The sequence below is a fragment of the Atractosteus spatula genome, chromosome 12, assembly GCF_055471065.1.
Source record: "Atractosteus spatula isolate fAtrSpa1 chromosome 12, fAtrSpa1.hap1, whole genome shotgun sequence".
NCBI lineage: Eukaryota > Metazoa > Chordata > Actinopteri > Semionotiformes > Lepisosteidae > Atractosteus > Atractosteus spatula.
The window spans coordinates 19,013,987-19,302,344 of record NC_142717.1 but is presented as its reverse complement, the minus strand read 5'-3'; the positions used below and the strand labels follow the sequence as shown (position 1 = coordinate 19,302,344).

General features: G+C 39.0%; 8 protein-coding genes across 12 annotated transcripts; 5 read left to right on the top strand and 3 right to left on the bottom strand.

Annotated features, from left to right (window-relative positions):
- The first annotated feature begins 11,159 nt into the window (after nt 1-11,159).
- Nucleotides 11,160-15,540, top strand: hey1 (hes-related family bHLH transcription factor with YRPW motif 1). Its single transcript, XM_088929386.1, has 5 exons — nt 11,160-11,411; nt 12,220-12,295; nt 12,464-12,547; nt 12,842-12,923; nt 13,480-15,540. The coding sequence occupies exons 1-5, from the start codon at nt 11,326-11,328 to the stop codon at nt 14,028-14,030; spliced, it is 879 nt and encodes a 292-aa protein (XP_088785512.1). The 5' UTR covers nt 11,160-11,325; the 3' UTR covers nt 14,031-15,540.
- A 5,699-nt stretch (nt 15,541-21,239) lies between these two features.
- Nucleotides 21,240-33,837, bottom strand: stmn2b (stathmin 2b). Its single transcript, XM_088929683.1, has 5 exons — nt 33,570-33,837; nt 28,478-28,573; nt 26,086-26,258; nt 23,948-24,139; nt 21,240-23,199 (listed from the first exon to the last, which is right to left on the bottom strand). Exons 1-5 carry the CDS (start codon nt 33,586-33,588, stop codon nt 23,140-23,142), a joined length of 540 nt encoding a protein of 179 aa, XP_088785809.1. The 5' UTR covers nt 33,589-33,837; the 3' UTR covers nt 21,240-23,139.
- A 36,031-nt stretch (nt 33,838-69,868) lies between these two features.
- On the top strand, nt 69,869-105,358 carry LOC148822742 (Y+L amino acid transporter 2). The gene is made up of 10 exons (XM_088929384.1): nt 69,869-70,113; nt 77,233-77,768; nt 83,847-83,972; nt 84,846-84,990; nt 89,105-89,228; nt 91,832-91,935; nt 92,248-92,344; nt 93,011-93,160; nt 93,346-93,529; nt 101,361-105,358. The coding sequence occupies exons 2-10, from the start codon at nt 77,324-77,326 to the stop codon at nt 101,453-101,455; spliced, it is 1,470 nt and encodes a 489-aa protein (XP_088785510.1). The 5' UTR covers nt 69,869-70,113; nt 77,233-77,323; the 3' UTR covers nt 101,456-105,358.
- Nucleotides 105,359-109,491: 4,133 nt separating this feature from the next.
- Nucleotides 109,492-221,722, top strand: ripor2 (RHO family interacting cell polarization regulator 2). 5 transcript variants are annotated; one of them, XM_088928526.1, is made up of 22 exons: nt 109,492-109,701; nt 184,195-184,315; nt 184,744-184,899; nt 185,955-186,033; nt 186,565-186,588; nt 187,266-187,319; nt 197,081-197,230; nt 198,193-198,256; nt 198,372-198,415; nt 198,818-198,943; nt 199,408-199,556; nt 201,379-201,508; nt 202,836-203,510; nt 204,596-204,762; nt 206,200-206,365; nt 208,157-208,289; nt 209,981-210,142; nt 210,442-210,612; nt 210,835-211,037; nt 211,832-211,915; nt 215,045-215,135; nt 218,527-221,722. In XM_088928526.1, the coding sequence occupies exons 1-22, from the start codon at nt 109,569-109,571 to the stop codon at nt 218,625-218,627; spliced, it is 3,183 nt and encodes a 1,060-aa protein (XP_088784652.1). In that variant the 5' UTR covers nt 109,492-109,568; the 3' UTR covers nt 218,628-221,722. The 5 variants fall into 5 exon arrangements, with proteins under 5 accessions (XP_088784652.1, XP_088784650.1, XP_088784655.1 ...); XM_088928524.1 differs by having other exon boundaries at nt 208,154-208,289; XM_088928527.1 differs by lacking the exon at nt 109,492-109,701 and adding an exon at nt 150,374-150,563 and having other exon boundaries at nt 208,154-208,289.
- A 7,346-nt stretch (nt 221,723-229,068) lies between these two features.
- Nucleotides 229,069-231,401, top strand: LOC148822740 (armadillo-like helical domain-containing protein 2). The gene is made up of 2 exons (XM_088929183.1): nt 229,069-229,267; nt 230,974-231,401. Exons 1-2 carry the CDS (start codon nt 229,069-229,071, stop codon nt 231,399-231,401), a joined length of 627 nt encoding a protein of 208 aa, XP_088785309.1.
- Nucleotides 231,402-231,670: 269 nt separating this feature from the next.
- On the bottom strand, nt 231,671-237,881 carry gmnn (geminin DNA replication inhibitor). The gene is made up of 7 exons (XM_088929182.1): nt 237,828-237,881; nt 236,878-236,924; nt 234,072-234,176; nt 233,739-233,895; nt 233,382-233,464; nt 232,787-232,897; nt 231,671-232,394 (listed from the first exon to the last, which is right to left on the bottom strand). The coding sequence occupies exons 2-7, from the start codon at nt 236,911-236,913 to the stop codon at nt 232,227-232,229; spliced, it is 660 nt and encodes a 219-aa protein (XP_088785308.1). The 5' UTR covers nt 236,914-236,924; nt 237,828-237,881; the 3' UTR covers nt 231,671-232,226.
- A 2,561-nt stretch (nt 237,882-240,442) lies between these two features.
- On the top strand, nt 240,443-249,492 carry c12h6orf62 (chromosome 12 C6orf62 homolog). The gene is made up of 5 exons (XM_088928522.1): nt 240,443-241,944; nt 242,686-242,862; nt 243,443-243,568; nt 245,080-245,214; nt 248,209-249,492. Exons 1-5 carry the CDS (start codon nt 241,816-241,818, stop codon nt 248,332-248,334), a joined length of 693 nt encoding a protein of 230 aa, XP_088784648.1. The 5' UTR covers nt 240,443-241,815; the 3' UTR covers nt 248,335-249,492.
- acot13 (acyl-CoA thioesterase 13) lies at nt 248,888-255,583 on the bottom strand. Its single transcript, XM_088928523.1, has 3 exons — nt 255,405-255,583; nt 254,625-254,809; nt 248,888-252,158 (listed from the first exon to the last, which is right to left on the bottom strand). Exons 1-3 carry the CDS (start codon nt 255,486-255,488, stop codon nt 252,002-252,004), a joined length of 426 nt encoding a protein of 141 aa, XP_088784649.1. The 5' UTR covers nt 255,489-255,583; the 3' UTR covers nt 248,888-252,001.
- Nucleotides 255,584-288,358: the final 32,775 nt, after the last annotated feature.

Genomic DNA, 288,358 nt, shown 5'->3' with positions numbered 1-288,358 from the left:
GCTGGTTTGTATCCTGCGGCCGGCAGAGGAATCCTGCTCTGTTGGGACCCTGAGCAAGGCCCTTAACCCCAGCTGCTCCAGGGACACCGTATAAATGGCTGACCCTGTGCTCTGACCCCAGGCTTCTTTCCCTGTCTGTGCGTCTCATGGAGAGCAAGTTGGGGTATGCGAAAAGACAAATTCCTAATTCAAGAAATTGTATATGGCCAATAAAGTGATCTTATAACTGCAAGCTTTAAATCAACAAAATTATACAAATCTACAAGTTCCTGAATATTTTTGCACAATACTGTATTTGCTACAAAATGATTCTGAAATTAACAGCTGATTTACACACCTTATGCAAAGGATAATCATGCATAATTAACATTAAATACATGTAAATTCCTAAATGGACAACTTTAAAAATACTGCAGATACATCAGCCTTCCATGTTCAGGATTAGACAACCCTGCTCTAGTGCAAACGTGACTTTGAAGCAATGTGATGATGTATATATAAGGCTAGTAGTTCCTCTGACTCACTTAATAGAATTCTATTTCGAAAATTATTCCAAATCACCCCATTTACAGAACAGAATGGTATTTTTGAAGTTTTGGTTTATTACAAAAATAATGAGATCTATAAACTGAGGATGAACAAGAACCTAATGTGAAATAGCAGTTACGATATGCAGGCAGTCAACACACAGACATTAACAAAGAAAGGATTTAGGATGAGGCATGCTGACTCTGCAGAACTATATGTCTTATTAGGGAAATACAAGCTTCAGATAACTGCATAGTCTGCCTTTCAGCATTGGCAGGCTTGTGACATTTGGAAGCTGTGTGATGGCCAGCAGTTGCTCTCTGTAATCAGAGATCACATGTACACTTGTCTTCTGTGGAGCACAACAGGTTAACAACTGATATAATCGATTAGGGTTCTGTTTGGGAACAGTTGTTCCAGTAGAGAGAAAGTGAGAAAGGCAGATTTCCCTACAAATCACTTGCTCGTCCTATGATGCTATACAATGTCTATGGCAAATAACGTTTTGGTTCATCCAAAACAGGATAACAGTAAAAATACCACAAAGAAGGAAAGTAGTTGAAGCAAATAACATCCATTTATCCACCCCTATCACAGGGTCACAGGGGAGCTGGAGCCTATCCCGGCAAGCATTGGGTGCAAGGCAGGACACACCCTGGATGGGATGGTAATCCATCTCATGGTACACACAGACATGCACACACTCACACACTCGCACAGTTTTCCCAATGCCAGTTGTCTCTGGACTGTGGGAGGAAACCGGAGTGCCTGAAGGAAACCCACACAAACATGCATACATAAAGGTTAGTTACATACCATAAGAGTCTCTGTTAGCAGTTACTTGGATGAAAAGAACTTAAAAGGTTTTCATATTTCTTCCATATGAAAATATATATATATTTCTTCATTTGAAGAATGAAGAATAAATTTTAAACATTGCCATTCAAAAACAATGCAACAACAAAATTCTGTTCTTACTGTGAAAATTGCCTTCTGGGCATTATTTGAAACTAGACCATACATGATAATCCAGTTATTTTACAGTATCTTGGTTTCATTGTGTATGACATTGACACATAATTGCTTGAAAGCTTCCACACTGGCTCTGTCCCAAAGGGAAGCAGCACCTTTGTAGCATAAACACACCTGAAGTAACTTACACTTGGTGAAACCTTTCCTTCTGAAGGAAGGGGGGCAAAAATATCTAATTCTGAGCACAACCTAGAGCAGAGCCAGCATATACACATAAACTTATTCATGTATCACCTCCTGTCTATCACAATGACATGACAGGTTTGCAGTATAAGAGTGTGGATTTTTTAACTCTGATTAAATACACCTAAGTTCTACAGTTCTTTGCACTGGCTTCAGTATTACATCCAGTTCTCAATCATTTTAGCCTGTATTATTGGTATGATACTGGCAGTCTTGTAGCTGAATGTAGACAGTTCTGTATTTACAGTACAAGAGAAGATCTCTGGCATTAAATCAGTGCCACTCTCAGTGCTTCCAGCCCCTGGAGACAACATGCAGTTTTATCACTGCTGGATGTTTCAAATACATGTGTTTGAACAGCTCTGTGAGCATGCTTCACTGCTGTTGCGGGTACGTACAACTTGAATGACAGTGTTCTGGTGTTTTTGCTATTTTAATCTTTTGACAGATAATTAACATCCTCTTCTGCCACCACACATCTGTTTTTCTATTTTTTTCTCCGCTGACCTCCCTTATGACAAGGAATATTAATGAAAGGTTGAATAAATTAGCATGGTAGTGACTTGAGTTTTTCACAACATCAGAAATGGAACAATAAATGTAACCCTCCTTTTCTCATAAGAGTTTCATGTGCACACAAGGAGGACAATTGGTTCCTGAAAGGGGAAGAAGGAGAAAAACAAGCAATCAGTCAAAGAGGTAGGGAAATACACAGGTGAAGAGACAATCATAAAAAACTAACTCCTTCCAAAAAGGTAGTATTGTCCAATTTTCTCACAGTACTACCACATCCATCTTTGCAAAGAAATTAACTGTGTGACCACCTTCATTAAGCCCTGCGTGACACAAAATGCCACACTACAAGATAAAGATGTGTTTGAGTGGCCTGCTTTTTATGCTACTCAGTTTGGTACCATGAATCTCTGTGTAAAGGCTGCTTATTTCTACTCATTGTAATAGAGATTGGCTCTATCTATGTATATATAGCCGCATAAGGAGATGCATACATAAATACAAATAAATGCACAAATAGACACTTGATGACAACAGATATGAGAAATGGGTTATTGAAAGACATTCCAGCCTGAAACATCCCCATTGTTGAGCAAGGCAGTCCTCTACAGCATTCCTAGCGCAAAGTCTTTGCCCTGAAGGCATCAATTATTCGGGATCACACAAAATGTGCTGTTTCCCAGCCAGGCAGTCTACATCAAGACTTTCACACAACCTGCATCCTGACCTTCCCTCATTATGGGGGTCACCGCTCTCTGCCACTTGGGATACTTTACAAAATATTCACAGAAGCTGCTCAGAAGTCATTTTGTAAAATGAAATGTCAAAATTCATATGCTGCTCCTTTATTAGAATGTGTGTATGAGTAGCATTTTGACACTGAGGCTGGCAACACTTTTAAAGAATGGATGGATAGATGCAAGTTAAAGAGTTTGGCATACAGAAGTAAACATCAGCAGTATGTCTGTCTATCCATCTGATGGATGTAGAAAATTCATAATTTCTAATTAGGGAGCAGAAGCTTCAGAAGATACTTCTAGTTCTGCTTCGCAAGTATTTCATCAAAGTAAACAAATATGGAAAGCTGTTTCTTTCCCATTATTAGTCTATTTATCAATGCATCCATCCATTTACAGTGATTGATAAAATCAATCCATTACTTTTCATCATTCCAAAACTTTGAGTAGGCAGCATTTGGAAACCTATTTGTATGTGTTTGTTAGATGGCAGAAATACTATGATTTTTGTGGGAAGAGTGTTTTCAATACAATAATTTATTGACACACTATTTGATAATATTGTGCTCCTGAGCACATACAATGTGTCTGACTAAGTTTAGGCAATGGCAATGAGTTTGTTGGCCAGACATGCAAATGCAACTGTGTGCTATCTGAAATAGAAAAATTAAAGTAATTTATTAATGCTGTCCACACACAAATATAGTCACACCACAAAAGTAATGATATTGGCCCTCAGTTGTGAGATATACAGTATATTATTTTAACAACACAGAGAGCAAATGGTGACCTGGAAATCATTTAGATTAAACATTTTGTGTATTTACCAATATATATGAAAAGCTGGGCTGTCAATCACTGTTAGTCAAGCTACACCAAAAACCCTACCAAAGTGACAAACTGTTGAGATCAATCCAAGCTGTTAGGTGCTGGTCATGAGTTTTGAGGGTTTTTTAAATCTTCTATTCTGTCATAGTCTTAATTAGTTATCATTTGTACACTCTCTCTGTGGTAAATTGTGTCTATGACTTAGTTTTGGTTGGATCTGAAGTTCTCTCTGAAATAACTAAACCACTGTGAATTAGCACTGCAATGGCCACCCACCAGGATTTGTGCCAAGTCCAACACGACTTAACTTGTTTCCTAACTTCTCTTCCAAAGCTTTGAAGATTATACCACATAAACCCTCATATTAAAAGTAACTACAAAGATGGAACTTTTAATTCTTTATAAAATAGCTCAAACAAAACTCTTTCATGTCAGAGCCAAGTGGCAGGTATTGTACATAGAGATCTTAGCATTCGTGATGGATTGTCCTCTTGGAGCCTGAGAAAAAGCAGCAGTGACAATGGGGATAACACAGGGGACCACAAAAAAACAGACTTGCTTAATAATGTACTTCAACTATATTATATATGGAAAAACATAAGGATGCAAGAAATATAAACCATTCAGCCCATCCTGCTCCTTAAGTAATATCATATTTTGTCCATTTCTTAAATGTGCCCATATCTAGGCCTCAACCATTTGGCTGGCAAACTTTTTTCCAGATATATACAATTTAAGTAAAGAAGCATTTTCTAGTCTGTGTCCTAAATGAAATCCATCTTTCATTACGGCATGTAAAAAAGCCTCCTGGATTGACAGGGTGGATATGCTCTCTATGATCTTACATATAATCTAAATTGTTGTAGACTAAAGAGACCTGCTTTAGCTTGTCTGAATATGCCAGCCTCCCAAGACCAGGAATCACTCTTATTACTATTCTTTGAACTCTTCCTAAGGCTATAATATATTTTACATGGTATGGTGACCGGAACTGAAAACAACATTTAAAGGTCTTCCCTGGATTTAAATTATGGACTTCTTATTGCATACTTGAATCAAGTCTCTAATATCTTCCTATTTACAAGTTTATATTATAATATTGCAAATTGATGTTAAGAGATTGAATGAAATGTTTAAATTTTCACAAGGGTCTTAATTAGGGCAGCATATGTGTAGAAGAGGTATATTTGTTTAACTCAGCACAAGTGGACCGTATGTGGCAGATGTGCATGTGGCTGGTGGTAACATTCAGACTTTAGTGTATGTTTTTGTCAGAAAAAGCTTTTTGTTTGTTTATAACTGTTTGAATGTTTCATCAAGCCAGAATCCTCATGGCCGTTCTACCATTTTTGTGGCATTTCCCTTGTCTGAAGATCATCAAATGGTCATACTGAAACTAGGATATTCCACACATCAAGCTAACCACAGTGTTTTTAGCAACTGGAATACTATAGAAATACCGGTTGGGTTCATTTTGCCATGTTGAAGTGTAGTTTATTTTAGAGTTAGAATTAGGGTTATACAGTATAGTGCTGACACTTGGGCTTGGGTTACAGTTACCTTGAGTGAAAAATCCTCCAATAAAAAAAGAAACAACTGAGTCACAAATTTAATATTGTTTTTTATTAGTTTATATTGACAGCAGAAGACACAGCTTCTGAATTTATAAAGTCTCAATAATGGGGCACATGAACACGGTCATTGTAAAAGGAGATCTTTTTGGGTTTTTTTTATAAGTGCCAACAGGTCAGAATATCTGGAGGGTCGCAAATGAAGGGAAACCTTTCAGCCCATCGTACATATTTGGTGCTATTTCTCTGTAGTCACACAGCCAGTACTAATTGTGCTAGGAACAAACCCCGAAGTATGAAATAATCCAAGGAAAAGGACAATTTAAAGTAACCAATCAAGTCTATCTTACATGTCTCTGGGAGGTGGAAGGAATTTGAAACACTAGAATGCAACCACAGAGAGAACCTCTCACTTGTCTTACGCTCAACAAAACAGTGCTTATGTCCTTATTTTTGGGACTATCTCAAGTTAAACTTTTTTAAGTCTTACAGCTTATAAGTTTTGTTTTTAATTCAAATAGAATAGAAAGTTACAAAAGATGAAGAATAGTAGGTAATCTCCACATAGGGTATCATTGACAAACTGTTTTTCAGACTTTCAATGATTGTCTGTTTAAGAGGCATTATTCAAGCTAAGATTTAAATAAAATTAATTGTACTTTTATATTAATAAGAATAATTTCTATCAAAATTAATTTCTTACTATTCCAGATGAAAGAATAACTAGGTAATAATGCTGGAAAATGCCTTTACTATGGACAATATTTGATAATAATAATTAATTAATTTTTGCAGGTGAATGATTAAATATTCCGCCTGTCAGCAGCTGCAGTCAATAAAACATGGTACAAGATAACACAGGAACTACTACCACAATACTTTTTACATTATACTGTGAAAATACTTTAGATATTCTTCACATATTGTACCTACTGTATATCACGCTGGTAAGAGGATAGCTGTATGTAGGTCACTATGACTCTTGACGTCAGTATTGTACTGAGAAGAGGGATGGATTTCATAAATTGGTATGTAATAGTTTTGGACAGGAAAGAATATTGAATGAAGAAGTCAGGAGAAAGAGACCAACAAGTGGCTAGAGAAACTGCAATTGAGGCTGTGACAGGGAACAATGTACGTCGACACACAATGAAAGGTGTCACACATATTTCAGAGAATATTAGTGTCTGCTTCCTCTCCCCATTAGTTAAACAAAGCTAACCTTCCTCTAAGCGTGACTTCAATTTCAAGCGCTATTTATAAACAATATCATCTCTCCCTGTTGCTCCTGCTTTAGAATTTCTAATTGTTAACTCATTGTTCCCCTGAGAAATGTTTGTCTAAACTGAGACAGGGCGGTGCTGGGTTAAAAGGCCCAGGGCTTTGAGGTACAGTATAGTTACTGGCAGAATGGGGACCTTAGATACCTTGTGTAGATACTTACACAATGATTGGTAAACTAAACTCATACCGTGAGTGATTGTTATTCTTATAAACATTGCGAGACTGCAATGTAAACCCCTTTTCCATCCTTTCAGAAGTATATTTTAAACCAAAACCACTTTTCTTTATTTCTTCAACAAATGTGGATGGCTTCTTCAGGAAATACCTGGATTTTGGAAACAAAATACTCAAAAATATTTATGTATACTATATTATACATTAATATATATTTTATATGCATTGTATATGTGTCTTTGGTCAATCCAAAAACTAGTCTGTAAACAATTTATGATAAACTTTGATAAGATAAAGTTTTATTCATGACGTCACTTAATCATTTAGAATCATATTTTAAACATGTATTTTTGAAAGCCAAACCTGGATATGGGTGTGGCATGAGACACATGGAACGTACAGTACAGTAGAAATCAGGTATTCCTTTGTAAGACATGCCTACTTATTCCTACTGTGTTTGCCATTTAGCACAAACACATGCATACAAACAGTCTTGCGTGGGCAGGCAGAGATGCCTCACACAGTGATGCTGTACACAGTCCCATAGGGATCTTCCTCTGTTTAATCTGAAAACCCCAAGACTCATTACCCTGTTTGGCTGATGCATTTCACATGTGGTTGTTGCTGACACATTTCCTACTAGTTCAAGTACAGGTAGGTAGCTGTGTCAGTATGTGTAGGCTGCAAAGAAACAAGTAAAGGTTTATTCCATGCTGAAAAAAGAAGAAAGGTGACACCCAAAGAAGGCTCCACAGCAAAAAGATTGCGTTTCCTTTTTTCTCTTTTCAGATATCAACATTTATACTGGAAATACTTACAGTCTGCAAAGTCACTAAATGAACTCCACCAATTTTTCAGTGTTCAATGTAAACAATTTCTTATAAAAAATTTAATTTATTTCCCATCTTTATCAATGATTTGAGTCATTTTACTTTTAAATTATTATGTGGTCTGTTAGTGCATCACTAATAAGAATCTGTTCACCACCAAATCATCATCTCTTGTTTTACTTTTGTATTAGAAACAAAATCAACCTGATTGCAGCAAGATTTAAAAATTCAGTTTCTTTCTGAACAGAGCAAAAATGCTGGTTTTAAATAACTAAAGCAAAGAAAGTTATCTGTTAAGAGCAAATTTGTGTTCCTCTGTACAGTTCATGCAATATAGAGTGTCTTACACATAAACATTAGTTTTTGTTTTTTAAATATCAAGTCACAATAATTTTAACTTTTAATCCATGAGATATTTCAGTAATATATATTGTTATCATTGATTTCAAATTTGATAATACAATTTATGGATGACCCCTGTTTTCAAATCAGTGGCTGATTGTAGCATTTAATTGAATTGGTCATTTTTACTTTTATATGTTCTTTATGGCCTGCATCCATTACAAATGAACACTGGGGAAAAAAAGAGGTAACAAGATACAAAATAAATTGTCTATAACATCTGTAGGAATTTAGGAAAGGGCTTGTGAACAGAGCCCCCTGTATCACAGAATGAAGAATAAGACTCCCCTTAAAACTCAAAACAGAAAGTATTCTGCACTTGAGTTTGTTCTTTAAACAGAGCATGCATGTTTTCGTGAAGGAAGTGATGCCCTGTGTTAGGCCTTCACCTTCAAAGAAGGGCAGCTTTCGTAGCTAATTAGGACATGTGATGGGAACGAGGAACAAACCAGCAAACAATAGCAGCGTGGGAACCCTGAGCAAGTTTGAATTACAAGCAATCCCTCCTAAACAAAAAAGTCCCTGTCAACAACCAAGCGCAAGCTTGAGAAAAACAACACAACAGCAAAGTTACTTTGTCATGTTGACCTGGAGAAGAAACAGTACAGCAGCTTCCCGTCATTCACTGCTGCTAAAAAAGGGGTCTTCTTTTCCCTGTTGATGCATATTAAGTGTGTGCATTTACTGATAAGAATCTGCTTAAGGATCGGGCACTAATAACAAAAGACCCACTGGTGACCCATCATTGACTGAATTAGACTCCTTTCTCACTGCATGCTGCTACTCAGATTGTTTTCCTTTTCTTCCTTATGCTTTTTTCTTCACATTATAATTTATTTTGCCTTTTAAGAGGGAGTTTTTTCATGCTGCTGCCGAAATATATGAAGCCTGTAATGATGGAAAATTCAATGCCACATGTTTTGTCGTTTAGGCCCTTTCCTGTTCTGTGATCTAAATTCCTGCTGAAGACTGCATTAAGAAACTTCAGTTATTTTACACTTGGTTCGGACTTGAGCTGTACCTGAGCCCACTGACGGTATGAAGGTACCATTGTGGATGGGGAGGTCTTTTTCTCTCATATTATATCTTTCTAAGCAAACAGAACTTGGTTTTTACACATTGACTCTGTGCTTCTGCAGAGAACTGTTTTGCAAAGGGAGAACTGTAGCAGCCAAAGGTTTATTTTAGTTTTGGAAACCATATGAAGAAAGGTTTTCATGGCAACATCAAGTATTTACTAAGCAACTTTAAAGCAATTTTGTTTTGTGTATTACTGTATACATTTGACTGTATGCACAATAATATGTGTATGCTAAGTGTTTACATAAAAGCTGTTGCACATAAACAGTATAAATTTAGACATTGTTGCTAATGTGCACATATGACAACAGATACAAGTCATAACATGACATAATTCATTAGCTGCCCTAAGTAAGTGGGGCTGTGTGTCTGTTCTAATCATTAGTATTGACCCATGCAGCTGACACTGGGCGATGAATAACGCACTGAGCAAGGGTTTCTGCTAATGACTTTTCAATTCTACAATGAAAGAAGCTCAGCTGGATTGCCCCAGGCTGCTACTTGTGTTCACTCTGTTGTCCTGTTATGCTGTTTCTTATGTCTCTCATGCTCCACATCTTGTATCAGGTTACTAAAGTACTTAGTTGTCAGAGCTATACTCAACCTCCGTTACCCTCACGTGACTCTGCAACACACTGCAGATTACACACACAGAGTAACTACACAACAATGGGATGGGATGTTGTATTAATAGTAACATAACTTTCAAATATTCCTTTAAGTTTATGTTTTACAGCACTTTTGTAAAGAAAAATAAGGTCTTTATCTGTAATCCCTGCAAACGTGACAATAAGAATTCATTTTTACCTTTTGTAGTGTTCAAATTAATTTAACGAGGACTAAAAATCCTTTACAACCAATACATTTTCTTCTGTTGTTCTCTTCAATTGTTCTACAAGGAAAAAAACAACATGACTTTGCAGAACAAAATAGTCGTTTTCTAAACCTGTAAACCCCGTTGATACAGTAAATTTATACCCTTAACACGCACGTTTTATTAGGGCTTATTCCAGCCTTATTCCAAGGCGCCCTTAAAAGGGGGGGCTCTTCTGCTATTGAGGTAACTTGATTTATTAGCTACACCTGCCAAAAAATAGAAACTGAGTTATTGTATTCTCTAAAAAGGCTGCATTATCAGATGAAGGAAAATGTGTGTCCTACACAGTGTTTCGCAATTTTGAAGAGGATACGAGGATTTCTGGTAAAGCTGTTCTGTCATGTCAGTGTTCCAGTAAATAAACACCCGAGTAAACCCCGACCTATAGCTGCAGAGCTTCGCAGTAGAGCTTAAGTAGGACATGCGGGATTAAAGTTAGGGTCCTTATGGCCCAAAGACATTGAATTGAGAACCCCTGCGGCCCCCGTCACTTTATTTGAACCACGGCAATAAACATGCTGTTCAAACAAGCGGCAGGGTGTAGTGTGTGATTTAGTTTAAGAAGGGTTTTGTTTTAATTGCATTAATTCTTTGTTTCACCGCGGTCCTCGGACGCCGCTGTCATCTTTACCATACACGCTGCTGCACCGTGGGGTAAAATTAAAAGTCGTTTTGACTCCGTGTTACACTGTAGTCTGTCGGATGAGTTAGTATTAGATTACAGGTTCACACGCTCGCTTGCAGACCGCCCGTCGCCCCAACCAATTGCCCCATTCATTCCAGAGCCGGAGACAGCCGTCGCCTCTGATTGGTTATCGGCGCTCAGCGGACGAACTTTCCCACGGCCAACGCGTGCTGACAGTCGGCCAGCCACATCACTAGTGGAACAGACAGCCTCGGGGCTCAGGGAGCTCGGGGGTGGTGCTATACAGTAACACTCAAGCTATAACTCAAGTCATTGGTTATTTCCTCAGAATAGTCACATTACCCTGCTGGTGGTCGTGGCTCGCTCTGGGAGAAGACAGGATACAAAGCTGCCAATTAAGGTGGCTGTCTCGTTTTTTATTGGCTTGTGTAGGTTTCAGCTCCGCCCTTCCGTCAACCGCCTCCGCTCCACCCATTTTTTGGGTTCCCTGTCATGTAGAAATGACACCGTTGGAAATAATCTTGGCGTTTTAAAGTGGTGAACTGAGGGGAGTTTTGACAGTCATTCACTTGCAAAGCTTCATATTAAAAGGACCTGTTTGGTGTGGAAAGAGAAGGGATACCAGGGACCCACGGTTAAAATGAAACGAAATCATGATTACAGCTCTTCGGATAGCGAGCTCGATGAGAACATCGAGGTGGAGAAGGAGAGCACCGACGAAGTTGGGTAGGTTTTCATTTTGTCTTGCTTTTGCAAAACTCAGCAAGTATTTTTGTACACTGTCTTGACTCCCTGTTATCGCGAAACTCATTATCATAGAAGTGTGTGAACCCTTGCCCCCCCCCCCACACACAAACACACGCCGGTTTAAGTCTGTTATTAAAGCAACCCAGTATAGACGCAAAACACTTGCCGGTTGAGTATGCGGCTATATATAAGTATAAATATAACATGCACACATATTTTTCCAAACGAAAAAGGTGCAGATTTCGCTGGGGAATAAATATTCACCACTTTAATTCTGGTTAATTAAATTTTAGTTTCCCCTTGTCTATACAATGTTTCAACCACGCTACGCTCTGCTTTGGTTTTGGGGTTTTTAAAAAGATCCAAGTTACATAAGTAAACCAAACACCTGATGTATCTAACCGGTGAAAGTTAGAGCTTTATTTTTATTTTAGCAATGTTTAATTTTGTCTTGCCTCGGCCTTTCCTAATATTTTTAAGTAACGTAATTATCTGGAGTCTTCCTACTATTTTTATGTTTCACTTTACTGACGTTTTAATTACATTTGATTACATTAGTACATTTTATGGTTCTTGTTATTATTAATAAGTATAGCTAGACGCGGAACATCCACGATAGTTTTGTACCAAAGATAATATTGTTCGGTCTAAGACCAAGTATAAAGTTCTATTTTTAAAATCTGTTTTTAAAATAAACAAAAAGTCATAAGTGATATGTCAATATATATTACACCATCACTGTTAACCGGATTTTACATTTAATGTTTGTCTGTACTGTATATTTTAGAAACGTAAGTTCCCCCCAAGGATCGATGTCTCCCACAACATCATCTCAAGTACAGGCGAGAAAGCGGCGTAGAGGAGTGAGTATTTTCAATACGTGTATCTATTATATGCATATGATTTAATTGTGTAACTATCAGAATACATATAAAACGCATTTGCACGCTTTTATATATATACTGTATAATTTATGACGCGGGTTTGTTGCACGAATTCTCTGCCTAATTTTATACTTGTATCTTCTGTAGATCATTGAAAAACGGCGCCGGGACCGAATTAATAACAGTTTGTCCGAGTTAAGGAGACTCGTCCCCAGCGCTTTTGAGAAGCAGGTACGCTAAGGAAATAGAGCACACCGGTAAAAAAAGAGTTTTCAGAATGTAACTGCGGATCTTAATATTAAACAAGGGTATGCACATGTCTGTACTATTCCTTCGTTTATTTGTCTGAAGCAAATAGCGTGGAGTTAATATTTTGGTATCCAATTCCTTAGATAGCATGGCTTGCTAATCTGTACATTGAACCAACTTTCAGAAAGTTGCCACAGTGCCTTTTGCCTAAACAGTGGGTGTACTGTAGAAGGAGAACTGTACTGAACTTGACTTTATTTTTTGTTAAACACGAAGGGTTCAGCCAAGCTTGAAAAGGCCGAAATTTTGCAGATGACGGTGGACCACCTTAAAATGCTACATGCTGCGGGTGGTAAAGGTAAGGTGTTCAATGCAGAAATCAGTGCTTCACAGCCAATATTATCAACGCAAACTGCTCAACTTGGTTCATTTAAAAACGAATAGAGCTGATTATGCTTGTATGCAACTATATTTAAAAACAAGATTTGTTCACTCATGACTATTGGTACTCAATAACTGAAAAAATATTAATTACCATTATGTGTAAATAGTGTTAACACTTATATTTAAATGTTTCCCCTTTGATTTATGCAAGAGGTAGTATGTCTTTAAGCAAAGCCAAGCCTTATAAATAGTTCTCACTTTGGAGAGGTCTAATGAGAGATTTTTTACGAGAAATGACTGAAATGCCCACTAAGAAACCAGTTCATGCTGGGCAAAATGGAATCAGTCACCATTAGAAAAAGTCAGCCTGCAAATTTTCAGATTATAGAAGAATTCTTTGAATTTCATTTTTTAGCACACCCAAGTTTGACTAAATGAAAGGCTTATTTCTGCTTTTCCGGTTCTGTGAGTTTTCTAACCCTTTTTTAGCCTGGAAATGAATGCTAACTCGAGGCCCTCTTTCCCTGCAGGCTATTTCGATGCTCATGCGCTGGCCATGGATTACCGCAGTCTGGGGTTTCGCGAGTGCTTGGCTGAGACTGCCCGGTATTTGAGCATCATTGAAGGGCTGGACAGCGCTGACCCCCTGCGGATTAGGCTGGTCTCCCACCTCAACAGTTATGCCTCCCAGCGCGAGGCTCACTCTGGACTCGGACACTTGGCCTGGGGCTCAGCCTTTGGGACGCCCCCCTCTCATCTGGCTCACCATCTCCTCCTGCAGCAGCAGACAGCCTCTCGCAGCTCTAGCAGCTCCTCGTCTTCCTCCGCAGAGACCCATGCACCAAGCCGGCTTAGTGCCGCACAGCACACGGAGCCCAGTCCACTCAGAGTGCCGCCTGGGCTGCCCTTGGTCACTTCGGCCTCCAAACTCTCCCCTCCTCTGCTCTCCTCTCTCTCTGCATTCCCGTTTTCCTTCAGTGCCTTCCCTCTGCTCTCCCCTAATGCCCTTGGCTCCTCTGCTCCCTCAGCCACCCTCGGAAAGCCCTACAGACCATGGGGCACAGAGATAGGGGCATTCTGAAACCTGAGGATGCACCCCTTAACCCCACTGAAGACTGAATCCACCAGCTGAGCTGGGGCTTCAAAGGACTGTGCAGAAATCCACCCCCTTTTTTTATTCTCATCTTTTTTTTTTGCTGTGCATGAAAAGAAAAGAACATGTTAAGTTGAAGAGCCTTGATACAATGAGGTGAATGGCAGATTTACATCTGATCAATTATTTTTATTTTGTGACTATTCTCCTTGTCTCATCCCTCTTGTTCTGGACTCGACAGGGGTGGGCACTTCATATGGTCAGGCTGTCATTTCAGATTACAGGTCTTCTTATTTCTTATTTCCACACACATTCAGGAGTGTGGTGTGGTGATGCTTTGCTGCTGAAGTCAGAGGTGTTAAGATGAGAATTTGCATGACAATGTATGCACACGACTTTGGCAGATAATGACTATTGTCTGAATCCATTGTTTAGAAGGGATTTTCAGGACTGTTAATCACTTGCAACTGATACTTAATTAAATTGTTACCTTCAGCTTCTCAAATGTCCTTATTTAATATAATTAGTTGAAAATATAAATTTTGTGAAAATATATATTTTTTTTACATAAGCTACTTATTTAGAAATGGAAAAATAAACTATGACCTTTTACATATACCTGGAGCAGCACAATTAGGTTTTAAAAAACAATTTCAGTCCCTGAGAACCACACTGGATTGCATTTGTCTGTTTGCTTTCCCTCAAAACGTGAAACAAACTCGTGAAACAAACTTGCCCTCCACTATAACAGTTCTGAGCAATCAAAATCAAAAAGAAGCAAGGGTTTAATTTAGAATTTTAAGATTATGCAAGTCGGACTTAACTTTCCGTCTCTGAAGTGGTGGCGTCCTTTTAGATCTATAACTGTTGCAGCTAAACATTTAGTAGGAAAAGTTAAAAAAAATGGTAGAGCATCTTATTTATAAAAATTACATAGTTGTATCCAATTTGTCCATTTTAAATTCTTTCTGCTGTACATATCTGTTTGGCCGGTATAATAAAATGCCTCATTGAAAAGTGATGTTAGGTGTTGTCAGAGATGTGACACAGCCATAATACTTTACAAAATTAAAACCAACTCATTATTTTATTTGAACATTTCTGTAATTTTTTTCAATATCTGAGATGCATGTTTTCCATATTAAAACAGCAGCAATATATCAATTACAGTTCTGAGACACTGCAGAGTGTTTTATGAATGGCAATCTGCCCTACTTCAGGAACACATTACACATCTACTGTTTCATGTGGGTATCAGTTTGTGGGGGAAAAATGATTATAAAAATGGATGCAAATTTACATTTGTAAGATATATTTTGTGTATTATATTTGTGAACAAAGCGTTGACAAATCAGATTTTCTCAGCTTTACATTCAGAGATGATTATAGATCAGAATAGGTATAGTACAAGGATGATGTTTTCTCAGAGAGTAAGGTACTGTATTTGATCCTTGTGTACTGATCTGACATTTCTCAATAAAGAAGCTGTTTGTGAAAACCTTGCTTTCTGTTCTTTATTCTTTCATTTTCTTGGTGGCTTTTCTGCAACCTATTTGTTTCTATTGTTATCACAAAACCTTTTAAAAGTAATCAGTTTTAAGAAAATGTTTCTTGCTATGCAGATGTTACAGAAGTCGCTTTCTTAAAAATAAAACGAGGTACTACAATAGCGAGGACGTCTTAATTTCTGTATCACTAATACAGAATAACCCTGACTCAAAGCCAGGACTTAAATATATCCACATCTTTTCTTCTGTTTGGCCAGGAAGCGATTAACAACAAGAGGATATCCTGGACAAAGACTGACCAGGCCTTAGGGTGAAGCTTGATGCTGTGTGGGAATATTCTGTAGTGTGAGTAGATTGGTGTAGAATGGAAAAACTGCACCCACAGTAACATGTGGATGTTGACAGCCAAAGGCCATCTCAGTGCTACAGTGTGAGTGTTATACATAGGCTGAAGGAACAGTTTCATTTAGTTTGTTACTAGTCCAGTGGTTCTCAAACGGTGCTTAGAAATTACTGCAACAACGAGAGAAAAAAAAGAAAAAATGTGAAAAACAATAAAAAAACTTCGAGACTTTATGTCATAAGAATATGAGAAGTTCATTGACCTGATTTCAGATTCTTCCTTACAAACAGCTTTTAATGAAGTGCAGTTGGCAGAGGTTTGGTGCAGCACCAAAAACGAATATCCAGTATTATCAGAGAAATGCTCTTTCTGTTCTTCTCCTGTTTGTGACCACCTATCTGTGTGAATCGCAAGAGATTGGATGAAGAGTCGAACATGAGACTGCAACTCACATCCATAGCTCCAAATATAAAAAAAAATGTAGAAGAGGCAAACTCACTCATCACACTGAGATTGTTAAAAATTATCAGTACTCTTTAAAAAAAACCATCATGTATTGTTGTCTCACTGTGTTTTACTTAGTCATTTTGCTACCTACCTTTGCCATTTGCACCCGTTAGACCACAGAAAGTGTTGTCTGGTTCTATAAATATATATTTTTTCCTTTGTTAATGATGTAAAACATTAAAAGTTTTCAAACCAGAATGAAACCCTTCTGGTTTTCTTCTAACTTGGTCGAACCTTGATTCTTTTATTCTCAACGAGTATTTCAGTGATTCAGTGCTTTATTGAACTGTAGGGGTGCTAGGTGCTACAGGTGGACTACCTGTAGTATGACAATCTGGAGACCATCATTCTTGTCACTATTACTATAATTGTTTGTCGTATAATAAAGTGAAAACTGAATAAACTAAGTGACATCTTACTAATATATTGTAAAGCTTAAGCATACTGTCTCTTGATTTAAATTGCACAATTTTTGTTGTATACCCATTCTGTTTTCTTTTTTCATTGTCTCCCCACATGGTCCTCATGAGGACAAAGAACAATTTACATAAACACTCAACTCCCTTTGATTGTAGTTTCCTGCAGTTCTGAGTCATCCATGCATTATGTAAAGTACATGTCCCTGCTGTCACTGTGGATCACTTTGCACGTATCAATGCTGAATTTTATTCCATGATTTAAGTCTTTTTGTAATTCTTTTGGTGCTATTTTGGTTCGCCACTCCACCTATTTTGTTTAATCTACAAATTTAATTAGCTTTCTAACTATATCAGAATCTAAATCATATAGATCTGAAACAAAAACAGGTTTAAAATGGATCCCTGTAGTACACCACTGCTTACATCTGCCCAATGAGAGGTTAAGCCCCTTGGGATGATACACTGTTTTGTGTTTGTCAGATAGTTCTAAGTCCATGTTCATATAATACCTTGTGTTCCAAAGGGTTTTCCACAGGACCCTAGCCCTGTGAGGAAGAAAAGTGAATCACTGTGCCACTGTCCTCCCTTCCTGGTTGAATCTCTGCTTGAAATTCACTACCTGACTGAAAGATCTTACAGAGACATATGTATTTAATCTAATCATGTGAATCACTATTACTGAACACAGACAGAGGCTACTCAACTAATTGTGTGGCTTGTTAGAGTAATGTTATGCACCATAATCAATAAGGTTTGAATGCTTTTTTTGCATATTTAATTATTCATTTAATTATTTCTTTTTCTTTTTGTTGTTGTTTATGTGAATGTACTGTATAGAATAGGTTGTGAATATAACATAAACTGCTACTTCAAAGTGTTGTGACTGTAAGCTTTAACGCAAATAAATGTGAAAACATTTCCAAGGCATTGTATTTGTTGTTTATCCCATTCCCAGCATATTTGTGTTCTATGTATGAGACAGACTGAAAAAATGGGTGTGGAAGTATCAGGTGTGAAGGCCTGTGTTGTTCTGAAGTTGCATTGAATGGTTGTGTCTCGGAAAGGGTGGTGCATATCCTTGTTCTTTAACTTCCCGTTGATCAGAGATCGTCACTGAGACACTCGTTAATCTCCACACAGTTCAGAAGTAGCATATGGGATTGCAAAGCAGATCTGACAAGAGACGTACCTGGAACAGGGTCCAAATACACAATGCACCTTTGCAGCTGGCCGCCTGTGTGCCATGAGCAGATTGCTCTGCCCAAACCCCAAACTCAAGACATCCAAGAGACACTTTCATCCTCACAAGAACAATCACGATTGTCAGCGTGTCAGCCATGGTGGTGGGTGGGGGGGGGGGGGGGGGGGGGGGGGGGGGTATAGAAACCCCAGCTAGTAAGCACACAAACAGAAAAGGCTGGAAAAGACAAGAGTTGGCATGAAAACACCCAGGAGAGGACTCAGAAACCTGGGACTCTACAGTCAGAGCAGCAGAGGAAGGCCCTAGCATCATCTTCCTCCTCTCTCTAGCGAAGGACTTGGAGACAAACAGGGTAGGAGGGAGAACATCACAGATATGTTTTTCAGGATGACTGGGACTGAGGAGGATGCCTGAAACTGCACAGTGTTTCTTTACTGTGCCATAAGATGGCCCACCAGGTCACCACCCAGAGCTGTTGCTAGAGAACAGAACTGGTGGATGGCTCTTTTGGAGCATTTGTTTCTGGTAGCTGGGGTTCATGGGATACCTGTGCTGGATTGAAATGTGTGCCTCTTGTGGATAAGTCGTGTCAAGTCATCTGTTTATTGGGTGGGGAATCACAGAAATTGCTGTGTTATAGAGTTATGATTGTGTTATCAGAAGACTGAAGTATTGTAATAACATGGAATATTATATTAGATATATATTAGATAGATATTGTCTGGTCTGTGGATGCAGTAGTGGTTCTAGGAGACAATAATAATGTCTGGCAGAGGAAAGGACCCTAGCACCTTTTATATAATTATAAAAGTCCTTCATTTAGGGGTCATTATATCTTTGTCTCTTCAAAAAGTAATACAGTTTATGTTTTGTTGCACTGTATATATCAGCATTCAAATATTAATTAACAGTTTCCTTTTTTATTCTGTTTCAGCCTAATGATTTCTTGATGGATGACTGTTTACAACATTCATAGTCCAGCTCCAGGAGAGATCCTTCATGTTCCTTACTTCTCTTTAACTCCTTAACTGCTTAAAGACTTGGATAAAACACAGCCAATCAATCAAGAGCAGCAATTACAATAGTTCAATCACAAAGATGCTAGAACAGATGAGAGAAAAATCTCAAATCCCCATGGCTCTTGTGAATTGATCATCGGGAATCATTCATTACCCTCCTGTGTTGAGCCAGTAATAAGAAACTCTGGACCATAAGATTTATTTGTTAAATTTCTTGTTTTTCTTGCTGAAGGTTTCAATTTCTGTTGTATCAAAGAGAGCTAGAAGACCTACAAAACTGTGCATATATGAGCTTATTAGCCATCACCAATGTAGTAGGCAGTAATGGTTTGCTAATAACAATGCCAATTCATGTAATCCAGGGTGTAACATGGAGCACAGAACACACCACAATACCATTTTACAGAAAGGTCAGTTATTTGGTATTCTGCTTTTCTTTGCACTACCCACAGATTCTCAACTAAGAGGAAAATACAGAAAATATTTTTTAAAATACTAAAACCACCCTGAGGGAGTTAAAATAAGTTGATTTTGGTGCTATTATCCCTTTATAATTTTTACCATGATTTATTCCCCAGCAGTTGAGAGCTCCATATAAATAATTTCAAGACAGGTCAGATTAAGTGATGCCAGGGGAGGGACCATTTCATTATTTTTAAGATTGATTCTGAAGAAGGAAATTGACAGGAAATAGCTCTCAATTGCATTGTTGAACCCGTTGCTGTGTCAACAAATCCTCACCAAAAATGATCCAAACACAAGTGAATATTGAAAAAGAAATATTTCTGGAATAGAAAGATCTGGAATTTACATACCTGGGAATGACAAGCTTTTTGCCGCACATTACGCAAAATGGCACATAAAGGTTTTGGACTCTGATACGTAGTATTCATTATAAAACAATGTTAACATTTTCAGGCCTTGTGTATTAATGTGTATTAACTGCGTCTACCACATACATAGTCACAGACACTATTTTCTAACCTTCAGCATAAGTCTTTCCTGTCATAGTGCGTAACATCATTATTTTTAGTGTTGTTTAAATGGTTCTTTTTGATAATTAGCCGTATTTTGTAATAGTACTGCAACAAGGAAACTTGTCCGCGCTGCGTTTAAATCTGTCAAAGGCCCAAACACCCAATCGTACACCACCACCTGCTGGTGTCTTGCGGTATTATAGTTATCGACAGTTCTGTTCCCAGCTGTTTCTGGGTTAAGTGGCACGCTGGTTCATGCCACGTGACTACAGAGCCACGTCTGAACTTCACAGAGGTACTGTATGATTTGCTTCCCAGACTATATAGTAGTTACAGTACATAAAAACATTTTCATTTTCAAAGTTTAATACAAAATACAATTCTCCTACCTTCATAATATTGTAATGCATACGGCCGACATTACAGGTTGTGCGAGCCGGCTTACCAGCGTGGTGACATCACCGCCCTTCCCTGTGAATAGCAGGGACCTCAGCCGCTGGGCTGATGGGAGATTTCCCTTTAGCTCAACTGGCTGGGTCCCTGTTGAGTAACGGCAGAGGCCCAGGTTCGAGTCCCTAGTGGTTGGGGGCTGACCTGAGGCGGCAGCAGCGAGGGCGCATACCCACATGAACCTGAGAGCGCTACATTGGTGTTAATAGTGGGATGGGATAGCCCTTCGACGAGGATCGCAAATTAAGCGGGGGAGTATGTAACGCATACGGCCGACATTAGAGGCGAGCCGGCTTACCAATGCGGTGACGTCACCACCCTTCCCTGTGAATAGCAGGGACCGTAGCCACCAGGCTGATGGGAGATTTCCCTTTAGCTCAACTGGCTGGGTCCCTGTTGAGTGACACCGGAGGCCTGGGTTTGAGTCCCCAGCGGTGGGGGGCCAACCTGAGGAAGCATACCCACGTGAACCAGAGAGTGCTACAATATTTTCCAATTATTGTCTTTTGTAAAACATATAAAGCAGAAACATCTTACTCATGATAAAATATGTCAGCGACTTAAATTACTTAGTGCTTGTCTCATTATTTTATTTACTTATGTTACTTATTTTTTAAAACCTAGTTATAGGTCTTTTCGAAATGCAAGTGCAAGAATCAGTAGATCTAAGATGAGTGGGGTGTGGGTGGGGGCTCACATTGCATTCCCACATGTATGCAGGCGAAAAGTTGAACAGGTTGGCAAAGTGTACACACTGAACACAGACACACTTCTTTCAGCTCACAGAACCCCAGCCCTTTATTCGTCACAGCTTGCTCACAGAGATATATGAGGAAATAACACAAATGAGACGCAAGAAATGCAGGCAGACAAGAAATCTTCCAAGAGCTGCGACAAAACGAAAGTGAGAGAGCTACGTGCATTGAATGCTTAGCACTCATTCGCCTTCCAGATTCAAAAGAGCAACAACACATCTGGCCAGTACCACCTGCTCCTCCCCCATAAACACACACACACATACAGTAGTAGAGGAGAGAAGCCCCAAACTCCACCGATAAGATTTCTTCACGTCTGTATCACATCTGTAGCACGCCAGCTTTGTGTGATGGATGATGAATGCACAAAAATGCTATCATTTTGGCTTTCTTCTATTCTTCCATAGCCAACACTGCACGTACCCTTACAGAGGGGCTGTGCTGTATACATAGAGGTCCAAAACTTCTCTTTGGCCTTTTCACACTCTAGCGTCAGTACGCACATCTTCATGAAAACATTCCCCATTCGGATTTGCACTGGGGATCTTTTCATTATCTCACAAAAATAATACAAACTATAGCTGATCGCAATATATGTATTGTTACTTCAACAGGTTATACAAGCAGCAAAGCTTTATACCTTTTGCACATCCATGATTATATGAGATCTCTCACCCCCAATCAACTGTACAGTTTCACCTCTACAAACCATTTAGAAGACTGGGTCTAAAGCTCAACACAAAAAATTGCACAGTCTTCATATTTATGCTTAAGTAAAGGACCACTGTTCAGTTTGCAAAACGTTTAGAGTAAACTCTTCCTTTCTGCCTGGATTAAGGCAAATTTTGTAGTTCCTTTGAAAAATGATGGCAGTGACAGAATGTTTCTGAGTCCATCCCATATAAACACACACACCTCCCACCCATTTCCTATTCCAGAAGGAAAATTCATCTGATGACACAAAGTGTGATTTTGTGTGAAGGGAATATTTAAGATGAAGAATGGAAGAGTAGAAATTAAACACTGAAACATAAATACAGAAAAATATGCACCCCTTTTTCTTACATTAATAAAATCAATTTCTTTTAAGCCATACAGGAAGTGATCACTAAAACAAGTGCTAAGTCAAATTTACTCATTTGTTCAACTTCACATGTATGAAGTTATTTTAATCTGGCATTTCTGAGTTTCAGATTATTATACTGTATATGAGAAACATTACAACTCCATCATTTAAACCACACATAGAGCCCAAAAAACAAAAGGACAGTTTTTTTGGTTTGAAGCATGCAGGTTGCACAACACTGTTTTGAAAGGGAAACAACAGGTCTATAAGTATGACAAGATATTACAGTAGCTGTAAAGTAAAAAAAAAAACACTATTTTCACTAATGCTTGTTTTCACTAGAGATGCTCATTTCCCAGTCACCTTCATTCTTATATTTAACCCTTAGTTTGAAAGACAGGGGGGGCACAACATTAGAGTGAGCTAGCTAATTGAAACAGACCTCTAACCGCAGCTTACAGTGCAATACAATCCCTACCCTGTGCCTTACTTTGAACAGATACAGAAACCGATAGAATCAGAAGACCAGACATCGCAAAGTCAGCTAACTGGCAACTCACAACATCAAAGCCTGTTACAGGAAACGTCAGATTAAAATTAAAATAAATTAAAAAATGCACATCGTAGTACTCTCATTTTTTACATATATAACAAAAAAGGAAGTATTTACAAAACAAGATCCATGTTCACTTTTGTTCAACATCAAGCAAATCATTCGTCTGAAAGGAGTGCGTCACGTTTGATTATGCTGATAAGTGTTGGAGCAGCATCTCCCACCCTCTGGACACCGAAGGCTTTCTGTCTGCGCTGTGCTAGCCGGGGAGTGAGGCAAAGATGGCGCAGGCCCGCGGCTCATGCCGAGAGCTCCTCCATCAGCTCTTTGTTCCTGCGCACCACAGCTGCATGTCTCTCCTAGCAAGAACACACAACAGTCAGAGTGACCAGAAGCCCTGGCACTTACAGGGCTGGCCCCAATAGTCTCAAAACAAGCTGGAGAAAGTACTACAGTAATTATCAAGACAAAGACAAAACGTGGTAGTAATGTGATAATCATTACTTAATTGTTTGCAAAGTAAATCATGGTAATTGTAGATTGCAGCTTTATGCTTATGTCATAATATACACAACAGAGAAATAAAAGTGCATATAATAACAATAATGATTGCATTTTTGTAGCACTTTTCATCCAAAAGGATCCCAACATACATCAATATTGAGGATGACCTCCTTCATCTATTATTGAGGGAAGTACATTTTTTTCAATGCAATCCATTTTTCTAATCAAAAACAATTACAAGGAAAGCATACAATATACTTTTGAAGCTATCTGGCTCCTACGAACCACCTTCTTAGGAAATATGTGCAATGTGGAGCAACATAATTTGGTACACAATAAAATTGGGACTATGAGGAGCTTATACTCATGACAAATGACAAAATTCATAAGTTGGCATCGGAATCATGCAGCGTGCTCCTACATTTTGAAATCAACGCATACCTGCCACTATTCCTTATGTTTATGTGCAATCCTTTCATAGCTCCATATATTACATAATTGTATTTGTAATATTTCCTAACTTCTTAAGTCCAATATATGAATTTAACCTAGGTGGAACATCTGGTTTTTCTGAAATCCCTAATGAACACAAAGTCTGTCTACCTTCTCTTGCAGGCGCTCCAGGAGTGCAGCTAGGTAGGCCTCACGGTTCTCCTTAATCTGCTCCATCTTCATTGTTAACTTCTCTTCAGCCATTTTGCTGAAGTTGCTGTTCTCCTCCAAGGCCTTCAGGAGCACATCTCTCTCATGGTCCCTCTTCTCAGCCAGAGCCTTCAGTATTTGAGCTTCCTGGGACTGGAGACAGAAATATATTTACAGGTCCATCAGCACCTACAAGCAAGTTCTGCATGCTGCGGGTTTGGTGCTACGAACTCAAATCACACGAAGGGCAACAATTCATTAGTTCAATTGCCCTTTTTAAAATTTTACATTTCCCAAGACCAGTGGAAAAAGTACTATAGTAATTATTAAGACAAAGATAACACATGGTACTAACATCGTAATAATTACTGAATTGTTCGCACAGTAAATCATGGTAATTGTAGATTGCAATTTTATGCTTATGTCATAATATACACAACACAGAAATAAAAGTGCATTACCACCGCACTTTACAATCCTTGATCAAATGTTTTAGAGGATCAAAATAATAGAGGTGGTCTTGGATTATGTCTAGCACTGTAAGTACTGTAAGTACTAATGACACCCTGGATAGGATGCCAGTCCATCACAGGGCAGACAGACACAAACAAAACACTCACACCAGGGCCAGTTTTCCCAGAAGCCAATTAACCTACTTATTGATAGTGAAAAGTGATAATGAACCGATACTGATACCAATAATGAACATCTAGCATCACTTCTACTCTGTGCTGTATTGTCAGGGAGTGCCTTTCATAGCAGGACTGCTAGAACATCTTGCGACACGTTTGACAGAACATTAGCGCACTGCTAACGTCTTTCTGTATTAACGTGCTTCATGGTTTATAAATTGATATTGTAGCGCTCTCGGATTCATGTATGCGCCCTCACCGCTGCCGGCTCGCGCAACCTCTAATGTCAGCCGTATGCGTCACAATATAAAACTGAAACTTTTGACAGAATATTTGCAGAAAAGGATCAGATTCAGAAAGTGGCATGTATAAACTAATATTTTTCCAACTCTATTTCACTTTTCAGTTTATAATGAAACTGTACCATAATAGAAGATACAGGACTACACTACAGTATGCTGTATGTTTTGCAACTTAATTTTGTGTGGCCAGTTTTAAAACATGGATTCTATACACCCAGACATGGATGTAGGCAGAAATACAATTTAAGTTTTAATGATTTTGAACGCATTATTTAAAACAGTGTTATGAAGGAAAGACACACTAAAAATAATCTGTCTCATTTTGTATGCTGAATGGCTTGAACTTAATTAACATCTAATAGTGTGTGGTGCCAAACTTTTATGGTTGACATAGCTCTTTTCAGTTCATTCATGTCAAAAGAGACCCCAGGCCTTAACTTAAATAAGGAAAATGGATCTAAAAATTTTGAATTATCCATCCTTTCAAGGTATTTTATCCAGTACAGGGTCACAGGGGAAGCCAGAGCCCAGCCCAACAATGTGTGCTAGGTGGGATACACCCTGGATGGGATACCAGCTTATCGCAGAATTAAAATTATAAGATTAATAATGCAATATAAAAAGCTAAGGTACATGACAACAGATGATCAGCACTCATTATCAACATATTTCTATTAAATAGGAAAACGAATATGAAAACGAATCATTAAAAGTGTTGATCCCTTTTTTCTAGTCTTGGGGTGCTAGTTTTTTCTTGGGACACCCAGTACTATCTCTGAGGTTTCCCAAGGGTTTCAGGACCCTTGCTTGGGAGCCTGCATGTGACAATAAATTTTAAATTCAGAACCCTCTTTGTCATCTTACTCTAGAGTAAAGTATCAATGATGAATTTAACTAAATTATTCATCATACAATTTTGGTTTGTGTAGATGTCTTCACGAAAATGGCCTCTATTGTAATAAAGTGCTGTGTGGACTAAACATATTTGACTCTTCATGGCTTTATAAACTTTTATTCATTATTTACTTAAAATGATGTTTTCTCTTGCCCTTTAGTCATTTATGAAGGATGTGAAGGCACTGAATCTTAGGTTATCTTTATCCTGTTATCTACGAAACACAAATACAGTACGCTGAACAGATGCTCAGGTCACTGTGACACTCACTCTCCTCCTGTCCTCAGCAGCTTCCAGCTTCTTCTGGATGTCTTCCAGGGAGATGTCCCTCTTCTTCGGGGCAGAGAGGTTGTGGGCCACTTCTGACACTGGCGAGGGCGGTTTCAGAATCACTTCAAATGCTTGCCCAGAGGCCCTCTTGTTAATAGGTTTGACCTCCATATCTGTCAAAGGGAAATGACATGACAGCAAGACAACGATGGAGACATTTCTAAACAACTGAGTCATATAGATATTTAATGCCAAACTTTACTCGCTGTGTGTGGCTTGCAAGATATTCTGCTGTACAAAAGCCGAACTGAGTAGTGTAGAATACCTGCAATCTAAGTGAGGACAAAAAGAGTTGTTTATCCCCTCTGAATGGAAAAGCTGCAAGTCAAACAATACTCAGAATGATAAACGGGACCATATCAAATCCTTGCAGAACTTTCAAATTTCAGATGGAAGTTTGTAACTGAAATTAATGAGGAATGATGACAACAAAACCACTTTCACCTCAGCTGTTTTAAATCATAATTATTCTCAATGACATTTTAAAGCAATATCTATCATACTCAAATCCCTTTCTTTTGCATTTCATCTGATGAATCCATCCTCCACCCCATCTCCACATTTGCAGCTACACCCTGTGTAACTCATCACTCTGCAGGGGGTCCCAGACTCCTTGTCCTATGGCCAGGGGTTTGGCCCTCAGCAAAGCAGGTTAAGCCGAATCTCACTACACCTAAATACTCAATAAGCATCCTCAATGATATATACAGCGCCCTCCAGAATTATTGGTACCCTTGGTAAAGATGAGCAAACAAGGCTATGAAAAAATGTCTTTGTTATCACCTTGATCTTACACTGGAAATATGAGGGAAATCTAACCTTTCAGTGGTATACATATGAGGTAACATGCAGGTCAAACACCCTTAGTCATCCATCAACATGGGGAAGGCCAGAGAATACAAAAATGAAATTAGACAAAAGGCTATTTCAAACAACAGCTCTGATGATCCTGCCTGGAAGAGGACGCAAGTGTATTTCGCCCCCGCACACAGTGAAGAAGATGGTTCGAGAGGCAAAACTTTCTCCAAGGATCACAGCTGGACAACTGCAGGAGTTGGTTGCATCCTGGGGTCACCAAATCTCCAAAACTACAATTAGACACCACCTCCATGCCAACTATTTGGAAGGCTTACCAGAAGAAAGCCTCTGCTGTTGTCAAACCACAAATGTAAGCACCTGGAGTACGCTAAACATTACTGGAACTTTGATTGGAACCGGGTTCTATGGTCAGATTAGACAAAAATAGAGCTTCTTGGCAACGAACACCAGAGGTGGGTTTGGCATAAAAAGAGTCAAGGTCATGTTGAAAAGAACCTGATCCCCACTGTGATGTTGTGGGGCTGTTTATCTTCCACAGGCCCTTGGAATCTTGTTAGGATACATGGCATCATGGACTCCCATCAAATACCAGGAGATTTTAGATCAAAATCTGTCTGTCTCTGCCAGGAGGCTAAGACTGGGTCGTGGCTAGAACTTCCAGCAGGACAATGATCCAAAGCATACCTCCAAATCCACACAAAAATGGTTCACTGACCACAGAATCAAGCTTTTGCAGTGGCCATCCCAGTCCCCAAACCCCACTGAAAACCTGTGGGGTGAGCTGAAGAGGAGAGTCCACAAGCAAGGACCAAGGACTCTGAAGGATCTGGAGAGATTTTGTATGGAGGAATGGTCTCAGATCCCTTTATATGTGTTCTCTCACCTCATCCAGCATTATAAGGGAAGACTCAGTGCTGTTATCCTGGCAAAGGGAGGGTGCTAAAAGTACTAAATGCAGGGGTGCCAATAATTGTGACACGTGTTTTTGAGAAAAGGTTTGTTTTTTATAAGGATTTTTTTTTCTTTGAATAATTTTACCTCACTGAAAGGTTAGATTTCTCTCATTTTCAGTGTAAGATCAAGCTGGTAAAGAACAAAGACATTTTTTTCTCATCTTTACCAAGGGTACCAATAATTCTGGAGGGCACAGTAACTCATCTGTTTTTCTATTCCTCATAAAATTTTAGATAATATATTCTTCTGTAAGCAATTTTCAACAATATCTGAAAAGAGGTTTGAAGCTCTGTGGCTAAATATGTGTGAGGTAAAATCTTAAGTAAAAACTTCTTTTCAGAGAGGTGAAAGGACCTCACCTTTTGCTGTAATAGTCTCTATCCTCTCTAACTGGATAATTCAACATTTCAAGAACAAAAGCAGAACTTGGGGGAATGTGGAATTGAGGAGGAAGTGGAAATGAGGATGGAAAATTGGGATGGCTATTAAAGGGGCTGCAAAAGAGATTTTATTATTTTTGTGTAAAGAATGTTTTTGGCAGGTGAATTCTTGGGCTTACCTTCAAATTCGCACACCAAGTTGTTGCGATGCTCTGGATAAAAACAGGAGCAGATGAGAGAGAGCACAGACAGCTCCTTCATTTTCTCTTTATATGCTGCAGCAGAAACAAACATCTTTTACAATAAAATAATAAATAACAATGATTTGTCCATTCAACATAAATTCCACATGTACCAAAATACAGATTTATTTTCCCTTGTTTCTTTTCCCATTTTCTCCATGTTACTTGTTTGTGTTACATTAAGATAACATTGTACCTCATTAAGGCTTTGTTTCTCAGTTGCAATGTAATATTAATGCCGGGATCAGTTTATAATGATTTCTACTATGCAGGAGGATAAAGCTATTAAGTGGTTTAATTATAGAAAAAGATGCATACCAAGGATATCAGTTTAGAGTGCATGCCTGAGGGTGATTGTAAATAATTGATTTCCAAAAAGATCCAAGCAGCTTTGAAATTGGCAAAGTTAATCCAAAATTCAGTTCTACAATTACCATACACATTTCTAGGTTCTTGTACATGTTATTAGAATGTAAAGATTTTTTGGCACTCTTGCTATCACCCACCCTGTCCGATTGCATGAGATTGTTGGCTGTTTCGTTCATGGAGGAAAATGGTTCCATTAATTGGATTGGATGGCTTGTTTTGTTCACAACGTAGAGTAATGGAGTAATTTAAATAAATATAAATTTGACTTCACATCTGTATTAGGACACTGATGAGTGTGTTTGAAGTCTACTTTAATGGGGTAGACAACATGATGCTGGCTAAGTTATAAATGTGGGGAGGTGGGGGGTGTATAGGGTGTTTTTTATAGGACCATAGATCTTTTTACAGTTCTGCAAGCATACAAAATGCTTCAATAACGAAGAATAAATCATATATGATTTAACATCTAAATCAGATTAAAAACAACAGCTACACAATTACGACTAACATAGAAATGCAAATCTGTGTACCTAATGGTTTTTGAATATGGCAGGTACCCTCAAATTAAGATTTATATAATTTGGGATAGAAGATTCATAATATGAGTTTTCTTTTTAACACATTTATATTCCAGCATTTCATCCGAGTCGTGCTGGGGTTATTCACTGTCCATAAGTCCTGAGTCAGGATACCAAAGTGCTCACTCAAGGAAGGTCATAGAGGTGTACAGAACTGGCAGAACCTCCAGAAAATTCAACAACAAATTGTGTCACACTAATAGTCTTCAGAAAACAATACCCCTTTGAGATATAACAAGGATATTTTTTATTTAGGTTTAGATAAAATCATTTTGCCATTTATGTTTCCAACACACAGAAATAGCACTATAACAAAACAGCTGGCTTTCAACCTAAAGTATTTAATTTAATGTAAATATTATCTGTATCCCCTGCTAAAAACTAACAACTTGATAAGGACTCCTCCAAATTAAACATACTGAAAAAATGAAGGAATTTGATTCACTCATCCCCCTTTTGGTCTAATACAAAAGAGCTTACTGTAACTGAAAAACTAAAAAATAATATTTTTCCCCGATTTGGATACATCAACTGAAGCAAACCCATAGTAGTTTTAGGAACAAAGCTATTGAAGTTAGGAAAAATAATTTATAATAATAATTGCTTACACTTACATAGCGCTTTTCTGGACACTCCACTCAAAGCGCTTTACAGGTAACGGGGACTCCCCTCCACCACCACCAATGTGCAGCATCCACCTGGATGATGCAACGGCAGCCATAGTGTGCCAGAACGCTCACCACACATCAGCTATCAGCAGGGAGGAGCCAATTCATAGAGGGGAATTATTAGGAGGCCATGACTGGTAAAGGCCAATGGGAAATTTGGCCAGGACAAGTTTTACGTCTCATCCAAAGGACGGCACCTGTTTACAGTACAGTGTCCCCGTCACTCTACTGGGGCATTAGGACCCACATGGACTGCAGGGTGAGTGCCCCCTGCTGGCCCCACTAACACCTCTTCCAGCAGCAACCTTAGTTTTTCCCAGGTTTCCCATCCAGGTACTGACCAGGCTCACACCTGCTTAGCTTCAGTGGGTTGCCAGTTGTGAATTGCAGAGTGATATGGCTGCTGGCCATATCTGCAACCCCCCCCTTGCAAACAAAGAAATTAAATTCAAGACATGTTTTGCTATAACTCCTGCACTTTTCAAAGATGAAAAGTGGCAAGCCTAGTCATTAGCCTCAGAATGGAACCAGGATTGTGATGATAAAGAGTTGATTTAATTCTGATCACACTGGGGTATCTTTAAAGCCAATAGCAGCATTCCTCTAATATTCCAAATATTCCAACACCATGACACAATCATTAAGGTTCTGAATTGACTTTTGATTCTTTCAATAAGACACTTTTGCCTATATGCCAATGATATGATTTTAGTACCCAACAATAATGGCTCCAGACAGTACTTTAACAGCTGTGCCAGAATTTATTTTTTATATTATTTTCTTAGTGTATATATTTTCCTCAAACATGGTGTCAGATGTGCAAATATGAGTTTTTATATATTATATGCCTCCTAATATTAAGTACTAGTATGAGATTCTTCACCTAACAGTCAGGGCTGGAGCTGTTAGTGTTGTATCAAACTTAATTTCTCTGACCCCCATAGTTGAGCAAGTAGTATCTGCAGAACCAAACACTCAGGAGTAGAAGCCACTGAGAAGTTCTGATTCTAACCTCAGTGCAAATGACTGGTGCTCTTGGACACCTTAGAAATGTGCAACGGTTATACAGGAATCAGATGTAATATCCAGATATGTCAATATATCTGCCAAAAAAAGATTTAAAAACTCCTCAGCAGGTAACAGAGTTCCAGTCAGAGTGCCTGCAGTGATCTGTCACCAACCAGCTACAGATTGTCAATACTGATTAGCAGGCTGCTGCAGAGGCCACTGTATGACCACCCCCCTGCTGCAGGGCTGGCCTGACTCCCACACTGCTGTCTGCTTGCAGAACAGCAATTCTACAGGCAGGACCAAAAAGGTGCCCTGTAGTTTGTGATTGTCTCATACCAAATACCCACCACCCATTTAACTACACATTCATCTGGGCTGTGTGCCTGAATCTACAGCACTCTATAGTGGCCTTAGATTTGAGGGCCCAGAGTTCAGTCACATTTTGGGTTCACCACAAAAAAGGGGCCTCTGGATGGCGTCCACTCTTTCGCAAGTTTTCTTAAGTACTTTCTTTTAGGAATTCCATTGGCATATAAAAATGATTTAGTGAAACACAGACAAATTTAATATAATCTATTTAACTGTCTCTGTATGGCTAGCCAGTAATTTATACTCCAACAAATGATCAATAACTCTACCTATCTAGGGTATAATTGAGAATTATAGATCACAAAAAGATTAATATTGCAGCCTTTTCATCTGACACAAAATCGACATTTTCTGTTTTAATACTATCTATTTAAAGAGCAAGTAGAAGCTCAGGTGGATGTCTGTACAGGTCTACTAATCTGTCTGATGAACTAAAAATCAGCAAGCTTATTAACATCATAAATTAAATACAACAGAATAAAGCAGGCCCTTTCTTTATTTTCATGCACCTTCTTAAGAGTCTCTCTTTATCTATAGATATAGAAAAGTACAAATTTCCTTCTAAAACAGTCTAATTATTTAAAGAAAATAGGATAAATACAGGTGCATACCACTTCCATACATGTTCTGTACAGTAAATCCATATTTCAGTCCTCTGTTCACTTTATTAAGATAAACACCTATACGTTAGTGATATTGTGATGGAATTGTACACGTAGACTTTTGTCCTCTTTAGAAATGCTGCACAGATATCTGCATTAATGTAAGAAAATGTATTGGAGACTCTTAAAGGTCTCATCCAGAATCTGAAACCACAGCTTTATAAAATTTCCAATTCTGATAATGTAGGTAGCTTTAAGAAGTCCAGTATAACTGTTATAGCTAACAAAGCAATGATATAGAGAATAACTAAGCATAACTTCTTGTTAACAGGTGCAAAGAAGGATGGATACCCTTCGCATCGCTATCTGAACAATAGTCACGGAAAAAATTAAGGTAATATCCTTTAACAGACATAATGAAAGGACGGTTCTGCGGTACAAAACGGTAGTTCTATCGTTCATCTAACTAGATGACCCTGTTAGATACAGACTTACACTGTCACCTTCAGTGTCTGAGAGCAAGCAGATGATTCACAAAGGAAATGCATATGGATGGCGCACCTGCTGAAAACTGAAGATTCCGATCGATAATAAAATGACAATAGCCAAGCCAGTTCTAATTCAATACAGTCAAATTGTTCGGTTTTTTAATCTAGGCAGTGCCATTGATAAACAATGATTTTGTAAATGAATTCAGTGAAAATTCTTTTGATAGCGATGGCTTGTTTTTAACCTCCTCTATACATAACATGCAAGTGCATTTCATAAAAAAAACACTGTCATGTGAATATTTAATCTTCTCTGCAACACATCCTCATTTTTATATTTAATGTCTTGGCAAATCTGGTTTTAATAGCACCTTGTTCGCCCCAATCGTTAGTAAAACGCCCCGAAATCTTAAAGAGAGCGAGCTCTGGGTGGGGTCTCTCTGCATTATGCTGTAGTAGCATGTGCAGAGCTACTGTAGCGGGTGCGGCGTTATAAATAAGCGGTGGTGGTGCTTGACATTTCCAAAACCGAAATAAATTCGATCTCAGAAATGCACAAAAAACATTTGTTCTGTTTAATGCAATTTAATGTAATCAGAATACGATGAAAATAACACGTCTTATTAAGCTTTGTATTCAACGGTGCGGTATCAAGACATTTCGGCCCAATTCATAAAATTAAAACGTTAAAAAACAACGACAATATAAAATATGACTTTTGTAAATAGGTGGTAACATATGCAACTCATTTCATTTTAAAATGCACATATGTATATGCGAATTTCTTCTCATGCGTCAGTGCTGTTGCAATTGACCGCTCCCTTGCAATTGACAAAAGCCTGAGGTCTTTTGTGTTTCGGATGTCGCACCTACCTGTGTTAGATTTCATTGCCCCTTTTAAATTAGTAAAATATCCTTATTAAAATAATCAGCCTTCTCCTTACCCATTGCGGTTTTAGCCATGGTTGTGGGTGCAGTTGTTCGGTACCAAGGAAAGCGGTGCAGTTTCAGTAAGCGGCTAGAGAAAGGACTGAATAAGGCACTGAGTCAGCAGATCAGCGCTCCGTGCGTAAGAAAGAGCAAGAGACAGGACTCTGTGAATTATTATCGCTTTTGTTCACAAGCAGATTGGCTGCCGTGGTCCCCTGACGCGCATCTTCAATCGAGAAACCGCCGTGCTACCGGCATCTTAAAAAAACCCCAACTGATTCTAGGTCGGAATTAGAGTTGAAATTTTAAATAGTTATAATAACTACCACACCCCTCTCATACCACATTCAACGGTGCACCTCAACCAACACCCTAAAATCCCTGTGCATAACATTAATTTATTAGGTAGACATACTGAAATAAATAAAAATAAGGCTGCTATTCAAGTTTTATAATAATATCTGGTGATTAATGATTATTTAAGGTTATTTCTATATTGTTAGCTTTATTCTGATTTATATACGAAAAAGCTTTTGGAGCTTTTATAAACGAGTGTAAATGAATCAAAGGAGGAAATATAGAATTATTGTAATATCTAGCAATCATTTTCCAAAGAAAATGTGTCTAAAATACCCCCCAATTCATCTTAAAATTAAAGGATATGTCTATGACAAGTTTAACCTGGCCAGGTGTAGGGGTTACCTTCAAATCAGCATTTTGTGAAAAAATTGGAACATATGTTTTGATTAGTTGAGTCCATTAATTGGTTCACTTACCAACTTTAGCTTTCAAGAGTAACACAATTTTGTTGTTTTCATTTTGAATGAGCTCTGCCCTCCAAAAGTACTGGGACAAGAGTTCAAATTATCCCATGTATGCTGTATTCTCAGGAAATATGGATTTCAAAATCACAAGATGAATATGAGACAAAAGCAGATGTGTGTTTTTATGCATAAATCTTCTACCATTATACAACAACAGCACTTCTTTTGTTCAACCCCCCACGTTTATATAAGAATATTGTCACGATCGTCATCCCTCCTCTAGAGGGCGCTCTGACCCTTTTGTGTTTGTTTCATTATCATGTACACCTGTCCGTGGTTTCACCGGTATTTTTTCAACCCGGTGCTCCGGAAGCTTGATGCTCTGCATTGGAAGACAGATGCCCGGAGGTCCGCTTAGCATCAAGTCACCATACGTCCACGGCTTGAGGGCTTAGGCTTCCGAACAGTGTCCGGGGCTCAGAGGGCCTGGCCTCGTCATTCTGTTTGGACAGTTGGATAGTTTTGGACTTGTTTGCCTGCGCTACCCCTTTGCACCTGGATCACTGTCGGCACCGCCCCCTGTTCGCCATTCCTTCCATTCCTCACTGTTATTTCCTGTAGAACTTCTCCAGTCATTTCTGAATTATACCGTCTGCATAGGGTCCTGAACTACGCACTACCCGGGAGTCAGGACCGGCTCCCATTAAAAAGATGTACTGGGACAAATGGGGTTTACAGGTGTTTCTAATTGTGCAGATGTTACATGTTGCATACATTTTACACACAAGAGCTGTGAAGGCCTAGGCATGGTTGAGGTCTTTTGAAACTGCTTCTGAAGTCTTTCTCTTGAATTAGTCAGGAAAAACCAACCTGAAGACCAGAGAAGAAAGCTATTTTGAAAATGAGAGGAAAGAAAATGACCATCAGAGAAATTGAAAAGACTCTTGGCATTCCAAAATCAACAACCTGGGATGTTTTTAAGAAAAAGGAAACTGGAGAAGTCAATAACAGGCTGAGAACAGAGCTTCCAAAAAATGAAGTGAATGATAGAAAAATATTTTTGTGAAAAAAAAATTGTTAGTGAAATCAAAAATCTCCAGAGTGTGGGGAGGCAAATTTTGAGCACCACAATCCGTAGAAGACTTCACCAAGAAAAGCCTAGAGGCTGTACTGCAAGGTGTAAGATCCTCATCAGCAGCAAGAACAGAATGGCTGCTTCCAGAACAGGCTCAATAGTCTTTATTGATGACTTAACTGAAGATGTTAGCAGTAGGGTACATTCAGAGACATACAAACAGATCTTGTCTGCAAATGTAAGAAAAAATGGCACCAGACTTATTGGGTGGCAGTTAATTATGCAGCAGGACAATGACCCAAAACATATTGCACGCTTAACAGACAGAAAGTAAAGCATTTTAAACTGGCCAAATCAATCACCAGATTTGAATCCAATTGAGCAAGTGTGACAGATTGAAACACTTGAAAGGGTTGAAAGTTTGGGGTGGTTTGGGCGTTCTGAATATTGGCCAGTGAGGATCGCTTTCGTGTAGGGCAGTCGGCAGTTACCTAGTTTTTGCCTGCTCAGGTATTATAGAGGGAGCTCATGCGGTTTTCTTTTTTTTTCGGAGATCGCGGTAAAACGGTTAAGAAAAATAAAACTACGTGTACGTTTTAATTCTTTAATCATCTCCCCTTTTTGAGGGGTGTAACACAAACATTTTATTTGTTCAAAAGGAGACTGAAGGAAGAAAGCCTGACCAACAAGCAACAACTTCAAGAGGCTGCAGTTAAAGCCTAGCAAAGCATCTCAAGTGAAGAAACTAAGAGTCTGGTGATGTCAACGGGACGGAGGCTTAATGCAGTTATTGCAAGCAAGAGATTTGCAACAAAAGACTGATTTTTCCCTTCTTTAATTTGCTTATAAGTCCCAATATTTATGATCACCTAAATTTGGGGGGGGGGGGGCTGAACACAGCACATGCTTTAGTTGAAAAATTGTGTGTGCAAAATATATCCTAAAAATAAAGGGTGACCTTCTGAGCTCAGACTCGGTATAATTTGTTTAATGTGAATTTTAGGTTCTTTGTGTATACAACAGGGAAATGCCAATTTTAGGTTTTTGTCTCAATACATTTGGAGGGCATTGTAATTTCTACTTTAGTGGCCAAAGTGAAATTGTTTCAGGTGTTTTAAAAACTGACAACTTTAAACATTAAAGATACACTGTATTTAACTGCAAGCTTAACAACGTACTTGTAGGACCTCATTTATAAACTACTGTATGTTCAGTTTCATGTACCATAACAAAAAACGATATTATCATCTGAAAGTTCAAATAACAACAACTGGAATGCAAGAATTATGCCTGTCTCGTGACACCAGGAATCTACTGACGGGGTGGGGTTTTAAGAAATATCCATCTAACCATTTTCTAACAACCTCATCCAATTCAGGGTCACAGGGGAGCTAGAGCCTTCTGAGGCGCAAGAAACGATGCCCTCTGGATGGGACACCATTCTGTCGCAGGGCAGACACACAAATGCAGACACTGATGCACGCATTCACACCAGGGCCTACTGTGTCAGAAGCCAATTTTCCTGTCAGCATATCCTTGGACTGTATAAGGAAACCAGAGCATCCACCAAAAACCCTTGGAAAGAGGGGATGAACATAAGAACTCCATATAGATGGCACCCCAGGGCCACAATTGAAGCCACAGCCCCAGCACTGTGATGCAGCAATACTAATCACTGTGCCACCTGATTTTAAGAAATAGCAGGACTAAACTAAAATACAAAATGAGCTAAATAGGCAGAATGGTCTCCTCTTGTTTGCAACCTTTCATATGTGCTCTACTAGGGATTTTTACAGGCAACAATAATGCTAATTTCGTTTTCAATACTACAACAGTAAAACAAGATTAAAAGCAGGAGTCAACAGTTCATAACATATGAGGTGATAATGGTAAATCATAAAGATATAGGGATCTGCTGAACAAATACAGTTTTTTGAAAGAAATAGAGGCAGTATTGTCAATTATTTTAGTATAACTAAGTGACCCATTCACTGCTGGTAGCTTTACAAGTGCTTGGATTTTTAAAAACCAATAAATAAATCACCAGGTCCTGATGGTATTTTCTTAGCCATGGCTAAAGTAGTAAAGGATGTATTTCATAGACCTCTAGCTGGAATATTTCAACTCTCATTTAAGGTGGAAGCAGAAAAAGGGGCACAAATCTGAACCAGGTATCAAGAATCTATAGACCAAACTGCCTTACATTAGGCATGTTAGAGGTCTCCCAGCAAACATCAAGGACATTGTATAAAACCAAAACTATTGACATGACACATTTAAATTTCCAAAAAATATGATTGAATAAGGAGCCCTGCGATGGACTGTCCAGGGTGTACCCTTCCTTGCACCTGTTGCTTGCCAGAATAGGCTCTGGCTCTCCCATAAACCTGAATTGAATGAAACATTAAGAAAATAGATGAATAACTTGATAAGGCCCTTCATAAAAGCTGATTCTCAAATCAAAAGCCATGGGAGTCCAAGGTGATGTATACAGATCGACTGAGAACTGGTCAACAAACAGGAACCAATATGTGATCTAAATTAGCTATTTAAGTTTGCAGATGACACTAAGACAGGAGGGGGGCACACAAACAGCAGTAGGGAATTACAAAGAGCCCTAGACAATATCATGGATGTGCTCCACATTCCTCTCTCAGGCATCAGTGGATCCTTGTCTGTCTTGATAACATTTACTGTATCTCTGCTGGTTGGTGCATGAGGGCGGTGGAGACTGGAGTGCTGCTGCTCATGTGTCAGAGCCTTGCGATAGTTGCATGGTGCTTCTATCATAACTGTCTAATTTTATTTTAGAAATCATTATCTGGTAATGTGGAGAGAGGTACTATCAGTGGAGAGGGGGAAGAGGAAACGGAAGGAAAATTTTGTTTGATAATTGAAAATTAATACCCTAGCTTCCCCTCAAGAAGGGAGGATGAATGTGGGATAAAATCCTTGGACAATTAACAACTAAACAAGCTTGAAGGGCCGAACAGCCTAAGTCCTAGTATTCTAACTTATATAATGAATGATAGTTATGGAATTTACAACTGATACTATGAGTCACCCACACGGAAAATGTTAAGAAGAACACTAATAATTAGACCTAAACTAGGGAATTATCTGTATGGTAATAGTATTCACGAGGAATGACAGCAGCCGAAAGCTTGGGAGAAATTAGAATTGTTTATTGTGATGTGGAGATTTGGCGTAACCCGCTTGGCTGAGGAACAACCTCCCCACCGTTGGAGAGGGAGGATAGGACCCCCAAAAGAACCAAGCGGGACCCCCAGTTACCAGTGCAGAAAAAAAAAAAAAAAAGATTATTGGGTCAATTCAGCCGAGGAGAGAAAGTGCCTGCTTGAGGATACCGGGGTTAGTTTTAATGTATACATGGTAAGCCTCGGAGGATCAATGGCCGAGTTGCTTGATGAGATACTGGGGTATGCCTTGGCGAGCGGCAGAGGATGCGACCCCTGATCTAAAGGAGTGCCCAGAGAATTATTTAGGAGGTTAGCACGATACGGTCCTTCTCGTTTGTGAATGGAGGGGCAGTAGGCGAAGCTCCGGCAGAGGTGCGAAGATGTGTGTAATGGGATAGAGGCTCGTAAGGGCTTATGTAGGAACAGAGTTTGAAATAATAGAGGAGAGTGGCGGATCCGAGTTAGTCGGTTTTGCTTTTCTTGAGATAGAATGGATGAGGATGGTTTTTGTTTCCAATTGTGGCCCCAACGAAAAGTAGCAACGACAATTGGAAATATTTCTAACAAGGCCGATGACTGGTTGGCGAGAGGGATTGGAGAGAAATCAGGAGGCCAAGGGGCCGCAACCCATTGGCCTTTGTAATAGGCTCCGAAACCGACTGAGGGGGTTGCATCTGTGAAAAGCTGGATATCCTTGATGTCAGAGAGGAGGTCATTGTAGAAGAGAGATATGCCATTCCAGTTGGCCAAGAGAAGCTGCCAAAGCCTGAGCTCGGATTTGCAGTCGGCTGAAGGGCTTACGTGGTGGTAAAGAGAGGGCACAGAAGAGGCAAGGTCGAGAAGGTAGACCGTCCTTGAGAAATAATACGCATGGTGTAATTGAGATGGCCGAGCGGAGAGAGAAGTTCCCTCTTTGTGCAAAATTTGGCGGAAGAATAGGTAGAGATAAACATCTGGATCTTGTCGATTTTGTCGCGAGGCAGGGAAGTGGAGAAATTGATGGAATTGAGGGTGATCCCAAGGAATTGGATTATATGAGAGCGGCCAGTTGTTTTGTCCATGGCAAGGGGTACCCCCTAGTTTCCTAAAATCGGAAATAAGTGTGGAGGAGGCTCTTGCAGGTGGGGTGTGAGGAACGTCTATGGAAAGGAAATCATCGAGAAGGTGGACGAGAAAAGGAAGCTTATAGTTATTCAAGGGGATCCAGCCGAGAGCTTCGGCTAAGGTACCGAAAATTTTTTGGGCTACTCCTACATCTGAAGGTAAGGCGGACTGCGAAGAACTTGTTCCGCCAACGAACTCTGAAGAGGTGCCAGAGGTCTGGGTCAGGGGGCATAACTTTAACGGCACTGGAGATGTCGGCCTTAGCGAGCCAGGCGCCCGGATGGACCGCTATACCAATGGGATTGATGTGGTATGCAGGGAATGGGGGAGAGTCAAGTGGGCTGATCATGTAACCATTCTCGATTTTGGATGCTAGCAAGGAATCAACGGACTGGGGATCGGCGGTGGCAGATTGCAAATTTTTGCAAAAGACGGAGGAAGAAGGAAGTGTGCACGGGTGAGAATCCGAAGGAAAGGCCGTCGAGTAAGATGTGGGTGGAAGAGGGTTTGATGTGGGTGGAAGAGGAGTCGGGGTGACGGAGCAGGCCGGAAGCAAGAGCGGGGATGTCGATTGGGGTAGACGGAAAAGCCAGTAGTCTTTTGGGAACGCTGAAAGTGGAGCGAGCATGGAAGGGGCGGCGGGGGCAGGCAGAGCGAGCATGAGCTTCGCCGCAGAAGCTGCAAATGTGAAGGAAGCGACGAAGGGGAGAGGTACGTGTAGAGGAATTGAAGATGTTGGAAATTTGTTGGCCTCTGATCATCACAATGGGGCGACCGCGAACGTCTTTGGACCGGGAAAGTTTGAAGAACCTGGCGGGAGAATAGATGCTGTGGGGAAGAAGGGGCAGAGTCAGGGTTGGGCTTGCAGACGGTATCTGGGCAAAGATTTGATTAATGTGTCCAAGAGGAACAGAAGTCACAGGAAAGAGCTTGGACGCCGGTGAAAGTGCGGCAGTAAAGCTCAATGTCGAGGGATCCCCAGTAGGTGCGCTGGTTCCATTGGAGTAGGCGGGCAGCGGCCTCGGCCAAGAACTGCTTATGGTAATCGTAGAACAGGGAGCCCTCGAAGAGGACAGATAGATCGGGGATGCTGTGCATGTAATCGTCGAGTTCCTGATTACGTTGGGGAAAGGCAGAGCACGTGATGTTGCGGAAAATGCTGAAAGCCAAGCAGAAGTCGGAAATTCGAAGGACTGAAGCAGAGTGAGGGTCAGAAGATTTGAGAGTAACGGAAATCGAGCCACAGTCGACTGTTCTGGAATCGGAGTTGTAAGTGGAGGAAGAGAGAAGGTGAGCTAGATTGACGTCCGCATCTCAGAATTTGCGGCCAGAGTGAAAAGGGAATGGGAGAAGGACTAAACTTTAGTGTTAGGAGGAGCTGGGAGAGGAACGGCTGTTCGGAGAGGAAATTCCTTAGTAAAGGGGAGATTGGAATCCAGGGCCGAAGGCATGGGATGACGGATGCCGTGTTGGACACCGGGGAAGGGAGAAGATGAGGAGGGAAAAAGAGCAGAAAGCAGATAGTGGTAGGAGGGGTTTGACGGATCTGGGGCCTGAAGCTCGGTGGCTTGGGATATGGAAGCCGAAGACTATCGAGGAATTGAAGCAGGGGTGAAGTCTGCGTGAAGGACTGAGGAGGCTGCCGAGTTGTCTTGGACGCCAGGGTTTGGGGGAGGGTAAGGGCCGCCTGCTGGCCGAGCTGGGGGGTCGTTTACTAGCTGGCCTTCGGGCCGTGGAGACAGCAGCAGGGGCCGAAAGAAAAGAAACCGGGGCCGAAGGCACCAAGCTGGCAGAGCTTGAGCCGTGTTGGACGCCAGAGGTAGAGACAGAGGAAAGTGCACAAATTAGATTAAGCGGAGGGGGGGGGGGCGTGAGCCTGGGGCCTTAGACTCGGCAGCAAGGAGTTTAGGGCAGGAGGCTGGGTGGAAGAGGCTAGGTGCAGTTGTTCAGCAGAGGAATGGATTGCTTGTGGGAAGAGACACAGACACGGATATATCAGGACAAGACAGAAGACGCGACCGGCAGAGGCGTGGGCGGCCTCGGGGTCCTCACGTTGGAAAGAGTGGCGGCGGCGCGGGTGATGTCATCAGAGGGCGCCGGGGGAAGCTGGGGAGCTGATGTTTCCTTGTGTAGACTGCGGTTAAGTACAGGGAAAACTGAGCTTTTTTTTTGGGAAGCGTTTCTTTTAAAATGGACGCCATGTTTTCGAAGTATCCTCTGGAGGCTTGCTACGGTGCGGTTGGAAATCGCGAGAGATGATCCAGGAGAAGGGGGAGCCGATGTGCGTGAAGCGCGGCGGCAGGGACATCCTCGAGAGAAGCGGGGGTTATTTGGAGATTTTGCCGTGGAGGAACGGGAAGGCTGGGTTTGTAATGAGAGAGGGACTACGACGGCGGAACGCAGTCTTCGGCGAGAAATTAGATCTTGTGAGGACTGGCTGGGAGATGAGCGGCGCTGATGTGGCACGGCGGCTGAAGGAGGCGATGAGACGGAGGTGAGGGGAGCTGTGGGGGGAGGACTGGCGAGAGGGGTAGGAGAGTCTCCTGCGCTGCAGAAGAGGTCTTCATCGGAGTGGTGGATTTGTAGATCCATGAGAAGGGAGCACGGATTCGAGCTAGGCGAAAACAAACCATGCAGAAAACGAACGAGGGTGACGTTTGATATTTATGGAGACCAGTTGCTTACGTCAGGATTAGTGAGAATTGCAGCAGCTGTGTCGAATGAGCGCGGCTGCCTTCATTCCTCCCGAACTTTCATTTAAAACTCCATTTCGATAGGATAATCAACATGGATTTAGATCTTGATTGACTAGCATATCAGTATTCTTTGAAGAACCCACAACAGAAATGAATATACACAGAATTTACATTTTCAGAAAGTTTTTTTAATAAAATTCTATATAAAAAATAAATTGTTTTAAAATATTTAAACAATTTTGTTATACTTAGAGGTGGTATGGTGGTTGCTGCCTCTAGTGCTGGGGCCCTGGATTCAGTTCCTGGGAAGATATCTGTATGTTCTCTCTGTGTTTGCATGGGCTTCCTCTGGGTGCTCCATTTTCCTCCCACAGTCCAAAAACATAATGGTAGATTAATTGGTTTCTGGGAAAATTGACCCTTAGGTTTGGGTGTGTGAATGTATTTGTCTCTAGTTGTCCACCCTGTGATGTTCTGGCATCCTTTCCAAAGTGTTCCCTGCCTTGAGTCCGCTACTTGCCTGAATAGTTCAAGAAGTCTTAGACAAAATGCAATACTCCTAGAAATATTTATGCTATACATCACCTTTCACAATACATCATCTCAAATTGTTTTGCTATAAGGCAGTACAGATTGGTGTATACATGTTATACTGAACTGTCATTCTGAATTAAAAACTGGAGTAAAATTGAGTTTAAAGACAGGATTGTTTAATGATAACTGAGATATCATATGGACTTAGAGATTATGCCACAGCTTTGCAGTGAAAGAACAGAAAGTTGTCCCTAATGCTTTCTTTTACTAATCAATTTAAATAACAACTGATGAGAAACTGCAAAAAAGAATGCCTCTGATAACTGCTTATGTTTACATATTGAAACATAATTTTCCTCCAGACTAGACAATGTGGAGAAGCAATAAAAATGATTACAGAATTAGTTAGGATATATACAGTGCTTTGCAAAGTATTCAGACACTGCCTGTGGTGTCCCATTTTGTGAAATTACAGAATGATGTATACATATTTTAAAAACTTTTTATCCATTTTATCCAAAATCTGAATGGTCAAACTCAAGACCTTTGAAGTTAAGATAAGTTACAGTAGATGTCAGCAAAAAAAAGGAAAAAATTAAATATGTTTGATTGCATAAATATCCAGACCCTTGAACACAAAATTGAGTGCAAGAAACTTAAGAGGAATTACAATTACAGCCACGGGTATTTTGAGAATATTGTACGTATATTGGGTTGGTGCAATTTTTCCCCATTCTTCTTGATAAATATGTTCGAGCTCTCTAAAAGCTGAAAAAAAAGAAGAAACTTTATATAGACCGATTGGACTCTGCTCCAAAGGGCTAAACTGTCTACATTCAAATGGGCCCATTCATTTCAGAAACAGTGGATACTTGAAAGATAGTCAATCTTTATTGGCTGTGCCCTGAAACTCTATAAGCTTTTATCTATTTGGAATTATTAATATTTATAATTCATATTGTTACGGCTTTAGTTAACTGAAAAGTGTCTCTTAGATTTAAGATTAAGTTTGTGACACCTGGCAGAGTAAACTTTCTAGCATCAAAGCAGAGAGGATGTTTGCTGAGGTCTGGAGGGTCCCTTGAGCAGAATTAATGGTGGATTAATGATTGTCAAAGTACAGACACACACAATATAAGATCACATTAAGAGCACAGAGAAAAGGAAGAAACAAGAAGGCGACAACAACTTTATTGGCCATATACAATTTCTTGTGTTAGGAATTTGTCTTTTTGCATACCTTAACTTGCTCTCTGTGAGACACACAGAAAGGGAGAGAAACTCAGGGTCAGAGCACAGGGCTAGCCATTGTATGGCACCCCTGGAGCAGTTAGGGTTAAGGGCCTTGCACAGGGGCCCAACAGAGTAGGAATCCTCTGTCAGCCACAGGATTTGAACCAGCAACCTTCCAGCCACAGGTGCAAATCCTTAGCCACAAGGCCACCACACTGTCCACTTCTGTTTTAAGGAGAGGAGAGACAAGAGTCCCCAAGAGACCCCCTCCCCCCTTCATTATCATCCAAATCAAGCCTGAATGGAGCTAAGTACAGTATTTGAACCTTGCTAGAGAGAGCGTGCTATTCTGTGTTTTTAGGGAACTTGGGTTTCCTGGGTAAAGATACCTCAGTTACAAACATCTATCCTGCTTAAGGTGCATTTTTATGGATAAGGATATAGGCTCCCATTTATTTTGTGGCATCTTGGGTGTAGAGAGAGAGATTGTAGTGCAGACTGCTTTATATTTAGTTAGAAGGCAGCTTATCTCTTATGTGGCCACTGTAGGCATTAAGTTTAATTCACGTGTCTCTAATTATACCAGCCGCTCGATTATATTGATAGAAATCACTTACAAGTTGGGGGTTGTGAATGATTATTTCACTTATTGACTTAAGTGCTCAGTCAAATCCTCTTTTTCACCATTTTCGTAACCACCCATTTGTAACAATATTATGTACTCCTAAGTGATCTGTGGGACTTTGGCTCAGTCAAATTTGTCACCTCATGGAGGCACCAATGAGAAGCATTTCAACTGGGGAAGGAAGATTCATAAACGCAACCTCAAAGATTGTTTTACATTTTCTCGGCCATGCACAGAAGCTGGAGCTCCATGTGCTTCTGTGGGTAGTAAAAGAACATGCAACAACACAAAGCCTGGTTATACAGGGAATAAGATTTACTTCATAGCTGTGGTCTGGTGTTACATTTCATCACAAAATAATCAATAAAATATAGGGCTATGAGTTTATAAGCTGAGAAAAAATAATAGGAAAATCATATCCATCATCATCTTACCTATAGCCTGGGGGTGTGAGCTAATAACTGCATCTACAATGTGGTATTAAGAAATAATTATAGAAGATAAAAAAGGCTTACTGAGATTACAAATGTTAATATTTCAAATTTTGGTTAAATTATTTGAAACTTGTTATTTTATTTTAATTTGTTTTAATAAGGAAGCACACAGTTCTTCAGTAACATGGGCACATCCCTGTGTGGATCACCATCTAAGCCAGCAGCCATATCACCCTGCAACTCACAACTGGCATCCTACTGAAGCTAAGTAGGTGTGAGCCTGGTTAGTACCTGGATGGGAGACCTCCTGGGAAAAACTAAGGTTGCTGCTGGAAGAGGTGTTAGTGGGGTCAGTAGGGGGTGCTCACCCTGCGGTCCATGTGGGTCCTAATGCCCCAGTATAGTGACAGGGACACTATACTGTAAACAGGTGCTGTCCTTCGGATGAGATGTAAAACTGAGGTCCTGACTCTCTGTGGTCATTAAAAATCCCAGGGTGTCTCTCGAAAAGAGTAGGGGTGTAACCCCGGTGTCCTGGCCAAACTTCCCATTGGCCCTTACCAATCATGGCCTCTTAATAATCCCCCCTATGAATTGGCTTCATTACTCTGCTCTCCTCGGATTGCTGATGTGTGGTGAGCGTTCTGGCGCACTATGGCTGCCGTCGCATCATCCAGGTGGATGCTGCACATTGGTGGTGGTGGAGGGGTGTCCCCATTACCTGTAAAGTGCTTTGAGTGGAGTGTCCAGAAAAGTGCTATATAAGTTATTATTATTATTTGCAATTAAGCAATTATTATTATTTACAGTATGTGGGTGTTGCATACTGTCAGCTCACTCAACTATACAGAAGCCTAGAGGGGGCCACACTGTATGTGTGTATTCAACAGCACATGTATAGTGGACCACAAGTGCAAAGCACAAAAACAAAAATGAGTCCACAAACAAAAATGAGTGCCACAAGACACAAGTGACAAATGTATGGAAGCCCGTTTCCGCCAGGGAGTAAAAAAAACGCGCTATGGTATCTCAGAATTGCGACTTAGTATATCAGAATTCCGACTTTATATCTCACATTTGCGACTTCGAAATAGCCCATATTTCATTGTCTGTCCTTTTGTTATTTAAACGGATTCGGGTTCTAGGGCTTGTGCCCCTCGCTGCTTCCACCCTACTTCGTGCCTCACTGCATTGGTTCAAACCTAGGTCTTGCCAGCTAAACTAAAGAAGACCTTCTTTTTAAGTAAAAAAGGACATACAATGGACATATGTAAAAAGTATAAGTTTCAGCTTTTATAATTGTAAATTTCTCTGGATGTGAAGTGTCTATTCGTGTATCTTATTTCATATTCTGTCTCCGTTTTTGTATTTCTGGTGTTTAAATAAAAACTTTTTTTAAAAGCCCACCGTCCACTATTCCATCCGGGTATAGCCTCCCTGGCGGAAATGGGATTCCATAGAAATTAGTGTAGTTAATTTTATCAGGGCACTGTACAAGACAAGTCTTCAGGCCTATAGATCCTATGATCCTGTACGATTCATGAATATAGTGTAACGGAACGGTCGACATACAGGTTGTACGATCTGGTTGTAGTGTGGTGACGGCACCGCCCTCCCCTGCGCATAACAGGGATGCTGGCCGCCGCGGCCAAAGAACGTGTTCTTTAGCTCAGCTAGCAAGACCTGGGTTCGAGCCAGTACAGTAAGGCACGAAGTAGGGTGGAAGCGGCGAGGGGCACAAGCCCTAGAACCCGAATCCGTTTAAATAACAAAAGGACAGACAATGAAATATGGGGTATTTCGAACTCGCAAATGTGAGATAAAAAGTCGCAATTGCGATATATAAAGTCGGAATTCTGAGTTTTAAAGTCATAATTCTGAGTTTTTAAGTCGGAATTCTGAGATACCATAGCGCGTTTTGTTTTACTCCGTTGCGGAAACGGGCTTCCATAGGCTTCCATACAAATGGGTCTGCAGCCTTTGTTAGAAAAAGTTTCCCACTTAAGTCGTACATTATCTTAGATGCAAAACTTGCAATCCCCAGCAGAGGTCACTCTAACAACTCTTCTTTCTCACCAGGTTTTTCAATTGAACACAGCGAGGGGTGCTCATACTCAGACAAGGGCCAGGTTGCGCTACAACATAAATTGTGCTCCGGAGGGAGGTCAAAGAAAAGCCACCAGAATAATTCCTCGTCAGAACGGAATATAGTACACAGATGAATGGGAGGAAATTAATCTACTTAGTCTTGAGCAGAGGAGATTCCAAGTTGTCCTTACATACAGTACATATTTTCTGAAAGATATTTACAAAGTCAACCCAAGGGGCTTCTTCAGAAAATGAAACAATGATTAGGGGATACAAGTTTTAATGTTTTTGTATTCCTGCGATAAAATAATTATAAATTGGTTGATGTTTATAGAACAACCCATGGTGGGCAATGTGTCCTATATATAGTAAACAGTATTGCACAGCATTCGAAACAGTGTTTAGTTTGTTCAACCCTGCCAGCAACCCATTCAGCCAAGAAGTAGCTTGGTGTGGGAGAGGAGCAAGTAACTCATACTCAAGTTACTTTAAGAGGGAGCAGGGTTTCCCACCACTGTATTAACTTACACTGTACTGTAAAGTTACTGTATTAGTAAAGTTACACACAGGTCTTTCCAGTCCAAGCTCCAATTGCAACTCCAATTCAATTGCTTAATTAAACCCTTCATTGAACCAATAATTTGTATAACTTATTACTGTCTTTAGGTTTTTATCATTTCAGCTCTGAAATAGCAATAGATTTCATGTAATAAAATTCTATAGTTAACTCCCACATCTTAAGAGATTAAATTGTTCTTTATATTGTACAGCAGATGTAAAACAACATCTATATACTGTAGAGCAACTATATTCTATATAAGTAATTTTACATACAGGTGTTGAGCCAGACAATTCCATCTGTAGACATGAATGTAAACAAACCATTCCTTATATATCCCACAGTCTGTCCTATCTTTTGCACTTGGAGAGTTTTTTGGTCCATTGGTTCATATCCCATGGTCTGTGCAGATACAGCCTATGGGATGGGATATCCCTTTAAAGAAGACTGATGCCAAGAACCCTCTATATCAGTCACAGGGTGATTGTCTATGTCTGTGGATTCAGTTTGACTTTCAGAGCTTCATCAGGGTTACAGCCACGTTCTTCTTGTGGCTTCAATTGAGTATTAATTGGGCTCTTTTTTGGGCTCAGCTCTTGGCTCAGCAGGGCTTTGTGGTGGTAGGAATTTTGGTTCCTTTTTTTAGGTGTAGCCAATACTTTAATATTCTTTTCTGTATGTTTATCAATAGTGGGTACTGGCCTAATTCGGCCCTGCACCTGTTGTTAGGTGTTTTTCTCTGCACATGGAGGATGTTTCAACAGATCTCCATGTGCAGAGTTTCTGTGGAGTGTTTGTCCCATTGAGTGTTATCCTGGTCTTTGAGGGGACCCCACAATTTGCTGCCGTATAGGGCAATGGGTTGGATTACACTTTGAAATATTTGGAGCCCGATTCTTGTTGGTGGGTTGATGTTGAAATGTCTCCTTCTTATTGCGTAGAAAGCCCCGAGTGCCATCTCCCTCAGTGCCTTCACTGCCAGGTCAAAACTCCCAGATGAGCTGATGGTGAGACCGAGATATGTGTAGCTGGATGTGTGCTCCAATGTGTTGTTGTTGAGTATGAATTTGTACCTGTTTTCCTGAGGTTTGGCTTTCTTCTGGAAAACCAAAACTCTGGTCTTGTCCAGATTGACAGGTCTGACAGTACTGCTCCAGTAGTGCCAGGTTCTGCTGCAGCCCCTGTTCTGTGGGCGACAGCAGGACCAGGTTACCTGCATAGAGCAGGAACTTAATTTCTGTGTTGTGTAGTGTGAGACTGCAGACTGTTTCAACATTCCTGCTAATTCGTTGATATTGATATTGAACAGTGTTGGGCTCAGGCTGCAGCCCTGTCTCACCCCACGGCCTTGGGTCAAACGATTTTTTGAAATCGACAAAGCAGGCAAATATTTTTCCTTTGTCTTTTTGGTGGACGTGTTTGTCTATCAGTGTGCGTAGGGTGTAAATGTGATTAGATGTGCGGTGGTCTCGTCATCTCATGGTCCAATAACGCCAAGGAGTGGATTTTTTTCTCTTCATTATTTGACAGGTATGAGAATAGTTCACAGCCGGCTCAATAGTCAGCAGTGAGCTCACTAAACTCTCAGGTACCACTAATACACAGAGAATGCGATTCCTTCTGCTTGTGGCACTTAAACTTTCAGGGGTAACTATACACAACAGAATCCAATAACACAGGACAAATAGAAGAAAAAAAACTTGAACCAAAGGATATAAGTGGAAACAATGTTGAAGTGCATTTGAAGCCAAGAACAAGAGGCAGTTCTTTAGACAAAGGGTTTTGGGTGTATGGAACAAGCTATTTTGTTAAAGCCAGTACCCTGGCTTCTTTCAATATAAGGCTGGATGAGATGCTTGGATCAATTAGCTGTTATACTCACTACCAAATGGGTGAGATGGACCAAATGGCATCTGCTCTGTTGAAATTGTTCTTATCCAGTATTTTTAATCATAGACCACTCAAACACATAGAACAGCTGTAGTGTCCGACCCACATGGCACCCCCAAACACATTATGACATTGGCCCATGGTTCCTTGCAAAATTAAGATAACAGATGATGACTGACAGCACAGCAAAAGCCCTCTAGCAGGGTTGGAAGCCTTCAGACACCCTAGTATCAGTGTCTGTGACTTGGATCCTTCAGATAATTAGACATGGGACCTGGCAGTCCCAGCTCAGTGCTCATTGACTGCCTTCAGGACAATGTCAAGCATCCATATGGACAGTTCCAGCAATTCCTTATGCCAAAGGCATTCCCCCCTGATACCGTGGAGCTACAGACCTGTAGGTTTTATTAATGGGCAACCTTCAACTCCTCTATGACAAAAAAAAATGATTTTATCAGTTAATATCATCTTACTGTATACAGTATCAGCTAAAGCCATATTTAATTTAATCAGGCAATCAAGGGCTCAGCTTTGATGGAAGACCATGTGGTCCTATATAGGTATTACTTTATGTCCTTTAGGTGTCACTATCACCTTACACCGAATCTTAATTTTTGCAGACACTTTCTTTATGGTTAACACAATCTCAGACATGAGATTCCTCACACCAAGTTTAAACTCTTCTTAACATGGAGTTCAATTCTGTCAGTTAAAAAATGTGAAAACAAAGAATCAACTGATCAACAGATTAAATATAATCAGTAAATGAAGATGGTGAAAGATAAAACGGTTGTCCCCCCTAATTTACATTTAGACCAACGAAACATACTTTTTCATGCTAAATACTCAATTGATAACTTATACCTAAGAATATGAAAATCTTCAGAATTATTTTTTTAAAACTTTCTTCTGAAGACTGTGATTTCAATGGAGATAAATGCTACTGTTTACCAGTGCTTATGTTTATGGATAAAGTGAAATCTGCCAAACATTTCGAGGTTTTTAAAATGTCTAATATATAGCTTATTATTTAATACATGTGTGGGTTCCATTAACTATATTATCTATGAGGAGTGACACAAGTAAAGTTAACATATTTGTGTTTCTTTTTATTACCAGTGGACTGCATGGAACAATGTTCCATGACTAAACAATGGTGTGTTCTTTGTTTACAGTAAATGGTAAGGTGTATCTGAAACTACTATCAGATATTGAGACACACAACACGAAAACTTTACAGTGTAACTGATTAAATAGATGTATCATTTGGCAACAATTCAGGGAGCAAACATTTAGACACGCAATTTGTCTTTCGTTTATTTGCAACAATAATTTGTTCTTTACTTAAAAATCTATAATAATGACATTTATTATTATTTAAATTAGTGATTTTTCTATTATTTTAAATTGTCATTAGAGGTAACAAAAGTTTAATATAACAAACCCATTTGAATTTGTACACTTTAATATGTATTCAAGCATCAACTGTACGTCAAGAAAATAAATGCAAAAATTGTAGCTTTTCTAAATTAGTTTCAGGACAATTCTTTAACAAAAATCTGGGTAACTTGTTCCTGAAGACTCACATAACATTCCTGTCCTGTCTTAAATGTGCTACATCCTGATTTTCAGTTCTGTCTTCTAATCCCCTGATCGCTGTCAGGGCTGAAAATTTTCCTTGACTGAATGGATTCCAGAGCAGCTAGGTAAATATACTTCCTGTTCAAAAAGATTTTTTTTCCTAATCTCTTGCACATTGTTTATATCCCATGATTTCAAGTTTGAACTATGGAGACTAATGTTTTTTATGTGTTTATGTGACTGTAGGGATACAGTTTAATATTTAGATGTTTTGTTGACTGATAAACTCCCAGATATTTTTAACTGTAGGGTCTTTAAGATTTAGTGTTCTATGGTTTATAGTGTACAGTATGTTCTTTACCTACTTGTAATACTGGATGCAGTTACAGCATTGTTTGCAGATTCTCCTACTTTGGTATTTATTATCTGGAATTTAAAGTTTTAAGTTTACTGGTTATACCAAAATCGTGGTTGGTATAAATCAGACAGTGATGATTTTAATACACATCCTTCTAGTACCACTCTAATCACCTAATTTTGAGTCGTTGCCTGTTAGTATTTTTCATTTTCCATCAGCTGACCAGTTCTTAATTCACATTCATACATTACATTGAATATGCTAAAGCCATCATTCTTCTAATGCAATGAAGAGCCTATACATGTTATATTATATTATAGGTGGGTAGGTGCGTCAGCATGCGTAGGCTCCAAAGGAACAAGTAATAGGTTTATTCCATGCTGAAAAAAAGCCTTCTGCTCCATGGCCGAAATATTGTGTTTTCTTTCTTCTTTTTTTCAGCATAGAATAAACCTATTACTTGTTCATATTATATTATATGCATGGAAATATAACATATTGTCTTTCTGTAATAAACATCTTTATCATCATCATCCTTATCCATAGGCTTTATTTTACAACATAAATTCAAGGATAATAATTTCTCATTTACATTGATGACCAAGCTGTTGCACAGAAAGCAAAAGTGGATGGTTTCAGCTTAGTAGAAACCTTCTCCCACTCACAGGGGAAGCACATTAAACTGACCTGTGGCCAAAGGCAGTAGATGTTGTCAAAATGTTGAATGTGATGAAAATAAGATGTAATGTATATGTTATATGAGATTAAAGGTTTTTTATTGCACAAATCTAAAAAGACTCTACTGTGGCCTTCTGAGGCCAAGAAAAACCTGTAACTTTTCTTCTAAGAAAACTAACTTGTGACACAGGAACAGTCTTATTCCATAAACAATAAATGTATATATCATATATGCAGTATAAACAAAAATATTGTGTACATATAAACTCACATGGGATTGTGAGCATATTATGTATAAACAACAATTTAGTTGGTGCTGTTTTCAAGCTATTGAACACTGGTGGAAGCTGTTCAGGTGGGTAGCTGCAAAAGCGTGCGTAAGCTGCAAAGGAACAAGTAATAGGTTTATTCTATGCTGAAAAGATAAGAAAGAAAACACAGGTGTAAGCACCTGGTGGAAGCTGTCAGGTTTCCAAGGCAAGAAAAAAAAACTTACAGTACCTTGAAAAATTGAAAATAAACCCTGAGAAGAAGCCTTTTCTTTAACACAAAGCCGTTGCAAAGCCGAGTACGTTCTGAGAATGGACTACTTGTGATCTTGACCAAATAAAATGATTTTAAAATCAGCACTTAATATCAGATTTGTTTCATTGGTCTAAATGTAATGAGAAAACATTGAAATATGATAGTAAATGGAGAACATCTTCAAGATTCTAAATAAGTGACCAATGGACATTATTTCTGATATCTTAGAAATATATGAATTACTTAAAATATTTTAAACACTTCATTATTTTCAATATCTAACTTTTTAACAAACCATTTTTGTAGCCAACCTGAACAGGAACTATACAGTAGATATGAATAGTTTTGTGTCTTTTTCTAGTTTTAAAACAAAATGTCTTAAAACTTTTAATTGCTGGTTAAGAATCAAGATTTAACTCTAAAGAAAGTTTTAGCATTTTAAAGTCGATTTGCAGCACTATTTACAATGCAGGTATTCATAATAATAATTTTAATTGCTTACACTTATACACAGTAGCGCTTTTCTGGATACTCCACTCAAAGTGCTTTACAGGTAATTGGGACTCCCCTCCACCACCACCAATGTGCAGCATCCACCTGGATGATCTGACAGCAGCCATAGTGTGCCAGAATGCTCACCACAAATCAGCTATCAATGGGGAGGAATGCAGAGTAATGAAGCCAATTCATAGATGGGGATTATTAGGAGGCCATTGATTGGTAAAGGCCAATGGGAATTTATTCCAGGTTACACCCCTACTTTGTTCAAGAAACACCCTGGGCTTTACGTCACATCTAAAGGACAGCACCTGTTTACAGTATAGAGTCCCCGGCAGGGTGAGTGCTCCCTGTTGGCCCCACTAACACCTCTTCCAGCAGCAACCTTAGTTTTTCTCAGGAGGTCTTCCATCCAGGTACTGACCAGGCTCACACCTGCTTAGCTTCAGCGGGTTGCCAGTTGTGAGTTGCAGAGTGATATGGCTGCTGGCTACTATATGGCACTATAATTTGCAATGATATTAGGTCAAGAACTCTAGAAAGTGTTCTTTAACCTCTTTCTCTTCATGTTGTAGATATGCCAGGTGAAATTGTCATCGCTGGTCTGATGGGGCCAGATAAAGTTTTTAGTTAAGATGTTAATTGGCAATCATGAAATTCAATGCTGTATACTGTCATATACACTATTATTAGTATGCTGATATAGTTGCATTATAAATACAGTTGTCTCCGCTTGTCAAAGTAGAATGTACAGTAGATGTTCTATTCTGTAGACATAAATAAACAAGTTAGCATAGAATAAGACTTGTCATTCTCATTCAATGCTTTCAGTGCTAAACCTTAATGCTGGAAAAACTCTTCCTCAATTTCTTAGTTTGCAGGATGAAAGAATGCTACAGATCAGCCTCTATCACTATGTTGGCAGCTTGGGACTCTGCTATTGATAAATTATGTCTTGTGTTTTTTTTGTCTAAATGTGTTACTCCCCCTTTTTCTTTTTCTTTCTTCTTTATTTTTGACTAACACACTGTAATGTGCATTGCATTTCTGTGGAAGAATTGTACATTGTTTGTTTTGTGGTATAATCGCTTCTATGTTTCCTTCCCCTTGGGACTGGGGTAGATAGATAAATAGAATATTTTTTTAGATAAGTAAAAATAAAATATTTGTTCAAAAAATAATACTACAGGTCACATTTCACAATTTTGTAGAACCGTACACTTTTACTTTATATGGCCATGGAAAGCAGAAAAATACAGAGCCTAGTGAGAAGATTGATCCCAAAGATAACCTGTAAGTTTTTATTTTTTTCTGAAAAATAATATGTGCAATGTCCTCAGAGCTGAACAACAGAAGACTCTGGCAGGAGAAAAAGCATTCTAGAAGTGAGTTCTTTCAACAGTGTTATCTCCAGGATCTTTCCTGAGAGATGCCACACTGCTGTTGTGACTGTTACGGGAGCCGGTCCTGACTCCAGTATAGTACGTTGTTTAGGACGCTAAGCGGACGGTATAATCCGGAAGTGACTGGAGAAGGACAACAGGAAAAACACAGGACAGGATGACAGACAGTGTGCCATGACAACTGAGATCCGGCGCTCAGGGGGCATGGCGCAGGCGAACAAGTCCAACAAAGTGCAAATAGGGAAGCCAGGGCACAGTCCATAAACCAAAACCAGGAGATCCATGCAAGACAAGACACGAATAAAAACTGGGAGCGAAGACATGGAACCAGAAACATGGAAGTTAAAAGAAGGGTAACGAGGTCAGGTGCTCCAAGCTCCGGACGCAGCTAGTCAGGACGCCGTTCTGAAGCCTATGCCGTCTGGTCACTCCTGGACTGGTGGGTAGGTGGGCTTCTGGGCGTCCGTCTTTCAATGCTGAGCCGAGAGCTACGGAGACGGCAGGGTTAAATAGGGGAAGGTTGAACAAAATACAGGTGCCGGAACTTAAACTAAACGAAATACAAAAAGGTTGGATCGCCTTCTAGAGGAGGGAGAGATGATCATGACAGTACTTTCGAGGGCTGCTCCGGGGCCCTAAACGAAAAAGTACAAAGGGGGGGAAAAAATAAAAATGAAAACGGAAGGAGTCCTGGGCTTCCAGACTACCCTCCACGGGGTCCATGTTGTGGCTCTGCATTCTGTCATGGGAGCCAGTCCTGACTCCCGTATTGCGTTGTTTAGGACCCTATGCAGATAGTATAATACTGAAGTGCCTGGAGAAGGAAAACAGGGAAAACACAGCTGGAACTGGACAGGATGACAGACAGGGGGGCGGTGACGGCAGTGATCCGGTGCACGGGGGGTGTGGTGAAGGCAAATGAGTCCAAAACAGTCCAAAGGAGACATCAGGGCGCAGTCCAAAATCCAATGCCAGCAGGTCCATCCGAGACAAGACGAGGAACAGGGAACTTGGAACCAGGAACACAGAAGTTAAAATCATAACAGAACCAGGCGCTCTGAGCCCCAGACTCAGATGGTCAGGACGCCGTTCTGAAGCCTATGCTGTCGGGTCTCTCCTGGACCCGCTGGTAGGCAGGCTTCTGGGCATCCGTCTTCCAATGCTGAGCCCTGAGCTTCGGAGGCACGAGGTTTAAATAATAACGGAGAAACCAGGGACAGGTGTACGTAATAACTATAAAAAGGGTCGGAGTGCCCTTTTGTATCCCTCTAGAGGAGGGATGAGGATCTTGACAGTGACGTCTTTTGACGGTGTAAGAGATACTTACATTCAGTCTGCCCAGTGGACGTTTTTCACTGCACCCATTCTCATGTTCAGGGTCTTATTTAGAAGAGGTCTTTTATATAGTATGTATCTAAAGTGCCTATCAATACAACTGGAGTCACTTTTATTTGTTAACAATTAACCACTGCCTTTGTTATGTCCCAGAATTACAGATGTTGAGACAGTGCAACTCTTTCCTTTACTTGTGTGAAATACAATCAGACAATCTGGACAATCTAGCATTTTTAAAATACTTTTTATAGATACTTTTAAAATACTGAACATCAAAATAAATGTATCTGTCTATGCATGTATTTTTCTAGAAAAATAACATATACAGTACTGATTTTGTATATTGATTAAAGGTTTCTAACATTCTGAATATGAATTGATCATTCATAATTGTCAGTGATACACTTGAGTGGCTTTGACTGTTACATAATAAAGTATTATGGAGAGAGTTGATTGGTTGCAAGGTTGAGATGTTGTAACCTGTTAGATGTCAGGTCTGGTGACAATCAAGAATAGAAATCTCAGAAAGGCAGCAATATGGCCTGTTTATCAAAAGAACAACCACCTCATGCATTGGTATATTGGGAAGCTGCACTAAGTGCATTGATAACTAAGAAATATATACATTGCTTAAAATATTTTAAACACTTAATTTTTTTCAATATCTAACTTTTTAACCAACCATTTTTGTAGCCAATCTGAACAGGATCTATAGATACAATATGAATAGTTGTATGTCTTTACGTCTTTGATTGCCATTTGGGATGTTGACAGGTAGCAATTTCTAACATTATCAAGTCATTGATTTAAAGCAAGATTTTTTTGGTGCGCTGCCATTGTTAAGAATCACAGTGTTTCATGATTCTGTTGTTATTTATAGTTATTGGGTGTATTGGAACTCCATTTTAATTGGTCTTATTAACATGACATCTGGAAAAATGAACTACTAGGCTTGGCATGTGTCACTCAACAAATACAGGACCTATAATCAAATTTAAAAACAAATAGGTCTAAGCTTTACCATCAACAATCACGACAAAACATAAAACGAACTTTAAATATAAATAAATTTTAGGCCCAATGATTTAACTTAATGCCTTACTGCATTTCATCATGAAAATCATATAATCTAGTCAAGTATATAAAAAATACTTTTGTTTATTAAATGTATTGGGGTTCTCAGGGCATGTGCCCTCGCCGCTCCCACCCCAGTTCGTCTTGCCACAGCATGGGATCGAACCCAGGTCTCTGGCGTCACGCAACAGGGACTTGCCAGCTGAGCTAAAGGAAATCTCCGTTAACTCAAGCAGCCAAGCTCCCTGTTATGCGCAGGGCGTATTCGTTACACTATAACAAATTTACAAATACAAGTAGAGGAGAAAATACAGATAAAAGAAAAATAAAACAGAAACAGAACAAAAAAACAATTATCTGCCAGTGGTAATTAGGTAAATATTTATGTAACCAAGTTATATTTTTATATATATCACACGTTTTCCTTGCTTTAGCATGTTTCACGTTCTTTATGGAATTTAAATACAATTTCAACTCCACCTCAAAAGTGCTAGAAGAGGGAGTATTATTGGACCATTTGACTTATGAATATGAAATTTACCCAGGATGACTAATAAATCCACTACTATATAAATAAATGTTCTTTTACTAAATTTCTTCTTACACGGTACAACAAAATATCAAAATCTTTAATATAAAATCTTAGCATTGTAGCGTTTTTGAGTTCACGCAGGAAAGGATAAATGGAGACGTGATAGGAAAACAAGCGACCGCTTTTATTCTCTCTTCAACACCAAACCAAACACAGGATTTACACACAGATAAGGGGACTGACGGGACACGTACACTGGTTTAGGGGGAACCCTTTTGCGCCACGCACACCGCACACGTGGGGCAGTACTGCTCCGCGTCCCGGTGGCAGAGACTCCAATAAAAGTGGCCTCGGAGATGCTGCAGGGTTTTCTTACTGCCAAAATGCCCCATGCCTGGCTGGCCGTGCACCTTTCGGAGCACAGCCCCGCGGAGCGACTGTGGCACCACCAACTGCCACCGGATCTTGCCACTGGAGGGTACCCGCCCCCCCCGGCCCAGCACCCCGTCCCAACCCCAGAAAGCTGCACAGCTCCACGACGGTGTGGGGAGTTGGCCAACCCCTCACTGCGGCGACCTTACCTGGGTCTGTAGCCACCCCTCACGGTCCAAAAACATGTCCCAGGAAGGTCACCTCCGGCCACAGGAGCTTGCACTTGCGGGGGTTGAGCCTCAGGCCAGCACGGCGGATGCAGGCCAGCACTGCCTGGAGGTTTGTCAAGGCCTGGTCAAAGTCCCGGGCATGGACCAGCAGGTCGTCCAGGTACAGCACACACTGGTTCCGCGGGACTGATGCCAGCATCCTCTCCATCAGTCTCTTGAAGGTCGCCGGGGCATTGCACAGGCCAAAGGGTATGACAGTAAACTGCCAGAGGCCCTGGCCGATTGGAAAAGGCTGTCTTTGGGCGAGCATCGGGAGCGAACGATACCTGCCAGTAGCCGCAGCGGAGGTCAAGGAAGCTGAACCAGGTCGACCTGGTGATGTAGTCCAAGGTGTCTTCTATCCTCGGCAGGAGGTAGGAGTCTTTACGAGTGACCTCATTCAGCTTGCGGTAGTTTACGCAGAACCTACACGAGCTGTTTTTTTTTTTCGGACCAGTACAGCTGGTGCTGACCATAGGCTTGTGGAGGGCTCAATCACCCCCGCTGCGGCCATCTCCCGGATCTTTTCCTCGGCGGCGGTCCGCTTGGCGTGAGCCATGCGTCCCAGTGGGATGCAGATGGGCCGAGCGTCGCTGGTGTTGATGTCGTGGACCAGGGCAGTGCGGGTGCAGTCCTCATCCCTTGACACAAAGAGGTCCTTGTTTTGGGCGAGTAGTGCCTGCAGCCGCTGCTGCTGGTCCCGATCGAGGCCCTCGCAGCTTCGATGGTTCAGGTCCTCAACGGCTCACCTCCCATCCATGCAATGTTCGGCCCCCACCACCGCCGCCTTGTCCGCCCCCCTGGATGACTCAGAAGCAGGATCCGGCTTGCAGGCCCGGTCTGCCCTGGCGACCGCCGCTGCCGTTTTGTCCTCCGGCTCTGGCAAGCCCGCATTCTTCGGCCTTCACCAGGCCTGCCCTCCACCAGGTTAAGTCGCTCTCCCTGCCACACCAACTCCTGCCGGCCCAAGTCCAAACTGGCCCCCACTTGCTGCAGCAGGTCCAGCCCCAGGATGCAGTCCTCCTGGATGGGTGCGAGGTAGCAGGGGTGGCGCACCATCGCTGTACCCAGATGGATGGCAAGCGTCTGTTTCCCCTGGACTGCAGCAAGCTGTCCCGTCACAGTCCTCAGCCGCAGGCCGGAGGCTTACCGATGAGCTGGTGTTGAGCAGGGCCAGGCAGGGTTGGTCCTCGATTTGGCAGTGGAGATACAGGCTACAGCCGACTCGCCCCACAGTGGTGTGCGGGGTGCTGGTCTTCACAGCGCTCTCCGGAGCAGGGGTTGAGGTGTTCAAGGGCAGCCGTCCCCGCACAGGGTGGCCGTCCCCGTGCTGTGCCGCCCCTTTCCTGTTTTCCGATGCCAACCTCGAAGTGCGAGGCTCCGAGGCCCGGCAGTCCTGGGCTCAGTGTCCTCTCTTCCCACAGCATCGGCAAAACAGCTTGCGGGGCTTTTCCGCGGGGGTCGCAGCGCGGGCTGGCTCCTCTTCCCCCTCACTGGACTCTTCTGTCGCCGCCTCGGTCAGCTGGCAGGGCGCACGTCTGCTGGCGTTTCCAGCTGCCCCGAACACGGCCTCGGCCCGCATAGCAAGGGCCAAGGCCTGCTCCAGCTAGGCCGGCGCGGCCAGCTGTAAGTGGCGCCGCAACTCCTTGGGTGAGAGGGCCTTGAGAAAGGCCTGGAGAGCCATCTCCCGCTGCGCCTCCCAGGGGAAAGGTGGGTATCCTCGGCGGGCTAGGGCCCAGTCGCTCTCCTGGTCGGAGGGCCAGCCTCTCCCGCATCAGGACCAGCGCCTCCTCCACGCCGAAACGCAGCTGCTGCCAGCACCGCGTACTTGCCTCAGTCCTCCTCCTGGACATCCAGGAGCACCTGGCAGGCTGCTCCTTCCAGCGCCGCCACCAGGTGGCCGGCCATCTCCGCCTGGCTCCAGCCATTCGTCCGGGCCGCGAGCTGGAACTGCGCCTCGTATGTCGCCCAAGGCGCTTCCCCGTCGTAGCGACCAGGTCGTACCCGTGCTGGTGGGTGTGGGAACAGCTTCTTGGGTAAATTAAAGATAGATCTTAAGATCGAGTTTACAATGTTCTTAGCACTACGATGCTTTCGGGGACATCACCCCAGTATATTTTGAGATTCTTTATAGACATATTACTTACATTAAAATAGTGCTGTAACATGTGGTCTTTAGTTGCCTTATAAAAGGTGTCCTAAGATTTGATGTCCCCTAACTCCTGACAACCATGGCATCACAACTCAAGAATGTTACTGGCATCAGATGTGCATACTGTACAGCTTTGAGGTTAACTTCTGCTCTGTGAATAACAATGTACAAGGTTGCATACCAGCTTTTTAATCCTTTCCTCAGACAATATAATCAACTGCTAAGTTTAGCCAAGGTCTATAATTCTTGTAATGAGTTTTAAAGGTAACTGTCATGTGGGTAATTCTACAGCCAGGAAATATTTAATTGCTTCTTTGTTCACTGTAAAATATAATCCTTAACCTACAGTGTAAAGACTATAGATTTTAATCAGAGGAGATTTTAATCAGACCTCAAAAGTAGTTTCTTTCTCTGTTGGATATAGGCCAGCTTTCTGAGTGGCAAATGGAACTTATTGGATGGAAAATATTAACCTTCTGAGACAACTAATTGATGCTTACAATACTGGAGTCTTATTGGAGGTCTAAGAGATGTGGTCATATATTGAGCCTTTTTCTCGTAATTGTAGTTTAGTTAAAGGTATAGAGGTTAGTTATGTTGTGATTTAATATTTGGGGAAAAAGACTTATTAAATCTAACACACAGTCAAATGAGTGTTATAGGTGTATCCTTGGACATCTATCATTTAAATATTTGTGCAAGAGAGCGTAAAGGCCACACTCAGACAGGATGGCTTTCAGAAAATTTTGCTTTCTTGTCTTCAAAGCTTATCTCCCAATATAGACCATTAAACTTCTCACAGCTGTGCTAAAGTAAAACAAAAAATGTTATTTTTTGTTTTCCACATATGTATTACCCAGGGCTTAATTGGAGTCTTCATACCTCCATAATTACTTTTAGAAAATAAAAACAAAAACTGTTGAAAATCCTCCTGAGCGAATTGCTTTTTAATAATTAACATATTTATTTTCACTGGTTCAGATTTATCAGATAACGATCAGACAAATAATAATTAATAAGATTCCAAATACATGCAGTAAAAAGTAAAATACAGGACAAACTACCACAACTGTCAGTCTATGGGCTCAACTGCTTTTATTTGACCATTTATATTAAAAACATAAAAATGTATAAACTTAAATATAAACAATTGTGTTTAACAGGAACAGTGTCAAGCCAAAATGGTTTCAGACAAAAATAGTTTACAGTAAGAGTTACTGTATAAATCCCTGTAGATCAACAGTATTCTCAATGGCATTAACATAACCATGAGTCTTCATGGGAGCTACAGTAGAAGAAAAACTTACAATGCTGGTGCTTTATTCAAGTGTTCATTTAACAATGCCGTGACATCCTACCGTGGATTGAGATTAGAAGGGATCCCTAATCTGAAACTGAACATAAGAGCTGTAAGGCACCAATGCTAACCGGAATGCCACTGTGCCACTCTTTTTAAGTGTCTTTATCTTCTAATATGTTTTTTCTTATCAGATAAAGGTTATGTTCAATACTGTATTTTACGCCACATAGAGCATTGTTAATAGAAGTGGAAAACTTTCAAAACTATAAGGAGTGAAGAAATGGTGTATTGTGAAACCTACTATTACAGTATAACATTGTCTTTTCCAAAGACCTGCATACCTAGAAATAATCTAAAAAACTCATAAGCCTGATAAGCAATTATAGAAATGGGAAGGTTTTTGTTTTTTGTTTTGACTTTGGAAAGATTTTTGCAGGGCTGCAATGGTGTCTATTCTGTGGTCCTGTAAACATGTAAAAGAAAATTAAAATGAATAGTTCAATTTCATTTTACCTCAAAGATTTAACCCTGGAACGTCCGTATACAGTCAGCTTTTGGATTGTTCTGAAGTGAATCCACAAACAAGTAAATCCAACTACACAGTCTCACCTGGATTTATTTGTCCTGCTGAAGAGCTTACTTTAGCACAGTGACAATACTCTTGCCTAAAACGTTTAAGTATTTTGCAAAATATTTCATTTCACAACTCTGTAGCTAATATAAGGAAAAGATTGAAATAAAACCTGAACTACCTCACCAGTACAGTGTTTTATACATGCTGTTATATTTTTTATTTCAAGAAAAGTCACTTGCATGCATTAAGTTTGGAATTTTCAATTGATAGGTGGATTCAAATTCTGGAACATAAGAATATTTGCAATTGAGAGGAAACAATTTTGCCTATAAAACTTTTTTTTCAGTACCTATAATACTAGAATCTGAGGATCTCTTCCAGCCAGTTTTTGAAAGGTTGAGTTTAATCAACATGACTGGGCAGAGCCATGATGCCTATCTTAAGAGACATTACTTTCTTTTCCCTTTTAGTATTTTGATTTGAAAGGACATTAAATAACATTAAAAACTTAATAATGACAAAAGACTCTCTCTCCTTTTTCAATTTTTAATTTTAATTTCTTTATTTTTATTTTTATTTTTAATTTTTATTTTTCCTCATTTTTTATTTGAAATAACCAACTATTTTATTGTTTCAGGATTTGTAAAATAAGTTCTGAGTCAGAGAAATATAAGACCCAAAGATAAATAAAACTACTGTGACAACTGTAATACTGTGACAGAATAGAACTGCTTACTTAGTGCAAGATACAACATAGAAGTGAAAATAAAAAAAATACGATGTTGTATACAGTATATGTGCAAAGAGAAACAGGATGGCAACAGTGACCTATCGTGACCTATCTATAGGTGAGAGGCAGAAGAGCAGATTCAATTTTAACTGGTTGGATTTGAAAAGTACTAGATAATTATTCACATTATTCATATTAAAGAAAAATAAAAAACATAAATATGAGTGTTGAATTATTAAAAATTGAATATTATCTTGAATGCACTATAAAGTATGGTATAAACAGTGAATTTAAATTACTAAACCTGATTTATACTGTATATATCATTCAGTGGTAATGTTTTATTCCCTCATTGGTGTTGCAAGGTTAGAATCAGAGGATCATTGTGTGAAGAGTATCATATCTATTCTGACTCAGTTTTGTTCAAACAAGGAATCAAGTAATCATGTTACCCAAAGACATTAATTAACAGGAACTGGAGAAGACATCAAGGCTTTCGTCCAGAGCATTCTGTTTCCCCCTTGTTGAGAAACTGACTTAGTTCGTTTTTCACCAACTCCTCCTGCCTTTGAGAAAATGAAATGTTATCTTTCATGAACACCCAGATAGATTAATAGATTAACTGAAGAATTTACACATCCTTTATTCATTTAATTGAAACAACTCAGTTGTAATTGAAAGTTTCATTTCAGTTCCATGTAATTTACAGTCTTTGTGAAGAGAACTACAGCAGACATTGGCATTACTGAGATTAGCATTCTACATATCTTTTTCCACAATTTGCTACACTTTTGGGTCAATGTGAGCAGATTTTAATTTGGATCATATTAAGCTGTTACTTTACTTCTTAAAAAGTCTTAATTATTTTTGGTTTAAATGGAGACAAAGCAATACTGTATAGTATATCTTCAACACTGTGCAGTCTCAGATACAGCACTAGATAGCTAGAGAACAGAATGAGAACTAAAACCCTTATGCACTGTATACCCCAATATGTCTTCCAAATAATTTAACTTATTGACTTTTGACTTCCCCTTGGAATTTGCCTCCTTGAAGCAGAACATTCCTTGCAAAAAGGGATTTAAACTTAGTTTAGCAAAGTGAGAATAATTTGAATGAATAAAAATATGGTATAGTACAACTGTCTGGGGTGATCAGTTGGCTTTTTAAAGGACCAAGGGACAGTAAACATATTGTATACAGTAAACAGTAAAGTCGTTTTACAATACCAGATACTTTTCCTGTGTAAATTTGACATAAAGTTATGTTTACAGCAGATAGATATGTACAATGCAGATTTAAAGGAGATTATCCATTGACTTTTTAAAAATCTTTTTTTGGAATTAGACTTCAGATAATAACAAGTATTTTTTGCTGATCCATCTACAGTACTTCAAAGCCTGTCCTGGAGAATAAGAATCTGGATAGTTTCTCTAGTGTATGCACATCAGCTGGGTTTGGATAAAATCCTAATTAAGGAGTGTTGATGGAAGAAGTGATGCACCTGCTTTAGGGTTAAAGCCAGGAAATGGGCTGGATGTGGAGATTCGTGAATACTCCAGGAGCCACACATGCTCTGGAGAATATCCAGTTTTTTGTGGCTGAATCAGGTATGTGCAACTGGATCATGCCTGTAACTATCAACAGTACAGTATATTAATAAGGTTATTTACTGTACCCTAATGAAATAGTTGTGTTATGAAAACTGCACTGTTTAGCAGTGAACATCAGTACGCATACAAATGGACAGTATGTTCCATTGGACATTATAACAACAATACACACCAGAGAGCACTCGCATCACTAGCGTCCACCAGTGTGTGTCCAGATTGTTGCTAGGTTATAAACTCACCACCACATATACCATGCAGCACCATCTGGTGCTCATGGAAATGATTCTCTTATGGCCCCATTTGTATGTGTAGCAACATTAATTGTTCAGCAGTACAGGATCCATGATCTTACACCATTCCAAAAGGCTAACTAAATTTCTATAGCATTTTTTTGTCCCCAAAGAAATGGTGTGTCCTTTGTGTGTCTGGCCTTTCTGATGTTGCATCTAAAGTATATTGCTAGCCCTGATCTCTCCTTGTGGAGTGGGTAGAGAAAGAGTTATCACCTTGTCATATATCTCATTTGATCCCAGAAAGTATGCAAGATAGGACTTGGACAGAACTGCAAGAGAGACTCCAAGGAAATCACTTTACTACGTCAGGTGGTATTGGACCAATAGGTGACTATGACAAACCCGGGCACACACTGCAACCTCCTCTGGGACCCTAACTCTTCTACATTGTTCCCCTGACAGAGAAGACTGCATAGGTCTCTTACTTCAGGCATTGGAGCATTCATCACAGACTTCTGGGTGCCCAGCTCTCTCTATCTTCACTTATCACATTCTACTTTCACTAATTACTGGGCACAGGATTTTTTATCCTTTATGGGTATTTACCATAAACTCCTTCACTCATCACCCACTCATCTTACATTACTTCTCTTCTTAACGCTGATCCTTCCTGCCCAATTATACTTTTTTCTAATAAACGCTTATGTCTATGATACAGTGGAAGCCGGGTTTGCAATTTCCTTTCACTCTGATCTTACTCTCCAAGACAACCATCTGTCCACTGTCAAGGCACTAGAGTACTCAAGGCTCACCCTACTCCACAGCAGAGACAAGAACATACACTGCTACCTTGCCAGGTGATGCTTTGTTTCTCCGGGTGATGCCTCAATTCTCCAGCCACAGCCTCCAATCAGCCCTGGTCCAGCAGACCAATCTCGTTCCTTGATGGTGCACTTCATCTTCAAAGAGTCTGGTAAATGAACTACTACACAGCCCGCCAGTTCACAGCCTCTGACATCCCTCATGCCAGTTCAAGTTGTATCCACTAAAGCATTTCATAGCTCTCGGAGTCCCACAGGTCTGTCAGCCAGCACGTTCCACACCTAGTGAGAACCTTCCATTTGATCTCTCCTTCTCTTTTTAGGCTATAAATTAGACCTAGACCGTTTTCCTCCCATTTGGTCTTATAAGCCTATTAATTAGCCCATAGGAGTTCTTAATTTCATGCAGAGCAGAGCAGGCTTATGGCCACACCATTGGACATGAATTTTGAAACTGAGTTGTAGGCTTCTCCACAAAGTTCTAAACTAAAACCAATGCCCCAGTAGGGTGACCAGGGACACTGTGCTGTAATAGGTGCCATCTTTTGTAAAAGGTGCTAAAACAAGGTACTAATCATTTTGTCATTTAAGATCCCATGTTACTGATTTATTGAGAAGGTGTGTTAATCCTGGTAATCAGGCTAAGCTTACCGTGCACAATTTGGCCTACCTTTATTACGACAAGTGAAGCAATTCCTCACTTCTCTACTTGATCCGTTAAATGTCCTCCACCTAGCTGTTGTTCAAGATGCATCCGGTGGCCCCTGACAGTGAGTCATTACCTGAGTAACTAGATCAAGCAGGTGTCTCCTGCACATTATTGTGAAACACTGAACAAGGTAACTATTCTCAATAGTAATGAGATTTGCATTTTAAGAAAACAGCAAAGAGATTGCTGGAACTTTTTTGTATATCTTCTGATGAGAGATATGGAGAGACCTGCCATTTAACACTAAGAAGGCATGGAGTAGTTCAGGTGGGTAGTTGCGTCAGCATGCGTAGTCTGCAAAGGAAAAAGTAATAGGTTTATTCCATGCTGAAAAGAGAAGAAAGAAAACACAACATTTCGGCCGTGGAACAGAAGGCTTTTTTTCAGCATGGAATAAACCTATTACTTGTTCCTTTGCAGCCTACAGCCGAAACAGTGTGTTTTCTCTCAACTAAGAAGGCATGACAGACAGAGTACAATGCTGACAAAACACTGTGTACAGAAATGAGCAGACACAAACACAGTCCTCACAGCTTATCTTTGTACATGTGATGCAATTGGCCTTGCAGTAGGTGATATTTCTATGCCACTATACTGTAGAGGACAATTGCTGCCATTGTTTCATTTTATTTTGGGTAGCAGGCATCTGCAAAAGTCAGAGTGTTCAAGATTTCACTGAATTAAATACATGAAGAAACAATTACACTCCGAAGGCAAGTGCTGTTGTTATTATTGTCTCAATATCTGTCTATATCTAAGATAACATGTAACTTACAAGGCTGTAATAATTATGCAGTTATGTATTTTAAATACAAAGTACTATTAAAACATATTTCCTAATAAAATGCTAACATGAATGCTGTTCATTTTTTCATACTAGTACTATCCTAATTAACTTACAAGGGGCTCTTTGTCCTGTGTATTAAAATATTTGGCATTTTGTGACTTCTTAGTCATAAACACTCTTCTTCTTTGTTTCTGCTTGTGTCTAGTTCATGTTTCACTACTGATCCTAAGTATCTCCATTTAAGATTACTTCATCAATACCTATACCTATACATCAATACCTATCATGTTTTCTCATTGTCTCTTTTGTTCACAATTACAGACATTCAGCAGCTTTAACATATTTTATGAAGACATTCCATTAACTCCAAGAAATAATCTTGTTACTCTTCCTTAGACTGATTTTGGAGCAACAGTTACCTTGAAATTACCATTGACTCTCTAGCCAAAGGTTCCACAAACAGGAAATCCCTCAAATGAGTTGTGGGTAAAATAACATGAGTAAAAAGTTATTTGATGTAGTTGTTTTAATAACACAGGCAGCGGAATGTTTCTGTACATGGAAGCATTAGTGCAAAAACGAAAAAAAAATAGCCTTGACACCTTTATGTATTTAATATAAAAATAGGTGTGAATTAACATTACACAAGCACAAAATGTGGGCCGACATACACAAAATAAGTTAGTTGGTACAGTAGTCTGACACAATACAAAACCACGTCATAAGAAGGTGGGTCTCAAGGAGGTGTTTGAATGTTGTTGGAGATGGTGCAGGCCTGATGTTTTGTTTTCAGCAGTCTGATTCCACCATTAGCATGCTTGGGAAGAAACTGAGCAATCCACTGGGTTACGTTTACCAGTTTCTTTTAAACTTTTAAATACTTACTGTATATCAAGTCCCCTCATAACCTTGTCTGCTCAAGACTTGCTCAAGACTCCTTAATTCTATATGTACAGTATATGGCAATCTTTCTAATGCCAGAATTATTCTGATCGAACTCTACTGAGCTCTTTCTAGTGCAATATCCTTTTCATAATGAAAAGACCATAAGTAAATGTTCTTTATTTCTTTCTTATGTTCTTTAAAGTCTGATGGCCTAGAAATAGGAAGGCCATAATAATACAGGTAAATTCATTGACAAGATTTCAGAACAAGATTGTCTTGAAACAAGAATAACAAGGAAAGAATAACAAGTTCCAAAAACAGGAAGGAACATCTAGGATAACTGAATCCTAAATATTTTAAAGGAGTAATCACTGTCAAAGACTTACAGCTTAAACAAACATTTAATAAAGGAGTGAATAACTATTGAAGATGGAGGACACCAATACTTATTCCTGCCTTTGTATATATCAAAGGCAGCTTTCACATGAATATGCACCAGTTTCTCCCATGCAACAGCTTAGAACATTGCTACAGAGTACTTTGTACTCCTTTGGTATAAAGATCTATAAAAGTTATCTGCTAGTCAGGCTATGCCATCAGAAATAATTTATTGCAATATATGTGGGGAAAATCTTGATGTGTAACACAATGTGGAAAAAGAGGTGAATGAGTAAATGCAAATCGTCTTGTCACACTTGACATTGTTATTAACATTCCTTCAAGGCATTATTCGATAAACGAATTAGCTTGTCTTTTTTATTATCTTTCACAACCACGATATAGAAAAATAACCAGAGACAATGCATGATGTGCTCTGTCTTGATACACAGCAGGAGTAAAGCTAAAGTGGACTGTTCATTAATATGGAAATAGAATTAGGGAAATTCTTGGTCTCTGGTTAACTCAAGTATGACATTTTAAGATTTTTAAAAATTAAATTATGTCTCCTGCGTACTTAAAATCTTTCATACAAACAGAAAAGTTCGAAGTCCTTTATTCTGTACAGAATTACTGTCAACCATTAAAAGAGTAATCTAATTATTTTTTGTTTTTTTTAAGAAAGGAAAATCAAGCAAAATAAATGTCACATACTGTACAGGTTTTAATTTATTTAAAATTTAAATTAAATTTATTTAATTCCACAGTAGTTTTCTTAAACTCACCTTTGGTCCAGTAACAGGGCTTAATTTGTCTATGTCAAACGAACTTTGAAGTAAAAATGTATTTTCATGTCCAAATTCAGTGTAATTTTCATTCCGGGAAATGTTTTGTTTGACAAAGGTATGACCTTTTTTCACAGGGTCTCACAGAAGGGCAAACATATCTATCTGAAACTTTTGCATTTTACCCATTTAAACGTTTTATGATGTTGAGTGACATACAGTGGTGCCATTTAGTTATGAAGTTCGACAAGCGCAATTGCCTTTAACGCTTTATAATATTTCTGGGTCTGTGCTATTGTAAACCTGAAATGTAAAACGAAATCGTCTTGATAAAGGGAGACGTGCATGCAGATTATGTCAGCGGAATGATTCGCACAGAATGTACAGTATTTCGAGAGGAGAGAAGAGTGTAGCCAACATCCCCCCTCTCTCTAACATGGAGTGTGTCTTGTGAATGTCATCATTCAATCTGGAGCTTTCTTAGTGACTGGTGACTGAGGGGAGGTACCTCCTAAAAGCGTGTTACACTGCAATGAGAGATGTTGGCGTGTTGTAAGCGGTGAGATGACCTACCATCTGCTTCCTTTTTCATGTCTGTGTCAACGATCACGCACACTCACGAAAACCCTATATAAGCAAAGAGCACCTGGGCCGAGACGTAGAGTGACTTTATTTTCTTATTCATGTTATTTCTGAGAAAAAAAAATTGATTCAAATTTCTTCTACTTTTCACACGCTGTACTGAATCCAGGAAGTGGAGCTAGGTAAGATAATTGTTTTGGCATCGCTCACAATATATTCCTCTAAAGCTTGTTGAATTTTAAAAACTGGTGTGGATATATAAAGACACGTGTGGCGCGTTATTTCATATATATTTGCTTAACCAGATTATATTTCTACTATTGTTGCTTCAGGGAAAGGTACCAGATACATTAAAATGTGTACGATATTTTGCACATGTCGATTCTCATTGATTCGGTCTCGGTGCCACGCTGTAACTTCCCTTAGCTTGTATGAGCCAACCCTCGAAGATCCTCGTTTTTTCTGCCTTAAATTTGCAATATGGCTTTACAAAACTTTATTTTGTCACGATGGCCACAAGCAATTGAGTATACTGGCCAGGTATGTAATCAAATAACAAATGTATAGCAACGCGCGATAAGAATGGCTAACACATTCTTAAGAGCGGGCGGTAAATAATTTTATGTGATTTATTTACTTTTACTGAAATTTATCGAAGTAAAGTTTTCTGCAGTAGCTGTCATTTTAGCTTTGCAATACAGAGCGATGCCATCCTGTGAGAGTTCTATTTTTAACAATAGAGAACCGAATACAGTACTTTACACGTGTTCTGTTGATTTGCACCGGTTGTATTCTTTGCATTGGATCACCTCAATTGCGAAATCCTCATTCTGACCATGAGCCCCAAATACATCCGCTAAAATTACATACAGTGGCCTTTAGTTAAAATACTACGTATTTCAAGAATCTTCGCATGAATTGTATCGCTCTTGGTTAGAATTATTATTCTTTATAATACAGAATAGCCAATAAAATGTTTAAGGTTATGTATTGTCAAGACTGTTGTAATTATCTGTACTGAGTTTTTCTGTTTCTCTAGCTACTTTTTAAATTACACTCCTCTCTGTGTTTCTCTCCTTGAAAATGATAAAGTATTCTTCTGAAAAGATTACTTGTTCATAAAAGATGCATTTTCTAACTAAACAGAGAAAGAAATATACATTTAGAGAACAATATTTTTTTAAATTGTGTTTTCTTAAAAGCGACAGTCATGCTCTAAACGTTTTTCCATTACTTTAACCACTGAAAATAGTCTAATGTGTAAGACGGGGAAGGAGACAGGTGATTCAAATTCTGAGTCTGTGTTGACAGAGTGAGCGATTGGTTTAGAAACATCTGTATTTTGCTAGGTTTTAAGACTGCAACTGGAAGCCTATTGCAATTGCAAATATTTTTTCCAGCTTTTGAAACTGCCGGTTTATGTCCCAAGTCAAACAAAATTACTTATTAATTAAAATTGATCCTGATATTCAAAAATCCATTCAAAATATTCTTGTGAATCACCGCATCTGTAACACTTCATCAGCATGTAAAATTTTATGAAGTCAGTGCCTGAAATGTTTTCTGCCTTAATATGTATACCCACAACAGGTCAGAACCCTGTTTTTGGCAAGCAGCAAGCAGCTCTTGGTCCTTATTGCCTGATCTTGGAAGATCTCAGACAAAAAGGATTGCTGAGCCTGGATTGGGAAGCCTCCCCAGAAATCAGTTGGATGATTCAGATGGTGTTGAGGGGCTTATAAGTGGAACTGTTTCCTTTGGACCAGGATTTCCAAACCAGTGGCTTAGTATGGTGACAGATGGATGGGTGCTGTAGGAGGTCCAATTATCAGATGTGATGCTAAGCTGTGATCCTGACTACTTGTTCATTAACAATCTTATGTTAATGATTTGTTAGAATGGTGGTTATCACGGGTGTCCTGGAATTCCACTCTGGCCTTGAACAATCTGGCTGTATTAAAGGTTCCCCTTAATTCAGGTGGTGAAGCGGTTTCTCTGATCTGCAGCGCCCAGATCTGCATTGCAATGAAGTTACTGGCACATACTGTATAAGCTGATACGTGTGTCTCTGGTGAGATCTGTACTGTAGTAGTGGTTGGAGTGGGTCCCCTGTTCTATGTAAAGTGCTTTGTGATGAAAATGCAAGTAATTCTTAGTTATGAACTGTTTTGAAAAAAGTGGTCTAGAACACAAAATGCTCTTGAGCAAAAATTGTTTGGCCAGTTAACTCCACACCTGACAGCAAGCAACAATACATAGTGGCAATACGAACATATGGAGAAATGGTGTTCCTGCATAAATCACAGTGACCCTTGAGTTTTGTTTGCAAACTTCAAGTTACCATTGTCTTGGAAACACTGCACCAAATTATCTGAAATTTGGCAGGTTTCACTACCCTGACCTGCTTTAGAATTGTGCTTGCAGCAATACTTTACACTCCCCCACCAGATACTCACTCAACTGGCAAGGTGCCGCTGGCAGTGCTAATCACTTTTCTTCAGCAACTGTTTGTCCAGTGATCTCCAAACCTGGCAGGAGTTATTGTAGGTTCCCATGCTGTTTATGCCCAGTTCAATCTTGGTGTTAAAGAAAGTGAAAGTCTTCAGATTTGCTTGCAGTTTTCTAGCTATTTATTTATAGGTGACAAAGCTAACTCTTTATGGATTCTGTAGGGTTAATCCTTAAGTGTGAAAATTAAAATTTTGCACCATTTATAAATCTTTACGAAGTAAGAATGTTCAACTGGTTTTGTATGAACTTTTATCAGTTTTTCTTGATATAACATGAAGATAACCGGGTATATGAGAACTCACTTAAGGAATATGAAACTTTCTGAAACTGGAGAAGTCTCTTAAACTGTGTTCTTCTATGGCACATCTCTTGTCCCAGGCTTGTTCCAACTTTCTTGTCTTAATTAGTCTTAATTACACCTTCTGAATGGCAGAGGTGTGTAGCCTGACCTCAAATCTGGTTGCAGCATGGAAGAGTTTTATTGGAGTACCTGAGGGTACTTGTAAACACATCCACTGATTTATTTTCCTAAATGGACAGTAGAGGTGTAGACTGTTATTTTTAATAAGATTGTAGGAAGTGCTTCAGGCAGCTACACCTGTTTTATTGCTTGTCAAGTGATGAGTCTACTTTAAAATTAGTGCACTGTCTTAATCACTACAAAACGAGGAGAATTCATTAATTAACTGCCATTTATTTGCATATGTGTCCTCCCTTAAACCAAAATCTATTAGGATGTTTAAAATGCCAGTATCAGCATGAGTGACTGAAAGTGCAACATAAATTAATCTTAATTTGTGAATGACTTTTGAATTAAGAATTTAATTACCAAACTGAAGTGTAACCACATACTATTGTTTCTATGTGCTATGATAAAAAATCCAGATTTAAGTCTAATCAAAGTTATTTCTTTCCCAATTTCTTGTTTCTAACAGCTGATTACAAATAAAATATGAATGATAAGCTGTTTCCAGTATCGCTAGGTTCAGGGGTTCTTAATGCAAAGCGAAGCAGTGAAAACTTGTGCTGCTCGATTTTCTCTGCAATTGCAAATGAAGTACTGTATGTCAGTTATGTTAATAAGTGTCCCAGATCCAAGGGAGTAGTCTTTCTTGATGGTCTTGTTCTGTGCTTTACAAACCCTTTCAGCTCACAGCACACTTTTCATGTTCCAAACGTATTGTAGCACAGCAAATTATTTAAAGGAAAACAACCCTCATGTTGCAAGAAATAACATTTATTCCAAACTGACTGAATGTAGACTGCAGTTTTAATGAGAAATATTTGGCATTTCACTTGTCTAATTATCGGCAATGTAATCGAAACAGAGTGTATGGTGTAATGGTACAATGGTAATGTAATGGTGTATGAACTCAGCCTGGTCAAAACACGCTACATCATGACCATCACCATTGGGTTTAGTACTGACTGTTGTCATTTGAAATTATTTTAGAGTATTCTGACATGGGCCTAATCCTTTATCTCATTTTCAAAGCCCGAGCAAACCCTCATGTCTTCCACTCTGGTCTCTGTTGTGTCCTGAACCTAATTGCTATCAAATTTGTGCACAAACAGATGTTACTTAGATCTAATAGAGTTGATGATTAAGCCCCAAATTGACAAGACTGGAAATAAAACAGTTACATATGTCTATCAAGATGAGGATAGTACTCTTGCCAGGGTGCACAGTAATCTGCTTATGTTGCCTGTATCATAAAGCAAGGGACATTTTTGTTTTGCCAATGCATTTTTTACAGGGCTAAGCAAGAAATAATATCAGCCATCCTAAAGCAGACATTCTTTCACTAATAACTGTTCAGTAACACATAACGGTCATTCTTGGTAGGTATTCCACCACTGAGATATATTTTTGGTCTAAATAAGAGAGGAATCTCTCCTGTCTCACTTAAAAAAAAAAACATGGTATAGAGCATGACTTTTGGGGGTGTCTATGCCAAAGTATAGCTCTTTTATAGCAAAGTCTGGAGCAACTGTAGAGCCTAATAGCCAAGAGTTAGCGGTCTGGGTGAAATGATGATGATGATAATAATAATTATTATTATTATTATTATTTTACCATGAAGGATATTTTTTCTCACACAGACAAAAAACCTTACAATACTGAGATTTGAAGTACCTTGTTACAGGCCAGGATACATGCCTTAGGCTTCAAGAGGGCCTCCGTCTTGGTTCTTCGGACAGTTTCAAGATCCAGCTTAATTGATATCTGTGCGTTTTAAAAATGTTGCATGGAGCTTGTCAGGTGACAGGATTTGACCAATTTGTTTTGATGTCTCGCTGAACTCCAGTCAGGCGCAACAGTTTTAGTTTTTTGTGCAGGGGTTGTAAGACTCAGTGGGTTCAGATGTGAAGTTATTAAATTAAAGGCTGGCACAGACACAAGGAACTTGCACCTTATTAGTTGCAGGTCCTATTAAAGCAGAGGAAGTAGAGTCTATGACTTTTAAGCACTGTGGAATGCCAGCGGTACAGCATGTACAGCTTAGGGCTATCATTGTTACAGCCAGTTTATTAAATTGGATGTGTTGCAGCAGAACACTCTGGGCAGAGGATTAGTGTGGTATGTTTAACATTTTTTTCTTTTGAACTTTTATTGTGCTAATCAGTAGATGCATATTTACCTTTTTTGTCCCTCTAGTGGTCTGCATCATTTTCTGCTTATAGTTTGTAGTTTATTTTCCCTGGGCAGGAGCAGTTTTTACTGTGCGCTAGGCTGCTGTCTGATCCTATCTGTATCACAACACGCACAGGTGATACTGGTGACTGTGATACCATCACAGACAAGGTGTTCAACAATGAATAGCAAACTTATTTTTCACAGAAACTGGATTTCAATTTTGAACTGCTGTCTTTGCATAGTCGTGAGTAGCACACCATAATATTTTGGTACTTAATATTATAGTAGTTGCCAGGTAATGTGCAGTTAAAGAAAAAATGTATTCAAGAGTTACATTTACTGAAAAGTAGGATGAGTGTAGTGTGACAAAACTATTTCACTCATAGTTTTGCACTGGAGTGCTCCTTTAACACTAGGTAGTTCACTCAAATTAAGTATTAAGAAATGCATTTTGAGTACACTAACTGGCTTAAATCTCACACCATCACAGATTTCATATTGTAAGGATCACAGTGCAACATACTGTATTGCTCTGTACTAGTCCATCCATCCACCCACCACTTTAATTAATACAGGGATGTGGGAGAGCCAGAGCCTATCCCAGCAAGCAATGTGTGCAAAGTGGAGTACACCCTGACAGGACACCAGTCCATCACACAGCACACCAGGGCCAGTTTACCTACCATTATGTGTTTGGTCAGTGGGAGGAAACCAGAGCACCTGGAAGAAAACCCACATCAACACAGGAGGCTATTACAAACACCACGCAGATAGCACCCAAGAAATTGAACCCAGGGCACCAGTGCTGTGAAACAGGAGACAGCAATGCTAACCCTTGTGCCACCATGCCATTTCTCTGTAGTCCTCATTAAGCACTAATTAAAATTAAATGTTACGTCTATTTTAGTGCACCATGATTGAAGGTTATTGACTTTATATTATAGTTTAAAGAAAAACCTACCACAATATAGAAACAATGCAGTAAGTGAACTACATTTCTCAGGATGACTTAAATGAAAATGGAAAGACAATTATAGTCATCAAATAAAAAAACATACTTGTACCTAGATATGGAGTGAGGCAGTCATCAAGGATTCATGCCTGGCAAATTCAGTTGAGCTAAAGTTTACTTGGAGCTGCCTGCCTTCTGGACACCATGAGATAGCACTTGGGAGAGGGTCGAGGCTTGTCCGTATCTCTCACAGACAAAGGAGGTTTGCAGATGTCAGCTAGGGCACAATGAGATAACAGTGAAGTTGTGTAGCTCTGTTTGTTTAGTCCAAAGTAATTTCCTTTTTATCTGTATTACTAGTTGGGAATTAACCAGTGAAAATCTACACTTAAAGCAGTACTAAGCTTTAAAATAAAGGAGTCACAAGACCATTGTTTGCATTTATTAGCATGCCTGACACAGCTTTGGAAGGGGGTAGTAATCTGGGATCACAGACTTTTAACTCTTTACCATCCAGCTGGGTGTTCAGATTCTATTCAACATGGGCTTTGTGAGCTGGTGTGCTATTTTTTTCCATCTTTAAGTGAAAATTGCATATTGAAAATGTCATCTTGCTTATTTATAGCATGCTGGAGATAAAAATTAGTTTAATCATTTCATTGACTTCCCCACACTGCTTCAGTGTGCACAGTTGCACAGTCTAAGAAGATTACAGTGTTCCTGTTCATTAGTCCCTGGACTCCTGTAGGGGGGTGACCTGTTACTCTTATTTCCAGCCTGTGTGCTGGGTTAATTAAGCGGCCCACTTGTGTTACCCAGAGGGAAAGGCTGAACTCTTGTTATCTAATCATCCTTTCAAATGGTAGTGCTTTGGTGTTGTCTCTTGCAAGCACCCTAAAAACACAGTGAATGAATTGTGCCTACAAATACTTGTAATTTCAAATATTTACACTCTTAAAATTCTTTAATTTCTGCTGTGTAAATGAATAAGGTGCCCACAATGTGATTTGTTTTCAAAATGTAAGATAAATGTTGACATTTATTTTGTAAAACAAAGGCAAATATAAAATACTTTACCATATGTTATTGGTTCACTTCAAATTCATTTTTTCTTTAATTCTTCAGTCAGAAATAAACTTTAAAAAACCCTTTTAAAGGGAAACACAGATTTATTTAAATTCTTGATTGGTTCTCTTTCAGGTTTTGAGGTGGACCAGACTGTTAATGATGCAACTTGATTGAGCTTTATTTTTAAAAACATACTGCTTCCATTGCTCAGCCACTGTGAGACATGGCCAAAGACAGTGACAATAGCTCCACCAGCTCAGTGCGACTGAAAAAGGAGATCTCCCTGCTCCATGGAGTCTGCCTGATCGTGGGGAACATGATTGGCTCGGGAATTTTTGTGTCCCCCAAGGGGGTCTTGCAGTACACAGGCTCCTACGGGCTTTCCCTGGTCGTCTGGGTGATCGGAGGCGTGTTTTCTGTGTTTGGAGCACTGTGCTACGCGGAGCTGGGAACCACCATCCGGAAGTCTGGAGCCAGTTATGCGTATATTTTGGAGTCATTTGGGGGCTTTTTGGCCTTCCTCAGACTCTGGACCTCTCTGCTGATAGTGGAACCGGCTTGCCAGGCTGTTATTGCATTGACCTTTTCAAACTACCTTGTCCAGCCCTTTTACACAACCTGCCATCCGCCATACAATGCAGTGCGGCTCATAGCTGCTGCTATCATAGGTGAGTGAGTTCTTCTTCATCTTCCCCCAAGACCACACTGTGTGTGAGTTACAGTATGTGACCTGCCAATGATTTATGCAGTTATGGTTATGAATGTTGTTGGCCTATTCAGACAGCTGATGAAAAATGTGCACTGTGAAGAAATGGAGCCAAGAGGAACACATTCCCTATGGACTGTGACTGTACACACCAGGGGGTACTGACATTACTGGTTTCCACAGCTTTATATACCATAGGAATGCATTGCAGACAGTGAAATGGACAGCAGTGATGTTGGCACCCTCTGTTGTGAACATGTCACTGCTTCACCGTGCACAATATGATTGGGTTGTCTGAATAGGTCCACAAAGTTTATGCACATCTTATGTTTAATTCAGTGTTAGGAGTTTAATTGCAACTCTCCATTTAGACATTTCCTGAAAATAAAACAGCTTCTCTGGTTTCCATTTGTGGAAACATGTTAGATGTTTGCTGATCCATATAGATGTATGCAAAATTTTGGGCACTCCTGGTCAATTTGCATGTTTCACAAAATCTCTAATTAAAAATTAAGTTAGCACAACCTCTGCAGGGTACAAACTTAAACTGACATATATGCACAATTTAATGCACAATTATTATTTATTTGCTGAATTTAACAGATTGAAAATAAAACATTGAATGTCGCATGTGCAAAAGTTTGGGCATTGCTGCCTCCCAGAGGTGGGATCTCTTTTTTCAATTCTGGACATGGGTTACCACCTGCATGGAGTTTATATGTCCCCCCTGTGTTTGCATGGGTTTCCTGAGGGTGCTCCAGTTTCCTCCCACAGTCCAAAGACTTAGACACAACCCTACCATACTAGTAGGTTAATTGGCATCTTGGGAAAACTGGCCCTGGTTTGAATGTGTGAGAGTTTGTGTCTTTGTTTGTGTGTGCCCTGCAGTGGACTGGCAACCCGTCAGGGGTGTATGCTGCCTTGCGCCTGTTGCTTCCCGAGAGGCTCTGGCTCCCTCACGACCTTGTATTAGATGAAGCAGTTAGAAAAAGGATGGATAGAATTTGCAGCATATTATGTCCTGTTATTTTCAAATGAATGTTTAAATGTGAAATACTGTGCAAAACAGTGAAGTAAAATGCAAATTTATCTCTCCAATATTTCTGGAGTGTTTTAATATTTGTGTGGTGCCAACAGTGGCACTGTCATAATCTACAGCACTCCAGTGTTGCATGTCAGCATTTCTATATAAAGACATGCAGGGGTTTTCATAACCTGCATATCGTTTTAAAAAAATATGTACCATTTTTTAAGAGAAACAAAAATGTATTGAGTCAGTTGAGACATGGGGAGACATGGTGTATGTGAAAGATACATATATTTTTCAGACAGTAAGCCCATGTAAATATACTTTGGAAGTGGCAGTTTGTATGTTCTCCCCATGTTCACGTGGGTTTCCAGCAGGAGCTTCTGTTTCTTCCCACACTCCAAAGACATACCGGTAAGTTGATTGGCTTCTGGGAAAACTGGTCCTGGTGTGCGTGTGAATGTGTTTGTACCTTTTGAACTACAATGGACTGGCATCCCATCCAGGGTGTATTCCTGCTTGCGCTTGTTGCTTGCTGAAACACCCTCTGGCTCTCCTGCAACCCTCTACTGGATAAAGCAGTTAGAAAATGCTTGGATGTATTTTGTCACACCAAAGTGTGCTGGCCAGTTCTAGCAATGAAGCAGTGTGGAATCTTGCTGCGTGCTCTTTAATCTTTGATTATAGGTTTATCTTTAATCTTTTATCCTAAGTCATGCTCAATATATTCAGTTTTCATTCTACCTGAACAGTTAATGACCTAATTGAATCAATAAGTGGTCTTAATATGGTACTTTTTCTAACTCTTCAGTTATTATGGCATTTGGGTTCCCTTTCTGTAAAACATGTAGGAATGCTGCTCTTCCTGATTATATTAAGAACTCAGGTGGAGGAGAAACCAGAAGACACATTGTTACTCTAGGCCCAGTATTCGGAACCAGGTGGATATTACTGTATTCATTCACTCAGGTAAATGCCTTTTGATTTAGCTTATATATGCAAGCTTGATTTTATGCACTTTTCCTTAATTGCTTCATTTTTATGATTTGCACCAATAAAAACTGTTTCTCATTCAGTTATAACATTTGCTATACTTATTAACTAATGGTTGCTAATATTAGAGCATCAAGAGGTTAAAGAAATAAGAACAAGCTGTTATTATATATGAAATATTAGTAAATAGAATTGAGAAATGAACTGGCAATTTGTATACTTTGTAGCTACTGTTTCGTCAGTTTTTTTTTGCTTCACTCTGCGATTAGAAAATCAGTTTGGGATTTTTTGGTGTCAGTTTACAAAAGTCAGAATGGTAGCCCCTTAGATGTGGTCAATAAGTGATGCAAGGGCTTATATTCCTGTTTTTAAAGGTGCTGTTTTTTTAGAAATTTTTGGAGTTCATAGGAAAAAATAGGATTTTTAAGTGTTCAGGCTCAACTGTTAAATGAAAGTGAGGAATGACACACTAATGGATTTTCAGAAATCAGAAAAAACATTGACTGAGGAGCACAAGGTTTCCACCTCTGCATCTGCATCAGTGTTTACATTAGGTGATAAGTATAAACTGCAAATCTCAAAGGACTTTAAAAGAGAAAAGGCTAAACACTTCCAGATTCTTCAGAGTATTTGTTGCTATTAATTTGATATGATCAGTTGTTATCCTGATTTTTGTTTAGTTTGCATTTGTAGTTGCAGGTTGTAAAATTTGCATTTGTAGAATGTATGCATTTGGTGTCTGTGCTTGGCTGAGGAGCCAGTGGTGAGAAGATAGTACCTGTGGGATTATGTTTGAACTTGTTTTTTTTAGAATCTCCCTAAAACATTTTTAGCAGAACCTAAGGAAGCTGCAGTTATAGGAGGCCACTTATACCACCTTCCTTCCTGTAGGTTTCTTGTAGTTTATTCTTTCATCAAGTTCAAAGTTCAATTATTGTGATAAAAATCTCCCTAGAATGGCTTAGTTTCTGTACAGTGACAATAATTTTACAGTCTTCAAAGGAACAAGTAATAGGTTTTTTCCATGCTGAAAAGAGAAGAAAGAAAACACGTTTCGGCTGTGGAGCCTTCTTCGGGTGTAAGCCACACTACAACCCAAAGTACAAAGTACAAGCCGAACTGTAACCCACCTGAACTACATATTACAGTCTTGTCAATCACAATCTTATTGTCATCTTACTGCCATCTTTTCTGCGTTTATGGGTGATCTGAGCACTGCCAGCTTCACGTGGAGCTGTGAATGCAGACGTGGAGCTGTGAATGGAGATTTTGTTTGCACTCACCTCATACACCCATTAAGTCAATGTTTAAATAAGTGAGAGCTCTGATTCTGTTGTGTTCCGTGCTTCAATTTTTTTTCTTAACACAAAAAATGAAAAAGAATTTTGGTTCATCATGTTTTATTTTAACTGTCTCTCTCTGATTCACTGAAGGAAAGTCTCACTTCCATTTTTTTGAAACTATGAAATACTAAAAATAAACTAAAAATGTTTTTATCCTGTAATGTATGGATACAAGAATGACCTATTACTGCTGAATACTCTTTTCTTTTTGCTTCCAAACATGGCACCAGCAGCAAATCCAAATCGGGTGGCAGATAGCTGTATTTTAAGCTCATAATCACATGGAAAGTTCTCCAAACGCAGAGGAAATTTGAAAGTTTATCAGCGGGACAGTTATGTGTCATTAATAATAGCCTTGAGTCTGATTGAAGCTTAATGGTCCCAGTTTTAAATGTTAATTGAACTTTTTTTCAGGATGAGTCACATCTGACGACTTCCTCATGGAGGTAACAATGTAATTCTGGCACACACTACTTCCTCCTTTACTAGATAGTGAACAAACATGATTGTTTGTATTGCTACCTTTTTTCTGACCTGTGTTTTGCAGGCTTTTTTTGTTCTCATTTAAAGGGTCTGGAGGCTTGGATTATGTAATGATACAAAGCTCAACCTTGGCTGAGTGGACAAGTTGCAAATCACTCTCATATGTGACTATTTAAATTCACTGCTTTACATTGCGTTAGTTATATAGTTAGTATAAGTGCACAGGCGTGGTAATCTGTTTATGGACAGAGCTGAAAACTAGAGGGCGTTCCCATGTTTCCATGTCCATTATAATGCTAGTGCATTGTTTTTGTGTGTATTAATTTGATATGTTGTGTTATATGGGCAATCAAAAAATAACATTACCATACTAATTGTAATAAGTATAGCATATATGCAAGATCAATTAACACCCTAAAATACATTCCTGGCCGAACTGCCATTCTTTCTTTTCAGTTCTACCAACAATGTGCTGATTTATTTGCAGTGCCTTACAACTGTTGTTTAGTTTAAATCGCTTCACTCCCCATTAATCCAAAGCCAGAGTCCTGAGGAGCTCCAAGTTATCTGTTTGGTTTTATTAAATATTTTTGTAAAGATTGAATGATTTCATTGTGATTTACAATCACAACTTAGTTGTGACCTGCAGTTAAGTAGATGATTTGTTAAATTAAGTAATTTTGATATGATTTGGTACCTCATTGACCTGGGTTCTCTTAATTGAATCGATTGCTTGCTTTTAATTTCTTTATTTTGCCAGTTCAGTCAATTGTGAACAAATAGGGATTTTCTGTGTGATGTGGATACAGGGCTTTTACTGGAGCAATCTGAGTAAAGCGGATCTCAGTGGTCTTTACTATTCTTCAGTCTGGAGTCTAGAGTTTCTGACAGCAGCTGTGTAGTGTAGAGTCATCGATTCATGAATAACTTTTAGCTGTTTCAGCTAACTGGTTTAGGGTCCTGAATTAGAGACTCTTGGCCTGAACTGCCAACAAAAGCCTTTCCATACAATTGTTTTGTTCAGTTTGTTGGAAACAGGGTTACACCGTGCACTGAGTGTGTGCAATGCATGATTAAAAACGAATGCTTTGTCTACACTTTTGCCAATCAATTGAGCCCCAGTCCTTTGTGAAATTCTAGTTTTATTTGGCAAAATGACCCAGTTTGTTCTCTGAATGGTTGACCTTTTCCTGGCTGAGTTGCTTGTATCCCTGCATGTGCAACTGCACTGACAAAAGAAATATGCTATAGGGCAAGCCAACCTTTGAAGCTGTTCATTTTCACTGTTCTCATTTGTTCATTCCTGAAAGCCACTTGGCACAGGTTTCATAGCTATGCTCTTAAGCTATGAATAAAAAGACTAATATATCATACTTGCATTTGACTGGGACCTTCTGTTATTTAAAAAGTGGTGACTAATCTACAAATGTCTACAGATCTAGACATGCCTCTGTATATTTCTAACCTTGCATAGCTGTTGAAATAAAAAAACAGATATTGAACTCTGATATTGAATCCATTTGGGTTTTTCTGATTTGCAGAGAATTATGCAAAGAATTACACTTGTTTATTTGGGGTTTGAAACATCCAAAAGCCGGAAATGAAAATGTCTGAAGCCCTAAAGTTGTAATTCTCTTGCAACCTTCAGGCAACCTTAGCTTTAGCTTGTTAGAATAAATGTGGCTTACCAAACCATCAAATAAAATTTTACAAGCTTATATAGTGAAATGCAGGCATTTAGTTACAAATTGTTTTCTTTACAATTTGTCTTACATGGACTCACTCTTGCTTACCACAAAAAGTATTTGGGAGCTCATACTTTATTGCGTGGGCTTGTAATGAAGAATAAAGCTTTATGGCTTCAGGGAATTACTGAATTTCTAAATAGTTTTACCTTTTCATTTTCATAGATCACATTACAGTAGTTTTCAAAAACTGTTTCAAGAACTGTGAGTCCAATATCCATTTCAAATTAATGTTATGTAGTCTGCGGACACATCTGTATTTTTATTCTATGATGTAATTAACAGATATGTTAAAACCTTGCCTATGAAAGAACATAAAAATAGCAAAACCTTGAGTTGTTCAAGAGCCATGTGCCCAGAGTGGAAATGTCAATGCCACTTGGTGGTTTGTGAGTGATGGGATGAAGCCTGCAGAGTCATCTTTACTAACGTGTGTCCCTGCTGCACAGCTCTCCTCACCTGCGTGAACTCTATGAAGGTGAAATGGGGGGCTATGCTGCAAGTCGTCTCCACTGTGGCCAAGGTTCTTGCCCTGATCGTCATCATCATCGCTGGCTTGGTCAAGCTTTGCCAAGGTAATAGCTGCTCCCTCCATCTGGTGCTTCACTACAATCTTGTGCTCCTTCACAAGAATAGAGTAGTATTTGAAGTTTAAACTGGAAAGACCTGTGCTCTGACATTTTTCAGATGCTAGCTAAATTGCTGCTCCCCCTTTTGTCAAATAGTGCTGGGGACAGTATTTTTAGAAAGTAATCCTTGCAGTTAAAGGTTATTTGTGTAAGGGATTGCTTTTTAAAATCAATAACAAAGCTGGGATTATATATGTGATAAGTCATTGTAATGCCCGACTTTTATAAATTACTTGTGTTCCTGCATCAGGAAGATCAGAAACATTCTGTTAAGTGTAGAAGCAAAATTTCACTTAGCTGTAATTCTGATCCTTCAATTGTACAAGTAAGAGGAAGTTTTGAACTGAACTATAGGATGCTTATAAAGTTAGTTGACCAATTCCTACATCTACATTATGAAAACTGGACACGGAGTAGTGGAATTTGGTACACATGACTATGGAACCATAGGAAGCACTATGCCCTGAACATGACAGAGCATCCCAAGCTACACCTCTTTGACTGGAGTACTGGAAATATTGCAGTACGCACCTTCTGGTGGGCAGTGGTGGTGTTACATGCTTCCTGTGTGTACTGCTATCTATGGAAAAGTGTTCTGCGTGGTCCCATTTGTACCTGGGTCATTGGTCTGTAGTTCAGTTTTCACGATACAGCTGTTTGAACAGGTAAGCTATCATTTCAAGCACCCATATTTTTGCAGTTTGCTTCTTCTAAATCCATCTGATCTGATCATCATAAGAATCCGGGCTTTTCACATCTTAAATGTTTACTTGATTCAGCCCAGCCTGTTGCTAATGATTGTTGTGTGGTCACTTGCAGGGAAAACTGAGAACTTTGAAGATTCCTTCAGGAATTCCAAGATGAATGTTGGAGACATGGCCTTAGCCTTGTACTCTGCTCTATATTCATATTCTGGCTGGGACACCCTCAACTTTGTCACAGAAGAAATCAAGAACCCAGAACGGTAAAGCGGGTCACCTCAGAAACTATGGCAGTGGCTTTAAAGATCTTTTTCTAGAACTTGTGTTTTAGAAAAAAATGTTGTTTCCCTTAGATACTGCAGATATCCAGGTGACAGAGTTTATCATGATAAGAGTATTTGAGGACAAGCACACCTAGGTAAAAAACTCTGGTTTCTTAGAGAATAAACCCTGCAGCGATAACAGCACTTATGGGATCCTCACCCACAGCACATCCATTTTGAACATTTTGCCAAGAACCAAATACTGTCTTATTTTGCAAGGTTTGCTGAGGTATTGAAGTTGAAAATACAGTTTACCTGCTGTGAAATACATTTTGGTACTGGCACAAATCCTTTATTAAGCACAGTTACATCCTAAACACTTCCTACTTCTCAAGCTTTTAAAATTCCTTTAATGTTACTGTATACATTTAGACAGCATGTTTTATTCAGCCTATTTGGATTTAAGATATCTCTTTGCGGTCCAGCATCAACGCATGAAAGTAGAATGAGTCTTGTATTATGGCAAACTTGAGGTATGGTTCATAATGAGCACAAACAATAATTATTTCTGCATTTTTTTTAGAATTGCCAGACCACTAACATAGTTACCAGCTTGTGAACAGATATGCAACAACAATGGTTAGAGATCTTTCAAACTTGTGATTTGTTTTAACAACAGTTCTTGTGGGTTACAATACTTAAGGATTTAGGTTTGGATTATACCTAAATCAAAACTTCAACTCACCTTCTAAAAGCAAACTTGATGGAGATCTTTCCAGTTCCTAGTTACATTTCTCCTCTGCCCAGTGGAAATCTGCAATTCTATACTTGCTTTGGAATTGGTGGACAGATTGATGTTTTGGCATAAATGTAAGGTGTTTATACTTTTGAGGTTAAATAAAGTAATTTTTTTCAGTATTTTACTTTGCTCCTGAGTGTCTTAGCAAGAAAAGGCACACATGGGATGGCTAAGCTTATGTGGGTCCCAGAAGTGGGGAGTTCAAGCTATTTCACTAGTCGATTGTAGCTAGGATTTCCCGAGTGACAGTGCACAGCTGGCTGAGTGGTACCAGGTCAGGGCTGGGGTTACTGACAAGAGCAAGAGATTCACTTCTTACCCAGTCAGTGATACCACAGGAATGGTGTCAATACAGAAAAGCCAGAACTTAAGAGTTGCCAGTTTTCCTATTGGGTGGGCATAGAGCAGAAAAATGTGCAAATTCCATGTTTTGTCAATTCTAAATCTTGCAGAGACAAATTGTCTGAATGTATTTATGTATTACATTTATGCCTTAAATGTATTTTTTTGTAAACAGCATCTTGATGTAGAAATATAATTCTTCATCATCTTATGCTTTTTAACTTTGTTTTTAACTGCTGTTTAACATATTTTTAGATGTTTCGACTTGAAATATCTGTAAAAATTAGTCAGTACTTGGTAGCTAATTCTTCTACACTGGTCACCAGTGTTGCACTATTTGGAAGAGAGTGTTTTCTGTGCTTTACTGTAACACCCTCAGTTGTAGAAGACTGTTTTAAAATATGATAATGGTTTTTGACATTGGTACTGACACAACAGAATCTGATTTATTTAAGCTCTCTTCAACAGCAACTACAACAATCTTCACCAAAATGTACACTGCTGTCCAAGCATTTTAGACATTTTGCATTATGCTGCAGTTTTCACTCGTTTTCCATGTGCAAAATCACAATCCCATGGTAGTCTACTGACAATTTAGCCATTTTAAACAAAGCTAACAGTTACTCCTGATCTGTATTTTATTGTACAAAATTAGTCTTTCAGTTTAATACAAGAATTCTGCACTGCAGTGTATGTAGAAGTAAATACATTTTGGCCAGTTGTGTAATACACCAAAAGTCCACAGCTTTGCTCATCACTTTTGATTCTATCCTCACCTTGGTTTCCACTTGAGTGGAGTTGTTAGAAAGTCCATTCAGTAGATGGAGCCAAGGATCTAGCTTAATCCAGCTTTCACTTGAAAAGAATAAGGCTATCAACTTAAACTGCATGGGTAGCTTGTTCCACACTCCCACAACCCTTTATGTTGTAGTGTTTCATAGCCGTTCAGGGACGCCAAATATGTAATCATAGTGGCTCTCTGAAGGCACCAGTTCTGTAGGGTTTGGGCATTTACTGAGACAATTATCAATTGTAGCAGTAAATCACAAAGTTGATTCTTTTGATGGCTTTAGAATCCAACCACGTGACATAACTCAAACAACGCGCACACACAGGTACTAATACACGAGGATAAATTTATTAATACATAGAATATGCATATAAACCTAACAGATCTTATCGAGAGGGTTATCAGAATACAAAAGGTATATATTCAATCAGTTACGAAGTGTTACACATCAAGAGGACATACGTTCAGTATATCATTCATTAAGACCGTTTCGTAAATGAACTTGGTTACAACTTCTACATTAGATACTCAAAACAAGTACATAACTCTTAGGAATTAAATTGATATCAACTGGTTGGGATAACAATTGAATTCTCGAGCTGTAATGCATTGAAGTTGAATACTCATCCAATTTCTGAGGATTCAGATCTCCTGCGGGCACAAAGAAACAGTTGCAGGCTGTTGCTGTCCAATCCGCGCTCTCTGGCTCGGTGCCAGGTTGTGCTGTGCGGCTTGCGACGGTGCGCTGCTGATGCTCACTGACCGGCTAGTTAGTGTTGGCTTTAACTAGCAAAGTTTGTGCACAGGAGAAAAGATGACTGTGGATCCCAGCAAGTCAGGAAGAGGACCGGTTCGTTCCTGATGAAGAGCTAGTTCTGAATAGTGATTCAGCTGTCCACAGTTCTGACCTGTCCACGAGGCCTGCTGCTGGTTACTCTCTGGCAACCTCCACTCTAGACTCTTAGAACAAAGGAAAGTTCTGGCACTCGGACACACTGGCCGTTCCGTGGTTGTCCGGGCTGAGTCTCAGGATGGTCAGGAGGCGCGCTGCGAGAATGTCCTGCCCTTGGGAGCCTTCTGCTCCTGGGCCGTCCTGCCCTGGAATTCTCCTTTGAATTCCCTTTAGAACAGTCCACAGAATCCTCTCCAGAATCTTACTGAATCTCCCGAATCTGAATCTCGTTGAATCTGAATCTCCAGGCCTGTGTTGCCTGTTTTTACCTGGAGGAACTTCAGCTTGTTGATTGGCTGAAAGTTCCATGGGCATCAGAGTCCCACGTGGGTTACTCAGCCCTACCAGTCCCTGATTGGTTGATCAAGGTGAGATATGAGTCACTTAGTCCTGACACTTAGTAATGCAGTCCAGATGTCCATCCGGCACTCCCTAGACTGATAGGCGCCAGTGGATGACCATTGATCATGATAGCCAGACTTAGCTAAGTGCATCCCCCTTTGGGAGCTGTCCTAGGAAACCTTAAATCATCTTGCATGAATAGTTTCTCTGTGGCTGCACCACAGAGATGAACAGAGAAATGGGGCCTCATTTGGGAAGCTCAGAAACACTTAATTCTGCCTTATTATTAAGCCTCGCCGCTACAATGTAAAGAAGTGTTTCCTTTTTTACGATTTACTTTTTCTATGCAGTTTAAAGATTTTTATAAGACCATAAGGTCCAAGCTAATTTTATGTTCATTGTTAGGAACATGATGTATACGTGTACTCTCTGCTGCAGGTTCTATCTGATGCAGATGCTATTTAAATAATTATTTGAATAGTAATTGTTGTGCAACATATCATGATGCTTATCCTGTGTAATAAGAAGGCAAAGTGGGAATTCGTACTAGTTAAAAACAATTACTGTTGTATATGTTTGTTTATTTTTTGTTGTTACAGTTCAGGTTGGTAGTTTTGTGGTATTTCCTGCAAACCCCCACCCAGTATGAGAACTCTCCAGCAAACTTTTTTCAGTGCTGACACCTAATGATTGTCTTTCTCATGACAAAAGCAGCACTCCAGGGGAAAGGAAAAACTGTCTGTTTTGTTTGCCTGGCTATTGCAATAAACACAATTTGCATTATTTGAAGTTAACAGTTTCTAATATAGTGGCAAAGCATATTTTAAATAGACTTTAATAAAAGAGTTGTAATGTTTCTTTTAATCTACATTGTTTCTTTTCCTGACAGGAATCTCCCATTGTCAATAGCCATTTCAATGCCCCTTGTTACCGTTATCTACATCCTGACCAACATTGCATATTATACTGTGCTCGACATTGATACAGTCCTGTCCAGTGAAGCGGTGGCTGTGGTGAGTATTTTAAGAGGGAAAAGCATTTGTCTACACGCAGAAAATCATCAAAGACTAGGAGTTAGTTTTTCTGCATCGAACAGGAGACCCTTTCTAAGACACCGTGTCTTGAGAAAAGAAATTAAGATGTAATTTTCTGGTTGCCACAGAATGTGTGCTGTTTTTTCAAAGGAGGGGTGTGTTTTCCATGCTATTACTGACATTTTCTGATGATGTACCTTATAGGTTATGTTATAATGTTAAATGCTCTTTAAATTCTTAATGGAGTTTATAAATTACATTAGACACCAAGGGCTCACCCTCCACCTCAGGGAGAAGTATAAATACAAATAACAGACACTCCTTTCCCATTCCTCTCTCCCATTCACAGCCCATGCAGTGGCACATTAGCTCATTTGACCTGATGGTCAGGTGATTCCTCCTCCTAAGCAGGTTAAAGCTAGATCAGTATGTAGGTTACTCATGCAACAAGACTTACAGCGGTAGAGTTAGGCCACATGCTGTTGAGTCTAGAAAAAGCTGTAACAATAATAATCTTTTATATACTACAAGGGAAAACATACCACAGCAGAAACAAAACACTATACCACTCCTTTTCGTGCTAAACAGATTGTCAATTAAATGTTAAGTCATGGCAGAGTCTAGACAGTTTTTTGTACCTTGCTCCAGAATTTCAAGGTAAATATTACATTGTTTTTAGGCGTTAGTGTGACTGACATGATAACACTGCAGTAGGAAGAACTAGCACAAGACAGTAATAACCAAAATTCTGCAGAAAGAAAAAAAAATGGTTTATCTGGCGAGAGAGAAAAGGAGCTCTTCACAAATAATTTTTCAGAAGTGATTTTTCTTTGTGTATTTTAATATAACCAATATGTAATATATAGAACAGAAAAATCAGTATACAGGATCTGCCCTGTTATTTTTTATAATTTTTAATTCCTAGGAAATGAAATGCAAATCATTTTATCCGGCTTTGCCTCAAAGCCTGTACTTGGTGCTAAAACGATTAGCAAAACACATTAATAGGCAATGTTGCCTATTAATGAGGTCTATAGAGAGTTTAACTGGTGTGTCTTTCTTATTATTTTATTTAGTTCTGTAATGCAAAAACTTTTTTTGTGTCTGTGTTGAAAAACTGTTCAGAGTTTCTGAAAAAGTTTCTAAATGCTGATTGAAGAGTATGAGAAAAGCAAAAAAATGAAGAAAAATATGCTGTAAAGGGAATAAAATTATTTGTGTACAACCCTGAAATACTGAAAACAGGATTTACAGGAATTAATGGTGCTGGTTGTTTCCTCTTCAGTTAATGTACTTTGGCCTTTGTTAAAGAAGGGGTGATGTACCCTCTGTTCCAGCCAGATCCTTTGGCACTGGAGATACTCAACACAAATTGAATTCTGTGTTGGAAACACATGGCATCAGACAAAGGGCATATAAAGATGTCCTTTATATTCTATCTATCCATCCATTTTCTATTCTGCTTATCCAGTTCAGGGTGACGGGTGGAGCCAGAGCCTAACTTGGCAAGCAATAGGCGTAAGGTGAGATGCACTCTGAAAAGGATAGTACTGCAGGGTAAGCACAGACATAAACACAGGCACACACACTCGCACCAGGGCCAGTTTTATAGAAGTCAGTTCACATCTTTGGACTGTGGCGGGAGGGAACCAGGGCACCCTGAGGAAACCCATGTAAACACAGGGAGAACATTAAAACTCCAGGCAGAGAGCACCTCAGGAACTGAGGAATTGGGCCCCAGAGCTGCGAGGCTGCAATACTAACTATTGCCCCACTGTACCATCCAGTCCTTTATATTATTTTTAAATTTTCTGTGTTCGGGGATTCACTGTTTAATAGGTATATCTCTAATATGGCATATATAAAAAAACTCTGTTCTATGTTGTTGATGAAACATACAGCAACTGCGGTGATCACAAGCCCATAGTCCTATGTCTTTAGGGGGTGGCAACGTGCAGACGGCCGACCACATCCTATACTCCTGCCCTTGCTTCAGATGCCCCAGCAACTTTACCAATTTGGATGATGCCAGCCGCGACTGGCTGAGGCACCTGACTGTGACAATATAACTATGTAACCTCTGCATGTTAAGCTCATACGAATAAATAAGGGGGTCATATGATTATACTGTAGGTAATGATAATGATTTACCTTATGTATTGTTTATTCTAATGCATTTCTAGAGTGTTTTCTGGTTATGCCTTAATATTCAATGCCTTCAATATAAAACATGGCTTGCTTTACCTTCAGGTAGGGTGTTGATTTGAATGTGTTTAATAGACCACCATGCCTTTGTGATCTACCCATAACCTAATGGGTATATTTGCATAAGCAATACTTTGCAACTGTCACTATTAATAAGTTCATTACTTGTCCCCTAAACAGTATCATATTGATGAATTTTGGTATCATTTTATCATCTGAGTTTGTCCCGTATGATGCATTATGTTAGGGAGACAGAAATGAATTTGAAAGTGAGTAGAAATTTTGCAATAAATTAGTTTGATTTCTCACCTTGATGATGTTGTGATGGTAGGAATTTGCCTTTTCATGTGTATGCATGTATCTGTTTTTCCTTTAAGACGTTTGCTGACCAAGTACTTGGCTTTGTTAAGTGGCTGATACCATTGTCAGTGGCAATATCTTGCTATGGAGGATTGAACTCTTCTGTTATAGCTGCTTCTAGGTAAGTAACTGAAAAATGACCTTGCAGAAAAAGAGCACAACCAAGAACATTCTTCACGTTTAGAGGATGTTTTGTTTTGTGGGAAAAAGTCCTCAGCAATAAAGTACTTAAGTAAAGTACAATAAAGATGCTCCAAGGTAACGGCAGTGTGTATTTAAATAAAAGAAAGATCTAAAATGCACATCTAAACAATCTTTCTTCATGTCCTACCTCACTGTGAATATGTGCTAAAGTAATTAAATGCTGTGCAGTTGACTGGCTTTCTTCTTGTGCTGGAATCGAGATGCTTCCTCCTCTTCTGCTCCCCTGCAGGCTGTTCTTTGTTGGATCCCGAGAAGGTCACCTGCCGAATTTTCTTTGCATGGTCCACGTGACGAGATACACTCCTATTCCTGCCTTGCTGTTCAATGTAAGTACAAATGGAATTAGACACTTGGTCTGTTGATATTCTTTTATGCACTTAAACATTTGGAATTGCCAGTTACATTTTTTGCCTTTTTTATTCCCAACCAATTTGGAATTGCCTGGAGGTGATCAGCTCGACTTGCTGCTACGTCTCCTACACCAGCAAGTGTAGGGATACAAGCACACTTTTGACCAGCTTAGCTGTCTTAGCTGCTCGCCACAATGCATGTAATATCTGGGCTACAAGGTTCAAACTCCCTCTAGGCAAGAACCTTTGCTGATACAGGCCTTTTTTGACATCGTATTCTTGGGTTTGGATTAAGGGCACATAGGAGGGGAGATGGCCTGTTTACTATTTCGCAATAACTTCATAGATCCCCTTCATGCCTTTCCTGCTTTTAATATTCACATTTGTCCAACACCCACCCCCGAACTCTAATTTTATCTTTTTTCCTTTGGCTCAGACTCATTTTTCTAAATGGTAAACTACAAAGTAACTTTGACATCAGTGAAACTAATCTGACACTTGTAACATGTTACATTTATTTATGCTATTTATCTTATTAATAGTTGACCGTAATTAAATCTATGTTATATTAAGACAAATAAACAGAATAAAGCTGTCATGTGTTGTTTAATTTAAAAAAAGTTTCAAAACTTTGCTCCTCAGGGTGGGATGTCTCTGATCTACCTCTGTGTGGAGGATGTCTTTCAGTTGATTAATTACTTCAGCTTCAACTACTGGCTCTTCATCGGCCTCTCCATCGGCAGTCAGATTTACCTTCGTGTCAAGTTTCCAGACATGCCTAGGCCTGTCAAGGTGAGGTGGACTGAAAAGAGAGCATTTAGCATTGCCTTTATCACGTCTCAAGTAAGTTAATGTAAATGGAAGTCCCTAAATATATAGCAGTTAATTCATTAGTAATCCCTATGAAAAGAGTGTCAGAAATTCTAACCATATTTCAGTCCTATTGACGTAATCTCACTTCTTTTTTCCACTCCCAGCTGAGCCTGTTCTTCCCTATAGTCTACTGCATCTGCAGCGTGTTTCTGGTGGTGATGCCTCTCTACAGCGACACTGTTAACTCCCTGGTGGGAATAGGTGTGGCTCTTTCAGGCGTGCCTGTCTACTTCGTCTGTGTGTACCTCCCGCCAGAGAATCGACCCGCCTTCCTTGATGGAATGCTTGGTAAGATCTGCAAAACAGAGCAGTTAAATAAAATGTTAAAATGTCAAAAATGTACGTGAGTAGTAGGTAAAAATGTGGGGCACGTCAGGTTTGGCAACAGACTATTTGTTTTCTGGCACAAATGTGGTGAAAGAGTAATAAAATAAGTTTAAACTTGACACACAAATATTTATTAACAGTAAGATAATACAACTAAACAAAACATTACAGAACATACATCATTAAACACTAAACTATATACAAAACTATGCATTTCAGTGTCCTACATCCTACAGACCCATATACCTACACCTGTAATCTGAAACAACACCTTGATAGGCTAACAAAAGAAAATTCTCTATATCCTAAATAAAACAGTATAACCCAAGATTAAATCTCTTTACCATATGGATGCCCAAAAGTAAATGTGAATCTTGCTATTCTGAAAATGCATCACTTAAGCCAGGTGAGATTATTTTTAGCCTGAGGATTCTACAATAAAGGAAATCATAATTTCTTAAAGTAAATAAGACAGCAAGCTCTCTAAAATGAGGATCAAATTACTTATCCATTATCTGGTATCCAGGAGAGGTCACAATGAGGTCCTCTCACATGGCACAAGCATAGGGAAGGACAGTGGTCATGGTATTTCTTTTTGTCTCTGGCTCATCTCTGTTTCTTCAGGTATCTCCTCCCTGTCTTTTTATTCTGTGCTCTGTGATCTGTTAAGTGTTTATCCTATATTATGATTAACCAGAGTAATTCTCCAGAAAACCCCATTTGATCATTTGTGTTTAGCTGCTTCTCTGTCCACTTGCAGCTAGGCAAACACATTAAAAATAATTGTTTATTTTTTGTTTAGAAAAACTTATTATTTTTAGTTTTTCTGAGATAAATTTCAAGACACGAATTGCAAATATTATAGATTTTATGACCCGCGGCAGGGTTGTAATAATTTCAAGCTACTAATATCTCTAGATACTTACAAAGATATTAGAAAGTCATAAAGATTAGCTTTAATATTGTGCAACTCTTTTTTAATGCAGATTATTCCTCAGGGAATGTTTTGACCTTTAAAGTGGAAAGGGTAATGACCAGAGTAATGAGATAGGAAAAACACACACACTCATACACCCCAAAGGGATGCCTGCAGTTAAAAATAGATCCATTACTCAGTCTCTAGACAGGTTTGTGAGAAAGCCATCCACTGAAATCTGAGACTATTAATATCCATTTTGTGAAATTGTAAACTTATGTTTACTTTTAATAAGGAATATGCGATGTGTGTGTTAAAAGTGATGCCAATATATTGTGGTGTGAATATTATTGTAAATATTTGTGAATTTTTAATGAAGTACTAACTTACACTGGGTCTTATGGAACAACAGAAAGCTTTTACAGATGCAGCCATTCAAAATGCGCGGGCGATACCGCATTATTTTCCGGTATGCTGTACGCAGTCTACCGCAAGTTACCGGTAAATACCGCTAGCAAAATAATAGTATCCGGAATTTCCGCAAGGTGGAGCTAATAAAGCTCAACCTCTCATGTTTGAGCTGTAGCCATCAAAGTCTTTAACGAAGATATTACTAATAGTATTAATAATAAATGACCTTGGACAAGCTGTAAACTCAAAGTATTGCCCTGGTCCACATTCTTTTTTTCATTGACCGTCTTTGTAAAAGTAACACCACAGCATTTCGCAATCACGCATTTTTTTCCAATCATGCAAAGTACAGTAATTTTTGAGAATCGATTCACCATGCCTTACACATGCTCATAAAAGAGATTGATTTAGGAACATAAACATATTACCGTATGCAAACTGTACTGTATACAGTATGTATATGTATATTTAATGTCTTAACTGTGCCAGTTTAAGTATTGAATATTTATATGGAATTTTACCACTGAAGGGAAATCTTAGTGCCTGAGCATAAAAAGAATAGGAGCATACTGCAACGCGTGTGAAGGCCATAAACGATATTAATTTTGGAACATAAACATACAGTATATAGCTGGTCTCGGTACTTTAAAGAAAACATACACGAAACATGGTTTCATTATGAGCAGAATCGGTCTTGAGATATTTTTAACTTGATTTACAGTATTTGAGAGGTATGTCTTGACACCGATACTACGTAAGTACTGCTCACGTACTGTATATGTTTCTAGGTTTATATTATGCATTTCATACGGTCAAGTTACTTTTGAGCAACTGATAAGAAGCGCGAAACGGTATGCCCAGGGCGTTTTAGTTTCGTTTTGTCCGGGGACTGCTTTAACTATATCGCCTTGGATTGATTAGAGATATCAAGTACATACAAGTCATTTTATAAATGTTGTAGTTTGTCTTGAAAAAATGTTACGAGAACATCATCTGTCAACAATTACACAGGTTCTGTTTCCATATTGCGGATTTTGGTTACGTAATATTATTTTCTAATTTAACGTTGTGAATATATGATTTGGGCAAACAGAGCCGCAAAGAAGTACATTATGGGTTGTTGTTTTTTTTTGCAGTTTTATCTAGAACAAGTGATGCTTAAACCTTTGTCTGATTCTTGTGAAACTATTCACACAATAGTTACCCACAGTAGGAATTGACTTCAGTGATGTCACTGATGGGATGTTTCTAAAAATCCATCCTCTGTAAAACGTCTTCTCTAGTTGTCCTGCATATGTATTCGCTAATGAAGCTGTGTGTTCTGAGCCTGGATCTCTACATTTCTGTATGAACCAGCTTAGAGGGCTAAAGACAGCTTGTGTTTAAATTGAGTGTAAGGTAATTTATGCTTCTAAAGTCATGGTCAGCATTTATTATTGTACTGTGCTGTAAACTTGTTCTGTGCCTAGTCACATTATTTTATAGCGTTTTTATAGCGTTATCAAATCTGGTGGCGCTGTGTGTTAGTTTCCTGACTCCCATGTCACATGGTCTGTGATTGAATCCCATGGAACTACTGTAAAGTATCACTTTATTTTTTAACAAACATTTCTTTGAAAAAATGAAACGTTTGACCTTGGGTGGTCAGAGATTAAATAAAACCTCACTCGCACCAAACAAATTTATATTTCTAAATATCACAACATGATCGAATTTAAGTCTTTTTAATAACAATGAATAGTCACCTATGCGTTACAAAATAAACATTTATATTGATTTGAATCGTGTTTTGATTTAAATCATAAACGCGTGTTTAAATATATGTGTTTAAAGGCGATATACTGTATAAAAGCGCTGATTCTTATGGAGTGTGTTCCGCCGGGGATTCAAAAAATTTATTTTTTTTAATCGCGTATCTAAGGAAAATTGCAGTATAACTTTGTTAATGCACAAACAGTGGCATGTTACATTATAATTTGGGTGTCTCCCCTTGCCAGAAAGCTCTAAATTGCATTTTGAGTGCGGTTTTTGGCTTTTTCTAAATTGCAACCCATAAATAAAGCTGATAAAGCTTAGACTAACTGTATTCTAAACTGTATTACAATGTAAATTGCAAAAATGCACTTGGAATCTGTCCAAGCCCTCCTACGAAAATTATTTAAACTGTGACACTGATCATTCATCTCTAAATAAACTTTATTTTATATAGCGTTTTAGGCGAATAGGTAATTGCTCATTAGCTCAATCTAGGTTAGATTGCTCATAAACCTAATCGCTTTTTCTACATAAACACAGCGTGATTGCTCTCTGAAAATGCTTTTCCTGTATATTTAGGCTCAGATTTCAACTATAGATCGCATTATTATAAACTTTCTTGGAAAAATGTATTTTATGTAAACCATGTTTGCTATTAATTCATTTAGGGCTAAAATACGTTCATTGTCTTCCAATCGAGTCGAGTTGACATTAGAAGCTTGCCACTCCCGGACTGTTACACCAACGCATTAGCATCTTAAAGCGACTTAATTGAGGTGCCCAGCTACCAGTTAACACTGTACTTCCTACTTTAAAAATACTTGTGAAACCGGTTTAATTCGTCACAGCCAGCACTCCTGCAGAGAGGGGGTTGTACTCGTAAAGTAGAAGCAGGCGAGATTTCCAGCGAAAGACACCCCCCCTCAAAAACCCAGCAAGCAGTAAGGCTTTATGTTGAAAATTGAAGTGGATTTTGTTTATGATAAAGAGGAGAAACTGGGATGGGAGGAGGGTTTGGTTTTGCATAAGGGGCGGGATTATGATAATTGGAGGAATTTGCGAGAGTATAATGGTTTGATATATTTGATTTTGTATTGTGGTCGTTATCTATGTTTTTGGTTGGTATTATGTTTATATGGTTGTTTTCGTTGGTTGGTTGTTATTATGGTTATTAATAATTCGATCTATAGTTGAAATCTGAGCCTAAATAAAAAGAAAAAGCAAGTGATTAGGTTTATGAGCAATCTAATTACTTATTCGTTTAAAACGCTATATAAAATAAAGTTTATTATTAATTTGCTGGACAGAGCGGTGAACATTATTATGCATAAGACAAAAATAACGATCCTGATCAGTTTAGAAATCTGTGTACGCTGTAAGGTTTTTACTTCTTAAACTTTTAAAATACACGTTTCGAATAGAAAGAAATCCTCTTCCTGGTACAGTCGCATGAAGTGAGAGGCGAAACAGCCCTACACAGCCCTGTCGCAGTACACGAATATAATCATATCGTTATTAAATTCTTTAGATACGCGATTCCATATTATATTAGCAGAAAAGCTTAAACTACCACTTTTTCACACGCTATTTCACATGTTAGTTAAATTTAATTTATTTATATATTATATATTTATATCTCTGACCAAGGGAAACGTCTCATTTTTTCAAAGAAATGTTTGTTCACAACGGCGACTGTCAGAAGATAGGACACAGCGGCTCAGGCACCCGCTGAATGGAAAAGGGGCACTTTAATGTTCTGTATGGCTAATACTAAAGCCAATACTAATATTCAATACTTTAATATCCTTTTCTGTATGTTTAACAATAGTGGGTACTGGCCTAATTCGTCCCTGCTCCCGTTGTTAGGTGTTAATGTGTTGTTAAGTGTGAATTTGTAGCTGTTTCCCTGGGGTCTGGCTTTTTTTCTGGAAAACCATAACTGGTCTTGTCCAGATTGACTGTCGGCGCCCAGGTCTGATCTTTGTCTTCTAAGCTCTCTGTGTACAGTGGAGCCTCCTGTCCAGCCAGCACATGTCCACAGACATTCACAACAGCGACATATCATAAAACGTTTGCACATATAGTGTGCAAAAATGCACTTTATTTACTAAAAATAAGACAGAGATACTGTATCAATTTATGTTGCATTAGCCTGATTATGATTAAAAAAACACATATAATTAAACACGCGTTTGCGATTTAAATCAAAACACGATTTAAATCAATATAAATGTTTATATTGTATCGCATACTGTCCAGCCTCCATTTCTCTATAAAAATTTACTCTATTACACACACACACAATAGAAGCAGGAAGCAGAAGCAGGGACCGTTGTCAGAAGGGAAGAAGGTGACTATTCATTGTTATCAAAAATGACTTAGAATCGATAATGTTGCGATATTTTGAAATATAAAAGTCAATTGATTGTCCATAATATCGCTATTCTATTTTTTCGAAGAAATGTTTGTTAAAAGAAAAGTCCAGCACCAGCTGGATTTGAACACACAACCTGCAAGTTGTTAATCAGGCACGTAGACCAGTAGGCTACAAGACAACTCGCATGACGTGGGGGCGAAACAGCCCTACATAGCCCTGTCGCAGTACACGAATATAATCATATCGTTATTAAATTCTTTAGATACGCGATTCCATATTATATTAGCAGAAATTAGCAGAAATATATTAGAAATTATGAAACGCCCTGTTAAAAGCAAGGGAGTTTATATGCCCGTTGAAGTAAAACAAAATGCCTGACAAAGTATGGCTTGGACAGATTCCAAGTGCTTGTACAAATGTGCTAAAGAAATTATACTTCGAGTATACAGCTTGTCCAAAGTCATTCATTATTAATACTATTAGTAATATCTTCGGTAAAGGCTTTGATGCATAAATATTTCTGATAAAGGTAGGTTGTGTACTTTTGTCCAGCTGAGCAATCTTGCTTTCATAAAATATATACGCGATTCAATATTATATTCCCTTTTAATCAAATTCTAAAAGTATGCCTGTTTACTCCGGTATCTCTTTAGTTAAAGACTTCGATGCTTAAAATGTTTAGGGAGAAATGGAATACTGGTGTGTATTTTTTCTTTAAAGTACCAAGACCAGCCATATACTGTATGTTTATGTTCCAAAATTAATATCGTTTATGGCCTTCACACGCGTTACAGTATGCTCCTATTCTTTTTATGCTCAGCTACTAAGATTTCCTTTCAGTGGTAAAATTCAATATCTACAACGGGCACAGCAAAGACGTTTACTGTAAGTCTTTCTACGACAGACCAACGGACCACGAGTGCCCCTGTCGGTCAACCAATCACGTACTGCGGTGCCTCGCGTCATCTTGCGTCACAATGCGCGACGCCACCTGCAGTACGTGTCTGTAACGCGCACTTTGAATGGCTGCATCTGTACAGTATTAAAAATGGACTATCAAACACTTTAACATAATGTTCCTCTGTGGTATTGCAGAAATGCTACTAATAACCATTGCAACAAAGGAAACCTGTTTTTTTCTTTATTTAAAAAAAATACAATCTGAGTTTTGAAATTTGAAGTGCAATTTATCCAGATGTCTATACAGCCTTACCTCAAATTATGAATCCTAAAGAAAACTTAATGGAATGTAACAATGTAATTATTGTTTAGCAGTTACAAAGATTTTCGTTATAACAAAGGTCCATCCTTCATAGGTAAACAGAAGATGCCATCTTCATAGTGTGACCTCCCACAACACAGGTCCCCAGTGTGTCTGAGTTCTTAGACTTTGTGCACACTTTACCTCATTTATACCGTATGTCTTGTTCACTACTGTACTAGGGTAAATAGGATAATTATCATAAGCGAGAGTGTTCTTATATTTAAAATTCAGGGCTGTGTTAGGGTCAAAACCTGTAATGATGGGTGATTTTCTAACCCTCAGAAACAAATTGGAAAGTTTAACGTAAAGTAATTCCATTTTTGATTTATGAATTTTCATAATATGAGCAGTTTTCAAGGTACAGATTACATTCAGAAATCAAGGAATAGGCATACTGTATATAAAATGCATATTTGATTTAGCATTACTAATGGATCAGTTTGAATTATGTTTAGTAGATTATTATTGTATATTAGTGCTATTACAGAAGAGACGAGTTCCCAGAAAACCTGCTTAATTTTATCAAAGCCAACCTGCAAATCAGGCTTGGCTGATTATAAAGTGGGTCCAGTTGAGTAGAAGAAGAGGTGATTATGAGGTTCCTTGGAACACAGTCAGAAGGGAAAACGTCCATTTTATGGGATTTCAGCTGTATTCGAAGCAAGATTTATTATTTAGGTCAAAGTAGCAGTTATTTTATGAGACTGATCAGATTATAAAATTTAGTTCAATACCATCATGACCATGGGTCTATTATTGTCACAAAGTTCTTCTGATTCAGTAATGGACAGTATTGTAAAACTGAAGGGGCTTTGGAACTTTCCTGCAATAAAACTCAATATTATTGAAAAGTATTGACTTATCAGATAGACAGCTAGCATTAATGGAATGTTCATTGAATGAGGTACCACTAATTTTTAATTTGTCACAATATCTGTTAGTAACTGAAACTGGTAAATAGTTTTTCTTGTGAGAAGCATAGTTATTGGAGGTCTTTTTTCCTTTTTATTTTTATTTAACTGTTTAGAAGGAAGGAAGTGTTCATGTGCTTCTTACTTGCATTTTGCAGATTTCATTTCTCTGAACACCCAGAAACTGTGCATGTGCTGCCTGACCGACCCTGAACTTGATCTGGATGATATCTCTGAGCCAAAGAAAGATTAACACCCTACAAGAGAAACTGAAATCAGTCCTACCTAACTGTGCAGTACATTACAAGGCTGTTTTGCAGCCACCAATGAGCAGTAATTCAAAGTTTAAATTGGTTAACAGTATTTACAAAACCTGTCAACTTTTGTTCTGTGCACCAAAAGCAAGATATGGGGACTTTTTTTATTTCTCAAGTGTAAACCCTTGGACAATCCAGTCAGTTCAAAGGAGGGACGTGAAACTTTGTCCATTTTGCTGAGGTGTTTTCCATTGTGCTTCAGCTAGTTTAGGTCTCTGCTCTCAGGTGTTCTGAGCAGAAAGACACTAGTGAAGGTCTGTCTTTCAGCAATATTGACAAAGTTGACAATGAAGGAGTGGCGATCAGATTTTTTTATCTATTATTTATAAGTTGAACAAACTGTAAATGCCAGAAAGGTGAAAGATGACCAGAAAGTCAGAGTTTTATTTTTGAAGGTTGGTATTGTGGCCTTATTTGCCTGAAGATTGATAAATTCAGTCCTTCAGTGGGGTGTCAGGTGAGTCAGGTATTTTATATGTATATACATTTGTATCTATATGGATATAGATAATATTATATATAAGAATATATGAATTATTGCTAATTATATCCTATATATATTATCATGTAATACCTGCCTCAGAATGAATAAGGCACAAGTCTGTTCTGGTTATAACATGTTGACTCTTATTTTCGGGTGGTTTATATTAAATAACTGCCTGGTCAGCTGTAAAATATGAATTGGTGGTTTAGTGTGTACGAAGGTTGTAATTCAGTTGCATCCACATTCAGTAACTAAATGCCTCACAAAAGACAGTAACAAAACTAAATAAATCTATTGAAAGGTGGAAACTGCTTCCAGAAACACTTCACCTTTTTTTTAAATCAAATCACATTCTAGCATAAATGAAATACAAAAAGACAAAAAGGCTTTTCCAAGAAGGTGATCCTTGTTCTTTCTCAGCCAGCTTAAGCCTGTTCTCTTGAAGGTTGTTAAAGAACTGTGATGAGAAGTGAGCTGAAATGGGAAGACACAAGCTATCTGTCTTTGAAGACATCCAAGGCCAGGCATCACTGTGTTTCAGCACTGTTGACTTTTGCAAACCTGCTTTGAAATTAAAACAAAAATTGAGACTGTTGAACAAGAATATTAGAATTAGAAGAATATAGGAATATTATTGATTATGCAATGTGGGTTTCCAGCTGGAACCTCAGGACCAAAAAACAAGTCTGTGAGGTGTAAGCACAAGGGATCTTGGTTTGAGATACACATACACACCTAATCAACAACTAAGACAATGTCATGTCATATTGCCAAGTCAGGTCACTTTTGGGCTTTGTGTGGTTTAGAGAGCTGGATCATTAAATGGCTCCAATTCACTAATTACTCTTCAGAAAGTTTAAAAATTAGGTTTGTGGAAAATAATTTTCAAGTGATATGGTAACTTGCATTGTTAAGCGCCTTGGGGCAACCTTACTGTGAAAAGCGCTAGATAAAAATGAATTGAATTGATAGAGTTCAAGGTGGTAATGGTTTCTTGAATTGCAGAACCAGATTTTGGCTATTGAGTAGGACTGCTGTCACTACATGAATAAGTGCAGAACTGTGGAGATGTGTAGAATTGTTACAAAGTAATGAAAATGAATTTGCATCAGCTACTCTCCTTCCTATTCACATAGAATTACGTATTGGACAACTCTTGTGTATATATATAGAAATATATAGTTTGTACTCTTTGCATTGCCTTAAGCTCATCTGGGGTTGCCATCTCTACCTTTGGAGGCAAAACTATTTAACAGCACATTATTCGGGAAAATCAATTTTTAGTGTATAGAAAATTCCCCAAGATGTTTTTCTTATGAGAGTCAGACCACAAAGGGGAGGAGACGGTTTAAATTAATCATTTTGGCTTGAATTGAGAATTTCTGTAGTGCCTTTCTCTCCACATGTGAAACTGTTGTCATATGATATTGTTTAAAACTTTACAGTGCTTTTCAGTTTTTGTATTAAAAAGTGTCCTTTAAATTTAAAATGCAAGATGTCTTGTATCAAAGACCAGGATCTTTTTGATTCATATGCTTTATAACCCAGAATGTTATCTTGACAGTCTTGGTGTAATGCTTTTTTTAAGTATACGTTGAGAATAGATGTCACTCCAAAAACCAGCAAATGCACTTCACTAAGTCTCTCAATTCAGTAAGGATTTTCTTAGAAATGGGTATTAAGACCAACTGATATTTCTTAAGAAGTACAGTCCTGTAAAGAGTTTAAGTGTATTTTGATATTTTTATTGAAATGAACTACAAATCTCTGCTTTTATGAGCCAAAACTGTATCAAAACCCAAAACCAACTGACATAGTTATGTAAAAGAACAAATAAGTCACCAAACTTATCACAAGTTTAGTACATTTCTTTAATTTGAACAACTGAACTTTGAATAATGAGTAGAACTTACTCTTTTATATTAAACATATCTTGAGGAATTAATTAAGGAATGCCTGGAAAATCCGTTGTATCTGATACTCATGACATTTCAATTTAACCAAAGTGGTAATTGTGTATCATGTGCTTGTTGACTTCTGGCTTCTTTTCTGTCAAGTTGTGGTTTTCAGACATTTTTAGATTTGAATTTAAACAAAGATTTTGTATACCTCCCAACCCTGCTTTGGAAGTAGCAGGTGTTAATCAAAGCAGCTTTTGGCAACCTGTTTCATACCAGCTTGAAGAGCGATGAAGATGGCATTCTCTCATCCACTGAAATGTATGCTGTTGGACCAGCCATTCCCTATTACAATGCAGTCTGGCATTAACAGCATGTGTAGGGCATCATAGGACCACCAGGGATCATTGTTACACAGCAAACCAGGGAATGCCAGTCTGACACTGAACCAGGGATTCCCTAATGACCCACACACACTCATTACTTCTGTTGTCTTCATTGTTTTGCAAAGAGTGTACTATAAGACACTGCTTATTTTACTTCCCCCACAAAAAAAATTATATAAATGTATCTGATAGTAGGTGTACCTTCACTTGGTGTATTTCATATGTTCTTTTATACTACCAATAAGAACATAAAGTTTACAAACTACAGGAGGCCATTTGATCCAGCTAGCCTGTTTCGTAGTATGTTGCCTCCACTGTGCCTTTGCATGGATAAAGATCTGTCTACTATTGTCAGTTATTCACCAAAGTCAGCCACATCCAAAAAACATTTCAGTTTTAAGCCATGCACCTCTTACTTAGAAATATTTGGTTAATTAGTATAGCTTTTCCCTCATGAGCTAAACATCTTAATCTGACAGAAACAAGCTCCTAGATGTCTACTTTTTTGCAACATATGATGTTCTCAGAGATTTTATAGAAGTTACAGTTAACTAAGCTTATGCCTCATAGGGCGGGATTTTATGTTCTTGAAATAGAATTTTAAGGTATAAATCAGGATTTTTAACCTATTTTTTAGTAAATGTGATTTTGATTTGCTGTTACTAGGTATTTGTACCGTTCTATTGAAGTACACAACATGGGTCCATTTCTTTGGAAGTGACAGTTTCTGTAAAGTGGGCTGAAACCCAGTCCTGTGTTCAAGAACCCCTGTTTCAGTTCACAAGGGTCAAGGCAAGTTCATGTAAAAAATCTTCAAGGTACATACTTGCCTTACTCTTCTACCTCTTGATGCTGCATAATCATACCTACAGAGCCTTTTCTCCACTTGATGTGTTCTTATGATTCCAGTAGCTCCTGTTGAATTGTTTCCGAGAGTTATAGTGGTATAGTGTTTTGTTTAGGAGAGAATATCTTGTACTGAACATTGTACTAAAGTGGTATTATTCTTTGTTTAATCATTATTCTGAATCTTGAAGTTTTTAATAAATCTAGAAACTAATGAATAAAAAATGCCTGTGCTCCTTTTTGTATTTTTTTTTCATTTATGCAATACATTTAAAATTATTTCAATTTTAATGTTTCCACTATTAAGAATAGCATTGTGTTTTGACAAGTTATTTCACAGGGACATTTTGAATTTAATAGGCATAATACTGTATTCGAAGTAGTATAGTGGTGTCTATATTGTAAAATGTATTTAGGTACTAGAAAAGCTGTAATAGGGATATTGCAAACAATTTTCCATCTACCAGAATACATATTTCATTACACTGTGATTGATTCACATTTGGATCTGTTCTTAAATACATCTTAGAAATCTTAGGGGTTTCTGCAGGTTTCCTGGAGTTAAAACTGGAATTTCTGGGCCTTTTCCTTGTGCTTCTGAGAGCTTTAAAAACTCTAAGTCCATGCTTTGAAACTGAACAGCTTGCTCAAAAGGAGAAACCTGTTGAGGGAAAAAGGGCACTCCTGTTTCCATCAGTTGAAAAAAAGCAGCTGTAAGCAGCTGATTTGATTGATTGTGGTATAAAGTCTGGGAAATCCTTTCAGTGCAGCATGTTCCTATTAAGGTAAAACAATGTACCCCCATACATTGTAAAACATTGCACAACCACCAGTCCTCCCTTTCAAAATCAAGTGATACCCATAGAGTGTTTTCCCTCTTATCTCTCTAAGATCATCCATTCATCCGTTATCTCACATAATCCAGTTAAGGATTACAATGAGCCAGAGCACATAGAGTTTATAACAGAGGTTTGGGTGGAAGGTTAGATCTTAATCTTGCAAACTTCTGCTCACTTATGTACAGTATATATAAGTCTCTCAGCCAGGAATATCCTTGGCATACTAATTTATCTCTCATCTATTCTGCTACCTCATCCTACACCCTTAACTGCATCTCCCTATCTTACTCCTCTCAATAGTTTGAGCTGTCTTCATAACTTGGCTGGCAGTCACTCAGCTAGTAATATAATGTATTCTATATAATGTAATATACTGTATTCTACTTAATGTAGCCTTCTTTCATATTCATTAGGATCTGATTGAACTACTGAAAACCCAGTTATAATCCCCCAGATGGGAGTAATTATGCTCATATGTTTTCATTTGAAATAATCCAATCTATCAAACCCTTCAGAATGTTTGTAATGTCTGTAAAATAAAACTGTGCACCATAGAGAGGTTTCTAATTTGTAGGTTTTTAGTAGTTTTGTTTTTTCAAATTCCCACTAGATGGCACTATAGTTAGTTATTTGTATTGTCTTCCCAAGTGGCTCCATCAGAGAAATGTGGTGAAATTTCTGTAGGTACTTAATATTTACTGTTTATTTTAAAAAATGATTATAGTAATTGTGTTTTGAATGCTTTCAATATATTTAAGGAAGTACGTTTTTACATCTTACAGAGTCTCAATCTGTGACTCTTCAAAAGCTCTTCAGTTCTGCTTTAAACTGGTTGGAGATCTTTTAGAGACCAGCAAATAAATTAATATACATGATACATACTTTGCTAATTTATGAAAGTAACTCTCTTTAAGGTTACTTTAAAGAAAAAATATATTTTCTTTATTTAAGCATATTTTGAGGTGATAGCTAGAATTTGGAGGTTGAAAACATAACAAAGGTTACAAATTAGAAAAGGTAATTTAGTCCACATAACTTTTTTTTCTAAGAACACAAGAATGAGAACAAGAACACTAAGAACTGCAAATGAGAGGGTCCATACTACACTTAAGTTATCACTATTATTTATTAGAAGTATTTTGGAAGTGCAGTGGGTATAGAAAGTCACCACCCCCTTTCAAAATTTGTAACTTTTGTTGTACGACGCTCTGAAAATAAAAACAAATTAAATTAGGCTTGTTCCATTTTTATTCACACACAATAACCCACATTAGCCAAGTAAAACTACAATTCTAAAACACTCTGAAAATTAATATTTCAACAGTAAAATACCTTATTTGGATAAGTGTACACCCTCCTTACAATCGCATTTGTAAACTTGCTCAGGTATAACCAATCACCTTAAAGATCAGACAACAAACTAATTGGCTCCCACCTGTGATCAATTGTGGTTATTTTGATTAGTTCAGAATAAAAGAGAATTCCACTGCTTGGAAGTGTATTTCAAAGCAAAGAAGCCACTATGGGGAGAAAGGTGCTTTCAAAAGAACTTTGAGATAAAGTTGTGGAAAGGCACAAGCCAGGAGATGGGTATAAAAAGATTTCAAAGGCTTTAAGTATCCCATGGAGCACAGTCAAGACCATCATTAAGAAGTGGAATGTGTATGGCACCACCCAGACCTTGCCTAGATCAGGCCGTCCCTCCAAACTGGATGACTGAGCAAGAAGGAGACTGAACAGAGAGGTTACCAAGAGGCCGATAGCAACTTAAAACGAGCTACAGGCCTTTATGGCAAAGACTGGTCAGTGTATGCATGTAACAACAATATCACAAGCGCTCCACAAATCTGGCCTGTATGGGAGGGTGGCAAGAAAAAAGCCACTCCTTTAAAATTCTACATCAAGTCTCATTTATGTTTTGCTAAAAAGCACCTTAAAGATTCTGTGGCCAAGTGGTAAAAGGTTCTGTGGTCAGATGAGACCAAAATTGAACTTTTTGGATGCAAAGCAAAACAGTATGTCTGGTGAAAACCCCATACATCTTACCATCCAAAGAACACCATTCCTACAGTACAGCACGATGGTGGCAGCATGCTGTTGTGGGGGTGTTGATGGATGGTGCAAAATACATGTAAATTATTGAAGAAAACCTGCAGCCCTCAGCCAGGAAGTTGAAAATGGTAAGATGGTTCACCTTTCAACAAGACAATGACCCAAAGCACACCGCCAAAGCAACTGTACAGTGGCTGAAGGACAGGAAGGTGAATGTCCTTGAGTGGCTTGGGGGGGTGTTCTCTTATCCAACCCAGTTATTCTACTTTTTTTTCAGAAATTTTGCTTTTGTTTTTCACTTGGATGTTGCAAGGTACAATTTGTGAATAAAACTGGAAAAAGTCAAATTTTATTTATCTTCTTTTTGGGCTTTAGGGCAACAAAAGGTGAACATTTTGAAAGGGGGTGATGACTTTCTATACCCGCTGTATGTTGCTTAAGGTAGCCCAAAACCCTGGAATCATCTGTCCAGTTCATTGCACGGCACACACACATACAGGGTCTATTTAGAGACTTAAATTACCCAAACCAGCTTGTCTTTGGAAGGTGGACACATGTGAGCACAGAACTCAACACAGACAGGCACCTCAGTCCAGAATCAAACACAGGAAACTGGAGCTGTGAGGCAGCACTTTTAACCACTATTAAACTGTGCTGCTCAAATCACTGAAAATAAAAACTGTGCTGCTCAGATCACTGCAGATAAATCAAATTGCTTTTTATTCCTTGTTCCAGCCAGTGTAGTCCTGGAGGCGGTGCTTAATAGTCTTCAGGAAGCTTGGTGAGTGATACCATCGTTTCAAACTCATTTTTCTCTATGAGAATGACTATACCTACTGCACAGGCCTTTTTTCACACAACAACATTTCAATTTTGTGACAGCAAAGCAAAAACAGTGAAACATGAGTTAAAACTGGAGTTAATTCTGTTATAATGTAGGTTAAATATATTCCTGCAAAAGTTTTAGTTGTGACAAAGTGTTACAATGTTACCGGCCTAAGTATAGATCATGTTTTATGCTCTGGAGATCACACAGCCTGGCTTTTTAGTGGAAATTTTAAAACTCAATTTCAGAATTAGACAAGGACATTGCGACAGCTCCTGCCACTGTAGTTAGAGGGCTAGAGCAAGGTATTCCTTCTTCATGCTAGTGATGGCAGCAGAGCAGAGATGGAAGGAGCTCTGTTTTGCTTTGGCCTTTTGTCGGCTTCTGCCTGGCAGGGATCACATTTCCACATCATGATCATCTGCAGCTTCTGTTCCTTCTAGGCGGCTAGGTGCTCAGGCCTGGGGGGGAGAGGAGCAGGCTCATTACTGTGCCAGCCTCTCAGTGCAAAAGAAATTATGTCCCCAACCTCATGCATAAAACATTGAAGCTGAGGGAAGCGTGAGGGGAGTCAGCCAGGTACAGTGTCACAGCTGCAGGAGAGGTTGGACTGTGCAGACCTGAATGAACAGCAGGTCAGTTGAAACAGAAAGAAAAGATATACTCCTCTGGGACTAAAGATGAGGGACTTGCAAAGTGGGATTTTGTTTGTGGGGTGATGCGCGTGGGCCACTGGGACATCTACCCTGCGTTTGCCCTTCCCCCTCGAGAGGCCATGGATTTGTCTGGACGGCTCCACTGGATCAGGAAGCGGCCATGGAGAAACCGGGCCCCCAGACGGGACTTCAGCAGTAAGTGTCTCAGTGCGTGCATCTCTTTGTCACTTTTAAGAATTGTGCTTTGCTTTAAAGCCTCTAGAAGGTGATGAGTCATTCTGTGTAACGTGGCCTGTGTACTGTGAAAGGGAATGTCATTCTGACTGACAGGATTCATCCTGTCTCAGCTTCAAATGTTGTTTTAATAGTCTCACTAATTCTTGCTACAAGACTAAAGTAGAATAAAGTTGAAAATAAATTATATTTTTATCATTTACACAAGCACCTAGTTTTAGCATTATCTGTTAAAGCACAGACTTGCTGTCAGTCTCTCTCTGTGAGCATACTTAGCTTCTCAAAATATCTCAAGGCAAAGTTTGACTTGGCAAATAATCAAGCATTCCTTCAAGTAACATGACATGACAGAAACAGTCATCAAAACCATCAGAAAGTCAGTAAGGAGGTCATAGTAGCCCATTCTTTAAAATACAGGAATAAAAGTGCAAAAATGAAGTTTTAAAATACAGGAATAAAAGTACAAAAAGTAAGCATTAAATATTCTGTGCTATACTGAACTGGCAATTCTTGCACTAAAATCTTGCAATGTCACTTTCAATTTGTTAAATTCTCTTTATCTTTGTCAGAATTGAAAAACAGAGCTACTAATGAGCAACTGTGAAATAGTCACATTACCAAAGCTATGAATTACTAAAGGAAAATAACTCAACAGCAATGACAGCAGGGAAACTTAAGAGATTGCATCCCACACCTCTCTTGTGTCTACGAAAGGGTGGGGGACATCAGCTGTGCATTCCTTTCATTTCTCAGCTATTGCACCTCCTGCTGCTTTTCTCATTCTGGCTGATGTATCTTCCGAGAACATTGTGACATGACCTGCAGCAATCCAGGAAAAAAGTACCACAGCCCCCAAGAGGCTCACAGAAGCTCATTGCCAGAAAATGTATGAGACAGCAGAACATTACAAATATATATTTTGAAGAAATTAACGGCCATGATGATCCACAAATGAAACTCACATGATTTAATAAATGACCCAAGTAATGTTTAAGCTATTGCAACAAAGCTGCAAATTTAAATTTATTAAAAATAGTGTCATGTGAACTAAACAATATGTAAGATTCCTCATTTGTCATACTCTCTGCTGTCTTAAAACTGTAACAGTGAAGGTTCAATCTATTGTATAATCAAAAATAGTGTATGATAGATTAGGTATGATATATATATCAATCTATGACTAAAGCCAAGGGGCATACAATAGACATAGGTGGAGAATATGATTTAAAAGAAGGCCCAGGCAGGCTTATCTGATTACTTGGGCTTTTTGTAGCTCAGAGGTGACTGGTTGAAATCTAGGCAGTGACATAGGCCTCTCTGACGGGAATTCCTAAAAGGAGCACTACATAATACTGTAGGTTTTCTATCTTCAGTTTGTCAAAGGACATGTTTCACTTGTTCAGCCTTTAAATGCCTCAGCTCTGCCATGTGGATAGTGTGATGATTTTGAAGAATCCAGGTATGTTACATTCAATTCTCCTGTCAAAAATGAGGGATGGAACAGTGTGCTGAAGAATAATTGTTATAGGATTGCATTTCATACTTTACTGAGCATCTTAGCAATGTGTTGTTTTATAGTGATTTTATTGTCTATAGTGGTTTTCTACTACATGTGACTTCCAGAGAATGTAAACAGTTGATTTTTGAAAGATTTTAGTGTTTTTATTTTTCTTTAAGTGCTAGAAAGTTTTGTACATGTTAAAATTCTTTCTCTGCTTATTCAGTCATCCATTGTCAGAAAGCTACTGTTAGGGATTCGGTAAGAGAAACCGAAACCAGTGAAAGAACCCACTTGCAGGAGCTGATAAAGCCTAGCCGTGATCCAAAGAAAGCCGTAGTCGAAGAAACGAGCCGAGAGTCCAGGGGAAGCCAGAGATCCAAACAGGGAACGAGTTACCGAAGCCAAAGCGTGATCCGAAACCGTAGACAATAGAGCAATCCGAGAGTCCAGGGAAAGCCAGAGATCCAAACAGGGAACGAGTTACCGAAGCCAAAGCGTGATCCGAAAAACCGTCTTCAAAGGGGGAAAAACCGTAATCCGAAAACCAAGAATGACACAAAGCAGAAGAAGGAGTAGCGCAACTAGGAAGCTCGAAAGGAAAACCAATACTGAGCGAGGAGGTAGGAAAAGACAGGCGTTTAAGTACAGGATGAGACGGGGGTGTGGTGGTGAATAAGAAAACTGATAGGTAGACTGATGAAGTAAGGCTACGCCTTCTTCTGCCTCTTCCATTGCCGGGAGGCAGGGATTGTAACAGCTACTAGTCCTGGTGATGATTGCAACTAGCCCAAAACTGTAGGGCCCAATGGCAGGACTAACTGCACTCACCCTAGTCATGCTGCCAATCTATCACAGAGACACAAAGAAAGGAAAAATTCAAAACAGCCAATCAGACCTAACCAGCAAGTACACAGATGCTGGGACAAAGCTTGTGCATCCAGAAACAACAAGGAGATAATGCAAACTCCATAGAGAAGGTATTTGGCCAGGACTTGAAACCAGGACTTGGGCACTATAGGGCATCAGCCTTAACTCCCATGCCACTCACAGCCACATTGTGCTTCTAATTATTTTTGTGCATGTTTTCGGTAGACATGTTGGTGGCATGCTTAATTGAATAGATCTGATAACTGAGATAAATGCTGTTCAGTTCTTCTGAGGCAAGATTCTTCTAAGCAGGATTCTGTAGTCATATTTGTTCTGTTAATTGTTTGTAATGTCTCAGCTGCTGCATTACCACATGATAGCTCTAAGATAATTTAAGTGAAAATATGATAAATAAATTAGGGGAACTTATTGCCTGTGCAGGGTACTATGGGATACAGCAATGATGAGATGACTTCAAATTAAAATGGACTGGTGCTTTTGGAAATGATTCTACTCAATCCTTTCTTTTTGTGAACAAGTTTTCATTTGGAGAGGAGCACTACTGAAAAAGTTAATACCTTAAGGACCCCTAAAATGCCATCTAACAGCTATACGAGAGCCACCCTACAACAAGGCTTTGACTCTGATCTGCAGCTGCATTCCCCTTGACCCAGTGTGACCCCACTGGCACCATGGATCAAAGCAGCTGAGAGCTCCATATACGTAACATGTAGACAGGTCAGATCCCGTGATGCCAGGGGAAGGAATGCAGAGGCTTCCAATTTAGTGCCTGAACTTTTTAGAAGCAGTCTGACCAGCCCACCAGATCCATTTTTGCTGCTGTGAGACGCCCATATAAGAGTCACCATCCAACAAAAGTTCTAAATGTGACCATGGAATGTGTGTATTTGGAATAAAGGACAAACGCAAAACAACCTGTTTCCGCTATTTATCCATCACTGGGACTCCAAAAATATGTAAAAATGTGCTGACAGGCAGGAGACTAGAAACTGTTTTAGAAAGTTGTTGTCTGGGAGCCACATACAGGTATTGAAGTAAATGTAAGTGGATAATTCCATGGTAAGGATTTCTGGAGGCAGAACTGGAATTATCCTAAATTCTGTACCAGGAAATAGGTCATCCGCAGCATTCAAGTCCCTGTCCTAAATTGGAACCACGGCTAAAGGTTTATAGAACGGTACTGTAATAGAAGGGCATCCTTAGAAGAAGCCAGTTTCTTGGTTTTCCACCTAATATCAAAGAGGCTGTACACTGGGTGTATAGACAACCTCGCCCTCCAGGGTGCGACGGCAGCACACATTGCAGTACACAAAGAAAAAAGAGAGCTGGATGATTACTTGAAATGTGGAGACTGAAGCACTCCATCTTAGTCCCACTCCCTTTTGAAAATGCAGTGCATTCATTTAAAGGTGATCAGATAATTCCAACATACAATAAAAATTCCTTACACTTATATGGTGCTTTTGTGGACAGTTCACTCAGAGTGTTTTACAGGTAATGGGGACTCCCCTCCGCCACCATCTGCACAATGTGTAGCTCCCACCTGGATGATGCAGCAGCATTCAATCACTGGGGAGGAGAACAGAGTAAAGAAACCAATTCATAGATGGGGATTATTAGGAGGCCATGATTGGTAAAGGATAGGAGGGTTAACACCCTTCCATATAACCTTTATGATGAATAGGATATTTTCTGCTAATGGATGGATGCTCAGCCTAGCCTAGCAAAATTATCATTTCTTTCTTGGCATTAATGTACTCTATAACAGCTACATTCAAGAACAATGGTTTACAGAAAAGTCTCTGTGCAGACTTTATCAGATATATGGATTCTTATATAACTTTTAACTTACACCTCTCCCAATTCATAACATTAGTATATCTTTTAAATTAAATTATTTACTGTACATCTATAGGCTGCAGTTAGGTGGTATCTGCAATTGTAAAAGAAAAAGGTTAACTTTGCCAGGGCTAGACTGACACAGAAGCATTTGTTAAATTGATCATTTTATCATTTTTATCAATTATTCAGACAGCCCACAAATCAATTAATTGGAGCTTACTATAATGGCCACTAAGAAACTTCCTGATCCCCAGGGATCTAGTGGTGGAAAAGGAGAAATGCCTCCTCAGAATATCTGTCAGCTTTGCAGCAGCTGAGCGCACTTGTACAAGAAAGCTAAGTTTAACTCAAGGGTAAGATCAAGATACTTGGATTTAATAATCAGAAGAAAAAAGTTCATCATGACCTCAAGATAGTAATTATATGGCAGTTTCACTTAGCATTATGAAAGTTTTAAGAACACCTAAAAAAACCTAAAAAACTTGAGAATCTCCTTTCTCCTGCATTCTGGGTTTTTGCACTTTTGGAGAATGTCAGAGTGCTCACTGTATGCTGCATGGTAATTTTCACCTGTGATGCATTTCTTCTTAAAAGTAATTAAATAAATAGTTTGATCACTTATGGAAAATCTGTTTTTTTTATGCTGAAGGGTATCCAAATTATCCTCCAAATGATCTGTAAATTATTGAGAGACTTTAGAAATTGGTGATTTAATTACCACATATAAAACCTGTAGATCTGATGATCTCGAAATCAGGAGACACCTATTATACACCAACATTGTAAAGCTTACAAAAACTGAACAAGATTCCCAGTGACAGCTGACAAGTGATCCTTAACAGAAGGATAGCATGTGTATCCTTCCACTGCACACGGTTCTGCTCAAACACATAAAGCATTTATCTGTAGCTCACCAGAATCAATCAAGTCCACGGAATTAGACCTTACCTTGTACAGTTGAGGAAAACTGGTTGAAAAAAATAGTATTTCACATTTAAAAGAAACAGGTTTGACTTTTGGTAGATATCAGCCAGAGTCACTACATAATCATAAAATAGTTCTGCATAACAGAGTTGCTAGAAGCATATTGATCTTAGCATCTCATCCACTCTTTTCTTAAAAGGAGCCAGTACATCTGCTTTAAAAACACATCTGTGTGATTTATTTCAGACTCCCAGAACCTATGCCTACTGTTCATAGTTATTACATGCTAAAAGCTAACTACTTCCCAGTGGTGTCCTGTGGTTTGTGATTCATTTTTAATTCTTAAATAATCCATTGAGTTGACTTTGTTAGTGCTTTTGATGATTTTGAATATTTGAGCCATATCCCTTCATATTCTTCTCTGTTCAAGACTTAAAATTAGTTTCAGACAATACAATGACGTATTGCTACTGCATTGTACAATATTGACATACAGTATCATTCCTTAGTTTTAATAGTGTACTTTTAACTATACAGTACATCGATAATGTATATCTATAATGCTTACTGTTTTGTTGCTTCCTTTGTCTAAAAGACAAAAACCTAAATATTTCACATTAGTAATTTTTTCAAGTTCAGCATAGTTTATGTTTCTGCTACCTGCACAAAATACTGTACCCTTGTCTACATTAAATGTCATCTGCCAGATGTTTGTCCAGTGCAAAAAAAAATTTGCCACTCGTGCAGTGTTTCTGTTTCCACCCTCTTTTGGTAATATTGGTGAACTTGACTAGTTTATGTACTAGGAACAAGTAATAGGTTTATTCCATGCTGGAAAAAAGAAGAATGAAAACAACGTTTCGGCCGTGGAGCCTTCTTCAGGTGTGAGAAAGACAAGGCAGTAAGCAAAGGTAATGTAGCGGGAGAACAAAGGCTGGGAGAGAGGAGGAGCAAGAGGCGGGAGCAGGGGACAGAAAGAGGCGAATCAAGAGGTGTGAAGTCAGAATAGGTGTAGAGAGGTGTGAAATGAAACCTCCAATGAATGGAGAAAATTTAGAAGAAAGTAGTCTGTCGTTAAGAGAAGGGGGAAGGTGCAATCCTAGTTGCAGGATAATATTGGTTTCTGTAGTCTTTCTGATGTATGAGTTCAGAAAACTTAGAGAGATTAGAGTGGTCATGGCCGTCAGAGGTGAAATGGGAAACAATGGGCTTGGAGAGATCTTTAATCTTCACAGCCCTAACATGTTCTCTGAAACAGTCTCCGAGTCTCCTTCCTGTTTCTCCAAGGTAGATGGCTGGGCATTTACTGCAAGAGATACAGTAAATAAGGTTGCTGGAGGTACAAGATGCCATTGTCCTGAGGGGCCTTGAATGAGTGTTCAAACCAAAATTATCCTGTAGCTAGGATCACACCTTCCCCCTTCTCTTAACAATAGACTACTTTCTTCTAAATTTTCTCCATTTATTGGAAGTTTCATTTCACACCTTTTTACACCTATTCTGACTTCACACCTCTTGATTGGCCTCTCTTTCTGTCCCCTGCTCCCCCCTCTCGCTCCTCCTCTCTCCCAGCCTTTGTTCTCCCACTACATTACCTTTGCTTACTGCCTTGTCTTTCTCACACCTGAAGAAGGCTCCACAGCCAAAACGTTGTTTTCTTTTCAGCATGGAATAAACTTATTACTTGTTCCTTTGCAGCCTACACATGCTGACACAGCTACCCACCTGAACTAGTTTATGTACTATACTACAATTTACAGACACACAGACAGGGAGAGAAGCTTGGGGTCAGAGCATAGGGTCTGCCATTATACAGCACCCCTGGAGTAGTTGGGGTTAAGGGCCTTGCTCAGGAGCCCAACACAGTAGGATTCCTCTGCCGGCTGCAGGATTTGAACTGGCAACCTTCCAGCCACTGGCACAGATTCTTAGCCACAGAGTCACCACTCCGCTGTATTTACTTGGTATAATTATATCCCCCTTTTATTTGAATGGGTGCTACATACTTTAAGCAATTTTCAGCTCATTCAGTATTAGCACCGTGAGATGCTGCTGAAAGTGGGACTGGAGTCAGGGACTGGAGTTTTAGTAGCTGTAACACTGTGCCTTTTCTGTGCCAATATTATTTAATATAGGACTTGTCTTTCCTTAGGTTAAGGTATGTTGTCTATTTCATCTGGTCAAAATCTGAGTGACATATTTATTTAATGCATCAGTCATTACCCCTTTCATCCATTACCCATTAATGATTTGTCATTAATGTCCCTAAGACATTTGACCATTTATGGTTGTATTGCTGTCATAATACTGAAGAAACACTTTATTACTAAATTCAGCCTCCATTACAATATTTGTTCCTATCCTCTCAGACTTTTTAATATTATTTTAAAGAAATACTGGGATAAAAAATAAAATTTAACCCTTTTATACAATTATACTGCTTGCCGGGATAGGGGTCATCTCCACAACACTGATTTGAATAAAGCAGTTAAAAATAGCTGGATAGATATATTTTACTTTTAATGATACTTTTTTCCCTTTTCCCCTTCTGTTGATTTTAAAAAGAGAACACGTGGACAAAGCCAGAATGAGTAAACCATTCTCTTTATTTTATTATGTACTTTCTTCTTCCATGCAATTTCTTAATTGGCCTATTGAACAAATTGGGCCACTGTTTTCCAGCCTTTGGGTCACTTCATCTTGAAATGAATCCGTTCTGCACATCAAGCAGAATGTCTTTGAAGTGCTGCCATTCATTCTCTGCAGATTTCATATCTATCCTGTCGTATTCTACTTTTCTTAATTTCTGTTTCATTCCTTCATCGTCTGCATTCCTCAAATTGTAAGCCTTTGCTTTGGACTCTGTCTGTACAGTTTCAAGTTATAGCTCAAAGCACAGCATATTATGATCACAGTTCCCTAATGGTTCTCTTGCCTGTTTTTCTCACTCCATCTTGATTGTATGAAAAAAAGAGATCAATGCAGGAATTCCTAATTCATAAAAGGGTGGAGCAGTGGCTCTGTGCCTGTGGCTGGAAGGTTGCAGGTTCAAATCCTGTGGCTAGTAGAGGAATTCTACTCTGTTTGGCTCCTGAGTAAGGCCCTTAACCCCAGCTACTTCTGGGGTACTGTATAAATGTCTGACCCCAAGCTTTTCTTCCTGTCTGTGTGTCTCAAGTTGGGGTACGTGAAAAAACAAATTCCTAATACAAGAAATTGTATCTTGCTAATAAAGTGATCATCTTATCTTATCTCTCTTAATAGCATCTGTGGCAGGTAGGCAGTAATTAGGCTACTAATTTCAGCTGACCTGTCACTAGAGGTCTTTCATGTGTAAATAGGTTGATATGTGGTGAATTAGTTGATTAATTAGGTAATTGTTGAAGAGCTGAGAGTCACATTCTTACATGGTGTTAATTTGGATTTGGTCTGTTTTAGTTTAGTTTTTATAAACTGATTCTTAGGGAGAGCTGGAGTAGGGTTGCTGAAAGTTGTTTTTTGTGGTGTATAATGAAGAACTTTACTAAAATATTTCCTTGTATAGTATCTCTGTTTTCTGTTTTTTGATAGTTGCTAAGGTCTCATGAGCCTTAGCATCTCTCTCCCATTGAGAAGCAGGCCTGTTGTTGCATTCTACTATATACTCAGTCCAAAAGCAACAGCCATGTCTACGATCTTCCACTGCTTAATTTTACATTGCTTTTTTTCACACTCTGTGAGGAAACCATTTCTTGAGTGAACAACTACATTTGTCATATGTTTAATATTCAAAGACAGCCAGGGAGCTGTAGGGCAGAACATTTTGAAAGATGTAATGAGTTTTCATATTTTAAAGTAAGCAGTCTAAAACTGTGTTCTTGAGGTCTTAGATGCACAATGTGTGCTTCTTTGCTGTTCCCGGCAGAATCTCATTACTTTGTCTGTTACATTTACCTTTCTGATGGCCCTGTCTTTACTTAAAGCACATCTGGATAATATGGATGGTTTTTAACATTCTGTACAGAGTGCTCTCTATAGAAGCTGTAATGAGCAAGTGGTGGGACATATTAAAGGACTAAAACGAATAGGAGTACTCCTAAGTGCTGTGATAAATAGCTAGCAGATTGAAATGCAAGCATCCAGGTTACTCTAATAAGGCCGCATTGTCTCATGCATGATAGAAGGTTAGGAAGCAATAGGAACAAAGGTGCAGGTTTGTGATTTATATAATTTCCTTAACTGGATCCAAGGGGAAGTCTGTCAGGATTTAACAGCTGATAACACCCTCAAAACCCTTAAAACCCAAAATTATCTCCTTTGCCAAGTCAGAGCACAAAGGACAGTCTTAACAACATGTAGTGTGACTGAGTCTACTGCAAGTGTTATCTCTCAAATGCACTCTTGTTCTAAGTGGAACATACTCTTCAGAAAGAGGTTTTAAGGTCTGTACAGTACGCAATGAGATGCCAAATGTTAAAGTGCAGACATTGATTTCACAGTCGACAAACTCCAACTGAACGGCACTCAGTCAGGGACTCATGAGTAGGCCCCCTCATGCAATGGAACTCCAGAGCAGGAGAGAGACCACCTGCGATTGAGAAGTCTGGTTCCTGAGCTAATGCTGTGCCTAGTGGTAATACCAAGTTCAGCCGGTACTTTTCAACCTCTAGCACAAGCTCAGGGTCCGTGCCCCCCAGTGAGATGATGTTCCATATCCAAAGAGCCAGATTTTGTGGCCAAGATCTAGTCCATCTAGATTGATCCTGTTCATGCCTGTCACCTGACCGGCATTGCATCCGACCCCCATTCTTCACCTCATGGCCAGACAGCCCACACGATGGCTCCACGTCACCATTTCAGGCTGAGCTAGGAGGCACGTAATTGAAACAAACCACACCATAGGTTTTATACCATATACCATAATGATTTTATACTTTATTTTGTGAATGAAGCATTATATGTTCTCAGCTTCAGTTATAAATATTTCTTAAATTATAATTTTAATTGCCATTATTTCTAACATATTGTAACGCATACGGCCATCAGGGTGTGTAAGAGCCGGCTTACCAGAGCAGGTGACGTCACCGCCCTTCCCTGTGATAGCAGGACTACAGCTACTGGGCTGTGGAGAGATCTCTCTTTAGTTCACCGGGCTGGGTCCCTGTTGAGTGACGCGGGAGTCTCGGGTTCGAACCCCCGATAGTGCGGGGCCGACCTAATGCGGCAAAGGCGCCCGCCTGAACCCCCGTAGTGTTACATTGGTGTCAGCAGTGGGATGGGATAGCCCTTCGCCGTGGACGGCGAGTTAAGTGGGGGAGAGTGTAACGCTTACGGCCGACAGGTACTGTGTAAGCGCCGGCTTACCAGAGCAGGTGACGTCACCGCCCTTCCCTGTGATAGCAGGACTACAGCCACTGAGCTGTAGAGAGATCTCTCATTAGCTCACCGGGCTGGGTCCCTGTTGAGTGACGCGGGAGTCCCGGGTTCGAGCCCCCAATGGTGCGGGGCCGACCTAATGCGGCAAGGGCGCCCACCTGAACCCCGTTGCGTTACAATATGTATAATTGGGAGGTCTCTCTTTATAAAATGACAGAATACTTTGCTGAGCTTATAGAAGGTTTGATGGTTGTCCGTAGCACATTAGATGACTTATTTTATTTTGACTTTTGAAATATTTTATTTTCTTTTGCCACATCACTTTCATCTCCCCATTATTTAGCAGTATTTTAAATAGCACCCTAAGGTTTCAACCTTTTTCATGCACTCTGTCATGATGGGACAAACAGGAACCCAGAGACATGCTTCCTACTGGCCAGGAGAGATGGGGATTTAAGTATTTCATCCACCTTATTTCTCATTGTCTACTTGGAAAATCAGTTGTGATATCTTGTCTAGTCTTTTCATGCACATAGAGAAAAAAGAGTTCTTCAAAGTACAGAAGAACATTGGAACGTGTGTGAAACATCTTACTGTCATAAGGTCTGCACACAAAAACTAACAATGATATCCAGAGGTAAAGTTCAATAGATTGGTTTTCTGTCTTTTCATCTATAAAAACTCAACAAATGCAAAGTCCATCCATTCATTTGCAAACTGCTTCATCCATCACAGGGGTGTTGGAGCCCACCCCAGAGAGCAACAGGCACAAGGCAGGATATATCCTGGATGGGATGCCAGTCCAAAATGCAAAGTCATCTCTTAAAGATACGGAAATTTAACCTCTTAACCAATTAACCAATAATTAATTATCCTCTTGTGTGGCTATTTACCATAGTGGCCTGTACCACCATAGTTTGTACCAGTAGTGGTAATAAAATAAATCTTTAACTGGGTCAAGATTAATAATTTCATTAAAAAAGTGTTAGCTGTGGTCTTTAACAGACTATTTAAATGTATTAGTCATTTAAAGTGGAAATATTTTGATATATGGCAAAAACAATAGTACAAAACAACAAAAAACATGTTTTACAGTCTTTTTCAAAGCATGTGTGTCTGCCTTTCGCAGGAAAGGAGTGAAGTAGTACGCATACTATATTCATATCATGCGATGAAATTTCACAGAGGTAATGTCTTTTATCTAACTTCCACTAAATCTGACATCTTAATGCAGTTGTCATACAGACCACTGTATATGAAATAGGGTCTTTATACAAAAGTGGCTCTAGAATGAAAAATAACCAGCCCAATAACTAATTAGTTAAGCAAACAGTGAAATATATAATTTACAGCAAGTGGAAAATAAGAGATACTTTCTGTTTCTTTCCACACATATTTTTCTTTGTTTCTGGAAGATTTTCACTTCAAAACAAGTGGTCCAACCATTAAAGGCATTCTTTCAGAGAAGATATTGAGCCTTTAGTCTAGGTCATATGAGTTCAGGCTACGTCATTGACTGGCCATCACTGGAATTCCATACACATTCGGCTGAGCAGGTTTGAACCAGCCAACTTATCTTCAGCTTCCTATGTAACATGACTCTCATGATTTTCCAGGCACCTGTGATCTTGCAGTATTGTCTACATGTTTTCAGAGTTTTCAGAACTCACAGTTCTCTCATTCCTCTTGCTAGTTCGAGACCCATACTCTGCACTGTACTGACTATTGACTGGGATAAAGTGAAATTTTCTTTACTGGTTGTTTAAAGAAATAAATATACTGATACAATTTTTTATTAAGAAGAAGCATTTATTGCTTGTGTTATTATGTTTTCTCACTTTAAATTAGTGGGTCAATGTTTTTGAAAGTCACAAAGCCATTCAGAGTTTGACTCTCATACAGTATGTCACTTTTTGCAGAAGGGGTTTTAGTTCACTACAGAACATTTAGTTTAAAGATGCCATAAATGGATGGTACAGTGGAATACTTTTTGGGTGTAGTGCCCAGTCCTGGGAGCAACAGCCACTTGTCAACTCTACATGAAGAGCAGTAGTAGTATTCCGTACTTAAAATGATCTGTTGAGCAGCAGACAAAGGATATGCTACTGTACATCACACTGTAATTGTGCTCATCTGGCCAGCCAATTCTGAGGCTGATTTAATCCTCAGTCCTACCACTCCAGGAAGGAGTAGTCTTAAATGAAGCTATATAGCAATAAAATCTCATTTTTCCCTTTAAATGGGACATAAAACAGTTCAAGGAACTCATTAACCTTTTAAAAAACATCTGGGCTGGAAGAATAGCCTCTTTCTTTTCATATTCATTTCCCCAGCAGGGAATCAAGTAGTTGCTATTTTTAGGGTTTTATCTGATGTTCTGTCTAATGTTTTTTATAAGACTTGCAACAACAAGCAGATATCCTCTGACATGCAGCTTTTTTCTAATCTGTGCTCTATGAATATCCCCTCTCCAATAACTATGTAAATTAGTGGCACATTTTCAGGTCCTCTATTTTATCTGACTTTGTAAACATTAACGATGACATCTCTTATCACTCACAAAAAGTATAACTTCCACATATAAACAGGTGTAAAAATAATAAAAAATCATCTGGGCATTTTCTTAAACATCCTCCATCTATTAAGTGATTTTATTTTCTCTGTGCCTTCCTTTCTAGCTATAATTACTAATTATTTGTTTTTTTTACCCAAAGCAACTTATATTTGCAGACATTTATATAGCTGGGAACCAGATCAATTTTGGTGAAGTTCCTTTCTCAAGGGGGCAACATCATTGTCTACTGCTCCAGGGGTGCTGTACAATGGCTGACCCTGTGCTCTGACCCCAAGCTTCTCTCCCTATCTGTGTGTCTGTGTCTCATGGAGAGCAAGCTGGGGTATGCGAAAAGACGAATTCCTAATGCAAGAAATTGTATGAGGCTAATAAAGTGATCTGATCTTATCTTTTCGAAACTAAACTCAGTTTTGCTTGAATTTGGGGTAGCATTGAGGTCTCTTTTTAGATTAATCTTAATCTATGTAAATTTTAGGACAATGATTCAATTTCCTTTGCTAACATTTGTATTTTACATAAGAAGATATGTCAAAGTAAAAGGATGTAGCGGCAAGGCTTATTAAAATACAGGACTTAAGTTTTCTGCTCCCTTGCCAGTGAGGCCCCATCTTTCTCTTCATCTCTGTGGTGCAGCCACAGAGAAGCTATTCATGCAGGCTGATTTAAAGATGTTTTCTTTTGATAAGGGACAGCTCCCAAATGGGGATGCACTTAGCTAAGCCTGGCTATCATGATCAATGGTCATCCACTGGCGCCTATCTGTCTAGGGAGTGCCAGATGGACATCTGGACTGCATTCCTAAGTGTCAGGAGTAAGTGACTCATATCTCATCTTGATCAACCAATCAGGAACTGGTAGGGCCGAGTAACCCACGTGGGTCTCTGATGCCCATGAAACTTTCAGCCAATGAACGAGCTGAAGTTCCTCCAGGTAAAAACAGCAACACAGAGAATTTCTAAGGGGAATTCTAAAGAGAATTCCAGGGGTGCGAGACAATTCCAGGGCGGGACGGCCAAGGAGCAGAAAGGCTCCCAAGGGCAGGACATTCTTGCAGCGCGCCTCCTGACCATCCTGAGACTCAGCTCGGACAACCACGTAACGGCCAGTGTGTCCGAGTGCCAGAACTTTCCTTTGTGCTAAGAGTCGAGAGCGGAGGTTGCCAGACAGTAACCAAAAGATCCACCCGAGGTTAGCATCAGCAGCAAGCCTCGTGAACAGGTCAGAACGGTGGACAGCTGAATCAGTATTCAGAACTAGCGCTTCATCAGGAATGAACCGGTCCTCTTCCTGACCTGCTGGGACCCACAGTCATCTTTTCTCCTGTGCACAAACTTTGCTAGTTAAGGCCAACACTAACTAGCGAGTCTTCAGAGAGCAGCACATCGCAGGAACTTCTCTCAAGCCGCACAGCACAGCCTGGCACGGAGCCAGAGAGCACGGATTGGACAGCAACAAGCCTGCAACTGCTTCTTTGTGCCTGCAGGAGATCTGAATCCCCAGAGATTGGATGAGTATTCAACTTCATTGCATTACTGCTCGAGAATTCAATTGTTATCCCAACCAGTTGATATCAATTTAATTCCTAAGAGTTATGTACTTGTTTTGAGTATCTAATGTAGAAGTTGTAACCAAGTTGAATTACGAAACGGTCTAAATGAATGATATACTGAACGTATGTCCTCTTGATATATGTAACTCTTCGTAACTGATTGAATATATATCTTTTGTATTCTGATAACCCTCACGATAAGATCTGTTAGGTTTACATGCATATTCTATGTATTAATAAATGTATCCTCGTGTATTAGTACTTGTGTGTGTGCGTTGTTTGACTTATATCGTATGGTTGGATTCTAAGGCCATCAAAAGAATCATTTCGTGATTTACTGCTACAATTAATAATTGTCCCAGTAAATGCCCAAACCCCTACAGAACCGGTGCCTCGTGAGAGCACACTACAAGGATAACTTTTCAAGATGAGGCTTAATTTTCCAACTGATAGTAATAGACGTTCAAAGATATTGACAGGGAAAATAAAGTGAAAAACAGAAGCCTCTTATCTGTCAGACATTTTTTTTTTCACAAAATCAATTGCACAATGAAAGATTTCTTAGACTCCTACTTCTTTACCCTGACAAGGTAAAGTATATCTTACAATACAAGGCACTTTTGAAGAACAAGCAGTTTTCAGTGAGTTACAGTTACACTAGAGAATAAACTGTCAAATTGAGTGTTCAAATTGAATTTGAGTGTGAGTGTTCCAAATAAGTAAAAAAACGTAAGTTAAACAAATCCCTCCGAAGTAATCTGGAATATCATAAAAAATTGTTTTGATTTATTCACATTTGTGAAGGAATTTAAGTATCCAAATAATGTTAAGTGTCAGTAACAGTGCCTTTGATCCCTAAACTGGGGTGAGATTCCCGAAAATGATTAATCTTAGAGATTAACAAGCAACTTTACGATGTACTACGTAACGTACGTGCTACTTTTTTGTGTGTTTCTCAAAACCCCTCTTAATCGGTCATTTTACGATCTAGTATAAAGTACTTCTTTGTTGACCCCGCCCCTGAAGTTGCTTAGCAAAAAGCTTCACAAGTCGATTGAAAACAATCAATTGACAATATTTTCATTATATGGTGTCAGTTTTGGTCCTTCAGTGGGATGAAATAAAGTTGTGAAAAGGAATATGAAGTAAACATGACATCATAATTTAACAACCAATGCGAAAGCGTATAGATAGGCACAAAGTGGGACACCTATTTTTTCTAAGATAAAATAAAATAAATGACTGACATGCCGTAAAAGAAAACCAAGATTGACTGCGTTGACAGTGTAATGTAGCGCCACGCAGGGCGCTTTAGCCATGCGCACGCAAGGCTGACTGGGAACAGCGCCTGCAGGAGGGACTACAGGCCTGTATATAGTGTATGTGTGTGTGTGTGTTAGTGAAAGTGTACCATTGTAACCCCTGTCCCTGTGTGTGTACCTTTCCCCGGTTTGATTTAATAAATATGTTGTTCAACCCCATTCCCTGAGTCCCATGCCTGCTCCGTTCCATACCGAACCTGAATTCGTTAAAGTATGCGTCCTGCACAGCGTCTTTGATTTAAAGCAAGAGTTTTTGGCGCGCTGCCATTGTTAAGAATCACAGTGTTTCATGAGAAAATACTGTTGTTATTTATTGTTATTGGGTGTATTGGAACTCAATTTTAATTGGTCTTATTAACATGACATCTGGACAAATTAACTACCAGGCTTGGCGTGTTTTTTAATGTATTTTAATGGATTGGGGTTCTCAGGGCATGTGCCCTCTCCGCTCCCACCCCAGTTCGAACCCAGGTCTCCTGGCGTCACGCAACAGGGAACTTGCCAGCTGAGCTAAAGTAAATCTCTGTTGGCCCGGGCAGCCAAGCTCCCTTTTATGCACAGTATAGTACACTATGACAAATTTACAAATACAAGTAGAGGAGAAAATACAGATGAAAGAAAGAAAACATGAACAGAACAAAAAACAATTAACTGCCAGCAGTAATGAGATAAATATTTATGTACCAAGTTATATTTTTACATAGATCAAACATTTTCCTTGCTTTAGCATTTTTCATGTTCTTTATGGAATTTAAATAAAATTTCAGATCCACCTCAAAAGTGCTAGAAGAAGGAGTATTATTGGACCATTTGATTTATGAATATGAAATTTACCCAGGATAACTAATAAATTAATTACTGTATAAATAAATGTTCTTTTTCTACATTTCCTCTTAGTACAACAAAATATCAAAATCCTTAATATAAAATCTTAGTATTCTAAATTTCCAGAGGATTGTCATGACGTGAATTTAATGAATTAACCAGTTTAAGAAGCACTTAGTAATTAATGAGTGGGTCAGGGAGCGCGTAGATTACGAAGGATTTAACATGCTACTTTAGTTAGGATGGGTTTTGGGGAAACACTCGTAAATTAAAGATAGATATTAAGATTGAGTTTACGATGTTCTTAGCACTGCGATGCTATCAGGAAACTCACCCTTGATCTATAGTCCCTTGAGCTTTGACAGTTAGGTTTGGAATCCCATGGACAAAAATAAAACTATCAAAGATTCATATTGATGGTATTAATTATTAAATTTTGAAAATTATTTTGTTTAGCATTACATCAACTAAAGTGGGTGATCATTTAGTACTTAGATTCTTCTCTATCAAAGCCCTGTTTGAAAGTCCTGAGATTAATCTTAGAATAAAATTCCAACCTCCAGATATGGTCTCCAAATTTATTCATAATCCTGATGAAACTGGAACAATACAATAACAGAAAGATTTGCAGAAGGTTTCTTGCATAAAAATCTAAAAATCTAAACAGTGATATTAAAAGCATTGCAAAAAACCAGCCACAATACATAAGGGTTACATTTATTCACACCCTTGTACTTCCAGATCTCCTCTGGAAGGCAGTAAGCTGACGTCATGCCTCTTAGATTGCTATGTGTTTCTGGTACTTCAGAGGCTAATTGTATTGACATTTTTCCATGTAGAATTGCTCTGAGTCCTTCAAACCCTTTGGTTTCCATTAGCAAACTGCCATCCAATGTTCAATTGAAGTGAGGTCTGCAGACTGAGATGGACAGTCGAGAACATTTATTTTATGTGTAGTTAACAATTCTTTTGTTGCTTTGGATATATGTTTTAGATCATTGCCATCCTGGAATGAACATTTTTGTGGTAAGCCTGAGCTTCTTGGTAAAATGAACCAGGGGTCTGACAATAAGATCCTGGTACATGTTAGAGTTTATGATTTCCCTTACTATCTTGACAAAGACTCCAGGATCTCTAGATGGAAACAACCCCAAACCTTAACAGGCCCCCCACAATAACACATTAGAAGACTACTGTGTCCTGTCTCAATGACTATCGCCCCGTGGCACTCACACCCATTATCATGAAGTGCTTTGAAAGGCTAGTCATGGGCCACATTAAGTCCAGACAGGGACCTCTCTGGACCCCCTCCAGTATGCGTATCGTCCCAACCGGTCTACAGATGATGCCGTATTCCTCGCGCTTCACCTTGCCCTGTCCCATTTGGATAAGAGGGACACTTATGTCTGAATACTGTTCATTGACTTCAGTTCAACATTCAACACAATCATCCCCCAGAAACTGATAGAAAAACTGAGCTTGCTGAATCTCAATGCCTCCCTCTGCAACTGGATTCTGTGTCATGATAGTAATCCCTCCTCTTAAGGGCGCTCTGGCTCTTTCACATTTTAGTTGATTATGTGCACCTGCCTCCAATCCTGCCCCTCCTTATTTAAGGCCGGCGCTCTCCTTACTCCCAGCTCTGCATTGGAAGATGGACGCCCGGAGGCCAGCCTACCATCAAGTCGCCCTACGTCCACGGCTTGAAGGCATAGGTCTCCAATCGTCGTCTTGACCCAGCTGAGTTTGGGGCTCAGTGCCTGGCCTCGTCATCCCCGTTTTTATTCTTTCTCCCTGCACCAGATTCCCTTCCATTTTTTAACTATGTCTTGTTTTTGTCTCATCTGGATTTCCCAGTTTTGGACTCTTAGACTTTGCTTGGATTTCCCCCCTGGACTCCCTCAGACTTGTTTGCCATGGTCACACTCTCCGAGCACCAGTTCACCGTCGTCACCCCCCCTGTTTGTCAACCTGCCCTGATCCTCGTCTCCTCCCCGTTGTCCTTTTCCACCTACTTCCAGATTATGCTGTCTGCATAGGGTCCAGAACCACGCATTGTAACATTCTGGACTTTCTGACCAAGAGACCTCAGACAGTCCGAATTGGAAACAACATCTCTAGTACCACCATACCGAACATCGGAACCTCCTAGGGCTGTGTACTCAGCCTGCTCCTGTTCACGCTGATGACTCATGACTGCACTGCTAAGCACAGTTCAAATTACATCATCAAGTTTGCTGATGACACAACAGTGGTGGTCCTCATTAGTAATAACAACAAGGCACCATACAGAGAGGAGGTGGAGCAATTAGCCGATTGGTGCTTAAACAACAATCTGTCTCTGAATGTCGATAAGACAAAAGAGATGATAAATGACTTCAGGAGGGCCCATGCGGATCACTCCCACTGCACATCAACGGCTCCCCTGTGGAAGAAGTACTTGGTGTGCTTGTCACAGATGCCCTCACTTGGACCATCAACACCACCTCCCTAGCTGAAAAACCACAACAACGTCTCCACTTCCTGTGGAGACTGAAATGGGCAAACCTCCCCCCCCTACTATTCACATTCTATAGAGGTACTATTGAGAGCATCTTGACAAACTGCATCACTGTTTGGTTTGGGAATTGTAAGGCCTCAGACCGCAAGCCCCTGCAACAAATTGTCAATATGGCAGGAGCCTCCCTTCCGTCGATTCACTGTCTGATGTATTCTTTGCACAATTCTTTGCACAATCCTGTAAAGTAAATTGCACTATGCACATTACACTTTATGTACCCTGTACCCTGTCAGAAATGTCTATAGCATTGTCTTGTCAGTGCCTTGTCTGTATTCGCACTGTAGACTTGGAGAACGATATCTCGCTCCTCTTTATACTTGTGTATGGCTGGAATGAAAAATAAACTTGAACTTGAACTTGAACAATATTTCACAGTGGGTAGATGTGTTTTCTCAACATGAGCTTCATCTTTTTGTGCTCAGCAAAATGCTGATACTTGCCAACCTTGAGTTGCCTCTTTTTGTGGTTATTCCTTTAGAAGAAGATTCATCCTAGCAGCCCAGCTATTAATCCCATGATCAAGGTGACTTCCAACGGTGATGTTTGACACTTTGCATTTCCAGTTGTTGCCTGGCAAACCACTTGTTTCGTAGGTTGTCCAGTTATGCTTGTATCCTATTCCTGGCAGGGTGACCACTATTCCTTAAACCCTAAATGTTTAGTAATAAACACTACAGTGCAAAGAGGGTAGATAATCTTTTTGTGGATTTTTTATAACCATCATTCAACTTGTTAAGGTCAGTGATCGAAGTGTTCAGTCCTTCACCATGATGATGCATGATAGAACCGAATGTTGAATTACCAGAGAAACAGGAAACCATGGAGGTCTCTGTATAGTTTTAGAGGAATCCATTGTACTTCCAAACATCAGAATGTTGTTGTGAATATGTTTTTGTTCAATTTTTATTTAAATAACTAATAACTAATTAGAGGTGTAACAAATGTGGTGCTTTTTTCTGGAATTTAGTTATTAATTACACACATGTGTTTGCTCTGTACAATGTTATTATGATTACCATGTAAATATAAGAAGTTTTCAAAGTGAGACACACATTCTACTGTATTGCCTGCCCTATTTAACAAGAGGTATGATTAATTCTGGAAGGCAGTGTAAGTGGTAGGAAGTTAGATACCCACATTCACTGTATTTTATATTTTATAAGGACACCTCTTCTCTAGAGCACTCACAGCACCACTTCCTAAACAGCAGCAAAATCCACAATGCCAAAAGACCTGATTTCTGTCTGCAGGAAAAGTCTACCTTGTCTAGGTTTAATAGGAGTGTCGTCAGTTCAGTAACATGCTCAATGTATTGGGCTCTATTACATCTGGATTAATTCCAGAGCATTAATACACCCACACCCTCCATAATTACATCTCTTATTTCAGCTGAAATATCCATCTGGCAATTTCAGTGTCAATCTACTGGGAAAGACCTCATATCCCATATCCTTCCTTAGCAGGAGTTGGCCACTGAAGTGTATCTTAAACTGAAGTGTATCGTGATAATGAATTTCTATGGCTCAGTTTGCTAAAACTGTAATCACTGAGAAATCACTAGCAAAATAGTTCCACTGTGGAAAGTGGAAAGTGGAAAAGGCCTTTTGATAGTTTATGTGTCAGAAATGACTGAAATTTAGCTGGTTCAGGTCTAGGCTATGTCATTAGCCAACTGTGCCTGGATTCCGTAAGCATTAGCGCACAGTCAGCTGATCGTACAGTCAGCTGATTGTCAGATTCGATGTCCTCACGTTGCCATGAAGCAGTGATTTCTGGTGTATGACAAGGACTTGATAGCTTGAAGCATTGTTACTGAGAGACACATCACGTCTCCAATTAATACAAATTAATCCTGTTGGATTGAAAAAATATGTGAAAAAATGTGGATAGATGACTAGAAGAATAATATGATAGAAGAATACAAGTGTGCAAGATACTCATCACTAATAGTAGTGCTAAGATCATTTTGGTAAACAGAAAGTATTTACAGTTTAAATTGCGGAGAGCTGAAGTACTGTAGCAAAAAAAATATTTGTATATATTTTTGACAACTGTTTTTTATCCAAAATGCTGTGTAGCTACAATCACCACAAAGAATACACATGCAAAGAATAGGAGCTCACACAATACAAAAAAACACCTTGTAGTCAGATCTCCATTACTAACTGGAGATCTAACTACTGGGGAGACAGGAGCCTCTGTGCTGAAGAAGGTGCCTTTGTTCATACAAGATACTTAACCAAGGTCCTGACTACCTGTTATTACAAGACCATATTGCTCCATAAAATTGGAGTTCAGTTTAAATTCTACTCTAGCCTTGTGCAGTCTGGGCATCCTTAAGGTTTCCCTTAATTCAGCTGGTGAAGCAATTTCTCATTTCACCACCTGATCTGCTGAGTGGTGGAGCTGCTGGCTGACAATTACAGAAATAGGAATTAGTTGTTGTTTCCAGAGTACAGATAGACTCTCACATTGTTGTTTCCAGAGTGCAGATAAGCTTTGTTGATATAGCTAGACTTATTTAGAACAAGCAGATTAAAACATTTTGACAGAGCACTCCCTATTGATTGTATCTGCTCACCAATTGACATCTTATAGTTTTGAAGGTCATCCTGTGCTGAGATTTGTTTCAGATATATTGAAACATTTCGTTCATTTTTTTTTAATGTCCTCCTATTTCAGAGCAAATTGGCAGTTTTACTGCTTGTGGTAGGACTATGCTATTGTATTGTTATATTATTTTATATTAATTATGTATTATTTGAAACTGACCTCACTTCTGCAATTCAACACCAATTACAAGTGTCTTATCAGTCACTTTCATAAAACAAAACTTGCACTTAGTCTGCTGCTCCTGTGCCACTTCAGGACAACATGTTTAGATTTCACTTAATGGAGCACAAAGATGTACAAGAACCTGCTCGTGGACCCACAGGGAGTCCATGATAGATCCTGACATGGACTGATGTGGGAATGTCCTATTAGAAAGGGCTACAGTATTTCAGTACCTTCCCTCTTAGCCTTGAAATTGTGGCACTTATAGAATTGGGGGTTGTTTTCAATTAAACAGTTTCTTCCAAATGTGTGTCAATAAATGACATGTGATTTATTACTGCCTTTATTAAACTGCAGAAAATAGCTGTAACCCTCAGTTATTGGTACTTGTCATAGCAATGTCATAGTTACCTTACATGTGCATACTGTAGCAAACTTCTTTCAAATATTATTTTATTTCATTCAAATGAAGTTCACTTTAAGACACTGATTTTTTTCCTATGTTGCATGCATTGCAACCTTCAAATATTTTTATATGTCTGAGGAACATATTGACTTAGACCTCGGTTATAAATATTGAGTTATTTTTTAACAATTTCTCTAATCAATTTTCAAGACAACCAACCAAAAACAAATATATAAATTTATAAACAAGTATATAAATATACAAAAACACAGAAATGGGAGATCACACATGACAAAATAGGGCAAGGAACGAATTAAACAGGTTTTGAAGAAAATAACATTTGACTGTGTTGTCACAGTTTGTGCAGTATCCAAATGTATCCTAGTTATACATTAAACTTATGAAATGGAATAAAACCGAACGTGTTTTAGGAATGTTTCAGTCCTCATTCAAAGTCAGGAGATGCAACATGCTTCTATAGTTACTGGACGCAACCTGAGTCAGAGAGACACCTTTATGATATTATTTACAATGCCAAAAAGGCCTATCATCCAGTTTGCCTAGTTCTCTATCCTAATTTCAGTGTAACATGTGAAGAAATTAATAAAAAGTGGAAACAAAGTTCTTGTGGTGACTGGTGAAACTATCAGAATAGCCACTGGCTTCGAGAGTCCTATTGGACTCTACAGATGTGAAGTGTTGATCAGAGTCTGAGTTATATGAAATAGGCAAGGGAGCAAGTAAGTCTCCCTCAGATCCTGCAACATGTGCAGGTCATTTTCATTAAATATATTGCAGTGTATAGCATTAACATGTGAGCCATCTAAAAATAACAATTTATTAAAAGACAGAATGCTGCATCACTGCAAGCACGAGCCTTATCTGACTCGATTTCTTACAAACTCCTCTCACCATGGCAACCAGTGAAAGCACAAATTAAACACAGTGTCATACTAATACAACAACTGCCGAAAACTCAGACCATAATAGATGTCACCTTGAGTATGAACATCTCTTGTAGACCAGGGTGGGGAGGCAAAGGGCCGAGAACCCAACAGTGAGAGGAAATTATTCCACATAGGTAAAAGATTATAGGGTGTCAGGGGGCAGCCAAGAATGATTGACTTTCCTTGAAATTTCCACTGTTTCTGAAATGCTTGAGCCATCTGAAGGGAGACACTCCAGCCCTTTGGAGCAGAAAACAAAAAATCCTGGAATCTAATTGGCCTAAATAGAATTTCTTCAATTGGGCTCCATGAAGCTGAAGGTCTGGAATCTGCCCATGTCTTAAAGACCCTCAACAGAAAAGCCAAATTGCATTTGTTTAAGATGTGGTAATGCAACTTAAAACTTTCCAGTACTTTGAGGAATATTGTTCAAGGGCAGTTAGCTACTGCAGATGAAACTTATTATCATAACATTAATTTGTGTTGGGTATTGTAGCGGGAATGTGATAGGAATAATGTAAATTAAATATGATGATGAATAAAGATACTGTCTTCTTCAATCTGCTTTAATTTTATTAAAGAATTCAAGCATCATTTTAAACAAATCTAATGAAAATTGGGGGAGATCTTCAGGCCCAAATTTGTGAAACCAGTCAATCGGCACTGAACAGTTCTGTTAATATGTAAATTCAAGTTGTTTATAACAGAATTATTATAGTTCCTCATCTATTAGGTTTATCTGTATTTTACTGAATGGGGGCTTAATATTTTAAGAACCCTTTTCTCTGTCTCTCTCACCCTAATTTATTATAAATCAAAACAATGAAAGATGAGAAAACTATGTAACAAGCAGTACCAAACATATTTTGGTACCAAACATATTTCAGATATGTTGAAACCCTCTTACAGTACATGGAGTCTGGGATGTGAAACATGTATTAACAAGTGCAGACACTTATATTTCTGCTTGTGGTTAAGGCTTATCAACAAGTTTTCAGGAAATAACATTTCTTATTGGACTTTTCAGATATATCAGTCAGTTCTATGGCATCACAGTGCTGCCCGCATATTTCCTTAGGAAGGCCACACTACCTTCCTCATTTCCAGGGTCTGTAGTCTTAGAAGACGTCGAAACAGGAAGGCGAAGGAATATAAACAGTGCTAAAAATAAAAATAAAGAAATTGAATTTAATTTTTAATTACTTTTGTTTAAATTTTATTTGAATATGAATTGAATATTCATTTAATCAAATAAAAAAATGTTTAAAAAAAGAACATCACCTCATGTTGGAGTGATTTAAACAGCTATGTATCTGCTCACAACAAGGCCCTGAAGGGATAGACTGATGGGATTGTCAAGAGCTCCTGCATCAAATTCAGCTTGATTTCAAACATGCTCCATTTTTCACACTGTGTTTGTGGTTATTTTTATCTATTTTCCCCTCCCTGGTTAATGTTATTGCTTTAACTTGATTTGTAATGGGCTTTGCAGCCCTTAGAGGCATTGCTAGGAACAACTACCCACTCCATGGCAACCAGCTTCCTATATTCAGCCTGATGCAAGAGTCGCAGAATCAGGGTCTCTCTGCTGTGATGTCTTTCTGACATGCCACACATCTTATATTACTGGGTACTGCAAAAAGATATTTTTGATTAAGCTTCTGATGTGGTTGAAAAAAAATGAAATAAAATTACAGTGCTGAATAATTGAATTTTGTGTTTATGAATACTGCGGTATGACAGTACTGCTTAAAATCAAGGACAGTGATGGCAAAAGCCTTGAAAATGTTCTCAGTGCCTCTGCAAGATATCTTGGAGACTGAACACTTGATCTCCCTTCTAGTGTTCTTTGGCTCTACAGGGTCTTGCACAAGACTCCGATAGCAGCAGAAAATCAAGCACAGGACTTAACTTTAGAAAAAATGGCACCCTTGCTCATAACTTAAATAAACCCAAGTGGGAATTCAAACTTCTGGTGCTGCTGAATTAAATGAGATCACTATAACCAATCAAGTTCTTTTCACACTACTGATAAAGATATTCCTCTAATATCTGTTTTGATTTTCATTTCTTTAAAGTGTTGTCCCACTAGTTTGCGGTGGCTGGGTATAAGTGTGGTACAGTATGTACTGTACACACCTGCATTTGGAAACGAAACCTTTTAATTCTACAACCATATATAAAATACATACATAAAACCATATATGAAATATGCTTGCATCCACGGATCCTCACCAACTTCTACAGATGTACGGTGGAGAGCATACTGACCAACTGCATCACAGTCTGGTACGGCAGCTGCACCGCATCCGACCGTAAGGCACTGCAGCGGGTGGTCAAAACTGCCCAACACATCACCGACAGTGCCTTACCATCCATCCAGGAAATCTACAACACCAGGAGTCTGAAAAAAGCCCCCAAAATTATGTCTGACCCCACTCACCCCAGTCATAACTTGTTTGTCCCCGTACCATCTGGTAGAAGTTTCCGGACGCTCCAGTCACACACAACTAGATTCCAAAATAGCTTCTTCCCCAGAGCAGTCAAGTTGGTGACGCCCCCACTCAATCCCATCATACTATAATCTCTCCTCACTTCTTCCTGTACCCACAATGACTGTACTCCTACACCACTACATACATGACAACTGAATGCAAGCCGAAATTTTACTTAAAACTGTACTAGTTGTACTATTTATTAATTGTTGTATTATTTTTGCACTGTTCTCCAAATTACTTTTGCACTGTTTTGTCCTGTTTGTATACTTTTCTCTGTTTGCGTATTTGCACAGTTTTTGACAATTTTGCACTGGCACCATACTGTTGTTTACACTGTTATTATTAATGTATTACTGTCTATTGTCTTGTCTTCTGTTCTATTTATATACTGCACCTGAGAGACTAATGAGAAACACTTTTATCTGTACTATGCAATTGAATATAACACGGACAAAATATAATGCGGTCTAATAATTAAGACCTGTTACAGATGTGAGGCCATTGAGTTTATCTTGCTCATGTGAACTCTTTAAATATTTTAAATTCTAAAATACGAAGGATGTTTGAACTATTGCATTTCTTAAGTAACCTACACTCTCCAACCACCGAGTAGGAAGAACTGTTAAAGGTTCTAACCAAGAAAGGTGTTGGTTCAACTAAAGATTAATTTATGTGAAAAGCTCAGCTGCAATGAATACCAGCAGGTGTGTGGATCCCCAAGATATTGATTGGGAGCCCTCCATTAACTTCAACCATGTGATTAGGGAGTTGGTTTCAGACTCTAAACAAATGTCACCTTTGCTTTTTGTCTTGAATCGCTCTTGAAAGGCATAGTAGACAGTGGCCTCCATAACTGAATTCATTTGAATCACAATTAGCTGTATACTTTCTTCAGTCTCACTTGCACAAGAGTAGGAGTGTAGTCCCAGATGAACAGACAGGCCATTTTACATATTTTCGTAATGTACTTATGCCCATTTTAAAGCTGATTTAATGAATTTTTATAGTAAATTAAACAGATGATGTCTACAAGTCTATGAAGAGATTAATTATTTCTGCCCTGGGAGACTGCACATCCACATTATCTCAACATTATATCTACAGCTGCATTGTTGTAACATGTCGCAACATGCTGTGTACTGCTTGTTAAGGGTCTGAGGTTAAATGGTGAATTATTCATAGCTGTATTCAAAACCAAAGCAAGGGAAAGTGTAAGTGTCTTTTTTTTAAGTATATACCCATCATGGGGAGAATAAGAGCCTTCAAATTGTCATCAGAGACAACATTGTCGGGGATCAGATGCTGAACAAAAATTAGACATTACTCATACAAATTCTCAAGCCAAATCCAACAGTGTCACTCTCCTATTGGTTAGTACAAAAATATTTATTTATTTTTATGTCTGAGGTGCTACTTAGTCATTAATCAAGTTTCATCACTAATCATAGCTGTTACTGTTATAATTCTTCACTTAGTTGGTGTTTAAGGTGTTTTTTTGTCAGATTTCATGTGGACACTTAATTATAATTAATTAACTGATTGTGTTAAAATTGTCTTAAGCAGGTTAATAATTAGCACATGTAAGTGAAATAATTTGCAGATATATGTTGTTTTTTCATGAGTCCATGTTTAAAAAAGTAGAAGAGATACAAAGAATAGCAAGAAGAGGGCTCAGTGAAGAATATTTTAATTCAGGAAAACATTATTTTCTATAATTTAATGTACTGTATATAACAAGTAAAACAAGTGATACATACTCATGGAATTAAATTCCACTTTCTCAGACAATATGTACAACAATTTTATATGTTTTTATTTTATTTATGTGTTTACATTTTTAAGCCTTTTTATAGTTCTTGTATGTACAAAGCGTGGGTAGGAGATAAATATAGTTATACTGTAGAAAACAACACTTAAAATATGAATTTACAATTTTTAAATACTGATACAATGATGCATTAACACAGAAAAAGCATTCATAGCAATGAAAACTATAATTATTCCATTTGAAAAGGGATGGGTTGCAAAGCATTTTGAAACTAGTGATGTAACTCCTTACTGAAAAAGAGAATATTGCCAAAGGAGTACAGTTTTGATTTACTAGTGTCTATTACATGTATACAAGTCCAATTAAAGACACATTTTCTGCTTTGCGCTTCAATGTGGTCTCTAGATTAAGGCACTCTCCCAACAAGGATGGTGATATGCACCATCAGCATAGTATTCAGTGGTTACACACATGAGTATACTCAGGAGTACAGATTACACTGTAACTAAGATTACAGTCTGGACAGGATGAAATGCTACTGCAAGGCACATACAAGCACAAAGGGAAAAGTCAGAGAAACCCATTTATCTAGCCAACATCTTTGGAAGGTGGTAGCAAATAAAGACCCTAAGAAGATCTTCCTGAGCCATCAGAACATTCAGACACCACACTGAGGACACCCCAAAAGATGCATGTGACATTTCACGAAAATAATAAGACAAGAAAAAAATAAAGCATCCTAAAACTAGTAATAATATGAGCTGAGCATTTTTTCATTTTTTATTTTTTTTATATTTGCTGAAAAGAGTCATATTTCATTCCACAGTATATTTACTGTAAATGTATATGTTACTCTATTGGAGATTTGAAAAACATGAAAAAGATGGGATCATTCAGCTTGAGAGATTAAAAACACCTTTGTATCTCACTACAAATTCAGAATTCTGATTTATGCAGGGTTTCTGAATATAAATTTGTCCTTTGTAAATGTATCCTTTTATTGAATGGAGTAATCTCTATGGACCAGAATCACAGTGTTTCCTTTTTAACCATAGAGAAACTCAAAAAGCACATTTAAATTTGTGCCAAACTCTGCAAGCTTTCCTTCATAACCAGTGCATCTATAAAGATTTTTAAAACATTGCTATTAAGATTGCTATAACAATGAAAAAAATTAACACAGTGTTCATTCAATTCAAAGTGTTCTTATTATATATAATATATAGAAATTGGGGTGGAGCGGTGGCTCTGTGGCTAAGGATCTGTGCCTGTGGCTGGAAGGTTGCCTGGTTCAAATCCTGCAACCAGCAGAGGAATCCTACTCCATTGGGCCCCTAAGCAAGGCCCTTAACCCCAACTGCTCCAGGGGCACTGTACAATGGCTGACCCTGTGCTTTGACCCCATGCTCTCTCCCTATCTGTGTGTCTCATGGAGAGCAAGCTGGGGTATGCGAAAAGACAAATTCCTAATGCAAGAAATTGTAAAGGGTTAATAAAGTGATGTTAAAATTTAAATACATAGAAAATGTTACAAGGGTCACAAAAAAGTCAAAATTTCAGCTCTTGGGACCTAAAAAGAATGGATAGTTTTCCCAACTGCAGGACCAGTAAACAAAGATCAAAGAGGATTTTATTTGGGAATTACACTAATCGTAATGAGAGTAAACATTCAATACTCAGAAAGACAGGATAAGACACAGGATAGACAACTGGAGAGCAATCTCCGGAGAGCAGACCATGAGCAATCTCTGCAAAGTTATGGGTTGAGATCCAACTGTCCTGGATCTGTTGTGCAATGTCAGAACAGGTCGCTCATGTTATCAGCTCAGGTTTCCTGGTTTAACATCTAGGATCCAGCGTTCGACGTTCTGATATCACAAGCCATCAGAACACACATGTTCAATTAGTGAGTGTCTAGTGAGTGTACAGAACACTTTTATTATACATGATGTGCATTTTTCAGCTCTCTTGCCCAATGAAGATGATAAAAGTGATTTTGCTATGCGTCTTCCTGTAAAATTGCACTTGAAGGCTTGGTTCCTTATTTCTGGTCACCTGCTTCATGAGAACGGATTCTGTGGGCGATATGTTACAAACCACAGTTCAACTCCACCCTTTTGAAGGTTTTCATTAATATTGTTTATGTTTCATATAAAAATAGCAACATAAGCAGCAAATCACTTACATATACAGTACATATTGAACAGTTACAGCAAGGGCAATCCTTTGTACACAGGGGGGTGCACACACTATATTCCTTACAAAAAAGATGGAATTTGATCATGGAAATTGATAATGTCACTTTTAACATGTCCACATTTTCATGTTGTTTTAAATTTCCATTTAATTTAATTTCAGTCTGATACGCACAATTCTGGCAAAGGGTTAACTCTTTTTGAATCCGCTCTTGATTTAACAATTAAACTACTCCTTCAGAGTCACGCAGGATGTTGGTTTTACACCACATTCACCTTGGACTGAGTGCAAGGAGGATAAAAGGCTAGCTCAACTCATCATACTGATGTGGTGGCAGAGCTGGGGCTTGAACTGGGAACTTTTGTGAAGCTCTTTTTTGTGAGCTCCACTATCTGCAAATCTGAAAAAGTAAACTTGGAAGGGCAAATCAGGCAGCTAAAGCAGTACAGTCCCAGAAACTCTGAACCAGAGCAAAATCATAATTGCTTGAAACCAATATACCCATGCAGATACCTTGTATCCATGACATTAGTGTCATTTCGACGTCATTCTGTCATCCAGTTTCTTACTGGATTTAGAAATCCATCATCTTTAAAGAGCAAGAAATCCACATAAATCATGACTTAGAACTCTCAGTAAGATTTACTGTGGTATGGACGAATACAATACTTTGGCTCACTCAAGCACAATTTTTGATAACAAATTTCTTTTGGCCAGAATTAAGAGGCCTAAGCAAACAGAATGCAGCAAACAATCACTGGGTTAATCATTTTCAAAATGGGCTGGGTTAAAGTGTTGATTTGGTTTTATCAAATCAACAACAGGCAAACCATTCCAATGTAACATTTGTCTTTCCCAATGTAATGCTGAATGTCAAATACAGATGGCAACAAGCAGCTATAAGCTGTTAATTAGACTGTCTCAGTATCAACACTGGACAAAAAATACTTCCCAATCACTCACCTCTTAAATTATTTCTTTTTGATTTATTTCAGGAAATGTGCAATCCTGTAGCTTTAAATGAAGAATTGGTACCCAAAAGCAAAGTGTCTAAACTTCCAGTTGTGCTGTAATCGTAATTACGGCATCCTCTGCATGAAATCTCTTCTTTCTTAATTGCTTCACTTTTTAACAATATTCAATCTGTTGTAAAAATTCTCTTGGGATGTTTTCAGTTTTTTTTAATAAAAAGTGCCTTTGTGGCAGAAGAAAAATAAAATTATTCAATCTTAAATTCCAGAAGTGCTTAATTCACTGCATTATGCCCAAAGCAAAAGGTAAAAACATCTTTTGTTTCTGAAGATGTTTATTACTTAGCTTCAGTGATGCTTCCTGTAAGGCTCATTTTCAAAACAGGTGTAATGTGAATTGTTCCTTAAATCTAATTGTGAGAGGAAGTGGTGCTCATTTTGAAACTAGGGTGTGGACTTCAACGGGTGATTCTGCACTCTTTAAAAAACTCAGACAGGGGTCCTGGGAGTAAATGTTTGTTCATGAAAGTATTTTTGTTGTTTTAAGCTCACTGTCTACAAACTGTGATGATAAACAGCTGCTCAAAGCTTTGGCATTCATTAAATGCTTAAACATTTGACCAGCCTTTTAGGTCTGAATTTTTCCTTCTCTGTTTTATTTTAGTCTTTCAGGTTTCCACTTATTCTCAACAAATCTGAGACTGACCACTTTCACTGCTAAATATTCATAAGATGTTGTTTGAGATCTATTTTCAATATATAATTTTCAGAATGTGAAGACCTCAGAATATTCATGTGATGTCATTTTAGGAAATAAAGGTAACAAAAAGACAAGGCTCACGTAGTAATTAGTACTTATCCAAATCTCATCCAGATGTTTCCTAAAACAAAACTAAAACAAGCCAAAGTACAGTATCAGCTTCGACAACATGGCTGGGTTCCACACTCCCACAAACCTTTGGGTAAAGACATGTGTCCTGTTCTTGATTTTTAATACACTCCTACATAATTTCATGTGCAGTCTATTTCATGTTTCATTTTAAAGAAATCCACTGGATGTACTAGTGTCAGAGGATTACGAATATATAACATATATAAGGTTACCTCATAATCTTTTTTTTTAATATTGAAAAGGTTCAATATCTTCAGCTTGCCAGTAAAGGACATTATCTTAACCCTGAATATATCTGGTTGCTCTTCGCTGAAATTATTCCAAAGCATAAATATTTTTCAAAATATATTCCATAACTTGTACACAATATTCTAAATGAGGTTTTACTAATCTTTTATGTATAACACCCCTTAATTTTGAATTCTACACATTTACATATACTGAATATTTACAAAAGTTTTTCTGTAGTACATTAGAAAGCATTGTTCTTATAATGTACTATTATGTATTATACCTAGGAGTACATTATAAGAACATGCAAATTCCAGAGAAGACCCCCCAGTCTGGAGCCAAACCCAGAAAAAAAATATAGCCTCAGTATTCCTTTGAATCTCTCTCTTGGCCTTTGTAATATTACTTTTTACCAGTGCTTGCAATTTCTTGTACATTTTTCTAACTCTATCTTTTTTTTAATTATTTTATAAAAAGCTTTCTTTTCCTTTATATTTTACCAGTTGATTTGTTTAACTATTTGGAATACAGTTTTCAAGCTTTTGATTTATTCATTTTTGTTATTAATGTGTTCCATATGGTCTGTGTATGTTACATGTGCAATAGTGTTTATTGATTGTCACTATTATAATTAAAGCAACAGAGAGTTTTCTGTCAACCTTAAAAGCAGATGGCATTTAGATCTCGAAGATTAAGAAGAAAAATCTTTCTGAACCACAGGTAACCACTGGCAAAATATGGTAGGGAAGGCTGTCAACACATCTACACATCACGTGGATGAAATGAGCAATCCTGATCTAAAATATACAAAGTGGGTCAGAAATAAAATATAATATGTGTTGTCTAATGGAAAAAAGTATTTTATCCAAAGATTAATCTCTTCTTGCATTTGTATAGAGCTGTTCAGCCCATAGGACCTCACTCTTCATTTACAGGAGGAAACCCTCTTTGTCCACCACTGCAGTGCAGCACCACCTGGGTGACACAAAGCAGCAATCATGTGCTAGCAGTCCTCCCACATTGTAGATTGAAGGAGAAGTGAGAAATAACTTCACCAATTAAATTAGACAAAATAGTGTAATACCACAATGGAATTTAACCAGGACACTGGAGTTAACACCCCTACACCCCTATCCCGTCCTTTGAATGAGACGTAAAACTGAGGTCCTGACTCTCTGTGGTCATTAAAAATTCCAGGGTGTTTCTTAAAAAGAGTAGGGGTGTAACCCTGGTGTCCTGGCCAAATTTCCCATTGGCCCTTACCAATCATGGCCTCCTAATAATCCCCATCTATGAATTGGCATTACTCTGCTCTACTCCCCACTGATAGCTGATGTGTGGTGAGCATTCTGGCACACAATGGCTGCCGTCGCATTATCCAGGTGGATGCTGCACATTGGTGGTGGTAGAGGGGAGTCTGCATTACCTGTCAAGCGCTTTGAGTGGAGTATCCAGAAAATCTCTATATAAGTGTAAGCAATTATTATTATTATTATTATTATTATTATTATTACACTAAACAGGTGATCTTTAATGTCTTATCTGAACAAAGACAACTCCTACAGCACAGGGGCCCCTGTCTCCATATTGGGGTTTTGTTTTAGAAATTCTGAATAGTTACACCTGTAGGTCCACAAACGCCACTTACTACAGTAACCTGGTCTCCCTTGGAGGTCTCTCATTCCAGTACTTTGCCAAACCTTGTTTCATTCATCATTCTTTGTTTTCAGCAATGTACCTACAGTATACATACATTTAACATTAAATAATTATGAAGAAAGATACAATAGCTACTTAAAATGATCAGGTACAATAGCATGTATATTAAACATCACTGATTTAGCCTGTGGCTCATTATTAACAACATGCCCCTCTCATTTATCAAAGGCATTTGATTAATTTGGCTCCATAAATTCCCCATCTGGAAAATAATCCAGTTCTATTGCCATAAAATACATGATATAAAGTGGTACCTCAATGAACAAGTGCTGGTTTATAGGTTCTTTTCTGTAGGTTCTATTAAAAATCTGAGGCTCCTGCCTCCACATTCCATAAATATATAACAAAATATATCTAATAAAAGGTTCGTCTTGCCTAAGGCATTCTTTTGACAGACCGATTTTACATGTACTATGGCACAATTAGCCAAATCTTGATACGCTTATTTTTTTTAATTTCCAAAGCTAATCAAACAAATTATGGAAGACTAGCATGAACATTTTATCTTCCAAGGTAAAAAAGCCAGAGACAGATGTACACAGCAGCAAAATCTTTAAAAGACTTTAGAGAGAATGGACAAGAGCCAAAGTCAGCTTTCTAGTTCTGGCCTCAATGTTGTTCCCATGGTAACACAGCACCACTTCTAAATTATTGCTTGTATAGAGCCCACTATGTATAGCTGTTGGTGACACACTTGTTGCCTTTTTTTTATATTTAACCATCAAGAGTTGATATTTTCTCAAAAATCATTTCTCCAGCTTTACAGTTGTGCAAAGAAGTATTAGAATATTTTCAGACTTGTCATTTGATGAGCTTTTCATAAATGTATTCATCTATTACAGAAATGATCTCTTCATATGTTTTGCAAATATCCATCCATTTTCTAACCACTTCGTTCAGTACAGGGTTGAGAGGGAGCTGGAACCTGTCCCAGCAAGCAAGGGGGGGTACACACTGCTGGACTGGTTGCAGTCCATCACAGGGCACACACAGACACATACATGCACACACTCACACCAGGGCCAATTAACCTACCAATATGTCTTCGGACTGCAGGAGGAAACTAGAGCACCAGGAGGAAACCCACACAAACATGGAGAGAACATATAAACTCCACACAGACAGCACCCCACGTCTGGATTGAACCAAGAGCTGCAGGGCAGTAATGCTTACCACTGTGCCACCATAGCACCCATTTTGCACAAATAAAAGCATATCACATTAAATTATTTTAAATTAAAACTAAAAAACCTAGTTAGAAGATTGTTTTGGGGACTAATCTCCGCTGAGGACCTGTGATGTTTGAAATATGTGCTGTGTTTTAAAGGTTTATATTTTTAACAAAATAGTTTTATTGTTCGAGTTATGAGAAAGTTCATTGAGGACAAAGTTGCCCTGGAATGGGAGGAGTTAAGATATGCTGTTGTGTTGCCCACATGTGAATGAGTGTGCATGTTATCTCAGACAATGAGTTCTGTTGTTCTATGATGACATAGACAGGGCAGTGGAGAAGCAGCCTCCTCTCCAAGATTAAAGTGTGTGTATGTTTTAACAAGTTATAGGATTTCTAAAAACCAAACAACACGTTACAGTTTTAAGCTTACAATCACGGCAAATAGCTTTTATGTCTTCCTAATTTCAGTGTTTACTTTACTAAGGCCTACTTCAAACTTCAATCCACTGTTGTACTTTAGTGCACTCAGCACCTTAGCTTTTACAGTAATTGATAATTAGCTGGATGAATGTATCATTTATGGTCCTAAATTTATGGTACTAAAGGACAACATTTGTGAAATCCTGGTCTATGACAACTGTATTTTTTAATCTTTCTATCTTCCTGATTAAATAACCTCATTTCAATTTTAATAAGTCACACTGATCTCTTTATCATAGCTATGGGATTTTAAGACACTGTAAACAGGAAAGCAACTTACATACAACTTAATACACTGGTAGACTTGCAAATTCCTTTCAGTTCCAGGTTTCTTGTTTCAGCCACATCCTGTATTATTAATGACCCTGCAAGGAACACCAGTATGTGTCATGAAGTGTTCTTTCAGGACCCTGTGCAGACAACACAATCCGGGGGGAAGTGAAGAAAACATGGGGAAAACATGGGGCGTGTCCATGGTGCGCTGGTGTTCGGGGGAGGTGTGGCCGAGGCACACAGTCCAAGGGAGTCCGAGGCAAATCCAAGAGTGTAGCAAATGTCCAAGACTGGGTAATCCATCCTGACAGACAGAATTAAAAGCCAGTGCGGGATCCGGCAGAGGGTTAGGGGAATAAAAAGGGGGTAACGGGACCAGATGCTCCAGTCCTGGACCCAGATGGTCAGGAGACCGTTGTGAAGCCTATGCCACCGAGTCGCTCCTGGACTCGCGGGTAGGCAGGCTTCCAGGCGTCCATCTTCCAAAGCTGAGCCCCAATAGGCAGAAACGTCTGGCTTATATAGCATGGGGGGCTGGAACTGGAGGCAGGTGCAGGAGATAAGTACAGAACAAGGAAGGGCTGGAGCATCCTTAAGAGAAGGGGTTTACGATCGTGATATATGTAAGCAGTGCATCCCTGGCTCATCAACTTGTGGGTTTAAGGGACAGTTTCCTAGGAAAATTACTTATTTAGATTTGCCAAGTGGACCTACGAGTAGTCAGTGTCACGATCGTTACTCCTCCTCTTAAGGGCGCTCCAGCCCTTCCTCGTTCTGTCCTATTACCCACACCTGTTCTTTATTCCAGCCCCTCTTCTGTTCCACCTTATAAGCCAGATGCAGACGTCATCCGGGGCTTCTCATTGATTTCCGCATCGTGAGAGCCCGAGTCCTGCTGCGTCTGGCTCCGTTATGTTTTTAACCTTCAGTTCCTGATTCCCCTCCCTTTGCCGGTCCCGACCCGGTTCATGGTTTTAACCCCCAGATGGATCGCCTGGTTAAGGACTCTTGCTTTTGTGTTGGATTCCCCGTTTGGACTTTACGGTAGGTTTGCCTCGGCCACACCTACCGGATCACCAGCACTCCCCGGACATGCCCCCCGTCTCCAGACCCTTTTCCTGCATGACCATTTTTCCCCTTGTGTCTTCACAATTCTGGATCGTGTCGTCCGCATAGGGCCCGGAAAGAACCGGATCGTGACAGTCAGTCTGTTTGTGTGTGGAGCATATAAGAAATCGATTGTTGTGTTAAATGAAATACTCATGTGACAAGCTCTATATTTTCTAAAAAAATACCTGAAAAAAGAGGTAAATTATATATTGGTATTTTCTACTGATACTTTTTCTCTATCTAAATTTTTCTTTTTAGCTTTTAATGTGGAATGTACAATGATTTTTGCTTTATGGAAGTCCCAGTTTTTTTCAATATCCAAATGTTTGTAACCATGGCTCTCTGTTACCGTGTGAACTACAAACATGGGACAGATGGAGAGATCATGCCAATTCAATTCAATTCAAATTTATTAGTCATTATACTTACACAGGTGCATAGTATAATGAAAAGTGTTTCTCATTAGTCTCTCAGGTGCATTATATACAGAACAGCAGACAAGACAATAGACACTTAATACAATAACAATAACAATTTAAACAATGAGTATGGTACCAGTGTGACAGTACCCATATCTGTTAAAAACTGGGCAAAAGTACACAAAAAGAGCAAACAGTGCAAAATAATACAGCGTTATCAAATAGTACAACTCAATCAAGTACAGTTTTATGTTCACGTTCGGCTTACATTCAATTGCCTGGAGGTATGCTGTATGTAGCGGTATAGGAGTACAGTCGTTGTGTGGTACAGGAAGAAGTGAGGAGAGATCATAGTTTGGTGGGTGGGAGTGGGGGGGTCACCAGTTTGATGGGTCTGGGGAAAAAGCTATTTCGGAAACTTGTTGTGTGTGACTGGATTGTCCGGAACCTTCTACCAGATGGTTCTACCAGATTTTTTCAGACACTTAGTGTTGTAGATTTGCTGGATGGATGGTAAGGCATTCCTGATGATCTGTTGGTCAGTTTTGACCACCCGCTGCAGGGCCTTGTGGTAAGATGTGGTGCAGTTGCTGTACCAGACTGTGATGCAGCTGGTCAGTATGCTCTCCACCATACATCTGTAGAAGTTGGTGAGGATCCGTGGATGCAGACGTATTTTCTTCACCCTTCTCAGAAAGTACAGCCACTGTTGTGCTTTCTTGCTGAGACTGGAGGTGTTGAGTTCCCATGTAAGGTCCTCAGTGATGTGAACACCTAGGAATCTGAAGTTGTTCACCATCTCCACTGCAGTCCCTTCAATGTAGAGGGGGGAGTGGACTTTTCCTTGTCTCCTGAAGTCAACGATCAGCTCTTTAGTTTTGCTGATGTTGAGACATAGGTTGTCTCACATGCCCTCACCTTTCTTGATCTGTCAGGCACCTCCTCCTTTGCCAGCAGCCATATCACCCTGCAAGTCACAACTGGCAACCCACTGAAACTAAGCAGGTGTGAGCCTAGTCAGTACCTGGTTGGGAGACCTCCTGGGAAAACTAAGGTTGCTGCTGGAAGAGGTGTAAGGCACTCATCCTGCGGTCTGTGTGGGTTTAATGCCCCAGTATAGTAATGGGGACACTATACTGTAAAAAGGTGCGTCCTTCGGATGAGACATAAAACTGAGGTTCTGACTCTCTGTGGTCATTAAAAATCCCAGGATGTTTCTTAAAAAGAGTAGGGGTATTGCCCCCTGTTATGGCCAAATTTCCCATTGGCCTTTACTGATCATGGCCTCCTAATAATCCCCATCTCTGAATTAGCTTCATCACTCTGCTCTTAGAAGTAATCCCCACATTTTCATAGAAGTAATGGCATTTTCAAGTTCTGTCAGCCACAGTGGCATTTAGCCAGTCGTGTTCCTCTCATGCATACATAGCCCCGAATATAAAGTAACAGCTCCTCTCTAGGGAGCTAAAGGACCCTACCTGCTCTACCCTGAGTAAGTGACTTTACTGGGCACCTCAGAGTCCTGGTCCGGAGATATTCTGCTTTTCTGGTCACATGTGTGTCACCTTCTCTGGCAGCTCTCTTTGGATATCCTGAGTCTTATAACAGGTAAGAATGCCCATCTGCTCCAGATATTTTTTTAATTTTTACTATTTTCCTGTGGCTGCCTAAGGTCCAATCCAAGAGGGAACAGTGATTCTTAAATATGTTCTCTCTCGTTATGTCACAGGTTGCATAAAAAGTTATTTAATGATTAAACAACCTTCTTTGTATTAAAAAGTAATAAATCCTTACGCTTATATAGAACTTTTCTGGACACTCCACTCAAAGTGCTTTACAGGTAATGAGGGCTCCCCTCCACCACAACCAACGTGTAGCCCCCACCAGAAGATCTGACAGCAGCCACAGTGCGCCAGTACACTCACCACACACCAGCTATCAGTGGAGAAGAGAAAAAAAGTGATGAAACAAATTAATTAGTTTATGAACATTTGACTTTTCTGTGTCTAAACACACACAGGCCGGCATCATGAAACCTGCTTGCTTATAATGTCCTCCAAAGAAGGTCAGGTTAATCATACTTAATTAATGTAGAGTACAACATTGAACATTGTTGACTGATTGGTTTGCATGAGTACTGTATAGGTTCAATAAGATTTCTCTGGATCAGTTTTATTGCACAAAAGAAATAATGTACAGTAAAAACACAGCAATAGATTAAATAATGCTTCTTTTATGCAATCTCATAAGTTGCCCTTTCTTAATGAGATCTGTGTCTTTTTCTCTGGACACAAGGGAATAATCGTGATAAGATTAAACTAGAAAAGTGGGAGCTAAAATCAATTGAATTCAACCTAGTTACTATTTCTGGGCCTTGACTTTCAGCTCCTCTCTCTCACTGGAGTGAATCACATCACCTTGTCTGAGACACACAACACAATTGTGTTAAAACAATGCCTAAAGTTTTTTCTGCAATGATATTAGAAGGAAAAGAATGGCTTGCAGGAACAAACAACTTGGGACATCAAAGCCTAAAGAAATACTCAATTTATGTTCTACCTCCTAGCTTTTTTAATTGGTACAGTTTAATGTTTGTTTTCTGTGTTCTTTGCTGCTGCTAATTAAAAAAGAGCTAACAACCAGTAGAATTTTGGAGTCAGAGTTTATCCCCCTTGCATGAATAAATGTTGACATGGATGGTAAACCCACTGTTTGGATGCATAAACCAACAATGCTCCAAACTTACAAATCAGATGTTTCAAATTCGATTAAACATTCTATAGCCCTTCACTGTGTCTGAAACATAAAAAAACATTAAAAACAGAAAGAAAAATGCACACCAGAAATAAGAGGGAGTCATGACCCTTTAAATTTTTCTACCGTTTTACTGTCAGATACGTTCTACTATATTACCAAGCACTGTGTACCATAAGTTTTAACCATAAAAAGCTACCACATACGTCTTGTCATCATCCCTAATTTATACTGTACATCATTCACTTTCACATCTATCCCCTGTCCCTTGTTCACAAGTGAAATTAACTGTAGTTTATTTTGTTGGACTGTTTCTTATAATCCTTCTTTGTAAAAGGGATTAAAAAAACTGTTTATTTACCATGTGGGTACTCCTTCCTTTTTTCTGGCTGGTAAGATCATACTCTAATGATAAGATGTTATATCTCTAGAAATGGAACAATCCTGTGCTAGTGTAACCTTAAGAAGAACATGACACCCTTGAATGCCGCTGGTGGTTGTATCCACTCCTCCACACACAGCTAGGCAGGGTGAATCTGGAGACGCTTATCACTCTTTTTCTCACAAAGAGGTTATGAAACTTGTATATTAGTGGGGAAACAGTTAGGGTGGTGGAAGTTGCACTTTTTTTTCACAAAGTGAAGAAAGCACTGTGCAGCTTTTCATTTCACTCAGGCAGAAACTGAGAGGCAGTGCATATTATCTCAAGAAATTGCCTGGAGGAATTGGGCAACACTGATTAAATTTAACAGTACAGTGAGCAGCTCAGAAACAGCAAGTTGACAAAAAAGTGGTCATTATGACAGAGATCACTGAAGATGACCTAAATGCCCTGATGCTGGAGGAATCTGAAGACGTCTTCTTTGAAGGTATTTTAGCCTAACTATTGTTACTAAATAGAGGGAAAGTATGGCATTGTCTATGTGCACTAATGCATTGCAGGTCATGCAGACAGCGCTGCTTGAAGTTGAGCCCTTTATGGATGTAAATGAGATATTTTTTTGTTAGAAGGTCCAAGAAAATAGGGGCTGCTATAGTAGCACTATGGTAGGTTTTTGTCTAACAATAGTAAATTATTTGTATTAATTTTTAATTCTAGTTTTTATTAGGATTATTATTTATTGATAATTAATGTGTTGCTTAGACAATTCCACACTCCCATATTGCATGTGGACTGATTTAGCAGACAGCTAGATTGCACAGTGCTGAATTTCATTTTTGTCTTGAAAAGCACACATTTAGTCTGAGCATAAAGCCACAATTATTGATTTTTGTCATTGGTATTTTGTTTTTTACACTTTACAGAAATAATAAAGATTTGTTTTTTTGTGTGGGTGTTCCTTTATAAGCCACACATTTCTAAACCAAGAAACCATGGTACAGAAGGAATTTCTGTGGTTTGGTTTTTCATTGTGCTTTACAAAAATAAAACTGTGAGTTAGGATATATACACTAGGCCATCTGACCTATTTTGTTTGCTCCATTGGTATGTCATGATTTTTCCAAGAAGTCCAGGTTTTATTAAGTCAGTTTCTTTGCTCTGAGATTTAAGGTTTTCAGTTTACAGTTTTTCAGTTTTCAATTTAAGATTCCTCTTTACTGTAGTTTGTAAGGGTCTGCATGCCTATACAGCTCCAAAGAAGCTTATAGTTTTAGCTAAAGAACATTTCTATTATGCACAAATCTCAATTCCCAGGCTGATTTACTATTAGACATAATCACCTTTTTTAATACAGTGTTGGATTTACTACATTTGAAGCCTTCAGTTGTGGTCTAGGTCTCAACAAGTTCTATGGATTAGGTTTCTAAAGCTTGGGCATTTTACATAAACACCAAGATACGAGAGAAAATGTATTACTGACCTTTATCATGGACTTTTACCTATTAAGACACACTTTTACATTCTTCGGAGGCGCACAGTCATGGTGTCACAATTTTCACAGCAGTTGCATAATAGCTACACAAAAGAGCTATTCAGATTTGAAAGACCATATCAAAAATAGTTTTTAGTTTTACATAGCCTAGGTTTGTATAATGGAATGGGAGACTTAAAATGAATGGTTATGTTTAAAGTTTCATATGACAGAACATAGTTTGTACAAAACATAGCTAGAGGGAAAATGTCACATTATGTTTGTGCATTAACTTTTCATATGGACCTCAAGTCATCTGGAAAATCGTCAATGCCTTTTTAATAAAAATCTCTCTACTAGGATAAAGAAGCTCATAGCAGTTTACCAGAGTAAATATGTAAACCTACTTTGCATTTCTGCTGCTATTTCTCAAATAGCCATGTTGTAACAAGGCAACAGGTTAAGGTTTATTCTATGCTGAAACCTGAAGAAGGCTCCACAGCTGAAATGTTGTGCGTCTTTCTTTTCCTTTCAGCATGGAATAAACCTTTAACTGTTCCTTTGCAGCTTATGCATGTTGATGCAGCTGCCTACTGTTGTAACAAGGCCTATAATATAAAACTACCATCTCAAGTTATGCAGTAAATATATATAGTGGTTGCTCTTGCATAAATCTATTTATGGTATTGCAATATACAGAATATTATTCCCCCAAAACTGATGTCATGCTCTTAAAACAAGTCTGGTTTTCATCTAGACACTTGTAATGTTCATTTTTGTCTAGCCCATCCTCTGCTGAGAGGTTGATTCAAGAGTCTCCATGTTTCCTTAGTGATGTTCATCTACAGTTTCCTGCAATAAAAATGTTCTTTGATGTTTGTTGCTTGGTACGTTGTTGATGTACCTGTTATTTTTTATATTATTTTCAAAGCTACAGTTGAATTTTTTCCTCCTTAACGATTCTGCCTTGTCTTCTAAAGCCAAGATCATTGGGAAATGCAGTGGAATCAAAGCAGGGAAGACATGCTGTTTGATCCTGACAGAAGCATACAGTAGGCTTAGCCATGTTATAGTATTACATTACATTCTATGACCCTTGCCTCACCCTTTGAGGTGCCCCTGCTCTCAGAGTAACTTACCAATGCCTAGTGTGTCTGAGTGGCAGCAACCTTTTAAATGGAGTTAGTGCTGCTACCACTTGGGGTCAAACAATGACTAAAAACAGGTGGAGTGTGGGGGAGGAGGAGAATGTGCACTCACAGAGAGTTTCAGTGTGAGATAATATAAAAACAGTCTGTGACTAGTAGATAAGTTTAAAGGGTCTGTATTGTGTGTGTAGTAAGGTGGAAAGAAATGTCTCATGTGAATGTGGCTGTCTTTAGAGGAGTTTCTTGAATTGTGTTTCCTGGATTAGGTATCAGGCTTTCTTGGACTATAGCTTTCCTTAATTTCTGAGATGAACTGGCAAAACTGCATTAGCACAGTTCCCTGCTTCCTCTTTACCTACAGTGTTGTACAACATTTGGCAATATTTTGTATATTTTTCTGGATGGGTGATGGACCACCATGGCGATGGACCTGTACTTGTTGGAAAAATAACAGCATCTCACAAAGAATGTGTGCAATAGGAAAAGCAACTTGCACTGAAACTAAAGACACAGGATACACTGTACTTTTAAAAGATTATTTAAGAAAATAACTATCTAATGTGTGGATGTGTTAGCATCTCAGTCTTTTGACACCTTCAGATCATTTCCTTAATTATGGTCTTTGGCAGTGATCACATGCAACAGGCTTCTTGACTTATCAGCTGTTTACTGTGAATCGGAAGAAGCAAGATGAGTTTAAAAATAAATTGTTAAGACTTGGGTGTAGCTCAGCTGCTTCACCACAAAGAGGAAATATAAAAGGAAAAACTCTCAAATCAGTTTAGTCACAGTAGGAGAGATGCTCTTTTGAAAAAATCAAATGCAGGAACTTATCAAATGCTCTATTTTTAAAACATATCATGACGTAAAGAAATGGTGTTATTACTTTTGAAATGTGCAAAATATTTAAAATTGTTAAGAAACGGTTTAATATATTAGCATATATTATACATTAATATTGCTGGCAAGCACCTCCGCCTTTGCCAGCAGCTATATCACCCTGCAGCTCACAACTGGCAACCCACTGAAGCTAAGTAGGTGTGAGCCTGGTCGGTACCTGGATGGAAGACCTCCTGGGAAAGCTAAGGCTGCTACTGGAAGAGGTGTTAGGTGCTCACCCTGCGGTCTGTATGGGTCCTAATGTCCCAGTACAGTGACGGGAACACTATACTGTAAAAAGGCACCGTCCTTCAAATGAGATGTAAAACCGAGGACCTGACTCCCTGTGGTCAATAAAAATCCCAGGGCATTTCTCAAAAAGTGTAAGGATGTTATCCCAACATCCTGGCAAAATTTCCCCCTGGCCCTTACCATTAATTGCTTCCTTGTAATCCTCATCTATGAATTGGCTTCATCGTTCTGTCCTCCTCCCTACTGATAGCTGATGTGTTGTGTGCACTATGGCTGTTGTCGCATCATCCAGGTTGGGTGCTTCACATTGGTGGTGGTGAAGGGGAGTCCCCATTACCTGTAAAGCACTTTGATTGGAATGTCCAAAAAACAGCTATATAGGTGTAAACAATTATTATTATATAAGCAAATAAACACTATCCTCTTTATATGAAAACAGCTTGTCTGTTTTACTAGTGTATTGTAGACAAAACTTTAAAAAAGCTCAAATGTCCTAAAGGAACAAGCTCATATACAGTATCTACTGTATCTATCATCAGAAAGCCACTTCCTGGTGAGTTTAAAGCCAAACTGGGGCATATCACAGAAGCACAGAACACAAGTGGGGATATCACTGCATGTCAAAAACACATGTACTAACATAGGGGCAATTTAGAGACACCAATTAACCTATCTAGTATTGAACCAAATCTGGTTGGAAGAACAATATCTTTTAGTTTATCAGGCCATAACAATTCAAAGACAAATACATGAAACGTAAACATTCAAAGGCTCCCAGGGACATGTTCCAGGTCTCTGGGGCTGTCGAGAGTCAATCAAGGTTTATGCTAAGACCATTTAAATGTACACAACCAGGTTAGTCTCTCCCAGTATTGTTTATTTGCTGTTGTGTTTTTTAATCACCGAGTTGGAAAATGTAAACCAAAATCTCACTTCACCTCACACATGTAATAGAAGTATTGAAAAGTGTTTGGTTGAGCCTCATTTCCCCAAACAGATCTCCTTTTCCCTTGTTGTCCCCTTTTAAACTCTTATCTACCATTTAAAAAATCAAAGGGGACACATGCCACTGTGTTGACAAAGTGTGTTTCTCACCACAGCTGTCTGCTGGATTTAAACAAGCTGTCAGTTTGTCTGTCAGTGGGGCACAATAATTTCCTTGTGAGCATGCAGCATTGCATGTCTATTTCATAGTCTATGGATGTAATCTGTCACCGTGCTTGCATTGAACTTCACTGAATGGAGTCACCTGCCACACTCATGGTTATTCAGTTCATTGTGCACAGTAAGATCTCTTCATGTCTCAAAACAGTGACTCTTTTGGAGGAGCGCAGCCACCGATGGTTGACCTTGTATTTGCTTTCTTAAATTAGAGAAATTGTCTGAGTTGTGAAAAAGTGGATGAGATGGTTTGGAAAGACACAGATGACAGAAAAGAATGAAGATTCAACAGCACAGGGACTTATAAAACCTGCTTAGAGTTACAGAAAAGGGCTGTAAAAACAATTACCATGATTATTCTTTCCTTTCAGGTATTACCATTTTAAATATATGTTTATTTACTTTGCAGAACTGTTTTCATGTCTCAATGCACATAAATATTTATGCTATGAATAAGAAGAATATATATAAGTATTGCCATCTTTATCTTTTATTGCATAATTCACCGAAAATGTTTTTGTGCATTTTGTAAACTAACCTAACATTCGGATGATTAGACACTTAAACAGTGTCACTGAAAATATTTGAACTGATAACATTATTTTAACAAATAATGTTTATCATGGGTGACACGGTGGTACAGCAGTTTGAAAATAAGTAGATGTTTATTGCACATTTGAATGAATAGTCTTGTTTCTAGAAACAGGCTCCCAATACACACTGTATGTCTGAAATGGTATAATGTTATAATTTAATAGATAATCAACACGTAAATGTAAATGTGAAGTGTAGTTTAGGACCCTGTGCAGACGGTATAATCTGGAAGTAAGTGGACAACAGGGAAAAGATGTAGAGGATCAGGATGTGTTGACAGACGAGGGGGCATGACGGCAGTGATCCGGTGCTCGGGGGGTGTGGCAAAGGCAAACAAATCCAGACAGTCCAAAGGGGGAATCCAGGGCGAAGTCCAGAGTCCAGGAACTGGGGGATCCATCCATGACAGACAAAGTTAAAATCCGGAACAGGAACAAGGAGTAAAAACAGGGTAACGAGGCCAGGGGCTCCGAGCAGATGGCCAGGACGTCGTGAGGAAGCCTATGCCGTCGGGTCTCTCCTGGACCCGCTGGTAGGCGGGCTTCCGGGCGTCCATCTTCCAATGCTGAGCCAGGAATAGCGGGAGCGCCAGGCTTAAATAGTGGTAGGCTAAACAGGGGGCAGGTGCACTTAATGAACTAAAATACGAAAGGGTCAGAGTGCCCTTAAGAGAAGGAATGACGATCGTGAAAGTAAAACAACACTCCAGAAAATTTGGAAAGCAAATCTGTTTTTCTAAATATTTTTTCTTTTCAATCCCTCTTTAACTTCTGTCTCTGACTCAAAGGCACATGGTCTTGAGGGACCTGTGCCCAATAACCTAATAAGAAACTGTGTTAGTCTTTCCTGAGAAGTGGAACTGACTTGAGGCATATGACTACAGCTAGGTATACTGCCAGACAAGGTGCCTGAAAGCTGTGAATTACAGTAGATTTGGGACAAGCCTGAGGGCACACCTTATGATTTTCAGAGCACTCTCGGTTTCTGTGAAATCTAAAGTCATTTTTCCCAAAAACAAACAACTGACAATTAAATATATGTATTAGAAATCAATCCCAAAACACCAGTCTCTCTTTAGTTTAAACAATTTAAAAATAAACACCAAAACTCTTATGAAAATGAAACAACAAAATTCACAAAAATAAACTATATACCTGGAATATATGTGTGCTGATGGAAACAACACAATGGACATTATTGGCTCATACTTAGACCTTATACTGAATAGATTTTATATTAAAAGCTTTTTTTATTAAAACATCCTCTATTAACCAAATGAAAGATTTCTAAACAACTCAGAAAATTCAGATTGACAGCATCATAGATTTCTGAGATCACTGCACTGGGGAGCTGATCTTAGTGCAACATTTTGCATTAACATTTTGCCAGCAGCCATATAACTCTGCAACTCACAACTAAGCAGGTGTGAGCCTGATCAGTACCTGGATGGGAGACCTCCTGGGAAAAACTAAGGTTGCTGCTGGAAGAGGTGTTAGTGGGGCCAGCAGGGAGCACTCACCCTGTGCTGTGGTCCATGTGGGTCCTAATGCCCAAGTATAATGACGGGGACACTATACTGTAAACAGGCGCCGTCCTTCGGATGAGACGTAAAACCGAGGTCCTGACTCTCTGTGGTCATTAAAAATCCCAGGGTGTTTCTTGAAAAGAGTAGGGGTGTAAACCCGGTGTCCCGGCCAAATTTCCCATTGCCCTTACCAATCATGGCCTCCTAATAATCCCCATCTATGAATTGGCTTCATTACTCTGCTCTCCTCCCTACTGATAGCTGATGTGTGGTGAGCATTCTGGCACACTATGGCTGCTGTCGCATCATCCAGGTGGATGCTGCACATTGGTGGTGGTGGAGGAGAGTCCCCATTACCTGTAAAGCTCTTTGAGTGGAGTGTCCAGAAAAGTGCTATATAAGTGTAAGTAATTATTATTGTTATTATTATTATTATTATTATTAACATTTTCCTATAAGCAACTAAAAGACAATTGTTTGAGGAAGGCTGGGAATCACAAAATTATGCTTCAGCAATAGATGTTTTCTTTTAAAGCCCTTCCACCTGCCTCTCATATATTTAAACCTATTTTTAAATTTTGTTTTAAATTCCAGTGCCTCACAAATAACAGCATGTATCAACATTTCATGTTGTGAATTACTGTTACATTGTCTGCAAGTTGGAAAGGAAAGACCACTACTGCTTGACAAGAATCTGTCTTCAGGAGGGAGTTTTTTCAGGAAAGAACACCCTTGTTAGCTGAAGCCCTGTTAAAGCAGGGTCTATAACAAATGCTGGAACCTGTATGAACAGTAGGCAAAACCAAGATCCAGTTTCACAAATCCATTTATTGTGGTGATCTTGTCTAGATATGACTTGCGTTGTTTCTAAGAAACATAATCTGCTGCTGGGCCTGCTAACGAGTCAAACATACAACATTTCAGTGGAATGGCCCTCATGAAAGTGATTAATGGTTAAAAAAAGGAAAGTGGTGACAAGAAGGGTTTATTTTCAGGGCTAAAATAGTCATCCAAGGCATCGGCACGTTTAGGTTCATGCTGATGTTAAGTATCAGCCTTCTAGGATGCAAGCCACAGAGCTGCAGTATTGGTTGTTTTTGTTATGGTGACATGTGCTAATTGATTTGATTAAATATTTTTAGCCATTGTCTGCCTGGAATTTCCTCCCCTTAAACATTTTGTTATATCTCTGCAGCAGAACATAGCAAGAGCCTGGTTCAGGTCTTAAATTAAAGCTAACGCCCTTGGCTTTGAGTGTGAATAGTCATATGTCTTTTATTTCAGAATGTGTCCACTCAGCAGACAAAAATATGAAAAACAGCAGGTGGAAATTTTGTTTTGGTCTTCAGAGGTTTTAGAATTTTAGAATTCTAGGCCTGTCAGGTAGCTGAAAATGCTGTGTAGGCCTTGTCCTAGATGTCTACTAGCTTGGATAAAAATCTGGGACAAATTGATCAATTTGAAAAAAAATCTATATAATGTTTTGTGAAGACTGGACCTGGAATGAAATTTCTCGCATCCCAAAATAAATCATAAAAAATATTGAAAGTAATAACAATAAAAGCCATTGCAAATTGCTATAAAAACCTTTAGACATGACTAGAGAGCCTTTTTCTGCTGTTAGACATTGAAAAAAAACCTCAGAGTTGCCTTCTGGTGTGAAAAAAGGACCACTGATAAGAAACTGATTGATTACCCCCTCTGAATCAATGATTGACAGCTGTAGAAGGCAGGTAGAATGCAGCGTGAGGCTTCTAGAGGAGGTCTCACCCCCTAAGGGCTCTGAATGGCTGAAAATACAATGAATGAAGCATTTTTTACCAATCAGATAACCTTATTTCTGGCGGTCAAGTTTCAAATATCTATTCCAAAGCCAATAATGTTCAGTTTCCTCTAGGTCTGGAGGTGGGTTAGTCTAGCCTTTTGTGGATATATATCATGCTTCAGAATAAGGTAAAAACATGGGATATTTTCTTTTTTTTGCTGTTTTTTGCTTTTGCGGTCATGTTTTGCTGGCTTATTGATTACCTTATCAATGCACTTTGGAAGTTTGGAAGTGCATCATCAGATAAAAAGTGTCTTTGTGATTGATTGTCTTGGTGTTTTTTAGTTCTGAAAATGGTTTGTTAAAGCTCCAGTTGTCCTTTTTCAATTGATAACAGGTTTTGTGGTTTTGTTGGTAAAAAATGATTAAATATGACGCAGGACTCAAAAGTAAATATTGACTTACACTGTGGTCCCTTGCGACTACACGGAGCACAAGCATAGTTTGATTAAATTACCTTTTTTTTCAGTTCTGAAAAAGGTTTTGTGAATCTTTAGTTTAACCTTTTTTGATTGATAAAAGGTTTTCTGTAAAGGTTTTGTGGTTTAGTCGATGTAAAACGATGAAGTGAGATATTCCTCTTAAGTCAATATTTTCTTAGACCGTCATCACAATGTTAAGATGTTTTAAACTACATGAGTACACATACTAATACACTTCTGATTGATTTTACTTATTTAAAGGAGGGGACAAAGAGGGTCGAAGGGGGATGTTCTGATTTTGGGTATACGCGCTATGGCAGGAACCTACCTACTGTGTAAAACGCGTCTACTGTACTTAAATCCCTCTTGTGAAGGTGACAAATTCTTCAGACTCAGGTACTGTCAGGCATTCCACATGCACTCACACTGACACGCATTCCACACGCTCTCACAAATGCTGTCACATTCCCACATGCACCCATTTAAACAGGCGCTCATGCTGCAACTAATCTTCCTTTCGCCTTTCACTCCCGTCACTGCTTTAACCCTCCTCTTTTCCCTTACCATCGCTTACTATTTCAGATTCTCCCTGGAGCTCCCTAGTGCGCGTACCCTCCTTCAAAAGCTTGTTCTCTTCCTTACTTCCTGACTCCCGCTAGATTCTGATCACATTTCTGCCTTTGCATTTTTGGATTGGTTGCCTCGCTATATTGTCTCTGCCTGGTCTTGTCTATTTCCTGCCCTTTGGATTTAGGATATTAGGACTTGTTTCTTTTTTGGTAGCCTTTTCTATTTGGACTTCCTGCTACTGCTCAGAGAATAAGCCTACTTGAGCCCTGCACAGGGTCCTTATTTTCTGCATTCATAATTGCTAACAGGTACATGATCTAATCTTGTTTAACTGTCTTTGCACTGCCTAAGACATCATACATACAATCATACAATCCTTCTAAATCAATGAGAGGCCTGAGTTGTTATCTCTGTGATTGTTCTTAGTCGGATTAGGTCCTATCTGTCTGATAAATAGCAATTTGTGACAAAAGGACATAAAGCCTCTGACACCTCTTTGGTTACTCTTGTCCCACAAGGCTCAGTTCTAGCACCTCTTTGATACTGCACCTACATTTTATTATTTGCACAGATAATTTGTTGCCACAGTATTAACATTCACCCTTATGATGGTGACACTCAGATTTAGTTACATACAAAGTCTGACACTGATCTAGGTGTTTGTTCTAACAAGCTATAAATCAAATATAAAAATTTAGATTCAACAACTATTTAAAGTTTAATAATGATGAGACATAAATTATGCTACTGAAGCCTTCATACAATTTATGAAAGATACATTTCTTTAGCATGGTCATAGAAGGTTTGGAGGTTAGGTCAGGTACTCTGGTAATGTGTTAATTTCCCTGTCTATGATCCAGTAAGATACTGAGAAACTGATTCATACTGTAGTGTTCTGTGGATTAGGTTACTGTAATGCACTGCTTCCTGGCATCCCTAAGCATACTAACAACAGTCTTTAGTATGCTCAAATTTCGGCTTCTCGATTTATAACTAGATCTATATGCTGAAAGCATATCACTTCTGTTTTGGCCTCCCTGATTGTCATACTGTAAATATTGGAACTAATTGTAAAATTAACAAGGTCCTAAATGATCCAGCTAAATAAAACCGCAAAGGCTTACAGATTTATTGCACTCCACCCTGACTGCTCAGCTCACTGTATTCTGGTTTGCAGTGTGTCCCATGATGAGGCACCATACTTTGAATTAAAGGGTTGTCTGCAGTTCTGCCCTTCATAACTTATTCTCAGCTGTGTTATGCTCTTCCTGAGGCTGTATTTCTAAATTTGTATTATAACTGAACATGATTTTATTTTCAGTGTTATCACATTTTGCTTATATATTGATCTTTTAATAGTGCTTATCAGTGTAACTGAATCTTCCACATCTTGCATTTACATAGATAACAGCTGAGGCATCTGAGGCATTAAGTCACCAGGAAATATATGCACTTACTGTATATTGCTCATGATTTGATCTTCTTTAGGAATAAGATAATAAAGAAGAAATTAAACTAGAACACTTATGGAACAGAAATAAAAATGTTGTTGCATGTCCATTGAGGAAACCCTCAAGAACATTTTTTCATTCCATACATACCATAGGATATTTACCATAATGTTTCAACTTCACCATGGTTTTAAGATGGTTTTCTGTATTATATTAGGACCATTTCTACTTAGACTATATTATGACTGAATAAATATACTGTATGGAAGAAGACATTTAATGTAGACTTGTTCAGGGTGTTGCGTAGAGGTAATAATAACATAAAATATGCATAAATATAGAAATGGAAACACCGAACTTGGAGAGAATGCATATTAGAAAGTCTTTTTGATGCTGGGGAAGAAATAAAAAATACAATGTCAGAACATACAATTAACAAATAAAATGAAGAAAAAGGAATGTTGTGTTAAAAGTGTATGACTACAAGGGGACCTCATTCAAGTATTCAAAACCTTCAGGGGTCTTCAGCTGTAATGACTGAGCACCATGACAGCATAGTTTACACTGGTCGATTATGGTAAACACAGTGATGACATTCTGAAACCATAGAAACTTACAGAAAAAGCCATGAAATCCCACAGTAAAGGTGCATAAGTACAGTAATATGTTCACCATGTAAATAATTGAATTGTCAGTGTCATTGTTTTATTCAAGAGTCCAGGGAATCCTGGGATCCTCAACAACTTTCCACTCCAAGTCCAGTGAGCCTTCCTGGAAGAAGAATGTGGGGAAGGCATGTATATGAATTTGGGGGACTGAATCTGAGAAAGTGTCCCCACAAAGGCAGTAACCCCTGATACATGCAAGTATGACTTCCTAATTTGTCCTACACCATATCAGATGAATCTAGGGAACATGATATGCCAAGTCAGTTATATTATAGGTAAAGGATCTCAGCAGGGTGAATTTTTGGGTGTAATAAAGGAATCCACATTCTGGACAGTTAAAAATTAATCCAAAGGCTGACAGGCAGGGAGGTCATAAGTGCCTTCCTCCACCCCCCCCAATCTATAGCCTACTGTCAGGGTGATGTCAGAGTGGTGCAGGGTTTTACTTCATAGTATGGAGATTGCTGGTTGACATCTGGGCTTTGCCACAGGTTACCTCTGCTCTGGAGCTCCTGGGAGGTGGAACACCTACCAGTGGTTAAGTAGAAAGGAGGCAGCTGGAAAACCCTTGCTTGTGGGTCTAGGACTTGCGAGGCTTTGGTGTTACCAAGGAAAGACAGTTTCAGAGACTGTCTGTAATATTATAACTTTAGTAGTACATTGAATTACTCAAGTACAGTAAGTAACTGCGTCTCCTATGAGCTTCTGTAGGTGTTATCTGAATTAAGTAGTAACCGACTTTTCTAAATAAATGGACCTGAAAGTAAGAAAGTAATTACACTTTTTGTTTGTTTTTGTTAATATATGAAAAGTATGTTTTTCAGGGAGGTTGGTTTGAAAACACTGCTATACCTCTGTTGAAATAATTCAAATATCAGGGCTGTTCTGTCACACCATATTTTGTTCCTGTAATTAAGTGACTTGTTACCTTTTGAGATCTATTCAGTTTACCTCAAGGATAAAAGCCTTGTGTTCATCCCAAAACCTGCACATGCTACAATATGTTTTTTTTTCCTTCTAGAGGAGTGTTTGCAGTTTATGACCTACTTTTGTCTAAGTAGCTAATTTTTCTTTTAACATTTTTTTTATTTAAAAAAAACAGAACCAAAGAGCCATATGCAAAAAAAACAAATAAAAATAATCAGAAATGGGAGATCACGCATAAATACAGGAAAAGTAAACATTAAAAAAATGATTGAAGCGCGAAAAAGCATCTGGCCATGTTGTCACAGCTTTTACTCTAGCAAAATGTAATCTACTAGTACTTCTTTCCTAACAGCAATTTCTTCAGATGAATGCAATTAAGTGTGAGCTAAATTGCATTCTCATTCTCCACCAAACATCAAATACATTTTTTAGCTGTAATCAGACCTCTAAATCTCATAGTTTTCCATCATGAGGTTTCTATGTCAAACAATGGAGAGATGAAATTACAAGGACATGGATGTAAAAATAATGATAAAATAAAGCTTAATTCGAATTTATTTATCTGTGACTGGTTTATTTTGGGAGTAGTTTTCTCAGAAAATTATTCTTACAAAAGAATTATACTACTAGGTTTCCAGTGCACTCATTTAGTTTATTATTACCTTCTGTGCAGCAAGACCATGTAATCATTACTTTAATCATCTTAAAGAAAGATCTGCACTTTTTGAAGTAGAGATAGTTTTGACCACCTATTGACTCCAGAACATCACAATATTTTTGTTGGAGGCTTCTTCCCAGCCCAGTTTTTCTTTCAGCTTCACATGGGCTAATTTATAGATCACATGGTCATTGACATTCTGTTCAATCAATTCCTTCTGGGGGAGCTCCAGTAAAACATTTCTGCATTCAGGAGAAAATGCAACTTTAGTTTGAGCATACTTAGACCAAGCAAACTACAGTACATAGGTTTCTAAAAGGGACTCTAGGAGGTAAAAACAGACTTCATAGATTGATTACTTTTTATGTTTCTGTTTCAGTGTCTTGCTTTCAAAATCACTGATTAACAAGGTAATAAAAGACACTAATTACAAAATTGTCTAAAATGTACTGGGAAAATGACAATACCAAAACACAACTGGGACACTTATTGGCACATAGATGGTTACAAGGTGGAAAGCAAATAACTAAAGGTCACAGAGATTGATCAAAGGCTTCCCATTCTTTTATCCTCCCTCATATTATGTTTTAGTAGTTATTAGCATGGAAACTGAAAGGCAAAAAAAGATCCTTCTTGACAGGTAACAGATTATAAATATAAAGTGTTGCATTAAATAATAGGATTGTACAGGTTGGTAGTAATGTAGTTTGTCTAGACTATTTCATAATTATTATATTTTTATTTTCCAGGAATATGTATTATTTTGAAAATATGTACATGTTGTGAAAATAATAATGGCAAAATCACCAACAAAAAATAATTAACCTGCTCTGAATTCAGATAATAATTACAGTACATACTCCTTGTGACAGTGGCACATTTAATAATAATGGAAAATATTTCCACTATTTTGTCTCAGTTCATTTACTGTATGTTTCTGGTACATGATTCTGGATGCTGATGGCAGTAGTAATTACAAGATAAATTCTGACTTGAGGTGAATATTTTAAAGCACCCTCTACAATTCAGGGGTTTGACTGAAAATGGCCTTCAAAAAAACTCCTCCAGATGCTTCAGTTTCCACCCAGGTCAAAAGACATACTGATAGGCTAATAGTCTTCTGTAAAAAATTGGCCCTGGTGTGTGTGTTTGTGTCTCTATGTGCCTTACGATAGACTGGCATCCTTTCCAGGGTGTACCTTGCCTAGTGGTCGTTGGTTGTCAGGATCAGCTCCAGCTCTCCATCAACCTGTATTGTTTTGTTGTTGTTGCTGCTGTAAAGAGTTCTGCCATATATGAAAGTTAATGTTGCTACAGCCAATTCTGCTTTGCAATAATTTTTGCAATCATTTGGAGATAAAGAGTAACAGAAATAAGCCCTTTATGGTTCTCTAGGTGCATCAGAGACATCAGGCAGATTAAAATTTCTTGCTTTGTTATAGAATTTATGATTTATAGAGAAACAATTTGCACTGACAGAAATGTTACAAAATGACCATAAGAAAATTGTGTGTGTTGTACAAACTCAAATACTGTAGATATGTTTTTTAACATTCATACCAGAGTATTGTCACAGAGACCAAAAATAATTTTTGTATCCTTTAATTTAAATGCACAGTTTTTGGTGTGTGTGTCTTTGCTTAAATTAACTCTGCTTTAGCTTCAATTTAAGACCTGAACCAGGCTCCTGCTATGTTCTACTGCAGAGATGTAACAAAAGTTTAAGTGGCAGGAAATTCCAAGCGGAAGTTGGCTAAATCTGTCCATGGACATAAGTTAATGGCATGTATTCACTTCAACTCAGAGAGTTTAAATGCAACGCAAGTACAAGGTTTGAGATGTAGGAATTATCAAATGCAGCAGGTCTGTCTGAAGACTTTGAAATGTCACGACAAACAGCTGTTTAAATCGTTTACGACATAAACAGGACCGTCTCGTACAACTCACTACACCCCCTCAGCACTAAACATACAGTATCTCCTGTGTTCTGTTATGGCTCTGACGAATCCCACCCAATCCATGTGGACCGCCTGCTCATTGGCTGATATTCAGCAGCAAAGCGAACCTAGACTGGGATGCGCATGATGTGTTTAGTCGCTGTCAGTTTAGTCGCTGTCGAAAGCACCGTTGTATTTTTGAGACACTTGCCTAGTAAGCAGTAGCCCAGGGATTTTCGGATGCCTCTTTTTTATTGTTGTGCTGTCAGATTAAAAACGGAGAAAGAGTGAAAAAGGTTGCCCAATTTCGTTTCAATGGAAGGACGCAGATAGTAGCCTCTGGTTTCAGAGAAAGTAGTTTTTGCTTTTAGAGGTGAGTAGATCCCCCTCTCTTAAGTTTACATTGCGCGTGAAAAGATAAAAGGTCTGCCAAGCACGTAGATAAATACGAATGCATGTGTTTTGCTGGATACCTTTTACAGGTTACTTCTTCGTGAAGCTTTGTGATAGTCCGCTAGTTTGATTTAATCACAGATTTGTTAATAAGACCGATGAAGGTAATTACAATCAGGATAAGATTATCTATACATGTTTAACAGAATGCGACTGAGAAGCATGAATGGATTTTCTAATGCTTAATTCCATTCAAATGAAATACAAAATGAGTAACGCATTTACGTACACAAGGACATGTACTTAATTTAGTTTTAGTACAAAACTGTATTTTGATCCTCTATTTTTAAAGCAGTAATTTCCCGACAGTATAAAGTATCATTTTTAATGTATAGAAGTTTACAGTTTGTAAACCTCGACCGAATAAATACCTAAGCTAAAGTTTTAAGTTTGAAACTTGGGTTTTAATTTTCAAATGAATGTTGGAGTTATGTTGTGATAGAACATAACATTTCATGGTTATAATATAATTTGTATGTACAGTACAGCTGGTATTATTCTTTACAGAGTGATAGCTGTGTGTTATTTTGTTTAGATGATGTGATGAAGTGAAATAAATGATCAATCTCAGTCTTTGATGGTTGTGCATTCGCCTCTAGCAGTATTAACTGTCTATAGTAAAACCACCAGACAATCTGAGTCTTCAAGGAGACAGACATGGGGTTCAGACAGCTGCAGTGTGCGGGTAGGTCCTTCAGGGAGGCTAGCTCAGACACTTTGAGGAACAGTGTGGGGAAGCTGCCATTGCGAGTCTGGTCATCATGATCTGTGGGTTCTGTGAATGAAGCACAGCACTGGCTTTCTTCTGGTCCAGACTAATTTATTGCTTAGTAATTTAAAGTCGAAAAGAAGTGGTCCTTTCATTTTACAAGGCTGGATACTTAAGGATTTGAGAGGATGGAAGAGGGGGGAGGGGATTTCATTATGTTCCACACACCTCTTTTGCATAATATCTTTCCATTTTGAAGTCATGGTTTTCATTCTCAGAGAGGTTCTGCACCAGAACAGAACACAAAGACACTCTGGGTAACTTGGGGACCTCTAGTACAATCCAGTACTACCTAACAGATACTATCCATCAGTGCAATCCTCTGACATTTGTCCGAGGACAAATGGAAAGAAAATGTGATTTTTAGGCTCATGTTGTAGATCTGTGTGCAAGTGTCAAAACACCAATGAAAATAGAAAATAAAAAGCAATAAAAGACTCATACAATTTCAATGAGGTTCTTTTTACCTGCAGTTATAATACCTATATAATGCTGTTGATGTGAAGAGTCATAGCAGCACAACTGTGGACAAACATTTATTCATATCCCAGATGAAAATGGAACAAAATCAGAAATATTTGCAAATGTAATGATGTATTTTACTTAACAATTCTTAACATATTATTATGTAATCTTTATAATATTGTGTTGAGCAAAGTCATAATTAATTCCATTTCCATAAAACACAAGGGGTTCATTTATTCACACCCCTGTAGTTAGTATTTTGAAAATCGTCCTCTGGCATGAATTACACTGACTAGACCTGTCCTGTAGTGTGTTGTGAGGTTCAGGCGCTTCTGAGGGGGAAGTTCTGACAATTCATCCAGATAGAATTGCTCTTGGCCCTTCTGTTTGGTTTCCATTAGGGAACTGCCTTCTTGAGTTCAAACAACAAATGTTTAATTGGATTGAGGTCTAGAGATTGAGATGGACATTTAGATGTAGATTTGACTTCAGAAAAGGATTCTTCTTTGCAACCTGGAAATGAATGCCATATTCATGCAGGTACAGTAACTGTGCTGTAGTGTTCAACACTGTATCCTGAAGATTCCAATTTGCACAGTGGCAAGATCATCCTTCCCCTTCCAGGGCTACCACTGTACCATAAATACCTTAGTAATAGACACTGCAGTGAAGCATGATGTCTCATGATGTCTTCTGGATGTTATTTCTTTTATACCCCAGGGAAACAGGAGTTCTTCAGAGGCCTCTATATACAGTAGTTCCAGAGGAATCCCTTTTACTTCCAGAGAGGAAAATGTTGCAGTAGATTTTGTTTTGTTAAATGTTATTAATGGAATGCTTGGAAATGTGAATAACATGACCCCTGTGGTTTCTGGAATTCAGTTATTTTTGACAAATATGACTTTGCTTTGAATGACACATATTTACAGTGATGAGCAATGCTGGGGCCCTGGGTTCAGATATCCTGAGTGATATCTGTGTGGAGTTTGTATGTCCTGCCTGTGTTCTCTTAAATTTCCTCCATGTGCTCTGGTTTCCTCCCGCAATGCAAAGACATACTGGTAGGGTAATATGTGTGCATGTCTGTATGTACCCTGTGATGGACTGCCATTGCTTGCCAGGTGACTTTGGCTCCACTTCAACCCTGAATTGGAAGAAGCAGTTAGACTATGGATGGTTGGATGACTTTGTTTTATGCAGTGCAATTAAAGTATGATTACAGTATATTATTTTTAGAAAAGAAAATGTAATGTTTAATCAAGATGCACTATTCAACCTGTAACCCATTCTTTTATATAATGTGTTTTTTGTTCCTATTTCATCTTAGGTTTGAATAAATCTAGAGAAAACTGTGAATGCTTTGTAAGTATGTTCCATATGCAGTAAGCCTCTGTATAAAATGCTAAATAAATAAGATGGTATCTAAATAAAAATGCATTGGTATTGAAAATTTCCAAAAGATGATGAAATAATGAAATGTTAAAAGGTATATTTAACTATTTACTGTTCTGTTTCAGTAGTGGTGGTTAAACATACTAGAATAAGAATTGAAAATACCTCAGAGTGTTTGCCAGGTTAGAGATGGTGTTTGGAGCCATATGGGTTTTTTTTCTTCTCAACTTATCAGACACATTTGCTAGTAGCATTGCCTGTGGGTGACAGTCAAACAAGTGGCTTACAAACAGAACCACTTCCTGGACATGCCAGATTCTGTTTTCCAACATGAAGTTAATCATCTTTTTAGTCTCTGGGAGTATTTTTTGTTCTTTTTTGGACTGCTGACTTTTAGGTTTTAGCTGACTTAATTATGCAGCGTATTTTTTAAATGTAAATCTGACTGTAGGAAGACCTTGGAGCAAAATTTGCATTATCGCTGTATTGTTCAGTGCCAGACCTGACCGTTTAAAGTCACATTAACTTCTGAAAGTTAACCAAGTAATTGAATCAAGACACCACCAATGACAGTGCTTTTTAAAAAAATATCCAATATTGAGAACAGGGTGTGCATTCTGTGAGGTGGGGTAGCTTTGAGGTGAGGAATTAATATCTAGATTTCCAGTGTTGCTTCTAAAATTTAGAAGGATACTACAGAGCTCTCATAGCAAGAAGTGCATGACTTCACTCTTTGCACAGCCTTGCTGCACAGTGGGAACACCCACACAGTATTCCAGAACATTTTCTCCCTACAGAGCACTGGTTACTCACATGGTAAACTGAGTGTGACTTTGTGTGCATACCAGAAATTAACTTTTTAACTATTAATTTAATTTTGAACTGGAGTGTCCAAAGTATAACCATCTGAAAATCTTTTACCTTCTGCCTTTAAAACTAAAACCTCCCCACCATTCTATTTTATGTGTTACTTTGTTTCTCACAAAAATATTGGACAAAATTGAAAGGCCTTATACATTTGTTTTACAATTTGTATACAATATTACACAAAGCTCTGAATCCTTGAGGAATAACCCATTACTTAGCTGTTTCATTCATTTCATTGCAGTAGACATTACTGAAAATATGCTTTTCAATTAATTGTGTGTTTGAAGCAGAATCGCCAATATTATTAATTATATTAACTAATTAATCACCATGCAGATCTCTGAGTTTTATGAGCTGCAGAATTTTGTGTGGACTGTAATATCTCTCTCTCAGGACTCAGCTATCTCTTACTTTTTACCCTATCATGGGTATATAGGAAGGTGAAATATACTGTACATATGTACCATTTTGGCATTAATTGCAGTTGTTATGAGATGTGTGACTCCTTATGATACTTGTGCTTTACACCAAGAATATTTATTTGGGTGACCTGTGTTTGATATACTTTGTGGAAAATATCTGACAGTCCCTCCCTTACAACCACCTACAGAGATTTTTTCAGGAAGGAGGGGAGCGAGTGAGATTGAGAGAGATTTCTGACATTCTGTACTTCAGCCGCACAGAGATGGTAAAAAAGGCCAAGATCAAAGGCTGCCTCTTTATCCACAGCTGTCCCTTAGCAGTCTGCTGGGGCAAAGAATGTGGCTCACAGATATCAAGAGTGTGTGCTTCACAAGTCAGATGCTGAATTAAATCAGGCCGGTCACTCCAGAGCACGGCACAGTTTGAATTGAGAGTATTAGTTCAAGTATGGTAACTTGCTGCTTCTTATGAAATCATTATTTTTCTTTTAGACTCATATTACACTTTTTAAGAACATTTTTCTGTCTTCTGTTTCCCAACCTTATTTGTCAAGAGGTTTGTGTTGATCTGAAAAACAAACTTGTCTGAAAACAAAATGTTTATGTTCATTTTTATAAATATATTGCTTTAGGTTTGGTGTTTGCAGACGATAGAAAAAAATAGTAAAGTTTGTAAAAAAATTGAGGACTTAGATCTTTGTACCCTACAAACAAAACAAAAAATATGATATAGTAATATTAAGGTTAATTAAATACTGTTGTTTTTGTGTTACTGTACATTGTATAGTACATTTAATGGGTAATTGTTAAATAATTTACTTGTGTATTAACTCAAGTATCTATGAAACATAATGAAATTTTAGCCTCTTCCCTTTTTTAACTATACTTAAGATGGTATAATGAATACATAATTATTTTTATCTGTAAAAAGTTGTTTTAATAAATAACTCAGCACTTTAAGAAACAATGTGAACATCTGAGGCTATGATCTAAATATATTGGAATGTGGCATCTGGTCCAGACTGTAATGTACTTTGGTGAATGAAAAACTGGCACTCCTTGTGTAGCATACCAGGTGGATCATGGGCAAGGACTTGGTTTTTGGGAGTGCTGATGGGACTGTGGAGCAGGTGCTGCAATCAGTGGCCAACTGGCCCTCCTGGGAAACCAAGGAAATCAAACCTTTGATTGGAGACATGTGGGGGTTTGCATTTCTCCAAACACACATACAGTATTTTTAGCTTCTTGGTATGCGGCTGCATCTAATCTGTCCGATTGTGACTGTGATGAGTTGTAGCAGCTTTCTTGTGCTTACAGCCCTGCAACCCGCCATAGAGCAGAGGTCCCTGAGTCTAGGACAGTAAGACTCTTGTGTTTGGTATAAGGTTTCTGATCCACAATTTCAGAGTCCATCTGTGTAGTACCAGGTCTTAAGCTTGTAGGAGATATTTGATGGATAGGGTTGTTGTTTAGAACTCTTGTGTTTATAGCCCTTGTTTTGCTTTTTTAATGAAGAACAGAGGAAGGGAGACAGCTCTCTGGAAGATTTTGTAGAGTAGTCCAGAGAGACAGTACATATTATTGCAGACATTATTTTCAAATAATCTGGTTAATTGGGTAATTTAAATATCATGTTGAAGAAAATCATTAAAAATGATGAGAGTTTATGACATTCCTCTTTAAATAGGCTGTTAGTTCTTTTATTTTCCGGAGCCTAAATGTAGTTGAACTTGAACTTTATTGCCATATGTAACCAGTACATGTAGTGGAACAATAGAATTCTCGCGATTGTTAAAACAAGTGTAAAAACACAAAGTGCAGATAGTGCATCAAGATAATATACAAACAAACAGTAGACAATGTAAAAGTAAACAAGTAAACAGTTTGAATGTAAACAATGCAGACATGTAAACAATGACTGGAGAGGTGCAATAAATAAGAAATCAGTATGAGATAGATGGTGTAGGTGTGGTCCGAGGGGCATGGCTAAATGTGTTCGCCAATCGCACTGGTTGTGGATAGAAGCTATTGAAGAATCTGGTGATAAGTGTCCGTGTGCTCTTGTATCTCTTAGCTGATGGGCAGTGGGGTGAAGAGCTCAAGCCCGGGGTGGTGACTGTCCTCTGTGATGGCCAGAATTCTACCACGGCAGCGGTCCACATAGAGCTGTTTAATCTCGATGAGACCATAGCCAATGATCTTCTGGGCCATATTGACCATTCTCTGCAGTGCCTTTCTTTCTCGAGAAGAGGTGTTGCCATACCACACGGTGATCCCGTTGGTGACGATGCTCTCGATGGTGCAGCGGATGGTTCACCAACGCAGGTACTGGCATCCCCCATCGCTTGAGTTACCTCAAGAAATAAAGGCTCTGCTGAGCCTTCTTCATGATAGAGTCAGTGTTCACAGTCCAGGTTAGATCTTTAGAAATGTGAATTCCTTATGTGAATTCCCGATTAGAAAGTCCAGCAGCCAGTTGCAGACAGAGCTGCACAGACCTAATCCCCTGAGCTTTGTCACCAGTTGACTGGGTATGATGAAATTGAATGCTGAACTGTAGTCCACAAACAGCATTCTCCATATGAGTTCTTAGTGTCCAGGTGTTCCAAGGCTATATGTAGAGCCAGGGAGACAGCATCATCAACTGATCTATTGTTCTGGTAGGCAAACTGCAAGGGGTCCAGGGACTCCTTGATGGAGGAATTGATGTGTGACAACACCAGCTTCTCCAGGCATTTCATCACCACAGATGTTAATGCTACTGGGCGGTAATCGTTTAGGCACATCACTTTTGCCTTTTTGGGGAGTGGAACAATAGTGTTTTTTTTTAAGTAGGTGGGGACAATGGACTGTGACAGGGAGGAGTTAAAGATGTTCGTAAACACTGTGGTCAGCTGGGCTGCACATGTCCTCAGGACACAAGGTGGTATCTCATCAGGCCCTACAGGCTGATGTATATCTCCCATTAAACGGAAAGAGATGTTAACAATTAAAGAATTAAATAATGCACATCAGGGCGGTTACAGGAAATGCAGGTGATTTGTTTATGAAAAAAATAAATATTCTAAGAGGCACATTTATTTTTAGTTCTGTCATAATTGTAAACAGTAGCAGGGATTAATATTAGTTCCGTTTTCTTTCAGATATATACAGTAGCTCATCTTATATTTAATCCCATCATACATTCTTATGCAAATGGTTATAGCTGGTTCAGAATTATGAAGTTATTTCTGATGTTCAGTACAGAAATCCCTAAAAATCTACTAATTGGATGAGGTACTGAGTTTGTTATTTGCAGTAGCTATGTTGATGAAAGAATTGTTATAAGCTAAGCCTCAACAAAAAAGAGAATTTTGGTCTTAGAAAGGAGATCTAAGAATGGACCATTTTACATATATCTTATCTAGAAGGTATCATGTTATAACAAGCAAGCATATTATATTTTAGATATAGTATATTTATGCCACCATTCTGCAACGATGTGATAACAATAAATAATTGTAGTTTATTATAATTTAATTTTCTCTCTTCAGCATCCTGATGCCTAAGGAGAGAAAGAAGACCTTTCCCCTCACAGAAGGCATTTAGTTTAGTAGCCCTGAGATACAGGAACTGTATTTCATGATCCAAAATCCGATGAAAGAAATTAAGTGGAAGCTGCTGAGAGAAAAACAAACATTTTCTTAAATTTCACTGTGTTGCAGTTTTTGGAAGGAAGATGATCTCTTGCTGTACCTTTGATGAGTTACAGCTTGCAGTTACTTTTAGAAAATACAGTGCAGACTTTGACAGGAGACTGAATGCTTTGAATATGGCTGCATCCTTCTAAAATGCATTAAGGCATCATTTGTGTGCAGCTTCAGCTGATTGTGTTTGAAAGCTTTCCATCTTTGTCAGAGCTCTATAATGAAATGATAGTGGCAATTAAGGGGTTTGTTAATGGTTAAACCTTTTCAATAGAAAAATTAACTAACTAATGGCTACTTCTAAAAATAAATGGTTTGCTTTTTCTTCTTGCAGCCTTAAAAAATGTATCACGTTCACTACCACCTGACAAGTTCAATGCACAGAAACATGGGCATCATTGAATAAACTTGTACAAGAAGTTAAACATGATGACCGGAGTCTGTGATACAACCCTGCAGTCTTGGGCTCTATGTACATTGTTTTTCTGATAGGGTTGGCATATAATATGTACATATGTATAAACACATTGTGGTGGAAAGTATGAATTAACCAACATCTGTATTCAACCAAACTGAAATTTCATGCTTGTTACATTGATGTTAAAATGGCATCAATGAATATCTCTGAGATTGTACCATCACTGGCTGACTTATTAGGACCCTCCAGTCAAATGAAGAGACTTCCTCAGGGATGGATAATGCATGAGACAAGCATGAGGCAGAGTTCAGCCATCTGCTGCCTTCATCCACAGTAGAGAGGACTCAATCCTCTTCAAAGATGGAGGAACTAGTACAGTGTGCAATTCAATCCCACTTGTATATTACGTCCACTTACCTGACTGATGCATCTGTTCCATTTATACACATTTACATTTCAAAGAAGCAATTGGAGTTTCTTTTTAAGGACTGCTACAACGTCTTATCCAAGGTTTGAACCTACAACCTTCCACTTACAAAACCAGAGCCCTATCCACTACTCCACCTCACGACAGCTACAGTTAAAGATGACCCTGCTCTAAGAATGGAAAATAATTGGGCTAAAAATATGTCAAAATCTTGTCTAACACAATATATTATGCATTCTGCTCTAAATTACAACCTTGACAGGAAGAGCCGTCAGCAGGTTTAGTCTCTTGATGTCATTGTAGAGTAGCTACAGTCTATTGGAAAACTCTGCATAAAATAATGGCAGTGTTTTGTAGGATGTAAACACTACAGTTAAAGCATTTATTATTGCGCAAAATCATATCTGTCTGTGCTGCTAGACTGGCCTCAACAGAAGAGCAGACAGTTTTTTTTATTTTGGAGTTTAAATGATGGATAACAGTTGCAAGAGGGCAATACAAAAGTTCACTGTGTGGGACAAGACCTTGTGACTGATATATTTCAAAACGGTTTTCCCCAGGCTATGTGACCTATAACTTACTCTGTAAGCTTTGTGTTGAATTGGAATTACATTGAAATTTGTAAGTCTGCATTGGGTATTAGGATACAACTTTTCACATTCCATCCATCTACTCTTGTTCCAGAGGACTGGGTTCTTTGATCAATATGTATGCATTTATATACAGTACATGTTTTACATACTGTCTGTAGTGCTCTTGACAATGTGAATTTAACTGTGCTTATTGACTTTTTTTAACCAGAACATTTTTTTGAATCCTTATAAATGCTGTTTGCTCTATTTTCTATTCTTTCTTCTTAAACACACATTCACAAATTATAAGAAAGTTATAAACTAAAGGCCATTCGGCTATCTTGTTCATGTGGTAGTAGCCTATTGATACAAGGATCACATCCAGACATTTCCTGATAGGAGCCATAGTTTTAATTCAACAATATGGCTGGGCATTTTATATCTTTGGATAAAGAGGCGCCTCCTTTTCTTGGTTTTAAGAATGTAGTTTTAATTGCTAATGCTATTGTCAAAAGCTTTTGAGTGTTTTCTTGCTGTTTTTGTAACTGCTTGTTTTTTCCATTCAATATAAGATAATTAAAAGTTCACGAACAGTAGAACAGACAGAGATGAGTAGTGTATGGAAAATTATATTTTTAATTGGTTAATTTTTTAAGTTAATGTGTACAATGGCATTACAAATAATAAGGCCCTCAACGTTTCCAGTGTACTTTTCAGTGTTCTGTGAGGTGCTCTGTGTACGTAACCTCTTATTTGTCATGACATCATAGGAGGATGGAAGTGACATTTATGAGCCTTTTAAACTTTAAGAGAAGGGTTTCAAGTGATCCACAGATGATGAGGATCTCATACATATGACAATGATATGTCATAAGAACATATCATGTTAAAAACAGAAAGAGGCCATTTGGCCCATCAAGCTCCTTTGTTTGCTAGTAGCAAATTGATTAATAGATTTCATCTAGCAGCTTCTTGAAATAAAATAGGATATCGGCTTCAAAAACATAGCTGAGTAGCTTGTTCCAGACTTCTCCTGTGAAGCATTCTGTTTTCAGATTTAATACACTTCCTCTGGTCTGTGTTTAGCTGTTTATTCTGGAAACATCCATTAGGTTTTGTCAATGTCTTTGAAAACTCTGAATACGCAGATCGTTTCCTTTTGTAAACTAAATATTTTTAGTCTCAAACAGAGAAAACATCAGAGTACAAAAAGACTATAGGATATTCCTCTGAGACTGTTAATTTAACTGGTTGCTGTTCTCTGGACTATTATAAATTTATTCATATTGAAAGTATTCAATGTTCTTCTGAGGTCTTTATAGTGCATTGTACAATTTTAACATAACATCTGTTGACCAAAAGTTTATGCTTTTCACTATATATCCTAACATTCTGTTTGACTTTTTATTGTCTCTTCGCTTTGTCGTATATGTGTCATCATGAACAGGTTATTTCATGTTTTTATTGCATGCATTTATTAACTATAACAGAATCTAAAACATTTAAATAAAATAGGAAGACTAGTAGTCCTAATACCGATCCTTGTGGTGCTAGACTAATTTGAACATTCATCTTTATCTGTATTTTTTTCTATCCATTATGTAGTTCTTATTTCAAACATATGCATTTTCCCATGGACTACACCTGTAATTTAAGTATTAATCTTTTATGAGTAACATTATTAAGCCTCCTACAAGTCTAAATATACTACTCTGGTTGCATCATTTGTTCCATTCTTGTGTTTTAAGTACCCTAATAAGTAAGTTAAAATGGACCTAACGTTTCTAATTACATATTGATCTACATATCAGTATCAATATTGATAATGTCAATCTCAATGAAAATAAAACAATTGACCAGTTGGGATTGAATTGTGAATATGTCATGACATGCATCCAGTTTTGTGATATTAGTGGTGATGTATTCAGGTTTGTTTATTGTGGATAGGAAAAATGTTGGTCACATGTATGCATTGCTGTTACTATTATTCTTTGTAAAGGCTATTACTACCAAGTGTCACGAAGTGTTCTTTCAGGACCCAATGCAGACAGCACAATCCGGGGAGAAGTAAGGAAAACACGGGGGAAAAAGCATGCAGAGGGGATGGAAGGAAAACTGGGGGGCGTGTTCAAGGTGCATTGGTGTTCAGGGGGGTGTGTCCGAGGCAAACAAGTCCAAGGGAGTCTGTAGCGAATTCAAGAATGTTCCAAAGTCCAAAACTGGGTGATCCATCCTGACAAAGACAAACTGAGTTAAAAGCCGGGGCAGGATCTGGCGAAGGGTTGGGGGAATAAAAGGGGGGGAACGGGACCAGACGCTTCCACAGTACTGGACCCAGAAGGTCAGGACGCCTTTGTGAAGCCTATGCTGTCGAGTCGCTCCTGGACTCGCAGGTAGGCGGGCTTCCAGGCGTCCATCTTCCAAAGCTGAGCCCAGATAGGCAGGAACGTCTGGATTTTATAGCACAGGGGGCAGGAACCGGAGGCAAGTGCAGGGGATAAGAACTAAACAAGGAAGGGCTGGAGCATCCTTAAAAGGAGGGGTTTACGATCGTGACACCAAGATGTTGGTTCTTTTACATTGTGTCTCTGTTGTTGAATGACATAAAATACAACAACATTTTTCTGTGTTTACCTACATATCAATCAGATGTGTGATTTAGAATGTGCCCAGGCAATATGGGATAGTTGAACCTTTAGTAATTACTGGGAAGTAATAATATTTATCCTAGCTTTTTTTTAGAAACACATGACATATCCCTGCTATTTCATATAGTGTCAAAAGTCCAGGGTGTTCAGGATTAGTCAATGGCTCTAATGCAAATTAGTTGTATTTGAATCTTTGTGACTGTGCAATCTTTATAGACTGGCAGGGACTTTATGTTTTCTGATCTCTAGTAGAAAAATTCAGTCTAGAACCTTTTAGTTCCGATGTACTACAAGACACTTCCTCAGAACATCTTGTTCTCGCTCAAAAATGTATTTTCATACCTTTAGAAATGACGTTATGGCGAAATGTGCTGGGGATTGTGAAACACTGCAAGTAGTGTAATGGAAATTTAGCAAGTCTGCATTTCACCGCTTCTCCCTTTTGATGCTTTCACAAAAACATCAGAAATTCAGACAACTGTGGAATATGGTAGGTCCTTTGGTGGGTCTCTGTACCATCCCATTGCACATAATGGGGGCCATTAAAACAGCATGCCATTGAAATTTAAAGCTTTGAAGTCTAAGCAATTTTTCATGAAGTGTTCACTAATTCTTGTTTTATAATTTTTGTTTGTTTTATAAAACATAAGTCAAATACAGTACATAAATGAAATAATTCAAATACAGTTAAAAAGGAGTCAAAATATAAAATGACAAGTGTCACCTGCCAAGCAACCAGGTTTGGCTCAAAAGAAAAGAAACTCCCAAACAGCAGTCTTCAAATACAAACAAAACTGGATTTATTGCCATCAAAATAGGGATAACAAAAAAAACCCTCACAGGAAAACTCTCTGCACACCTTCCCTCCAAGACACCCTCTCCATACTGAGCTCTCCCAGTCCCTTTTAAAGCCCCTCCTCTCCAAGAACCATCCTCTTAAAGGGACTCGCTCACGTTTTTTAACAGACATTTAACAGAGATGGGCAATTTGATCAAAATAAAGTATTTAACCATCCAAAAAAATGTATACATTTTAACAGAGTCATGCAACAGTTATATATCCACTTAAACAAAACAAATAACCTTACATCTGTTATTTATAGATGGCTCTCCAGTAACCTTTCCCTTTAAGATCATTTGTGGGATACTACAAACAGGAAAATTGACTGGTGGCCATCTTGATCAACACAGTACAATACTCCACTAGAGGAAACACTGCAGTGATTTTAGGGAAACAAAAAAAGTATCATTCGTACTTCATTCGTATCACATACACACTCTCAAACATACCAGAAGGGTAGAGGGAAATATTGGAGTATTTCATATTCATTAAAAGAAAGAAAAAAAACAAGCACTCTGTTACAACAAGCAATAGCAAAACAGTGAAGTAGACACGTGTTACATGAGCAATGCTAATGCAGCACCGAGCAGTGTAAACAGTATCCATGGAGCAGTACACAGCATATAGGTGAGTAATTATTGATTACAGAAAAGGGATATTAGTGAGCAGAGAGCAATATCTTTTGGTTCCTGCATAGTCAGGATTGAAAATGAATGTGGACTTGAGGTAGGGGAGAGGAGACACTGACATTCTGGTGGAAGAGAATGAGTGATTAAGACAGTAGCAGACAAGAACAAATATGTGCAGCTATTTTTTAAGAGAGGTGTAATCTAGGCCCGTTTAAGAAACAGGGAAAACAGCCCAAGGTAAGAGAGGTATATCTTGAGGGACAAGTATATCTAGGGAAGGAGATCAAGGAAAGGAGGCTGGAAGAGTTGGGTAGGGACAGGGTACTAAATTCAATTCAGTTTATTTTTATATAGCGCCTTTCACAACAAGGTTGCCCCAAGGCGCTTAACAAAGCTGTGTGACAGTACATGACATTACAATACAGAAAGAGAAAAGGCCAGAAGACAACACAGAACAGGGACCAAAAACTCCTCTGTAAGGAGAAAAAAACCTCTAGGTCAAGGTCAACTGGCTGCCCAACCATATTCGCGATGTCCCTCTTGGATCCATGGCAGTGATGCAGCATCCAACTCAGATGGTGCCCAGCTCGGGCACCATCCAGCCATGTGGGGAGAAGAATAGGATAGTTTGGTCAAAACAGATGTATCTACCTGGAAGGCCAACACTGAGACACAAAATGGCATGTACAGCAGCACCAGCAGCCATAGTTACAACGAGCTATGATGTAAGGTGTGAGTAGGCTAGGCTGAAGTAATAGTTTGGATTTAAATCCTGAGATTGACCCGTCATCCTGTACATTTGCAATATTTCTTAACTGTAGAAAGCATGGCTTTGATACTGCGACAACATGTGTTAAATGACGCCTAAATTATGTGCCAAATCTTTGAGGCAAAATTTTAAACCCTCAGAGTTGAGTGCTGAGGTTATAGCAGTCCTATCCACACTGCTGCCTCCAAACAACAGAACCTAGGTTTTATCAGAGTTGAGTGACAAAAATATTTCACTTCATCCAAGACTTTACTTCATTAATGCAATTAGCTAGTGACAATTGACGAGTTGTCATTAGGTGTAAATTAAATGTATATTTGAGTGTCATCAGCATAGGAATGAAAGTTAAATGCAAGTGGTAGGTTTGTGGGTCAAGGAAAAGAAGATGTTGGTGTCAAACAGGGGTGTGAAGAAGGGTCAGTGAAGGACTGAGAAGGTGGGGTCAGTAGGTTGAGGGTGAGGGTTGCGGTAAAGTGGTGAAGAGCATGCGGATGTCAGTGATTCTGAAGAAAACAACAATGTCATCTGTTGAGATGAACTCTAGTTCATCTACACACTACAGCAAGTAGTAGCGGGGGTAGAAGGGTTGAAAGGGATGAGCAAATAGCTAAGATCTTCTGAAGTGGTAAGAGCATGAGGGTGAGTGAGCAAAATGTAGTGAGCCTGTCCAGGGGTAGGAGGAGCAGTGAACATCTTGTTGCGTTCTTCACCATCGTCTTCTACTACATAGACTACATAAGGCTAAGGGCTAGGGGATGCACTGCCACTGGAGCTTCAAAATAAATTGTGAGGTTGTGAGCTTTGACCCACTGATTGATTAATTGTCTCCAGTGTATGCTACAGACAATTTCCAAGGTTCTATAGCAAAGTCCAGTAAACAGCTGAAGTTTATGCAGTTATAGCCACACTGGTTCCTGACAAGTGTTACATGCACAGAAATCTTGAACAGATTACCAGGGTGCATTTTGATATAACATTTTCTAGTGGGTCAAATAAAACAGTTGTGAACTGGAAACTCCATAATTGACTGAATACTTCTGCCTTTGCCATGTAAAAAATTATTCGGTCTTCAACAAAGAACTATACAAAGAACGATTGCATATATTTTTAAATGGTGCTGTACTGTATATAGTGTATCATGATCTGCACCATACTGTACATCTATACTTAATGAATTACAATTTGTAACCATTAAGGTGAAAAAACATAATTGAAAAGGTACTCCAGTGATTTAAGATTATTCAGAGAGTATAGATAAACTAATTAGAATTGACATCTGATGTACAATACATATACATGTTCTAATTTCTCATACATGTATGTCCCATGAAACAATTTTAGACTGGAAGGTCTATAAATGAGAGAGTGCAAGAAGTCTTATCAGATCTGGACTGTATTTTTGTTTCAAAAGCTCCTCCACATGAACCACATTGTCCCATTTCTTGTTTGAGCGCCTTATAATGGCAGTTGTTTTATATAACAGTTCATATATTGTGTGCCGTTGCCATGGGAGTATAATTAATACAGGCATAGAAATGAGGCTGCAGCTAATGTACTGTAGGCTGAATATAATTTAGTTCACACATGCTTCTGACCTTAGCCATAGAGTGGCTAAATGATTGTGTGTGTGCGAGAGAGAGACAGCTTCTGTGAGATAAGTCTGGCTTAGTCTTATTTATGTTTGTTCTCATGATGTCCCTTGTTCTTGGCAGCCAAGTATGTTTAGCCTAGTGATTTAAAAGGAATCCAGCTGGAGTCCTGCTGTGAGAGAGAATGCAAGTGGCACATCTTGCGTTCCCAGTGTGATTTCCACCCCGAGAGCTGCCACATTGCTAGGTCCCATAGGGCCTCATGCTGAGAGCATGGATTTCAGACTTTGGGTGTTAGCTGACCTGCACACCAGCACCATGCTGGAAATGATTTATTGCTGTTGCTTTCTATGATGGTGACATGCTTATGGGGTTTGTATTTTTTTCTTTCTGAAACTTCTTTACACCGTTCTAAAGGCAGCCAATCTCAAATCCAAGTATTAGCCAGGCATGAGCCTTGATTACTTTCTTGAGCTCTGACAAGATTGTTCATATCTGGGGGGTGTACCTGATATTACTGGTGTGTTAAAAGCAGAAAATATCCAATGACCTAAATTTTGAAACAGAAACATCTGATCTTAGAAACATTTATGTTGAGTATGAAATGTTTCACTGCTGCTTATGAATGTCATTGGAAATTCATGGAAATTCAGTTTTTGATAAACAGCTCTGTTTAAACATGGCATACTAAAATGGTCAGCCTCAAATTGCAAGAAATAAATGGCTGTACTCAGGAAATAAAATCGACAATGCTCAGCTAGATCTATAGATTTGCAGCCTTTTCTAATAATTTAATCCCTCATAATCCTGTTTAATGCCCCTTTTCCGAATTGGCACAGTGCATCCTGATGTGCTATGAGGCTCTAGGGAAAGAGGAATTAGCATAGGGCTTCACTATGGCGTGTGGGTCTTATCAACCCACCAGGAATGAAGAACATGGAAGTTATCTCACAGTTTCAGGTACCACGATGCAAGTTCACAGTACATCAGTACTCCAGACATTGCTTCTTGGCAGTCTGTCTCTTTTTATATAAATATTGAGGCACTCATGTAATTGAAAAAAACAAGTTTTCCTTTTTGAAGAAATTCAGTTTTGTATTTAATTTATGTGCTCATTGTTTAATTTGCCATTCAGCTTTGTTTCATTTTTGTGTTGTGCTCATTAGAGAACACCTCTATCATTTTTAGAGTTTTATAATAGAAATTTTTATTTTTCTGGCAGTCTACTCATATCCTTCCGAAGTCTTTCTAGAAGGTGTTTTTTATGTATTGTAAAGTAATCTGTGGCAATCACCCGTAGTCGTGTGCAGTTTGTATTATAAAATGTAGTCTATAACAAGCACCAAATTAAACAAACTCTTTCTTTAGAATGCTTTTCAATGTTGTGAATATATTTGTTCTTCAGCAGCTTGTGTGTAGAAGATAAGGTCACTAAATTAGAATGTACTGTACAAGTGATTGAAAATCAGCTTCGCATGAAACTCTGTGGTGAGGGCAGGACAATTCTTCTCTTGTTCTCTAAGGAATAGTTACACTTATACTGTATAAGCATTATTTTTGTGTGTGACTTAATCAATAAATCTTAAAAAATACAAAATAATTGATTTTCTTTTTGCTCACACAGTTTTGAGCCCCTGGCAGCCTGAAGGGTAATCTCGGGCTAACAAAGCAACTATAGAACACAGCCCATTCACAGATAGATGTTTATATATTAGTATTTGACAAGTCCAGACTATGAGGAGCATAATGCTGTGCTAATTCTTAGAAAATTAACAATATTAAAATTAAAATGCAGTTAGATATTAAAAGTACAGTTCTTAAAATGTCCTACAGACCTTGCTCTGTTACTTGTGTTTTAGCTTACTTTTCCTACAGTACTCTTCAGTTCTGGGACATCAGCAGTACAATGTGAGAGACTTGTACTACAGTTTGTGTTATTTGTGGTTTTAATACAGAAAGTTGAAATATCTTAGATCAGATATCAACTCATTTTTAATGTGCAGTACTGAAAGATATACAGTATATATTAAGGATTAATATAATATGTGACTTCTGGTATAATAGGACCACCTGTTCTTGGTTTATGTAAACCAGTGGCATCCTTAAAAACCCTACAAGCTCCAGCAGCAAGTCAGTAGCACAAGTTGTAAAACCCTTTGAGCATGGGAATTGTTCAACAGTTTTCCCTGTGGGGATGAGAGTCAGTTAGTGTGATACAATACCTGATGTTCCTTTCTCAGCTTGGTTACTGGCAAAATGGCATGTCTGAGGAAATAAAGGATGCTCAGCCCTTTCAAAATACCACATCCAGTTTTGTTAGAAGTTACCTAAACTGTTAATAGGACTGTGAGAAACAACTAATGTTACTAAAAACTCTGTTTCATCAAAGGCACAGAAAATATCTGTATTATGTATTCATAATACTTCAACCCCAGTTTTGACTCCTTAGCTACAAGGTTTTGAGCACAAAAAAACAAATTTGCACCTTTTCCTTGTCAACTCTTTCATTGTGTTATCAATGGATCAGACTCATCTTACAGAAGAAGGTAGTTAAATGAATACAAATAATTACTTGAAGTTACATTATCATAATCAGGCTTATTTGATTTTATTTTTCATTGGCCTGTTTTGTGATCAGACACTTGTTTGCTGGTCCTTGAAAGTGACTTCTCCGTTGTTTCAGGAGTGTCCTCCCGATTCCCTGAAATCATGGCAGCTGGGATGCACTCCCCTGGAGGGCCCAACGGGATTATCAGGAGCCAGTCTTTTGCTGGCTTCAGTACTCTGCAGGAGCGAAGGTCCAGGTGAGGGGACTCTTTCTGAATGGTATTTGAGACTCAGGACATTAGTCCATGTTGCATGAAAGGAGTAGTCATTGTAATTAATAGATAAACAAAAATAAACTCTCAAAATCAAGATTCTTCTATTACCAGCAGAACAGCATTTTCTAATGTTGCTTAAAGTATTTTTTTTATTGAATAAGTAATATTTCCCTTTTTCCCATTCAGAAAACCACCTCCTGTGCAGTGAGTTAACTACATTGAAAATTAACCCAGTTTTCTTCCAGGAAAAAAAAGGCCTTTGAAAGCCTCCAGTCAGGTTTAACTGCCAAGTTAGGTGAAATTAACTCAGGATACCATCACCCTATACAGGCAGCTCCTAAATCCTTATCCTGTGATAAGATTTAATATATTTTTCGTTGCAACAATTGATAGATTGTGTGCATCCTCAGGTGCAACTCCTTTATTGGTAACTCAGCTGTGCCCAAGAAGCCCCAGTCCAAGCCAAGGAAGACGCACTTGTCAGGACACAAGACCAGCAGCAGCTCCAAGGAGTCTCAACCCAAGAGAGTAGAGGAGGTGTACGGAGCCCTGAAGAGAGGATTAGAGTGAGTCTTCTGCTTCACATCCTTGCTCTCCCTCTGTATGATCTTCATTCTACTCATGCAGCAGGGTGCCGTAAAAAAGGCTTACACAATCATGCTAATTACTGTCTTACAGCCAATGTGTGCGAAAATTATTTGATTATTTACAATACATTTTTGTGAAAGGCTCAATATTATTTACATACAGTAACTAGACCAGTTATACATACTAATGGGGAAAGCATATATCTAAATATATGACTACACATAAAATATTCTATACATAAACTATATATTTTGGGGGATTGCAGGCAGTTTAGGTATTTTTTTTTTTATTTCTTCCATCTTAAAGTATTAGTCATAACTAATGACTCCATTTGTGAGGAATTTGTGAGACCAGAGCTTCAATAAAAATAGTGTTTTTCATTTTAATGTCCACCCAATCAATACTCCTTTGCTTACTTCTAATTTCACATCAATGACTCCTGGGACAAAGTCCTCCAACCAGACTACCTATCAGAGACATTGTTCTTTGATCAAGGTTGCAGATTCCACAGTGCCTTTCAAGAGAGTAAGTGTCGAACAGAGGATCGTCGCATCTCTCACTGATGTCACTGTGTGTCTTCTGGACCCAGAAAAGCTGCAGGAGTCAGTGCTTCACTAAGAACAAACAAGAGACCTGGGATCACAGCCTTACCCCCAGTGGTGCTTAGCCAATTGTGAGAATTTGCAGTCATAGTCAGCTAGTGACGTGACCCAAGTTCAAACACAAAATGTCTGTTCATAGAGCTCAAGCCACACTTGTACCTTTACTGGTTGAGCCCCTCACATCTTGCCTTTTTCAGTGCCTGACCAAGATACAGTGGTAGAGGAAGAGGATCAGCTCTGAAACCTTTCTTCAATGGTATTCGTATTGTGTCCGTAATTGTGGCACTGTAGGGTCTGTGCTCCCTCAGATGGTTTTGATTCTAGTTCATTTTGTACTGAATTGTATTCATCTATGTGTAGTCTTTATTCCAGGAAGACTGAATTAATATAAAGTCTGGTATGAGTCTTGACCTTTTCCCTTTGTTTTCCAGTGAATATCTAGAGGTTCACCAGGCAGAACTGGACAAGCTTACCTCGCAGCTTAAAGACATGAAGAGAAACTCCAGATTGGTATGATGCTTGGCTTTATTAGTCGTTGGTGAGGTGCTGCGTTGCCTCAATATAGTTAAGAATACACAATTTAGAGGTGGATCATATAATGATGAAGCAGGACTACTTATTCATGAGCTCAAAATAGTTAAAAAAGTTTCATTACAATTGAGTTTTTAACAACAGGAGTGATTTCCAATGTTTGACCTACAATATCTTTAAGACCATTTCAGTTTCACAGATATTAATTCATATTTGTATGGATTTGCACTTCCTAACCTTAATACTTGTTTATATTAAAAGTCTTGGGGATTTGGTTTTATGAATGTAACTGTATTAGAGTTTTCTTGGTGAGGTTAGAGGAGGTCCAAGCTAGTGGATTAGTGTCTGATCATTTTGACAATGGTTAAAAGGGGGAGTTTATCCTCATTTCATATCATGTATGCGTGCAACCGGTGTAAAATTATGGTGCACTCCTCTTATATGAAGGGTTAAAACACTCAAGCATTATCATAACATGATGTTTTTTTGTTTTTCTGTTTTGTTTTTCAGGGAGTTCTGTATGATCTAGACAAGGTGAGTTGAGATGAGAAATGTGACTATTGGATTTAAAGGATTTAAAATGAATAAATTTGACTATTTGTACAATATGTAATTGGATAATAGATAAATGTCCACTTTGGTGTCAGCTAAATGCAATATTGAGCCAGAATGTGCAAGATACTTTACAGAAGAACAGGCAGTATTTACACAGTAATGTTTTTATCAAGATAGTGATCAACAATAGAGATCAACAACATATCACACACTACCTTTGGTGGTGTCTAGTTTTCCATAAAGTATGCTGATCACAGATTAAGAATATGCAACCTGAATTGGGAATGCACATTTCAATGTGCAAAACAATCCCGGTTTGGAGAGCTAATTAATTTTAAGCTAACAAACACTTGAAGATTTGAAGATCTGTGTTTCAATATAGTATTTAGCCTGCAATGAAAATATAAGTATAATATGCAAGGATGGCTAGTAATATACAAAGTAGGGAATTACTCAACTCAATTACTCAAATTTATATTTTTAATGAAAGCCACATCCTAGTTCATGTGCACCTTAATGGGTGGATGATCAGTTCTAAGTTTCTACATATTCCTCTAGTGTATTTACACATTTGGTCTTATTGTTGACTATTTTAATGTGCTTTCTAGAAATATGCATTTATTAATGTACATTTTTCCAAAACATTATTCTTTCAGCAAATCAAATCTATAGAAAGATATGTCCGAAGGCTGGAATTCCACATAAGCAAGGTACGTAGGCTGTGTTATTTTCTGTCTTAATTATGAGATTGTCCTGGGAAATGTGAATTCTGAGTCCAAATTCTGACTGACGTGCATTTGTGTCCCTGTCACATTTGTTAATAATTAAAGGGGAACTGCAGTCCCAGTTTCTCAGACTGGCTATTAAATCATTCATTCATTCATTTATAGAAACAAATTTACACATTTTGAATTAAGCACAAAATCATGAACTTTGTGAAAGTACTATATGGTCACCATTGTTGTCGCAAACAAACTGCAATGTGAAAAAGCCCTTCCTACTCATTAGTCACTGTAATGACTAATGTAATGTGATGTACGAGTGAATAAGTACAGGTTTTGCAGCAGAAATTTAACTGGAGAAGTGTTTTAATGTAATCTGCATGCAGAGTTAACAAGTAAGTAGTATTTGTTGGCAAAACCAAGCAATATTTCTATTAGATTAAACAGATGTATTCACAAACCTGCTTGTTTAAAATATGATGCCTTTTTGCCTCATTCTGGATTGCAGAATATGGCCTTTACGCAGAATATGGAAATTTCATTTTACAAGTTACTGTATACATTTTGCTTTTATTGTGGTTTGAAATGAACCCATCAATGCTAACTCTTTCAAACCCTGAAATGTTAAAATAGCATTCCAGTTCACCTTTAAAGCCTAAAAGTGGATAATTTAGACACATTAACAATATAGAAATGCAGTCAATGTCCAAATTAAAATAGAAAATACACATTCACCCAGAAAGCCTCAGAAGGACACAGTCATGTAGTGAGGCTCTGTCTTTTTTCGGGGAACAGCTGATGAGAGAGATTCTCTCCGAGATCTCTAAGATGAGATTCTCAGAGCATTTAGTTAAGAGCAACCAACCAAGCTGGAATGGCATCCTTCTTTGTGACCTTTCTGTTGCTTCAAGTGTGGGCATGCATTTTGATTCAAATATTGACCACGTTTTTTAAATATTTGTTTAACTGACACTGTTGTCAGGTAAACAATATACTGTATATAAAACCAAACAATGTTGGTTTATATATTTAAAAAATCAGCTTGAAGTACTGATCCTGCAATCTGGTGAAATACTTGCATAAGCGAAGAAAATACATGGGGAAAAGACATCTGGGCAATGATTAGTTTGCTTCAGTATTGTACTACTTTTAATTTGCATTTTTCTGAAAAGCAATAGATGTCAGTCTTAATGTCACAAACATGTTTTTGCTGTTTGAGTGCCCTTTCATGGCAGAGCAGGGACTGCTACTCTTCCTGTTTCCATTGTCTACAATGCGCCAGTGAAAACTAAAGTTCTTGGGGAAGCACTCAGGTGCTCTGCTACTCCTGCACATTACTTAACTATCTCAGTGTCATCCCCACACAAGACAGAGATCTGTTTTTTGATGTAGTTCAAAACGTAATTCAAATAAATTTAAGATGGTCAAACAATTTTGCATGAAAGGTGCACATTCACTTCATTTCTTAGTTTAGTTCTCAACATAATGGCCTTCTCTCTTCCTTCCCCTAAAATTGAAACAAAGTGGTCAGTGCTTTTTTCCCCTCTATTAATTTCCAGACATTCGTGTCTGCAGTATTCATAACTCATCCACTAAAGAGATGCTCGATATGACAATTGGTGAAGAGGTAATCAAAGCAGTGATCTGACAACAACGTGAAAGCCTTGGTATCCATGGTTATAGTAAAATGGAAATTTGAATCTTTAGAAGCGAAGTCACTGTATGAACCCCGCCAAGCCCTAAAGACCTCTCCAGTACTAAACCAGAAAGTATTTTCCATTTCAAATCCCTAGTTCATCCACTTAATCTTTCACCTCATTTTCCTGGTCCTTCATTTTTTTGCTACACATCAAAGCAAAAACAACTGCAACAAATCTAGGTCAAAAGTATTCTCAAGAGCTATTGACAACTCTTTCTGGTGACTGAACATATAATAGTTTCAATTGGCAGGAAAAATGAATAGATTTTTTTGTGGTACAAAGACTACATCTATGATTAGAGATTTGAACAATAACCTTGAAATACGTCACTGGAAGAAAACTTGCAAATTATAAAAATATAATAGAATTTTCCCATCCTGACAAACTTTAACACAGCAAATGACTTTGGTTAACCAGGGACTTGGTTGTTTAATTTTTTTTTTATTTTCATAAAAAAAAGAAAGTAGCACAGTTTTCAATGTTGATAGTAGTAACATATCTCTTTCTTATTGAGTAAAATAGAAGGATCTTTATGTTTCCTTGGGTACTCCAATACAAAATATGAAATCTAAAAGAATCTATTTTAAAAGTCAGTAAAAAACTGGATTTTTGTTTTTCTTTTGCTCATACAAGGGGTTTACTGTATGTAATTGTCAGTGTGAGGTGGAAAATCAGGACAGTTGGGGTGGAGCAGTGGCTCTGTGGCTACGGATCTGTGCCTGTGGCTGGAAGGTTGCCGGTTTAAATCCCGTGGCCGGCAGAGGAATCCTACTCTGTTGGGCTCCTGAGCAAGGCCCTTAACCCCAACTGCTCCAGGGGCGCTGTACAATGGCTGACCCTGCACTCTGGCCCCGAGCATCTCTCTGTGTGTCTGTGTCTCTCATGGAGAGCAAGCTGGGATATGCGAAAAAGACAAATTCCTAATGCAAGAAATTGTACATGGCTAATAAAGTGATCTCTTATCTTAAGTATAACTCCACTATATCACAAGTGTTTAGAGTGTATGTGTCTTGGTTGCTATGAGCAGTGGGCAATTGTTAGAATTCACTTCACAGATCTTTAAAAATCCTCTACTAAGGAGTTGTTTACTTTCATCCTGTAATACATAATAATATAACACCACATGTAGCAAAAAAGCGAATCCTTCACCATATTCTCCATGCTTACTTAACACTTTGTAACACTGTCCTTATAAATAATAGGGTAAAGGTTAAGAATCTTTTAGAGTAACTAATTATTTAATATATTAAAATGGGCCAGAGTGGTAGAATATGCAGTACCTTTCTCTTTTTATTTACTGCAGTATGTAATGAAAATGTTAAATATCACATTGCTGTATTGCAATTGCAGATTTATTCACAAATAAATCTTAAAAGCATAATTTAATAATAACTTAGGATAGAGCCCTGAATAAAATTACTCTCAATAATTGATATGTATAGCTTGGTGTTTTAAAATCTTGATTGTTTTGGTTTGATTGACTAAAAATACAGTCATTTGTAATTCATCAGTGACCATTATTCAAAGTTTCTTTCACAGAATGGAGGGTGAACATCAACAACTACTACTGTGGTAGAGCCTCAAATTTTAACATCTGAAGGACAAGGAGATTCGTTACTGGGTATAACAGAAAGTTGATCACTAGCAAAGGCAGGGCTTGGTCTGAGAACTCCCTGGTAACACCCTTGACCACTAAACCGCTTAGCCTTTAGTCAGTTAGTCAAGCAGTGATAATGATCTCACTCTGCCGCACCCAAATTCCTGCTGGTATTCTCTTTTTTTAACAGACTTTGCTGGGTTTACTTTTCTTAAGTAGCATCTTCATATGAGTGTAACATCCCTAGCAAACAGAGTTCTGAATTAGGGTCTCAGCAGCTTGCTATTGAATATAGCTAATGTTTCTAATTTCTCTCACCATGGCAAGAAAGATACAATCATTGCAATACGTGTGGAGTCAAAGGGAGACAGAATTTCAAATCTAGACTGAAGAATGTGCAGTACATGTGACCTTATCTTTGGCCTGCTTACCACACTATCATTTTGTAATTTATCAGAAATCAACATGTATTCTTTGTGTTTCATTATGAATGACAGATTAAATTAAAAATATTAACCATTAATTTTTTACTTTGTGAAATTACTGTCACAGGTTTTAGAAAGGACAATATTATAGTAGTCAGTATTGTATGGTTATTTAAAGAAAGGGGGTAAAAATATTTGTATGTGGGTTGTGTCTGTTTATGTGTAAATGCATCAATATAAAATATATCAACATAGTGTTGTGAAAGAGGTTATTATGGCAAAGACTGCAATGTACCACTTCCTGCTTGCAACAACCACTTCCTGCCTGTGTAGGAGAGAGGAGGGCAGGGCAAACAGGAAATGTAGCAACAGGTGGTAGAGAGGAGAACGGGGTATTTATGTGTTTTATAAGGGAAAAAAGTGGTTGAGGGGCTTATTTTATTAATGGCCATAGAAATAGTTAATTGACCCTACACTGATACAATTATACAAAGGGTTTCTCTAAATATTCTATTTTTAGAGCTTTTGCTTCAGTAATAAAGGTGACAGTAGTATCGTAAGTGTCTGACTGAAAGGTAACTGGTAGCAGAACCCCATTAACCATAATGGGTACTGATAGAAGCACACCCTATGAAACTGTAGCAAGCACATAAATCTCTTTTGTTATTACTGACTCTCTGCAATTTTAAGAGTGTATCTTTTCAGTGAAATTGTAACACTTCTATCTAAAGATTAATTTGAAAAAAATGTAGATATGTTCTCTTCAGATCTAAATTTCCATTCCTTTCAGCATTTTTTAATTTAAGAAATGAAGCTTTGTGGGGGAAGGATAACTTATAGCAATAATCCTGATGATGGTCTGTATTTTTTTTAAATGCTAACCAATGGCAGGATGAATCTTACCCTTTTGTTTGTGTATGTTGTTGTCGTCTAAAAAACCAAAAGCTGTTCAGTGAGTTCCTTGTACATTTGGAAACAGCACTGTCATTTCAAGTGAAGGGCAGTTAGATAAGGTATAATTTGCTCATGGAGGAGGTGGAATATTTGTTCTGTAATTATTCCTTCATGAAACAGTTCCCCTCACTGCTAACTGCTAAGTTGGGTAAAGATGAATAATTAAGACTGTGGCACTGAGTCAGCTGCCTGTGTTTCTCCTGCTTGTTCCAGAGAGGTGTTGGTCATTGTAGTGAGAGAAGAACATGGTGGGGTCAGTTTCTCTCCAGCTGTGAAGGTGATATCTGATTCCCAGTAGTACCAGCGTTAGCCAGAAACCTGAAACTCCATGCTCTGCTCTTAACTCCTTCAGAGCAGATTGTAGACTGGCAAAAACCCAGCTTGGATCACATTTCTGAAATGTAATTTCTTCCACCCAGAGATTTTGAAATTCACATTCACATTCACATTTGTTTCATGAAGTGAAGATAAGAAAATGTAATTGAAGTACTCAAAGCTGCAAAGAAACAGAGTAAGTCTACAGGAAAATATGATGTGTTGGGCTATTGTTAAACTGCAGACTGGGCAATATTGTCTTCATCTTAAGTAGTTATTAAAATGGTGCTATGCATTAGATCTCATGTACAATGGTTGTTGTCACATTTAAAGAATATTGCTAGAATCATCTTGGTCTAGGTATATTTCTGGGTTTGAATGAATATATTATGAAGAAAGAGTCTTCAAAGGTACTTGGCACAGTCAATCCAATGGATGTCATTTAATCATCAGTGAAGACCAAACCAGAAGACAAAAGACAGAAGTACTTGGAAATGCATTTGCTATTGTGAACAGGAGGATAATCTTTACACAAAGGTTGCTTTTCACAAAGGAGACTAACCTGAACAAGTAACCAGTCATTTTACTGAAGCTAGATAAAGAAGGAGCTAGATGAGTTCCTGGGATCACTTAGCTACTAGCAACTAAAGCTAAGCAATCTAATTGACTGACTAGGCATGTATGCCTCAATTTATATACAGCTTTTCTAAAGTAACGCTCTTGTGTTCTTTACTAGTTCAGTACATCATTTGGCTGAGGAAAAGTATATCAAGTTAAATGCAATTATGCAAGAGTTGTAAACCCATAGTTGTAAAACCACAAAAGGTATATTTATAAGGTTTTATTGAAAATATAGGAGAATATTTTTACCCCTAAAAGAAAATAAATATATAATAAATAGGTACTGCATAGTCAGTAAATACTAATAAGAGATTAAGTTTAAAACTGTTGCACCATCTTTCTAGACCTTAGATTACCAACTCTACTGAAAGCACAGCCTTCAAAGTATCTGATCTGACTAGAGGCTTTGGCATTTAAAAGACCTTAATGCAGGAGAGGGACATGTATAACTGTGATTCAGTCTTTCACTCCGGGGATGTCTTGGAGTATTTCCACAGGTGTGACAACACAGGGAACACTGAAATGAATGGGAGGGCTAACTTTGCTATGGTATGAATATATCAATACTTACGTATGAACAAGAAGAATTGTTTCATAGCAGTACAACACTATACATTAGATTCATGGTTTTCAGTGCTTGGATCATATTTTTTACACCTTTCCGTAAAAAATAAAAGATTTAGAAAATACTTAAATTGTACCTCAGATTAAAGAATTATCCATTTGTTTTTTAAAAGGTTCAACCTTAAAACATAGTACTTTGTCACAACAAAGCATCAACAATTTTCTCTGAAGGTGTAAGAGTAAGATTTTTGTTGAAGAGTACAAGCCATCAAGAACAGATTATTGCAGGGAAAACATATTTTTAATCAACATATATATATATTTAATTATATATATATTCTTTAAAAAAACAGTTACAACATGCAGACACAGAACACTGCCCCCAGCACAAATTTATATTTGATGAGATTGATCAGCCTGGTACATGTTTGCCAAGATGGGCCAAGTTCCCTCAAAGAGCTCTATTTAATGAAAGAAAAAGGAAAGCCAGCACTTACAGTTAGGTCCCCTTTCATGCAACATGAAGGCCTACTACGGCTGTGGGCGATGTTTTTATGTTATCAGAGCACCAGCTTCCAGCAGCTACTAATCTAAAAAAATTGCTTTTACTTTGTGGATTCATTGTTGTATTTGCTACAAACAATCCAGGAAAACTACCCTCTTGCCAAAATATTTATGCACCTCTTTATCTGGAAGAAACACATTCATGCTCTGGTCAATATGCAGTTGCATGCTTTTTGAATTGTTCTTTCTTATTTGTTTCTGTATACAGTTGACTGACATTGACAAGTATTGTTGGTCTAAATGATACTTTAAAATCATGCTTGCAGAAAAGCAGCTCTGTTCCATAAAGGATATCTAGCAATATAATATTGTTCCTGATGGGCAACTCAGTGATTTCAAGATTTCAAGGGGCCTTGGAATGCTTGATAATGAGTTTCTGGATTTTCATTGGTATGATCCACCCAACTGTATACACCATAGTTTTTCCACTCACCATTTCTGTAGGTAATGTTTACTGTTTGTACAAACAGGGGCTCCCAAGTGCATAAGACAAGAAAAGTGCTCACTCAGAGCGCAGGTTAGACTACATGATCTAGATGTCACTAGCTGACTCTTACCAGGATTCTCCGAGCACCAGCACACAACTGGCAGAGCATTGCTGAGTTAAAATAGGGATTAGTAGGTAAGGAGACTAAACAGAGTTGCTTAGAGACATCAGTGAGAGACATGCTGCTTCTCCAGTTTGTTACCTCTCCTGTAAAACATTGTGGAGACTTGAAATGTGTCGAAATGTTGGATATCTCTGTATGCGGACATTTGGAGGTGAAAAAACATCTCATTTTTCCAAACCAGTATGGGAGTTGTTCCTGGAAAGCTGGCATTTTTAAAGAAAAGAAAAGAAAAAGCTGACATTAACTTCATTAATTTGTCTCCATTTGTTTTGTCGTAATTTGGTGTTGCAAAATTTGCCTTGAGAGTATGTTTTATTTCCCAACTTAATTAAATGGGTGTCAAAATAAATCTCTGGGGTACTTAGGGAAGCTTGCTGAATAGTACTGGGCAAGACTGTAATGAAAGGGCAATTAATCTGTCTTGGAGTTAAGCCCAGAGAGAAAACAGAGTTAGTATTAAATGATGAAAACAACACCTCTATCTTCCACAATCAAACTGCTCCACAGAAAACCTGCTTAAAGGCATTTATTAATGTGAAATAGGACATACTGTTCCAGTAAACCAGCAAACCACATTAACTCCTGCAGGAATAATCTGTCATTTCAACGTGTGACCCTTTCATGTTTTGGCAAAGCTGTTTTCCTCTTCTTTCAGATCATTCTCGTCTGGTCCTGGAAGATTTTCAGTAAAACAAGGCTCTTAACTTAAATTAGCCCACTAATGTCCTGTTTAACATCTCCCAGCTTTATAAGTGGTTGTGCTTTAAAGAGACCTAGAAAACCTGCAGACACTGGCCCTCCAGGACCACAATTAGACACCACTGATCTAACCCATGATCCCCACGATCAGAGATTTTTTAGGAGCTTGCAGTTTCATTCTCTTTTTTTTTGGACGCTGCAAGGTGTAGGATGTGATGCTAAGGCAACGCTACACACTTTTGCTTTATGTTCATAGAGCATTTACCATTACACTAATTATGTTTTTGTTTACCATTATACTACTTACTATATACTGTAGTTAAATATATACCCAAATAATCACACTGCACTTCACTGAGATCTGATTTGGACATTTTTGTAGACATTTCCATATTTCTAATTTTGTAACATGAAAACATTTTCCTTTAAAAAAAATCCAAATGTGACTGTCGAAAGCTGCTGCTTTTTGCCTTCTTTTAAAATTGAAAAAACATACCTTCCAGCCTCATGCCACTGTCTTTGTATTATCATCCCTGTGGTGGTCTGATTATGAACTGTCTGCAGTGTCTGACCACATTCAAATGCACAGTCAGGAGCGTTAAATTAAGCCTGCCGGATTTACAGAAAGAGGAATGGGAATTCCATGGAGCGATGCAGGGACAGTGGAACAGTGTATCCCAGGATCTCTACAGGCTGAAGAGGATTTGCATAATTAATTTGAGTGGGAAAGAAAGTCAGCCAATGTGCGATCAATTGTGAATGGTCTAAATGTGCATTTCCATGATAATAGAGGTGTGATTGCATTTGCTTATCAGTCTGAAAAACATGTTAATTTGTTCTGTTCCAAAGCCGACACCAAAAAGCACCTACAGTACAGGCCATTCTCACTTTACAAACTTAGCCCTATTCTGAAAGCTTGTGTTATTTACTCGACAGTAATTCATTATTAAACAAAAAGATGTTTCCACTTTGAATTTAGCAGCCAAAGGCTTCTTTCCCTGACTGACCTGTAATGCATTAATTAATATATGTCTATAGAGAAGATTTTTAGAACAAAAGCACAAAATACCCTAGTATTTCAGTAACACACAGGGATTATAGCTCATCATTAACAAACTTTCCCTGTGTGATTTCTGTCTAGCACCAAGATTTTAACCTTTTAATTTCTTTTGAATGTCCTAAAAAGTGATGATCTGAAATCTTGATCTTTATATAATTATGGTAATAAACATGGCATATTTGCAAGTAGATCCTTCTTATCCTACCTCTAAACCTTATTTATGTCCTACTGGATGTACGTATCCCACAAAGAGTGATAAATCATTATTTTTATTACATACAGTAATAAGTATGCCTTATCTTATTGCAGCACCTACCCCACAGCTGGCAGGCCAGGATTCAAATCAAGCCAAAAGGTGTTAGAAAAGCAATTTTCTGTTGCTTCACTTTCAGTCTCATCAGAAAAATGAGTAAAAAGAATGGTCACTGGCAGGGCAGATGACAAGGTGTCTAGCAGCGCTGTTACAGTGCAGTCAGCAGCATCTGCTCTATGAACAGACCCTCACACCAGGTGCTCACAAATGAGCAGCATTACTCATTTGTAAGTGACAGCCATTGCAATGTAGAGTGCTTGGCTATAGCGCATACCTGTCTGAGTACGTGCCTGAGTGAAGAGAATCTGTTTATTTGTTCCTGGCAGGTGGATGAGCTGTATGAAGCCTTCTGTATCCAGAGACGTTTGCGTGATGGCGCCTGCAAGATGAAACAGGCATTTAGTGCGTCGCCCTCCACCAAGGGCACGAGAGAGAGCCTGGCTGAGATCAACAGACGCTACAAAGAGTACAGCGAGGTAAATGCCAGGTCTTGTAATAGGAAAAAACAAACCTCCCTGTTCTTTTATTTCTGAAAAATAATACCTTTAACATCTTTGAAGGTAGTGTAATTTGAGAGATTTAACTGAGACATGTCTCATTATGTCTGAGTCATAGTGACATATGTGTTTTATATTTGATGAAATGGGTTTATTTACTGTCACTGACATAAATATTCACACACTTTATCTTAAATTACTTCTATAAATGTAGAAAGTAATGTTTACACATAATAATACACTTAATAAATTAGAAATTAATGTTTCTCAGGGAAAGTTCCAGAACTTGTAAACAATGCAGCTGTATTTATTTCTTGGTCTTCTGTAAGGTCTTGTGTAATAAATTATATATTGCCCAGGGCCTGTTGTACTTGAAAACGCAGAGAATTAGCTACTGTTTCCCTTACTGGGACTAGAGAGGGTGACTCTCCTGAGGATGGTGCTGCTGGGAATAAAGAGGATGACTATGTCCTGAGGTGATTGTTCTAGATCTAGAGAAAGGATGACCATAGAAATAGTGCTCCAAACCTCAAGTGTAAAAAGGCAATAATGTGTGGATCAGGAATGATTCTGTATGAAAAAGGATATGAATGTCACAAAATCTAGACTCAAAGATACCAATAAAAATAATGAAATAATTCAGAATGAAAAACCTCTTTGAAAAATACTACCACTAGTACATTTCACACTCAAAAATGGTTATTCAAGGCAGTGCTTTTTACATTCTATTTAAGGAAACGAGAATTTCTTTTTGTTAAAAAAAGCATTGCATACCTAGTCTTTATTTCACAAGGGATGTCATCAAAAAACAAAAAAAGATGGTATATGAAAGGAAATGCCTATCCCAGTACATAATCTACATCTAATGAGGGAGAAATTCTCTCACATGCTGCACCTCGGTGGAACTACCAACTGTCTCATTTTCCTTCTATACCCCTCAGAACATGTGCACTTATGAGTGTGAATTGGAAAATCTTTTGGGGGAGTTCCACATTAAAATGAAAGGTAAGAATTCTGAAGTTTGCAGTTGTTAGTATTACAGTAATGTTAAATTGTTTAATTGGAATCTAAGTCACAGAATAATTCTCCTTTTCTCTTCTCTCTCTGGCTTACCCTGTAGGCCTGGCTGGTTTTGCTCGTCTCTGCCCAGGGGACCAGTATGAAGTAAGTACTGTTGCTTCCAGGACTTCTAAACACATCTTTCTTCTTATCTTCATTCAATAGAAACAAAAGTGAACAGCTGCAAGAAAACTTTGCTGTCACCTCACATCTGGAGTTATCAAGATACTCAGGACTGCAGTCTTCAATACTTGAGATTCTTAATTCACATGAGTCTGTTTGCAGGATTTCTCAGTTTCAAAATAAAGATGTGAGAGTTGCAGAAGAGACTTCTTTCTGTCCACTTACTCTTCACGGAGTAAATCATGCAAAAATATTGTTAATTTATCACCTAGCAGTAATTGCCCTATATGGTTTTAAGATACAACACCAATGTTTTGGTGGTAATAGTTGTTGTACTACAAATAAAAACTGTCTTTGCACATCATGTGTGTTTTGTTTTCCCAGATTTTCATGCGGTATGGAAGGCAGCGATGGAAGCTGAAGGGTAAAATTGAAGTCAACGCAAGACAGAGCTGGGATGGTGAAGAAATGATCTTCTTGCCCCTTATCACAGATCTCATTTCAATCAAGGTAGAATCTTATAGATGATCTTAACACTTTCAATTGCAATTGACCATTGAATATACAATACATATATATCCACACATTACAGATGTCACATATAATGCTTGAAGTTCTTTCATAACTGTAACTTGTTTATTACATTATGTATCTAAAAGGACATCTTGCATGACAGTGATGATTATATTACCACTGTTTTAGTGCAATTAGTGCTTGTATCTAGTAGCATATTTCTGTTTTGACAGCTATTGACAGATGTGTTTTTCACTTGATTATTTTAAATCTGCAGTCTTGATTTCAAACAATACAAAATAGGTGGGGCTCACATTGTGATTTCCACTCTGTCTTTAGTGTTTGTACTCAGTGGTTTTTATCAGAGCAAAATATTTCCTGATGTCTTCAACATCATGCTTGTTTTTAGTTAGTTGTTCTGAGACTTTCTAATTTGTCTCTGACCCCTGTCTGCTCTTCAGGTGACAGAACTAAAAAGCCTGGCTTCTCACATCTTGGTTGGGAGTGTCATCTGTGAAACCAAGGACTTGTTTACCGCTAGGCCTCAGGTGCTTGCAGTTGACATCAATGACCTCGGCACTGTCAAGCTCAACCTGGAGGTCACCTGGTTGTGAGTTGCAGCTTCTTAAAATGAAGTTCTTAAAATTCAGTTTAAAGAAACTGAATCAAGATTTCCCTTCTAAATTAAGTACGTCAAAACATCCTGAGAAAAACATCTGAGAACTCTCCAGAGAAAGGACAGTTAAAGCTGAAAATGAAGAAGGTCTTTGACCTTCTGAGGCTGCAAGATGGCTTTAATGAGATCCTTGAAATCTTAAAAGGAATAAAAAAGTTGATTGGCCCTTGGAAAATATTAGATCCAACAGAATACAGAGGCATTATAGAATAGACATAACCAAATTATTCTTATAGTGCTAAATAAGTATTCTTTGCATGCATTTTTTGCAAATTATTGCTCAATGATTTGGTTTGCTTTTTTAAAAAACTTGTTGAAACTAAGCTAAATTTCAAAAGTTTGAAATTAAGATGTTTAGAAACGAATGAAACAAAGTAGGCCAGAATGATCTGCTACTAATACTGGGTGAGTAGTTCTTTTCAGCCAGCAATATAAGAGGGTTGTTGCGTAACCATAGAGGCCTGCACAATGATTGCACAGTGTCCCCTGCTGGGTAAACTGAGTATAATTTCCAGACTGAAAGATTAGCTGTGTTTTAACCTCCCACCTCCCATCCATCTATTTTCTAATCACTTAGTTCAATTCAGGTTTGCGGGGGGAGCTGCAGTCCATCTCAGCACGCAACAGGCACAAGACGGGAAGCACCCTAGACAGGACGCCAGTCTATCACAGGGGAAACACAGACACACACTCACACCAGAGCCTATTTTACAGAAGCAAACTAACCTACCAGTGTGTCTTAGGACTGTGGGAAACATCCAAACCACCCAGCAAAAACCCCTGTTAACACAGGGAGAACATGCAAACTCCACATTGATAGCACCCCAGGAATGAGCCCAGACCCCATTGCAACTTACGAGGTAGCAATGCTAACCACTGTGCCACCATGCTGCACTATGTAGGCTTATTGTGTGCCTTGAACGATTTTCATAATATAAGCATACAGTAGTCTATAATAGTATTACTATAATAAGTATAGTAATACTATAATGTAGTATAATTTAGCTTTTGGCAATTTTCGCCTTCAGATCTTCAATAACCTCGCACAGAATTTTCAAATTGAAGAAGAATTTTTAAACACCTTGGTGTGTTGTCCAACAATCTTCTGTTACCATCTTTGCAGTCCTGAACCTACTACTTCAATCATCCTCATCTGTTGCTCTGGTGCACAGAAAAGACAACACAGACAAGTGGTTTCACATTTTCCTGCGTGTGATATAACCTGGCTATAATCTGTAAAAAGATTAGAGTGCTTTTGCCTAGACACTTGAGTCCAGCATTCAAGACATCCCACACTGATACTGTATATCATAGAAATGACAAACTATTGCTGAAACCAAAAAGAAAAAACAGCATGGTTGTAGGTAACACATAAAAGAAGAAAGACACTTTTTTTGAAAAAAATACATTTTGATTCAAAATCTTGATTAAAACTTTAGAGATGTACGTTATGATTACTAAAAATTATTCTTCTCACACCATCTAATATTATTTGTTGTATAACTAGCAAGACCCACCTATACAGACAGAAAAAGTGGGAATTGAAAAACAATAAAAAATGTAATTAAATCATTTTCAGTATGCTTTACTACCATTGATCCCCAATTCTAAAAACAGTGTGGAACACTTTTTTGATCCACTTCTGTAAAAGATTAAATCAATTACTGATTTCCCTTCATTATGTGTAGTAGTCCTGTTAGAAAATTTTCTCTTAGATATTCTAACAGGACTGCCCCCCTTGTTCTCTCCTCACCAGTCCATTTGATGTCGAGGACCTGACCCTGTCTTCTGGGAATCTGAACAAGGCCTCTGCACTGCAGAGGAGGGTGTCTGTGTACAGCCAGGGCACTCCTGAGACACCCACTTTTGAGGACACCTCCTTCTTTGTGAGTTACACTTTATACCTCGGTTCATTAGGGAGGAGGGGTAACTGGTGCTTTCCTTTATTTTCAGCTATTAGCTGTTTCTGTTACCAGCTGTTGCTTTTGCTGGTAGCTGTGGATTTCTTCACTAAATAAAAAAGGCAGTTTATTAATGTCAAGCTCTAGCAGTGAGATCACAATGAATCAAGAAAATTTTCTTCAGTCTAAAAGATCTACTAGGTTCCAAGCTTTATTTGGAATTAACTTTTAACTACTAAGCCAAATCTTCTAATTATCCATCCAACCACCTGTTATCAGAATAACTACTTGTGCCTGGTGAGGGTCGCAGAAACTTGACTATCCCAGAAGCATAGGGCACTGGACAGCAGGTGGGCCTGGATGCCAGGCCGCATCACAAGGTGCACATACAGATGTAGGAAACTGCTGCATAAAACTGCCAACTTGTGAAACCCCACACAAAGGGGAATATGCAAACTCCACAAGAAAAGGTCCACAACCCACAGTTGATCCCAGGGACTGGGAGCTTTGAGGCAGCAGGTCTAAGTACCACTCCTCTGTCCACCCTTTACTGACTTTACTGGTCAGTAAAGACCAGGGACAATTCCATACTTACCTTTAGTATTTGGGTTCATTTTCCTTATCTTATTTGTAGAATAATAAATCACATTGACCTGACTGCAACAAGGTGCAATATGCTTTTTGTTTCAAGCCTATACTCAACCAGTGCTTGCTGCTTACTAACGCTTTTTTGACTTTTGGCATTTGAAGAAGTGGCTACCACATCCCCAGGACAGACAGCACTTGTCATTTGTTGATACCCTGCGGGACACATTTTTTGAGAAGCTGAGGCGTAGCCGCTCATTCAGTGACCTGCCCTCTCTGAAACTTCGGCCAAAGTCAGAACTGGAGCTTTATGTGAGTGCAGTGGTATGACACTGCTGTGTGCACACTCTGAGAGTCCCTGTGGGTCTGCTGTGTGCCCATTCTCAGAGTGCTGTGTGTGTTTCTTTGCTTGTTTTTTTTTCTTGATATGGTTTGGTTAACATTTATTACAGGTGTCAATAATTTGTATTCTGATGTAAACCTGGGACCTTAGGGAATCTCCAGTCCCCACTGTAGTTGTACTGTTGGCCTGATTAATTCCAAACTAGCAAAGAATTTTTGTTTCACAGAGACAACCTTGAATAGAATCAACACTATTGATTTGTTGCTTTTTTGGAGCCTGCATTTTCAGATCTGAATTCTGCCCTTGTTTCGGTTTCTCAACAGATACCTCAGTGGCTTTCAACTTCTTCTTTTAACTCTTAATCTTGTGCCTCTCTCATTGCAGTCAACCCTGCCTGATGATGTCTTCGACAGTGGGTCATGTTCTGAACGGAAGCGTCTGTCTTTCACCTTCCCAGAAACACTTAATTGCAGCACCTCGCCACACTCAGGAGGTCTGGGCCTCTCCAACCCAGAGATCACAGTCACTCCGCCAGAGAACGACAGTCATTCCTTGCACTTGGTGGGAGAGGAGAATGAAGAAGGAAAACAAGGAGAGAAGCAGGAGGGGAGGGAAAAGGAAAACAATGGCATTTTGGCGGGTGAGATGGACTCAGAGTGGGAGCAACCTGAGAGCCTCCAGAATGGTCCTACCTCCCTGTGCTTGGAGCAGCTGTCCATGGTGAGGCCTGAAGATGTGTTCTTGAATGCCAGCATCTCAGAATCTCTGCTACGGGACTCGGATGAAGCTCTGGAACTGAAGCCCGTGGAGCTAGACACAGATGAAGGCAACCTGACCAAACAGCTAGTGAAGAGCCTGACTTCAACAGAAATGGTCCCTTGTCCAGACAAGTCAGAGGGCTCGCTGAGCTGGGGATCAGAGGGCAGCAGATCATTCCTGGACAGTAGCCTAGAAGAGTCCATCCAGGGACTGCTATTGAAGCTGGAGGGCGTAGAAGAGCAGTGCAAGGAGCTACAGGACCTGGAGCAGGAGGCCATGCGTCTGGAGGATCTGCTGAAGGTTAGTGTGGACGCTGGGAATGCTCAGGTGCTCCAGCATAGACTTCCTGTATGAGTCTTTAAGTTATACACTTGAGTTTCTTTGTTTTGATGTTCTTAAGTTTACTTATTTCCCATTCAAAAATAAAAGTGATCGTCATTTGATTTGTTTTTATTTATGCTTTAAATAGTAATAAATGTTGAAATATCGTATTGATTGATGACCCATTCAGAATTTGTTACAAATATAATTTTGTTTTTGTAATTTGTCTTTTTGTTTGATTGCAGTTTTTAAATGTTCTTTTATTTTTGGAGGCCTTCACAAAACTATGACTTCTGTTTAAATATCATCTTATTCATGTCTATTTTAAAATAAAATATTTTAACATTTATATATTCTTAGTTATTTGCTTTTTTAATGTTCTGGTTCTTAAATGCCTACATTTTAGTAAAGTTTTTATGGATTTAAAATATAAATTTTCGGGGGGATAAGAAATTATTTTAATTTTTTTCTGCATGTTTACTGTGTAGCAAGCTGTTACTTTTTTGCCAGATTTTTTGTTGCAAGAAATTGTTTTTTAACTTTGAAACATAAGATACTTAACAAATGAGGCAGGGCCATTTGGCACATCTAGCTTGCTTATTCCCAGTAAGTTCTTTATCCGAGGATCTGTTTCTAAGGGATCCCAGGGAATCTGTTTCAACAGCAGACACCCATAACCCTTTGTGTGAAGATGTTCTTCATGTTTCCAGGCTTAAATGCGCCTTAATACATTTCAATTGCCACTTTGTGTCTGTTTCTCACTAATAGGACTTGTATCAATTTGCTTCATATTTTCCTCTGTTGAACTCAGTTCCTCTCACCTGTTTGTGTATGATGTTCCTGTGAAACAAAAAATAAATATGTTTTTTTCCTCTTTAAACCGATCTCACTGCAGCACTGTTGTATTAGTCTTAAAGTAGTGTAAAATGTGTTTTTAAGTGTTTGGAAATATCAGCTTGGTTGTCAACACAGAGCACGCAGTCTTTCTGAGAGGAGGGCAGTGGGACACAGTGAGGCATGGTCCTCCGTGAGAGTTTGAAGCTGTGGCTCTTCTGCTTTTTTAGTGTAAACCGGCTGCACAGAGGAGCAGGTCCTCCAGTTTAAGTCTGACTGTTGAGAGCGCTTTAGAGAGCTTTGATTTCCTCAACACCTCAGACTTTGACGACGATGACACCGGGGATGACGGGCTTCCTCGCTCCGTGTTCTTTGACATGGAGTCAGAGAGGATTGGGTGAGTCAGGGACAGCCCATAATGGATTGGTGCACCAAAACTCCCCCTTCCCACTCTCCACTAACGCTCAGCCCCCAGGGGTGCAAATCCACAAGTCTATCTCTGGAAAAAGGGCCTGGCCTTGACCGATATGTTCTTGTATGTGTATGTGTGTGTGCATGCGTGTTTTTCCTGTCCAGTTTGGTCACTAATACCTCTTGTTTCTTTCCCCTGTTTCCTCTATAGCCCTGTGACTCAGTGCAGTGGAATAAGGTTGTCAGTAACAATACCACAGGTGCCGAATTTACAGGCATGGTGTAGGTTTCCTCTGGAGTCTAATATAACTGTTGTCCACCTTGTCTGTTCTTGTGTCTGTGTTGCCATTACGTGAATGTAGGAGAGACGGCTATTGCAGTTGTTCCATTCAAAAGTCCTGCTCATTTTCTATAGCAGTTTGTGAAAGACAAGCTGAGAGTAAAGTCATATGAACTTTTCAGCCTGTATGATTTTTGTCTTCAAAAAATTCTGAAAAAGAATACAAGTAAAGTATTTATCGGTAAGTAAAGATAAATCACACTTCAAATATAAAATCATCATGTACTGTACAGTTGTCCTTTGATATTTTTCTTTTTGATTTTGAAGGGATCTTAATATCATCCTACTGGTCAAGTATTGCTCTTCAGCTCATGGCAATGACCTTTTTACTGTGTGGGGACATCACATACACTGTAATGTCCCTTACACATCTACTGAGCCTTTCATTGTTTGACAAGCCACCAGTTCCACAGAGCCTCACAGGAGGGATGGTTCCAACTATAAGAGCAGTGCAGCTCTTGCTGCAGGTGCCTGGGGATCAGGAGTCACTGTTTCATCTAGAGACAATAAAACAAAAGAAAATAATTCCAACCCAACTGCAACAGCACTCTGTCAATTGTGTGCCATGGCTTGGGGATTCCTGGTCACAGTGAGCTACTGCAGCCCAAATATTCAGTCAAACCTACAGTAGCTATCTAAAAATGGTGATTCTGGAAACACAAATTAAGATTTTAAATGGAACTTTTTCAATAGCCTCACATTGTGCACATCTCCAGTCATCATACACATGGATGTATAAAGAGGGTAGGGAGTGGGTGAAATACTATATCCACCTTACTACAGATTACTTATAGTTTTGCAGCTTATGTGTGCCTAGGAGCTCTTTGGGAAAGCGTTTTGAGATGTAACAAAACTGACAGTCTAGCCAAATTGCTGAGTGTCAACATTCTGCATAAACTGCATTTTACAGCAGCAGTAAAAGCAAGGGCAGAAAAGTACTATTAATCTTAATTTTGTGCTTTAAATAGCATACTTTGTTATAATATTTGCATTCGTTGAGATACTGCATGCAGTGGTTGTTGCTTGTGCTGTGCATGAAATATTCAGCAAGGAGTCCCTATTAATCACTTTCATGATGTACAGGCCTGGGCACCACCCAGAGGCCAGAGGTCACCTGAGCGAAGCCCTGACTGAAGACACAGGAGTTGGGAACAGTGTGGCTGGCAGCCCCCTGCCCCTAACCACTGGCAATGAGAGTCTGGATATTGCCATTGTTAAGCATCTCCAGTACTGCAGCTATCTTGTACAGGTACCTGCCATCACATTTCCAGTCTCACACTATTGTGTTGATACTGACATAAATTTGCATCCCTTCCCACACTGACAGCTCTGGAACTGGCATATAGTCTCAGCCCTTCAAGATTCTACTCATGCATCTAACGTAAGAGAAAAGAATGTAAGAAAAGTTACAAAAGCGAGGAGGTTTTTCTGACTCTCTGGCCTACTTGACTGCCAGAAACATCAGTGTAACCATACAAAATATGAACAAATGATTCTTACAAATTTCAAATATAGAATATACAGGAAACTATAAGACCAACAGCAACTTTGAAAGAGTTACAGAGTTCAGTGGCTGGGATGGGAGAAAATATCCATGGGTTAACCATATCCCAGTCACTCCACAAAGTGGATTTGTGTGTTACTGAAAAAATCACTCAAAGTCCATATGAGATTTGCAACAAAGCACAAAAGTGATATTGGAAATTTGGCAAAAAGGTTTGGGGTTAGAACAGAAGAAATTGAATTTTTTTTGCTGTGAATGAAAAGCATTATATCTGTATCTGTATCACTCAATCAACATCATCCTTACTGTCAAGTGTGGTGGCAGCATTATTTTTGTAGTTATGCTTGTCATCAGGACGCACTTGAAAGTTATTGAAAACTGGAACATAGATGGAGAAACGTATTGGCGAAAACCAACTTCAGACCTACAACTGGGACAAAAATTCACCCTTGAGCGGGACAATGATCCAAAGCATAAGGCCAAATTAGCACTGAAATGGCTTATGAATAAGAGAGTGAATGTCCTTTAGTGCTCCAGTCAAAATCCTGATTTGAATCCTATTGTGGGTCTCTTGAAAGGCTTGTAAGTTTCTGTCCATATGCAATTTCCAAGCAATTTATGGAGCTTGAGCAAAAGTGGCGAAAAATGCACAAAGATGATTGGCAGAGGTAATAGAAAATGCCCAAACAGTCGTACTGCTGTAATTGTCACTGTAATAAGTCTGAATACTTATGAAATCAACATATTTTATTTTATTCTGTGTATTTTTTAGATTTACTGTATCTTCTCTAACCTTTAGAAGTCTTCTGTTTGTGCATTAAATTTTAAATAAAATGTCAACTGTAAAAAATATTATAAACAATTAATCATTTTAGAATTTCACACAATAGAAAACCATAGGAAGGGTTTGAATATTTTTGCAAGGCACTATACTATGTTAATAACCTTTTTCTGGCTCAGAAGCAAGATTACCTTTGAGTAGAGAAGAAGAGTGCTGCTGCCTGCTATAAATTGTCTTCTCCCTGTGTTCACATGGGTTTTCTCTGGATACTCTGGTTTCTGTCAGCTTCTCAGTAACATGCAGAACAGGTTTGATTGGCTGTATTAAATTGTTCCTCCAAGCATCCGATCCCCAGCCCTGTGAGGTAAGGACCTGGGCATCCCACCAAATTGCTCTGCCCTGTATAGACAGGCTCTGGTGCCTCCCCACCCAGCGCTTCCAGTTGGGTACATGTTGTCATTAGCAGATTAAAAAGCAATTTAACAAAATATTAAAACTTAATCCTTATAAAAATGTTGCAGATTTGACTCACTAGGGAATGGAGTGCAGACAGATACAAATCAGAAGAGTCTCCATCAATAAAAAAATGACAGTTATAGCACACCCATCATAGACTACAAGCTGCTTTAAACACAGGAAGATGTGAACAACATGATCATGCAGTGTGCACCTCAGTGACCCTGGTCTTCAGATAGCTGCAATGTGCTAACAAGTGAAGCTGAGGTGTGTTGTCCTGTGGTTGGTTGTTCCAGCAGCTCTTGGCCTCCAGGGGGAGCCCTTCCCACCGGCGAGCAGTGCTGCAGAAAATCTCGGTACAGACCCTGGTGCTGGAGGAACTGGGAGAGATCAGCACAGAGAGGCTGGGGGTCATCAGCTCTGTTGCAGAGGGTGTGTATCCTAAAATCTGGCTTGTCAGAAAATGTCAGTGGTAGAAAGATGTGTGTTCCTCTCATTTAATTTCTTAGCTGTTTATCAATTTTGATCCATTCTGCATTTTATTGCCTTCTTTCAAAATAACACTTTTGTCTGTGTTTTTGTCTGCAGTCTTCTTTTTCTTAAAAAAATAATCAGGGTGGTGTTTAAACTACTTCAAAATTCCCAGTGAAACCCGTCGAGGTATTAATGGAAACATGGATGTGTGCACTTGAGGATGGCAGAAGAAAGTAGGAAAGGCAATCAAATGTGATTTTATTATAACCTTCCCATCCACAGTTCTCTTAACCATCCTTAGCCATTATCCATGCCAAGAACCCTTTGTTGCAATATAAGCTGCTACATCACCTGCAAATAAATATCCAGTAGCACACAAATACATGGCCCGTCTGGTTATTTAAAGTCCATTTATTGCATCACTTGCAGGAAACACTCTGCCATTTACATCGGTGAAACGGGGAGAAGACCAAGGAACACATTAGAGCAGTGAGGATCAGAGATCTCTTCAGTCCCATTGTTCCACAGGACTGTTATTCCAGAAAGACATTAGAAGCCAAACCTATCTAGAAACTAGGATCACACTTTCCAACAGCTCTTAATCATTGACCAATGTCTCCATTCATTCACAAATTTCAGCATTTAACACTGGAATTCAGCCCCAAGATTTCCATGTGTTTGGGCCCTCTTTCTCACCCACTGCACCCATTCTCACAGGCTCTTTCTATTGTCTCCTTGCCCAACCCTTTGCTTTCTCCCACACTCCTGAAGAAGACTCCACAGCTGAAGCCTTGGATCTTTTCTTTCTACTTCTTAGCTTGGAATGAACCTCTGCTTGTTCCTTTACAGTTCACACCCTACATCTCCCCAGTGAAACCTCAAACATGATCTGATTTTTTTTTTCCAAGAGGTGGTATTCAACAAAACAGAAGGAAACTGAAGAAGGTTGAAAACACAGAGTGAAAATGTATAAAATATCCAAAAGGTGACAGTGTTGAGCACACACCATTTACCCATCTTAATCCTTAAACTCAAAATAATTTCACAGCATGAATACCTAACACTTTTAGGCAAGTAAACATAGTATTAATATAGTATGGTTTATAACAAAGCAAACTGAACACAATGATCATATTTCTTTTCAGAAATCCAGACAGGATGATCTATTACACTCTATTTGTAACATATTATTTATTCCTTCACCAGAAACAAAAATCTAATCCTTCAAATAATACCAGAACACAAGCATTTGGCAGTTTGTAGTAAGAAAGAAAAACAAAAATATGTTGAAAAGTATGCAGTCAGACATAATACGTTAAGGTATGGCCATACCATATGTATGCCTCTCCCAGCCCCACCTCACCAGATGCACCTGAAGAAAAGCTGTGATAATGAGGCATGAATTCTTAAAGCTCTAATAAGAGGTTCACATGTCCTATTCTGAGTTAGTGGGAGAGTTAAGGAAGTGTTGCTGTATTATGGGGCCCCATGGAACATTGCAGCTGGGTGAAGGAGCACCTGTTAGGCCGTGACAGCAGCAGTGCATGTGACAGTGACCACTGCTGTGTTGGCGTTTCCGTCTGTGTGTGTGAGTGTGTGTTGGGCCATGGAAGTGTTTGCCTTGACGGTGTGTTTCTTTGCTCCCTCAGTTGTCCCAGGATTGGCGCAACAGCAGGCCTTGTTGTCACTGTGGGTGGGGTGCAGTGGGTCAGGAAGCATGTTCCACACGACGTCAGACAGGATCCTGAAGCAGATGCACTACTGCTTTGCTCCCGCCCTGCAGGAGAGATGCCCAGATGACATTGACACAGGTATGAGGAGAATGCTGCAAGAGGAGAGACCGGTTTATTTCATGAAAGCTAATTTATCTTCCTTTCTCTAAGTGCTTTTCTTTGGTATTATCATACTTGACATAATTTGGCCAAATTAGCTTGGTAAAGTATAGTCATTTATCATGATTTGTTTTTTAAGCTCAATACTGAACTTGAAGGAATTAAACAAGGGAATTGTATTTTAAGTATAGTTATGTAAAAAATACACAGATGCATTGTTGTGGAAAAACACTGATTCATTCAGGATTCAGGAGGTTTGCTGTATTCTGTTTCCCCAGCCATCCAGACTGTGGTGAGTGAAATGACAGACAGGAGTGAGCTGGCCTCCTCCACCTCCTCTCCCTGCACTTTCTCCCAGGACGTGGTCACCATCTTCCAGTTCCAAAACTACATCTCCACCTATAGGGTTTCCAACATGGAGGACCACCTGTTTCAAGTTGCCATTGAAGGTACCGCCATCCCAAGTTAGACATCTGAGCAATAGCTTAGATTCATGTAGGCCTTTTTACCACATAAAGTCTCTTATTAGAAAATTCATGCCCAAAGATTCCATGTGTTGTCTAAAGTAAACGACATAAACCATTATGTCAAGTGACAAGGCCAGTAAGAGACCAAGAATTGTGTGATTAGTGGCCTCACTGTGGCCTCAGCTTAGTTTTGTGCCATTTCAGCTCGGTTCCTGCTGGCCCTGCAGTCTTCAGAGGTCTATTGTGTGCTGAAGGAGCTGGAGGAAGTGGACGTCTTGGCTCTTCAGCCTCGACAGGAGACTCTGAAGGTCGTAGCTATGCTTCTAACTTCCGACTCTATACAGATCAGGCAAGCTGCAGACCGATTCCTTCAGACGGGTGCCAGAGACACAGCATTTAGGCAGAAGGTGAGCACTGGTTTTCCCTGTTCTCAGAATGAGTACTCTTGGTGCAGACCCACGATGATCCAATTGAAGCCCAGTATTGAATGAATCCGAACCATGTCACTGTTACTCCAGTGAGCATGGTGCCAACTGCTCACATTTAAAGTTATTAATTGCCTTTAAAAAGATATTTAAAAAGTGTTTGGGAGCATAATTGATATATTTAAATTTAAATTTATTTCAATTTGCAGAAAATATTAATTAATTTGCAGTGAGTTTTCCATTTGGACAGTCAAGATTTCTGTTCCTGCCTGTTTGGTTTTAATGAATTCCATTGAAAATCTAAATTTGCATCCTCGATATTCAGTAGCTTTTCTTCCCCATTGTCAGTCTTTATGACGAATCACAAAGTGATTCATACAGGTATTGGGACACCCACTTCAAAATGCAGTACATTCAATTAAAAAATAAAATACATTCTTAATAAAGTGATATGTATCAAAAATGGCAGCAGGCAATAAAAGATTCCATTACAATTAGTCTGATTTTATTAGTTATTTCAAAGTGAGTCCATTGAGCAGAAAAACAAGACTAAGACTGAGTTAACAGTGCAACGTATTTTTTGCATAAATTCACTGCGCAGTATATCAAGCCATTAGCTAGAAGCAGACATACTAGGGTCCTCAAAATGGAGCTTGACAGTGTTTGATACAAGTGTACGAAACTGACAAGCTCTGGTTCTTGTGTTCACATGTGTTCTTGTGAAAGAGACAGACAGGGCCAGTGCATGGCTTTGATGTGTGTGCTGTGTTGTGCAGGCGGTTTGCTACTACACAGAGGCTCTCTCAGAGGCGGGCGTGCACAGTCAGAGAGCAGCTTGTGCCGCACTCAGCTGTCTAGTGGTGAGTGACTGGTCTAGGACCACTGAGTCAAATACATGGAACCAAAGAATGAATGTCCATTTACATTAATTGTTATTCTTTACCATTTTGTGTCATTTGTTCATATGCTGGGAAGGACAATACTTCTTGTTTTGCAGAATTCTTTTTTTACTTTAGATTCATCTGTCCAGCTGAACTATCATGCTGGTACACTCCAGTGTCGGTGAAACTCCCAAGATTTGTCTTTCTTTGGTAACCTGCTGATCTATAATTCAACAGGAATTGTTTGTTTGTGCAGCCGAAAGAAGCATGGGTTTGTTGGGACTAGCTGGATGTCGGGCATTTAGGGAAGAGCGTAAAAGGACAACATATTAAAGTTAGTTGACCTATTCCAACAGCTAAATGGTGAAATCAATAACATCTAAAAGAAAATATCTAAAATAAAAGAAGACTTTATTTATGTAGTTTCTCTTCCTTTGATCCTCTAGAGGACTACATACAGTTACTTAACAGTGCTCTTTTATCTACCCTTGACACCTTTGATCCTTTAAAAACTCGAACCATCTCCTTCTTTCGCCCTGCCCCCTGGACCATCTGTGATCTATGAAGGCAGCATCCCGCAAACTTGAGCGTTGGTGGCATCTTTCTGGTCTAAATGTAAAAGCTTGTAGAGATTACTTGTCTGAATTTAAAGTTACAATAGAGTCTGCTAGATCCAACTACTTCTCTCACATCATTGAAAATTACCATAACAATCCCAGACATCTTTTCTCCACCATCAACAGCTTGCTAAAGCCAAACTGCCCCACCGCATTACCTGCCTCATCACAACTTTGCAACACATTCTTAGATTTCTTTAGCTCCAAGATCGACAACATCCAGCATCACATTCTCTCCACTATACATATCATTTCCATACCTCCTCCCTTCTTATACAACTTTTCTGCTTCCCTTCTCTCCAACCTCTCTCTTCTTGACTCAGCATCCCTCAATAGACTAGTTACACACATGAAACCCACCACATCTATTTTAGATCCCATTCCCACCACTTTATTTCAGTCCTGTTTCTCTTCTCTCAGTCCCATTGTCCTCAATATTATAAATGAATCTTTAAGCACTGGCGTTGTACCAACAGTCCCCAAAACTGCTGCCATTACCCCCTGTGCCCAAAAAGCCTAACATGGCTCTAGACAATCTTAACAATTTTTGCCCCATCTCCAACTTACCCTTTCTTGCAAAAATTCTAGAACATGCTGTCACATTTCAGTTACATAACCACCTCATGACAAATAACCTTTTCGAACCCCTCCAATCTGGCTTCACAGCACAGAAACTGCCCTGATCAAAGTCACTAACAATCTTCTAATAGCTCCTGATTCTGGTTCTCTTTCTATACTCATCCTTCTTGATCTCAGTGCTGCTTTTGACACTGTTGACCATGACATCTTACTTTCTCATCTTGAGACTGTGATTGGAGTTTCTGACACTGCTCTCTAATGGTTCAAGTCTTACCTCACTGATCGCTGTCACTTTGTCTCTCTTAATGGGTACAGGTCTGAAATTGGTCTTGTTAAGTCTGGTGTTCCTAGGGCTCAATACTGGGCCCCTTGCTCTTCAGCATTTACATGTTTCCACTTGGTCAGCTTTTAAGATCACATAACCTCAGCTATCATTTCTATGCTGATGATACTCAAATATACATCCATATCAAACCTGACACTGATGTGGCTGTCTCTATTCTATCTAATTGCATGTCTGACATAAAAACTTAGATGACTCAAAATTTCCTTCATCTTAACTGTGACAAGACTAAACATATGCTTATTGGCACCCCCCATCAACTTCGTAAAGCCAATCCTGTATCCCTATCTGTAGATGGTTCTGTACTTGAGCTTCAGTCTAAATTGAAAAATCTTGGGGTGATATTAGAGTCTGGCTTAACATTCGACCCAAATGTGCAGCATATTGTCAAAACTTTTTTTTCACCTCAGAAATATCGCTAGACTACCCCCTATGTTATCACTAACTGTGGCTGAAAAGCTCTCAAATTGACAACTGTAATGCTCTACTCGCTGGGGTATCTAAATCTACTTTGAGCAAACTGTAGTATGTCCAAAATTCGGTAGCCAGAATCCTGACCAGGTCTAGTGCAAGTGATAACATTACTCCTTTCCTGGAGTCCTTGCACTGGCTTCCTGTCAAATTCTGTGTGAACTTTAAAATCCTCATGCTCACCTATAAGACTCTGCATGGCTTGGCACCTCAGTACCGGTCTGAACTATTATTGCCCTACTCCGCACCTTGCAACCTTCGCTCTTCTAATTCTGGTCTCCTAAGTGTCCCCCTAGCCCATCTACATTGTATGGGTGACAGAGCCTTCTCCTGTTATGCCCCCAAGCTCTGGAACTCTCTGCCCAAAGATATCAGAGTCACATTCTCCAAACTCCTTCAAATCCAGACTCAAAACCTTCTTTAGAAGAGCCTTTACTTAACTGGTTCCATTCTTTACCCCTCTGCTTCTACTTTTCTTAGTACCACCATCCATGGTCTCCTCTGTATATTGTAATTGTGTTTTATCTTGTGTATTATTTTTATTTATTGTTGTTGTTATTCTGTAAAGCACTTTGAGAAGTCACCATTAAAGGCGCTATATAAAAAATGTATTATTATTATTATTATTATTATTATTATTATTATTATTATTATTATATAAGGAATTGTGGCTTTCTGAAATGAACTGGCCATTATATTAAACTCAACACTCTAAATTTTTTGGTGAGCAGCTTAAAAGGATTTTGAGATCTATAAGCTACTAGCAGCCACATAAATAAATATGGGTTTAATGGTGTTCGTGTAACTCTTCTCATGGTCATCACTTCATCTCTTGGCAAAACGTCAACTACCTAAAGACAATATAACTCTTATACTCTTAAATATAACACTGTGCAATCCATCCTAATGTACAAAACTGAAAAAGCTTTTTGAAGACACACCATACAGAAATGTATGCCTAGAGTTTCTCCATTTTGCTTTCTATTTCTTCTTCTGTAATTTTCTATTTCTCTAATATAACTGCACTACGTATTTTTGTTGTGTTCATATGCATTTGAGTAAAAGTATGACTAGCTTTTTACCTATTCTGTCTCTCAGGCCACTGAAAGTATTGACGCTGTGGTGTCTCTGTGTGACTCTGCCGATGAGGAGCTCCGGAATGTTGCCACAGAAACACTGCTTACTTTTGGTAAGTCTGGCTATATTACTTAACCCCTGTGTTCCTGTTCTGAGCCCAGGTTGAGCCATATAGCCCAGACACTGCCATATGTGTTTAACCAGCTGTGACTGTGATTGCCAGTGGGCCAGGGTATTCTTGGTTCTCAACACAACAGCAAGACCCGTGGCTCAGTCTGGTATCAGAGAGCTTGCAGTGTTATCACTGAGAGGTTGATAATACCACTCATTGCTAGCTCTGCCCTAGACACTATACAGTAAGTATAGATGGTTTAACTGCACATTTCTAACATCTCTCCCATATTATTACTAGGTTTGTAGCAGTAGGTTAAGTTGATTGATTATTGCCAATTCCAAAAAATGTTGGTGATTGTGAACTTATTTTCTTAGACAAATATGTAATTTCATAAGTCAGTATTTACCTGCAGAGTGCCTTTAGTTGCTTTTGGTAGCATCCCAGGCAAAAGGCAATACAACAACAGGGGGCACAAAAGTAATCAGCAATTAGCCTGGGGAATTAGTGCATGTGCCCCAGGAAATTGGGGAACCTCATGCCAGTCTGGTAGTACAGTTTTAAACAGTCACACAGCGATTCACTATCTCGCTGTGAGGACATTCAGGGCAATTTTTTTGTTGGGGGGAAAAAAACCTTTGTTGGAAAACTCACAGGCCTTAATTTTTGTTATAGATAAGGAAGGAAAGATGTTATCTATAAGTGTGCCTCAGGCAGTTCTCAGGTTCCCAGGGAATTAGGAAGGTTCCAGTGCAGAGGGGGAATAGCCTGTCTGTAGATGTGCCTCAGGCAACAGTCAGCTTTTTCAGAGAAAGAGCTAGAGGCAATAGTGGTAGAGCAATACCCACCTAGAAGCTGTAATCAAGTTGTGCAAAGCTCCCAGGCCACACTGCCATGCACGGAAACATTACATACATGATAACAAAGACATTTTACGTATAAAAAGGTACAAAAGAAAGATTTCAAGAGATATTTTTAATGAAAACATGAGGCAATATCCATTCATCCATTTCATAACTGCTTTCTAATACAGGGTCTCAGGGGGAGCCAGAGCCTATCCGAGCAAGCAACAGGGACAAGGCAGGATACACTCTAGATGGGACACCAGTCACAGGGCATACACAGGCACAAACATTGACAGATTCACACCAGGCCAATTTTCCAAATTAATCTACCAGAGCACCCAGAGGAAACCCAGGCAAATATGGGGAGAACATACAAACTCCACATAAATAGCACCTCAGGTCCAGAACTGAACCCAGGGCTCCAGTGCTGCAAGGCAGCAATGCTAACCACTATACCCTGCAATGGAATGACATCCCATTCAGAGTGTACCCTGCCTTGCGCCTGTTGCTTGCTGGGCTAGGCTCAGGCTCCCCCACGACCCTGAATTGGAAGAAGCAGTTAGAAGATGGATGGATGGAATAATCTTTGTGTATAAAGGATGTGTGGTGGTTAGTACTATTGGCTCACAAACCAAGGATTCCTGGATTATCCGTGGTTTATGTAATCTATGTAATTAATCTGGTTAATATGATCTATATTATTATATTATATAATCTTTTTTTTGGAAGTGGTGTTAGTGGGGCCAGTAGGAGCCGCTCACCCTGTGGTCTGTGTGGGTCCAAATGCCCCATATAGCAATGGTGACACTGTACTGTAAAAAGACGCCGTCCTTTGGTTAAAAAAACCGAGGTCCTGACTAAATGTCATTAAAAATCACATTGTGTTTCTCAAAAGGAGTAGGGGTGTTACTCCAGCATCATGGCCAAATTTCCCATTGGCCCTTACCAATCGTGGCCTCCTAATAATCCCCATCTACTGTATGAATTGGCTTCATCACTCTGTTCTCCTCCCCACTGATAGCTGGTGTGTGGTGAGCGTTCTGGTGCACTATGGCTGCCGTCACATCATCCAAATGGGTGGTGCACATTAATGGTGGTGAAGGGGAGTCCCTATTACCTGTAACCCTCTTTGAGTAGGGTGTCCAGAAAAGTAATTTATTATTATTTTAAGTTTATTTCCACAAGGAAAGTAGCTGGGCATGCCATGTCATTAGTTTTCTTTGTTATGAGACTTTGGTGCCTTTCTCTCCTGCAACCACTCCTGGTTATGTCTTCACATGGATGGAGTAACCTTTACATTTTCTTACTGCCATAGTTAATTTGTTAAACATATTTAAAAGATGTTCTGTTGAGAATGTAGCCTTGAAATCACTGATTTGGGCAATTGATTTGCTTTTTAAGTATTTGAATCACCTTACTCTTGTAATTCCACAGAAGTTGTGTTTACCTATGATAATGCAAAGCATTTCTACACTATTGTAATTTCCCACATGTGTGATGTCACTTATCTTATTGCAATAAATTGGAAGGTTATTCTTTCTTTTGTGTAGATTGTAAAGGGATGCCTGATGCTTGTGCGTCAGTATACTGTATAACACAAGGACAGAGGTTGGGGATGTGAGTGTCATTATTTAGAATTATGTTTTTCAGGTTATATGTCATTCTATCCAGCATGGAGGAATCCTTCAAGAATGAGTCGAGTAACTGTAGATTCTAAAAAAGAAAATAAAAAGCTTGTCTTTGTATTTCCTGTAAGAACATGCAATGTTTAGAACTTGCTTCCATTCACTTTGAAATAGGTGTGTTGTGAATTCCTTTGTAATTTTGTCAAAGCAGTGCTATCAACAGGTGAAGTGTTCAAAGGTTAATGAGTGCAGGTCGTCCCCAGTGGCGTGGGAAAATGCAGTGCCATTCCTCCCTAGGCCATGCCTCTTTCTTCTTTCAGATATTCAGAAAAGACTCTTTCAGGGGCTCTCAGACACCTTTTTAACAGCATCCAAAACAAGGTCCTCCAATACTCTGTTATTTTAAACAAATGTTTCCATTTCATGTTATGATTAGAAACTTTGACTCTTTTTCAAGTTTTACCTTTATCACTCCATACATCCGTACTTCACAGTACGAAATTGACCTGAGTATATAAAATACTAAGGGGTACAGACAAGTGAGCTAATCTGTTTAACACAGTAGTAAATCAAAGACAGACTTACGAAGGAAAACTAAAAAGGAATTAATTTAGAATGAAGAAAACATTTCATTACACAAAGAGTTTTGGGAGTCTGGAACAGACATCCTTGTCAATTACCAACCAAACTACCAAAAAAACAAGATGAGCCAAAAGTAATGCTTGCAATATTTCTTTTGAGAAGTGCCTCTTAAAACACCTGCTTGTCATTCGGGTTTTGGTATAAATGTTTGTTCCTGTATTCATTACAGTTTAAAGATTTATTCCATGCCGAAAAGAGAAGAAAAGAAACAACATTTTGGCTGTGGAGCCTTCTTCATGTGTCATTGTATCATTGTATTTTGGTGTTTTGTACCCTCAGGGGAAGATGGTAGACTGGCGTATGAGCAGCTGGACAAGGTCCCTAGAGAAATGGTACGGGTGGGCACACGTCGAGGGAATGCAGTTACCACAGCTTTTTGAAGAGCAAAGGACAGGCCTCAACCACAGAGTGAGCAGGGCTATGGGAGGCCCTGACAGGCCTTCCTGTTGCACAGATAGAAACTGGCTGAAGAGCCACAACAGCCCTACCAGTGTGGCTTCAAGATCCATTCACTGGCTTGGCTTTTCGTGTATTTCCAGATAATTTTCAAGCCATCTCTCCGCATTAGTGCATTTTTAAACTCATTGTTTTAATTAAATTGGTCATTATTATTGTTATTATTGTTCATTGACCTCTTGGTTACGGGCCTACCATTTTCTCACTCGGCCACTCTGCTGTTTCAGTTCACAAAGTGAAGTTGGCACTTTAAAGTTGCACTGTAGACAGCAAGTACATACCTTACATTTTAATGTTTTCCTGGTACGTACTGTTCAGTTTCAGGGATATTTACAATGTTAATGCTTTTATCACCATTTGCACATTGCATTACAGTTTTCAGCAACTATCTTAATCAAAGGTTTCATCTTAAGATCTCTGTTAGGCTGTGTGAGAGAGTTGGGCTGCGTAAAGTGTTTGCCAGGCTTTGTTTATTCACTCCTGTTGGAGTGTTTCTGTGCAGTTCTTTTGTACAGAGAGGAAGGGGAGCAAAAATGAAAAATTCCAGCCTTTCTGTTTTGCTGGACAAACACTGGGACCACGCATGCCTGACACACACATACACTAATCCACTATTCAGCAATTATCAGGGACATTGACTGATGCCTGGGGCCATGTTTGCTGGGCTTTAGTAGGAGAAGGGGATTGCACTTTGCTTATATCAAAAGGAGGTACTGAAGAATGATTCCTGATCCAGATCTGAAGGAAGACTATAAGCATACAATGAACATTATTGCTTCTGTCCTGTTCTGCTCTGAAGCTGTCATCTCTTAAACAAAAGTCTTCTGGTGTTGCTGATGTTAACTAAAGCATTAATTGAAATTATTTATTTCTGTGCTCTCTGTATTTAACTTTAACTGGGTAGTTTATAGAGTTTTTCTATGTTATAATTCATGCTGTTCAGTTAATGTTTAAGTATGAATGAGCTGTGAATGTGTGTTGTACTTCATGTTCTGCTCTGCTTATACATCAAAAGCTGGTTGTTTAATAAAATAGTGACTACAGTTTTTCAGAGATTTCAAAGAGTCAAAAATTTACTTGGATCATGTTCAATATCTTTCAAAATTTTATCACCAGCATTTCACGATTCCTCTTTATCTCTTCAATTTTGTTTCCCTCTTAACTCCAGATCATACAGTAAGTGAAAAACCTGTTGTTAAAGATGCTGTTGCCTTATTATTGGTAATTAAAATAGCCCATCTTAACCCGGGCTATTATACCTTATGGCTAACTATGAATATTTCCTAGAGTTTGATGCAGTCAATGCCAACAACCAATAACTTCAAAACAAGCAAACAGTGAATTATATATAAGAGAAGATGTATCTAAAAATATTATTTGATTTGATTTTTATTTTATTGCCATCGTCAAACTCCACAGGCTTAAACATTTACAGATTTTATCATTCAGTATAGTCATGGGTCCAGCACAAGGTTTTCCAATCCTGTTCCTTTATCTCTGTTTAGCCGCCTGTTACTTAGCTAAAACATCAATTAAACTAACATTCAATGTTTGACATTATTTTCTATTCTAAAAGGTTGCAGGTTTTAGATGTCACTACTAAATATCTTACAGTTTAAGAGCTGAAAATAATATAATAGATCAATCAAATTATTAGTTCAATAAAGGGCTCAATTAATTGGTAGCTCAGCAGACAGCATGGTCACTAGGAGTTAGGATTTGGAAACCCTGTTCAAGTCAGGGGGAACAACTCCAATCCTGGAGGTTTCTGGTATCTTTCTGAGCCTGTAATTACCTGATCAAAATCATTATTTTCTATTTTTTTTTAAGTCCACCCCTGTCCTTAATAAGCTGCAGATTTATACAAATCTACTGTATAAATCCTGGTGGAGCAACACTTTGAGACTAGAGCCACACCTTTCCCGAGTATAAGATAGAAATGCACAGATTTTGTTCTGGCATTCATTAGTAGATACATGTGAAAATCTGGGGTGACTGAAATTGAGAGCAAAACTGAGTAATGCAGAAAGAAGGATCTGATATTTATTTTTCTGGTTTTGACACGGTTAAAGATAGAAGTGTGTTTTACTGAAAGAAAAACAATGTGACATCAGTAATGTTATCACTAACAGTGACAAATGTTCATGATTTTTCCTGTTTGTTAACTGGAAACAATTGTTAGCAGAAGCTTGTGGCAAAATATAAATGTAATTTATCTACAAGGTAATTTAACTGGTCTTTTGGAAATTCTGGAAAACGTTTCCTGAAAGCATTAATAGCAATTAGTATGAACCTAGAATCTTGTTTTGTGATAATCATAATTATAAAAACAATATTCATAAGGTGCTTGCAGATAAAAATAAAACTTTTGAGTTTTCAAAATGAAATGTCCAGCACTAAGCAGAGCATCATTATCCTGAAAAAAATAATCAAATACCCTGTGTTACACTTAAGTAGTAAGCATCAGTGACATCAGTGACATCAAAGAGTTCATTAAAGAGAGGAAATAATTTGACTCACTCCCCTGTTGTATTTGTCTGTAGTCCCATAGTCAATACTAGGAACAACCACCTTCACTATACAGTAGAATGAAGGAGAACTGAGAATGTAACAAAACCACAGGTTACAGTTTTCAGTAGCACCAAAATATGACTAGAAAACACTTCTTCAAGTATTCATCCAATTCAGTTCTAGTAGAAAATTTGTGTAAAAACTAGTTTGTTTCTCAAACATGAAGGGTATTCTGTTTTATTTTTCTTATGCACTGTGAATCGTAGTACTTTTTAGTTTTGTAAAAAAAGTATTTGAGATAAAGTGTTTAACGTTTGTACGTGTTGAGCATCTGGATGCTTACCGTTGCTTCTTATAAAAATCCACAGTTCCTTTGTACAGAAAAATTAAAGTGGCCTGTATCATAACTGTGTGGTATTGATTGTCCTTATTGTCCTATGTTTTTCTCCAGGTCTACAGTATCATTTTTCTCCTGTTCATTAAAAATGGTAATAAATTTTATTTTTGCACAATTATCTTTTTTTTTCAAAAGGTGTGTGTCTTTTGAAAGTTTTATGCCTTGGTGTAACCTTTTACAGGGTCATGGTCAGCCAAAAACTAACCTGGTGGATGAGGGGTGTAGGGTATGTTGAGCTTTGGACAAGATGCCAGTTAATCACAGTGTACACATACATTAGAAGGGCAAATTAGCAATGTTACTTAACTAAGAATCCAAGTCTCTGAACGGTGGAAGGAAACCAGAGTGGCCACCAGGAGAACATGCAAACTCCACACAGAAGGAGCACAAGATGGGAATTGAACACATGACCCAGGAGCCATGAACCAGCAGCTCTAACAGTCCTGCCCCACCTTAATGTTGTCGTTCAAGTTGCTATCAAATTCTTCTAAAAGGGATAAGGACAGGAGCCATCTGACATTTTTCCCTACTTCACAATCAACAGCACATGACCAGGAAGGCTAGTAGTCAAGGAATAACAAAGCTATCCGTCAGACCTAGCACATAAAAGGCAACACTCGAAACAATGCGACTGAGACATCCCGCACATGCACGTTTCTCTCCTTTGGCAAGGAAATTAATTCTCGCTTAACAACTGGGATCATTAACCCAGGCAATTAATCAAGCAAAAATTAAATCTATCAACACTTAAACTCACATGGCAACTTTTCATTCAGAATTGTTTTGTAATCATGAAAATGGTTAACCTCTTGCCCAGGTGAAAAATTGCCTCCAGTTCCAGACACAGGAAATGCTACATTTTTTTCCCCACAAGGTGTCTTCTCCTCCCGTGGGAATCCCAAAAGCAAAGCCACAGGTGAGGAACTGAGCACGCTCAAAGGAGCAGACCAGCCTTACAAAGACATTCCACTCTCAACCTGTTTAAGCTGATCAGTGGGGCTTGAGCGCGAGACACAATTCTGATACACAGGAATGCAGTGTTTGTTGGAAGGCCATGGGAAATTGTTTTCTCTCTTTCAATTCAATTGTGTTCTTTAACAACAGGTTTGTGTGGTTATTGGCTGGTTTATATCCTTTTTTCTTCAATTACCATATTCTGAAGAAATATCAAACATCACACTTCCCAGAGCAGAACTTTCCACAACTGTGAAATGGTCTCGATTGTTCTTGCTCAGCTAGATTAATTCACGGTAGAGAAAGAAAAAACAAGACATTTTAAAATTAATCTCAATGTTATAGTGTAGGTAATATAGGACTCATATCTAGAGAAATAGGCTCCGTATGGCTGTGATCTTTTACATTTCTGTTCTCTTTTGTTAATGAATGTTTAGGCATTTAGGCCTACGGCAGGGATGGGCAATTCTGGTTCTCAACATACAGAGCCCTGCTCATTTTGTAGGTTCTTTTCAGACTATTGATTAAGACTAAAAAACAAGTAATCTAACTCAAATAATTATTTCAATGTGGTTATTTAGATCAGAAGAGGAATAAAATCAGAGAATCCTGACTGGAGTTATCGTTTTCTGGTCTAAAGCACGATATTTTGACCACCTGACCATTATAAATATTTATAGCTATGTTTTGTTTGAGCTTATGAGCTAAATAAGGGATAGGAAATGTTATGTTAAAAGGCTGGTATCTGTAAACACAAAACAGGGGTTATTCGAGAGTCTGTCCTCCAGAGCGCAAGAAGAAAAGCATTCATCACCATTAAGTTCGTACCTCTTTCTGCACAAAACCTTTGTCATTTCACTTTTTTTCCAACCTTCAACACTTGGGCTCCCTTACATCCGTGGTTTGGGAATTATTTGAATCCATGTGATTTTTAGCTCACCATGTGCTGATATGAAAGACTGAGTATTTAAAGATGGCAAGTGAGCAAGACAATGCAGTTTCACTTGTCAGGAATACCTTCGTTCAGTGGGTATTGTGGAAAATGTATTACACTCTCACAATGGAACTCAGTGTAAGGGGAAACATTGAACATAAATTACTTTTTTAAAGAATGTACTAACACTAATTTAGTGACCTTGCATCAATTTCTTCAGTTATACTGCTGATTGGTTAGGATCTACAGTGCATATCCATGAATGGATGTCTTGTGTTTGTACATTTTTTCTACACATGATTGTTTTTGTATTTATATATAAGATATTTGCTCTGTCTCAACAGTATAAACCCATAGAACAGTGATAAGTCTTCCTTGCCCTAAAATCCAGATTTTACAGGGAAATTTCTAATTACAATGAATAATGATACAAACAATTGAAGGTTAATACCATATTGATCTGTGGATCTCATCCAGTCACTTCTGCAAAGGTTCGATGAAATCACTTTCAGTCCCATCATCTGTAAAAAAATGCTTCCCATTCTCAATGCACTCTCAGCTGAACTTCCATTTGTAAATTAGCATCTGCATGTGTGGTGAACACATGAAAGCAGTAGACATGACTCTCATTCAGTAGACTTATAGGGAATGCGTAAGTGGAATGGTTTAAGTTATTTTAAAGGATGAAGAAAGTGATGTAAAAAATAAAATATTTACATTCTAAAAAGTTCTAAAATTCTTGATCAAACAGGAACAAAACATTTTGATAGTCGGTGTTGTAATGGTTATGCTACAGTTTTAATAACAAAAAGGGAAGTTTATTTTGACTATGCCATCTAGAGGACTAGGACCTCTCAGCTCTATATTGTGGGGGTTCCCATAGTACAAATTTTTAATTGGGTGAGCAGCCATGGCCTCAACAGAGAACAGACACAACATTTAAACCCACCAGGTTTATTTTCAAAAACAGAAGTGCTTCCAGAGAATGTTATAAAGAAGAAACTTAAAGGCATGCAAACTATTATAGGAACACACAGCTCAATATCTTGGAGATTTAAACCACAACGTAAACTGACAACAAATACTCAGTGATTAACTAAAATGCAGAGAAACAAGACTAAAACAGCAGCATAAATTCGACAGGGAGCACTTTGCAGAGAAGAAAGCAAGAACGAAATAACCTTTAACATTAAGATTGGCTTTCCCCAATAAAGTTAACAAAATGATCTCTTCCTCTTGGAACCAAGTGCCACTCAGCTGAAAGCTTGTTAACCAACAGTAGCTTGTCTGAGAGAAAGAAAACAAAAAAGAAATGCATTTGTTAACCTCATAAAGCTGCAGTGTAACATCTTAACAAGCTTACTGTCAACGTACATCTAAACAAAAGAAAATTACACAATTTGTGTTAATAAAGAAATATGGTATTTAACCCTACCAATTTTGATTATTTTAAGCATTTTACCTTGAATCAGTCTATATACTGCAAATAAATGGCACTCTAATCATTAAATTAACTAATTAAATGCTCAAAATCAGGTCTATGTAGACTGTTCAAGAAAATCCCTTTACTTGCTCTTTGGCTTCTCATGTACCTAACAACCTCTCATCAATCAGCAATCAGCACAGTCGGCAGCAATTCAATCAGACTTGATTAGTAGACTGATTGACTAGACACTTGAGTACCACACAGTCAGGGGTGATACACAGGGTGTGGACCAGACCTCAACAAAAGGATAGAAGGAAAACAAAAGAAAGAAAAGAAACCACGACACACCATGACACTTGTCAGTTCACTTACAATAATAGCCCTATGAGTCACCATGCAATTTGTATATTGTGGTATCCCTCTGCTGATACCCATTACACTCTTCCCTGCTTGAGACAGCCATGTGTTCAAGGCCGCAACAAAACATCAATCTCTGAATCAAGCAGGTGACTGACCTTTGGTGGAACATTTGGACCTACTTACAACTGGAAGTTCAAGCTGTTCAGGTACCTGTAGATCATTACAGGGTACCCCATTATGCAGGACCTGGCACAGATAAAAACACTGGCAAAAGCATGATCCAATTTTCCCTAGTTGGAGCAGGAATCTCATTAGGAACTCAATATTCTTTATACTAGGGACATAGCATGGGCGAATAAGGATATAACACCTGTTCCCTTATACGTACATACGCAACACATACAGTGCTAGCACACTGCCACATAGAGCATAGGGTCCCACTTACCTGCCCAATTGCCTTGGTCCTTTTCTTATAATCACTGCAGGTGTTCCTTTATATTTCCATGTATTTTCTAACCATTTCAGGATTCTAATTCAGGATCGCGGGGGAGCCAGAGACTATCCCAGTAAGCAATGAGCTCCAGGCTGTGCACACCTTGGATGGCATGCCAATCCATCGCAGGGCAGTTACAGACGCACACACTCACAACAGGGGTCATTTTAGCAGTAAACCTACCTAGGTTTAGCAATATTGGACTGTGGGATGAAACTGGAGCACCCAGAGGAAACCAACACAAATACAAAACCTACCAACTCCATGCAAATAGCACCCCAGGTCTGGAACTGAACCTAGGGCCCCAGTGCTGCAAAGCAGCAATGCTAACTACAGAGCTGCCATGCCACCCCGGTATTCATACACAAATTAAAAAAAATGAATACCTCAAAAACATATTTAACATGTAAAACACAGCTTGTTTTCTTTACGCCCACCATTGCTAACCACAACAAGACAAGATAAGGGATTACTCTTTTGTAAATGACTTTGGCTCTTGAAAACAGCGCAACCTCTTCATAATGGTTCAAGTGGGGACCTGCATCTGTGAACAGGCTGAAAAAGACATGTCTAATAACTCACATTCCTGTTGTTTGGCTCTTGTGGTTCCTCCTTGTCTGTCCAGAGTCATTTATCAGGTCCACTGTCTGTTTGTCCCACTATTCTTTCTGGAAGGGGGTTAAAATTATTCTGTCCTTATCTGATGCATTAATTCAGTTATCTCTGTCACATTTTAGTTCTGGTCTTTGACACCTGAGTGAAGGACTTCGTGGGAATGGCATTTGGCACGCCCTTTGTGACTGAGTTAAACCACAGACATTTCCACAGGTATTTGCCTGTGGGGGTATCTATTTGCTTTCTTGTCATTTCCCTGTCACTGAAATGCAGGGTCCCACAACTGTCTCTCTGATACCTTCTGAAATGTCATGTACAGTGATCTAACATTACAAGACTAGGCTACAATCTTACAAGACATTACAAGACTACAGGTACAGTGTAGCTTTCTTAAGAAGCTACACTGTACCTGTAGGTCTTTTAATAATAATAATTACTTACACTTATATAGTGTGGTGAGCACTTTTCTGGACACTTCACTCAAAGCGCTTTACAGGTAATGGGGACTCTCCTCCACCACCACCAATGTGCAGCATCCACCTGGATGATGCGACAGCAGCCATACTGCGCCAGAACGCTCACCCCACATCAGCTATCAGTGGGGAGGAGAGCAGATTGATGAAGCCAATTCATAGATGGGGATTATTAGGAGGCCATGATTAGTAAGGGCCAATGGGAAATTTGGCCAGGATGCCGGGGTTACACCCCTACTCTTTTCGAGAAATGCCGAAAAGAACCCACATGAACCGCAGGGTGAGTGCCCCCTGCTAGCTCCTCTTCCAGCAGCAACCTTAGTTTTTCCCAGGAGGTCTCCCATCCAGGTACTAGCCAGGCTCACACCTGCTTAGCTTCAGTGGGTTGCCAGTTGTGAGTTGCAGGGTGATATAGCTGCTGGCCGATTCACCTGTGTGTTGACAAGTGATTGTTTTGGATACTTGCAAACTATATTAATAAACCTGCATTTTCTGCAGCATAACAGTTTTAAAAAGTATTATAATTCACACAGAAAACAAAATAATCATGGATTCAAATAGAAAAACACCTGAACAAGAGCAGTCATCTAGTTAATTAATTAATTGCTTACACTTATATAGCGCTTTTCTGGATACTCCACTCAAAGCGCTTTACAGGTAATGGGGACTCTCCTCCACCACCACCAATGTGCAGCATCCACCTGGATGATGCGACTGCAGCCATAGTGCGCCAGAACGCTCACCACACATCAGCTATCAGTGGGGAGGAGAGCAGAGTATTGAAGCCAATTCATAGAAGGGGGTCATTAGGAGACCATGATTAGTGAGGGCCAATGGGAAATTTGGCCAGGACACCAGGGTTACACCCCTACTCTTTTCGAGAAACGCCCTGAGATTTTTAATGACCACAGAAAGTCAGGACCTGTTTCACATCTCATCTGAAGGACGGCGCCTGTTTACATTAGAACCCACACAGACTGCAGGGTGAGCGCCCCCTGCTGGCCCCACTAACACCTCTTCCAGCAGCAACCTTAGTTTTTCCCAGGAGGTCTCCCATCCAGGTACTGACCAGGCCCACACCTGCTTAGCTTCAGTTGCTAGTTGTGAGTTGCAGAGCGATATGGCTGCTGGCCATTAGTTAGAATAATTAATTAGGCCATTAATTAGAATAATTACTACTGTCAGGTGTTTAAAACACAATCAGACCATTCAAATATAATACTTAGATGTCAATGTGAATTGAATTATGTAGGAAGATATATCTAATACAAGGTTCTCCAACATTTGTCATGGAGTGGTCATATCCAGCATGTCTTATGCGTCACCCTAAATGACCCGTTTCTTACAATTGGGAACACTTGCAAGAAAATAAGCAAATCATTTGTTCTGTTAGGGGAACTATGGACCTTGATGATTGAAAAACACTCACAGTTAATTTAATCAACCTTTAATCATGGATAAAAGCTTAAAGTTTTAGGAAGTTGTGATTTAATGGGCACCAAAGAATGTTTTGTACTGTGGCTCTCCCATGACCTGGGCTGGAGATCCCTTTAGAGTATTATGATTAAAGTATTTAAAAAATAATAGAATACATTTCCATATAGCTAAAAATGAAAGAAAGGGGGACTTCATACTCTGTGAAGTCCTCCAAAAATTGCATCGATAGAATGGATCACAATAGATGTAGACTAAGTTTATTCATGGTCCAAGAACAGACCAGGGTACTGAAGGTGGTCACCAGCTTCTGCTCTCTTGGGTTTTTGACATCCAGGGTCTGTCATTTTGCTCTAACATAAGGGATCCCAATCCTGGTCTTGGGGACCCACATGTCTGCTGGTTTGTGTTCCTCCATTAAATAACTGAGCCCTAAAGTGACCTCAATGAGTTTACATTGCACTCTTTTTGTACAGTTCCTACACGAAGCAGGTTGCTTTTTAACTATTCTGTTTCTGAAGTACCTTAAAATCTCCATCCTTTGAGTAGAAAAATAATTTGCCAAGGGTCTAACCAAAGTAACTTGCTGGTTCATTAAAGTAAAGAGCTCAGTCGCAATGAAAGCCCTTCTCTAAAATTCTCTAGACCTTGTGATGTCACAGTCCCAGTGATGACTCATGGGGCATCAGAATTTGTGTCTCTCATGATTTTTCTGACTTCTGATATCCAGCTTCTGCTAAACAACTGAACCTTGAATTTCCAGCTGCCATGTTTCAGCGTCTGGCTTTATTTTATGAGACACACATCAAACCCCATCTGTTTCCCAGTGAGGACCTGTCAGACATGGGGAGTGAGAATCTTCACCACAGAAAGATCAGGCTTGCTGGCCGGGACATTCAGAACACCAGCCTGCCCCTGAAGAAAAGAGTACAGGCTGCCTCCTATATTGGGCTACTGGCCTACACAGGTACCTTAATCCTCCTTCTATAATTAATGCTTTGTCTTCTACTCAGGCAAAAAAAAAACTACTTATCTACAGGACTGTTCTTGCCATCAATCCCTTTAAGTGCTGTGATTTACACATAAAGGCAGGGTTATTAACCCAGTCTCCTTATAGCAGGTTACCCAACATGTTTCTGTTGTCTTAAATGGACCAACTACTGAAGGACGTCAAATTAAAAATCAGTAAGGGGATCCCAACATTTTTAGCCAAGGTTTCACATAGGTTGGTGTTTTACTACTGGAGTTACAAAAAGTGTACAGTTTATTATAGTGCTCTTTTCATAATTTTAAAACACTAGCTGTCATATTCTTATAGATAAATCTGAGCTATAACTAAGTTATATTGTTAATTTAAAAGATTTTGTGTTTTTAAATTAATAAGGTTTCTGTTGATTAAGTATTTAACTTTATCATTGCAGTCTTATGTGTTCTGATGAAATTAAGATTACGGGAGTTCAGCTCTTTCCAGTTTTCAGAACACTAACACAATACCTAGATGAAGAAAAACATCATTTGCTGGTGGTAGTTTTTAAAATTTGTTTCATTTAAAAAAATAAGGAAAACAATACAGATACCACAGACAAGAAACAACTAAAAGACAAGTAAAAAAAATGCCTTTTGAGTATAAAAACAATCTAGGCAAGCGTCAATCCTTAAGAACATCTTCCGCAAGGCAAGTCACTTTTTATTAAAAAACAAATTTTTGCTGTACCTCATGACTGGAAACACTTGTGTCACAAGGGCACTGAGGACAGAGAGCCTGGGTTGACTAATCCCTCTCAGCCATCTGAGTACCACGGTTTGGGGAATCCCAGTCACACACTGTTGGACATGAGCCAGGCACACATCTGTGATAATGGAGCTCAACCTGTACTTTACCACTTGAACACTCAGGAGAGCACAGGCAAAGGTTTTAAAAGTAGGCACCAGTTTAATTTTAAAAAGAGCAGAAAGCCCATAAATACACTGTATAAAAACTTGGAACCATAACCAGCACCAAGTGCTCGATATTTCAATGGGCTGAAAGGCCACCAAGCAGTAAGCACAAACAAAATGTATCCCATTCTACCACTCACTTCCATTCAAAGATCTAATTGGATATACTTTGCTACAGAGCCTTGATTTCTTTCTACACTAGGGGAACCTACAAGCACTTTGTCTTTAGTGATCTGTCTCAAACATAAGAACTAGGATTTTGTTTTTTCATGCTTAAGATAAGGTTCTTCTCATCTATAGTTAAACTGATGGAATGACGATCATTGGTGGATAAAAGCTAATACATTTATGAACATTCCTTTGGTACTTCAGTGTAAAATTTTTAATCCTCCATCAAGCATATTCCTGCCAGCAAACCAGTGAAAACAATTAGATTTAGCACAGCTACAGTGTTTCAATCGTCTTGGAAATTTTTGTCCACCAAGCATTTGGCAGAAGTAGTATAACTTGAAGATCTAAAACCACTGTTTCCAATATCCACAGGCTCAGGCTTTTGATGTAGGAACAATAAAATTATAATTTACCTACCACAAAAGAAAATAAATGTCAAGATGGAACCAGCAAACAAAAGCCGATCTGCGTTGCCATCAAACAGAATGCAAAACACTTTGCACTCATCTTGGATCACATTGGTTCTTCCACACAGGATGACAGACTTTTTCGTGCCACTTTCAGGAGGCTACTCGGCTGGGACATGCGCTGGAGAGTACATGGCTAACCTCATTGGCTTTCTAAAGCATCCTGCCATCATGGACAAAGGCATCATGGCAGTTCTGCAGAGCCTGAGTGGCATGTGCTACATACACCTTCACAACCAACAAAGGGCAAAGGACCTGGAACTCTTCAACATTCTCCTGAACATCCTGCATATGAAGGAAGCCACCCTCTTACTAAACAACGAGTCCACCCAAGTGAAGTTCTGGAGCTGCTACCTGTTGAGTGTTCTCTGCTGCAACAACATCCCCATTATCAAAACACTAAATAACTCGGAGAGACTACAGAGAGACCTGGAGATCTTGGCACACAAGGGGTGGTATGGCTGGCCCAATAACTACGCCAAGGAATTGCTTCAGCTTCTGGGATATGCAAGGCCCAAGCACTGACTAGTATACTGCCAACATCACAAGCAATCCTCAGTAAAATTGAAATTCATACAAGGTTAAGGTGTGCTTTAGTAAAAGCTTTCAGACAAAGATTTTCAAAAATAGAGATTCCATTATTAACTGAGCCTCCAAACTTGGATACTAACCATGTTTTATCATTTAAGACTACTAAAAATTGTGAAGTACAGTTTCAATACCAACTTAGGAAGATGTTAATAGAATAACTTGTCATCAGTTTTACTCAACTAAACAAAACTCAAAGTAGCCACTTAAAAATTAAATTGTTTATTAAAATGTACAAGTGAAATACCTTTTAGGTAACTATGTACAGATCACATGCATTAAAACTGCACAAAGATTTTACATCAACAGCTGGTGAAACCCAAATTATATAATGGACTTTAATAACCATTTACATCCAGGTCCCCTGTGTCAAACTGATCCGATATCTCCCCAATTTGTGCAAGACAAGAAACCAGTCTTTCGATTCTGCAGGGAGAACAATTCAGCCCGTCTTGATAAAAGCATGGAACCACTCATCCTTTAACAACAACAACAACAACCCTTTTTTTTGGTTCTATATCTAAATGGGTAATGGCCAAAAACTAAGCTACCTATAGGCCAGACAAAATAAAAATAATGGAAGCTTCGTAGTAGTTTGGGGAGGGGGGAATTCCCTTACACAAGGCAGTGTGGGCAAATTACAGGAACAATCAGGAGCGAGCTTGTTCAAGCCGAATCTCACCATAGGAACAATTTAAATATATTAACATGTACTGCATGAGGAGTCTTTTGTTGAACTTTGGTTCCCATTTTAAAAAAAAGTTAAATTTGGTTAACAGAATCAGACACTGATGCAGCAGCTTCCTCACAGTCCTCTTCCAAAAACTCCTCTTCCTCAATGCTCAAGTCTTCATCTTGATCCTCTTCTTGTTCTTCTAAGTCAAGGTCTCTCACAGCTTCAATACTATCCGGACTCTTTCCAGTTAACCTCTGAAAAGAGTTTTTTTTAAACGGTCAAGTTCTTGCTGGAGATCCCAGATTATGATGCTGTATATCACAAGTCACTTAAAATATACAGAACCAATTAAATTCATAAAGCATACAACAGTTCAAGACACTGGCCAACATATAGAGGCAGGCAAAAATTGTTTTCTGGAAACTGCTTGGAATGTATCAAATAACACTCAAAATAAGAATGTGCAAGACATTCATCCAACTCTTATGAGAATTACTGAATGCAGAAGACTAATTTACACCCCAATCATACATGCAAGCCAAGCTTTCATAAAGTAAAACAAGAACTGGGAGTATACTTCAAGGATGCCAAATCCTCTATTGGAGGGGAAAACAAAAAGTATTATCTTCATTATAGCAGCTCTTACCTCAATCATATCTGCCATGTACCGAACATGTTGTGCAAGTTCCTGTAGTTCTTCATTTTCTTGCCTTAATTGGGTGACCTGCTCATCTCTGGATTCAATCTCCCTGTGCAACTGTTTGGGGGGGAAGTCAATGGGAAAAGCTACATTATTGTGTAGCTTCTCATCTAAATTTAATCATGGCATTAGTTATTGGTGTCTATTTCAGTTGTGCCCTGGTTTTCAAAAATTCAGTTTGTCATTTTTTGTTACAGAACTGCAATGCCTGTTTAAGGTGGATCTTTACACTTTGTAGTAACTGTTAATTATATGAATAACATTAAGGGCTGGACAGTCTCTGCTCTTAAAATAGGGAGTTTAAAATTAACTTACTGATGTTGAGGCACAGAAATTATCTACCATATGTACAGGAAATATTAACTGATCAATGTTTAAGGCATGCATTATAGAAGTAAAGGTTTTGAGACAAAACCCTTGCTTTACATTGCGTGTCAACACCTTTGTCCGAATTTCCAAAATGAAACTTGTGTGGGACAAAAGTTAAGGGAATGCAGCAAGTAATGGCTAAACATTACTGTACTTTCAGAGATTAACCAACCTTTTCATTTTCTTGAAGAACATTATAGAGTGCTTTCCTCCTTTCTTCAGCAACCTCTTTCCAGTAGGCAGATGGTGGGATTTCTGTTTCAACAAAACGTATATATTAATGTAAAACAGCAATTTGTAAAGCGCGTGTTCCTACTATTTTGTTATTATTTAAATAGACGTGGATAGAATAGTATAGTTAGTAGTTCTAGAGTGAACCACAAGGAACAGAAACTTACAAGCCATTTAAAGCTTTACATTTAATGTAAAATGCATGTAGTAGTCTAGAGTTTATCAAATAGATGACTAGTAGAAGAAAAACCACAAAGGTTTTCAAAATATATTCAAACTAGCAGGGACAAATAAATACCTTTGACCATAAGCTCATATGCCTCCTTTGTCATTTCCTCAGACGTGTTATTGTTTTCACTGCCCTCCGTGTAAACTTTGACTTCTGCCTTCACCCTCTTTGATCCCTTTTGTTGCTCAGCAATCCACAGTTTTCTCTTTGAGAACGACTTCACTGGCTAAAAAAAAACAAACAAGACAAATCTTTAGAGACAGGAATGATAAAAAAAAAACATCTACCAAAAGTAAACATTTATGATACAACAAGGGTTCTATGAAGTCAGTTAACATTAACCTCCATACTGAAAATACTCGATACAATGTACTTGCAAATTAGTCACAAAAAATTCTGTACCTCTCCTGCTCTGCCAACCAGATGCCCAGTTGTTGCAGAGGGCTGAAGGACCTGCAGTGTTCGCCTCACAGTTGACCCACTCTGAACCCCACTACTGCAAAAGCTCTGGGGGAAAAAAAAGGGTAGATTATGATGAAGACTCAAATTAACCAAATGAATTTTAAGGGTGTAATCTGTACTCATGCAAATGAATAGGACAGCACACAAGTTGGACGGGGAAAAAAAAAAAAGGTCAAAAATCATACAAATAAAACATCCCAGCAGATCAGGCCAAAGTGGTACTTGTGGGAATGAACAGTTTAATCAGTATACCTAACCTCATAGTACAAACCCCATTTACAAAAGCTTAACTTCATTGTTTCCTCCTAATCATTACTTACACTGTGACCATGGGATAGCAAATAAGAGCAGGTAAACATTGTGGGTCTGACCAGCCCTGCATGTCTGACTGCATTACCAGCGTGGGAAAGGAGCAGGTTTACCTTGCACTCTGTGAGGCAATTCTGCTTCATTCCCATGGGTAGCTATTACTGTTTCACAGATAATTATCTTACTGCTACATTCTTGAACAAAAATACCGTGGGAACTGGCTTCAGAAATAGACAATTCAGAGCTGAAGTTATTTAATGTTTTTCACTTGGGGACAATAGTGCAGGCTTCAGTAGTCAAGTTACAAAACAGGAATGCATGATAGTGCTTAGAAAAGAGGCAGTGTGAAGAAAGGTGAGAACTGTCACTTTCACTATATGAAAAATGTGGTTCTCATTTAACCACTGATCAGGAAGAATAGTCACATATATAAAATGGTACAAGGGGCTCTCAACTAGGTCTTGGGCGATGTATTGAAAATTTAATCGATACCAGCATTCAGAATCTCTCACTGACCTAATTTGCTTATGTCGGTATGTACGGTAAAAGCTTTCTCCACTGTGCACTTAATGAGCAGTCCCCTTAAAAAAAAACAAAAAACTACAACACCAAGTCATCATATCCAGTCACATGCTTCTGCCTCGTCCAACCTTCGTTCTTCATTCAAAACACAAAGAAGCGTGCCGGGCATGAGACATGAGACAACACGAGTGCTCATGGTAAACCCCAGGCAGACAGGCAGACAGGCAGACAGGCAGACAGGCAGACAGGCAGACAGGCAGACAGGCAGACAGGCAGACAGGCAGACAGGCAGACAGGCAGACAGGCAGACAGGCAGACAGGCAGACAGGCAGACAGGCAGACAGGCATGACTCAAGTACAAAAGACGACAAGCTGGTACTTAAAAAAAGATGCAGTGTTGATTGTTTGGTCATATTTTGGCTTCAGCAAACAGGATACTGAACAAAGAGAAGTCAGATGTAAACTGTCGGGAAAAACACTTTTGCGCCCATAAGTAACACGCGCAACTTGTTTCATCACTTGAAACACTACCATGAATACGAAAACTGCATGGCCAAAAAAAAGGGAGTCTGAGAAGCACACTCATAGCCGAAGTGATTCTCCCAAACAGCTGTCTCTAACACAAGCACTTACTAATGCCACTCACTATGCAAAAATGTAACAAAATAACTAATGGCATTACATACTACATAGCAAAGGACATGGTCCCCATTGCTAAAGTGGAACACAGTGGTTTCAAAAGACTCGTTCAAGTCCTTGACAAGAGGCACGTTGTGCCCTTGAGAAAATATTTTGCTCAAATTGCGGTGCCTGACATTTATGAAGCTTTAATAGTTTCACATATTTAAAACATGATCTTTCAGCATATAATCTAATCATAATTTCAAGGGTTTCAAAAAATATGATCGTTAATTTAGCGTTATCAAGGTAAATGTGTAAAATTGTGATATTTTTTTGAGGTCATATCGCCCACCCCTGCTCTCAACCCATCTCAAACTAAGACTACATACAGTACTTTTGTCATGCATTTGTGAAATGGTCAGTCATATATCTGCTGAAGGAAGGGGGAGCAGCAAATGCTACACATTTTCATTTAAAAAAAGGCAGTTAGAGGATAAAAATTTAAAGTTAATTAGAAGACCAAAGTTTGCATGTGACAATCTAAAATTATACATCATATGCAAGTCCATCATTGATTCACCAAATTTGCTTTGAAATTTTTTTCTGAAATAGTACAATGTCGACAGGTTTGTATACTTAGAAAGAGGTTAATATTACACTACATTGTAGATATTTTGTGGGGGGCAGAGGAGGAGGTATTCCCTGTTAAAGTGCTACTCGATTAGCATACAAATCCACAAAATTAACACTAACAGGAGACACGACAAACCTGTGTTCTACTGACAATCAGCACAAATCTCACTGTCTAGTGAATTGTAGCACAGGGCTCCAAAATACCGGAGGAACAGACTCTATACCCACTGTAGAGCTTGTCAATCTTTTTTTTTGGCTTAAATTCCATTCTCCCTACATGGGTACAGGAGTCACAGTCTCAGCTCATTCGTACAATTGGATTTTACAAAATGATCAGGTCCAAGACCTGCTGCTTTTGGAGGAGGGGCAGTGTGTGCATGTGTAGAAGATTAAATAAATCTAACTACTTAAAAACACAGATATTGCTCAAACAACTCCTCCACTCCCACCTTCAGAAACAGAAACACTAGATTATTTTTACATCAGGCAAGCCCCATAATAAAAATTATAAACTAGATCTGCAGAAGACCATTACAGCTTAGTATAGACTTTTAGTATAGAGAATCCTTACATACATTATTTTTTTGGAAACTACAAGCCACAGCTCTATTTTTAATTCATAGGGGATCGGAGAAGGCTTTGGACCAAACTGAAATCTTACCTTTGTGTTCCCGATCCGTCTCATTTCCGAATTCATTATCTACAAACCTTAAAAAAAAAATAAAGCTGGACTGAATAAAAGAGGGTTGGTCATGTTATAACTTCTAGGATACTGCAAGGGTATAGATTCCCTTATAACTACACGTTTAGTTTTTTCCCCCGTAACTGGGAAGGGAAAACATTTACATAAATAAGCCTGGCATAGTTTAAACTATTTATATGGATCATTATAAAATTACCATAGCAAGCCAAATAAAACACCTATAGAGCAAAGCATTAGACATTTAATCATGCATCATCCGCTTTATACGTCAGTTTACATAGGACAAAGCTGACAAATACGAGTAAGATATTATGCATTTTTTAGACACGTTTTATGTTGCCATCCGTATAACCGCGCAGCCCGAGGTCTTTGTGTAAACTTTCAAGGCGCCTGAACAGGAGCCTGGCTGCCCCACAATTCCCAGGGAACACTACCCGCCTGGGAAAACAGCCGCCAAAACTCGGGACGGAAGCAAAGGCCCGTCAAAGGACACTTTTAAGATAAAACTGAAAACACATATTAGAACTTATATTCGCTTCGAGACTTAAAAGGCACAATAATACAGCTAATAGCACATTTCATCCTTAGGTGTAGAGCCTTTACACAAACAGAAAACACGAAGTATTCTTTACAGAGGTTTCCTAAATGAACGAGGTCAGTTTAAGCCTGAATCCCAAGATATTTATATGCGACTTGTTCTTAAACTCAAAATATCCGCTTCATTAGTCGCAACCCACTACGTGAACCTATACAGCCCATCGCCTAGCACACCCTGCAAATAACTAGGTCGCATTACCACAAGGACGTAGTACAGACTGTCAAGCGCTGAAGACTTACTCTCATATACCGCTTATAAAAATACACTATTTGAAAAATAAATAATTACAATCAAATCGTCATCACATTACCTTAATTACAGGAAGACAGACACACACACTCCTCCACACAGCTCAAACTCAATAAACTAAGCTCGCGCGTTTGGCTTTAATACTCAGTTGGTCACGTGTCCTAGCTTCTCATCAGCTGCCCGCGCGGAAAGACTTCCTAGACTTTTTTTTAAGGTGGAACCGCTCACTGATAATCCCAGAAAGCTTTGATACACGAAGAGTAAATTATACTAATTATAAAAACTCATATTTTACCTCACTCGTAACAAGAACCACTGACCTCTCGTTTTTTAACACTGTAAATGCGATAGTCTTATAGAAAATGCTACTGTCAACTCTACAAATAATATATTAAAATGGCAGTAGTTCATATAAACAGATCGCCGCTTCCTGGACCTCAGTGTAGGACCTGCAATAAATCTGATTTTAATGCACCACGTACGTCTTGTAGGGTTGTATACTAATAAGCTGTTTTACATAACGCGATTAAACGTTTTGCAGATGCTGCTTCTTTTATAACATGTTTCCTTTGGTTTCTTTAAAGACAAAAGATGGCAAATAACTTCTAACAGTCATATTGTGTTTAGATTAACATAAATTTATTAGCGCTCTTCGATCCTATACACTAAATATATTCTATCTGATCACTTACAATGATTACAACCGTTAGATACTAATTTAATTTTCTGTAATATTTATGAAATACTTCATCAGCAGCACCCATTTTCCTGTAAAACATATTCCATTGTGCTTTGTTTAGTGTTTTACCTGACAATACTGAACTTTTTCCCGCAAAAAGTTTTTAAAGCTTTATATCATAATCTACATAATGGTGACTTGAACTTCATTGAAAACTTTCATCAACTGTCTGCAGTTTATGATAGTACATAAATCACCTGTTATGAAAATATATCGTGATACATCATGGTAAAAGCAGAGCGTAAGTGTGGTTTATTAAAACATTTTTGAAAACCATGGGGAAGCATATAGGCCTACATATAGTAAAGAATGGCAAATCCGGTATACATTAATAATAGGTGGTGCGCTCTTTATTGTGGTGACTGTTACATTCATATAACACAGAACAATTAAAAGTCTGAGCTATCGTGGGAACTCACGTGTACGAGCTCTTACTTCAGGCGATGGTTGCTTGTCGGCAGTTAGACGCAACAGACAGGATTACAGCATCAAAGGCGGCGACGAGAGCTGTGATAAAGTAAGATAATACTGTGATACCCTTTGAAATGAGAGAATTGTTAATCGCAGACTTTGTTATACGGTACTAAACGAATCAGTTTCAAAACAGTTTCACGTAATACGGTGCGTAACTTGTAGAAATTACATTCAAACCTGTAATATGAAGTTTCTGTACTCGTTTTGCCGAAACTTGACTGTTACAGTAAGAACATACAGACTGATGTATTATTAATAGAATTATGCCATATTACGAATTTCGATAATTAATATAAAGAAGAAGGCCTACATAATTCCACACAATTCCTAAATACAATAAATGAAGTATCTCACTTTTAAAATATATGTGCCTGGAAACAGTCGATATTATTTAAATATTACTCTTAAAATACATGTGCGCGCGAGGAAAGAGAAGATCACACTGTTAGGCGCTGAGGAGAGGTTGTGCAGTCGTATGGAGAGCGGTTACTAACAACTGCTGTGATTTTTTTAGATACTGTAAAATGGAAATATGAATAAACCATTAACATCACACAGATCCCTATCAAAGCCCCGCTTGGAGTTGTGTTTCAGTGCTTTAATGTGACACACGCATTAACTCAATACACAGAAATGAAAGACTATACAATACGTGGTTCTGAATTTTGCTTTTTGTAATTATGCAAGCCATAGGTGTTAAATACAGAATTTATAATTGTATAATTAAACACATTATATTGTAGATCAGGTGGGTAGCTGCGTCAGAATGCGTAGGCTGCAAAGGAACAATAGGTTTATTCCCTGCTGAAAAGAGAAGAAAGAAAACACAACGTTTCAGCCGTGGAGCCATCTTCAGGCGTTAACATACATCTACATTATATTGTAGATGTATGTTAACGTCGTTTTTTTTATTATTTGGTGTCCAAGAGGTCGATTCACTGTGAATTTGTGGAATATACAGATTATACAGCCCATTTTCATTCCTTGTTCTCTTTCCAAACTCCCACAACCCTTTGCGTAAAGGAAACTTCCCCTCAATACCCATTCTATCACTAACTTTGTTACAAAAAACTTTCACCTGTGTTGTAGCGCCGCCAAGCCACCATAGCTAGAGCAAGCAAATAAAGGATTTTATAACTACCGTTGTACCTGGAGAAACAGAGCAAGTTGTCACCTCTAGCACAATTACAGTGGGTCGGTTTTCATATTTTCCTCGAAGATACTGTAAAAACGTTTGTGATGAAATGAGAGACCTGAGATTCCGTATAAGAGTAGATCATTAATTTTTCCCGTTATGTCTGACCATGTCTATAGAGCACACTCATATCTGCCATATCTGTAGCAGCGTCTATTCTGGTATTTACGGTTGGTGGTTTTCTTTCACGTGAACTCCGGGACACCCCCCTCCTCCGTAAAATATGTTATACTTTAAAATATTTTTGATTGCGGTATTTTGCAACGAAACACAAAAAATGCATTATTTAAAGAGCTAAAGTAATTAAGAAATGAAACTCTTTCCACGTTTTAAAACAAACCACATTTAAGTAGTCAAGGTGCATGACGTTTTTCAGCCATTTTGGGTTGTTCGTTTTGCAGAGGGCACTTATTATTTTAGACCAAGGGGGGATCGCGGGGCCCAAGACACGGATTAATCGAGCAAACATCATTTTATACATTAATTGTTGAATATGGGTCCACCAGGGAGCAAACCGCGCCGTGTATCGTTTGAAAGAATGGAGGATTTCGGCTGGTTTGTCAATTTATCTTGACATGGCTTGTTGGTGGGTGGAGGCTGACGAGTGAAAAAAAAACACGCAAGTTAGAACTATTTATACAAAAAGAAAGCGAGAGAAAAGAGAAAAAAATCGAATAGCCTTTTGTGATGTTAATCTAAGAACGAAATGAAGAGGGAGGGTATAAAGCGCGTAAAAATGGCGAAATATTAAAGTCGGTTTAATAATGTCATAATACGCGCTCGAACCTTCATCCGAAGAGCCACCGCTGACGGAGGATGTAGGAGAAACTAAGTGCAGCTTTACTGGCAGGACGCGATTCAGCCGAGCAACGTAGGTAAGATGTAGTAGTATCGTCTGTATAGCAGGCTCCTTGAAAACACAAAACGCCGTCATTATGAGCACGGCTGCTGGGCCAGTGCTAATGCCAGTGAGCTCCGATATGACTTCTCCGTTTTTTTCTGTTGCGTCTGGAGCCATCGTTTCCTGGCATCTGCGTTTCCCTGCCGCGGTCCGCTGTACCCCATATCCCTTAACAACGCGTTCATAAACCTAAGCATCTCTACAAAAAAAAACAACAGAAAACACCAGTCATGAATGAGGCTGGGAGAAGACAAACTTAAAAGTGTACTTTTTATATTTCTGTAGCGATTTGTGTCGGCATGGGTTTGATAGCATCCTTTCGGTTCGTGTCAGTTGCGTTTTGTGTAGAAGTGTACTACATCTTAATTTGATTTATTTTCTTTCGATTAGTTAAACTCGCCGTTTTTATTCGGACCCTTTTGTGAAACTGAGTGGCTGAATTTGTTTTCGTATATTTAAAGCATAACTAGCGTGATTCACATAAGTCATCAATATGATTTCTTAAAAATAATTAAGGTCACTTAGCTGTATTTAAATAATACCCCCTCCCTCCCACACCTTTTCATCAACACTGGGGAAAATGACTTAAGTTATTTAAAATCTTATCTTTTAGTAGATCTAGAGTAGAACTTCCACTTAGCTTAGACGCCTTTACTTTTAACTAGTTTCCAAGAAGGGAACTTGGCATATCATGCCCCTAGTTATAAAATATTAAGGAAAGCCACCATCAGTAAGTCGCAATGGGGGACCCAAACTCCCGGAGAAAACAAACCATGAACCGACTTCGTGCTCAGCTTAGGAAAAAAAAGGAATCTTTAGCTGACCAGTTCGATTTCAAGATGTACATCGCATTTGTGTTTAAAGAAAAGGTGAGTGTGATGTATAAAATTTACATTATCAAGTTCATATTCTTTAATGCAGGAATCTCCAGTTCCAGATGTCGATGATTGTAAATTGGTTTTCCTGTCTCTCAAATCCTGTTTTCCTGTCTTTGGGAGATACCTAACTGTACTAAATTTAACACTGAGTTTATAATGATTCAAAGAGACCCAGAAAACCTCCTGGAGTGCTATCCACCAAACTAGGATTGGATACTCCTACTTGTGTGTTATGTTTAAGTTCTTTAATATTGTGGAAGTAACATTTGAATTGCTTTTGGGCGACAGTGAGAGCTGTCTTCAGGGGTCCTGCTGAGCTACATATATATGTCAGGACATCAGATCGTGGGTACAGTGCAGTTACGATCAGCATTAGGTGTAAGGAAAGCCCTTATCCCCGAAAAGATGTGGTGGTTGGGTTTGTGTGTGAGTGAGGGTGATGAGGAGCTGTCAGGAGGAAGGTCAGGACAGCCATTTCTACAGTCAAATCAAACTGACATTGTAGTAAAGGAGGTTGGCTTTCTTGGGCAATTAAGCAAAACTTTACTTCTTTATAAGTAATCAGATGTTGGTTGATCTGAGCTTGTGTCCTTTTTGGGAGGGTCCGAGTGACTTTTTTTTTTCCTTGTTCTTACTTTCATTTCCTGTGATTGATTTCCTGGGTTGTGCTCTTTGTTGGGTATTGGGGATACCTTGAACATTAACAGGTACCTTTGTCTTTTCCTAATTCAGAAGAAGAAGTCTGCGCTTTTCGAAGTAGCTGAAGTGGTACCAGTTATGACGAATAACTATGAAGAGAATATCCTTAAAGGTGTGAGGGATTCCAGCTACTCCTTAGAAAGTTCTTTAGAACTGCTGCAGAAGGATGTGGTGCAGTTACATGCCCCTCGCTATCACTCCATGCGCAGGGTAAGTAATGTTCAGACTTGTGTAGAATCTTGTACGGATTTAATTAAGAATTCAAGTATATGTTATTTTTGGTTGTCTGTTGGATAATATTGCATAGCTCCTTATTATTTCATATGAAGGCTAGTTTGTCATTTATTCTGCACGAGTCTATATCAGAGAATATATTTTTCTTGTTAAAGTTTGAATCAGATTCTCTTATCCCTTTCATCCTCTCTAATAATCCTAAGTAGTAAGGACATCAGGTTGATGTTTAAAAAGGGTGAATGGCTTTGGTGAAAATTCTGCCCTGCAAAGAGCTCAACCTACTTGTCCACCAGCACCATGTACATCAGCAACTTGGTTTTCTCTGTCTCTCCCAGTATTGATCAGACCCAGCCTTGCTTTGCTTCTGAGATCTAACGTGACCAGGCCATAAGGTGGTAATGCTGTTGTCATAATTGTATACTGTATGTGTGGTGTCTCTCAAACCTAAATTTTGAGAGATAGTGAAACGAGAGCAGTGATTGGACAACAAGGTGGTAATGCTGCTGTCTTATTGGTTTGAGTTTGTTTGACATGCTTGTTGTTTCTTCAATTGCAGGATGTCATAGGTTGCACCCAGGAGATGGATTTCATTCTTTGGCCTCGTAATGACATTGAGAAGATAGTCTGTCTTCTGTTCTCCAGATGGAAGGGATCTGAAGATGAGCCCTTTAGGCCTGTTCAGGTGGACCTACCTATAGTCTGTACATAGAAACTGCCATTGTTTATAAAATTGCACATTTTAATTACTTTTATTCCTTGGAATAAAGGGGTAGTCCAAATTTTGAGACTAAAAGTCACTTAATATTTTAGGGTAAACTAAATCAAATGTATTACAGTACTGAAATCTTATTGATTTATGGGGTCATAGTGTTGTTTTAAAAACAATAATGCCAAGGTAATGAAAACATCTGACCACTCCAACTAAATTACACTTATGCTGAGCTGTTATTTGTTCCCTATGGAGTCTAGGCAGGCTGTTTTAATTATTTTGCTTATTTGATGTAGTAAATGAAAATGTTAAACCAGCTTTCATGTTGAAAGGACCTACTGGGACAGATATTCATTCAGGAGAATGAAGAGGTTAGGCACTCTTGGTAAAACTCCTGGCACAACTGTTCTAGTCACAGAAGAGGAAACTTTATTTAAAATACATCCAAGATTCAGTTCCTTTTTTATGCAAGAGAATTGCACCAGAGAAAATGCAGTTTCATTTGTGTGTGATGTAACAAATTCATTGTATTATAACCTTAAATCAAATATTTGGTCCATATTTTTATGCACACCATAAAGTGTGCTTAGAATCCTCATATGAACAAGATGTGTGAAAGATAAAATGCAATGAATGTCGTTTAATTAGATATAAGCAAGATGGATGTTGAAAGAATATATTCAAAACCTTTATGCTTGTAGTCAGCTTGAGTTCCCATTGCTGGTATCTTGCGTAAAGAGAGTATTCAGTATTCTAAAAAAAAAATTCCTTTGAGTTTCTAATTTTTATTTTTTCATATATGAAGAGACTATTACTCTTTGTGTATGTAAAGAATGGTTAATGGTCTGCTGTGATGTAGACTAGGTAAACACCATGCTCTCTTTAAAACAAAATGTTGGTGTCAAAAATAATTATTATAGCATAAGGAACATATGGCCCTCAGGACCAAGTTTGGTGGAGTTTCTAATATACCTTACCTCATTAGGATCAGAGCGCAGGCAGAGTACTGAAGATGCCGGAATAGGTATACCAGTGTCTTACCATTTAAATGTGAGCACAGTGTTACAATATATATCATTTTAAAATAACAAAAAAAAAAAAACTGAAAGTGTGAAATGTAGATGGCATATTGCCTAAGTTAAATTCACAAATACATTCATTGTTGTTCTTGAATAAAAAGTGGTTTAGCTCTTTTATTGTGATGACTCTTTCTATTCCTGGTGGATAAATGGTCAGGGTATATATGTGATGGACTGCTGTAATTAAATCCAAAGTTTGTCCTTTCCTGTTGCATTGCCTATCTTTAACTTTTTTTGTGAATTCACAGCAGATATTATGTGAGGAAGCAGAAGTCAAACTCATTGTGCAGCTTGTGCACATTGAATGAGGCCTGGTGTTGAAAGCTATTGTATGAAGGCTATAGGCCAGGTAGGGGAGAGTTAAGTCAGGCCAATGGAAGAAATAAGTGACTTTGTTTATTTCAGGCCAAGTTTGAGTTTCATCATGGAGACTACGAGAAGCAGTTCCTGCATGCACTGAGCCGAAAGGACAAGGCTGGAATGGTCATGAATAACCCCAGTCAGTCTGTGTTCCTCTTTATGGACAGACAACACTTACAGGTAACCTCATGCTGGGAGGCTGTATTTTCACTCGGGGGCTTTTAAGGTCTAGTTCATTTGGCTGTTGATTGGTTCATGTAGGTTGATATTTGGGTTTATTTGGGGTTGTACGTTCACCCTCCAACAGCCATGTAATCGCAATAGGAGAGATCAGTTGACCATTGAAAAAGTGATCTTTCTTTGTAGATTTGTAGAAAGAAGATTTGCCCCTTCATTCCTTTTATGAGTTAATACAATCCTGCTACTCCCACTTATTGTACATGCCATGCAAATTAATATAAAAATACCAATGTGATTTATTACTGAGACAGCACTCACAACAAGCACGAATACAAAACAATTTAATGAGTACTTGCAAGAAGTGCAAAACAGTTAAGTAGTGCACAAATTACACAAAAGAGGTGTTGACCTAATAGATTTGGGCAATGAGTTCCATAGACATGGCGCTACACACAAGAAGTCTATCTCCCACTATAAGGAGTTTAGTCTTTTGCAGAATAAGAAAGTCTGAATCTGTAGTTTCAGGGTTAAGAGCTGGGACATACCTGTGTAAGTCTAGTATGAAAGCAAGGGCTTCCACAGAGGTGTCAGTTTGGCAAACAATATCACAATATGCTTAGCGTGTGTAAAAATGCTGGACAAGCCCAGTTACCTATAATTATGAGTTAGCACGGCTGCTAGAGGAGTGATTTAGTGACTCTGAAAGAGGGGTGATTGTTGAGGTGCATTTGTCTGGACCTTCAGTGACCTGTGCTGTACAGTGAGGCTGTGCATAATAACTCCCATGTGTCACCCAGGTAGGTGCTACACTTCGGTGTAGGTGAAGTATGTATCCCTTGTACTTATGAAACACTTTGGATTTGAAAATAACACAAAATGTAAGAAATTATTATTAATTACACTTTTACTTGGCAGTCTTTTTTTCATAGGTTTATATAGGGCAGTGTTTCCTTATGCTGGTCATGGAGTACAGCATCCATATTCAGACAACATCCTCAAAAAATTCCTCCTTTAACACAACATTCTTAAATTAATTAAAATATACAGTTTTGTGCAAAAAGTTTAGGCACTCTTGGTAAAATTGTATGTGAACCTCTAAGTACAAAGATGTTGAGGCAACCTTGTTTTGCATGGTACAAACTTAAACATGACATATTTCCACATATTTTAATGCTTAATTAGTATTAACAGTTTTTTAGATATTCAAAATATTAAAAAAGTGAATATGACGTATGCAAAAGTATGGGCACCCTGTCAGTCAGTATTTTGTAACACCTCCTTTGGCAGAAATCACAGCTTCCAAACATTTCCTCTAGCCTGCTAAATCTTTCTATTCTTGCTTTTGGAATTTATTCCCACTCTTCCTTGCAGAACCCTTCTAGCTCAGAAATATTCTTAGGTCTTCTTGCACGCACTGTATGTGCCCTCCCCCCCCCCCCCCCCCCAAGATTTTCAATAATATTCAAGTCTATGGACTATGAAGGCCATTCAAGAACCTTAATCTTTTGTTCTTGTAAGTAATTTATGGTTGAGTTTGAGGTATGTTTTGAAGGCTGTCTTGCGGAAATATTCAACCTCTGTTCTTCAATTTCTTTTAGGATTTGTTGATATTTAGTCAAATTAATTTGTTGACAGATGTTCATTTCTGTGATTTTGGGCAAAAATTTTTCTTTCATCAGTCCATAGCACTGTGTTCCATAAAGTTTTCGGTTTATTAAGGTTTTGTTTTGCATACTTTAGGTGTTGACGTTTGAGATAAGGTTGTAGTCCTTCTGACAGCTCTCCCATGTAACTCTGTACTGTAGACATGTGAACAACTACTCATGTTGGATAAACTTCTGTAGATCCTTTGCAGTGATCTATGGGTTCTGCTTTGCAGATCTAACCTGTTTGTGAGCAGTTCTATCAGAGATGTTTCGTAGATTTTTCTGGGTCCAGATATTGCCCTGACTTGAACCGTAACCTTTAACAATTTTAGTGATGATTCTAACAGTTGAAGCTGGAAGTGTTTAGAGACTTTTTTTATAGCCACTTATAACTTTTTGGGAAAAAAATACAAAGTAGTAATGAATCAACTGGAAGGTTGCCCAAACTTTTGCACATGCAACATTCACTTTCATGTTTTAAATCTGTTAAAATCAGCAAATATATAGTATTTCTGCATTATAATTTGCAGACAAATGTACCATGTAGAGATTTGTCAACTACTTTTAACTTAGAGATTCACTGAATATACAATATATCCAGGGGTCCCTAAACTTTAGCACACAACTGTAAAACAAAGTAACTGTTTACATATGTGTTCATCCCCCCTCCCCATCGTGAGTTGGTGTTTGTCACTTTTGTGACGTCAGTGTAGGGGCATTTGACAGAAATTCGTTTTCTTTGCTAAGTCTCGACCAGCTTTGCACATCTGGAAGCTACATTTTTTGCCCATTGTTTGTTGCAAAACTGCTCAAGCACTCTCAAGTTGGATGGGGACTATTGGTTAACAGGAATTTTCAACTCCGACCACAGAGTCTCGATTGGATAATCACAGTTGTACTTTTTAGGGATAATCAAAATGTATTTAAAGTATGTTTCTTTTTGTTAGTAATATTCAAAAACTATTTGTGAATCTAATCCATACCAATGAAACAACTAATCCAGTGTTGTAAAGTACACTAAATTGGCCTTTCAGTAAGTTAAATCTGTTCTTTTGAGCTGAAGGTTGTAATCTTTGCATATATTGGTTTAAAAATAGAGGATGATAATTTTTGAACTCATAAATTGATTAATTGGTTAATAATCACTATCATAAGGCAGACTACAGGTTTTGGCTTTATGGTCTTAATTGCAGTTTTCTTATCATTCTCCTTAGTAATTCTGAGTAGAAGAGGTTCCTAGCAGCATTCTACTCTAATTACCCTGATGTCCTGATGAATTTGAAGATCCTCATCCATCTTTTCCTCTATAGTGAGCTAATTCATTTTTTCCTCTTTCCTGGTCGAGCAGACTCCAAGAAAACAGGCCACAGTTTTCAAGTTGTGCAGCATCTGCCTTTACCTGCCACAGGACCAGCTGACCTGCTGGGGGGTTGGAGGCATTGAGGACAACCTCCATCCCTACATGCCAGACTAGGGTCATCGCCTAGCCATACAGGGAAGATCCTAGAAACCACAACAGCAAGCTCGCCTCCTCACCTCCACAGAGATTCCTTTTTAATGACAAGTGAACTCGTGCTTGGAACACTCCTTTTGTTAACCATTTTTTCATGCATCCCTGGAGCTTCTTCTCTCATTCACTCATAATTTTATTTCCTACCAAACTTACTGTATATTTTTTTTCCTTCTTTTTATGTGAACCTGCACGAACATTGGTTTGTTTGAACGGTTGTTCCCTTGGAGCAGCATTGTCCCGGAAACCGGTGATGGAAAGAACTCTATACACAAAACAGGAACAAATGACTAAAGTCTTAATGACGGTCCTCTCATTTTGTACTGGTTGTGTGTCCCTGTCATGAACGATAGTCTACTCGTTTGTATTTTTCACAGGATCAGTGCTACCAGAGATTTTTTGTTGCAGTTAGGTAATCTGGGATGAGTGAGGGCAAGTGAGCGGAAGTTTGATTTCTCAATCTGTTATAAATCCTAAAAAAGCAGAGAAATAAGGTGAGGAGCCTCGTCAAAGATCATTACATGTAGGCATTGCCTTTCTGTTTATTTTTTTTCTGCTGACAAGTGTTGAGTTTTGCTGGCTCTTTTATTTTTGGATCTCTTTCTCTGAATTGGCTATGATGTATTTTAAAACATATTACTTAGTGAAAATTTACACACATTTAAGCCAGGCAGACCCTAAATAAAAACAGAAGCATGGACAGCTTGTAGGATGAGGGTACAATAATGATGTGATGCAAAATGGCAGAAAAAAGCTTAAGATGTAATGTTTTTCAAATGCATACAGTCACATAAGTTGTAACCATACAAGCAAGTCATGCACTATACTCTGGCTACTGAAAACCATGTTTTGGGAATTATTTGGGGAAAACTTAAAGTGGGGGGAAGCTCATGTACCAAGGAGTTATAAGCTGTGGAGAAAAACTTAATGGAAGTGTTTAGATTTAAGACTTTTTTTTCTTTTGACAGGCAAAAAACTCTTGAAAAGTAGGAAATTCTTGCATTGCTTTAATGGGATGGGTTTAATTGTAAGCTGGCTTTACTGGGTATAAAGGCACAAATCGGCAAATTTATATTTGCCATCTGTTAAATCAGCAAACTGAAATAAAGGGTGAAAATAGAATTGTTTGGTCTGTAAATTTATTGTATGCTTGTCTTTTCCTCGAGAGGTACAAATGTATCTCTCAAAATTGTATACGTCCGATAAGAAGCCTTACTACAATTTCATATCAGGTGGGTATTATATATATACACTTCTCTTAGGAAAGTGGCAGTGTTGGCTTGCCAGATTTATTCAGAAAGCTTGAATAGCAAATAAAATGCTCCTCATTTAATGTGTTTGTCAACAAACACATGAAATCAGAACTTGGTAAACGTCAAGAAAGCGGGAAATTCTATGATCCATTCTCTTAACCCCTGTACTTAGATTTGTGGGACAGAAAGCAGAAATAGCCGTGTATAACTTAAATTACTAAAAATGAACAAAAGCTCATTTAAAGCTATAATATCAAAGATTTTGACCAAGAAGCTACATCATGCTGCCTGCACATTAAACCTACAGTAAACATAAATATCTACAGGTATAACCAGTGTATCTTCCATTTTTTTTACAACAGTACTGTAAATGTTTCAGATCCTGTATTCTGCTAGGTGCTTTAAGATCTTTTGATCATGAGCCAAAGTATAGAAGATAACTTGCTGGGGAGCAGGTACAAGTAAACTGAATGGAACTAATCCCGAGTTGGCAAGAATGTTGATATTTGATATTGCGTGTATTTTCAGCAGTGTTGCCAACTTTTAGTCTGATTTTTTTTTATCTCGGAAGCTAAGCTAGGGTGTCAGTATTGGTCATGATACATGTAAGTAAAATAAGGTTGCTGGTGTAGGTAGACCAGTAGGTACTATTCTACCTAGATTGAATTTCCCAAACAATATCACAGTAGTGTGGTGGTGAACTGGGACAACCTATAGGAGGATCCATTTTTCAGATGAAATGTTAAACTGGGTTACCTTCTCCTTAGCCATGAAAAATCCCATGTTCTTAAGAAGGTGGTGTGACTGTTCAAACCCAGGTTGGAGTTTAATCTGTTTTACATAAAGATTTCTTTAATTCAATTAATGAAGCTATTTCTCACTTCTCATTAATAACTTCCAAACATCTTGTAGATGGATGCTGCCTTTAAGTGATGGAGTGGACCACCCTGTATATAAAGCATTTTGGGATCCTTAGGATAGAAAGTGCTATAAAAATCCAACTTAAAGTTTTTACAAACTCTTTAAAGTAATTTCCCACTTATTTTAAATGGAGCCATGTCTTGGAATACTTTCATCTTACTTTAAACATCAAAATACAGATAGTCTTAGACTGCGTATTTTCACCTGCAAAGGTAAACGTTGCACCTTCTTAGTTGCATCTGTAATTTTGCTGTACTCATAGAAATCTCATGCAGATGGATAATTGTAGGGAAGTGTGGATTTTTCCATCACATTTCAGTATAGAATGCATGTACAGCTACCACTGTGACTGACAAATTCTATGATACACATATTAGAATACGTGGGAAGGTCTAGTTTTTGACCAACTCTTTATTCAGTGAATTAGAGACAACTAGTGTAACCTTGGCTTGCAGTGCAACAATGAGTATTAGTCTATCCAAAAGCACTTGTGATTTTCCAGTATGTCAGATCAGAGGTGCACCTAAGTCCTACCAATTCACTGCAGTTTAAGTGCAATAAGCCAGATAGAGCTCTACTGCACATTGATGAAAACATGATCGTATTTTCTATTAGTCTGAAGTGCTAGTTTTTGTTTTATAATCCAGGTTGATTAACAAGTGGATATTGCATGGCACAAAGATTGTAAAGAAAACATACCTTGTGAACATCTTTGTTCATGCAATATGAATTGTAGATCATGGCACAAACATTTTTAAAAGTTTATTATTCCATGACCTTTACTAAAGATTCACTTAGTTCTTCAGAAGGGGTTCATACAAGGGGCCTCCAGAGTGATGCAATCAGTAAAGATGCTTGTCTGGGTGAAGGATGAGCTGTACGATTTTTGGTTACAGCCTGACTGTAACCAAAGCTGTCTGTGATCAGGATTCCACAAGAACCAGAGCACAATTAACCTAGTGCCTCCCTGAGGTTGTCGGGGCACTCTCGTCTCTCGGTGACTCCTGAGACCCCACAAGAGTTTGCAGGTACGCTATACTACTGATGAGGGACTTCTGGAATGGAGCTCTTAAAACACAAATGGGTCGACACAGTATGCCTAAGCTCCTGTATGAGATTCGTTACTGTGAACTGAGTCCTGAAAAACAATTGGTCATGCCAAAGTGGGTGGGTTTAACAAAACAATAATTTGTAATTATTAAAAGAGAGAACACACAAGTAACTTTTATTGCTGTTCCATTCAAACACCTTGAGTATTTAAAAGTATATGAGCAAATGCTTCTAAAAGACACCTATTATACAAGATGCAAAGACCAATAACTTACATTAGAAGTGTGAAGATAAAAGCGTAGTTGCCACCAACACTTTGATCACCAGTGGCATTTGTGCCAGGTAATAGATACAGTTTTTCTTAGATTTTCTCCACCATTCAGAAGTGTACAGTCTTCTGGTCTTGTTCAGCCACCAAGATGCTTGGTGTGTCTTCCCTGAGCAATGAGCTTTCCTGTTTCTTTGTTTGTGATATCTACAGTTGCAAATGCCAAGGTCCGGCCTTGCTTCAAAACCTGGGCAGTGATAAGGACATCCTCTCCCAATTTTGCAGTGTTCATATACCTGATCATTAAAGCAAAAAAGTGTTATTAATTGCTATGCTAAAGATGAAACATAATTGCCACAATCTACGCTGTTATCCTGTAGCTGATAAATATGGGCATTCTAGAAGGATTTTCCAAATACGGTAATATTGTACAGTTAGTTTTTTCTGAGCAGGAACCCAGCCACAATATCTGTAGTATGTATGCTGATTAATGGTTCCATTTAGTTCATGCTATGAGCCTCACCAACCCCACAAACCTCACTCTTTCTGTCCTCAGATTTTAATACGGCTGTGGGATAACAGTAAAACAATCTATTATTTCTATGAGTGTGATGTACAGTCACATAAAAAAGAAAGTACACCCTCTTTCAATTCAATGGTTTTACATATCAGGGCATACATAACAATCATCTGGTCCTCACCAACTTCTATAACTAGACAAATCCAACCTCAGATAACAGGCAACACATAACAGATTTCACTATATCATTATTTATTCAAAACAAAAAGTAAGCCAAAATGCAGAAACCATGTGGGAAAAAATAAGGACACCCTTACTGCTTCCATAGGAATTATGAAGGTAATTAGCAGCCAGGTGCTGCTAATCAAATGCACTTGATTAGTTGATCATCAGGAAGTGTGACCGCCTCTATAAAAGCAGAACTTTTGGCAGGTTGATGGTCTGGAGTACTCAGGTGTGTGTTAACACCATGCCAAGGAGAAACATCAGCAATGAACTCAGAGAAGCAATTGTTGCTGCTCATCAATCTGGGAAGGGTTATAAGGCCATTTCCAAACAATCTGAAATCTATCCTTCTACAGTGAGAAGGATTACTTACAAATGGAGAACATTCAAGACAGTTGCCAATCTTCCCAGGAGTGGGCGTCCCAGCAAATTCACCCAAAGGTCAGATGGTATAATGCTCAGAGAAATCACAAAGAACCCAAGAGCTACATCTAGGGATCTACAGACCTTTGTTAACAAGCTAAAAGTTAAAGTTCATGACAATAGTATCAGAAAAAGACTGAACAAGTATGACTTTCATGGAATGGTAGCCAGGAGAAAGCCCCTTCTCTCCAAAAAGAACATGATAGCACAGCTTAGGTTTGCACAGTTGCATCTGAACAAACCACAAGATTTCTGGAACAATGTCCTTTGGCCAGATGAGACCAAAGTGGAGATGTTTGGTCATTATGCACAATGCCATGTTTTGCGAAAACCAAACAGTATATCACCACAAACTCCTCATAAGAACTGTCAAGCATGGTGGTGGAGGGATAATAATTTGGGCTTGTTTTGCAGCCACAGGACCTGGGCACCTTGCAGTCATCGAGTCAACCATGAACTCCTCTTTATACCAAAGTATTCTAGAGTAAAATATGAGGCCATCTGTCCGACAGCTAAAACTTGGCCAAAATTGGGTCATGCAACAGGACAATGTTCCCAAACACACAAGCAAATCTACAACTGAATGGCTGAAAAAGAAAAGAATCAAGGTGTTGGAATGGCCAAGTCAAAGTCCAGACCTTAACCCCACTGAGTTGCTGTTGCGGGACCTTAAGAGAGCTGTGCATAAATGAATGCCCTCAAACATCAATGAACTGAAGCAATGTTGTAAAGAAGAGTGGGCCAAAAATCCTCCAAAACCATGTGAGAGACTGATACAGAAAATGATTACTTCAAGTTATTACTGCTAAAGGTGGTTCTACAAGCTACTGAATCATGGGGTGTACTTAGTTTTTCACATATGGCATCTGCATGTTGTTGTTTTTTTTGTTAAATAATGACATAGTGGAATCTGTTATGTGTTGTTTATCACCTGAGGTTAGATTTACCTAATTTTAGGACCTGGTAAGGACCAGATGATTTTTTGTTATGTCCTGATGTATAAAACCATAGAATTGGAAGAGGGTGTACTTTCTTTTTCACATGACCTTAGCTGTTTTCCAGTGCTTTCACATTGGCTTTTGAGGTAAAAGTCACTAGGACTAAAAATCTGCTTTTGTACCTGGCCAATATAGCTGAATGGATGCCAAAAGGAAGGCAAGAGAGAGAGAATTTTCACACAATGGGTAACTTTACTATTGACCGTAGTGCTTTTGGGTCTGAACATTTCCACTCTACAGCAAGTTTGATGGGGTTCAAAACTTTTTTTAAAATACCATAAATGTAAAGGAGATGCCTGAACCATATTCATTCAATGAGAATGATTTCCAGTATAACGGGTAGTGGCTATGACATTATAAATAAATAGAACATAATTATAAGCTTATTGATATCCATTCAATTGCAGTCTAATGGTTACTTTGAGAGTTTAGAGGTAACAGGTCTCTTCTACAGTTTTTAAGGAATTGTAATGATATTTTAAAGGACTGAACACTAAGGAGGCAGAGAGCTGCGAGGTCAACGGTGCTGTTTAAACATTTTTAATGAATGCGTCTGTTTCAGTTGTAGAAGTAAACACAAGGAGTAACAGACTCACGTGATGTTCATGTCTACGCTGACGCCGGGCTCCGCTCTCTCGGTATAGAGCAGGGCCGTAGTGGAAACTATATCCACCAAAGTGGCAGTCAGCCCCCCGTGCAGAGTGCCCCCGCGGTTCGTGTGCTCCTCTTCCACTTTCATCTCACACACCACTTTCCCCGGGCTGGCAGACACGAGGTGCATCTGTACCAACAACACAACATCACACACCAGACCGGAGCGATTAGGGCAAACTAGTAGAAAGATTTTCTGGTGCTTGTACGTGCCTTTTTTAGAAATAGCAAAAATGCTAAAAAATTTGGAAGAAACAATCTGGTAAGTTTTTAACGGTATTTTTCATTAGATTCTGGAATTTTCATTTTTTAATAAGTTAACCTTATTTCTATGCGCATTAAAATCGTGCTCCTTGACGGAGCGGAAAAACCTGGTTGTTTACATTCAAGTTTTTTAGGCGTGTATACATTATTAAAGTTGACAACTTTTGTAATGTTTGTGGGCAAAATGAAAACCAAAACGGAACTCTTCCTCCATCTAGTGTCTATTTGATGACTCCCTAACCACTAACATGATTTTGTGTTATAGTACTAAAAAGATACCTAAACAAATCTAGTAAATACCAGATGACGGTGTCTGAAAATACCTGTAAATATTTAGGCTTGTCCCGCAAACTGCAACTAAAACGCACCATAATGAGAGGACACTGACATTAAAATCCTGAATGGCAGCATTTGTAGTTACCAGGACAAGCGAGCTGCAAACGCCTTAGAATTCCACTTACCTTCCTTAAAACTCGATCAAATCCCGGACCATCAATCATAGCTCTCATTAACTGTTTTAAAGAATTTAATGACGAAGGACCCATCACTCAATGTCAAACACTCAGAATAAGCGCCCTTTCTCAGTAGCGTGATGCTTGTAGTAGCGTGAAGCTGGCTACATTAAGTGACGCTGGCTTGGCAGCACCTTTTCAAAATAAAAGTACCCTAAAACCTGCCTCATAAAAAATAATCCTGGACAAGTTGAAGTCACATTTATAGCACAACAACAATTTGTACATCCTCAGAACTAGATGGAATGTGATAAATAGACCCACAGGTAATAGGAAATTGCCGTTGTTTTTCAATAATTTATTTGCTTTCTTGCAATCGTATTGGTGTTTTTATATCACTTCCTCCTTGCAAATTGACAGAGCTGTGCACTGCTAGACAGCACAAAGTCTCATTGCTGACAAAAAAAAATTGTGCCTCTCCAAAAGTAGTTCAAATCTATTCTACAGACCCACAGCTAATACAAAATCACCATGATTTACTCAGATAAGTGTCTCTGTCAAAACTGCTGGGGTTTATAGAGCACCTCCCATTCCCAGACTGGGACCGTGCAGTGATGGGCAGGGAGAGGTCTCACTCCCCTCCCGACCAAACAAACATTTGTGCCTCTTCAAAAATACCTCAAATCTACTCTGCAGACCCTCAGCTAATAGAAAATCACCATTGTTTTCTTAGATAAGTGTCTTTGCTAAAGTTGCTGGGGTTTATAAGACCATTTGCTGTTCCCAGACTGGGACCATGCAGTAATGGATAGGGAGTGGTCTCACTCCCCTCCCGACCAAACAAACATTTGTGCCTCTTCAAAAATACCTCAGATCTATTCTACAGACCCGCAGCTAATAGAAATCACCTTGATTTTGTCACATAAGTGTCTCTGTCAAAACTGCTGGGGTTGATAAGACCACCTGCTGTTCCCAGACTGGGACCATGCAGTGATGGACAGGGAGTGGGCTTATTCCCCTCCCGACCAAACAGAAATTTATGCCTCTTCAAAAGTGACTCAGATCTGTTCCACAGACCTTCAGCTAGTAGTATATAACCATGGTTTTTCCAGATGAGCGTCCTTTGCCTATGTTGCTGGGGTTTATAGGGGCCTTTTAGCGGCAGATACTAGATTTTTCTCGAAGGACATGTTATCACAATGTGGGCATTGTTAACACTTCACCGGTGGATCATCCTTTCTGGTTTGAAATAAAGTGTCAATTTCACACATTTTTCCTTATTGTCTATGGGATAATTGTTTGGGGGGGGGGGGGAATGTAAGACATATTATCAAACTTCAGTATTCTGCTTTATTAAATTTATTAGAGTGTATAGAAACAGCCAAAATATTGAATAGACCTTCAATGGTGATGTGTCTTTCTTAGGAAAGTGGCTCTGCCACAGACATGGTATGGAGTCTTTTTGATTTGATCCGGTAATGTGGAAACAATGACTCACATGTTACCCAAGTACCGCAGGTGTTCTGTATCAAAACACTACAGATTTTTTCTTAAATCAGATCAGCTTTTATTATTTTGAGTGTAGAACTACTCAGATAGCATTCCAATGCTGCTTCAGCTATCTGGCCTATTATCCTTTGGACACAGAAATTCTGCACAGCACGGGGGGAGGAAAAACCTCATTTAACTGCAAGAAAACCTCCGGGAGTCCACGGCTACTAGATGTTTCACGAGAAATTCTCTAATATTAGCTTCTATGTAAATTTTACCTGGTTCAGCATCTATGGGTATTTTTGGAAATCTGAATAGCTTTAGATCCCAGAAGGGTATTGTTACAGGTAACGCTGTCTGTTTCTTTGTCACTGATTGCGAGCTATTCAAAGACTCTTTCAGTGCCTCTTATTATGCAGTAGAGTTGATATGTAACTTGTTCAGTGTCTCCAGGTTTTTTTGTGTTTCATGAGTATTGTCATTCTCAACTGTTAGTACATGGTTTGACCAACATATGTCTCTGTCTGATGTCTCCTTTATTTATAGAAAACAAAAGCAACATTAGTTTAGTCTATGCTATGTGTTGGCTGTGTTATGATGTTTTGATCATTTGCTTTAATTCTAAATTTCTGTCCAATGCACGAAAGTACCTCCCAATAATGTCCACCTCTGCTTAAAGACTTTGCTTCATGGCATATTGTTGATTTAATAGTACATTGCACTTTACCAACACCTTCCAATTCCAACTGCAGTTCGCAGTGGAATGTGCTCTGGGAATCTGAATCACAATAGTTTGTGGACAAGAGCTAAATCGAGATTTTAATGATAGGGGCTTTTTTTGTTCCATTCCTCCTCTTCCACAAGGGCAGGAGACTTACATATTCTAGACAAATTCAGTCTTATCTTATCACAAAATTCCCTTTCATGTGCTTAGTAAAGAGTTCCTAAACATTCTACAGATTCATTTTGATTTTTACCTCAGAAATTGATGTAGTCCGTCCATTTTTCGGTATTGCTGAAATCTGCCCATTGGTATGTCTGTCCATATTGGGATTGACGACAGGAAATTTATTTTTTTTCCCAAAAATAGTTTTGAACCAAAATAGTCATTGGGCCCTTTGTTCTCCTGTCTGTGTATATCTGCCATTGCCTTAATGTGCAGTTTTTCTTAAATGGTGAAGAAATGGAATCATTCAAATTCTCTATGCATCCAAAATCAACATCTGAGTCCTCAGCACCTGTAACAGTGGGGACACTGCTAGTGTTCAGTTGTGGCACTCGACTTCTGAAATTGGAAATAGACTGTGTGACAAGTGTGTTACTGTATCAACTACCCATGAAAATGCAGGTGTCATAAATATGAGCAGAAAGGTCTTCTAATCCTGTGGAATTGAACACTGAAGATATACATGCCAATGTTTCCTGGGTTATTTTAGCTGGTTTTGGAAAATTACCACTGTGCTCGTGTTTTAATTTCAGGGCTGTTCTCATAACAGCTACCATCTAGATTCATACCATCAACATCACTTCTGCACATACTGTGCATTTCACATTCGAAGGGAATGACATGAGGAACAATTTCCTTGGGTGATGTATGCACTACATGCAATACAGCTTTCCACTTCTGTGTCACCATTTAGCTTGACCTCCCTATCCTGAGAAACCATCTGTTTATTGTCTGTCTTACCACAATAAGCCCCAAAAATGAGATAATCCAGCACTGTTGGAGCACCAATGCTGACATGTGATACAGTACATCAATTTTACTTTTTTTGGTTACATCTGACTTATTATGTATTACACTAGTGATTGCTTCAAATTTGTTCATGAAACTGAACCCAGTTTTTAATGCCGTGGGTTTAACATCACAATTTTCTGAGCAACACAGAAACCCTACAGATTCAATATCTTTGTCATTCTGTGTAATACCTACACAAACAAGGTTAAACCGCTCATTGCAAGCATCGCACTCCACCTTTGTTTTTGTTGGCTGTTGGGTGATTTACAGACATTACAGTTTCTGCCTTTTCAAAACATTGCCAGTCATCCACTCTATGTCTAAGAAACTTTTTATTTATTGTATGGTTACTCCGTGTCACAACTATGGTTTTGGTTGCAATCTTCAGTGTCAGCATTACTTTGGTTGGGATCGCGGTTGTTGTTTACACTTTTCCCTGTACATCACTGCACGGTCCCAGTCTGGGAACAGCAAGCGGTCCTACCATAACCATGGTTATGTACTATTAGCTGAGCGTCTGTAGAATAGATTTGAGATATTTTTGAACAGGCACAAATGTTTGTTTGGTCGGGAGGGGGGTGAGACCATTCCCTGCACCATAACTGCACAGTCCCAGTCTGGGAATGGGAGGTGCTCTATAAACCCCAGGAACTTTAGAAAAGACAATTATCTAAGAAAACCATGGTGATTTTCTATTAGCTGAGGGTCTGTAGAGAAGATCTGAGGTATTTTTGGAGAGGCACAAATTTTTGTTTGGTCGGGAGGGGGGTGAGACCGCTCCCTGTCCATTGCTGCACGGTCCCAGTCTGGGAATGGGAGGTGCTCTATAAACCCCAGCAACTTTAGCAAAGACATGTATCTGACAAAACCAAGGTGATTTTCTATTAGTTGAGGGTCTGTGCAATAGATTCCATCCACCTTTGGAGAGGCACAAAATTTCCCCATTTAGTTCTGCACTGCAGGTTTTCTAGAGGTGATCCACCCAGACCAACAATATTAAAAAAGACTTAAAACTGAATGAAGAAGGGTGATTTGCTATTGGCTGACTGTCTTAACATTATGAGTTTCACCACTTTTGAGGGTGCAAAAAAAGTTTTTGTCCCTGGTTATAGTTTAAAAAACTGATTGAATTTAAATAAAATAAAGGATTTGATTTAAATACAAATTTCAGATACAGCTCCTTTAAAAGCTTGCATCTTAAAACTTTTTTCAGTGAACAGAAAAAAAACATTTCTATGAAAAAAAATATAGCAATGATTCTTTTTACTGTAGTATAAATGTAAGAAAGGTGCTGTAAAATAAATTAAAACGTCTAATAATCTTAGATTTTTCAAACTTGGAGATTAGTGGAGGCGATTTAAAATTAAAAAAGGACCCTCTCAAATTTTGGCAGAATGTTCAAGGAATTACAGTTAACCACGAAGAAATAACAAAGAAGGTGTTTCAGCTGCTTGTTACTTCGCTTAATGTTGCTATACTCCTCATACGCTACTGTGGTAGCTGAAGGACTTTTATTTTGATTGAAATCCCGCTATTTACATACACTTCCGGATCATTCGTGTCGCTTAGTGTAGCTTGCATCACAGTAGCGTGGATCAAGCTACATTAAGTGACGCTGGCTTGGCAGCACCTTTCAAAATAAAACTCCCCTAAAACCTACCTCAGGAAAAAATAATCCTGGACCAGTTAAAGTCACATTTATAGCACAACAACAGTTTGTACATCCTCGCAACTAGGTGGAATGTGAAAAATAGACCCACAGGTAATAGGAAATTGCCGTTCTTCATTATTTTTTTGCTTTCTTGCAATCTTATTGGTGTTTTTATATTACTTCCTCCTTGCAAATTGACACAGAGCTGTGCACTGCTAGACAGAAAAAATATAATTACTGACCCAGAAAAAATTGTGCCTCTCCAAAAGTAGTTCAGATCTATTCTACAGACCCACAGGTAAGAGAAAAGCACCATGGTTTTGTCAGATAAGTGTCTTTGCTAAAGTTGCTGGGGTTTATATGACCACTGTTCCCAGACTGGGACCGTGCAGCAATGGACAGGGAACAGTCTCACCCCCCTCCTGACCAAACAAAAATTTGTGCCTCTCCAAAAATACCTCAGATCTACTCTGCAGACCCTCAGCTAATAGTACATAACCATGGTTTTGTCATATACGTGTCTTTGCTAAAGTTGCCAGGGTTTATAAGACTACTTGCTGTTTCCAGACTGGGACCGTGCAGTGATGGACTCATTCCCCTCCCGACCAAACCAAAATACTGGCTGATACTAGATTTGTCTCGAAGGTCATGTTATCGCAATGTGGGCATTGCTAACACTTCACTAGTGGATCATCTCTTCTGGTTTGAAATAAATTGTCAATTTCACACATTTTTTCCTTACAGTCTATGGGATAATTGTTTGGGGTGTAAATGTAAGACATATTATCAAACTTTGGTATTCTGCACAGCCATATATGGTGGGACAGGACTGATTACAATCGCCTCTTAATACAAAGTTTGTTTCTTGGCCAAATCCAATTGAACAATTCCCTGTGTTACATCCCGAAAAGCTGGGCTGCTGCACGTCAAGTCATGCCACAATCAAACACCTGATTCAATTAAACATACCACCTTTAATGGTGCAGCTGGTATAATTTGAATAAATTCTTTCACATATTTGCTAGTTTTATCTCCACTTTCAGGTGTCTGTTTCAAAAATCAAACTGCAGCTGGTTTGTCACTATCAAGTAGCTTCTTGGCTTGATAAGGCACAAGTAATAGGTTTATTCCATGCTGAAAAAAATAAGAAAGAAAACACAACGTTTCGGCCGTGGGGCCCTCTTCACACCTGAAGAAGGTCCCACGGCCGAAACATTGTGTTTTCTTTCTTATTTTTTTCAGCATGGAATAAACCTATTACTTGTTCCTTTGCAGCCTACGCATGCTGACGCAGCTACCCACCTGAACTATTATTGGCTTGATGTTCAGATTTAATTTTTCTCAGACTGGATGTGCTGCACCCAACCCCAGACATTATTTGCGCCTTTCCTAGCAACTCATTATATAATTTATACACCCTGACATTTATCATTTCCTCTCCCAATTTCTGTCTTTCATGTTTACTAGATGGTCTTGCTTTTAAAGTCTCACAAGGATGCTCTGTCAGCCCTCTGTAAACTACCTGAAAAGTTAGATTTTGCAGAGTTTCAGGGGTGATAACAAAATTCATTTTACAGGACTTATGACCACAGTACCATGTATTTTCAGATACAGTGATTCCTAGAACATCTTCTAATACAGTTGTTAAACCTGCGTGACTTAAACATTATGACACAATATTGGTTTGTCTCATTGATGTTTGCTGCAAACACATGTTCCCATGTACAGTATACTTCCTGAAGTACCTTCCCTTGAGATGCTGCACTAAGGCAGCAAAGGCAGTTCCTGGGAAAGGGAAAAGTTTAATTTTGTTTGTATTGTGCTTCTGAAAAACTTCACCTCGGCTTTTTCTGATAAATTTATCCCTGCAAAGTTTCCTGGGTTATTATAGCTGGTTTTGGAAAATTACCACTGTGCTCTCATCCTAGTGTCAGGTCCCCAGTACCGTCTGGGTGCCTTATCTTGTGTGTTTTAATTTCAGGGGTGTTCTCATAACAGCTACCATCTAGATTCATACCATCGACATCACTTCTGCAGGCATCCATACTGTGCATTTTGCTTTCAGAAGTAATAACATGATCAACAATTTCCTTGGGTGACGGATGCACTACATGCAATACTATTTTCCACCTCCGTGTCACCATTTAGCTTGACCTTCCTATCCTGGGAAACCATCTGTTTATTGTCTGTCTTACCACAATAAGCCCCAAAAATGAGATAATCCAGCGCTGTTTGAACACCAGTGCTAATATGTGATACATCAAGGTTACTTTTTTTGGATACATCTGACTTATGTATTACAATGCTGATTGTTTCACATTTGTTCAAGAAACTGAAACCAGTTTTTAATGCCATTACTTTAACATCACATTTTTCTGAGCAACACAGAAACCCCACAGATTCAATATCTGTAACGGAACGTTCTTTCAGGACCCTATACAGACGACACAGTCCGGGGAAGAGTGAAGAAAACACGGGGAAAAAAGGCATGCAGCGTTCAGGAGTTAAAACCGGGGGGCGTGTCCATGGTGCGCAGGTGTTCTGGGGGGTGAGTCCGGGGCAAACAATCCAAAGCAGAGTCCAAAGGGAAGTCCAAGGCAAGGCAAATGTCCAAAGCCAGGCTGTCCATCCGGGATGAAAACAAACAGAATTAAAAACCAGAACAAGATCCGGTGGAGGGTCGGGAGGAACAAGGGGGGAACGGGACCAGGTGCTCCAGATCCCGGATTTGCTTGGTACGGGAACCAATGCAGAGCCTGGAACAGAGTGAGTGTCTGGCTTTTAAGGTGAACTGAAAAGGGGGCTGGAACAGGGAGCAGGTGCGGGAGATGAGTAAAAAACAAGGAAGGGCTGGAGCGTCCTTAAGTTTACAAGTGTGACAATATCTTTGTCGTTCTGTGTAATACCTACACAGAGTTAAACCACTTATTGCAAGCATCGCACTCCACCTTTGTTTTTTTGTCTGTTGGGTGATTTACAGATGCATTACAGTTTCTGCCTTTTCAAAACATTGCCAGTCATCCACTTTATGTCTAAGAAACTTTGTATTTATTGTATGGTTACTCCGTATCACAGCTATGGTTTTGGTCGAAATACTATGATCTTCAGTGTCAGCATTACTTTGGTTGGGATCACGGTTGTTGTTTACACTTTTCCCTGTCCATCACTGCACTGTCCCAGTCTGGGAACAGCAAGTGGTCTTATAAACCCCAGCAACTTTAGCAAAGACACTTATCTGACAAAACCATGGTGATTTTCTATTAGCTGAGGGTCTGTAGAATAGATCTGAGGTATTTTTGAAGAGGCACAAATTTCTGCACTGCAGTTTTTCTAGAGGTTATCCACCCAGACCAACAATATTAAGAAAGGCTTAAATGAAGAAGGGTAATTTGCTATTGGCTGACTGTCTTAACATTGTATGTTTCACCACTTTTGATGGTGCAAAAAATGTTTTTGTCCCTGGCTATAGTTTAAAAAAATGATTGAATTTAAATAAAATAAAGGATTTGATTTAATTACAAATTTCAGATACAGCTCCTTTAAAAGCTTACATCTTAAAACCTTTTTCATTGAACAGAAAAGAAAACATTTCTATGAAAACAGAAATAGCAATGACAATTTTTAAAGTAATATAAATGGAAGAAAGGTGCTGTAAAATTAATAAAAACTTCTAATAATCTTAGATTTGTCTAACTTGGAAATTAGTGGTTTCGATTTAAAATTAAAAAGGACCCTCTCAAATTTTGGCAGAATGTTCAAGGAATTACAGTTAACCACGAAGAAATAATAAAGCAGGTGTTTCAGCTGCTTGTCACTTCGCTTAATGTTGCTATACTCCTACGCTACTGTGGTAGCTGAAGGACTTTTATGTTGATTGAAATTCGGCTATTTACATACACTTCCGGATCATTCGTGTCGCTTAATGTAGCTAGCTTCACGCTACTGTATTGACAGATAGATGCGAGTGTGCATTTTACATATAACTATTCATATTACATCTAAATGCTATGCAGTATTTTTAAGTGAACGACGTTTACAGAACTAAAATACATCCAAAGTATGTATTTGACGCTTTTATTAGCAGGCCATTCTTGCAATTAAAGGTACGATGAATTGGTTAGCACTGTAATGCGACTATACCAATTCAGTGTCAACTCTTGTGGGAAGTAAGCCATGAATTTCCAAATGAGGTGTCTTTTGGCATCGAAAAAAGAATACTAATTTCGTGGGTTTCATACAAGTTTAAAAGCATTATGAAGGATCCAACAAGATCTTTGTTTATATTTTAATACCTTCGCAGTTTTTATTCTCATGGTCCCTCACTCGATATTACTCTTGTTGCGATGCATTTACTCCAACCTCTGAAACCCAAACGTGCGTGCACGTTCTTCTGGTATGTTATGCAAAGTCCGCTGAATATTTAAAGGCAAGGTAAACCCTGCATGGTATTTTAAAGATTTTGAATCTTGCGTTTTGTTCATTGTGTTTTGTAATAAAATATTAACTTCAGAGTAACTCATAGAACTACTGAACAATCTAAAAGCAGCTTAGAACTGTTAGAAGCAACAAGTGAAAATGAGCACTTGCAGCTTTTCATTAGCTAAAGACAAAGTCCCTTTTTCGCGTAGACTCTAGCATTGCAGATTTGAATGCGAAAGTACAAAAAATAAACATGCGCCCATTCCTTGTGGTAACGGTAAGTTTTCGATCTTTTTGCTTAATAATTTTCGCTCAAACACTACAACACTACAAATGAAAAAGGCAATCAAACTAATCAAACTGCAGCTTTACACATTTTAATATGTACTGGTAGTTTGTGAGCTGATGAGTTTTTGTTGTATTGTTTTGTGTCTAAAGAGGAAAAATGTCCAATGTACAAAAAATGTACAATGTGACATAAGGTAGGAACGTGATTCGTTCGCCAGGCGCCAGGCTTGCTTTCGGGATGTTTATGTTCAGAATAACTATTGGCGGGAATAGGAGAAAACTAAATACAACAAATGAAACATCACAAAATATGCATATGTGTGTCATGTTTAACTTATGGTTGATCTTTAGAAATGAATTATGCAACTTGCAATTGCAGAAGAGAAGGAGGGCATACGTTTTCGTCGGAGCCTCCGAAGAAATACCAGACGGGACCTAACACGAAGATTATGCTGGTAAAGACTGGTTTATACAGTATTTTACTGTTGATCAGTATGTTACAAGGTACCTTCCTTCCATTTTCATTTGTTGAATTTTGAATTTTATTTCACTATTACTGCTGAACAGAGCTTTGCGAAATCGAGCAGCTTTGTCCTTCAGGTATGAGACTGTAAACATCCAACTGTAACTAGTGTTACCAGAACTTCATTCAGAGTCAGATATTATCAACAATGATCAAAATTATTTAAAGATAAGTTATTTCAGGATCATTTTGAATATGAATGAAAGTTATGAAAAGAAGGAAAATTTGTTTTGGTTGCAGTAACAGTGTTGCCTCTGAGAACCAGTCATGACAGAAACATACTAGATATAATTCCTTTATCAATGAATTGTTTTTCTTTGTGTAACATTTCTCTACCCTACTCGGTAAATACCTCACCTTCCAACTTTGTGTTGCTGTAAGGGGCTCTGGCAGCCCTTGCACTGAGAGGTGTTTTTTTTACAAGACAGATGCAAGTGACTAGTGTGATGCATTGAATTTAATAAAAAACACATATGAATCAATTTTGACTCCACATATACAAAATTTGGATAGTGGTACAAGATCCCATTTAATGTAAAAAATAACAAACTAACAGAGAACGAATAGTTCACATCACCTTAATGAAGTATGTCATGGTATTTAGATGATAAACATTTAATTTGAAGAGCAAAACAAGAAACCAGTCATCGGGGTCATTTTGTACAACGTGGTATGAAGATGAGCATGAATCGCCTGCAGAAAAAGCAACGTATCGGGCTTGTTTTCAGATGTTTGTGTTTTGAGGAGCTATGGGCTGGAATAGGAGAAGACTAAATATAACAAATGAGACATTACAAATATGCATGCTTGTGTGATGTTCGTCTTTTGGCTGATGTTTATAAATTAATGGTGGAACTTGTAAATGCAGAGAAAGAGAATGGGATACGTTTTCATTGGAGTCTCAGAAGGAATACTGGACAGCTCAGAACAGGAAGATCGTGGTGATAAGGTAGACTGATACAGTACTTTGGTGTTTAATTATCTCATTACAGTGTGTTACAAGGGAGTATACTTCATAACCTCAGTGAGAGAGAGTGAGAGACAGTCCTTGTAATGGGAACATTTCCAGTACATTGGTATTGAATACTACACATACACGTATTTGCCTTAGTTTTGGGTTTTGGGCATTATTAATTCAACCGATGAAAGCCATGTCGAAAAATGTTAGTCAATTATATATCTTTTTTTTTTCATTTTCGCTAATGGTGATGAAACGCTAATGATGTGAGAAAAAAATGCAGCTCCTTTTCATTTGCAACAAGAGCCACCAGCAGCAGTAGCAGCAGTGGTGCCAGCAGGTTTCCGTAGCATAGTGGTTATCATGTTTGCCTAACACACGAAAGGTCCCGGGTTTGAAACCAGGTGGAAACAAGCCACCTCTTTTTGCACGCTTCTCCACTGCATACAAGTCCCTCCTGGCGACAGGCCATTTGTTTCCAATGTATTTCTGGTGCCTTCATGGCAAAATACCAAATGCACGTTCCTTCTGTACACTGTGCTGATCATTTACAATTCGGCTGTGCAGAGAGACCAAGACGAGCTATATCGACTCAAAAGCAGCTGAAAAGAACAACAGAAAGGTTAACCCCCCGGGGCTTCTCAGTGAGCCCAAGATCTCATCAAGAAGCCAGGATATTGACTCCAGCAACAGGCCTGGGCAGACTGTTTCATACCTCGACCACTCTCGGTGTCAACAAGTCTCTCCTGTTCTCTGATTGAAATGGACTCCTCTGTAAAGCGCTGTTCTTTCACATCACTTATGTGGGGCAACATCAGGTGGGCGAAACATTGCAGTACACTTTGCTACGCAGTTTAACTATGAATCCTTGTCAGTTCATCATTAATAGCGCATTTATAAACCCTTAATATTGTAGCCTTATGGTGAAGTACATTACCTATATTTATACCATTAATGCCGGTATGTTTACAAATAGCCATGGGCAACGGTTCAGTGGCTAGGGTAAACAGCAATGGGGACAGGGGACATCCTTGTCATGTTCCTCTGCTGAGATTAAAAGGTGTAGATATCAAACCATTGGTTAGAATTTCAGCAGATTGGTTAGCATAAGTGAATTTAATCCATTTGAGAAACCCTTTTCCTATCCCCATTCTGGAAAGCACCTCAAACAGATACTGATGTTCGATTCGATCAAATGCTTTCTCTGCGTCTAATGATAATATTGCATTGTCAGGCACCCCTTTCTTTTCATATACAATGTTGAGTACCCTTCTAATATTGTGGAATGCTTGCCTATCCTTAACAAATCTATTTTGGTCACTATGAACTAATTGAGTCAAATGATTCTCTAGTCATTTTGCCAAAACGTTACACAAAATCTTTGTGTCATTATTGATCAATGAAATGGGTCTGTATGACCTTCATTCTAATGGTGATTTTCTGGGTTTTAGTAACAGTGTAATTAATGTATGATTTAATAAGGGAGGTAGAGTTCCATTTTTATATGACTCTTGGTAGATGTCCATAAGCGGCTGAATTAGTTTACTTTTAAATATTTTATAGATTTCTATAGGAATGCCATTTGGCCCTGGTGTCTTTCCTCCATTCATATTGACAATGGCTTCAGACAGCTCATCAACCATTAAGTTATCCTCTAAACCTGCAAATAAATCCTACTCTAGATGAGGAAACTCAAGAGTATCTAAAAAGTCTGATTGCTGGGGCTGGCAACCCTCTGAATATTTTGAACTATATAGAGTCTCATTATAACATTTAAATGCATTATTTATCTCTGTTGGATCAGCTGTAAGATTTCCATTATTAGACTGAATGGCATTTATTGCTCTCTCTGATTGTATCTGATGCGCCAAGCCAATAATTTTCCAGCTCTTTCTCCCTGTTCATAATAACTTTGTTTCAGTTGCAGTAAACTTTTTGCTGCCTGATTTGTTGATAATTCATTATGAAGGGCTTTTACTTTATTCAATTCAGAAATTAATTAAAAGGAGCTATTTGAAAATATTTCATTCTTTTACTCTATTCTCTAATCTTTTCATTTTGAGTTGGGAGGCTTTAAATTTAGAGCTTGTATAGCTAATGATTTGACCTCTAAGAAATGCTTTAAATGCTTCCTATTTCACACAAGCTGAAGTTTGAGTTGTATTTACCTCAAAAAAGAAATATATTTGTACTTCAAGAAATTTTAAAATGTCCGGATCTTTCAACAAAGTTGTCTGAAAACTCCACCTAGAAGGTCCTCTGAGAAAATCAGGACATAGATAGTTAAATGAAACACATTCATGGTCTGAAATAATTATGCTGTCATACCAGCATTTTGAAAGTTTAGGTAATAATTCTACGGATATCAAGAAATAGTCTATTCTAGAAGAAGTTTGATAAGTGTCTGAATAACAAGAGAAAAGCCTTAAGTTTAGGGTTTCTAAATCTCAAAATGTCCAATAGTCCAATAGGTTAAAATCTTCTATACAGTGATGTAGCTCTTTCCTTATGTTTTATGTTAACACAGATTCACCACCTGCTTGGATGCTTATAGAATCTAAATCAATAGCTAAGATCCCACTGAATCTATATCTTTTTTTTTCATCTGATAGCAAGAAATTGAAAAAACAGACAAAAAATAATTTTCTTAAAAAAACAAAATACATTATCTGTTTGGCACGAGACCCTTTCATATCTAGGGGAGGTTTCACAGATATCTCAGTTTACTCCTATTTTTGGTAATGAAGATTTTTGTCCTGGGAGGTCTGATCCAGGATTTAAATTATGGTCAAATCTAGGTATTAGGCAGGTATCAGATAGATAGATAATACTTTATTAATCCCGTAGGGAAATTGATTAAAATAAATCATTATAAAGATGGGTACTTTATGACTTTTGAGGATCTTAGAAATCATTTACAATATTCCAAAAACCCAGTTTTTTAAGTATCTACAACTAGGGCTGGGTGATATGGCCAAAAACATTATCACGATAAAAATTTTCATATCAGTCGATATCGATAATTATTATGATAAATGTCAAATCATTATTTCTTTCAAGCTTAAAGGCAGATTTTTTCTCCTGAGTGAAAGTTGAAGAAACCAGACAGTTAATTGGTAAATTAAACAACTCTTTATTTTAAGAACACAACAAACACTTGCCAAACAGCAGAAACATTAAACAAATCTGAGGTAGAGAGTATTCAAGTCTTTTTTATGTCAAAATATGCATGAGTAAAATTTACAAAATAAATATCTTAATAGAAAAATTAAATACTGCAGTGTGATAAAACACACATAGAAGATGGCTAAGACAGACTGCAATGTTTAAAGTGCTCTGTTTTATGTCTGACCGTAAAAAGCCAAAATATCTCCAAATTACCGAAGTTGAATGACCTTTTCTGTCGACGATGTCATCGTCCTTCGAGCTGGTCGTTGGCAGCACTACATTTGCTTCAGTGTCGCTCATTTCTCCACTCTTACTACAATCCTGTCAGCCACCACCGTGTGGGTAAACAACACCATGTTAGCTGCCCGGTCTGCAACACGCACGCGCGCTCGTGCACTCGCGCAGTATTTTGTGCAAAGCATAAACATATATATCGAACATTTATCGAACTTTTGTTAAAAATATATCGCAGAAAATTATACCGTGATAATTATTGTTATCGAATTATCGCCCAGCACTATCTACAACTGAGAATTTGTATCCTGTCAAAACAGAATCACTCGTTGGACCATCCTCTGTTATCCACCTTAGAGAATTATGCCTTAAAATACTGAAAAGAAAGGTGACAGGTTTCATTGGTGTACAGGGTTTTAGTTGAAAAATTGAAAGAATCATTTGATTGTAGGCTTCAATCTTGGAAGACAGATATACAAGAAGACATATCTGAGGAAGAGTGGAGGGAAACTTGTTTGAAAGCTCAGACTCAGACTGTGAATACTAGCGTCAAACTCTTACAGTATAAGTGGATAGGAAGATTATATATCACACCACATAAACTTAATCAATTCAATCCACATATTTCTGACTTCTTTATTAAATGCAAAGATAACAAAGGCAGATTATTTCACTGAATGTGGGAATGTCTGAAAGTTCAGGGTTTTTGGAGGAAGGTATTGCATATAGTTTCACAGATTATTGGTAAGAAATTGCCTCCAAACCCCAAGTTATGCATTCTTAATATATACCCAGAAGTGCTTAGGATGGCTAAAAAGGAGTGTTCATTGGTAACCATCTGCATTTTGGAAGCAAAACGAGTGATAGTCTGTGTTTGGAGACAGGAAGAAAGTCCTTGTGTGTCACAGTGGTTGAAGGGGATGACCTCATGCCTTGCATTGGAAAAGATTACTTATCTCCTAAAATCAAAAATGGGAGAATTCTGAGAGATATGGGATTCATTTCTAAACTTTCTAGAGAATCATAGGATAAAATCTAGAGAGAAGGGGAGTAAATGTTTTTGTTTTTTTTGTATATATATTATAACATCTTGCCTAAAAAACACAGAATATAAAGCTCTCTTAGCAAGGTTAAAATACTTAGCTCCAACCTTGTCTCTTGGATTGACTAGCAACGGAGTCCTAAAATTCCTGGCAGACAAGATCCAACAGCTGATTTCAAATAAGGTGAAAAATAAGGAAATATAGCTCCTTGCTAAATTCGGGAACGAATCAAATTGGTATTGCGTTTGTACGCCATCTAGCGGCAAGAATAATGAATTGTGATCTGTGATAAGTTGACCCCAGCGTTAGAGAGTTGAACTGATTTCTGATACACAGTATTTTCTGCATCTTCAGCGAAGACCTCTTTGAAAGCTTCAATTGTCGAGAACGTTATAATGATCATTACACATGCTAGTGGAACTTGAAAAATATTGTTAGAGTTGTGAATATAGATTACAATTGCAATTCGCGAGAAGAAGATTGCACCGAAACAAATTGCACCTGTTGTTTTCGTTACATCAAGTAATTAAAAGTACCAAGTTTGTTGGTACCTTTAAAATTCCTTGTAGACAATCACGTGAGCATCTTCTTGTATTGTAGCACAACACTGGAAGGAGCACTTACTGCAACACAAAGTTGGAAGATGGGTTATTTATCGAGTAGGCTAGAGACATTTTACACAGAGAAAAACAATTGATTCATAAAGGAATTCTATCTCGTAGGTTTCTGTCATGACTGGTTCTCAGAGGCAACACTTACTGCAACCAAAAACAAATTGTCCTTCTTTTCATAACTTTCATTCATATTCAAAATGATCCTGCAGTAATGGATACTGAAATAAAATCCAAAATTGAACAAATGAAATTGGAAGCAAGTTGCCTTGTAACATACTGTTCAACAGTAATATACTGTATAAACTAGTCTTTACCAGCATAATCTTCGTGTTATGTCCTGTCCGGTATATTTTTTTGGAGGCTCCTACGAAAACGTACGCCCTCCTTCTTTTCTGCAATTGCAAGTTGCATAATTCATTTCTAAAGATCAACCATAAGTTAAACATGACACATATATGCATATTTTGTAATGTTTCATTTGTTGTATTTAGTTTTCTCCTATTCCCGCCAGTAGTTCTACCAAACATAAACATCCCGAAAGCAAGCCTGGCGCAATGTTTTTTTTCTGCGGACGAATCACATTCCAACCTTATGTCACATTGTACATTTTTTTGTACATTGGACATTTTCCCTCTTTAGACACAAAATAATACAATGAAAACTCATCAGGTCACAAACTACCAGGACATGTTAAAATGTGTAAAGCTGCAGTTTGATAAGTTTGATTGCCTTCTTGAGTCGTAGTGTTGTAGTGTTTGAGCGAAAATGATGAAACAAAAACTTACTGTTCAACAAGGAATGGGCGCATTATTATTTTTTGCACTTTTGCATTCAAATCTGCAATGCTGTGTGTCTGTGTGTCTCAGAGAGAGAGAGAAAGGAAGTCGTGCTCTGAGCTCGCTGTGTGTCTGTGTGTTTCAGAGAGAGAGAGAGACAGATACTCTGGGATTAGAGAAACATTCTTCCCTAAATTCAGAAATCTAGTCCCAGAGCTCCCACACCTGCCAGAATCACAACGGGTCCCAATCCTACTGGGAGAGGGAGGAGGAAACTCAGTTGAACTGGAAGCCCAGTATTTGGTCTCCTGTCACAGCCTGAGGAACAGTGAGTCTGTCTCCCAATAATGCTCAATACTGTATGTTTACAGTATATGTAAATATTTTATGATATATCTTTGTTGTAAATGTCTGTAATATGTCTGTAGATTTTATTTTACTTTTATTTTTTGTTTTGTTTCGTGTTAACTTTATTATTTTTATTTGCTTTGGCAACACTGATTGTACCCATCGGTCATGCTAATAAAGCACCTTGAATTGAATTGAATTGAACTGAGAGAGAGAGAGTACACGGATTCTCATGCTCTGAGCTTGCTGTGTGTCTGTGTGTCTCAGAGAGAGAGAGACGGATATTTGTGTGTAAGCTCAATGTGTATCTGAGAGAGAGAGAGAGAGAGAGAGAGACCAAACGGGACCAGAACCAGCGCCCCACCCCACGCCCCTCACCCAGACCAGCAGCTGAACTGGACCAGAACCATGAACCCCCCCCCTCACCCAGCACAACAGCAGAGCCGGACCCAGCCCCTCCTACACAGCTACGCTGCAGCCCTGGCCAGACCAGCGGTCCCGAGCGGTTTGGAACTGGGAGAAATCCGACAGCTCCTGAATCTCATCTGCACCCGGCTTATGAGCTGAACTACCAGCTCCCACAGCGACAGACACACATCCAGCACAATACTCTGTTTTTGTTGATGATGTAAATGTCCAACACGAATTTGATACAGTTCCAGATAACAATAACAAATTGCAAAGATCTTTCAAACGCTCACAATGAGATCTTTAACGATTAGTATGTGGAACATTCAGGGTCTGAGCTCGTCAGAATTTGGGCTGAAGAGCACTGATCCTGAGTTTATCCAGAATGTAAAGGAGACAGACATCATGATCCTACAGGAGACATGGTGTCAAGGAGACTTGGCTACCCACTGTCCCCCAGGCTACAAGGAGATCATGGTGCCCTCTGTCAAAAAACCCCAAATCATGCAGGGCAGAGACTCTGGGGGGATCATTGTGTGGTATAGAGCGGAGCTCAGTCACTCCATACAATTAGTAAAGAGAGAAGATAATATAATAATAATAATTGCATACACTTATAGAGCACTTTTCTGGACACTCCACTCAAATCGCTTTACAGGTAATGGGGACTCCCCTCCACCACCACCAATGTGCAGCATCCACCTGGATGATGCGATGGCAGCCATAGTGCGCCAGAACACTCACCACACATCAGATATCAGTGGGGAGGAGAGCAGAGTAAGGAAGCCAATTCATAGATGGGGATTATTAGGAGGCCATGATTGGTAAGGGCCAATGGGAAATTTGGCCAGGACACCGGGGTAACACCCCTACTCTTTTCGAGAAATGCCCTGGGATATTTAATGACCACAGAGAGTCAGGACCTCGGTTTTACGTCTCATCCGAAGGACAGCGCCTGTTTACAGTATAGTGTCCCTGTCACTATACTGGGCCATTAGGACCCACATGGACCACAGGGTGAGCGCCCCCTGCTGCCCCACTAATACCTCTTGTGCCAGTTGTGAGTTGCAGAGTGATATGGCTATATGGATATGGAAGAGACACAAGTTTGGCTTAAAATCAAAAGAAATATCATCTGTACAGAAAATGAGGTTTTCCTGTGTGCTATCTACATCCCGCCCTCAGAATAACCTTACTACAGTGAGGGAATTCTTCTCAGTCTCCACAAGGAGATCGGCCATTTCCAGGGCCAGGGAAAAGTGCTGCTTTGTGGTGACCTCAATGCACGAACAGGCACACTGGCAGACTTCACCAGCGCACAGGGAAACACTCACGTATTCGGACAATCCGCTCTGTACCACACACCGGTCACCTCACACAGGTGCAGCCATGACACCACGGTCAACAGCACTGGGCGCGAGCTGCTCCAGCTCTGTCAAGGGCTGGGCCTGTACATCGTCAACGGCAGGACTAGAGGGGACTCTCTAGGCAGGTTCACCTACGGCTCAGCTCTGGGCAGCAGTGTGGTGGACTACGCCATCACCGACCTGGACCCCTCCTGTGCCAGTGCCTTGACTGTCAGGCCACAAACTCCTCTCTCCGACCATAGCCAGATCACACTCTACATGAAGGGAGCACACCAGCACAGAGACACACTGACACAACCCAGCCAGCTGTAAGACCTCAACCAGGCGTACAGATGGGACACAGACAGCTTAGACAGATACCAAACTGCACTGGACGATGATGAAATTCAGACACTGTTGGACACATTCCTAAACACTCCGTATCAAACCAACAAATTAGGCATAAACTTGGCCACACAAAAACTAAATCCCCTATTTCACAAACTAGCATCAAAATCTAAGCTAAAAACAACTATATCAAAAAACTGCCAAAAAGCAAAAGCAAAAGAAAAGTGGTTTAATATGGAGTGCAAAAACATCAGAAATAAACTCTCAAATCAAAAACACAGAAACCACATAAAACAGATCTACGCTTCAGCTACTGTGACACGGTAAAACTTTACAAACACGCTGAAAAAGAAAAGAAACACATACATAAACAAACAACTTGCAGAAATTGAGGAGTCACTACATCGGAACTGTTTCTGGGAGAAGTGGAACAATTTAAATAAATCAAAACCAGAAGAACTGGCCATCCAAAATGTAACAATCTGGCAAACATACTTTGAAAATCTCTATCAAAAGCTCCCAAATACAAATCAATCAGACCAAAACACCATTTATGAAAAACTTGAAATTTTGGAATTGGCTATTAAAGACAACCAAAACCCCTTAGACTCCCCAATCACCGAGCTACTGGACAAACTCCAGGCCCTCAGACCACACAAAACCTGTGGCCAAGAGGGAGTCAACAACGAAATGCTGAGACACAGCAGCTCAAAGTTGCAATAAGCCCTGCTCAAACTCCTCAATCTCATCATGACAGCTGGATGTTTCCCCGAGGCCTGGAACCAAGGACTGATCACGTCCATCTATAAGAGTGGAGAAAGACTTGATCCTAACAACTACCGGGGCATCTGTGTGAACAGTAACCTGGGGAAGGTATTCTGCAGTATCCTAAATACACGAATACTGGCCTTCCTTACCGAACACAATGTCCTGAGCAAGAGTCAGATTGGCTTCTTACCAGATCACCGAACGGGACCAGAACCAGTGCCCCACCCCACGCCCCTTACCCTGACCAGCAGCTGAACTGGACCAGAACCACGAACCCCCCCCCCCACCCAGCACAACAGCAGAGCCGGACCGAGCCCCTCCTGCACAGCTACGCTGCAGCCCTGGCCAGACCAGCAGTCCCGAGCAGTTTGGAACTGGGAGAAATCCGACAGCTCCTGAATCTCATCTACACCCGGCTTATGAGCTGAACTACCAGCTCCCACAGCGACAGACACACACCCAGCACAATACTCTGTTTTTGTTGATGATGTAAATGTCTGACACGAATTTGATACAGTTCCAGATAACAATAACAAATTGCAAAGATCATTCAAACGCTCACAATGAGACCTTTAAAGATTAGTATGTGGAACATTCAGGGTCTGAGCTCGTCAGAATTTGGGCTGAAGAGCACTGATCCTGAGTTTATCCAGAATGTAAAGGAGGCAGACATCTTGATCCTACTGGAGACATGGTGTCGGGGAGACTTGGCTACCCACTGTCCCCCAGGCTACAAGGAGATCATGGTGCCCTCTGTCAAAAAAACCCAAATCATACGGGGCAGAGACTCTGGGGGGATCATTGTGTGGTACAGAGCGGAGCTCAGTCACTCCATACAATTAGTAAAGAGAGAAGAGACACGAGTTTGGCTTAAAATCAAAAGACATATATTCTCCTCGAGGAATTCTCCTCGGTCTCCACAAGGAGATCGGCCATTTACAGGGCCAGGGAAAAGTGCTGCTCTGTGGTGACCTCAATGCACGAACAGGCACACTGGCAGACTTCACCAGCGCACAGGGAAACACGTATTCGGACAATCCCCTCAGTACCACACACTGGTCACCTCACAGAGGTGCAGCCATGACACCACGGTCAACAGCACTGGGCGCGAGCTGCTCCAGCTCTGTCAAGGGCTTGGCCTGTACATCGTCTACGGCAGGACTAGAGGGGACTCTCTAGGCAGGTTCACCTACGGCTCAGCTCTGGGCAGCAGTGTGGTGGACTACACCATCACCGACCTGGACCCCTCCTGTGCCAGTGCCTTGACTGTCAGGCCACAAACTCCTCTCTCCGACCATAGCCAGATCACACTCTACATGAAGGGAGCACACCAGCACAGAGACACACTGACACAACCCAGCCAGCTGTAAGACCTCAACCAGGCGTACAGATGGGACACAGACAGCTTAGACAGATACCAAACTGCACTGGACGATGATGAAATTCAGACACTGTTGGACACATTCCTAAACACTCCGTATCAAACCAACAAATTAGGCATAAACTTGGCCACACAAAAACTAAATCCCCTATTTCACAAATTAGCATCGAAATCTAAGCTAAAAACAACTATATCAAAAAACTGCCAAAAAACAAGCAAAAGAAAAGTGGTTTGATACGGAGTACAAAAACATCAGAAATACACTACGAAAACTCTCAAATCAAAAACACAGAAACCACATAAAACAGATCTACGCCTCAGCTACTGTGACACGGTAAAACTTTACAAACACATGCTGAAAAAGAAAAGAAACACATACATAAACAACTTGCAGAAATTGAGGAGTCACTAAATCAGAACTGTTTCTTGGAGAAGAGGAACAATCTAAATAAATCAAAATATGTCAAAACGCAGTTTTCAGCTCAAATAACCGCTTTTGTGCAACCTTTGGCAACCCATTGTAACTGCTCTGGCCAGAAGTGCATACTGAGTCAGCTCTTAGCAGCAGTGTTGAGAATTTGCCAAAATGTCATTTTCAGCTCAAACAGACGCGTTTTGACAACCTTAGGCATCCCACTGTAACTGCTGTGGCCAGAAGTGCATACTGAGACAGCCCTTAGCCCCACTGTGCAGAATCTGTCAAAACTTGTTTTTTCAGCCGATATAAACGCAATTTTGCAAATTGGGCATCCCAATGTAACTACTGGGGCCAGAACAGCACACTGAGTCAGCTCTTAGCCCTACTGTGCAGAATCTGTCAAAACTTGTTTTTTCAGCCGAGATAAACGCAATTTTGCAAATTGGGCATCCCAATGTAACTGCTGGGGCCAAGAGAGCAGACTGAGTCAGCTCTTAGCCCCACTGTGTAGAATCTGTCAAAACGTGTTTTTCAGAGGAGATAAACGAGTTCTTGCAAAATTAGGCATCCCAAAGCAACTGCTGGGTCCAGAAGAGCACACTGATTCAGCTCTTAGCCCCACTGTGCAGAATCTGTCAAAACAAGTTTTTCAGACGAGATAAACGCGTTTTTGCAACATTGGGCATCCCAAAGTAACTGCTGGGGCCAGAAGAGCACACTGATTCAGCTCTTAGCCCCACTGTTCAGAATCTGTTAAAATGTGTTTTTCAGCCAAGATAAACGCGATTTTGCAGTCTTGGGCATCCCAACGTAACTGCTGGGGCCAGAAGAGAAGACTGTGTCAGCTCTAAGCCCCACAGTGCAGAATCTGTCAAAACGTTTTTCAGCCGAGATAAAACGCGTTTTTGCGAACTTTGACATCCCAATGTAACTGCTGGGGCCAGAAGAGAAGACTGTGTCAGGTCTCAGCCCCACTGTGCAGAAGCTGTCAAAACGTGTTTTTCAGCCGAGATAAACGCGTTTTTGCAATCTTGAGCATCCCAATGTAACTGCAGGGGCCAGAAGAGCAGACTGAGTCAGCTCTTTGCCCCACTGTGCAGAATCTGTCAAAACGTGTTTTTCAGTCGAGATAAATGCGTTTTTGTAAGCTTGGGCATCCCAATGTAACTGCTGGGGCCAGAAGAGCACACTGAGTCAGCTCTTAACCCCACTGTACAGAAGTTGTCAAAATGTGTTTTTCAGCCGAGATAAAAGTGTTTTTGCAACCTTGGGCATCCCAATGTAACTGCTGGGGCCAGAAGAGCAGACTGAGTCAGCTCTTAGCCCCACTGTGCAGAATCTGTCAAAACGTGTTTTTCAGTCGAGATAAATGCGTTTTTGTAAGCTTGGGCATCCCAATGTAACTGCTGGGGCCAGAAGAGCAGACTGAGTCATCTCTTCCCCCCTGTGCAGAAGTTGTCAAAACGTGTTTTTCAGTCGAGATTAACGCGTTTTGGTAAACTTGAGCATCCCAATGTAACTACTGGGGCCAGAACAGCACACTGAGTCATCTCTTAGCCTCACTGTGCAGAATCTGTCAAAACTTGTTTTTCAGCTGAGTTAAAAGCGATTTTGTAAGCTTGGGCATCCCAATGTAACTGCTGGCGCCAGAAGAGCAGAATAAGTAAGCTCTTAGCCCCACTGTGCAGAATCTGTCAAAACGTGTTTTTCAACCGAGATAAACGCGTTTTTGCAAGCTTGAGCATCCCAATGTAACTACTGGGGCCAGAACAGCACACCGAGTCAGCTCTTTGCCCCACTGTGCAGAAGTTGTCAAAACGTGTTTTTCAGCCGAGTTAAAAGCGATTTTGCAAAATTGGGCATCCCAATGTAACTGCTGGGGCCAGAAGAACAGACTGAGTCAGCTCTTTGCCCCACTGTGCAGAAGTTGTCAAAACGTGTTTTTCAGTCGAGATTAACACGTTTTGGTAAACTTGACCATCCCAATGTAACTAGTCTGGCTAGAACAGCACACTGAGTCAGCTTTTAGCTCCACTGTGTAGAATATCTGAAAACGTGTTTTTCAGCCGAGATAAACGTGTTTCTGCAAACTTTGAAATCCCAATGTACCTGCATGGCTCAGAAGAGCACATTGAGTCAGCTATAGCCCCACTGTGCAGAATCTGTCAAAAAGCGTTTTTCAGCCAAGATAAACGTGTTTGCAACCTTGGGCATCTCAATGTAACTGCTGGGAAGAGAAGAGCACACTGAATCAGCTCTTAGCCCCATTGTGCAGAATCTGTCAAAACTTGTTTTTCAACCGAGATAAACGTGTTTTTGCAAATTGGGCATCCCAATGTAACTGCTGGGGCCAGAAGAGCAAACTGAGTCAGCTCTTAGCCCCACTGTGCAGAATCTGTCAAAACGTGTTTTTCAGCCTAGATAAACGCGTGTCTGCAAGCTTGTTCATCCCAATGTAGCTGCTGGAGCCAGAAGAGCAGACTGTGTCAGCTCTTAGCCCCACTGTACAGAACTTGTCAAAAAGTGTTTTTCAGCCGAGATAAATGCGTTTTTGCAACCTTGGGCAACCCAATGTAATTGCTGTGCCAGAAGAGCAGACTGAGTCAGCTCTTAGCCCCACTGTGCAGAAGTTGTCAAAACGTGTTTTTCAGCCGAGATAAACGCGTTTTTGCATCCTTGGGCATCCCAATGTAACTGCTGTGCCAGAAGAACAGACTGAGTCAGCTCTTTGCCCCACTGTGCAGAATCTGTCAAAATGTGTTTTTCAGCCGAGATAAACACGTTTTTAAAAGCTTGAGCATCCCAATGTAACTGCTGGGGCCAGAAGAGCAGACTGGGTCAGCTCGTAGCCCCACTGTGCAGAATCTGTCAAGACGTGTTTTTCAGTCGAGATAAATGCGTTTTTGTAAGGTTGGGCATCCCAATGTAACTGCTGGCGCCAGAAGAGCAGAATAAGTAAGCTCTTAGCCCCACTGTGCAGAATCTGTCAAAACGTGTTTTTCAGCCGAGATAAACGTGTTTTTGCAAATTGGGCATCCCAATGTAACTGCTGGGGCCAGAAGAGCAAACTGAGTCAGCTCTTAGCCCCACTGTGCAGAATCTGTCAAAACGTGTTTTTCAGCCGAGATAAACGCGTGTCTGCAAGCTTGTTCATCCCAATGTAGCTGCTGGAGCCAGAAGAGCAGACTGTGTCAGCTCTTAGCCCCACTGTACAGAACTTGTCAAAAAGTGTTTTTCAGCCGAGATAAATGCGTTTTTGCAACCTTGGGCAACCCAATGTAATTGCTGTGCCAGAAGAGCAGACTGAGTCAGCTCTTAGCCCCACTGTGCAGAATCTGTCAAAACGTGTTTTTCAGTCGAGATAAATGCGTTTTTGTAAGCTTGGGCATCCCAATGTAACTGCTGGGGCCAGAGGAGCAGACTGAGTCATCTCTTCCCCCCTGTGCAGAAGTTGTCAAAACGTGTTTTTCAGTCGAGATTAACGCGTTTTGGTAAACTTGAGCATCCCAATGTAACTACTGGGGCCAGAACAGCACACTGAGTCATCTCTTAGCCTCACTGTGCAGAATCTGTCAAAACTTGTTTTTCAGCCGAGTTAAAAGCGATTTTGCAATTTTGGGCATCCCAATGTAACTGCTGGGGCCAGAAGAACAGACTGAGTCAGCTCTTAGCCCCACTGTGCAGAATCTGTCAAAATGTGTTTTTCAGTTGAGATAAATGCGTTTTTGTAAGCTTGGGCATCCCAATGTAACTGCTGGCGCCAGAAGAGCAGAATAAGTAAGCTCTTAGCCCCACTGTGCAGAATCTGTCAAAATGTGTTTTTCAGCCGAGATAAACGCGTTTTTGCAAGCTTGAGCATCCCAATGTAACTACTGGGGCCAGAACAGCACACTGAGTCAGCTCTTTGCCCCACTGTGCAGAAGTTGTCAAAACGTGTTTTTCAGCCGAGATAAACGTGTTTTTGCATCCTTGGGCATCCCAATGTAACTGCTGTGCCAGAAGAACAGACTGAGTCAGCTCTTTGCCCCACTGTGCAGAATCTGTCAAAATGTGTTTTTCAGCCGAGATAAACACGTTTTTAAAAGCTTGAGCATCCCAATGTAACTGCTGGGGCCAGAAGAGCAGACTGGGTCAGCTCGTAGCCCCACTGTGCAGAATCTGTCAAGACGTGTTTTTCAGTCGAGATAACTGCGTTTTTGTAAGCTTGGGCATCCCAATGTAACTGCTGGCGCCAGAAGAGCAGAATAAGTAAGCTCTTAGCCCCACTGTGCAGAATCTGTCAAAACGTGTTTCTCAGCCGAGATAAACGTGTTTTTGCAAATTGGGCATCCCAATGTAACTGCTGGGGCCAGAAGAGCAAACTGAGTCAGCTCTTAGCCCCACTGTGCAGAATCTGTCAAAACGTGTTTTTCAGCCGAGATAAACGCGTGTCTGCAAGCTTGTTCATCCCAATGTAGCTGCTGGAGCCAGAAGAGCAGACTGTGTCAGCTCTTAGCCCCACTGTACAGAACTTGTCAAAAACTGTTTTTCAGCCGAGATAAATGCGTTTTTGCAACCTTGGGCAACCCAATGTAATTGCTGTGCCAGAAGAGCAGACTGAGTCAGCTCTTAGCCCCACTGTGCAGAATCTGTCAAAACGTGTTTTTCAGTCGAGATAAATGCGTTTTTGTAAGCTTGGGCATCCCAATGTAACTGCTGGGGCCAGAAGAGCAGACTGAGTCATCTCTTCCCCCCTGTGCAGAAGTTGTCAAAACGTGTTTTTCAGTCGAGATTAACGCGTTTTGGTAAACTTGAGCATCCCAATGTAACTACTGGGGCCAGAACAGCACACTGAGTCATCTCTTAGCCTCACTGTGCAGAATCTGTCAAAACTTGTTTTTCAGCCGAGTTAAAAGCGATTTTGCAATTTTGGGCATCCCAATGTAACTGCTGGGGCCAGAAGAACAGACTGAGTCAGCTCTTAGCCCCACTGTGCAGAATCTGTCAAAATGTGTTTTTCAGTTGAGATAAATGCGTTTTTGTAAGCTTGGGCATCCCAATGTAACTGCTGGCGCCAGAAGAGCAGAATAAGTAAGCTCTTAGCCCCACTGTGCAGAATCTGTCAAAATGTGTTTTTCAGCCGAGATAAACGCGTTTTTGCAAGCTTGAGCATCCCAATGTAACTACTGGGGCCAGAACAGCACACTGAGTCAGCTCTTTGCCCCACTGTGCAGAAGTTGTCAAAACGTGTTTTTCAGCCGAGATAAACGTGTTTTTGCATCCTTGGGCATCCCAATGTAACTGCTGTGCCAGAAGAACAGACTGAGTCAGCTCTTTGCCCCACTGTGCAGAATCTGTCAAAATGTGTTTTTCAGCCGAGATAAACACGTTTTTAAAAGCTTGAGCATCCCAATGTAACTGCTGGGGCCAGAAGAGCAGACTGGGTCAGCTCGTAGCCCCACTGTGCAGAATCTGTCAAGACGTGTTTTTCAGTCGAGATAACTGCGTTTTTGTAAGCTTGGGCATCCCAATGTAACTGCTGGCGCCAGAAGAGCAGAATAAGTAAGCTCTTAGCCCCACTGTGCAGAATCTGTCAAAACGTGTTTCTCAGCCGAGATAAACGTGTTTTTGCAAATTGGGCATCCCAATGTAGCTGCTGGAGCCAGAAGAGCAGACTGTGTCAGCTCTTAGCCCCACTGTACAGAACTTGTCAAAAACTGTTTTTCAGCCGAGATAAATGCGTTTTTGCAACCTTGGGCAACCCAATGTAATTGCTGTGCCAGAAGAGCAGACTGAGTCAGCTCTTAGCCCCACTGTGCAGAATCTGTCAAAACGTGTTTTTCAGTCGAGATAAATGCGTTTTTGTAAGCTTGGGCATCCCAATGTAACTGCTGGGGCCAGAAGAGCAGACTGAGTCATCTCTTCCCCCCTGTGCAGAAGTTGTCAAAACGTGTTTTTCAGTCGAGATTAACGCGTTTTGGTAAACTTGAGCATCCCAATGTAACTACTGGGGCCAGAACAGCACACTGAGTCATCTCTTAGCCTCACTGTGCAGAATCTGTCAAAACTTGTTTTTCAGCCGAGTTAAAAGCGATTTTGCAATTTTGGGCATCCCAATGTAACTGCTGGGGCCAGAAGAACAGACTGAGTCAGCTCTTAGCCCCACTGTGCAGAATCTGTCAAAATGTGTTTTTCAGTTGAGATAAATGCGTTTTTGTAAGCTTGGGCATCCCAATGTAACTGCTGGCGCCAGAAGAGCAGAATAAGTAAGCTCTTAGCCCCACTGTGCAGAATCTGTCAAAATGTGTTTTTCAGCCAAGATAAACGCGTTTTTGCAAGCTTGAGCATCCCAATGTAACTACTGGGGCCAGAACAGCACACTGAGTCAGCTCTTTGCCCCACTGTGCAGAAGTTGTCAAAACGTGTTTTTCAGCCGAGATAAACGCGTTTTTGCATCCTTGGGCATCCCAATGTAACTGCTGTGCCAGAAGAACAGACTGAGTCAGCTCTTTGCCCCACTGTGCAGAATCTGTCAAAATGTGTTTTTCAGCCGAGATAAACACGTTTTTAAAAGCTTGAGCATCCCAATGTAACTGCTGGGGCCAGAAGAGCAGACTGGGTCAGCTCGTAGCCCCACTGTGCAGAATCTGTCAAGACGTGTTTTTCAGTCGAGATAAATGCGTTTTTGTAAGCTTGGGCATCCCAATGTAACTGCTGGCGCCAGAAGAGCAGAATAAGTAAGCTCTTAGCCCCACTGTGCAGAATCTGTCAAAACGTGTTTTTCAACCGAGATAAACGCGTTTTTGCAAGCTTGAGCATCCCAATGTAACTACTGGGGCCAGAACAGCACACAGAGTCAGCTCTTTGCCCCACTGTGCAGAAGTTGTCAAAACATGTTTTTCAGCCGAGATAAACGCGTTTTTGCATCCTTGGGCATCCCAATGTAACTGCTGTGCCAGAAGAGCAGACTGAGTCAGCTCTTTGCCCCACTGTGCAGAATCTGTCAAAAAGCGTTTTTCAGCTGAGATAAATGTGTTTTTGCAACCTTGGGCATCCTAATGTAACTGCTGGGGCCAGAAGAGCACAATAAGTAAGCTCTTAGCCCCACTGTGCAGAATCTGTCAAAATGTGTTTTTCAGCCGAGATAAACGCGTTTTTGCAAGCTTAAACATGCCAATGTAACTACAGGGGCCAGAACAGCACACTGAGTCAGCTCTTTGCCCCACTGTGCAGAAGTTGTCAAAACATGTTTTTCAGCCGAGATAAACGCGTTTTTGTAAGCTTGGGCATCCCAATGTAAATGCTGGGGCCAGAAGAGCAGAATAAGTAAGCTCTTAGCCCCACTGTGCAGAAGTTGTCAAAACGTGTTTTTCAGCCGAGTTAAACGTGATTTTGCAAAATTGGGCATCTCAATGTAAATGCTTGGGCCAGAAGAACAAACTGAATCAGCTCTAAGCCCCACTGTGCAGAATCTGTCAAAACGTATTTTTCAGCCGAGATAAACGTGTTTTTGCAAAATTGGGGATCCCTATGTAACTGCTGGGGCCAGAAGACCACACTGAGTCAGCTCTTTGCCCCACTGTGCAGAAGTTGTCAAAATGTGTTTTTCAGTCGAGATTAACGCGTTTTGGTAAACTTGAGCATCCCAATGTAACTACTGGGGCCAGAGCAGCACACTGAGTCTGTTTTTAACTCCACTGTGTAGAATATCTGAAAACGTGTTTTTCAGCTGAGATAAATGTGTTTTTGCAAACTTTGAAATTCCAATGTACCTGCATGGCTCAGAAGAGCACATTGAGTCAGCTCTTAGCCTCACTGTGCAGAATCTGTCAAAAAGCGTTTTTCAGCCAAGATAAACGTGTTTGCAACCTTGGGCATCTCAATGTAACTGCTGGGAAGAGAAGAGCACACTGAATCAGCTCTTAGCCCCATTGTGCAGAATCTGTCAAAACTTGTTTTTCAGCCGAGATAAACGTGTTTTTGCAAATTGGGCATCCCAATGTAACTGCTGGGGCCAGAAGAGCAAACTGAGTCAGCTCTTAGCCCCACTGTGCAGAATCTGTCAAAACGTGTTTTTCAGCCGAGATATACGCGTTTTTGCAAGCTTGTTCATCCCAATGTAGTTGCTGGAGCCAGAAGAGCAGACTGAGTCAGCTCTTAACCCCACTGTACAGAACTTGTCAAAACGTGTTTTTCATTCATGATAAACACGTTTTTGCAACTTTGGGCACCCCAATGTACCTGCTTGGCTCAGAAGAGCACACTGAGTCTGCTTTTAACTCCACTGTGTAGAATGTCTGAAAACGTGTTTTTCGGCTGAGATAAATGTGTTTTTGCAAACTTTGAAATTCCAATGTATCTGCATGGCTCAGAAGAGCACATTGAGTCAGCTCTTAGCCTCACTGTGCAGAATCTGTCAAAAAGCGTTTTTCAGCCAAGATAAACGTGTTTGCAACCTTGGGCATCTCAATGTAACTGCTGGGAAGACAAGAGCACACTGAATCAGCTCTAAGCCCCATTGTGCAGAATCTGTCAAAACTCTTTTTCAGCCGAGATAAACATGTTTTTGCAAATTGGGCATCCCAATGTAACTGCTGGGGCCAGAAGAGCAAACTGAGTCAGCTCTTAACCCCACTGTACAGAACTTGTCAAAACGTGTTTTTCATTCAAGATAAACACGTTTTTGCAACTTTGGGCACCCCAATGTACCTGCTTGGCTCAGAAGAGCACACTGAGTCAGCTCTTAGCCCCACTGTGCAGAATCTGTCAAAACATGTTTTTCAGTCGAGATAAATGCGTTTTTGTAAGCTTGGGAATCCCAATGTAACTGCTGGGGCCAGAAGAGCAGACTGAGTCATCTCTTCCCCCCTGTGCAGAAGTTGTCAAAACGTGTTTTTCAGTCGAGATTAACGCGTTTTGGTAAACTTGAGCATCCCAATGTAACTACTGGGGTAGAACAGCACACTGAGTCATCTCTTCCCCCCTGTGCAGAAGTTGTCAAAACGTGTTTTTCAGCAGATATAAACACGTTTTGGCAACTTTGGACACCCCCATGTAACTTATGGGGCAGGAACAGCACACTTTTCAAAACGTGTTTTTTAGCCCAAAATAAACACGTTTTCTCAGCCTTTGGAATCCCACTGTAACTGCCTGGCTCAGAAGAGCCCACTGAGTCAGCCCTTAACCCCAGTGTGCAGAAGTTGTCAAAACATGTTTTTCAGCAGATATAAACCAGTTTTGGCAACTTTGGTCACCCCCATGTAACTTATGGGGCAGGAACAGCACACCTTTCAAAACGTGTTTTTCAGCCCAAAATAAACGCGTTTTCTCAGCCTTTGGAAACCCAGTGTAACTGCCTGGCTGAGAAGAGCCCACTGAGTCAGCCCTTAACCACAGTGTGCAGAAGATGTCAAAACGTGTTTTTCAGCAGAAATAAACATGTTTTGGCAACTTTGGTCACCCCCATGTAACTTATGGGGCAGGAACAGCACACTTTTCAAAACGTGTTTTTCAGCCCGAAATCAACGCGTTTTCTCAGCCTTTGCAATCCCACTGTAACTGCCTGGCTCAGAAGAGCCCACTGAGTCAGCCCTTAACCCCAGTGTCCAGAAGATGCTAAAACATGTTTTTCAGCAGAAATAAACACATTTTGGCAACTTTGGTCACCCCCATGTAACTTATGGGGCAGGAACAGCACACTTTTGAAAACGTGTTTTTCAGCCCGAAATAAACACATTTTCTCAGGCTTTGGAATCCCAGTGTATCTGCTTGGCTCAGAAGAGCCCACTGAGTCAGCCCTTAACTCCAGTGTGCAGAAGATGTCAAAACATGTTTTTCAGCAGATATAAACCCGTTTTGGCAACTTTGGTCACCCCCAAGTAACTTAGGGGCAGGAACAGCACACTTTTCAAAACGTGTTTTTCAGCCCAAAATAAACGCGTTTTCTCAGCCTTTGGAATCCCAGTGTAACTGCCTGGCTGAGAAGTGCCCACTGAGTCAGCCCTTAACTCCAGTGTGCAGAAGTTGTCAACACGTGTTTTTCAGCAGAAATAAACATGTTTTGGCAACTTTGGTCACCCCCATGTAACTTATGGGGCAGGAACAGCACGCTTTTCAAAACGTGTTTTTCAGCCCAAAATAAATGAGTTTTCTCAGCCTTTGTAATCCTAGTGTAACTACTTAGCTCAGAAGAGCCCACTGAGTCAGCCCTTAACCCCAGTGTCCAGAAGATGCTAAAACATGTTTTTCAGCAGAAATAAACACGTTTTGGCAACTTTGGTCATCCCCATGTAACTTATGGGGCAGGAACAGCACACTTTTCAAAACGTGTTTTTCAGCCCAAAATAAACGCGTTTTCTTAGCCTTTGGAATCCCAGTGTAACTGCCTGGCTCAGAAGAGCCCACTTAGTCAGCCCTTAACCCCAGTGATCAGAAATTGTCAAAACGTGTTTTTCAGCAGAAATAAACACGTTTTGGCAACATTGGTCACCTCCATGTAAGTTATGGGGAAGGAACAGCACACTTTTCAAAACGTGTTTTTCAGCCCGAAATAAACACGTTTTCTCAGGCTTTGGAATCCCAGTGTATCTGCTTGGCTCAGAAGAGCCCACTGAGTCAGCCCTTAACTCCAGTGTGCAGAAGATGTCAAAACATGTTTTTCAGCAGAAATAAACATGTTTTGGCAACTTTGGTCACCCCCATGTAACTTATGGGGCAGGAACAGCACACTTTTCAAAACGTGTTTTCCAGCCCGAAATAAATGAGTTTTCTCAGCCTTTATAATCCTAGTGTAACTGCTTAGCTCAGAAGAGCCCACTGAGTCAGCCCTTAACCCCAGTGTGCAGAAGTTGTCAACACGTGTTTTTCAGCAGAAATAAACACGTTTTGGCAACTTTGGTCAACCCCATGTAACTTATAGGGCAGGAAGAGCACACTTTTCAAAACGTGTTTTTCATCCCGAAATAAACACGTTTTCTCAGCCTTTGGAATCCCAGTGTAACTGCTTGGCTAGAAGAGGCAACTGAGTCAGCCCTTAACCCCAGTGTGCAGAAGTGGTCAAAACGT

Coding starts and splice junctions, on each gene's coding strand:
- LOC148822740 (XM_088929183.1), top strand. CDS start 229,069: ATGTTTCAGCGTCTGGCTTTATTTTATGAGACACACATCAAACCCCAT. Junction 229,268..230,973: donor TGGGCTACTGGCCTACACAG/GTACCTTAATCC, acceptor TGCCACTTTCAG/GAGGCTACTCGGCTGGGACA.
- c12h6orf62 (XM_088928522.1), top strand. CDS start 241,816: ATGGGGGACCCAAACTCCCGGAGAAAACAAACCATGAACCGACTTCGT. Junction 242,863..243,442: donor GCTATCACTCCATGCGCAGG/GTAAGTAATGTT, acceptor CTTCAATTGCAG/GATGTCATAGGTTGCACCCA. Junction 245,215..248,208: donor TGGACAGACAACACTTACAG/GTAACCTCATGC, acceptor CTGGTCGAGCAG/ACTCCAAGAAAACAGGCCAC.
- hey1 (XM_088929386.1), top strand. CDS start 11,326: ATGAAACGAAATCATGATTACAGCTCTTCGGATAGCGAGCTCGATGAG. Junction 11,412..12,219: donor GAGAGCACCGACGAAGTTGG/GTAGGTTTTCAT, acceptor TGTATATTTTAG/AAACGTAAGTTCCCCCCAAG. Junction 12,296..12,463: donor CGAGAAAGCGGCGTAGAGGA/GTGAGTATTTTC, acceptor TATCTTCTGTAG/ATCATTGAAAAACGGCGCCG.
- ripor2 (XM_088928524.1), top strand. CDS start 109,569: ATGCGCGTGGGCCACTGGGACATCTACCCTGCGTTTGCCCTTCCCCCT. Junction 184,900..185,954: donor GCCCTGAAGAGAGGATTAGA/GTGAGTCTTCTG, acceptor TTTGTTTTCCAG/TGAATATCTAGAGGTTCACC. Junction 208,290..209,980: donor CATCAGCTCTGTTGCAGAGG/GTGTGTATCCTA, acceptor TTGCTCCCTCAG/TTGTCCCAGGATTGGCGCAA.
- stmn2b (XM_088929683.1), bottom strand. Junction 26,259..28,477: donor CTTGGTGTGCGAATTTGAAG/GTAAGCCCAAGA, acceptor TCCCTTTGACAG/ATATGGAGGTCAAACCTATT. Junction 24,140..26,085: donor CTGCTGAGGACAGGAGGAGA/GTGAGTGTCACA, acceptor TTCTGTCTCCAG/TCCCAGGAAGCTCAAATACT.
- gmnn (XM_088929182.1), bottom strand. CDS start 236,913: ATGAATTCGGAAATGAGACGGATCGGGAACACAAAG. Junction 234,177..236,877: donor GACGGATCGGGAACACAAAG/GTAAGATTTCAG, acceptor TTTTTCCCCCAG/AGCTTTTGCAGTAGTGGGGT. Junction 232,898..233,381: donor TTCTTCAAGAAAATGAAAAG/GTTGGTTAATCT, acceptor CCCCCCAAACAG/TTGCACAGGGAGATTGAATC.
- acot13 (XM_088928523.1), bottom strand. CDS start 255,488: ATGGGTCCTTCGTCATTAAATTCTTTAAAACAGTTAATGAGAGCTATG. Junction 254,810..255,404: donor TTGATCGAGTTTTAAGGAAG/GTAAGTGGAATT, acceptor TTGTTGGTACAG/ATGCACCTCGTGTCTGCCAG. Junction 252,159..254,624: donor AGCGTAGACATGAACATCAC/GTGAGTCTGTTA, acceptor TTTAATGATCAG/GTATATGAACACTGCAAAAT.
- LOC148822742 (XM_088929384.1), top strand. CDS start 77,324: ATGGCCAAAGACAGTGACAATAGCTCCACCAGCTCAGTGCGACTGAAA. Junction 77,769..83,846: donor CATAGCTGCTGCTATCATAG/GTGAGTGAGTTC, acceptor CCTGCTGCACAG/CTCTCCTCACCTGCGTGAAC. Junction 91,936..92,247: donor TCTGTTATAGCTGCTTCTAG/GTAAGTAACTGA, acceptor GCTCCCCTGCAG/GCTGTTCTTTGTTGGATCCC.